The sequence below is a fragment of the Andrographis paniculata genome, unplaced genomic scaffold (genome assembly GCF_009805555.1).
Source record: "Andrographis paniculata isolate CXL003 unplaced genomic scaffold, ASM980555v1 Contig30END, whole genome shotgun sequence".
Lineage (NCBI taxonomy): Eukaryota > Viridiplantae > Streptophyta > Magnoliopsida > Lamiales > Acanthaceae > Andrographis > Andrographis paniculata.
The window spans coordinates 2041687-2279832 of record NW_026137563.1 but is presented as its reverse complement, the minus strand read 5'-3'; the positions used below and the strand labels follow the sequence as shown (position 1 = coordinate 2279832).

Sequence of the window (238146 nt, the reverse complement as noted above, 5' to 3'; positions counted from 1 at the left end):
GCGACTTTTACGACGAGTACATCAAGCACAGCGAGGCGGCGGCCCATCATCAACGCGACCCCTCTCTCCCTCCCCCGCCCTGCCCTATCCCCAAAACGGCAGAAATTAATTCCCCCTCCGCCGTCGCCGGCGCCGACGAAGAGAAGCAGATAATAGTGTGCACGGAATCATCAAAAGAACAGACCCCACAATGCGACGACGTTTCGGAAGCCATAGCGAAGGCGACGAAGCAAATCAGGAGGTTCCAGAGGACACAGTCGGAGAAACCCAGGCGATCGATTCCGGTGACGGCGGCGGCGGAGCTCCGCCGATCTGAGTCCCAGAACCGCCGCGAGACGGCGGTTTCCACCGACCGGCTGGAGAGGCTAAGCAGCGAAGAGTTCCGGCGGACAGTCGACGCTTTCATAGACACTCACTGGTGCAGAAAGAATTCCGAGGAGAAGAATCATCAGTTCGAACAACAATATGGGCATCGCCGATTGCTGCAAATGGCGTAATTACTGTTAATTAATTAAACCTAATCTCGATACTAATGATGATATTTATATATGTAATTAGTATTTTCAATATTCCTTATATCCTCTGTCTTTCTTTCTGCAATAAAATCCATCCCCTGTTTAATTCCAATCTTCAATGTTAGTTTGTCATCTACCCTTCATTTCCCAAAGTACAAACTCTGGCCCCATTTGGATATATAAAAATAGAATTATTAAATCCAAACTTCAAACATCAAACATCATCATCATCATATTTGTAGGCACAAAGAAACATGCAAAATATTCTGCACCATAGTTGCTTTACTGACCCTTCCCACTTTTGGCTCCATTTGGTTGCTGTGTCTAAATTTAAATGGCTCTAATTAAATGAAATGTAATTTAAATTTCAAATTGCAAACATGGGTCTCCCGGAATTAGTGGCTTTCACAAGCAAATATTTTAGGCCCTTTTCCTAAGTTACGAAGTAACACTAATTTATCCTTTAAATATCAATTTGTAAAACTAAAAAAGCCACTTTAATTTGCATTACTGACAATGGGTTTGCAATAAAATTTCATCTGTATATTATTATTATTATTATTGTATATTAATTTTTTTGCCCTAATGCTGGAAGTAATGATGATCACTCATCCAAAAGGAATGGATGTTAGATAGTGGGGAGTTCTTGGAAGAATCTTTAACATTTGCTGTCTTACCACAATTTAATAATCCACCAGTTCATGTGCACATTTGTAATAATGATAGTAGATCACTTACCTATAATTTGCTTTATGCATAATTGATTTTAATAATACAATATATATATATATTTTTTAAAAAAGCACATTGTTAGGGCATGCACAATTTATGCACAAAGCATTTATGAAATTGAAAAAATATATATATGGAAACGTGTCTGATTCCAAAAAATTTTCATAATTCAAGATATGTGCAATAAATTATTAATTAATATATATATATATATACATATGAAAAAAAACAAATTGTAGCTAGAAATGGTGTTGCCAGTGTGACTCCAAATGGTTTCTTTCTGCCTCAAAACTTGCATGCAATTAGGTATATTGCTGCTGTTAAGCACTTTGTCTTGTATTTATTAAGATGCCAACTTCCTATACCACAAGAAAAATATTTATTTGTAATACTGAATTTTCATATTATAATACTAATAATGATATGAGGGGCCATATTTATATAAAGCAATAACAGGAATTTGTCTTGTAAGAATATTATGGTGCACTGTCACCTTAATTTGGAATTCTACAATATATTTGAACTGTTAAAATATAAAAAGATTGACAGAATAATCAATTAATTAATTAATGGCATCATGATTTATTTGGGTCAACCTCAACAACATTGCCCCAGCCAGAATCTAGCAAGATATATTAAAAATAAATAAATTTAATTAAATGATGTATCATTGCTACCTAAAATGCCATATAATTTTAAATATACATAACCCTGTTGATTTCTTTATTTATCTTTAAAGTGGTAAACCCTAATTGTGATAAAGATGAAACCCACATGAAAAAAATTTGTTGATATTAATATATGATCGTGATAATGTCAAAAAAAATGAAAATCATATTTTTTTTCTTTCTTATTGATTGATTAATTTGTAAAAAAGGGTACGTGGAAATGACTTCTTTAGCCTCGAATTACAAAATTGAGGTGGTGTGATCCACTTCTGTCAAGTTATTTTAGTAGTTTACTATTTATGGAATGAATTATGTGCACAAAATAAATATCTCAACAATCATAAAGTAATTTTCAGGCAATAATTTTAATTACGTACAGACAAAAACCAAACTGATAAGGACTTTATATTCGTAGCTAAATTAAACCCAATGCCCTTTTTCTTTTTTTTATAACATGACAGCTAAGCTATTCTAGATATTTTATCTGTAGTGTTACTGTGTGTGTATATATATATATATATTTAAAAAGTAATTTTAATTTTATGAAACGATAATATACACACACACTGTTAGTGAACTAATCATTCATCAATTATAAGTTATCATGAAAAGAAAGCACAATCATAATCATGGATTTAATTATTTTGTTTGCTGAAAATGTATAATGACAATAAATTAGAGTTGTACCTAAATGAAATGTTATTACAAACACACATGGGAATGTCCTATCAGACCATTGGGCATTTCCAGAAACTGAAATTGGGATATGACCCGAATAAACCACTATCAGAAAATTGGTGTAGATCCATGGTAAAAATAATAATAATAATAATAAATATAAAATAAATAAATAAATAATTACAGTTTAAATATATATATATATATATATATAATTTGCGATAAATATCCATATGATTATTTTATGGTGACCCAAAGACATGCATAGGCAGACCATATTTAATCCAATCATAGTTCCATTGATTATCATTTTATTTGATCACTTTATTAATTAATCATGCATGCTAAGGACAAATTATTTAATAAAATTTTTGTTTATTATTATTTTTTGGTTTAATATCTTTTTTTGTTTAAAAAAGGAAAGAACATAATAATTGAATTGAATATTGGAATGAGTAAACTGTTCTTTTATTGGAATAACTAGAAATAATAGGGGGACTAAAAATATTAAAATACCCCTAATTCAATCAAATTTTGAAAACTACTAATGGCTATATAAAAATAAGTTTCTATGTGTGTATATATTAAATAGTATGGATAAGAATAGACAAATTTTTGTTACAAATTTACAATCAATATCTACAACTAAAGCCGGCAAAAACTGATCCAATACGAAATAATTGAGTTTGGGTCAAATATTTCAACCCGATTATGTATACGGGTTGACACGAATCCGACATGATAATAAACGGGTCGGGTTAGGGTTGAGACTCTCAACTCGAACCCGACACGACAACCCAATTATAATGCATTAATATTGATTAATATATTTATTATATATATAATAATCATAATTTAATAATTTTTTCATAAATTAATATAAACTAAGTTCAATTTTAAATAATTCAATACGCTCAAACCAATAAAAACTAATATAACACGACAACAAAACAAAAAATTATTTAATTTGAATCAAGAAATTAGACTTAATTATGTATACGGGTCAACACGAGTCAACCCGAACCCGACACGATAATAAAAGGGTCGGGTTAGGGGTTGAGTAATTTAACCCGTTTAAAGTAATTAACCCAACACGAATCGACCCGTTGCCGGCTCTATCTAGAACAAAGTATCATAACGGTTTTGTAATAATAAATAGACCACTTTGTCCTTGTTAAATTAATAATTATATATGTTAATTTAAATGTAACAACAATAATGTCCCTATAATACTGGAAAAGTGAGTAAATTTACAGTGATTTAGGGACTATTTTTTACTAAGACAATTAATTTGAGGCGAATGAAAATGACTCAATACATATGGGCAATCAGTGTGCTACCCGTCATTGCACATATTGTTTCAGTTTTTTTAACATAATAAAAATTATTACTATTTTGTAGAATGATACAAAATACTCTTAAGATAAATTAACAATTAATATAAAATTTACTATTTAACAATTTTTTGGTCATTCATTATTGTAAAATACAAGTTAATAGTAAAATATATATTTATTTATATTAATAGTATAAAATATATATAATAGCATTTTCTAAAGGATTCAACGTACTCACGTATTAATGATTTATCAATTTTCTGTCCTAACATATAAATAACTTGCTAGCATGCTAAAATAAATAGACATACATTAATATATGTATATATATGTATAAAATACCCGATATTTTAATATTTTCATACGTAATGTTTCACGACGAAAGATAAATTGAAATTATTTGTATAACAAATTTACATTTATACTTTTGATATCATCATTTATCATTAAATTTACATTATATCTATACTAAAAGCTATATATGAAATATAGGTAGGATAGAAAGTAAAATATCAAAATATGTATGTGATGTGTTATCTTAAAATTGTTTCAGTTAAGTTATTACAATGCATGCATGTATACCATCTTTATGAGACACACAAATTTACAATTATTAAATAGTTTGAACATTAACGATACAAAAAATAAATAAAATAAAATAAAATAAAATAGATCTTCATATAAAAAAGAAGAAAATTTAAATTATAAATTGAATGATTAATGTTAAGAATAAAAATGTATAGAATACTCACCCTTGTTGATTTCTGAGATTATGTATGCCAATTTTGAAATAAATAATGAATTCATTTTGTACCGGTTGTCCAATAACAGTGGAATAAAAAAGTCCAATGGTCCAATACCAAGGGTGTGTTTGTTTAGGGGTTTGGATTTTGAGTTAGGATTTAAATATTAAAAATTTTAAATTTGAATAGTTGTATTATGTGATATAAATAGGTGATAATGTGATATTTTGAACGTAAAATTGATTTTTAGTATAATATAAAAAATAAAAAATAGGTGTTTGATTTGATTTTTTAGGGAGAAAATTTTGGATCAACAGTGGGATTTTGTCCAAATCCATCAAACGAACACACATTTTCAATATAATTATATTATAAATTATTTATAAAAGAAACTTCCAATGTCTTCATGCTAGCCATATGACTTAATCAATTATAATAACTTTCAATCCCTTATTAATATTATTTTGATTTTGTTGTCTCTTCAATAATTTCTTCCTATGAAACAATATAAATTATTCACTTTAACAATAAACAGAATAACATTTATTTAAATATTACACAGATCTTAGTAACAACTTGGCCTATTAGCTCAGCTGGTTAGAGCGTCGTGCTAATAACGCGAAGGTCGCAGGTTCGAGACCTGGGCCATATTATTTACTATTTTTAAGAAAATTTCACTGCGTCCATTGTTATTACCTAATTTTATCTAATACCTCAATTAATTAATTATCCTTCCTCGTAAGAGACAGATGCAAATTGATGAAGTAGGGCGCGGCGGCGCCGGCGCCGGCGAAGTGATCATCGACGAGGTTATCATACACCTGAAACAATTCATCCATATCGTCTTCTCCAAATCCAAAGCTCCATTCGATCATGGGCTCCGCTACTGCCCTCGCCATTCTCCCAAATCTTTGCCCCTTCGTCATCAACACTCTTGACTGATCGCCATCGTCATGGAAACCTTGATCCCAACGAACCTCGTATTCTTGCAGGCAGTCCGCCGCGAAGGAACCTTCCTGTAGGATCACAGCTTCCACTTCCGCCGCGGACGCCGCGTAGTACGGCGCATTAAATGCGTCGATTTTCTCCTCTTCGAGTTTCCCCCGTGAAGCCATGGTGATGAGTGCCTGGGCGAGGATTTCCCACGCCTGGGCAGCCTCCGGGGCAGCCGGGTCGGGTGAGACCCGCCCGATGAACGAGAGCACCATCTGCCCGCCGGGCACCATCTCGTCGGCGCGGCATCGGAGAAATGAGAAGAAGTCTTTCTGAAACTGCCGGAGATAAGCTTCCCTTACGCACTCCGCACTACTCTTGCTTATGTAAGTATTTCCTTTGTTCAAATGTTCGCCGGAGTTCTGCAACTCCGGCGGAACCTGCGATGCGAAGATATATATATCATCAGATTCATTTTAATTATTCAATTTTTTATTTTTATTTTGATTAATTACCTGAGAAAGCCAATGGAGGCTGGTGGAAGAGTGGACAAGATGGAGGCTACGTCGGGGGAACAGCCGGCCGTAAAAAGTTCCGGCGACACAAGAAACGAAGCAGCCGCCAATTCCGCCATTGTCGGGTTTGATTGTACTGTAAAAATCGGGCAACGAAGCGAAGATGCTGTTGAAATCGTTGCCGGGGAGGTCGTTGAGCGACAACCTGAGTTCGGGCAGTAATTCGATCTCATCAGATGAACAAATTTTATTTATGGCGTGGATAATGTCGGAGAGAAGGATGAAAGCGTTGGGGCCTGAAGCGCAGCCAAGATCAGCCACGCCTATGCTGCTGGAAATTAGGGTTTTCTGGTTCAGACATAATAAGACTACTTTTCTGACAGCTTCTTCCAGTTTTGAACTGGACTTTGACATTAGATTCCTCTGTGAAATCCATGTCATAAAACTAAAATAAAGGTTTGATTCAGAGTGAAAAAACCTAAGTATTGGTGTAATGAATTGATCAAGTTTTGGATAATTGGATGATACCTGGAAAGTGGAGTTTCTAGCGTAGCTGGTGTCCTCATCGCCTCCCTTCATGTGAATATATTCCATTTTTATTAATAATTTCCGACTTAATTTCTGAAGAACGAATTGAAGATATATATCTTCTTCAGAGCAATGAATGAATATAAGTGATGATATTACTTTCAGTGATCTATCCATCTATATATATATAGTTGGTGTGTATGTATGTCTAGAGAGAGAGAGTTAAATGCTTAATTTAGGGTTTTACATAATATATTTGTTTATAAATTATAATAAAATTATTTTCCACAGCTCAAAATATTTTGTATTTTTTTATTCAAAATTGATTCTTGATTTTACAAAGTAAAAAATATTGAAAAAATAGTACTTCATTTATATTTAAAAATGCAAATTCAAACGCATATTTTATATTCAAAATGCAATATTTTATTCAATTTTTTTATACCAGGTCTTTTTCATCTAAAATAGTTTTACTTTTCATTTTAATTGTCACACTAAAATAATTCATTTTTATTTATAATTAATATGATTTCCATCCCTTTTTTTTTTTTTTTAATTCTCACTATTTTTATTTACCAAAACACAAATTATACAATCACATTATAATTAAATTCAATGATACTATTGACTTTTCTACCTTATACAAACTCATTCACAGATATAATACTCTTATTTTTAATATTCTAAAAATTTATTTTAAGACTATTTATGTGAACAAAGATATATATATATATATATTTATTTGCATTCATTCAAAACTTTGTTTAAAATATTTTTATTTTTATTTTTATTTTTAACATTATTAAATCTAAAATAAACACACATGCATGGTGGTACATACACGTGCGTATATATTATATATGTTTACATTATGTAACACGTGATACATAATTTCGAGTTTCAGGCATCTTTGGCCTTTTGGACCTTGAATGCAACAGTGACGCAGTAACGTGCTAATCTGTGCCACATGTTTTATTATTATTATTATTATTATTATTTATTATTATTATTTTATTTTTAGTTTTTGTAAAATTTGTGTGATCGACGTAACTGAATCATAATACTTTGCCTCGACTTAATCTAGGATTTAATCATATTTAAAATTCAGTAGTAGTGGATATAGAATGATACTTGTTGACTTGCTTCGAAAAATAATACTCCCTCCGTCCCGTTGGAAGGATGACGTTTGCTTTTTGCACATAGATTTTTTAATATTAGTATTATATTAGATTGTAGTAAAAAAAGATAAAAATATCCTTATTAGTATGGTGTAATATAAAAGTAATGATATTTGTGTAATATATTTTAAGTTGAAAGGGTATTTATTATGTTAAGTATGTAGTATAATTACTAAATTAGGAAATGGTAACCTTGTTTTAGGACGAACAAAAATGAAAAATGGTAACTTTTCAATGGGACGGAGGGAGTAATACTTCATGCAAATATGTGCTCATTTGACCGGGCACGAATTTTAATAAAAGTGAATAATAATGATTTTTTTTATAATAAAAACAGTATAAAAATAAAATAATTTTTTATTTAAAAAAATAAAAATATTTTTGGATGACAAAAAAAAAAAAAAAAAAAAAAAGGTGAACATAGAATATATCATCAAAATACATAACTAAATCCCATGTAACGAAAACTAAAGATTTTTGCCAATATTTAGTAGTTGCAATGTTAGAAGTATCAACGAGGTGACGTAGCACCCTTTGTTGTCAATGAAATGACGTCTATGAATGCATAGATTAATAAATATCTAATTATAGCTAGCTACGGACCATTCAACTTAATTTAATTTTTAACAAATTATACTATATATTTAAATTTTAATGAAGATACAATAAGGGTGTGTTTGTTTGGGGGTTTGAATTTTGAGTTGGGATTTGAATGGGAAAAATTTTGAATTTGAATAGTTGTATGATGTGATATAAATAGGTGTTGATGTGATATTTTGAATGTAAAATTGATTTTTAATATAATATAAAAAATAAAAAATAAGTGTTTGATTTGATATTTCTGAAGAAAAAAAAATGAGATGAATAGTAAATTGAAACACACCCTAACTGTCTTTTATTATATTTGTAAACTAGATTTATTGATAAATAAATACTTGTAAATATTCTCAATTATATTTACTCTGTACCGGTATTAGTATTTTTATTTTCAATCGTTTCATATAATTTTTTTTTAAAAAAATAAAAATATTATATATTTTAATTCTATTTTAAATTTATAATCTATAATTTTTTTAATCTTAATTAAATTAATTAGTTATTTTAATTTATAATTATTCTTAATTTTCATATCTACAATATCCACACATATTAGGACTCATGAAGTATAACTTTTGTGTTTCCAAACTTTATAATTAATTTAGGGTGTGTTTTGTTTGAGGGATTTTGTGGAATTTTTACTATTCCTACAAATTTTTCTCTCCAAAAACATCAAAATCCAAACTCTCAAACAAACACACCCTTAGATTCTTTTTTTTTTTAAATTATATTTCTTTTTCTTTACAAAATATTATATAAATACAAGATTTAAATTAAATCTTCTTAATTCAAATCCAAAGAAACGCTGAGTTGAGTAAAAATATAACATTTATTATCTATATTCATTTTAAAAATATAACTTAAATAAAAATAAAAATAACAACAGTAATAATAATAATGGCACACAAATTCACACACCCTAATTTGTTACTTGAAAGTAAATGTAGGTTTACCTAGTGCGGAGTTTCGGGTAGTGATTACAGTTCCCACGTAAAATAAAATAATAATAATAATAAATAAATGTAGGTTTAATAATTCATTTAGACACGTGCCTAATAACGGCATGAAATGAGATGGGTGGAGACTGGAGCTGGAGACAGGAGCGTGGCCTTCAATTATTTGTTCAACATACTTCATTCATTCACAAATCTATTTTCAAATGTCAATAAGTGTTCGCCATCATTTTATTTCATCGAGTTTTTACATATTGAAAGTGTTTTTTAATTTTTTATTTGTTTGAAAATAAAAAAATTAAATAAATAAATTCTTTTTAAAAAATAATTGAAATGAAAAAAATCTGATATAATATATATATTTTTTCAAAAAAATAAAAAAGAAAAAAAGTAAGCCCCATTTGAATTGGCTTATGGCATGAGCTTTTGGTTTCTGCTTCTAAAAAAAAGCAGTTTGCACCTGTTTGCATTGGCTTCTGTCTAAAAGCAGAAGCAGCCTTTGAAGTTGAAAAGTGTTTTTTTCAAAAGTACATTGGAGGTAACTTTTGAAACAAACAAAAGTATATTTGAAAATTAATGTTTTATCCTTAATAATAATAATAATAATAATAATAATAATAATAATAATAAAAGCAATAATATAATATAATATAAAAATAAATAACTTATATATTATATTTTAATACAAATTAAAAAATATAATTAATTTATGTACTATATTTGGATTAAAATTTAAAATTTAAATACCAAAAGTAAATAGGAGTATATAAATTTTTTAATTATACTTAAATTACTAAATATAAACTATAAAATTTTAAAATAAATTATAAAATACAAATTATATAATATTATACTGTAATTTTATGTTTAATTGATATATTATCCTTAAATTAAAATTTTAAAATATAAATAATCAAAATTTAAAAGTATATTTTTTATACTTTAATTTAAAATCTTTAAATATAATTTATAAAATTTAAATTAAATTATAAAAGTGTTATAAAAAAACTAGTATTATATTAACCGCATATCCTTTTAAGTAATTTTAAGCACTTTTAACTATACAACGTACAAAGTAAAAAAACTGCTTTTATAATGATTTATCCAAATACAAAATCGAATTGCTTCTGTTTTTTACTTCTATTTATTTTTTAAGCCAATCCAAACGGGCTAATAATAGCTTAAATACTGCACACCTGATCAATGAGGATGTAGCTATGTTGACGTTATGGTGGCTCGAATGTTCTATTGGATATGGATAGGGTCATAGGGGAGGGTAAAATTTTTTAATTGAATGTTGAATATTTATAATAGATTTATTTTCAAGGACTTTGTTTATTCAATTATTTTTTTTAATAAAAATCAATATTTAATTCAAATATATATATATTTATATTATCAATATAATTTATTAAAATATTAAACAAATACACCTATATTTTTCCTTCTTTACTTGCTCATTCAAAAAAGGGAAGTTGAAGTTGGGTGTTCATTTATACACCCATCCCACTTCTTCAAGGATTTCATCGTGGGGTAAAAAAAAAAAAAAAAAAAAACTTTTAACAATTTCCCAACAATATTCAAGTACCAAATTTATATTTCTATACTATATATATAAAAAAATAAAAATGTCACAAGTTAGCACGCAATAGCTGACAAAGTTTCTAAATTCTAATGATTTCTTGGGTTTGATTATAGGGTGTGTTTCTTTGGTACAAAATTGAAAAAATTTGATTGAAATTTTATTTGTTGGGTTTGATTATTTGGGTGTGTTTCTTTTGTAGAAAATTCAAAACATTTTATTGAAATTTTATTTCTTGGGTTTGATTATTTGGGTGTTTCTTTGGTAGAAAATTGAAAAGATTCGATCGAAATTTTATTTCTTGGGTTTGATTATTTGGGTGTGTTTCTTTGGTAGAAAATTGGAAAGATTTAATTGATATTTTATTTGTTGGGTTTGATTATTTGGGTGTGTTTCTTTCGTAGAAAATTGAAAAGATTTGATTGAAATTTTATTTTTTGGGTTTGATTATTTGGGTGTGTTTCTTTGGTAGAAAATTGAAAAAATTTAATTGAAATTTTATATCTGGGTTTGATTATTTGGGTGTTTCTTTGGTAAAAAATTGAAAAAATTTGATTGAAATTTTATATTAAAATAATATTTTTGATATAATATTTTTTTAAAAAAATAAAATAATCTATTTATTTATTTTTTTGAGAAATACAAAATCTAAAAGAGTAAATAAGAGTTTTTTTTTTTTTTTTTTTCAAAGAAACACTATTGTCTTATTTTTCAGGCCAATAATATAATGGGCCCAATTATAGGCCCATAACAGGACCGTTTTATAGAGTAAGCCCATAGAGCCCAACTCCAAACTTGCCCCCTCTCCCAAGAAAAATGGCAGAACACAATCATCTTCATCTTCGTCTTCATCGTCACCTCCTGCCTCTCTCTACTGCTTTCAATTGCAATGGTGACTCAATCGCAATCTCTGCCTTCTGCTTGCAACGCATACCTGACCGCCGCCGCTTCCATCGCCGCCTCCGTCATTCTCCTCAAGTCCATCGCCAATGATCTCATTCCGGACGCACTCCACGACTATTTCTCCTCCTCCTTCCTCAAACTCTCCCGCCGCTTCTCCTTCCACCTCACCGTCGTCATACACGAATACGAAGGGTTAACTTCGAATCACATGTTTCACGCTGCGAATTTGTATCTAGGCACCAAAATCTCCTCCTCCACGCAAAGGATTAGAGTGAACAAGCTCGAGAAAGAGCAGGAAATGGCGGTCGCTGTCGACAAGGATCAGGAGATCATCGATTCCTACTCTGGAGTTAAATTCAATTGGATTCTGCAATCCTCCGCTGTCAAGACGTCGCCGCCTCATTCCGGCAAGAATAGCAACCCTAGAACCGAAGTCCGACACTTCGAATTAACTTTCCCCAAAAAACACAAGGATTTCGCACTGAAGGTTTACCTGCTGCATATCCTGAGGACAGCGAAGGAGATGGAGGAAGAGAACAGAACCGTGAGATTGCACACGGTAGATTACAATGGCACTGATTATTGGGGCTCTGTAGCGATGAACCATCCCGCGACGTTCGATACAATGGCGATGAATCCCGACGTTAAAGCCGATCTGATTGAGGATCTTGACAGGTTCGTGAGGAGGAAAGATTTTTACCGGAGAGTTGGCCGGGCATGGAAACGTGGCTACCTGTTTTACGGGCCACCGGGGACCGGAAAATCCAGCTTGATCGCCGCCATTGCCAATTACCTCAAATTCGACGTCTATGATTTGGACTTGCGAGAAGTTCAGTGCAACTCCGACTTGAGAAGGCTGCTGATCGGCTCCGGAAACCGGTCGATACTCGTGATCGAAGACATCGATTGCAATTTCGGGTTGCATAACCGGGAAACGGATAATCCGGCGGTGGCCGAGGAGGACAAGGTTTGTGCTATGTTGCATTGACATGGATGATCATGTGTTCCAATGTCTATTTGTCTGTTTTTTCTTGTCTGAGAATATTTCCTACATCTACGTTGTTTAGTGCAGATAACATTGTCTGGGCTTCTGAACTTCATTGATGGGCTGTGGTCGAGCTGCGGGGACGAGAAGATCATTGTGTTCACCACGAATCACAAGGATCGGCTTGATCCGGCGCTGCTCCGGCCGGGTCGAATAGATGTGCAGTTGGAGATGTCCTACTGCACATTCAGCGGGTTCAAGATTCTTGCTTGCAATTACCTGAATGTAGAGGAGCATCCACTATATGTGGAGGTCGAGGATTTGTTGAGAAAAGTCGAAGCAACGCCAGCAGAAGTCGCCGGAGAGTTAATCAAGAGCGACGACGCAGGCGTTGCGTTGCAGAGCCTAATTGTATTCCTCGAGGAGAAGAAAAAATCCAATTTAGATAAAACCATACCATGATTCGAATCGTTGCCAATGCTGATGAATGGAAATGGCAATTTTCAAAGATGCAAATCAGTCAGACATACAGCGGAACAATTCTGGTAAATATTTCTCTGAATCATATATAGAAGAATCGAATCAAATTGAAGCTGATGAATCCACTGGTTTGAAGTGCCAACGTATTTGAAGCAATCCGCCATGGTAATCCAGCTTTATCTGCTTCATATAAATCTTCATTCTTCTTCAGCTCAGCTCACATATGTATACATATATGCTATTCTGTACACTGGTACATCAAAATGTTAGTCATGGTAGTGTTTGATGAACATTACAAAAACAAAGATGGCAGACTAGGAGTGATTCTTAGCTACCTTGATGATTAACTCTCCTCTGAGATTGTTGCTTCCTGGAATTGCTGCACTGTTGTGTCTATTTTCATCTTTACAATCCATTTCATATGTTATTTTCACAAGTTACAGTGGTAGATCATAAACCCATAGCATGAGAATTCTAATTAAATTAATTACCTTCGATAAAATGTTGTCATCTTTCCATGGACCTTTATCTGATCGCAGACAGCCACCCTCGTTCGCGCAGGTACAGCTACCGCCGAGAAATTCTGGGAGCACACTGTCAACAAAGCTAATGTGAGTTCTTACATAACTACAAGTGTGTGTGTGTGTGTGCAGACAGATGTGCTTTAATAAACAGTCACCTTTCATCGATCGCTTCAAGCAATTTGTCTTGGTATTTGCTGCCAAGCACCTGAATTTTTGAAGTCGAATCGGGATCAAGTAAAGGCTTGATGAAATTCCAGATAACCCGGAAGCCAGAACCGGCATTGATGATGAACATACGGTGAAGTGTCTGCAAGACATTCCAGAAAAACAAAAAAAATGCTTATGTTGCAGATGCAGCTCCAGGAATCAAGAAATAACAGAGAGGAATAGTCGGGGAGACGTACTTCAGGATAATTGTCATTATCGATCTTCTGAACCATCTTAATGAAATCCATAACAGGGCCGGTTAAATTCTTAAAACCCTGGATGAACGGAGACGGACAAGGAGATCAGATCAAAACACAGTCGACAACGGCTAATCTAATCATCACTGCTCCATTCTTGAAAAATTAGATCGAGAAAAACAGTACCAATCCTTGGACATCCAAAATAGTTGTGCTCGTGTCTATATGCCGGTTGGCTGCAACAGAACATGCCGGGAACCTTGTAGCAAGAGTTTTCTCAAACTCCTTAACTTGGTATTTCACAAATCGCTCCAATGTTGTGATTTGCAGCAGCCTTTCGACATCAATCATCCCCAATCTTTCTATGTACACAGGTCTTCCAGCCTTGTCAACGCCGTGATAACCATGAGGGTAATATTTCTGCACTTCTTCAATTTCTTTGAAGTCGAAGTCCTGAAATTTTGATTAAGTTAATGAACATGTTACTCATCCAGCACATAAGAAAAATGTAAGATCACCTCCATGATTGTATCAGAGCCAAAATTTTTCCTCCATTGAAGCATGTTCTTCCACATGACCTTTGCTTTTTCGATATTAAACTTCCTTGCTTTCAGAAATCTGCATATATGATTAATGTCATTATTTCAATCGATCGATGCTGAAGGATTGTAGATGATAGACGCTTACCGTAACATTATATGATAATTGTCGAATTTTGCAGGAAGCAAATTGTCCATGGCCAGTGTTTGCCTGAAAGCATCTACAACATTTTGCTCCTCGATGTCACCAATGTGTTCGGCTTCACAAACTCCGACATCGTTTCGTTTTCTCGTCTTGTTTCTTAAGGAATGTCTGAGCTTAGAGGATGCACTTTTAGCTTTCTTCATAATTTCATACTTTGCAGTTTCTTCCGAGTTTTCGGTCCCCAATTTCTGTTTGTGCCTTTCATCTTTACTACAACCTTAAGAAACAGATTGCCAATGCAGAGCTAAGTTAAAATAGTTAGTTCTGTAACAAAAATCAGTCATGGTGGTTTTGAAGAACACAGATGAACAAAAAACAGAATCATTTGGAGCGTAGCAGATAAAACTGGATCTACAAACAATTCAGTTACAGATCACCAACCGAAATAGCCTAAAGATGTTCGTTCATTAGAAGGACACTGGAAACTAGAAGATCTAACCCTAACAACGAGAACTAGAATCAGGAATCTAGATCTTAACCTCTGAAATCAATACCAAAGGACAAAAGCCAATCGCAGAGATCCGAAGCCGGAATGGAAATTTGAAATTGAATCCAAAAATTGAAACGCAACGCACTTCCCCACTACTGCATGCACTTCCTCCCACACTCTGCGTAACCCTAAATTGCTCATCGAAATGAAGTTCGCATTGGATTGATTACTTACAGGAGCTTGAAATCCGACCAAGTGCCTTGGACATGGTGAGCAAGCCAGAGAAAATCCTGGGAAGACGAAAAATGGGAATAGGACTGAAGGCTGGCCAGTGGCCACACAAAATACTGAAATTGTGCGGTGTCGGCAGCGTGTGCATTCGGCGTTTCAATATTCCGGAATATGCCGCGGGCGATTTATGCGTTTTTGATCATGTTTGCCGCTCCCACTTTCCTTTACTTCGTCGACACGCCTCTCGTTGAATACCAACACTAATCACCAATCACGAGTAATGTTCACTCCACTATTGAGATGATTTCCCAATTCCCATGCAATTCCATGAATGACGAACCTAATTACTGCTAAATTACAGAACTAAATTTCAGATGCATTTTGATCACACACATAATTGTATCTATCTATCTATCTATATCTATATATATATAATAGTTATATGTGCTGCCAGTTGTTTAATGATTTCTTGCAATTGACGTCTAATGTGCAGACAGGACACGAATATGCGAATGTAGAGAGCGATCCAAACAAACAGGCAACACACAGGCAAGGACAATTTGTTCCATTGATTGATCTTCCCCACCTTCAACTATTCCTAATTCCATCTGGTTTGATTTTATTCAATCAATCATCAACCTCACAACACAAGATTCAAATTTTAACTAGTATTTGATGGGTTTTTTCGTTTACCAAACTGGGTTCATACATAAAAATGTTTCATTACTGTATCACTATACATACATACAAATACGCAATGGATGAAATTGGGGGAAGCCAGGGCAATAATTCTTATATACATAATGCAAGCCATTTGCCAATCATCTGGACGAACTGCTTCACTGTTGTCAAGTAAATTGGATGAATTCAAATCGGTGAAATCACAGGGAGCAGTAAATACCGTTGATGCAGATTATGTCCAGTTCTTCTTGGACCGGAGTTGGGTGAGCTTGTCCCTCCACAAAGCTGCAAGAAGAGGACAGTTAATAGAAGTTTTATGGGCTTAATGCTATGGGAAATAACTAGGGATTAAAGTAAATCGATATTCAAGAATAGACAAAAAATACCTGCATCTGTGTATCGTTCTTCAACGGCAGCAATTAGCATGTTTCGCATTAGATCGAATTCTTTTGTCTCAATGCACGGATGCCCGGTAGGCCTGCATTAGTAACAGAGAAGATGAAGAGCCTTCCATTTCTATAATTAGCTTAAAATATAAATATATAATGATCTAACATAGCAGGATTGCTACCTGTCCAGTTCAGTGAAAAATACGCTGCCTGATGAGGGGCTCTGGACCGACGGCTTGGCAGATTCAATAACCTTCATGCCGTCATTATATGCCAAGAATTTGTTAACTTGTATCGGCGCCTGCAGGCAATATGAAACAACGTGTGGTAGCGCGCTTCAATTAGTCACAGCTTCATCAGATGCAATAAAGAGAATTCAAGTATACAGAAGCGTGAATAATTTACCTTGCATCTCACTGCAATATTAATAGCATCCGAGGGTCGAAGATCAAAGCTTATGCTCTCGGGTTCATTCCCCAACTACGAAAACAAAAAATGATTTTCCTTGCATCATTAATTCTGCATTTTTCATTAAGCTATACCTCTACAGTATTTCAGACTTCCATCCACGCAGCTTTACCTTTTCTAGATGTAGCTCGGCAAAATATGCTTCGTGCACCCTCTTGGTCACTCGTACATGTTTCACCGAATATCCCATCTTCTCAATCATATCCTTCACAACTTGATACATGGTTGGTCTAGCCTAAATGACGAGCACAAATTAAAGATAGTAAGATGCAAAAACATTTCAATTCCAAGATTTGGCAGCGGAATCAGAACCCGGAAAGGTGAACCTACAATTTGGACATTGCGCACAGCCGCCATGAGCAGCACACTCGGCATCTCCACTGCCATGAAAACCACAATGACAATGAGTAAACTTATTCAACCTCCCATGAAATCTTTAAATCAGTAGATAAACGTATGGGTATCTAAGTAAACTTTCAACTTGTCGTGACATATATGATCATTCACTTACAAACTATTATCGGAAGAAGAATCCCTGTCCCATCTTCCATCTTCAAGACGATAGCTGGATGAGGAGCATAATCGGGTAGGTGTCCTCCTTGAGGGTTATTATGGACACATCTCAAATACCTTCCGTCTCTCATCTTGACCATGAAACCATCCGGCCCACTTCGCACCTCAACTAATTTAAACAACATAACGAAGATCAAAATTCTATGTGACCATGAACAATAATTTCTTGTAGTGTACTAAGCAATTCAGTGGAAATAAATATACCTGCTTCAAGCACACTTGAGTTGACATAATTTGAATCGTTCTCGCTCGAATTTCCTGCCATTCTGCCATTACCATTTGAGGATGAACTGAAACAACTTCGAACTGTTCGGCATTGTTTCCAATTCTGTCTGAAGCCCACAGTTGCCCTGTGCTTTCTAAGCCCTTTCACGCCAGAAAATCCAGTTCTTACAAGTTCAGCTCTCAACAGGGGTGAGTCAACTTGTTTTACACGGACAACAGGACTAAAAACAAGGCCTTGTAGTGAAGCCATATCCAATCCTTCTGAAACGAACATCAAGAAATTGATTAAATGAAAATCACGAGCCGAATTGTGCATACTAAAAAATCACAAAGAGATTAGCAATTGAGATCCAATTTGGTCACTCTGATCGCACTGAGTAGTATCAATTAGAAATTCCAACAGACTCGAATCGGAAAACACCACAAATTCACCGATACAATCAAATTATGAAAGTCAACCAGCGATTCACGAATCAGATAACCCCTTTATAATACGCAAACTATATTTTCTCCTTTTTTTTTTTTTTTTTTCATGATTAACACTTACTATTTCCTAAATTAGAGGTCAATGTTCATCATCCAATAATATGTACAAAGCCACAAATTACAACGAGAAGAGTGATACTCGTGATTTTCAAGCATACAAGTACTACACCTGAAGGAAACCTGTCTTCTTCTGCCTCAAGAAACTGCAGCCACCAGTGCAGAAACCCGTCAGAATATGCAACTTAATAATTCCAATAAAAAGCTTTTAATCGCTCAGCGGATCTGAATAATTAAGGACTTATGGAATTGTAGAAAAGTGGTGAATTGAAGAAAACGGAAGCTAAGGGTGGGGAGAACGACGATGGATGTTCAGTGACTGACTGGCAAATTGGCAATGGCAAGCCGAGAGTGAATGCAGGAAATGGTGGTGTGAGTCGGCTTAAGCCAAAAGAAAGTTCGGCTCCCGCGCCGAATTAATTAATAAAAATATCTCAGCAAAATTGCATTATCAAATATTTATCTTTTATAAATAGTTGTATTTTTAAATTTAAGTGATACATATTTTAATAAATCAATTGATCGCTAATTCAAGTTAGATAGAGAGAGGAACAGGAATAGGAATAGGAATAGGATTAGGACAGTACAGTGCAGTGGCATCAGTTTACTGGTGTTATGTAATTATGATGGGTCGGGACAACCTACACAAATAATCTTACTTCATTTATTACCCCATAAGCTGTCTTATTCAAGATAGTAGTGCATTGCTTTTTTGCTTTTTTCATTTTTTTTGGATAATAAATAAATTAATATCTCATGGAAACGCAGATATTTTTTTATTTTCTACTGTCCCATTTTTGTAATGACAAGGTAAAGTCAGACCCCAGTTTTGTTTATTTCGAGACTTTCACTGTCTGGATGAAGAAACCTTTCGTCTTTACAAAACTACATAATCAATGTATGAATGCAGTTCAAAATTTGAAAGTTTTTGCCACCGGGGATTAGATTTTTATTCGATAAAGTGTAGGGAAAGATAGCCAAATGGGGGGGCCCATTACAGATATTTTGAATGCAAGAAAATGAAACCTGTACAAGGGCATTGATGTAGCCTTGTTGCCAATGGGACAGAAAAAAACAGAACCCTTTTTTTTTTTTTCTAATGTTCAGCATTGACACAAATCTTGTAAGAAAATGGGAAGTAGAGCTACTACATTTTGTATACCAAGTGGGGTGTCCAAAGAATTTAGAGTTAGTAGAGAAGCTTCTTCGACTAAACAACAAACACATTGCCAATCAGGCTAGCCATTTTTGCTCATCCAAGGTTTTTCTCAATGACCTACATTTGATGAATAGAACCGAATCAAAGAATAAGATGTAACGATGGGGGGAGGACAAACTTGCCTTTGCTGGAAGTTTTACGTGCGACTGTCATCACCTCATTCCTCGTTGTAAGGGGAAGCCGTGAGTTAGAATGGCTGTCGGCCCCTTAAGCTTTTGGTCATTCTAAGGTTCGGTTATTTTACAGTTGCGGATGTAGGGGTGGCCGTATTTTATATACTTCGTCCAGTATGACTTGTACTTGGTCATTGCCAGCTCTAGCCAGGGCTTCATGTTTCCGTTGTAATGTATAACTGCTGCATTCTCGATTTCAGATTTGTCGATGCTAGGATTGTAGCCCAAGCCGAGCACATGCCATGTTTTCTCTAGAGGGTGTGTGAGCCCATAGAAGGTAATCAGACCTGGAGGTAGTGTCCCAAGTTTCCAGAGAGCCCTGTCTTCATTCTAATGTCCACAGCAAAAGTAACAAAACAATGTTAAGAAAGAGAGAGAGAGAGAGAGAGAGAGGAAGACAGAGAAGACAATGTGAAAGTTATAACCAGATAGAGGCTAAATGAAAACATACCATATTCTGCCATTTATGGTAGATACCAGTTATATCCTTCTTCTTCCACACCTTAAGGTCGAAGATGTTCATTCCATATGCCCACCCACAGGCGTTCGGATCAAAGTTCTTGGCAATGTGAGGATTGGAGAAGTTCAGGTATTTGTCAAACCGGTGAAAACTTTCGCCACAGGTTTCTACTGCACCATTTACTTTTCCATGAAGATCTACTTCCCATAAGCCAGTTAAGTCTTTCTGGACAACTATGTCATCATCGAGGAAGAGAATTTTATCTAACTTTGGGTAAACCTGAGGTAGGTAAAACCTCAGATGGTTTAACATTGAAAGATACTTCGGGTTCCTATATTTCAGGTTAGAAGAACCAGAAGTGGATGGATGATCTGCCTTGAAATAGTATTCTTTCATGGCAGCAGACTCCAGCTGACGGAGAACAGGACAATACGATGAGTTGAGCCACTTGAATTCATCAACATTCTCTACGTGAATTGTGGCTTTACCAGGAGGGTTCAAAAGAAACCACATATTCATCGCACCAAAGTTCAACTTATCAGTAACAAGATGGAAAACATGTTTCTCAGGTTCCTGCATCAGTCAAAGACCAAATTCAGTAATCAAGTGACATGCATTGATCATGCAAAATCATTGAAAAATATGCGGGCTTAACTACACAAAATAGTTAATCCATGAAAGAATGAAAGAAGAATTAATGAGCATGCAGGACATACATGCAGAAGTGTGCATAAATTGAAAGTCTCTATTCATACGAAAATACTTAAAATTATAGTTCTCAAAATTTAAAATGCCTATACATACCAAAGGCACACATGGCACCTAGTTAATTCTATCCATAAGGATCAGACTTGCTACATGCCTATAAATCAAAGTGTTTTTATTTATGTATGTAATCACACTCTGTTTATAGTGTGATAAAGTAACTTCTGAAAGGGTCAAAGCTCTCAAAAGCATGACTTTATTAATTTATATGCATAGATCACACCGATCAGCAGATATTGCCAAATATAAGTGCCAATATTATATTCCATTAACTCAAATTTCTGGACATGCTTTGCCAGAATAATTATAATAAAACAACAAACACATATTGAAAACAGGAAGGTGAATTACACACCTTTGCATTCATTATGGTTGAGTTGACAACAACTGAAGCAGCAAGAACATTGTCAGAAAAGAGAGCATAGTGGTAAAGACTAGGATCTTCTAGATTCTTCCTTCGAGGGAACTTCCTTTTCTCTAATGGAAGGAGGTAATAGTCTATGGTTAAGCGCATGGATAAACAATGAAGCCCATTCGGAATTGTCTTTGCAGCTAGTTGGCTAAGGAACATGCTCTGCTTTTTCAAAGTTCTCACTTGCTCATCTGCAGATTGTAGCATGGATCTTAGCTTCCCAGTGACCAGGTTGCAGTCATACAATTGTCCTTTTGCTTTAGATAACACTTGCCCCATCAATTTAATTTTTTCTGGTGCACTGTCAAAAGAATATTACATACTTAAAAAATTGATCTTTGTAAGTTACTCTAATGCTAATTCATATGGCTAATGTTATACATTCAATACCTTGAATGTAAATCGGAATCAGCAATTGCCTCTCCTAAAGAATGCTGACTTTCTTTGAGCCGGATCTTTAGCTCATTGGCCAAATCAAGCTTGTTTTTCATCTTGGCAAGGCTAATATACACCCTGGCCATGATCATTTGATCCCGTATCAAGCGCACAGTTGAATCAGCATTTTCATTCTCAATTTCTTTCCTCCAAATACTATACTTCCCCAAAACAGAAGAGTCAACTGATTTTGATCGTTGAATTGCTGCGTTTTCAAGCTTGATGGTCACTTCATCGTCTTGCTTCAACAACTCAGCAGCACGCTTTTCACGTAACTGTTCCCTCAATTGCTGCAGAGTATACAACAATTTTCATATATTCATGAATCTCAAGGGTAGAGCAGCATATTTGCAGACAAACTTCAAACTTGAAGTGATATGGTTTCTCCCCATTTCGTAGAAGGATCAATCTAGATCCTTGTCACAAAAGTATCTAACGTAACAAGTACATCATATCAAATAGAAACATGAAGACTGCTACTTACCCTTCTGGCCACTTTAGTTGGTGAATCAAGAAATGCAGAGGCTCCATCTGTAGAACAAATAACCCAATGAATTATTACCTTTAAATGAAAACAAGTGTAGCAAGGATTTCTGAGCACATACCTGTTGAATTGTATTTTTCTTTGTCTACAGAATCTTGTTTTGTCTCTGAAGCTTCTCCAATAAACTTAAAATGAATTGTAACAGAAGAACAAATAATTCAGGATATTTCAAATTATACTACAGTTTTTTCCACTGCAAAAAGAAAATCATGCTGACCTCAAATGATGTTTCATTATTAGTATCCACTCTAAGTGCAGTATCTTTCCAAGATGGAGACAGATGATTCCGTAAAAAATTGACACTTAAGGGCCCCAAATCATGAGTGTTGGCGTTAATGACATCAATTACCTGATAGAATCTACAAATTAGCAAAAACAACTTCAACAAATAACACATTTACGACCATTTTAAAAGGACGATTATCAGTTGAATAACAACCTCCTTAGAAAATAAAGGCTTAAGATACTGCAACACTAGTCTTCCTCTCCAATTTAAATCCTGCATAAAAAAAGTACAATTCTTGTAGCATAAAACATGCCGAAGGCCCAAAACCATAACCAAAATGATTGACATGACTTAGAAAGATACCTGCCCGCCAGAAACAACATTTAACTCATTTGGACCTGACAAAATCAATTTCAATATAGAGAGTCAATGTAATTGTGAATGAAGACATCCAATTGCTGAAAGTGCAAAAATGACAATTAGACACAAATAGTTGCTGAAAGTGCTGAAATCTTGCTGTATCGCAATCAAAATGAATTGTAGATAGTTAACCATTGAATTCATTTGTAAATCTAGCAATGAATACAAACAATTTCCATTTTCAACTGCACGCTTCCATCCTATTTGTTCATCAGTGCCTCGTATCCCCTACTCAGAAGCACATGAAATTAGAAAAGGGTAGCAAAGCCCTTTTCCATCCAAGAATCACCATATTCAGTGCACTCTCCAAAGAAACAATATCTTCGAAAGATTCTCTAAATAGTACCAATGAGATACAACTCTAAAAATATTTTGTTCAAATCACTTTAGATCATTGCATAACACCTCTTCTCATCATCTCCAAGTACCTACCCTAACTTTAACTAGAATTAACACTTTCACCCAAAAAGCCAAACAAATTAAACCAGAAGTCTATCATTCAAGTCGAGTGTGTTTTGACTAGAAGAACCCAAAGCACAAGGTTACAGACCTACAAATGACTCAATACTATGACAGAACTAAGTTAATATTTCCCAAATATATAAAAAAATGAGTGAACTGGTAACAAATTTAACTGTCTACAACTCTACTTTGATATGTGACTCCTAGTATTACATCATCTCCATCCACTAAAATTTCACGAGAAAATAAACTACAATAGAAACAAATCTACCATTCACTACTTTCCTTCCTAACAAACAGTTAACTACACCAACCAGTAAAAACAACAAATGCCACCTTTGACTAATCAGGCAACAGTTGTTTTTAAGTCGATCCGCAAGGACCATGATTGGGAATTGTTTGATCGTCTTTTTAAGCACAAAGCATATTGATAAACAAGAAAAAAATATCAAGAAAAATCCATTATAGACACCAGTTGCTGTATGGATCACATCGTTAAATCCAACAAGCAAAAATTGTCGTAATCAAAAGAAGCCGTCCACTAAATATGTAATTTTAAATTCATTTATATAGAGACTATCACAATCAACTTCAAAGTACACTCGACTTGCATTACAGCAATCAAAGCCAAACTTCCGAAATCGAACAAAAGAAACTAGCATGCCCTAATTCTTAAATCTCTCACATAACACCAGAATCCGGAGTGATTAAACAATAAATATAAAGAAACCAAAATCAACTACATAAAACATCAAGATCAGAATTAAATGGAGGAAGTACCGGTAAAGCGGCTGCGGCCGCGGCCGCGGCCGCCTGAGAAAAAGGAGAATGCGATGAATGCGAAGACGACGACAACTATGAAAGCAATATAGAAGCGAGATCCAATGCCTCTACTCCTGTGGATGCCTGCTCGAGCTAATAATCCCCTCTTATTCGCCATGGCCTGTCACAAACCATCACAAATTCAACAAAGCGACAGCGACGCAATTTCGAAAACATTGATGCGAAACAACTTTCGAGAGAGAAGAAACAGCGGCGCACCCGCAGAATATTGAAGGGGATATCGGATCCTCTCAGTTCATAACTTGTATGGAAGGGAACAATGTGGATTTGCACGTACGAACACCTGCTTCTTGAATCTCCACCTTTCTATCTGCCTGCCTTCCGTTGCCCATTCTGGGAAATGTATGTATGTATGTATGTGTATACACATTGAACAGAAATCTGTAATTTTCCCGGGTCGGGTGACCCGATCCGTGACGACGTCGTATTTAATGCGCCCACGTCATGTATTACGTAATCCAGTTTATAGAAGCATTAAAAAAAAAAAAAACTTCTAAATGAAATGTTTTTTTAAATTTCATAATATTCAAGTTCTAGGCAATATGGTTCAACCAGCAAAATGCTTCTAAGAACACAATGCAAAAACAGAAAATAAAAATACACGACTAATATTCAGTACAAGCACTGGCCAATGTTTCAGTAAATCCTACATAGCAACTTCCACAAGCACAAATTTGGCACAACTGAAGACACGTTGGCTCCGTCGCTAAAATGTTGTATGCTGCGAATACACAAACCCCCTGCTGGATTACTGGGTAAGAATGGCAACATCCAAGTAATCACCGATCTGTATGCGCAAAATTCGAGTCAAGATGACTTGTGTCACAGAGTTAACACAGGAGGGATTCCATAATTCCATTTATAAACATGGGAGTACCTGAAAGCTGAGTTCACCCAAGGCTTTGCTTCCACTGTCAGGGCGCCTCCCGTTCGGATAAGAAAAAGTTCGCCCCACCTTCATAAGAAAGTATGACATTTGTGTAAGGATGTTGTATAATTCTGTTTGGCAACGAATGTAAGTGTAAACATTTTTATACATTCATGCACAAATCTATGCTTGCTGGTGTTTTCGAAGCAAAGCATGTAGAGATATGCAAAGGAATTGCTGACCTCTCTGACCACAAATCTCCCGCGCTTATCAGGATAGACAAAAGCAAAGGACAGGATGGCATCTCTTCTTCTTGCTTCGGGAGCTACCTCTTTGACCTTAAAAATCAAGAACAAACTTCCATTGAGATATTTCGATCACATACAAACTAGGAAAAAAAATGGTGGAAACATTTCCGGTGTACTGTGATATAGTAACTTATTTCATATTTGCGAAGCAGCTGCAATCTTAAGTTGGGAAAAATAACAGACCAATAGATCAAAAGCAAGAATGAACATATTTTAAAATGTTGCCCAAAAAAAAGTGTATGCCAACCATTTTTAGTTCCTTCTTCCAACTGATGCAATGATTCTACAAAAACCATCCATGGAACAAAGCAAGCTGGAGTGCAACCCCATAAATGAAACCATGAATAACTTGGAGATTATATTCCATACCAGATCAGTTAATTCACGCAATGTAGCATCCATCCATGTATAAATTTGGACCTCATCTTTGGGTTCTTTGCCTCTCACTGCAAAATCATCATCAGTGTGATGCCCTCCAACCTGTCAATGTTTAAATGAAATCAAAACTTCTGCAAAACGTTTTCTTGGAAATTAAAATTTCCCTAGGGGATTCCATACCTTGGTGAAAACTCTAAGCAACAAGGGACAGGTCTGCACAAAAATGAGTAACCAAACAGTGTCCAGAAAAATGATGTTAGTTCTAAACCATATCTTGATTTGAAAGAGTGGGATAAACAAGTTCTATAAAAGAAAACACACATGGAACAAAGATCCTGCAGGTATTCACAAGGCAACGGATACATTAACAAAATTTTCCTTTCCTCAAAATTTCCAAGAGTAAATGATCAATCAGTAGAAGTCATGGAAAAAAAGTACTGAAAATAAGATCAACGAATACATCACTACATGAATCGATTTGAAGAGATAAGAAAGTCACTGGAAGTAATTCTTATCAGAGAGTCTTAATCATGTTACTGAAAAAATTTACCAATCAACAACGCGGCTATTTTTCCATTATAATGATTGTTGAAAAAAAAGGGGAAGTTCTTCCAAGTTTAACTTTAAGGTCTTCTGTGCTTCTTGGTTATCCAAGGAGATTTCCACAAATTCAGCATACAACAAATAGCTATCCATAAACTTCTATAAATTCTATATATCAATCACGAGCTTTCTTTATCATCGAGAAAATGCACATTATAGCATTTAAATCCTAAACCCTAATTCACCAAAAAAACGGATGCCTTCTTAACAGGCACTTTCGACACTTTTCCTAAATTTTCTTAGATAAGGAGAGACAGAAAATATTTAAATAGAAAATAGAGGCTCAACACAATCTCAGATGCACAGCAAAAACAAAATAATCGAATAAAAGGAACTTCCATTCACACACATTACGCCAAGAGAGAATTAGGTGTAAAAAGAACCTTCTCCCGGTCAACAGGTTCAAGGCGTGGTATTGCAGGCTTTGCAGCCGGAGGCGGTGGTGGACCCCTCCCCGGCGGAGGTAGCGGCCTTCCCGGTCTTCTTTGCACGTCAGCCATCATTCGAGTGTTCTCTTCGTCGCCGTCGATTTCCGGGTTCTACTTCCGTTCCTCATTCACTTTAGCGTAAAACGGAGGAGCAATTCCAGTGGGCCTAACCAAGACTGGGCTTTATATTTGGGCCATCTTATTTGGTGTCCGGAGCTCAAGAGCCTCTCACCAAAACTGGGCTTATGTTTGGGCCAGCCTATTTAGATCGAATAGTTCGGATATTTTATCCAAATTTTTGGATTAGGATATTTTGAAAAAAAAAATTAAAAAAAAAAATTGAATTCGAGTTTTGAGCAATCAAATATTACTTGGATTGGGTTTTGGGTACTAATTTAGTGTATATAAAATATATATATATATATATATTTGGATGCCTAAATATTAACAGCTTAATGCTCACAATACATGAAAGACAAGCTGAAAACACAATATATGTAATATAATGCAAATACAATACTTTAATCGATAACATCTGTTTTATAGATAGTTAGCATGTCTATATTTTATGTGAAGTTATTTAACATGGATAATCCAAACTCATTTACACATCTCAATCTAATATAATATTAATTTACTCAATATTAGAATATATCATGATGGTTTCTCAATTATATATATATATATATATATTCTACTAACCCAATTCACTATATACTTAATTTTGTTCAATTATTAATCCTAATTATAATAAAATTAAATTATTGCAAGTATATCATGAAATGCGTTTCAATTTTATTATTTTTATTTCGGGACAATAATAACCCCAAAACAGTTGTTAAATTTCTCAACAATGAAACACACACACCAAAAAAAAAAAAAAGTTGAATTAAATTACTCAACAATAGTAATATAACATAACAAGAACATAAATGGAAGAGTAAAATTAGGTTACACAAACAATGTAGCAACAGTATTGGGAAATTAAATGTCAGCAATGGATCAAACTTGGTCCATTCCAAACAAAAATTAAGTTTGGTCCTTAATAAATTACTTTTTTCCTTTTTTTTTTTTTTGCTAGTAGGAATATGACCAAGGTTGCTCCATTAAGCATAGGTAATTAAATCCCCAATCAGCCATCCCTATATATATATAGTAATAAACTCATACACTGGCTGGTGCATGCATGCATCGATTAATTCATACGTAGTCACGATCGGTCATTAGGTGGCGCCGCCCAAGTGCGACGGCGGCCACACAACCGCGCTGCCGCCATCCGCGATGTAAGACAAGCACGACAATGGAACCAAGCACAGGCCCCGGCTTTTCAAGTCGCGCTTTGTCGACTCTTCTTGGTGGTTTTCCATTTCTCCAACACTTCCCTGCACCATTTGGTTCGAAAATTTATTACAATCACAGTTTTAGATAAAGATAGATAGATAGATTCATTTTCTATATAAAGTATCGTATCAAATAACAACAACTTAAATACAATACCCCTTTGATTTGTCGGGAGGATTTGTTGCGCGATGCCTTCATGTAAGGAACGCTTAGAGTCTGCAAGAGAAAAAAATTTATTATCGCGCCGCTAATGAACGTTACGCGGTGCTAGGCCATATTAGTACAAAGATTTGGTTTACATATAAGTATTAAAAGTTTTTGATATTATTTATAGACAGTAATTTAAAATTATATATACATTATATACTTAAGTTTTTAAAAAATTCAAATTCTACAAAATTTTGTCTAAAGAAAAAGTAAATTTTGCAACATAACAGTAACTTCCATTTTTTTAATGATAAAGAAAATTTATATCCTACCTCGTATATATGCATGGTGTGTCTTATTACAAATTTGGAAATTGGAAAACCCTTCTTTTATATATAGGTTCTAAAATAATTTGTGACCTGAATAATTCCAATTTGAATTTTGAGCACAGATGGAACAAATACCAAGAAGAATGTCTTGAATTTCTAGCAGGCTATAGCCTCTCTATATATGTATATACATGTACCTCAACTTGGTTCTGAAGGAATTTGATATATCCAATGGCCTCCATCAGTACGGATGCTGTGTCTGTCTGCAGTGTTCTCCACACATGCATACATATATACATATAGATATATATATATATAACTGATTAAATAATTAATGAATTTATAAACAATTAACAGAACAGTGATGAATTTCCATGAGCATGCTGCAGCAACTTTTGACTAATTGTGTGATTTCTTGTGCTGAGAATGATCTATAAAATATTTACACAGCTTCAAGAACCCTAATTTCATTAACAATTTTGATTAGATATAGATAGTCTGTCTAAGTACCTTTCCAAAAGGAGCAACGAGCTGTTGAAGGGCTGCAATTCTATCTCCCAATTTCTCTTTTCTAACCTGAAGAAATTGAATCAATGCGATAAAATTGATGATGTATGAAGATGTGAATTTGTTTATAATCGATAATGGATGATCATGGATAGATATGGCGATACCTTGAAGGGTGGGCAAGAAGCGCGTGCTTCCAATCGCGATTTCTTTGGTGCGTTTTCAAGTGGGGGTTTCGTCTCCATTTTACAGCTTCGTTTTGTGTCTGCAGCTGCTGAACCATTACTTGAGACTGATGATACCTTCAAAGTTCAAAAGAGTAAAGCTGAGCTGAAGAACAATGATTAAAAACGAGGCGCATATGGCCCTCTCTTGTCAATGTCCATATCAGAAAACCCAAAAAAAGGACTCATCAATTTCTCAAAAAAAAAAAAAAAATTAATATATATATATATATATCTAGAGAGAGAGAGGAAGAGAGAGATGTGTGTGTGCATAATGCAAAAGGCTGAAGGAGCCTTTGAACACAGAAAAGAGAGGGCTTTCTCTTTTTTGTAAAGAAATAAAATAAAAAATTCAAGAAAGGGCTTTGATTTTTTTGCAATTACTGCTGCTAACTTGGTTAAGATTATGATTCTTTCTTAAATCGAATCCATCACTGGATCATGACGAAATGTAAGCTCAAGAGTTTGTGAATCTGTGAGCTGACCTTATTGGGGCTAAACAGTGGGATTTGATGTTGCTGTTGTTGCTGCATAAGATCAAATCCAAAATTAGGGAATCCATCCCTTAACATCCCAATTTGATGATTCTGTGGAGAAGGTCCAAAGTTGCCATTATATCTTGAAGAAGCAAGAAGATCGAGAGCCTCCAGGTTCATATCCAACGAGCCCGGATTGCAGGCTAATCCTGTCTGATTCAAATTCGAAATATTGATGCTAGGAAAAATCTGGCTGAGCCCTACCCTTGCAGCACCGCCATTGCTGGGATACAATTGATCTCCAGGTGAAAGCTGAATCTTGTCCATAAGATTTCCAGACGAGAAAGACTTGTGCAAATTCCTCTGGTGTTCATCAGTAGAGCTTCTAATGATTAGGCCTGATTCGTCGGTGCCGGACGATGAGCTGCTGCTGCTGCTCAATATCTCACTGTATTTTCTGAGATAGTGATCTGAGAACTCTTCTTTAATCCTCGAAAGCTGTAGATCTTGTGCCGACTGGTTGGGGTTGGGGAAGATGAAGTTTGCAGCGGGGGTGTTGTTGGCCCCCCAGTTGAAGCCCAAGTCTGACGCCATGGGAGTCATCATGTACTGTGAATTAGATAAGAGCTGAGATGTGCTGTCTTGCCTCGAATTCAATATGCCATCACTGCTGCAGGTGTATGGATTGCTGAATCCAGCTGTGTTCCTGTAAAAGAAAAGATTTTGAAGGACATTGATGAAGTTTGTGTACAGAAACACAACCCTAATTTTTGGGGGAAAATTCAATATGAAGAAACCCTTGTGAGATCATGACCTGCTGATCAAAACTGGAATAAGATATGAACAGAAGTAATAAAATTAATAAATGGTGTGTATTTAATTAAAAGTATGTTGGAGAGTATCAACGAAGTGAACATCAAATCAGCCAAGAATATGAACAGGAAAAGGGAAAGGTTGTTCAAGTCAGAAGGAATAAAAATGGTCATAGACTCATAATGACATTTTCAAAGTCACAGAATCATCATTGGTGTTTCCATATATTTATATCTAATAAACCAATTTCCATTATTTACAGAGAGAGTGAGAGAGAGCTTACAAGAAGGTTATGGGATTCCAAGCATTGGGTGCAGTGGCTCCTACGCCATAGCAAGGAGCAGTATCTAAAGAAGATGAGGAAGAAGAAGATGAAGAAGAAGAACCAACAGGCTGTTCCTGCAACTGATGATGGTGGTGGTGATGGCGGTGGCTGTTTACAGACTCCATCATCAAGTCGCCTATTAATGTTTTAAAAGCCCTTGAAAATCCCAAGACTGATAGTAATTTTTAAAGATTCATAGCAAAGCTAATTAACCTCTCTCTCTCTCTCTCTCTCTCTCTCTCTCTCTCTCTCTAGAAGTTGCTCAGGTGACAGCCAATTTACCTCTCTCTCTCTCTCTCTTGGCTTGCTTTTAGCTACTTTACATATAGTCTTCTTTCTCTCTCTCTCTCTCTCTCTATCTCTGCTTTAATATTACACACAACAACTCTTTCAATGTGTCATCATAAAGCAGCCTTGAAAAGAAAGGTAGCTAGCTAGCTAGACAGCCATGAATGCAAAGAAAATTAAAATGAATGAATAGCAGATCAGACCCTCTCTAGATCTCATCTGATCATCAAACCTCAGAAAAAGAAAACTAAACAAATTCGTTCCAAAGTACTACTGCTGCAAACACATGAGTGATCGAAGATGAATGACAAAAACCATAACAATAACAATAATTAATAAATACAGTGTTGGTTTTTCCTTTATGCCATGATTAATATCCCTGCCTTCAATCCCAAGGCTTTCAACAAAAGCCTGTGCAAAGAAATCATAGCAGCCATGCGCTCCCCTTCTCTCTCCCTCTCTCTCTCTTTCTCTCTCTCTCTCTCTCTCTCTCTCTCTCTCTAGAATGCCCACATGTTGGCAGTCTTTATATTTTTGTATATGGGCAATGGGCTATCTTCACAGCAAGTGGAACAAGCTAAGATGAGATGAGGGAGCCCCCAAAACATTGCCCCTTCTGCCTGCAGGCTATGTATGCATCTATGTATCTATATCTATATATGTATCTATATATATAATGTGTATGTTTGTGTTCTTCCCCACATCAATTCACTCCTTGTGGAGTGGTCCATTCATGTATGATTATTCTTACACCTTTTCAATTTTTAATTTTTTAATATTTGTTGCCATGTGTATGTAAACAAGATGGATTAAGGCATAATCATCAACCCAGGGGTGTCCTCTCAGAAATAATCATAATTACTCTATATAGTTGATTCATTGATTAATATTTCCCTTGCCTCATTTTGTTTGCTTATTTTATTTTTGGCATATATTTTGATATATCCAAAATCCACAGCCAAACACATGTTTGGAATTTTGAAGTTTTGGAACTTTTTTTTTTAAATAATAAAAATAGAGTATTTATTATTATTTTTTTAGATGAAATATATTTTTTATTTTAATATTTTTTTTTCTAAAATTATCATTGAGATGTATTTAAAAGAAACTGATAATATGGTTTTAAAATTAAATTGATATAATGAATTATACTGTATGGGCCAAAAAAGAGATAAAAAGATGTTCTTGACATGCCATTATATGAACAGTGCAGAAAACTGAAAAGTGAAACTTATAAACAGGAAATATATGGAAATGGCAATAATCAAATAAATGAGATAGTCTTAGCTCAAATAATCCAGCTTGCTGGTAATAGATGAAAACATCTCTGTGTTACTGTTCCATTTTTTTTATTTAAATTTAATCTTTTAAATATAATAATTCTCCAAATAATTAAGTTCTTAAAACTCAATTTTATTTTATTTTATTTTTATGAAAATATCACATGCAACATTGATTCTTTTATTTAAAATATTGTATTTAAGTAACTTAATCACTATTTACCTCAATATTATTAATAATAATAATAATAATAATAATAATAATAATAATAATAATAATAATAATAATAATAATAATAATAATAATAATAATAGAGATCATATAAATAATAATAATGATAATAATAATAATAATAATAAAGATGGCCTATAAGTATCGAAAATCCTTCTATTTAAGTTCATAGACAAAATATAAGGAAGGAGTAATGTTCTATTCTCTCTATTCCACATAATTTATCTCTATTTTCTATTTTCATCCGTTACACATAACTTGTTCTTTCGTTTTTTGGAAATATATTTATACACTTTAATTACATTTTAAATTTTATAATTTTTTTAATCTAAATTAAAGTATTTAGTTATGTTAATCTTAATTTATAATAATTATTATTATACAATAATTATTTTTACTAATACACTTCTTAATTATTTATTAATCATATTTTACCGTGTCTACAATAACACACCCAAATTACCTAGGAGGGAGTATTACATTCAAATTCAAATAATAATTTGATAGAAATTTTATTTAGTTTTGTGGTAGGAGCTACTAAATTTAATATGAGGTCCATATATATTATTCAATCTAAGTATATAAATTTGAATATATATATATATGTCTTATTTTCTATTAGAACAAAAATATATTTGATTTGATATCTTTATAAAAAATCTAAATACTTATTCGAATAATATTTATAAAAAATCGTGTTACCTAAAAACATAAGTGAACAAATCCATAGTATTCAAACTATTATGCTTTGTTTCTTTTGAAAATCTAGGCTTTTATTATTTGGATTTTTTAAAAGAATATATTTTTTTCTTATACATTATTTTAATATCAAATTTAAAATAAATTATTTTCAAAATCATTAAAAAAAAAAAAAAGAAACATGTCCATATGCATACATACAAAAAGGTGTTAAATATTAATGATGTCATGCATGCCCTGGAGTTTGGGTCAAGCGTGCGAACATTTCAGAGTTCTGACAATTTGAGGAAATTTATGAAAACTACGTGTGTGTGTGTGTGTATTTATATATATATATATATATATATCTCTGCTGCAAGAATATATTGTAGAGAGAACAGCAGACATAATAAATACAAGGACAATAAACCAAAATGTATTCATCAACATTCAACACCAACAAAAGATTAATCATTATATAAATACTTTTTATAGATCTAGAAACCCTTGTATTTGTACTATCTCTTGTTTCTTTCTTTCTTTATTTTTATTTGTTAATTTTAATTTTATTACAAATACAAAATAAATAATTTATAAGGTGAATGATTGGAGAAAGGACAAGCAAGAAACAATGCCCCATGCCCTCTAGCTATATAGACACCTTCTTATATTTGGATATATCCTCGTAATGATGTCAAATTGACCTTTCCATGACATCATATATCAATCACTATTTTAATTCAAAACAATTACTAATTATATATATATATACACGGCAAAAATAATTGTGCAAACAATAATACTAAAATAAAATTAATTGAGTACTAATTTATTTAGATCATAGGCCAAGCCTACAAATTAATTATCCATCGAGTTGGCACACACACACACACACATATATATATATATAGTATATATTATAATTGTAATTTTTTTATTTTAAAAAAATAACGTAGTGGGAAGCAAGAAAAGCTAAGCTTAGGCACAGACCACGCAGACATTCCCTGTACACACTTTGTGACATACACCTGTAACTAAAATTAAATAATACAGTACTATTAAGACTGCCCCTACCTAACTGATTAAATTAATGCGATTCGAAAATGAGTATTTATTTAATTAATTTATTATGTACTGAATCTCTGTAGAATTTTGTCTCGACATGCTCTCATAATTAATTAATCAATTCGTATTAAATATTAATTATAAAATAATGGATATATATATATATATATTTATATTATGTATATAGTGAAATTGGGAGACAGAGGCAGGGAGGAGATATCAAATCAGAAGAAAAGCAGGTGACCATCCCCATGGCTAATGGCTTCATCTCATCAGAGATGGGATCGAAGAATGTGAAATTAAATAATAACTTAAAATATCAAAGTATGGGCAACATATATATATATATATAATTGCTTAATTATTACATGAGAATTATGTATTTTTATTTTTATTTTTTGAAAAAAAAAAAACCAATTACCTAATTATGTCTATTACCACAAAAATTTCGAGATTAGACAATAAATTCAACATTATTATTATTATTATTATTATTATTATTATTATTATTATTATTATTATTTAACCATGGTTATATATATAGGGGAGAGGTGAGAGGTGAGAGGTGTGTGTTTGCATTTTCGAGAATGCTTTAAGATTCGTTCAAAAAGGATTAAAGTTGGTTTTGAATATTTCCATGTATATACACAACACAACACAAACACAAACACACATGTGGCCATCTACAGGCATGCATCATGTCTTTTTACTACACAAATCTCAAAAGTGGGGATCATATAAATCAATCTTATGGAAATTATGTATATTAATTAATTATATAAAAATATATAGCATATATGAAAAAAAAAAAAAGAAAAACCATAATTACAATAATTAAAATTAATGGTGTAAATTTCTGGTGAATAATAAAAGGTATTTTTATTATATTTTAGATAATTTGAACATGTATGTTTGAGGGAACCATTATAGGAGCAAGATCATAAAGTCACTTGAAATATAAAAAAATATTATAATTTGCTCTGGTTTGATTGAATTCGGATTGTGGGCTTTTTTGTAAGAAAAATTACAACATACAAAAAACAAGAGATTTATTTAACTCATTTAACAAGTGTAAGTTAAATTGAACAGTACAAATATTCGATTATTCGACTTCACTTACTAAAGATATACATAAAAAGTGACGCGTAAAGAGTAAAAAATAAATTACGAAATTTAAATGAATTCTCCAACCCCGACTTCACATAAAGTTACAAAAAACTAAAATATAAAACCAAAGAATGAGTAATTTTTTTTTTTTTTCAAATTAAATTTGAAAAGGTCCAAATAAAAAAATCACAGGCACAAAAGCACATGTTCTTTATTTATGTACATAACTTTATTAAAATAGAAAAATCAACTTTATTCAAAAGAAACATCAATGTCTCTGAATTATTTGAGATATATACGTATATATTTAAAATAACAATAAACGAACTATTTTTTTTATATGTTTATTTATTTATTTTGTTAAGCTTTATTTTTAAAATGTGCAATTAATAGATACATGGAATAGAAGAACCCTTGATATAAGTATATGCTTTGATATTTTAGAACAAAACTATAATTCCAATGGTAAGCCTAAACCTGAAAGCAACGTATCCTTACATTATTACAATTAAATTAATAAATAAATTAAGGAAACAAATCTTGAAATCATCATGTCTCACAACAACATACAAATCATTATTCTTTTGTTTGCTTCTTTAAATTTGGCCTTTTGTTAATATTCTTCTTCTACATTAATTTATCTTGATTAGTGAACACAACTTTCCCAAAATGGATATACAAAAACCCTAAATTATTTAATTAAACCTAGCCAACTAGCTAAGAAGAACTTAATTAAATTACCATGCATAATTATTTCAATAATTTGTATAAATATTTCGTACGTATGCCTCGTTATTGAAAAGTAGTAGAAATTTATCACTGACCATGTTATTATACACGTGTCTTATAATGAATAAAAATTGGCCAATCGATAAATGAAATAAAATGCTGGCAAAAGATTCAATTTCAATTTGATTACTTTTTAGGACAATTTAATATTAATTACAAAAGCATTTAATCATGGAAGAATTATAGACCCACCTAAAAAGAATCAATAATGTGCATTGGATTACCCATAACAGTCATTACTAATAATATAATAACAAAAAGGGGTCACAATTTTATCCTCAAAAACAGTTCAACTCAAGATATAATACATATATAATAATACTATATACTAGATCAAATAAAAATTTAAAAAAATAAAATAAAATAAAAATTGATTAGTATATCCTATTAATTTTATTTATAACCAAAAAGGAGCTGTCGGGAGAGAATATGCTTTGTTGACAGAACCAAACCCTAGAAAGTAATTTTGATGTAATTAAGAAATGTGGACACATCTACATTTTACATCAATAAAATTAATAATGATAATTAAATATTAATGTTGAGTTTCCAATCTCTAAGTAACATTACTTTTTTTAAATACTTCATAATCATATTAGTCGATTTAATAATTTATCAATTATCAACACGTTTGCATCCAATAATGCAAAATGATTATTACCAAAATATTAAGATAAAATTGTTCATAGGTTATGTAAATGCTCTGCAACCTTAATCTCTAATCTTACCCATCATTGCCTGTCGTCGATCTAGGTAAGATTCAAATCAATATATATTAATAATTTTTATATAGGTGAAAAGTAACTTTTCATTTATTCAGGTGAAAAGAAATAATTTTCTGACTAAAAATCATTCCCAATTTCTGTTTGCTCTGCGTCACTTAAATCAAGGAGGGCGACAAAATCCACTTACTGATTTATATTATTATATCAAGTAAATCAATTCAAATTAATCACATATAAAATAAAAATAATTAAATGTTTAATGAAATGGGACATATATATATAAAATATTTATACTACAGTATTTATAAATATATATTGTAAAAAAGTAGCCAACATGACATGAAATTAGCAAAACCCTTAAAAGAAGGTATAAAGTTTAGGAGAGTTAAAAGGTATTCTGAGAACAAGACAAACCCATATGGTGTAGGAGAATATATGCTTTCCCCTCAATCTATTAGACCAAGAAATCCAACCCTAGGGACACCCCACAAGCCCCCCACCCCTATATCTATATTCAATTGTAAAATAATAATAATAATAAATAAATGTGTGTATATATAACCCTAGCTAAATAAACATTTTACAAATGAGGGTTTAGTATGATCACTATGAAATAATGCATAGTGTCATTGTGATATATATATATATGTATACATACTTATTTAATTTTTTCAAGTTAAAATCGCTTTTTAACTCATTGATTAATTTAAACTTTATAGAGTTCAAAGCCTCGAAGCAAAGACAAAAGGTAGCTAGGGTTTTTAATTTTGACAATATGATGTGTCCTAATTTTAATTTAGTTGCCTTACAAGAAAAGGGCTTTTAATTTATTCTCCCATCAAAATTATTGTCATATCCATGCTCTTAAAGAAACCCCAACAATTTACGACATATCATAGGGTGGAAAAAATTTTAATTAAAGAAAAAGAAAGATTAAAGTGAAGCTAAAAAACAAAGCAACAAATATCTTTTTTTAGATGGATAGGCATACTTGTCTTCTGACTGTTAAAGAAACCTAGAGATCGAGGGTTGTCCAAGATCACACGTAAATTACAATAAAAAATAACAATGACGATGACGATGATGATCATAATAATCGCGGGGTAGCCGGTTGTAGGGTAAAGCTTAAAGGGGGAAAGTGAAAAAGAAAATTTTGAATTATAGTAAAGTGATTGCTTCTTACATAAAGGGGAAGATGATAAGTTGTGTGCGCGCGCGCGTGTGTGCCTAGAAATCGAGCAAACACTTTGAATCCCTAGACGACGACCTCTTTTTTGAATATTAAAGTTGTCATTTCGTGTCGTCCGGATATTCGGACCATTTGCCTTCTTGCCATGTTCTTCCATTACAAAAAACCTTAGACAACATTTTTCATTATTTCATGAAATGTTTCCTGTGCCTCTCATTAAGCTACTGTTTATAACTTCTTTTTATCACTCTATTTGATCATTGATAGTTATATACAGCAGTGTATTAGAAACATTTATTGTATTCTAAATTTGCTTTTATTTCGATATTTTTTTATTTTATTTTATTTTTTTTTTCTTTTGATGCTGAAGTTGAGCTTTAACCATCTTTAAACTAACCTAAGAGTGGTGTTTGGGATGTGTCTTTTTTTTTTTTTTAATATAATGGGTTTTGAGTTGAATAAAATTAGGCCCAATATTTTCGATGATTAGCCTTCAAAAAAGCCTGGCCCAATAGATCGAACTGATGGGTTTATTTGTATAGGGTTTTTATATTTTTTGAAGTGGAATGGTTGTCGAAAATGATATACTTATTACATTAGAAATAAATATTGGACATAGTGTGTTGAAAGAAAATTAAAAGAATGAATAATAATAAAAAAAATCTCTAAGTTAGCAAATCCAATTTAGATATTGAATTTGATAATTTGCTTCCGATTTCAATTTGAAAAGATAAAAAAAAAAATGTAAAAATTTCAATTAAATCTATCTTTATTTCTGCTCAAGATTGTATTAATCTGTACATATAATATATTTTGTATTCAAAATCAGAATTTCAATTCTAATTTTTGAAAATTGATCGTGTACCATTAATGATATAAGATTAAAATATTTCCAACTTGAGATTCCAGATTAGAATATATGCATTATTTATTATTTTATTTTTTTCAAAATTGATGGATAATAAATAGTTTCTTGAAATTTCACACTCATATATATTCTGAATATATGACTTCTCCACAATGACATATGTTTCGCATCAATAATATTATAAATAAATAATAATAGTATTATTCAAAGCTAAATAACACATTCCATTTTGACTTCTTTTCCTCTTTGGAATCAATTTCAAGTCAGCGACAATATCTTAGCAAATTATAGATATGAAGATTGAACCACCATACCCCAATAATTAAATTAATATATATATTGTAAAGACAAATGGGAATATAGTGATTAAAGCACTTAGTCACGTACACTAGCTAATTTTTATCATTAAAATTCTACAGTGATTTAGGGATTGAGTTTTATTTTATTTTTATTTTTTATATTATGTATGGATGTATGATAGTTATTATTATTATTTTTTATTTTAAAATTTGTATTATTCAGCATATTTGAAGTAACACAATTATATTAGTGAAGTAACATATAGTGTGATGATTAAATTGATGAAAAGAATGTCGGCTGGCATGCGCATGCAATTATTGGGCCACCAAGAAAGTCCTTTGTTATGAAAATTTCAAATTAATTAATTTATTCTTCATGTGGATCTATAAAGTGATCTATTACGACTCCCTAGTGCCCTACCAGTGTGTGGATAACATTATAATTTTTAATTATTGTATACTAAGTCTAAAATATGGTACATAAGATAGTATGTATGGTAATAAATTAATGTGTAAGGATTTGTGTGGATTCTTGAATTCCTTGACTAATAAAATAAATATAAATCTATTAATGAGATATTGAAAAGTGAGTGTGGATGAGCACTGCATTATAAAAATTAATTGTGGGCAGTTAATTAAATAAAATTAAAGGGCACTAACCATAATAACAATGTTATCAACCACTTCCTAATAATGCTTCTTAATCATTTAACTTGATTTAATATTTATTTGATGCTTAGGATAAGTTCCCCAACTTGGCCTCTTTTTATTGCACTACAATTATTTTATATTATATTATAAATCACCACATGAGTATATATGTTTAAATTTTTCATTAACCAAGCAGAAGTAATATATTAATTAAGATCAAGATCGAGATCAAGATCATGATCATACATGACAATGATATAAGCAAGTAGATAGTAGTCACAAATACACTCTCGAAGAATTTTATTTACATATATAATATACTTAATTCAATTCTTCTCGACTTTCACACAAACCCTTAATTAATTAATTAATAATTAACATTGGAATGCAAAAATTAACGAAGTAATGATCATCAAACTGAAACCATTTTCAGATTACCAACTCCATACTGTTTGTTGGCATCTTCTTCTTCTTCCTCTTGATCTGCTGATTCCCCAAACATTCCAGAAGATAATTCAGTCATGTAAAACTCGAACTTGTAGACGACGCTTTCTGGCATTGACAGGAGCACTCTGACAGCATCGGATTCGCCGATCACCGGCAAGAAGACGCAGTAAATGTAGCTGCTTAAAGGTCCCATATGGAGTGGCTTCCCTTGTCCGAAATCCAATTCGTGTAACCCTAATCTGGACCACTGTGATATCACCAGGCTGGAAGATTGGTCGACCCTGACCGTCGGATCTTCCTCCATCAGATCGATCATCGACCGGACGTACTCCGCCGTGATCCTCGACTTCGCCTGCTGCACGAGCTTCACCCCGTCGTGCAGCCCTGCCGGCGCAACCAGCTCGTTAGCGTCGGCCTCCGCGGAGGCCAGCACGAACCCGTTGCCGTAGTACCCTTGGGGCATTTCGTCGAACACCTTCCGGACGTTGACGGAGAAGAGAAGCTTGACGGCCATGGAAGAGTGGAGGTGCAGCCCCAGGGATCTGACCCAGCACCGCCACGTGTGGCACGCGAGGACCTCGAAGGTTGTGCATTTGATCGACGGCGGGAGCCGCCGCTTCAGGCGGAGGATCTGGGCCGTTGAGAACGTTAGGGACGAAGGGATCAAGGGCTGAGATTGCAGCACGTGGTGGATGCTGGAGGAGTCAGGGGTAATGTTGGTAAATCCTGGATGCGGGAAACTCACACGCGGTGGGCTGCGGGGTTTCAACACGTGGCGCGAGTGGAATGGTTGGATTAGTGCTGAGCTGGCGCCTCCTAATTGGGCGGTCTCGTGGGCCCACGCGTGCAGGAACTGTGACGTGCCAATCCCGTCGCAGAAACAGTGACTGATTGCGGTGCAGAGGATCATTCCTCCACATCGGAGATTCGTCACCTGTAATAATAATAAAAACAGTCAAGGTGCGCGTTTGGTGGTAAAACATAATACCCGAAAAATAAAAGTAAATGGGAAAGGGAAAATAAGGCTGACCCAAACAAGGCGTAGAAAAGAACAAATTACAGATAGACAAGTTGCTGCTGCTGTCTGTTTTAAACATTGAACGTAAACTTTGCCTATATAAATAATATTATCTTCTATTTTTCAGACATTAGTAAAATCTTGCAATATAAATAAAAAGTAGATCGAGTGCAGAGAGATTGGGTTAATTTTTACATCAAATTTCCTTGTATGCGATAAACAATGCATTTGATTCTTGAAGAAGAGTATTCAAATTCTATATATATATTTTTATAATTAATGAATATAGTAAATTAAATTAAAGGAGCACTACTCAATAGTGTTGAGAGATTCTATCTCATATTCACCAATTTAAAATCAACACGTGTAATTGGTATTTTAGGAACAAAATATTTCCTATTTTAATTAATGTATGCACTAACGAACTGAACTGAACTGAACTGAAAACAAAAACTAAAATAAAAGATTTTTCTTTTCTTTTTCTTTTTCTTTTTGGGTTTGTTCTGGACAACAACAAATTGATGGAAGAGACCTACGCTGCTAAGCTCAAGTCTGATTCTGAAACCTTAAAAACACGTACTATATAACTAGGTGTCGGAATCTGACAATATATAATCGGCAGCAGTTTAGAACAGAATTAATAATAAAAAGAAATGAATAACCTGAACGACGAGAGGAGGAATGTCGAGGAAGCTCTGAGGTTCGACAGCAGCACTGCACAATAACTTCCTCAACGACCTGTTGGGCTTCACCGCCAGTTGCAGAAACTCCTCCGCCGTGATGTCCATTTTCGCCGCCGAGAAAATGGCGCCTTCGCCATTGCAGTCGATTTCAAGCTTATCGTCGTCGTCGGCGGCGTCTTCAGCATGGTGTGTTTCCGTTGGGGCGCATCTCCGGAGGCGGCCAGCGAGCGGATAGTAGGGGACGAGAATCCGGGAGAGGGAGTCCTTGAGGGCGGCGGCGGTGACGGCGCGTTTGAAAACGTAGAGATATCTGATTTGGAATCTGAGGAACTTTTGATGATCGAGGTTAGAGAGATAGAGGACGTGCTTTGGAGTGTCGCCGGCCGGCCGGACTGATGCCGGCGGCTCGACGTAGACGCAGTCCGGGAGGCGGTGGTCATCGCCGGATTTGAACATGGTTGCCGGTCGGTGAATGATTGATGGATGAAGAAGAAGAAGAGAGGAATTTAATTTGTAGCCACCCAGTAGTACGTAGTCGTTGGAAATAATCCCGATTCTAAATAATAATAAAATTTTGGTATTATTTTAATATAGTAATTTTTTTATATATTTTTCCTAATTAGATATAGCTAGTTATAAGTTTTTAGGTATGGTAGTTTCTACTATATTTTATTTTATTTTTATGGTATTTCTATTTACAATAGTTTATTTGTATGCTATAACTTTTCATGGAATAAATAATGATTTTTCCTTCAAAAACTCTTGTATCATTCATTACTCTCAATATTTTCGATTGTAAATTTATTTAGGCATATTTATTAATTTCGATCTACAGCTAGAAAAGCATGAGATGGAACAATGGTACGGACTGAATATCTACCGTCGGTTCGATTGATTTGATTATTAGTGAGTGAGGAAGGTGGTGTGGCGTACGTACCATTATTATTTTTATTATTATTATTATTATTATTATTATTATTATTATTATTATATTGTTTAGACTAATTGATTCCTCCCCTCCATCATCGCCAACAAGTTTCAGTTAGTAAAGCTCTCTCTCGTGAACTTTGTTGGTTATTTCCCTTTGTATGTCAATATATGTAAAGTATAATTTTTGTAAATGCAAGAATGGAATGGAATAAGACACTTGTATTTATAGCCCAAATTCCATTTGGGCCACTCTCAAAATAGAACTTATCAATGCCCAAATTAAAGGAATTAAAAAGAAGTAAGGAAGAAACCCTAATTACTTTGTAACCATATATATATATATATATATATTGTGCAATTCTTCAATCTTTTATTACTTTATTAGTTTCACCTGTAATAATGTTAAATACCTTTTACATCTGGTGCACATTGATTATTATATATAGTACATTTAGCTAGAATGATCGAGTTTGGTTAGTTTCCGAGGTGTACCACCAGATGAATCAAACAGCACTTGCGCCGAGTTAATCGTGGCCGTTCATCTGCATTGCATACCTACTAGTATCATATCATGTCATAATTTCAACTTGCAAGATTCTCATCGCTCACAATATAATCTATATATATATATAGATAGATATGGGTGTGTGCATGCGGGCACTTGAGAGATTAATTGATGAAGGGGATGATATATATCGAATGTTGTCATGTCCAAGCAAGCCTAGATTGATCAGACTATATATGATTTCTGTGTCCTCAAATTTAGTTGGTATCATGCAATTAAAGAAAAGAAAAGAAAAGATCCAAGGAATAATATCTAAAATAATACTTGATGGATCGATCGATCGAAGCTGCAGAGGTAGGTAGACTAGTTACTAGTTAGTTTTGCAAAAAAACCACAAGACGATCGAACAGCATATCTTCTTCATATATCCTTCCTTCAATTCATTCTGCCCATTAAATCAAAAATGAAGATATGAATATTTTCTTGTTTCCGTGGTCCAAATCTTTCTTGTCTGTCTTTATTGTCCAAAAGGGTTGAAGAGGATTAGATTCTTTTAATTTTACCAAAGAAAACATAATTGTAGGTCTTAGAGCTAGTAAATGTAACACCAATGCTCGCTCGCTCACTCACTCACCGCCTTTACTTATATACAGTGAGCGGAACTAAGATAAGTTAGCTGCGGGCTATTTTCGTAAACTAACAAAATCCTTTTTCTGTCTTGAAACAATAAGGACATTTAAGTTCAGCTCAAAATTTAAGAAATAATAATATTATGTTTAAAATGAATATAAAATAGATAGTAAAAAGAACTAAATAATGATTAATAGTGTATTTGCTTATAAAGTAATGATATTTATATAAAAATATATAAATTATTTTATTATGATATGATTATTTATGAAAATGGAATTATTATTTTGAGACAAAAAAAATAAAAAAATAAATTATTATTTTAAGATGGAAGAAATATATTTTATATGTCTATTTATTGTCCAACTAATTTTATCTTTCTAATTGTTATATTTTAAAAATATTATAAAATAACAATCACACTAGTATTATTTACTATATATTGTGAAAATTCATTTTTGAATTTTTATGAAATAAAAAATAGTAACACATTTTTATTAGAAAAAAAAAAATCTATAATTGAAATTATTATTAATATTATTATTTGATCCAATCATTTTTTCTATACTTTTATATATATATATATATATATATATATTTAAATATATATAAAAATAAGTAACTAAACCGAAGGGGGTGGGATGGGGGGAAAGGGTGGGCTGCACTTTAATAGATCTGCCCCTGCCTATATACATTGAACAAAAGTATGCACCGGGTAAATCTCAATCGAACTTAATATTTTATAAACTAAATTCAACAAGACCAATCACACTGGGTGAACCATGTGTAGCAAGTGACGTGAAGGTGTGTTATATTTTGTTCTTGTACTTCGTACCTTAACAATCAATTTATTTTTTCATTTTAGTTTGTTCCATAACAAAGTATCAATTTTTTTTTAAGTAACTGTACTATATACCTAATATTACAAATATCTTTTCAATTTACAATATATTACACAAATGTCATTACCTTTGAATCATACGAGTATCTTAGTCTTTTTATCTTTATTTCTACTATATTAAAATATAATACTAATATTTTTAAAATTCTGTTCAAAGAGATAAATTGATAGATAGACATGGGAGGAAATATATTATTTTTGTTGGATTGAAATTTTGAAATCGATATTTTGCATAGAAATATAAACAGGCTTTCCGAATAATAGAAAAAGAATGGAATATTAAAGCCCAATAAAATATAAGGCCCATTGAGTTTCCAACAAAAGCCCAAAATCTATTAAAAGGCAAGTGGGCCCAATGATAATCTTGACGAGATACATCACATCATGTATTGAATTATTTATATATATATATATATATATACACACATGTTATTTTGTCACTTATTATTAATTTATGTTGGTTCTTGAGTACTCAAATGTTCAATATTTATCCATTATGAAATAGTACATTAATTAATTAATTAATTGATTGATTATCACAGTTCGCCTCCATTAAAGTCCACGATGGCAGCTTCAGCCAGCCGCCAAGCCAACATTGTCGGCGCGGCGGCTTAGGTGAGGCCCCTTTTCTCTTCATATCTACAGTATGATGTGCTTAATTATTCACAACATGCAAATTTTTTATGTCTCAAAAACTTTTATTCAACCCAAATTGATTACTTTCTATAGAACCAGAAATTCTAAACCCATGTCAATTTTAAACCCCAAAATATAATTTCAACAAGAAAAAGATTAAATAAAAATATACTAATCTTACGTTGCTGCAGTAGTTACTTTTCATTTATCGTTTTATTTTTTTACAAGTGATGGAAAGAAAACAATTCATTTTTTGTTTATATAAGTAATTATGTGTGTGGACCAAACATGTCTGCAATCCTAGCTCAGTCCTCACTACATTATCATGGTTATTATTATTATAAATTTTTGTAAAACCTACAAGACTCTGAAATGACGAGACAGGATTATCAATTATGGGGATGATCAAAACATGCACAAATATGGTAGCTATTTGTAAAGGTTAGAAAGTGACGTAACATATTTTATCATATGTGCTATTTATCTACATAATATCTAATCTATAGATCATATATGTATGTATAAATGAATGTGTGTTTGTGCCTTTGGAGTGAAGCAATTAATATAATATAGGTAGGGATATAGAGACTACATCGTATAATTCGTCGTCATAGGTGCAGAGCAGGCTGTGGATAAGATAGAACCTGCAACAACGTCCAACGTAGTAGAGCACTTATTCTTCACCACCCCACCCCACCCCACCCCACCCCCAGCTTTCTAAAAGCTGCAAAAGCCCAATATTAAAATCAACCATAAAAACATATATATAATAAATTTGTGTTTGTATGTATAAGTTAAAAAAAGAAAAATTAAAATTACAGTTTATAAGATGTTGCAGCTATCAGATATTTTCAACTTTTGGACCAAACATCATCACATAATTAAACCTGGATGTCTTAGAAATAATCAGACAAGATTCGCCCTCTCTAAAAGATTTTTTTTATTTTTTACCAGTCCAAAGTAAACAATATACAGGTTGGGCTTTTTTCAAAGTGACATATATATATATATATATATATAATATGAACAAGTTGTTTCTTTAAAGAAAATAAAGCTGCAAGCAAAGATTCAGTCTGTAAACAAGATTGCTTTACCACAATCAATGGTATATAATTCACTTGTAATAAATAAACCATATAATAAAAAAATAAAAGAAAAGGTAGCAGCTAGAGGCTAGAGCTAGCCCATGCACCCACCCACCCACGCACCTTATTCTTCATCAGTTAGGCCTATTCGTATCTGGCCCTACAAACCGACCATTACCTTTTTCTCTTAATTATGACCACAACATTAATTAATATCATTGCAGCTGTGTCATTATTATTAATTACTGAAGAAATCAAATAATTTATTTTTTAATTAATACTACTTTAATATCAAAACACACCGTGTTTTACTACTACGACGAATATACATATATGTGTATATTTTGATAATTTAAGTGAAAGATAGATATTTTTTATGATCGAAAATGCATGATGTTTTTAGAAAAAAATAAAATTGAATTGAATAATAAAAATTGCAACATATATATATATATATATTTTATTTATTTTTCCGGCATAGTATGTTATAAAACAATGCTCTTTAAATCTTGATATATGTACATACACGTGTTTCTTTTAGGAGTGAAATTGTAAATATAATAAAATCATTTCGTAATAATGATACCAATGAACACTGAATATATGAAAATGTACAACTTAAGAAATAAAAAAAAATAAAAATAAAATAAAAATAAAAATAAAAATTCAGTAATTAAATTGACAGCCCACCTACTTACTACACTAATCATATTAATTGTAATTAATTACCTAATTACATCATCAGTCACACCTCTAATCAGTCATTTTTCTTAATTAACTACGTACAGATTGTAATCAGACACATCAAAAATATGAATTTAATTATGATGAGGTGATCATGGATCCATCACTTGCTTTAAAATATAATGGAATAAAAAGAAATATTTAAATTGGGACATGATATATATATATATATATCAATAATATACATATATCAAATAGAAATGATTTTTATGGGATCCTGTAAAGCGAAACAAATCTCAATATATATATATATATATCTTTATTAATTTATTAAAATAGCTTTTGCCAACATGAAATTACAAAATGGGGTGGGGCACCATATTATTATGAGCTTTTACTACAATATCTGATTAATTTTTTTCCCCTTTAGTAATGTTGTCTAGTGATGGACCACTCTACGCCTATATATACATGTTTATATATATATATATATATTTATTATTATTATTATTATTATTATTATTATTATTTAAATAAAAATGAAATTGTCTATAGTAAAATCGTAATTACATCCTTTACTGATCTCCTCTCTCTCAAGATCTCTGTGTGATCAATTAAATCAGCTGTCAAGTGCACTTTATTGAATCTGACCATGTTTCAACATGTGGCATTTCAATGGTTAAAAAATTATAGACAAAAATCTGCTCTTACATCCAAGAATTGATAAAAATTTAATGTACGAAAGAAATCCTAATTAAATATTATATACATATGTATATGTGTAAAGTTGGAGATTTAATTTGGGACATGCTTGGGACAAACCATGATCTTTGACAACTAATATTTCACTGTTATGAGTTGGATTCACGTAATTCTTCATTGTGGGCTGCATGCATTTTTATTTTATTTATTTATTCAAGAAAAGATTTGTGCAGTAATTAATTAATTATATTAACCAAACCAACACATTAATTCACCCCCTAATTGTGAATATTATTAATATCGCAAAATGCTTCTAGAAGTATAAAAACGACAATATTTAAATAATCCAACCCTAATTACGTCTTTGACTAATCACGACGCTTTCGAGAAAAAAATAAAAAATAAAAAATCAGCAGCCAAAATAGGATCGATACTAATATTATTTTATATAATATTTAAAATAAAATTATAAGTATTTTTTTTTTAATTATTAATTTAATTAGGCATATTCTTAGATATGCTTCAAGTTGTACGAGTTACTTTACGGTAAATGGAAGTTAATGCGGTTAATTAGTAATTAATTAAGGTTTAATAAGATATAGCTAATTGATTATTTAAATAAATACCAAAATTCAAGAAAATGACAGAAATAGCCACCAGAGCTGTAAATAAAAATTCAGATAATTTCTAAGAGGTTTGTGACGGTACATTGAATCTATTTATTCACAAAATAATAAAGTTTGTTGGTTTGCAATCACAAGCGTTGGGCATTAATTAATTGATATTGACCATACCCTGCACGTTCAGCCACCAATTTTTCTACTACTTTGGGTCATTTTGTTCTGAGATTTTAATAAAAATGTACAGCACATATCTAATTTTCTTGTGTGGGTTTCTTTGTTGGTGAAAGAATCGAAGGAATGGTTTAATGATATTTTCAATTTTCAAGAAAATGACCAAAAGATTAGTAAAAGTACGAAAAATCTAATGGAATCTTCACTCTTTTTTTTTTTTTTTTTTTTGTGTCATTACAAATCTGTAATATTTAAATAAAAACACGGTTAATGAAGACACTTGTAATTAGTTCTGTACGATCAAGGTAAAAAAAATAAATAATAATGATATAATAAAGGGTATATGTCAGAATGAATATATTCGTACGCATTGAGTTCAGTAAAACATTGATAAAAGTGTAGCGAGTCTACATCAGGATCTGAGGTCCAGGGACTCTCCAAGAACAAAACCTACAGCTGGCTGGTCTTTTCAGACCACATGACTGATGACTCTCTCTAGTCTCTACCCACCAAACCCTAGCTCAGATTCCCCTATGCCTCCTCACCTTCCCCACCATTTTCCTACTTTGATTTTTCTTGAAAAAATAGTTTGCCCCCATTAAAATATTGCTGATTCCTCTGTTTTTTTTTTTAATATTTTCTCACTTTCTTGCCCACCATTTCCTGCTATAAATCAGACCTTTCTCCTACCTCATAAACCTCTTTCTCTTCTCCCTTCTTGCCTCCCTATAGGATTTGGGTGTAGTTCTTCTTTAGCTCTCTGCTGTTGCTCCAATTCTTGTTTTCTTCTTTCTGATCTTTTGCCTGTTTCTGGGCTTAATTTCGAATTTCCTTTAAAGAAGCTTTTTTGTTTGTTTGTGGAATAGATTCATGCTGCGGAAATTAATGTTCTTGATGTATGAAATTCATGTCTCCTGTGCTCAGTGAAATTCTCAGATCTGGTTTTATGATTGGATCATCTCTCCGGCGTGGGGCTCATCTTGTTCAATCCTTCTCAGTCGTCTTCCTCTACTGGTTTTACGTTTTTTCATAATCAACTCAACCAAACAGAGCCTTAAATAACTGCAACTTATATATTTATACACGTATCTGTAATAAATTAATAAGAAATCTCACCGGAGAAATTAGCAATGGCTTCATCGAGCGGCAATTACTCGTCCGGCTCTCCGGCGCCGGTCCAGAACTCCGGTTCCGACGAAGATCTGCAGAGTCTGATGGACCAGAGGAAGAGGAAGCGTATGCAATCGAATCGCGAATCTGCGAGGCGGTCGAGGCTGAGGAAGCAGAAGCATCTGGACGATCTGGCAGCTCAGGTCGCGCAGCTCAGGGACGAGAATCAACAGATTCTGACATCTGTGAACCTCACCACGCAGCACTACGTCAATGTCGAGGCTGAGAATTCAGTCCTCAAGGCGCAGATGATGGAGCTCTCTCACCGACTCCAATCGCTCAACGAAATCCTCAATTTCATCAATTCCTCCACCGCCGCCGGAGGCTGTATGTTCGAGGCGGAGGAGTTTCAGCACCACCAGGGCTTCGCCGATGGCTTCCTGAACGGAAATCAATGGAACTTGATGGGGATTAATCAGCATCCGATCACCGCCTCAGCTGAGATGTTTGATTTTTGAGAGATTTGGGAATTTAGGGTTCCTCAATCGTCAATATCTTCTTATTTTAGTGGAATTGCTGTTATTTGAAAAAAATAAAAATTAAAAAATAATTATTTAGTTCAATCAGGTCAGGGGTGAACTATGTAGAATTATTGGTCATTATTTTATGGCTTGATTTGGTATTAAATTATTAATTAATTAATTCGCCAAATGGTGTACTGACCTCAGCTGTCTGTCTTCTTGGTTGTGTAAGGGGGTCACCATGTATCTACTTTGTACTATTTATTTAAATGATTTTGTTGTCTTTTATTAATATCTTTAATTAATCTCATCATTTTCAACACCGACTTTTAAGTAATTAAATAGCAATATATGTTCCATTTGACTGTAGAATATTATTTTTGTAAGAAAGGGTAGTCCAAATTTGATGGTTGACAGGTTGGTGCTTTAATTTGCCTTCTGATGGCCTTTCATAACATAGATGTGTTATTTGATTATTGTTATTATTAATTCAATAGATTAAAGTATGTGGTATTTTTTAATAGACAAATTATTTTATAATGTATTCGAGACACAATCAGAGTCACTAATAATGTTCCAGGAGACACGTGTGGTCTGACAATTTGTCCACGCATTGTGTCCTACTTATAAAATTTTGGATGCATTTTAACATCATGCTACGTGCCCACTGATTTGGATTTTTTCGTTAACCAGAAATGCTTACATATACTACAATATAAGTATTTATTTAATTCTACATTTGGCAATAATTAAAGTTATCTATCTATATATATATTATTCTACCTAGAATGGATCTTCGCAAGGCATATTTGGGCTGGGCTTACTAAACCCAGCCCATTTAGTTTGCAAATTTCTTGTACCCTATAATAGAAATTTATTCTCTTTTTCCTGGTTACCATTACAAGGTACATAGTTAAGAAAGCTTTTCTGGTATGGGCCCATCTTGTAAGAATTTGGAGATTGGAAGCAGTAAGTGGGTGAAGATAGAGTTGCGTGAGTTGATGCCTTTTTTACCATTTTTGTTGCCATGGTTTTCTTCACTCATTGATTCATCCTTGCTATTTATGTTTTGTATGTATGTATGTATGTATATATTGTCAGTTGCAGACATACATCGATCACTCACGGATCTTTGGTTGAAATTGGACAGGCATGCAGGTATGGACTCACTTCATTTGATTCCAACAAACTAATCTGTGAATTTTATTTAACCCACAGTGAAAAGGCTTAAAAAGGGATCGATTGATTGATGAACACGATGATGATGATGATGGAAATTAACAAGGAACGATATTTAATTAGTGATCAGTCATCTGCAGAATCGCCAACCCCTTCTCCGAATTCTTCTTTGTACATCTCCTCGATCATCGGCTTCCACAGTCGAACTCGTGCATTTATGAACCAATTCGAAACCTGTATATGACATATGAGACGACACAAAAACCAGATTGATTTGATCGATGAATGATCAAAGTACTTAATCAGTATTTAATTTACTTGGTTTTTTGATAAGCCTGTCTGCGATGCCAACATCAGCTTTTCAGACTCATTTGGATAACTGCAATGGTAAGAACAGCATAAATCTTACAGACAAGATTAATGGTGGAAAGATTAAGGAAAAAAATAACGTACGGATGCAGAAAGTGCTCGAAAAGCCAAGCACGAAGAAGAGTGACGGAAGTCTCCGGCAGTCCTCTGATCGGCCGCCATATTTGGCGGCCACCGCCGCCGCCGCCGCCGCCGCCGTGCAACGGCCAAAGCTGGTGGAGGGAAATTCTTGGCTGTCTTCCATCCTGATCCACGAGGCTTAATTGGGACAATCCTGAACTGATTCGAGGCATGTCTCGCTCGATCTTCTGCTTCGTCACACGAATTTGAGACACGATGGCGTCTCTCAACGTGGAAAAATGTTTCGACATTGCCTGTAGGGCAAGAGCAGTGTAAGATTTCCCAGCCCCCCAACCAGCTATCATTTCGAATGATCCCACAAGTTCTTCGATGTGCCCATAATAATCATCGTATCGTTTCTCCACCTAAATCATTAATAAACAATTAATGAGGGATCCAAATTAAAGATCGATCAAATTAATATATGGTGTTGAGGAAAAGAAAAACCTCGTCCAGCAAGGCAAGAAGCTTGAGAAGATTAACGTAGGTAGAATGCCTTTCGGACAGCAATCCGCCATTGTTGTTGGAAATGTCGGCTTTGATCTCCGACGAAAGCCTGTGGGAGCCTTTCTTACAGGATAATTTGTCGACGTATTTCTGATTGCTTGCGTCGATGTCCTTCCCGGCGACGCTGACCATTTCTAGGAGAAGAGACTGCGCAGACTTCAAGTACTTGGAGGCTCCCACGGCGGCGGCGAATGTGTCCGCCGCCGTTCCGGCGGAATTAGGGTTCCAGGGAGGTGTCGACGAGGGAAAACCGCTCCCGGTGAAGGAATAATCATTCATTACATGATTGTCAGGTCCTACATTGCAAGATTCTCTTGAAATCAGGTATCCCGGATTGACGAGGCTGCAGGAAGTCAGCGGAGGTCGTTGACCGGCGCCGCCTAAGGACAGTGAAAGCCTCGCCGGCGCCGGCGCCGGCGAGGCCTCATTCGACGCGCCGAGAAGATCCATCAAGCCCGATTCGTCAGTGGCACGAACGAGGTCAACAGAAGCAGAAATTCGATCTCCAAGACAACATTGGATGCTTACAGGGAGAGGATAAGAAGGGTTATTATAAATCTGGGTGTGATCATCAGCTATGGAGTTTGAGAGGTTGAATTGGTGGACATTAATGCTTGAATTTGAGTTGCAGGGAGGATCTTCTGAGACCATAGCTTTACTACTTAACATAACTTCATAAATTAATGTCGTAGGGAAGACTACAAACAAAGGGTTTTTATACAACATGCGGATTGATTGGGTGAGGAAGAAAAGAATCGAAGTACGAAATGATTCAGAAAAATGTCATCTTTTTTAATTTTATTATTAAATATGAAAATAATAAAAAAAAAAAAGCATTCATTCATCTGGATTTTGAATCAGAAATTTGGAAACAAGTGAACAGGCAGAGTTGTCTCCATGACAGTAAACAGGCCCTTCTGATGAAGATAATTAAAGAAGTTGCAGACAGACACAGATACATCCACACAGTGTTGAGACAAACATGCTTTGTAAAATTTGACAGAACTTCAATCAAGGAGGAAAGCAAAGATTCTCTCTTTCGCCTAATTTCTCTACTGTAGAGTACCACTACACTGCTACTACTACTGTCTCCATTGTCAGCAAGCTGAGAGCTACAAAAGCTATAGATACAGACCTCTGCAAACTTCTATAAAGAACCCTCTCCATAACCTAGCATTTATTACCAAAGTAAAAAAAAAATAGAAAAATGGTGGGAAAAGGGTAATAGTAATTGTAATTGTAAACTCGTAATGATAATGGCAATGGCAATGGCAAATGGCAATGGTCCCCTTTTTTCCCTGACTACAAAACAACAAGGTGAAGCATCAGCTTTAATGGCTGCTCTTGCATTTCTTTGGGACACTCAAAAAGCACTTTCAATCTAACCCTCTCTCTCTCTCTTTCTCACTCATCACAGACACAAACACATACACTGTTTGGATAGCAGGGAAAAAGAAGAAAATTTTCTGATAAATTTTGTGCCTGCTGAAAATGGGATTTTCTGTCCATCTGATTAAAGCAAACAAAAAAGTGTGGTGTCTTTTGCACACTCCCAGTTTTAACATTGTCTGATTTTGGATCAGTAAAATATATGTAATATCTATCTATGATTAATCTTTAGATGTTGAAAGGACACTGCCTTCTGTATCCATCCATTCATTCATTCATTCACACAATTTCAATTTCTTGCAATAAAATTGGAATTATTCACTCTTATTGTATAACCTAATAATTTTACAGACAATGAACAAATCCAAATTCTATACAAAATGGACCATCAATGCATCCCAAGATGATTGACGACTTCATGAATTTCTCACTTACTTACAAACAATTATTTGTGATAGATGATCATGCAACAAAATCAGACAAGAGATGAGCATTCGCAAACCTGCCCGAATTATTCGCCGTTTGTTCGCCCGACACCTGCGTTTGCATTAGCCCGAAACTAACTTGGTCGCCTCGGAAAGTTCCATCGTCGCAGACCAATCCTGCTCTGTTTCCATTAGTCTCTGTATTCGAAATTATTACATCAATGTTGCTCGACTGCATTGGCGATTGGTTGTCCAAAGCAGACATCTCTTGGCTTGATCCTGCATTCTCTTCCGAAGATTTTGGCTCAACCTCGGATCCTCCAAACTCCTCCTTGTACATCTCCTCGATCATCGGCTTCCAGAGGCGTACACGCGCATTTATGAACCAATTCGCCACTTGATTCCTCGTTAGCCCTGTCTGCCTCCCAAGAACAATTTTTTCCGAGTCTTTCGGATAGCTGTCATCGAAAGAGCTCGTGATCATTAACCCATGTTCAAACGCATATACATTGATTGTGTAATGAAGAAGTATCGAAAAATGCATACGGATGGAGAAAATGCTCGAATAGCCAAGCTCGGAGGATTGACACCGCAGTTTCGGGCAAGCCTCTTTGAGGCCTCCAAGGTTGTCTCATTACACCAAACTGCTGGATCGCCTTTTGCTGTCTGAGCTGCTGATCGACGTAGCGTAGACGCGATAACACGCCTACGCCGTTCGGGCTAGAATCCTCTTCCCCTAAGCTCCTTTGTGCAGATTGAATTTGCTTCTTGATCGCGTCGCAAAGGCATCGAAATTGCCGCGAAATCGTTCGTTGCGCAAGCGACGTGTACGGATGCGCCGCGCCGCGACCTGCCGCCATTTCGAAGGATGATGACACGACTTGCATTTGATGGCAGTATTGTTTGTATCTTCTATCGACCTACATGGACAATACAAAACATAAGATTTTAACAACATTAATGTTTATGAAGCTAAGACATGAACAATGTGTTAATTACCTCATCCAACATGCCTAAAAGTTTGGTGATCTTGTTCTGCAGATCATGGCGGTCTGCAGGGGAGAGATTGCGGGGGATTCGATCGGTGCTCGGATCGTTAGCATCGACATTGAGCGAATCCCGTTTCGAATTGGCGTCGTTGGATTGGTTACGTACTTTCTCAGACATTTTAGGAGCTCTATGGACAGTTACTATTTCGTCGAGCAAATCTTGCGCCGCCTTGAGGTATCTCGAGCTGCAAAGGCTGCCGGCATCTTGAGTTGGGGCTGAGAAGTCGAAGGATAAGTACTGTGTGTTCTTGAAGCCATTGTTGGGAGAAAGATGGAGCTCTGATGGGACATTGGGATGTAATAACTGATGGAAAGCAGAGGCGGCGAACTGTTCCGAATCGGAATTTAAATGGAGGAGGGATGAATCTTGTGATCCGAGGGTGAGAGACAATCCATGATTCGAATGTTGCAATAAGGTGTTGTCTGGGACAAGTGTGTTGTCGAAGGTTATTGGATTGTCGATCTTGTCCGGCAGCATTCCGACGCCGGGTGGAGGCATGAACAGCATCTCATCTCTGGTGACTGCAGGGGATTGATCAGTTACGACAAGATCATGACCGGACAGCAAATTTGAGTAGGATAGTAGAAGGGATTTGTTGCTGCTGTTGTTGTCTTGGAGATCGGATGATGGGTAAGAAGATGGAGGTTTGTGATTCAGCAGATATGGTGGAGTTGGAAGCATATCTCCTTCGCTTGGATAGTATTCAGCCATGGCTGTTAGGTTTTGGATAGCAGCAGAAGAACAGTAAGGCTCGTGCGGAAATTGGCGAGTGGGAGACAAACCATCACAACTGGCTTTCAATTGAACATTCGACTTTTTTGGATGTGCTGTGTAAGAAAAAAAAAAAAAACAAACAAACAAACAGAAATGGAATCAGTGGACAAAAAGAGGGAACTTCAAATTGCAGAGAATTAAACCTATGATGATGATGATGATGATGATGATGATGATGATCTTGTCAAGTATGAGTTTTTTCAAAATCCCACTACTGGGAAAGTGGGGATTCCTCAAAACAAACGAAATCAACGTATAATAATCCATTCATCTACCCCCAAAAAACGAAATAAAATCGAAAAATAATCCCCAGAAGGATGAGTATGATCATCATCTTCGATGTAGATGAAACTTACATGAACAAAGTCAATCAATCCATCATCTTCAGACAATCAAAAACTCCATTGACCCAAATCGCCATGTGAAGGATAACTACACAAATTGTTTTCTTACAAACAATCTGTTGACTACTAACATAAATACAGACAGAATCAACAAGAATTGCAGAATTAAAAAAAAAATATATATATATATGTATGTATATGTAAGTATTCCTGGTAGCCAACCTCAAGTAGAGAGAACCCAAAGAAGCAGGAAGGAGGAAATCAGAAAAGGGTGCCGATTAGTGTCTTAATTAACAAATAAAGGAGACAAGATTGATCCCAAAGAAGATCCCAAAGGAGCAAAGAAACAAACAAACAAACAAGGAAGCTGCACACACACCAACCCCTTCTTATCATTGAACAATGACACCAACCACAAAAATATTGTACAGAAAAAAAGAAAAGAAAAGGAGGATATGATAATTAAACAAAAAGAGAAGGGAATGATATTGTATGATGCCCCACCCCACCTCCAATACCAATATTAAACAATTGCTATGAATCGATGTATTCTTCTGCCACCTTTCTCACGTGGGGACAAGTTAGAATAGCCAAAAGATTGTGTGTGGAAGCTTCTCTATATATAATTATCCAACAAGAAAATTAAAATTAAAATCAAAATTAAAATTAAAAATTGTTCAAGAGCCAAAACTGAGAGAGGGTGGTTGGGGGCATCAGCCATGGTTGTTTGTATCTTAGGGTTTGGGAAACATATAACCACCAGTTGTTGGACCTAAACTGTGCCATTAAATGCATACCTATGCCTATTTGGAGTAGTTGTTGCCATAACTACAGTTTGGCAAGTCGGTTGAATTTCTGTATTATATTATATATACACACATACATATACATATATACAGATACATACACTCACTCTTCAATGAATCTGTGTGTATATATATATATTTCACAGTTAGGTGTCAAGTATACAGGTGAGGTGGGATACCCTTTACAATAAAAATAAATAAATAATAAACCTTTCTTGATGTCGTCATCGTCGTCCTGCTCGCTGTCTTTATGGTACTGCAACTATTTTAGGTATTCAGTATTAGGTGCAAAATAAAGACACCCACCTCAAGATAAAACAAAATGTGAAAATCTTCGTCATAAAAAAAAAAAAAAAGTGAAAATCTTCATTCATTTTTCATGTTTCTCTCTGCATAGCCTACTTAATTAAATTATTGCAGCTGATAGATTGCCTTTTCCATACATACATATGTACATATATATATATATAATATTTGGGTCTAGGCTTTTCATTATTTCTAACCTATTAGAGTTGACAAAGAAGAATCTTACATACATCTACTACACCTGATTGAATGAAATTTCACAGAAAAACATACAACTAGGACATGCTACCCCAAAACATTAGAAAATTTCACCACATCATAAATAAATTAAATCCCTGCTCTTTCAAACGTATGAAATAAAATTTCAGATAGCCCTTTAGCTCTCCTAAACCATTTCTGCACACTAAGCACACCCTTAAAAGTTTTCATTTTTAGTGACACAAGTCAACAATTTTACCTAAGTTGTGTAGATCACCACATACTCGATCTTATACGGCTTAATCGACTGTATCATCATCCTCACACATACACATGATCATCATAAAATACGCCATTAGCCGGCAGTTCCCTAGCAGCAAATATACCGTTAATTAGGGGAAGGAATGATTACCGCATTTGCGCAATATATTCACGTCAAGCTGCAATCCGGGCACATCCTCGATTCGTTAAACAAGTAACTTTTGTCTTCACAAATTGGCACATATATAACACAATCTATAGATTATGCGTAATCGCAGTACGAAAGAGAAAACAAATTAAGGCTAGCCATGTACACCTCCTCCTGTGCAGTAAGTCGATAGTTACTGCAATATTTGGCTTCACACGGACCTGAAATAAATACGAGTGACATTGTAAATACATTAACACTGGGACAGCAACTACAGAATGTGTTTCTCAGTATCAACACGGTCGAAGTGAATGACGGTTTTTTTCTCTTTCGAAATATTCGTTGGTATGTTCCCCGGTTTTAAGAGGAATGAAGATATCATCGTCACCCAACCTAACTTGCAAGCAAGGCTGGATTACAAGTTTCTCTGGTTTCAGTAATTACACTTTATCATCATGGAACCACCACCTAGTCTCCTTGGGAGATCTTCCGTTCTTACAGTTCTTGACATAGCGATCATTGTCGGCTGGCCGTTGCTGCAAGGTCACCGAATTTTATATGATCATAAGCTTAAAAGCGTGACTGTTTTGCAAATGAAAATGAAGCGTGGAAATATTAAGCAAACCTTTGCTGTCGAGCTTGATAACATAGACAGAATGCTGATGCAGATCGAACTTACAGTCATAGCTGGAGACCATGAATCATACAAAATATCTGGGTGCAAGAAACAGAGCAAGTAAATATTATAAATAAACATGTAAGCTAGAAAATTCAACGAGTTCCAAATTTCGAAATACATATGAACAGTGGGATTAATTGATATTTTTAAATAAAATCAACAATAACACTTTTCAGCCTGTAAGACTAATCTTTAAGCTCATAACCATGGTTAAGCATCAGAGAACATAAAATGGGAAGATGACAAACAGGATTAACCAGCAGCTCCACGCTAATAAACAGTAAATTCAAGTCCACCATTAGAGGAAATTTCCGGATGCAAATTGATCTAGCTATTCGGTACTGATTATTTCAAGTATTAAATCAGTTATTAGACTAATAAACTGTAGAACTATCTCATTAAAAATTTCCAAGCTCATTCCTCACTTCTACACAAAATTAAGCTAAAAATTCACGAGATGTGTTTACATCATACAAAAAGAATTTTAAAAACATGCACAAATGTTTTCATAAGCGAATTCACCCATACACCTGTCCATGGGAAAATAAAGAATGAATCAGTAATTCAATAACTATTTTTAATCATGTTATGTATTAGTAATGAAAATCTTATGCCGTACAACCTCGTACAACCACACATATGAAGTATAAGCTATCAATCATTCAAACATATACAATACGTTATACATAGACTCAAATAAATCACAATTAAGGTAATATAGCAAGCAAGTTGCATGTCCCCAAACATTCCAACCAAGCAACCAAAATAATGATTGATCCTTTCATGAGCTACAATTTATTTTAGAACCTAAAGTTAGGACCAAACCAACCTTCGTTCCTTATCTTTATCTGGCCATAATAATGGCTATAAACAATTATGTATATAACACAGAACACATGCAATCCCCCCCCCCCCAACACACACAGATATATGCACTCTTCCACACATATTTCATCCAAAAAAGCCTTTCAAATTTCACTGAAATTTATCACTCTGCAAGAAAACGAGTAAAACTTATTGGCAACAAAGTCCAATCACGTAAACAATTCACCTAACTTTGAACGGGTTCACAACTCATCTCAATAAAGGGCCATATAATGCAATAAAAAGGCTTATTTGATTCATAAGTCGCCACACAAATCAGCATACAGAATCCATCAAAAAGCAATGCTTTACAAATTATGAAACAAACCAAAATAATTTCTACACAGGAACGGCAGCAGCAAGTAGCCATCTTTGACATCATCAACTAATCACAAAAAGCATGCATCATTCTACATCAAAAACTCCACAACAATCCCATCTAAAAAGAAATGCATGAATAAGTGCAGCAAACCAAAAAGCCAAGAGCAAAAGATACACATTATATGACAGCCACGGCATCAATGACACATTACAACACAACATCTTCGAGCAAGGAGCAATGAAAAGCAAAACTTCAGTAAATCAGCATGAAGAAACACACCTAAGCATATATGGCCATTGCTATATATGTGAGGATGCAGAGGAGCCGGAGGAACAAATATCACCTGCGAGTCAAGAAACTCAGTTCAGATAAATAACCGACTATTACTTACTGAATCAAAATAACAACTTATGTCAGTGTCAATCAAGCCCTAGTAATCAACCGAAACTAAATATCAAGACCTGAGGTGCTTCCATAGGGTAATGCTCCGGGAAATCAACCTGAAGCTGGTAGGTCTCGCCCGCATAGAGCGTCCCCGGTGCACCGTTGACATCAATGATCCATCTAAATCGCGAATCAGTGAGTTTGGAATCACAGAGTGGAAGAAAATTACTCGTAAAAATAAAAAGGACGCGAACGAAAAGCTACCTTTGAAGATTATCAGTAACTTTGTGCTTGAAACCCACGGGGGGGTTCACCTGCCACTCCACTAGCTCTTTCTGCAGCCGATTGCACGCGATCTTGCTCAATGTCTTTCCCCGAAACATTTCGTTCCAGAAAAAGCCAAACAAAGAAAGCCAGTTACTTTCAGCGGGAGGGGAGAATTAACAAAAATAAATAAATCCAAAAACACTGACGCATACACACAAGAACGCAACAAACATGGATAAAAACTTAAACTCGAATTCGAATTTGACAATTAAATATGAAACAAGAGTACCTTGCGTGAGGAAGCGGACGGGGAGGTCATCGCGTACGGAATACGAAGAGAGAGAGAAAGGTATGAAATTGGAAGTGTGCCACGATTCTTTATACAATGATTTAATGCCGATTGCTGGGGTTAATTTCAGGAATTGAGTGGGTTTGGAGATATTGAAATCAAATATTTTCCACTATTCAAGAAACGGAAGGTTCTGATGAATTCACAGGTGAAAAAAAGGAGTGCGTAGATCAAAAGACGAAGCTCATCTACGGCCAGCGTTTCATATGAACAACATATTGGACGGTCAGATTAATAACACGTGTCAACACGGTTCACGTGACCATCGACCCACCCGACCCATCATTCGCTGACAATTTTGACCTGCTTTTTCCTTTCTGGAATAATTAAAAATGCCAAAATCTACTGTAGCGGGCCAGAGTGTTTTGGGCTAAATGGATCGAAAGGCCCACATTCACATTGGGCCCATAGTCGAATATAAATCATTAATAGTATTTCAATATGTATACACTTGGCATCTAACTATTTACATGAATACATTAATTCAATTCATCGATATGTGACCTATATAAAATGATGAAAGAGGCATACAATTTTTTTTTTTTTTTTCCATTTAATAATTACCAAGACGAAGTAGAAGATTTGGGAGGAGGAGGAGGAGGTGTAAATATATGTTGTCCCGTGGCAAGAATATTCCTGGGGTCAAATTCCAATTTTCTCCTCGAAAATAACGACCATTTGTCCCCAAAATGGTGGGCCCATTCCTGCTGCGCGGTGTAATGCGGCAGATACTGCTTGACGTCGATCCCGGACTCCTCACAGAACCGCAAGATCCGACGGTTCTGATTGCTCAGATACTCCAGCGACTGCGCCTCGTCTCCGTTATCCAAAGCAGATCTAAGAAGCGCTACTAGGTAAAACACGTCTTCGTTTGGTGTCGCTACAGAGCTCTTCTCATCCCACCTATACATAGATATAGATATATTAATTAAATAAATAAAATGTTTTTAATTAATAAATAATAATAATAATAATAATAATAATAATAATAATAATTACTTGTTTTTGTTCATGGGGTAGATGAGAATAGGGCCACTGGTGTTGTTTCCCAAAATGCCTTTGAACACGCCCGTGTCGAATTCGGCTATTCTTGATTTAGGGACAAAGAGGTTGAGCCATGGATGAGGGACTTCCCAAAGGTTCTTGGCACGGAGCTTCAGCTCGGCCTTGTGCACCCGGTCCAGGAAGTCCACGTAGGGAAGATCAGTAGTGAACTCTGAAGCTGGTATGAAGTCCAGTCTCTTCAACAGCTCATCCACTTCCTGCCACAATAATATAATACTACTTAAAAATGATGATATTATAATAACACAATAATGGATTTGAGTCAAGTACAACAAAGATTATGGTGTGAGGGGCAAGAGTTCACGTAAAGAGATTGCAAGAAATCTGCTGTGCTGTCTTTTGATATATGTTTAATGATTTCGTGTTTTTTAATGTATTGTGCTTTCGGAAGCACTTACATAAACTCGACTCAGGAAAATGACTGCAAAGCAGATTACACATTATTTTACTATAATTTGCAGACGTGTCTGTCTGTAGCAATCTAATGATATGAAGGAATATATATATATATATATATGGATGTATCTATCTATCTATCTTTATTTATATAAATATAAATATACACGTACTTTCAGGGACAGGGACAAATAAACTTGGAAAGATTTTGGTGTCAGAAGAATCTTGGGTTTTTAATTAATAATACTATGTTATTACTGAAATCTCTTCCAGATTTTCCTTTCTTGTACTAATAATGCCACATTCTTATATATTTTTCCCTTCTTTTAAGGGAACCTGTCTTTCGTAGAGCCCATAAACAAATATATAAAGAGAATTAAGTATAGATATGGCTACTAATGGCGACTATAAGTAATATAATATATTCTGCCATTCTTTTAATTTTTTAATTTTTATTACAGAAATTGAAGTCCAGGAGTTGCAACGAATCTATAAAGTGGCTTTTACCATGCAGCAACTATTGGGTTTTGTCTACATAAATTTATCATTAGCATTATTATTACATATAATATATATATATATCGAAATTCCAACCTAGCTATGAGAAGCTGCATGGCACCGAATATTAACCTAATCATTAGTGATTCTCACATGAAGAACGTACCAAAATTATACTATAGTAATAAAAAATTCAACATTGTAATATGAGTATAAGATACCTGATCAATGGAGGCAGCATTTGATTGATGGTAATTCTTGGTAATCTCGAGGCAGTAGAGAACACCACCTCCATGAGCGTTGAGAGAAGAAATCTTGACAGGATTACGTGGAGAGAAGAACGAGGATCGCCAATTGTTGATAAGCCCTTCGTCGACGATCACGAAACCTTCGACATAGTCAAACTTCTGGGTTTGACCATGCAATGAGATCAGGTACTCCTGGTCTCCCGTGAACGCCGTAAAATTAGAATACAGCACTCGGATCCACCTCACCTACATCATCATCATCATCATCATCCATCACTTAATTAATTATAATAATAATAATAATAATTATTATTATTATTATTATTTTTAAAAAAAGTAATTACTTTTAAGATGAGAATGGGGATCGATTCAATTAATGTATTGTGAATCGAAAGTGATGGAAACAAATTGCCAGCTTTAGGACAGCAGGTTGAATAAATTAGGGATATGAAAAGCAACGGACAGACAGACAGTAGACAAGACCCAATCGAGTGATACTGAAATATGTATATTCAAGCTAGTTAATTGGATAGAGGAATTTGTTTGGTCTGGCTTTTAGCTAGCTAGGTCATATCATTAGCTGGTGGTACTAGGTAAACTTTGTGCTACAAGACAACAACATAAAGATAGCCCCCACCACCCAAAACTAGGCCAAAATGTTGAAAGGGAGCGAGCAAGCCAGGGTATTAATTATTTAATAATGTTGGGATCGAATGCATGCAATTATTAATTAATTAATTAATTACCCTTGTGGGTGCTTTTTCGAGTGCAATTCTTGCCCTAGTGATGATCCCAAATTGTCCCAGCCCACCAAGAACACTGTGGTACAATTCTGAGTTGTGTTCCTTCGAACATGTCACTACCTCACCCTTGCCTGTTTATTACACAAGAGATATTTATTAATAACATTGATTGAAAAATTCCAAAGTCAAGAAATACTATATAAGTACTGTTGTTAATTTCAACAAAACATCATGGCATCATATAAATAAGCACAGGCCATAGCGAATCCATGTGAAATTATTATGCAACAGAAATCGTAATTGGATATCAGACAAACAAGAATAATGCTCATCACGAAACCAATCTGGAAAAGGGTACTAATGGACAAAATCATCCTAATAGACTGTGCTATAAATTATTCTAAAGCGATGCTTTAGTTTTTGATTTACAACTAATTAACGAATCTTCCACCCTTAATTTATTACTAGTATTATTTTAGTTTCATCAAAGTTCGGTCTACCCCCCAAAGCACATGCAAAGCAACAGCAGCATTATTGATTCCCCGCTGCATCATTACTATGAATTCTTTTCCAAAAAATGTAATTTAATTTTTAAAAATAAAAATTTATTGGAACCTGTAACGACGTCGAGCTCGTAGACGTTGCTGATCTGGGGGCCATGGTTGAAGGCTTGGCCACTGATCCCTGCATTAGAGAGTGTACCACCGACTGAAAGGTACAAGTAGTCGGTCCAGGATCTGGGCGCCAGGCCGTGTTCCAGGGTGGACATCAGGACATCTATCCATAATTCGCCTCCCCAGACATCCACGTACATGGAATTCTCCGAAACTAGTGGCGGCGCCGGCTTTGTGGACCCCAGCCGTGGGCCGCCGCTGCTCATTTGGATGACTATCCCGTTGGGGGTCATCGCCTGCCCGTTTATGGAGTGCCCGTGGCCCCTAGCCGAGACGCCGAACCCATTAGCCGATTCGTACGCAGCTTTCACGAGCCGAGCCACGTCCTCCGCCGACGCCGGGTGTAGGACGGCCATCGGCTCGGCGCTCCGCATCCCCCCGAAGTCGCGGGAAGCCGAGCCCAAGTCGCACGGCTCCCGGCTGAGATGCCCTTCCACCTCGAGCCGCAGCAGGTCGGTCGGGTCCAGAGTCAATCCGACGGTCACGATCAGGCGGCAGATTGCTAGCGTCAGCAAGAACTTATTCGTAGCCATAGTCAAATTCAATCGACTCGAGAGAAAACAACACCCCCTATATATATATATAGATAGAGAGAGAGAGAGAGAGAGAGAGAGAGAGAAAGAGAATGGATGGATGCAGCGGAGCAGAGCAGTTATTATGGGGAAGAGAACAAAATCTGGTGGCAGCTGCTGCTGCCAGCGTGGGGAGTCGTGGCGCTAACGTAAGCCCGGATTGCACTTTAAAGATTTTGCACACAACATGCACAGATTCGTCCAATCCCTTTTTCAAACATACAAAATAAATAATACTAGTGGAATATATATATATATATAAGAAAAACCTCACGTTATGGGACGATTGAGGGAGGATCAGTATCGTATATATACGTGCATCTGCTGAATCTGAATTCTGTGTGCCGGGGTGGGTAGGTCTGAGGTCGGAGGTCTGAGGTGTGATGATAAGCAAATTAACGAAGCAGGTTATGGGATGTTTGTGTGCGTGTCAGCGGGAGATTTTGTGTCCCAGAAACTTTTGTCTGGTTTTGTGGTGGTGTTTCCAATGGGCGAGGGGGTATCAATTATATCATGGGTTTTTTGACTGAGGGAAAAAGGAGAAAGTGTCGAGGATATTAGACACAGGTTGAGAATTTATAGGACAGAGGATGAAGAGGGATCACGTGCGAGGCATGAGGGGGACACGTGTGGCCTGACCCCACCCACGGATACGGAGATCTCTGTGGGGACGCCGACGCCCTTTGAAAGTTCACGTGGGCGCACACCCCCAAGACGACGACGTTTTGGACGACCCCTTCTCTTCTCCTTCAAACCCATTCCCACTGTTTCCTTCCCCTTTAGCATCCATCATTTTCATTTCCTTTTAATTCCTCAATATTATTTTATTTTTAAATATGATATAGTACTATATTGATATCCATCCTAATGTCAGTGTCAGTGTCACTGTAACAATATTGAAGGCTATAAATATAAATATATATATATGTATCCAGGTCATTTTTAATAAACATAATAGTTAGTATTAATATTCATCTAGATATCAATTCATATTTATTAATAAAATAATAATAATAATAATAATAATTGTGGAAATGATGCGAGAGGTTGCCTAGATTGCACATTTATGAGCAGCATTTGATTTGGTTTGGTTGTTACGATGTGGATGTGTACAGTCTAATAGATTTTTCTTGCAGTATCATCGCATTTGTTTGGCTCGTGACTCTGACTGTGACTGCTACTGTAACTGTAACTGTAAGCCTTCATTTCTTCATATAATAATTTGCATTATTTAAAACAAAATTATTAGATTCACCATTTCGTTTACCAAAATTATATATATATATAATTTAATACCAAAATAAAATAAAATAAAAACAGTTTAATTTCAAGTAACGAAATTTCTAAACATTAAACAATTGATGTTAAAGCATCCCATGTGTTTTTATAACTACTAAAGATGCCCCACAACGGACCGAGATTTGACGTTGTTCGGTTTATTTTATTTCAGCTAATTTATTTAAAATTACATGCAATTAGTCTTTTAATAAATAATTAATTAATTGATTAATGAGATAGATAAATGTTTTCCATGGTTAGGATAAGGATTTGTCAGGTGGTCAAAGGGAACTCCATGTTTCCAGCCAATCAGAGGAGGGTCCCTTGTGGCAATTATAAATATATAAATAAAATAAATTGTAACAAACATAATTATGTGACGGATTTTATATAAATGTCCCTAATGAATGAGACAATATAAATAAATGGCCATCATGTAATTAGAGACACTTCAAATGGTATATCTATCTAATTGGTAATGCATGTATATATATATATATATATATATATGTTTTCAAAAATCATGGGATTTGAAAGAAGAAACACAGTACCTTGTCTCCCATTATTATTATTATTATTATTATTATTATTATTATTATTATTTTAACTTTTGATTAAATTTTACTACAACCTTGATTAATTAATCCGAATTGGATTGATTGATGTATGTTGTTCTTCACATCATTGTGGCTGTGGGTGTGTTTTTTTTAGCAGACAGTGTATCTGTCCTGGCTTTATGTCTTGATTCCATTTTTAAAAATTCATTACAACCAATAAATGTATGGTTGTTACAAACGCTGTCTAGCCCACCTTGGATCTATTTTTGTTTGCTTTCAGTTCCTAGTTATATATACTTGCCTATATGAGAATGCTGCCAAAAATAAATAAATTAATAATAATAATCATCATCAACAAGCAAATAAGATCTATGATTAAATAAATCAAAATACAATTACATATTAAGATTTGATTCCAATGTCACTACCAACCTATGTGGTAATGAGATTATTAATTGTATCCTTGTAAGTATATTTGTCACCTACATTTATATAAAATTTAATTACTTGGGGTTAGATAATATCTTTAGATTTATTTTATTCATATTGTAGTTGGTTCGTCAAATTGGAAAGGGAAAATCGTACCCAGAAGATTTTTAAGAATAAATTTATTCAGTAAAATAAATCTAAACATTCAATATTATACAACAATTTTAATATAAAAATAAAATAATTCTGCTTCACCTAACCCTCTTCGAGAGACTACCTCCAGCAGTATACAGTTTATGTACTCATTTAATTTATATAACGACTGCAGTTACACCAGCAATATTATAATTAATTATTCCTGGATAAAAAAAATAAATTAATTCCTTTAAATTATCATATACTCCATATGCACAACAAGTGGGGAAATTAGTATTTGGTGTTTCAAAACCACAATGATTGCATTGAATTAATTTGATTTTATTCATTATTATATTATTTTGGGTGCAATTATTTGATGAGGAAAATAAAATTATTTAATTAAATTCGATTAATAATTATTATACATAAATAAATACATATACATCTAAATGGGGTATAGATGATGAATTCAGAAGATCCATTAGAGGGCCCGACGTAGATATCAACGAATAATGAACCCATTCTTGACGACATGCCTCTACTAATTAATAAATATATTATTTTCTATAACAAAATATATATAGGAAGTTAATGCACTAGTTATTAAGGTGTGTTCTTTTGATTGCTTGAGAAAAAATTTCATTTGAATAAATTAGAAAACGCAAAGATCAAATAGTAAAAAATTGAAAGTTTAAGGCTAAAGAAACACACCCTAATTTCATAATTTAGCATAGTTTTAATAATACCGTAATATATATTAAGTATAATATAATGAAATACATCCTCCGTCTGCCAAATTTATTCCCATTTTTCTTTTTAGTCCGTCCGTTAAATTTATTACATTACTAATTTTGGCAAAGTCAACAAATCAAACAATCAATTATTACACTTTACTCAACATTTATTTACAACAAATACCACTAGCTTTATTACATTATCTCATCATGTACTTTTATTTCTGTCCAACATAACTTATTACCGGTGAATCCAACGCAATACACAACACGAAAAAATATATTCTTATAAGACATCTATAAGTATGAATCGACAACATATATTTTTATTTAAATACAATATATATTATGTTAGACAAAATCAATACCGTAACCATCACCACAAATAAACATATACCATATGTATTCAATCTCATTAGGGTTTTTATTTCTCTGATGTCTTTATATATTAATATTATTGTAATAAAGAACAATGTGAGACATGCATACATATGTATATTGTGTGGATGAGTGACCCTAATTATTAATACAATGTGCAAAACAAAGTAGACAGTAATTATTACTGGTCCCAAAATTTAATTAGCTGATATATTTTATATTAATTGCTAGCTGTATGGATCACACCTACACACACATGATATATATATATATATAAGCAAACATGATAATTATTTTAATTCTAATCAAGAAATAATATCCCCTAAGAATATTATGTGATAAAGTTAGGTAGATTCCACAAAGCAATAATTAGTCTTAATCAGTTGGGTTAAAGCACAACAAAGTTTATTAATTTTATTTTGCTTTAATAAAAAATAACCTTTGATGTGTCGAATCAAGAAAATGAATTAATGTGTTAAGGGCAGGCAGGCAGTCAGTGGAATATAATTAAAGAGAAGCTGCTGTCGAACATAATGCTTGACCTGTAATAAGAATGTAACCCTATTTAGAGGACACGATTGCAATTCTTGATGTAACAATTCATCAATAAATCCACAACTAAACATCGTGATCATGCTTCGTTTTAATTTTTCTACGTTGTGCATGCATGGGATTTTTTTATTTTTGTTCTTTTCACATAATCCCAAATTTCTAATGCCACTAATCTAAAATTGCTCACCCCACAAGACACAAGACTACTCACAGCACTGTATCCACATACATTAGATTTGTGTCATTGATCTGACACCCATGATTTGATCATTAGATCAATAATAATTTAGATAAATCGAGATCAATGTAATAAATAAATTAATGATTTTAATTTTTGTTTGGGAACCATGCATGTGAAATTGTGAAGTATAATTAAACGTGATGGAACAGCTAAAATGTGGTGTGTGTGTGTGTGTGTATGTGTTTTTTTCTTAAAAAAATAAATAATTATTTATTGATTTATGCCCATTCAAGAAATTTAATATATATGGTGGAACAAAATCAAGCACAAAATCTCGACCATTTAATTTAGCATAGTAGCTCTTGTCTGAAATTGATAGGAAAATAGAAAATTCACATTATTAGGGAACGATGCAAAGGATCTTGTAATCATATCAAAACATATGGGTACCATCGTGACCTCAAAAACATATTTTATTACTACTACATTACTATTTATATTATCTTATTATATATAAAGAATTAAATTGAAATAAATTATAATGGGCCTTAATTATTGGATATAGCCCAGTAAAATAGTTATAGTTAATTAATGGGCCTGCATATAGCCCACTTATAATTGGGCCAGATCGGTTCCTGGCAATAATTGCGAACCGGAGGAGCTTGGATGGATTTACTATTTTGCCCCTGACGCCGAACCCATTTACCATTAGATTCCTTCCCCGTTGGCTTCTGGAATGCGCACGGTTTTCCTGATATCAATCTTCTCTCGGCACACGACACCCATGGCGAGGCATTATCGAATGAAATCGAGGCGGTAGTCTGAGCATAAACCATTATGGACGAGCAGCGAATTCGTAGTTGCTAAAGGTTGTTTCAAGATTTTCGGGTGTCGGGGTTTTCTGAGCTGCAGTTTTGGAATTTTTTACCCCCACAAAAATTGAGGGATTATTTTCTTTTCGGAGAAATGGATGCTGATCCGCGGCAGTACGAGAACATTGTAAGCCTCAATAAGTTTTCATTCTTTTTTGTGCGATTATCCAACTTTCGTGATTGAACTCGTTACCCTTTTTGACTTTATTTAAATTTGGCCCTGTTCCTCTCGATGCATTATTCGCATTACTCGATGTAATTCATTGAAATACTTTATGTTGGATTGAAATTTTGTGGAAATTTGTTAGGGTAATGGTTCATGGATGCAAATTGTGTTTCTTGACTTATCTTTAATTGAAGTGTGCTGTAATTTCTTACAAGTCTCAATGCGCAGAAACATTTCAATTTGCTAATCTTATGTGTAAAATTTAGCCCTGTTTGCTATTTAAGAATTAGTATGAACTGTCATTTTATAGGTGGGAGAGTCTTCCCTTTTCAACACTATCAAATAGAAGATGCTCTATTTAATACAGATTCCAGATTGCTATATTCGACTGTCATAACTATTTTTTGTATGTTTGTAAAAAAGGATTGGACGTTGTCGTGTCCATGGCAGCAAGGGCTTGATAGGTAAATTAGCCAACTAGCTAGAGTTTTATTGAACTATTATTGAAGATTTTATTCATCTCTTGTGGTTTGAGTTGATGCTCTTTTGTTGGAATCTTTTATCTGTATATTTCTTTGATATTTGAGAACATTGTGATTATTCTTTTTTCGCCGCAGGGAATTAATGAAAATGACACCCACAAGATTGTCCTTTCTTATCTTGCACACAATTGCTTCAAAGATACACTGGAATCATTTGTTGCTTGTACAGGGGTCAAGCAACCAGATGATCACCCCGAGAACATGGAGAAAAGGAAAAGTAAGGAAGCTCCCTCTGCACACTCCTTTCTATTACATTACTTGCTTAAGCGAAATTGTTGCTCATGTATCAATTATTTTCCTTCTAAGAAACACTTTCACTCTCAAGGCTACACCTAGTTTATGAACTAGACATTATATTTCATGCCAATGGTAAGTTTTGCTTGGTGTTGGAAAATATATGAATGGGTTCATATCTCAGTTAATTTGGTTGATAGAAATTTGAAAATAAGATTTTTTAAAAGTTGATGCTGAAATTTTGACTTTGCCAATTGGCCGGTGAAAGAATCTTGAATTACGTCAGTGCACATGCCAATATATAGTTTTGACGGGTCAGTTGCTTCATCTTTTAGAATGTCTGCAAACCTTTTATTCTCTTAGGTTGTGTTTTGACGATGCATTTTATTTTTCTGAATATTGATAACATGAAGCACTAATATGTTGTTGCTAATCTATGTTAAGAAAGTTTGGGTTGGTGATAGAAATAGAAAGGGTTGCTCTATTCATTATTTCTGCTTATTATAAGGAAAATGGATCCATTAAATTGACTGAGATATGATTGTATTTAAATTTGTTTACATATGTTTTCAAAACATTTTTGTAACTATTTATCAACATAAATTTTTTCAAATAATAATAATATTATTATTATTGTTATATCAAATACCTAATTTTCAATTAAAATATTAAATAAAAATTTACTTTCTATACAAAACGTCATATTCAATACCTATATACATCAATATCAAATACCTATTTTTCATTCAATACAATTCCAAAAATTCTCCAAAATTTCAAAACACTTCCGAAACATATCCAAGCACAAACTGTTTTGTAGTATAACTATGTGGGATGGTATGGAAAAAGTAAATATTTTTTGCTCTATTTAACGATGCTAGTTTGGAAACTGCACTATTGTACACAACATGGTGAGGCATAACTATGTGGGATGGTAATCACATGGGTATTAAAGATTATGGATGATGAAAAAGTGAATAAACTTGTGCATTTTATCTACGACAACTTTTGGGAGGATAGCTTGGGTAGTTATTATACCTTCAAATTATGGAATGTGCTGCGGTTGATCTTTCATATTGATCAAGTGGTCTCTTAGATGTAAGTGTAGCTTGAATTTGCATATTGTGTGATGAAAGGCATGAATGCTCATGAGAAGTTCCATGATGTTACATTAAAGAAGAGAAGGTGGTAACAGCAATACCAAGTACTTTATCTGACTCACTTGAATGATAGTTGGGAATAAAATGGGCTTTCTTGCTTTGTGGAAACCCATTTTTCCTGTATATATGGCTCTGAGAATGTTATGTGTCATTAACATGAAAACTTATTGCTAAGCAAGGTTTATGAAGAAGAACCCAAATGAATTGTTCTTCATCATAAGAATTTTATGTAACTGTGACAGTGCCTGTGTTAACAGATTCATAAATTTAGGATATTTAATTGAGCAGGAAGTTTCCATGAAGAAAGAAGCAAACATGGGTTGTTGGAGAAAGAGCGATAAGAAATACATAGAAACCTTACATTATGTTGAGGCTTGTCTGCAGAACTTCACATAAGTTTTATTGTAGTGATTTCATTGTGTATACAAATTGTTGATTATTTTAGTATGGGATCAACCATTAAGAAAAAGTAATTGTGGCACTGATTTCAGAGTCACTTGCAGGAATCTTTCATTTAGCATTGGATGGGAATGCATCCAAGGCCATTGCGTTAACGCAAGAATTTGCACCGGGCCTGCTAGAGGAAAATAAGGATTTGCATTTTGATCTCTTAAGCCTTCACTTTGTTGAACTTGTGTGCTCTAGAAAAATGTAAGTGAGTTGGTTTACTCAATTTTTAATTTTTTTCTAGCTGATTTGATATTTCATAAACATACATCTGTGTCAGTGCTGAAGCTCTGGGATTTGCCCAATCTGAGTTCACCTCATTTGGTAAAGAGGAGAAGTATGTTGCAAAGCTTGAAGTACGTATCTCAGATGTTGATATGTGATGCTTCATCTACTGTCCTTGTTGCTTTTTAGTGTTTCTGAAAATGGTATCTGTGTAGGATTTCATGGCCCTTCTTGCTTATGAGGAACCAGAGAAATCCCCGATGTTCCATCTGTTAAGCTCGGAACACAGACAGCATGTTGCAGAGAGCTTAAACCGGGCAATTCTTGGTACTCGTTTTGTGAAGTTAAAGTGTGGAGTGTTATTTTGTTTTCTTTTCTCTCGATGGACTATAGTTGTTCACTGATTGCTGCAACACTTTATCTTCTCCTTGGGTTCAATCTTTCTAACTGGAGGATATGCATTGCAGCACATGCTAACCTGCCCAGCTGTTCCGCAATTGAAAGACTAGTACAACAGACAACAGTTGTTAGACAATGCTTGAGTCAAGAATCTGGCAAGGTGTGAAGTTTGCTGTTAATCTATTACAAAGTAATCACTGTTCTTGATTCCTTGCCTTTTCTGTTTTATCTATCCGTATTCTATTACAAAGTAATCACTGTTCTTGATTCCTTGCCTTTTCTGTTTTATCCATCCGTATTTTGAATTTCTAACGCCCTCTTCTGCTTTAGAGTGTTGTTTGCATACATTCCTGCTATGATTTGGGACTACATGTTGATATTGTTGGTTGTTCTTCCAATAAGATACAAAGCCTATGGCCTTGCTGCTTGTTATTGCAACATTTACTCTGTAAAGTACAGATGAATCCTTGATTAAATCACTTTTTGTATCCTGTATTTTCAGGATGGACACCAAACTTTCTCTCTGGAGGAATTTCTTAAGAGCTAGTCGAGTTCCCGACAGAGAGTGATGTTGCCTCCTAGGAAATTCTGGAGATACATATTGCACACTGCTCCGCTGGCTGGAGGTGATTGTGGCTTGTTGATTACAAATGCCTAATATTGTACTTTGTTGAGTTGCTCCATCGTCACAGCCGGCCTGTATTTCTTCTGTTAAAAATGTGAATATTGTTGTGTTGTCTCTTATCCTCAACTAGCCAAATTGTGATAGTTGAGGTGGTAACTCGAGCCTGTTTACTAGTAGTTGATTGTTTGAGGCTCAACACCATATCAGATCTGACCTCATATATGTTTGTTGTGATAGGTTAGAACAACCACGAGCATTTTTACTTTTACATGCTGCAAAGGATTGGTATCTTACTTACACAATTGGGCATATACACCCTTTTTCTTGCTTTTATGATTGCCAGTTTAGATGGTTGCCTATGGTTTCTGTGTACCAAATTTGAATTATGACTTGATCATGTTATCTATAAGATATATATATCATTTCTTGGGCATATATATTCTGTTGTGCTATATTTTGAAGTGTGTCCATCATAATACATATGGCATTTGGCAGCAACAATTTTCTACAAAACAATGACATAGTATATCGATGGTGGCTGCGCCGGATTGTTGTAGTCCAAAAGCTCGATTTTGGATGCACATTTCCACTGCAAATCCATGCTAATCCAGAGAGCACAAAAAGCGAGCTCCGGGATATGGTTACGGCGTTGAAGATGATGATGAGGATGATAGACATGCTTTGTGAATTGAACATGTATGTAGCTCTACCCTTTTGGATGATCTGTTTTTTTCTGTGTTTTGTTTTTTCTTTTTTATTACAAGAATACTACATTGTATCCATATCACTCAGTCCCTCCTCCTATAAATTAATTGCATTATATTATATATATGAGTTGTGTGTCGCTGCTGAAGGGTAATATTTGGACAATAATCATATGTCATGCCTGTTTTTAGCTCCTCTATCTCATCGCATTCTCTTTTTCTTGTCCAGCCGATATCCATGTTGACCAGAGAAAAAAAGGCCAGACTTTCTTATCATATATGATTACTTTATTAGATTGATGATTTTGTATCAGTTCTCGTATTCACACACACACACGTATATTCATATACATATATATATATATATATATCGGTTATGAGTGTGTTGATTAGAATTAATCTGACAATATATTATATATAAATCAACAGTATATTTTGTTTGTTCTATTTTCATATATCGTTTATTATATTTTCATGCTTAGTTCCATTAATACATTATTGTAATCGAATAGAAAAAGGTTCTAAGTAGAAAATATTGCAATTGTTTGTATGAAGTTCTCTGTGGGACTAAACTTTGAAGAAACACAGTTTGTTTATTTATTACTACTATTGTTTTAGTAACTTTTTAACATATATTATTTTTCTGAAAAATAATTTTTTTGTCATATTACTTTTGTTTGTTATAGTTTTGTTATATGACATAATTTTGATAGTCTTTTTATTATTTTAATTTCAATATTATTTTTTATTTAAAATAAATTTACACGTTGCATTTAAAACGACAAATGAGAAAAAATATTATTTAAAAAAAATATTATAATAGTTATGGGACATCATTATACATTAACTAATACTTGTTCCGTTCATCTTTAAGCATATATATATATACATATTTTCATTTTTTGAGTTTAATTAAAATACAGTACTATTTTCTTTAGTAGTAAACATTATCACAATTATAAATATTTATATTTTTATATTTATTTACAATCCATTACATTACTATTATTTTTTTTTAGTAAGAGTATAAATATCTTTATATATACACATATTACCAACTGCTATTTAAATATTGTTATATTTTCTTAAGTGATTTTAATGCAGTGTATATTCTATATTGTTAGAATGGATAAGTCAGATTAGACCACTAATACTAGATTAAAATTTAATGTTAAAAAAGACAAAATTTAAATTTTATAGTGGAGATTAAAACTAGAATATCTGATTAATGTTGTCAGAAGGATCAGTCATATTGGATGACGAAAACTGACATAATAGATTCGCATTCAATGTTAAAGGATCAATACCATTGACAACAAAGATCAGTTAAATTAGATGATGATACAGTATACTCGAATTCAATGTTAAAAGACAAAATTTAAATTTTATAGAAGGGGACCATAAGTAGAATACACAGTCAACGTTGTCAAAATGGTCAGTTATAGGAGATGACAAACACCTGACAGTAGATTCACATTTATTGTTAAAGGATAAAATTTAAAATTAAAATTTTACGGTGATTGGGATCAATTAAATTAGATGATGACATAGTAGATTCAAATTCAATGTTAAAGGACAAAATTAAAAGTTTGTAACGGGGGACCAAAACTAAAATACCTGGCTAATATTGTCAGAAGTGTCAGTTAGATTAGATGACGAAAATCTGATAGTAAATTCACATTTAATGTTAAAGGACAAAATTAAAATTTTATAGTGGAGTGCCAAAACTAGAATATTTGGTTAATATTGTCAGAAAAGTTAGATTAGATGACGAACATGTGACCGTAGATTCACATTTAATGTTAAAAGGACAAAATTAAAATTTTATAGTAGAATACCAAGACTAGAATACTGGTTAATGTTGTCAGGATGGGTCAGTCAAATTAGATGACGAATACCTGACATAATAAATTCAAATTCATGGGAGATCAAAACTAAAAATATGCTTAATGTTGTCAGAATAGTCAGTTAGATTGGATGACGAACACCTGACAATAATTTACATTCAATGTTAAAAGATAAAATTAAAATTTTGTAATGAAGGATCAAAACTAGAATACACGGTTAACGTTGTCAAAATGGTCAGTTAGATGAGATGACAAACACCTGATAGTAGATTCACATTTATTGTTAAAGGATAAAATTAAAATTTTACGGTAGGGGACCAAAACTAGAATGCCTAATTGGGATCAGTTAAATTAGATGATGACACAGTAGATTCAAATCCAATGTTAAAGGACAAAATTAACGGTGGACCAAAACTAAAATACCTGGCTAATATTGTCAGAAAGGTCAGTTAGATTAGATAACGAAAATCTGACAGTAGATTCACATTTAATGTTAAAGGACAAGATTAAAATTTTATAGTGGAGTACCATAACTAGAACACCTGGTTAATATTGTTAGAAAAATTAGTTAGATTAGATGACGAACATGTGACCGTAAATTCACAATTAATGTTAAAAGGACAAAATTAAAATTTTATAGTAGGATACCAAGACTAGAGTACTGGTTAATGTTGTCAGGATGGGTCAGTCATATTAGATGACGAATACACATAATAAATTCAAATTCAATGTTAAAAGACAAAATTAAAATTTTGTAATTAGAGATCAAAACTAGAAAATATGCTTAATGTTGTCAGAATAGTCAGTTAGATTGGATGGCGAAAACCTGCCAATAAATTCACATTCAATGTTAAAAGATAAAATTAAAATTTTATAATGAAGGACCAAAACTAGAATACACGGTTAACGTTGTCAAAATGGTCAGTTAGATGATATGACAAACACCTGACAGTAGATTCACATTTATTGTTAAAGGATAAAATTAAAATTTTACGGTAGGGGACCAAAACTAGAATACCTGATTGAGATCAGTTAAATTAGATGATGACACAGTAGATTCAAATTCAATGTTAAAGGACAAAATTAAAATTTTGTAATGGGGGACCAAAACTAAAATACCTGGCTAATATTGTCAAAAGGGTCAGTTAGATTAGATGACGAAAATCTGACAGTAGATTCACATTTAATGTTATTTGACAAGATTAAATTTTATAGTGGAGTACCATAACTAGAATATCTGGTTAATATTGTCAGAAAAGTTAGGTAGATTAGATGACGAACATCTGACAGTAGATTCACATTTAATGTTAAAAGACAAAATTAAAATTTGATAGTATGATACAAAGACTAGAATATTGGTTAATGTTGTCATGATGGGTCAGTCATATTAGATGACGAATACCTGACATAATAAATTCAAATTCAATGTTAAAAGACAAAATTAAAATTTTGTAATGGGAGATCAAAACTAGAAAATATGCTTAATGTTGTCAGAATAGTCGGTTAGATTAGATGACGAACACCTGACAATAAATTCACATTCAATGTTAAAAGATAAAATTAAAATTTTGTAATGAATGATCAAAACTAGAATACTTGGTTAATGTTGTCAAGAGGGTTAGTCAGATTAGATGACGAACACCTGACACAATACCTGATTAATGTTGTCAGAAGGGATCAGTTAGATGATGACATAGTAGATTCAAATTCAATGTTAAAAGACAAAACTAAAATTTTATAATATGGGACCAAAACTAAAATATCTGTTTAATGTTGTAAGTTATATTATATGACGAACATGGTATATTAAAATTCAATGTTAAATGACAAAATTAAATTTTTAATGAGGGATCAAAATTAGAATACCTCATTAATGTTTTCAGAACGGATCAGTTCAAGATGATGACACAGGGATTCAAATTCAATGTAAAGAACAAAATTAAAATATTATAATGGGAGACCAAAACTAGAAACCTGATTAATGTTGTCAGAAGGATCAGTTAGATTATATGACTAACCCCAGATTATATGACTAACCCCCGAAAGTTGATTCTTAAAGGAAAAAATTTAAATTTTATAGTGGGGGACCAAAACTAAAATATTTGGTTAATATTGTCAGAAATGTCAGTTAGTTGAGATGACGAACACCTAACAATAATTCACATTTAATGTTAGAGGACAAAATTAAAATTGTATAGCAGGGGACCAAAACTGCAATACCTGATAATGTTGTCAGGATGGGTTAGTCGGATTAGACGCATTTGTAATGAAAGACCAAAACTAAAATATATGGTTAATGTTGTCAGAATGGTCAATTAGATTAGATGAGAAACACTTGAAAATAAATTCATATTTAATGTTAAAAGATAAAATTAAAATTTTGTAATAGAAGACCAAAACTAAGAATACCTGGTTAATGTTATCAGAAGGAGTTAGTCATATTAGATGAAGAACACTTCACACAGTATATTAAAATTCAATGTTAAAAGAACAAAAATTAAATTTTTAGCGAGGGACCAAAATTAAAAAATTTGAGAATTGTTTGTTGTCGATGGTCCACATCTCTAGACAAACTCTACTAGATTGACACTAAGAAAAAATTGATTAACAAATATATAAAGCAAAGTTTATATGTAATTTTTTAGAAAGATAAATTGTTGGGAGGTGTATTAATGAACAACACAAAGTTGTGACAATCTTACTCGGTAAATTTTGAGTGAAAAAGTTCATTTGATCAGAAAGTATGTCTGCATAACGACGATCTAATCATATTATCCGATTGCAAAGTTGATTAATTGATAGTTACTTTTTATTATTTATATCAAAGAAGTACAAAAATGATGCTTTTTTACTTAAAAGAACATAAAAATAAAAATATTTTTTTTAATGACAATGCAAAAGAAAAATTGAATAAAATTGAACGATGAAGTAAGTACTAATATTTTTTAAATTTTTGTATCAAAAGTGAACAAACTGAATAATAAACAATTTTTTTTCTTTTTTCTTTTTGTATGATTTACTTTAACATTACATTTAATAGTAATTTCTCATTAGATGTTGTTGACATAACAAAATTTTGGTCAATGTTTTCAGAAGGTTAGTATGATTGACAAATAAACTTATATGTATTTAAAATTTGAAATCAAAATCACTATGTAGATATGTAGATGAACACTTGACATACTAAATTCAAATTAAAATTCAAAGTGAAAGTGAAATAACAAAATTTAAAGTTTTACAGTGGAAATCAAAACTAAAATATTTGGAAATTGTTTGTTGTTGATGGTCCTATCCTCGACAAACTCTCTTAGATTGACATTTGAAAAGTTTTGATAAGAAAAACATATAAAGAAAATTGAAATTGTATTTTGTATATAGTTTTGAGAATGAAAAGTTTTTGGAGCCTGTATCGATGAACAATACAAAATTGAGTCACTAAATTTTACTCAATAGATTTTGAGTGAAAAATTTTATTATTAAGAAAATTCATCTGATCAGAGAGTATGTCCTAATAATCACTATCTAATCACATTATTTGATTGTAGGGTGGATTACCTTACATATATTTTTGTATCTTTTATATATAAAAAAATACAAAAAAATAAAATAAAAATTAGTTAATGTGGTCATAATGTCAGTCAAATGACAGACCTATAGACTTGCTTAAATCTATTTCAAAGATCTAATGATTGGATCAAAATATTCATATAGTGAGCATCTGACGACATATTCAAATTCAAGAGTTAAAAGTCAAAAGTTAAATTTAGTGGATGACCAAAAATAAAATACTTGGGAATTACTTTTTGTTGAAGCTCCTAATTCCTTGATAAAATTATTTCCCAAATTGATACTCACGAATTTTGATTGGACAGACACAAAGAGAATTTTATATTTATTTTGTCTGTAAGTTTGAAAAGGACAGATTTTTGGAATGTGCACCGATGATTTCATCACCAAGAAAGTTCACTTGATTGGAGAGTATGTTTGAATGAATGAATGATTTCATCAACAAAAAGTTTATCTGATTGGAGAGTATGTCTGATGAGTGAATGATTTCATCACCCAGAAAAGTTTATGAGGAAAGACATTTGATTGGAAAGTATGACTGAACCAGTGAATGATTTCATCACCAGAAAAGTTTATAAGGAAAAACATTTGATCGTAAGATATGACTGAATGAGCTAATGATTTCATCAGCAAAAAACTCATCTGATTGGAGAGTATGTCTGGATGAATGAATGATTTCATCACATAGAAAAGTTTGTCAGGAAAATTCATTTGATTGGAATGTATGACTGAATGAGTGAATGATTTCATCATTAAAAAAAAAAAGTTTATTTAATTGGAGAGTATATCTGAATAAGTGAATAATTTTATCACCAAAAGAGTTCATAAGAAAAATTCATTCAATTGAAAAGTAAGTCCGAATGAGTGAATTATTTCATCATCAGAAAAGTTCATCTAATTAGAGAATATGTCTAAATGAATTAATAATTTTATTACCAGAAAAATTCATCTGATTGGAGATTATGTTTAAATGAGTGAATGATTTTATCACTTAGTAAAACTATCTTTGAATTAGCCATTGTAGATATTTACTTGCATGTTTGCATTGTGTAAATACTTGAATTACACAAAATATTAGTTCAATATGATGTCTGTTCAATATGTTGTCTGAAACTATGATCATGTTTGAATATTAAATTTACTCAAGGTAAAAGTTAATTTAGGAACAACAAATATAGTAATTGTTTTCAGTAAAAACATTGATATTACAATATAATATTTTTTATATATATAGAAATGATATAAAATGCAATTTTTTAGAATAGTAGATTGAATAATGTAAATAAATAAAACTATATATAATTAAACAAATTAATCTTGGTATGTGATTGTTGTATTTTAGTTCATGATTTCAATATTATAATTTTTTTTTAAGTAAAATAAATATTTAATATGATTTTATTTTTTAAAGAGATGAAAAAAAATATATATATTGTAGATCGACCACCACTGTAACACTGCTCATCCGTCTGGTTAAAAATAAAAAGATAAAAAAAATTACTATATTTATTTTAAAAAAGAAGCAAGTAATGCTGAAAATATACTTCCACGTGTCCCCTCCTTCCTGACTTTACATTAATTTTAAGGTTATATCATCCCTATTTATTATGCACGTGGTATAAATGGATGGTGGAGGATGAGGATGATAAATATATATATTGTTATACAGCGAAGAAAAGACATTAATATTCATTAAAAAAAATAGTTAGAAAGATGCGATATTGCACTTTATTAATTTACTAAAATAAGAATGATGATATATGCATATTGTTACAAATCAGAGCCGTGAAATGCCCAATATACCCCCGAAGTTTCCGCTAAACATGAAAGATAAAGAAGGGCAATCGCGGAAAGTAGGAATAGTGATCCCCAAGTCATTGACCTGGTGCGCAGCAGAATTGCATTCGTATTTGAGTTTATTACATACACACATATATACATACATACATGATACATGCATGCATGCATGCATGCTATGTATATATATATATATATATAAATGTCCAACGTAAGCCCAACTCAGATAATTAATTATTCTCAACCACCATGGCTGGCATGGATGATGAATGAGTTCATCGCATATATCGCAACGGACAGCCAAAGCCACACGTATCCATTCATGTCTTCTTGTGGGCAGTAAGCCCCTTGATTCTCATTCATACTGTAATATACTAAGAATATACATACATATATATATATATATATAAAAGCAGTGAAAAAAAAAAAAAAAAGTGTGGTGACGTGAGCTAGTTAGATGGATGAAGCAGGTCTCTGACCTCCATGGAGCTTCTTCTGGTTTTAGGTTGCACTGATATTTTGTGGGGTGAAAACTAAAAATCAAAATGTAGAAGCAGAGTGTGTTGACAAGTAGCAATGGATATTCTGTGGGGAAGACACGTGTACAGTTCTTCTCTACACATGCATCCTCCGCTACTGGATCTGCTTATAAATATGGACTCCCTCCCTCTCGTTTCTCATCCATCACTGTACTGTACTGTACATACTATTAATTAATTAATTGGAAAGAGGGGGAAGGAAGGAATGCTGAAATCCATGGGGGTGGCTCAGGCGAGTTCGAGGAAGGGGTGCATGAGGGGGAAGGGGGGCCCGGAGAACGCGGCGTGCACCTACAAGGGTGTACGGCAGCGGACCTGGGGGAAGTGGGTGGCCGAGATACGTGAGCCCAACCGGGGGGCACGTGTCTGGCTCGGCACATTCGATACTTCCTACGACGCTGCCCTAGCCTACGACGCCGCCGCACGTGACCTCTACGGCCCCCAAGCTAAGGTCAATCTCCCCCATCTCTACCACCAACCTCCTCCTCCTCCACCTCACCACCTGCACCTTCCAACTGGAAATAATTCCAATTCCAATTCCAATTCCGATTCTGACTATATCGATATCAATATCATTTCCAATTCCAATTCCAATTCATCATCGTCATCGTCATCATCCTCATCCTCGACCTCGATCAAACTGGATACTCCGGAGATCATTATGAACTCCAATAATGGCAGTAATAATAATGATAACTATTATAATTGTAATTTCTCGGTTTTTGACTGCAGCAGCAGGAGCAGGATTGATGAAGAGAGCATGGTGGGGGGTAATGGGATTGGGATTGGGATTGGGATTGAGGAGACGTATGATGAGAGAACTGGTGCGTGTTTGAATGCAAGTGAAATACTGAAGGAGATGAATAAGGACCTGCCGGAAGTGGACGACTCGTCCATGTGGGCGGAGGCGGCCAGAGACACAGCCCATGATCCCGCCATTTTTGCAAGCAGCCTCGACGTCTGCGACTTTGCCAAAGACGATGGCAATGGCCTCCCCTTCTCCTGGTTCTATTAATTTATTAATTAATTAATTCTATCCGCCATTGTTAACAACTCTTCCCTTCTTTTCTCTTTTTTTCTCTTCTGCATACCTAACTGTACATTGTAAATATAATCCTCTCTGTGTATATATACATATATATATGTATGTATGGGTGTATATAGATAACTGTGTGTGTATGTATTGTTTATGTATGTCATTCTCTGTAATGTAATCCTCTGTACAGTAGTTGTAAATAAGTAGTATTATTAATTGATTATTGCCTGGATCTTGATCCAGGCGATTAATGTAGTCAATAAATTAGTATTAGTAGTATTGCTACTGTTCTTGTTATTTCTGCAACCATTTCATCTCCTGCATTGCATTGCTTTCTGCAACTCCAATCCAAATCAGTAATGAATCGATTGTTTCAGTGTTTCGGCCTAAAAATTAATATTGGGCCAAATTCAATTGTTATATATGGTTCAATTGAGCCCAATATATTTCGACGCACTATGGATTAAGCCCGCACCAACTCTGGGCCAATACATAAAATTAATCATAATAAAAAAAAATCATTGAAATAATTAAAAAGTAAACCTTGATTATATATATGAAAATTATGAGTGTCAATATAGTGATATTAGTGTTTTTTTTTTAAAAACAAAAAAAAGAAAAAAGAGAATAAATAAAAAGGTAGAAGACATGTATGATTAAAGGGCAAAGCACTGAGCATGCAAAAATATAATAGTAATAAATAATCGTAATAATAATTAATGCAGTGATGTTATGATTACGTTGTCTGGGGATCTGCTAATCCAACTTTTTCTCAAAATCCGGCTTAATTGAATTCATTAGAACATGCAATTTTAATTAACTAATAATAAAAATGGTTACCCTTTTTTTTTTTTTATTGCTTTTTCGTCCTGTACAAAAACCACATTGGATTCTATTCACATTCCATTTTCTTTATTAGAATCAAAATTGGACATTAAATTGTTTTGTGTAAATCACTTAAAACTGGAAAGTTAGCTGCTTTCTGCTCCATGTTTTTCTTAGTTTCTGCAGAAAAAAGATGGAGCAGAAAGCAGATTAGATAGGATTTTATCTGTATTTAAATAATATTTGATAGGATTTTTTTTATTTTTTTTATTTTTTTGTAAAAGAAAAATAAATTATATTTTCTGAAAAATACATAAGTTAGATAGTAAAATTTAAGAGATAATTTTAAAGAAACACAGCCTTCAGTAATCAAATACATGCCATCAACAACATACCCAAGTAAATAAATTAAAGTGTTATGAGCTATCTTATGCAAAACTTTCAAAAAGTGCTATAACAAGGTGAAATTTTTCATTTGGGAAGAATGTAAATATATAGAGTAACACTACAAGAAAATTTACAGTATGTCTACAAAAGTAGGTTCGAATATTAAACATATTCGTCACGATATTTAAATAGCATTGAATTTTGCATCGGAAAACCACCTACATAGAAAAGCTCATTGTTATTCGGATGGATTCGAATATTTTGAGTCATATTCAATAGCCCTAGAAAATTCCGAAATAGCTTTTGACATATAACTAATATTAAATTAAAATTTTGTAATCAATTCACTTGTTGTGAATATAACTTGGATCTAAGACAAAAAGCAATAGTACATATAACAATAAGTGATGATCATCCCAATTACTACAACAATGAAAGGAGATTGAGTTATTTAAAGCCTATGCCAAATTATCAAATCCCCATGGCTTCATCTTTATTTCTTAATCAAGATTGGATTTTAAAAAATTGAAATATCTTGTGTATTTTCTTAATTTATGAATAAAGCTTGGTGAATTCACGGTGGTTGAACCGAGAGTGGGTGTCGGTTGGCGTTAATGAATAGAAATTGCATTAGCTTTGCTAGCTCACGGCATTGCTATTTATAACTGACCGACGTAAAAATTTATTTTAATACGAATATAAAAATATCGATATTCCCACCAAATAACAACTCTTGTTTTGCATTAAATTCAATTCAATTCAATATGATTAATTACTAATAAACCCTAAGTATGCAAAAATGTAAATGTAGAATTTACAATAGAGATTGATTTTAGTTGAATTGATAACCAACATCAATTTGTTATTTATGTTATACAACCAAACACCATCATAATTGATCAACATAAATTATATATTAGTAGAATAAATGGATGTAAATGCAAGTGGCAATTTGATGGTAATCAACAATATATATATATATATATATAGATTTATAAAATATAAAAAGACATATGGGATATCCATTCTTAACCCATGCCACAAGATTACAATCATCACATTCTTCCCCTCAAACCCCCACCTCAACATACATATATATATATATATATATTAAATATGAAACCACTCTTCTAATAGCTAAATACACAAATTTAAAAGAAAGCCCTACAAACCAAAATTTAAAACAGATAGATGGATAATACACACACCAAGCCATTTTTTTTTTTTTTTTTCCAAAAAAAAAAATAAAATAAAAGACAATAAACATATATAGCATAGGTGAATAGTGACTGAAAATTTTGTGTGCCACCAAACAAACGATTGGAACAAAATATTGCAAGAGTCAAAGTTAGGGCAGTGGCGGTCAAGCAGTAGTCTCCGTTGACTGAGGGAGGAGTGGCTGAGTGATCGACGACGACTTGATGACGTGGGAAGGTGCACCGCTGCTTCCGTGCTCCTGAGGACACTGGATCGCCGCCTTCTTCGCGAATTTGCCCTCCTCGTTCTTCCCCCAAAGCACAAGGTACAACCCCGTTATAATCAGCACCGCACCAATGATCCTGTGCATCGCATCGTTGTTTAAACCTTCCATTCCTTTATATATATATATATTTAATATATCACATATAAAATTACATACATACCCTCCCAAGTAAAACTCCTCGCCGAGAACGACGGAGGCGACAATGGCGACGACCAGTGTCTGTACGGGCTGATAAACGGCGACGAAAACGGGGCCGCCTCTGTCAATGCACCATATCTGGACGGCGAAGGCGATCCCTGAAGCCACAATTCCCTGCACCGTTACAGCAATGAAATGACCGTTTTGCCCCCGAATCCATGCAATTGATAAATTATAAATTTATAATTACTTACAGCGTAGAAAACGCTGAAGAGCTCGCCGCCGGAGTGGATGAGCCAAGCCTGGGGGTTCCTCTCGACAAAGGCGGCGATGACGAGGAACTGAATTATGCCAAAGAAGCACTGGTAAGAAGTAAAGGTGAGCCGCGCCGGGAACTTCTTGACCACCGGCGATTGCAGGACGAGCCAGGCGGACCAGGAGAGGCAGTGGCCGATGAGGTATATGCAGCCCAGGGTCCAGTTCTTGCCCTGGGCATCGCCCAGGCCCAGACCCCGACCCGGACCCGGACCCGGATGGAGTGGTGCTGTGGAATGAAGGGGCGGGGAGGGGGTGTAGATGGTGGGGCCTTTGTAGAGGGTGATGACGGAAGCTCCCATGACGCAGAGGAGTGTTCCGGCAACCTTTGAGATCCCGTCCTTTCTGTTAAACCTCACCTTTTCGATCCTGAGAATGGCTGCCATTAGAAATGTTATTGCAGGGACTGAGTTTTGTATGGCGGAAGCGAAGGTGGGTGATGTGTTGTCCAGCCCCACCAAGTAGAATCCTTGGTTTGCAGTGATCCTGCACTTACATTAATTAATTAATTAATTTGTTGAGAATCGATCGTAACATAATTAATTTATAATGAATTGCTCATTATATATAATTTTGCAGAAAACCATACCCTACAATTGCTAGGAAGAAGAACTGGAGGAGGAGTTTCCAAGTGACAGGAGGCCTCTCTTTCCTGATCATTATATATATATATATATATTCATCAAATCAGAGACCAAGAAATAAAAGATTAACAAATTAAATCTGAATATATATAGGTAGCTAGGGTTCTTGATGACGTACTTCTCAAGAAAGTAGGCGAATGGCAGGAGAAGAAGCAGAGCGAGAATATTCCTGTAAACTGGGAACACAATCTTACTGATCCCCATGTTAAGGGCTGCCCGGGAAACGACATGGAAACCTGCATACCCAAACTGCAAGGCCAACATGGCCATGTGCAGCTGAAACTTCTCCGGGATGGATATCGAACATATTCTGCTCGATATCGACGATGAACCACCGCCCGAGTCCGCCATTTTCGATCAGATGTATTAATCAACACAACGCAGCACAATCCTAATTTAATCAGTGTAGAGATATATAGATAGATAAAGAGAGAAAGAAAGAAAGAAAGAAGAAGAGGTTGTGGTGATTCTAGGGTAGAGTTTAGGGGAGATATATATATATATATAAGTATACATACAGAGATATATATGACCCCACAAAAAATTAAAGACGAGTGTGATTGTGATTGAGAGAATTATATTAAAGTAAATGAAATTAAACAAAGCATGAGGGGTTAGATATATGATCGATGTTTCTGGTTGTCTCCCACATTCTTCCCTCTAGTGTTTCTACGACCCCTTTTTTCTCTCCCTTGGGCTGACAGGACAGCCCCTCATCGCACTACCGAATTAAACGAAAAAGGTGTGATCACTTAAAGAAGATGTTGAGATATATATATATATATAATATACACGCACACAGGTCTGTTTGTGTGTCTGTGACCTTTAATTTCTGTAATCTATTTGGAAGCATGCCATTATAATGATTGTGATAATTGAGGAGAAAGAAAGGATGGGTGGGCGGGGGTGGGGTGGGGCGGGGTTGCGGTGGTGAGCCGCCATCGAGAGATAGCGCGCACGAGGGGAGAGGTGGCAGTGATGCAGATGCTGCAGGAGGGTGATTGATTTTTTTGTTGGAGGTCCCTGGTGTTCAACTCCCGATGGATCTGCACCGTTGATGAGTGGATGGTGTAGAGCAGATTAATCTGGCGTTGGGGAGCCCTAGACCAAGTTTGCTTCACCATCTAATCTCTTCTCTTTCAATTCATATATCAAACCCTAACGAAACCCCACACCGTTATAGAAAAAGATCCCATTAACTTTACTTTCCCATTATATTTATTATTAAATATAAAAATATTCAAAAACACATTAAGGCTTCTTTCTACACTCCTGCATCATGGTCTGATTAACAGATTAATAGAGAATTGATTTCTTCAGAAATAGATCCATGACCTTAACCTATGACCTGTAATTATTTAAACATAACTATATATGTATCTCCAGGATGTGCTTGGTTTGTGTTTTAATTTATTTTATTATTATGTGTTTGTATTTTTATATATAAATATATATATATATATTAATTTGCTGCACATAATTCATCGAAGATCGATTGTGCTCCAGGCATTTTGCATCTGATTCAATTCACTATTTATGTAAAGGAAGATTATTATTATTATTAGTTCACGAAATGAATATGTATATTTATGCCCACCCCGTCAGCATAGCATTATAGTTATAATTCAAGAACGATCGGTATCGCCAAAAACAGGGAGAAATAAATCTCTTTTCCTCCTGAATTTATGAAAAAGTATCCAAGCACTTCAAATTGTCAGCAATAACATATATAAATGTTTCTTTTTCTTTCTTAAGTAGCATAAAAAAATAAAAAGAAAATTCAATAATTTAAGTGTTTCCAGTAACAGTAACAGCCCACTCCCAATCCCTCCAAACCTCACAGTCATCATGAATTGTACGTACTGCCGTTATATATATATATATATATATATTCAGCAGTGCAGTGCAGTTCTTTTTAGCTTTATAAGAAACATGGTGTCCCCTTTCAATCGAGACCACACCATCATCATGTATCATTCCTGCAATCTAATTAATTTCTAATTTCAATTAATTCATTCACAGGTGGGAGCTAGTAATTTAATTAAAAGGTTGAATTAAGAAAAATAAGAATTTTATTATTATTATTATTATTATTATTATTATTATGAGTACATGGCTATGGTTGTTTTGTACAATGCAAAAGCAAAGTTCATCTTTCTCTGACAGCCTTACCATGTGATGTTGAGAGGCGAACAACTCTGGATTCTATGCTGTGTCCTTAATCAGACACAAACAATAAAATTTTGGATATATAATTGGATGGAATAGTATTAATTAATTAGGGTTTAATTTATTTTGGAGGTATTCAGCAGCAGGTGCTGCTGCCTGTTGGAAATGAGTTTCATCGACTGCAATGCAATCTGCAGAGACTTCTAGCTCCCTCTTTAGGGTTACACAAAATACACACATTCTTGCATGCATGCATGCCTGACAGCAATTTTACTTCTCAGATTTCTTTTGCACGAGAGAATCTTCTCGCCAATACCTACAGTTTAGTGGACTCAACTCATTTACATAATATATATATATATATATCATCATTATAATTTACTATTTGCATATATCATAACCACACCATTTTTTTTTTTTCATCTCACACATACATGTTGTGTTTGTGTTTGTGTATTTCTAGAGAGAGAGAGAGAGAGAGGAGCACGCCCACGGCCCAGCACAAAACTTGAAAATTGAAATATCTGTCAATTATTACAGAAGAGGTTGTGTCAATGAATTAGTTACGATGATAATTAATTAAGGGTTAATTGTGAAGTTGAAGGAAGGAAGGAAGGAAGTAAATATTAGAGACGTGTAAATTGCAATTATGAGAATTATTGACAACTAATCAGAAGAGGAAACATCAATTACAGAAAGACAGAGAGAAGAACAGTACAGACGTGGGAATTGTTAAAAGGGAGGCGTGACTTTGAATTCTTCTCCTTCTCCACACCACTAAAGCATATTCAATCATGCCTGCTTCAGATTCTGTAGCAGACACACATGGAAAATTGGAATTCAAGGTCAAATATAAAAACAAGATTCCATTCCATCCCATCCAGGGTGAAAAATAAAAAATAAAAATAATAATAATAAAGTGCTTTCATTTTCACTATTATAATTAATCAATGGATTCAAAATTTCCAGGAAGGCGTGCTTCAAAATCGATCACCATTATATTTTGCAGTTCATAGTTTCCACTGCTTTTTCACTGCCTGGTGTCATGTCTGATACATGAAACCTCAACTGACACTAATCTTGTAATAAGGACGTCTTCATTACATTAGTTAGTCCTCTAAATTGTTCATATTCAAATGGGTATATAATCAAATTCAAGAAAAATCAAATCTTTATTAGTATCATACAATTACAAACAGGGCATGTGCAGAGAGGCGACGTGACATCCCAACAGTCTGCAAAATGAAGTGTGGCCCTAATGGGAAGCAATGAAATCTAGCATTTGTTGCCTTCCCCAATTTATATTTATTGGGCAATTTCTCCCACAGGAAAATTCTCAAAGATTATTGCAAAAATACCAAACACAAACAAACAAACCAAGTATTAAACCTCAAGTGTTGTATGCTTGTAGCTTTACAATGAAATAATCCAACTTCAATCTGGACTGAAATAACATGGACAGACGAATATCGAGTCAGCAATTCAGGACAACAAATAAAACATCAAAGAAGAACAAACATTCATAAATCTATCAGCTGGTTTCAAATGGGGCACCACAAATAATTCACTCAATACCTACCCATTTCAAAGCTTTTGGACAATAACATAACTACACACATACTCTTGTTCTCCTTTGCTCATTAATTTTAATTCTTTAAGTAACCAAGAATTCATCAAAGCTTCAGTCCTCTAACCCCCCCCCCCCCCCCCCCCCTGCAAACACACAGACACTCCCACTGCTCCTGAGTCTCAAAACACAATGAAAGCAAGTACTGGATTAGCCCATTATTCCAAGGTTTAAATCCTAAGGACATTACCTGACTGCTGGCAATGAAATGTATGTATGTATCTATGTATGTATGTATAGATGTGTATGTATATTGGGCTTGAGTGAGAACTCCCCCTTCCTCCCTCCCTGTGGGAGATTCCCTCATTCTCCCACTCAGAGACTCTTCCTTAGTCACACATCATTAGTTTCCCAGAAAATATATCCCTTATAATAATCTTGCAAGGTTTTGATACTAAGTTTGAAACTAATGCAGAAACACAGACATGATGGAATGTTTCACAGGTTTTGATACTAAGTTTGAAACTAATGCAGAAACACAGACATGATGGAATGTTTCACAGGTTTTGTGAAGCACCCATCATACACCACCACCACTTCTTGTTTCCTGCCCTTCATCAGGTAAAAGAAACCAAAGGGGGTTGGGGGTGGGGGTGGGTGGGGCAGTTACACACATCATTTGTCTTTTTCTGTACTAGAGCATCAACAAAGCAGAGGCCTGCCCATGTCTTAATTCTTCACTTGTCTTGGGACATAAATTTTGAACTATTAGGCTTTAGTTAAACATTCCCATTAACATTCAAGCATTCCCATCTGATAAAAGGGGGATATCACTTGGCCCTTGGGTCAATTTCAGGCAAAAAAAAAAAGACAATACAATACAAGGAGGATAGATGCAAACAGTATATATAATATTTTTTAATTGTTTATATATTTGGAGCTTTTGGAATGGAAAGTTATTCCACCCACCCCAAAACACACTACCGGAAATCAATTAAAGCAAAGCCACAGACAGACCAATTGGCTGCTCAAATGGACAACTTTATATCAGTTCAATTTTGATCATGATCCTGATGAGGCTTCACAGAAAAGATGCATGCACAATAACCACTTAATTAAATACCTGTAGTCCGCTATTCTTGACTATATTGCAGCTCGAGCTCATCTTGTTTTATTTTTCTATAAACACCAAAATGATACTTTAATCAACATCGATTCCATATGCTATCATGGGACAATATCAAACATATCTCTTTCAAGACAGACCAACCAGCATTCCTGATAATTACGGCACTAGAGATTTGATTAAAGATTGACCTAACCAAATCCATTCATCATTTGATTTCCCATTTTCTTATTGAAAAGTAAACATCGGGATAATCCCATATGCATCAACCAAAGAATCAGCAGCTAGAGAAATCACTCAGTAACAAAATACCAATGCCCGGAGAAGGAACAAAAAATGACAGAAACATGCATCATATATTACCTTAAATAACGGAATCTTTCAAGAAGCCATTTGCAGGTAGGGCCGCCACTTAACTCATCCCCTTGCTTTTTTTTTTTTTTCTCTCTCGATTTTCCATTTTTGACATCCACGCTCATGGGAGTGACGAAGTCTCCATTAACAGTCCTTTGAGGATGCAACATATGGCAATAAGAGGTCCCACTGGCAGCCCCATGGCTCCATGATTGAATATAGTATTATAGTTCAAGTCGAGTGGATCCTACTAACCACTAACACCTAATTGGAGAAGATGGCCAAAGTATACCCGGACCAAAGATGCTCTAAAAATCTTACAAAGACGACAAATTAGATTCCTAGTTGGTCATTTTCATAATACTCAATTGTGACTCGCATGCACCCAACACTCTTTTCGCTTAGTGGGATACACACCAGTGGCCTTTCACATTGAACAAGAGCTCATTCTGCACTCCATATATCCCACTCTCATCCAGAGGTGATGTTCTGAACAACAAATTTAAGATGCATAAGAAAAACTAAAAGATGCCTACTAGAACAAACTTTATTACATGGCTCGTTACAGGTAGAACCTACGGTGAAATGTCAGTTCATCATGAACACTTCCTTGGCTCATTGCAAGAGTCGACTTGCTAAAGTTTCTATTAGAATACGATAGTTTGTAATATTTATGATGTCTCTAGAATTTTTATCATACCAATTTATTTCTTATCTTAGTTCTTGATATACAGACCTGCAGGGCTGCGTTCCAACCCCCTATTTTTCAGTTTAAATCTTTTGCCAATACTCATAAGTCATATCCTGTATAAAGTAATTTCCTGGTCTAATTTCAAGTAAACCTATTACACATCCGAACCTATGTCTTATTGAACTATTTTGCGCTGCTAGAGTATGGACACTATTGTTAAATCCTCCTCGCACCAAATCCTGTTAGTTATTACCTCAAACGAGAATAAAATCTGATGATAAGACAAGACAGCCAACAGTATCTGACATGATAGGCAACTCATGGAGCATGCTTATTGAGGTGATTTTCAATACTATTGATCATAACAGAATTGATCACTAAGTGCATAATACTGGAATCTAGAGCTAATCCAATAATCGGACTGACGTGAATACATCACTAACTTGAAAAGAAAGCGCACACAGGAAATTATTCTACCAAAATAATGACTCAGTAGAATAGAAGGCAACTCAAGGACATTAATGGTTGTCTTTTACAAATGCCATACCACGATGTGTTCTAATAAAAAATCGAGAAGAATTCACAAAGATTGACAGGGTTATGAATATCAACAATGTGCACTGCACTGTCTTTTCTGAAAGCCCTTTGGAAACAATTACCAAGTGAAGCTATTTGCATAACATACATTTAATTGCTTTACAGTAACTTCAAATTAACCTAACTCGGTTAGGGGTTCCTTATTTCATACTTTTGGAAAGTTTAAGGTTTGATTTGTATAGCACTAAGGTGTGCAACAACATTTCACAACTCATGCAAAGCCAATACTTGATGGTATAGCTCACCTGAGTTATTATTATACACCAATAGCAGACAGATTTACCTATAGAACTCTAAACTCAGAAAGTTTGCTGTTCCTATAGTGGATGACATCAATTGACTTATCACAGTGCCTAGTAACTCACAATTCTTACCACTTTTTCTCTTGGTGTGAATTTGTTAATTATACCAGTGAATATGAAAACAGGTGGCAGAATTTTGTAGTTTGTCCAAAAAATTACTTAAGATGATACTATCAAGAAGGAAAATATACCATTATGAGCTGTCTATGATGCCTTTGGTTCTTACATTAGTTGTTTTGGATCTATTCTCAGTTTCTTCAATCCTATTTGTTATTGGTATTTTAGTATTTAATCTGCAGTATGCAGGTCCAAAGAGAGCTTAAAAACTCATAGCATAAAGCACAAGGCATAACTCTTCACCATTAAAGTGGATATCTCATCGACATTTAAACTGATATAAACACAACGAATGATGCAAAAGGAAAACGAACTGTAAAAGATAAATCTTAGCATGTTGTCACAACCACCGAGATTTCTAAATCTTCTTCCATATTCATAAAAGAAGGAACATATATGAAAGAAAATAACCAATAGCTTATCTTTGATGATATTATATATGAAATCAAGTTGTATGGAAATCTAATCCGGGAAAAGATACGGCAGTCTATTACAGAGTAACAACAAGCTTCTTACAAGTAACCTTGTTCTTTTCTCAGATCGGCTGAGTATAGGAAAACGGCTATCTCACAAAACAACAATCAATGAGTATGTATGGAATTATAATTAGAGCTCCTTACTACTCTGCATAAGCAGATCTAATGTGCAGGAAAGTTATGGAATCACTAGTCACCACCTGTATCATCAACAGATTTCTTGTACTCTGGTTTGAGCTCATATGTCCCTTGGTTTGTTCCCCTTTTATTGTATACACAGAGCTCATTCAATATCTCTTTTAAAAATTGCTGCATATAAAGAAATCAAATAAAAATAAGATACACCAGGTAATAGAAATTAAATGGATACTAAAGTAAAGTGATGTACATTTATATAATCAAATCATAGTAATGACTTACAGCAGGTTGATCAGTCTCTTGAACAAGCTGCTTCAATGTCCAGTTTGGTTGTCTCTCAAAAAGTTTAAACATAATATCTTCCAACTCTCCACGGTCCCTTCTAGTTCTTTTAACATCTGGTCCCTTAACTGGTGCTGCCTTTTTCTTATCCTGCACAGTAAAACAAGAACTCAGGTTATTCCTGTAATTAGAAATAAACAACCAAATATTCAATTATTCTCAGTCCCTTAATGGTATTGTTTTCTTATCCTTCTATTAGTAACCCTTACCAAAGCAATTAAAATATCGTAAAGATACATTTATTATGAATTCCAAAATAATACCTTAGAAGTAGAAGAAATTAACCCCATCATTCCAGGCATAGGCCTCATGTGCACACCACGGTCATTATTGATCACCTGACATATAGCAAAAATAATGGACGATAGATTTAGTATGCATGCATCCGATAAGAAGTGAAATTCATGGAAAGAAGAGTAGATGACCTGAATTTGTCTGTTCTTCACCATCGACTTGTTTGTTCTTTCCCGACACATTTTCCTATATTCTTCGATGTTCTTATGATGCGGTTTCATGTCAAACTTGTGTTCTACCTTGCCTTCCAATGCAACTCTTCCTAAAAGGTAGAATTGAGAATGCATAAATAGAAATAATATCATTCATCAATGTAATCACATCCACACTGAACTCAAGAGAGAAACTCATCAATGATTTGAGTAGCATGATGTAATGCAAATTAAACCCAGTGTTAGAATTAGTTGAACAAAACAAAGTGATTTAATACGGAAGTACAATTACACCTAAAGCACAAAAGGGTTTTTTCAGTTGTGTCCCTTTTTTTCACTGTTTTTTATTTATTTTAAGTTTAAGTGAAATAGTTATTGGATGCGATATTTTGAATGAAAAATCAATTTTTATGTGATTTTTTTGGAGGAAATTGAGAGATTAAATAGTAAAATACAGGTTAAAAAACACAAATAGACGATCCCAAAATATCCACAACTTCTTCATTCACAGTTTCGGGCACTGTGGGCCCATCCCAATTTCGGCTATAATGCACGTGGCTATTGATTGATATTGTGATTCAGCACAAGACATCGACACGTTGCAAGCACAAAATTGTAGACATGTTAGTTTAGAGATCAATTTGATCTAGAAATCAAGAATTGTTTGGATGCCTTCTTCATCAGCATTTTTCTCAAAGATCCCCCTATATATAGTCAATTTTAAATTTATCCACATTGAAAAACTCTAACACACCACACCCAGAAACAAAATGTTCACTTATATATCCTATCAAATCATTCAATTATCATATAGAAATCTCTACTTAAAAAAAATCCAGCCAACTACATAATTACAAGTTCTAAAATTTACTTTACTAGTGAACTAAAAATAATAATTACTTACTAATTTCACAAACCAAAACCATCTCAAACTTAAATCCTAACATAATTGGTTATGATCATATGAGCAAAACCAGCACACAAAATCGAAACAGACAGAGATCATTTAATGCCATAGGTAGTCCCAATTTTTTTAAAAAAAAAAAAGAAAAAGAAAAAGATCATCAGAGTTTTCTTCAATTAAAACATCTGGACTAAACCCTGATAAGCTGCACTTTAATTCAATATTTTAAGTGCATTGAATCGCCATCTAAATTTGAGAGAAATAACTCGGATTTTACTTACATAAATATAAATTCTAATCAGATGAGTTTCAGAAGACAGAAATGTATATAACATGCAAGTTTAGGTTTTCAAGAAAGCAAATTTCCACATTCAAATTCAATGACAGGAAAAATTAAGAAGAGAAACCAAAAGAGATTAATGTAAGTCAAATAAACTCACCCTGGTTCGCCTCGGAAAATACACACATGGGAACGAAATCCTTAAACATGTTTAGAGAGTAGCTTTTGGGCATCTGTACAACGTCACCACCAGCCATCTCCATCGTAAACTGAACCAAATCAATTAGGTCAATTCCAGCCGACCAATCCAAAACCCCCACGAAATCGAAGCATCACAATATCTTCAATAAAATAATATAAAATAAATACAGCGAAAATTATAAGAAAAGGCAAAGATACTAACATGAAGGGCTGAAGGGTCTTCCGCGCGGAGGGGATCGAGAGAGACGACAACTTTCGCCACCGACGGCAACTCAGATGTGGCGGCAGAAGAGGAAGATGAGGCGGCAGAGGATTGCCAGGCCTTCGCGACCACCGGAGGGCACTTCATAAGCCAGATGGATCGCTCGGACTTTGAAGTGTCGACGGTGTTGTTGTCGTAGCTGTGGTCATCGTCCATGGCTGATGTCTCCTTCTTCGCCGAGTCTTCTGGGGCACCGTTGTACCGTCGCTTCAATAGACCCGTGGCTTTTGCCCGAAGGGAGAGGGGAAGTACAACGTCAACGAGCGAAGTCGATTCGTAGTGAGTATTGATTGACTCTGGCGGACTCTGTCTACAGTCTCGTCTTCTTTATTGGGCTTCACAGTGTTTTGCCTCGGCCCATGTTTAAATTTGAAATTCGGGCCCATAAGTCCCGCCCTTTTGCAAAGAAACAATGAACGGATTACTTTGGAAGGACCGGGCCCGATTATATATTTAGGTTGAATATCGTTTCACATAAATATATATTTCTTTTTTTTATATAAGAATAAAAAGCTATTCCACTCAATATTAATTTATTTTACCAGTAAAATTTGATGATTCTTGCAAAATTGAAATTGTACCAGTAAAAATTCCAGATAGGATTTGATTGAAATTCAAGAACCCATGATGTCTTCGTGTCCGAATTCGAATTCATCCGACGTGACTACGCATCGAACCATCTGTTTCCACATCCCCATCTTGGGCACAAATCTGTGCTCAGACATCCATTTCAACGTCCACTCCACATCCTCCATAGCATTGTCTTCACAAAAACCTATGATCAGGCGCTTGTACGTCTCATAGCTCGGCTTCATCCCCTTGTCGATCATCCTCGCCGCAAAACTCTTCGCCTCGCCAAGCCTCCGGCCGTCGAGCAAGCAATACACCACCTCCTGGTACGTCGCCGGGTTCGGCTCACAACCCTTGATCATAGCCTGGTCGAAAAGCTTGATCCCCTCCTCCACTCTGCGGAGCTTCCTCAACCCTGAAATCAGTATGTTGAAGACGACGGCATCCGCCTCTACGCCGTCGGCCTCCATACGGTCCATCAGCACAAAGGCCTCGTCAACACGGCCGTGTTGGCAGAGGCCGTGGATTAGTGTTGAAAAGGTTCGGAGATTCGGCGCGCATTTCTGGTCGGGAAATTCGTCGAACACCTTGCGTGCGGCCTCGATTTTGCCGCAATTGCATAAACCTTTGATGATTATGTTGAGGCAGCAAGCGTCGATCTCGACCCCCAACTCCGGCGCCGCTGCGTACACCTGGTGGACGACGTCGTATTGCTTGGAATTCACCAGCAGATTCATCACGAAATTGAAGGTCGCGGTGGAAGGCCAGCACTTGTAGCTCGGCATGGCGAATAGTGTGGCGATTGCGCGGTTGATTCTGCCGGCGGTGTGGCCGTAGATTTTGATCACGTTCCGGAAGAAGGCGTCGGAGAGGCGGCAGTTCCGCTCGGCCTTGATCCGTGCCATGACTGCGTCGATTCCGTCGAAGTCCCCGGCGAGTTCGAGCTTGTGGATGACGGTGGAGTAGAGCGACTCATTGGGGCGGTAGTCGCGGCGGCGGGAGAGCTGATCCAACAGCGGCAGCGCGTGGTTAGGGTTTTCGAGAGTCTGGAAAATTCGGATTACTTGAGGCGTGCTCAGCCAGTCTCTATGAGCGGCGAGATCGGGGAAACTGGGATGATCTCCATGGCCGGGGAGGTTGAGTCGACGACGGGCGGTAGGGGCGAATTCGTGGAACCGTCGCAACTGATTCAAGGAGCCTGCAGCGGCGGCGAAGGATCGCCGGAAATTGGCCGGCATTTTCAATACTCAAACTCTTAGTCAGAATGTTTTCTATCTTTTATATCTTTTCGTTAAGGATCCAAGTCAGATTTTTTTAATAAATAATTGTATTAAAATATATTAAATAATCTGAGATGGAAATTGAAATGCTCCCAAAAGAGGCCAAGCAGAAGCAGTAAGTCATGTGTGTTCTTGTTCTTGAGTAACACAGCACAACAACAACATAAGCTATTTTGATTTTCTCAAGAGCTTGGATGTTCTGTGTTCTGCATCATCCTTGACGAAGTTCCACCAGATGTATGTAAGAGGGACTGTGGAGGCATGCAAGAGGGCGTGAGCATCCACCAAGCCTAAGTAAGGAGGGAAATCGAAGATTTCGAGAAGCATCGCCAAGCCGCCACCCACAACCACGATCCACAGCTTCCATCGAGAAGGATGGCGAGTGACGCCGGCCCAGATTGACCAAATGAGAAGCTGTGTTGCACCCATCACTATGCACACCTTCATATTCCACCCTGTCAAAAGTATATGGAATGTTACATGTTATTAGGAGACTCTTGTTGGTATATATCTTCATCCTAATGTAAATGTAGGAACAAGAATTTATAACATTATGAGCAATGACATTGCAAAAATGTGAGCATGTAATAAAACTTTGATGATGCAAAGGACTGATGTATTAAAATGTTAAACACAAATAGCTGCATTAACATGAATCCAAGCCTAGTAAGCTAGAGATCGAAAAGCTTGACTTAAGATTTAAATCACTGCTGGTTAAATCCAGAAAGATTGAAAACTTGACCTTAACAATGTCTGCTTCATTTATTTCTCACTTCTGATTATGATTCCCCTAGTGTCACTATAATGTTCATGGCGACTTCAGATAGGACCAAGCCATAAACTTTTAACAAGGTAACAACACAGGCACATGCTCATTCAGCCAGAGGACAACAATTTCAATTAAAGATAAGAGAAGCAATGACAATACCATAGTCCATCTCATAGTTGTTGAGATATAAAATGTGTGTAGTTGTAAATGAAATCAATGGAGCGGCTACAATGACTCTGGTAGTGTTGTTCCTTAAGCTGAAGCATCTGATTATAGCCAAAATCAATGAATACCCAAGCAAGGCCACTGCAGACAGATAATCGAGCTTTTCTGTAAGGTCCATATCCCTACATTTAAGGAGGATAACCGTCAACATTGTTAAAGAAACATCGAGCAAAAAATTGCCCAGACAAGGGGAAACACAACTCTTGTAAGAAAATGGGCCAGCAGAAATAATAATTTGAGAAAAATACTACTTTCCCATAATTAGGAAGCAAAATATCATATCATAGTTCATAGATGAGAAGAGAAGATCAGGAATCTTACCAACTATGAAAAACTGCACTCCACAGCCAAGCATTCATAGACATAAGCCCATAAATACTCCATAGGCCAGCATAATCATAAAGAGGTCTCTTATCTGATTTCATTGGCAACTTATAATGAAGAAGCACAAAGAAAGAAACCCAGCCATGGATATGCATTGCAAGGTTCAAAAATGAAAAGACCACTGATGCAGGCTCCTGAATAAATCCATAGCAAACTACTCAGATGCACATTAAACTGAGTTATCAATTATATTTGTAGAGAAGAACACGAACCTGGAAGCCATATATACGTTTAAATGGCCATTTCCCATGATATTTAACAGGTTCTAGGCCAAGTACCTCTCTTTCATTTTCTTTGGCCCACATACAATGGTAACGACAGTTACTCTGGCAATCCAATTGTTTCCATTGCATGTAAAGAGGCTTTTTCGGATGCAAACGGTTGTGAATAGAAGAAACATGTAATGGAAACTTGCATTGTGAGAAGCATCTATCCCCAACACAGCCAATCTTTTCACATAGTTCAGTGCAAGCCCTACAATCCACAGAAGAAATAACCAAAATAATCTTGTCATGTTTTGAATTAGAAAACCAATAAATAACTAAACCACTTTCCAATTGTTTTATTGTTCCACTGTCAAAAGATTATTTTCAGCAAACTTTCCATCCACCATAAATTGAGATGATTCAAAATGAGTTGCTTATTGTGAGCATACAGTGAAGAAGCCCGTCGGGCTAGCTAATATAGAGAGAGCAAGATGTCGTAGATTCAACTGAAAATCATCATAACAAAATGAAAAGGATGTCGCCAAATATATTCCACCATTCATGAAACAAAAGAAAACTACAAAAAAATCAAACTAGGCAAAAACACGTTGAATATAGATATAAAAAAAAGATTGAAAATGATACCTGTAATTTGGATCAGAATCACCTGCGCTAGCTACGCACATTTTAACAATGCAAGATTGAACCAGGAAGCAGATTATCCATAAACGGTTGGCCATCTGGCTAGAAAAATGTAACAATTATACACAGTAGCTCATCAAGAAACCGTAAACTAATGTTAAACAAAAAGGCAGAAAATACCACGCTTAAGCACAACAATTAATACCATCAGATCCATCTACCGAAATTAGTCAATTTTACGTGAAGCAAAGAAACAATGCACAGATAGAAATACAATTGCTCCTGAAGTAAGGAAACTCTTTTTTCCCCAAACCTTGTAAGAGTTCCGCGATTTTGAAATTACGGATGGCAGTTACAATTTATCAGCCAGAATGCGGAAGCTTCCAGGCTTCACGTACACTCAGAAACGCTGAGTGCGCTTACCATTCTTCCATTCTAAGCTTCGTCAACCTCGTGCGCGGCGCGATACTTTGCGATCCAGCCAAGATTGGCAGCAGAATCTCACGGAATACTGTTTGTTATTCCAAATCTCAACATTTTAAAAAACAAACAAACAACATATCTAAAGAAAAGAGTAAATGAGGACCTGAGGGGAGCGCTGAAGAATTGAATGCACTTCACAGTGTAGGCTGGAGCTGCAGCTTCGCCTCCATTCCGGCGGCACCAACTTCGTGATTTTCTACTGTTAACAATATTACTTTCAACAGTGAAACTATAAATTCTATTAATATATTTAAGTTTAAATTTAAAATACTTAAAACGTTATAAAATAGAGATAAGCACAAGCACGTATTCCTTTTATAATTTTCTATCTTAAAGAAAGGTAACAAACGCCAAAATACATAAATGCACACTTATCCTCATAAATAAGCATAACAAAATGGGATTACTAATATATATATATATATTTTTTTATTTTTTTTATAACGTCGGAATTCGCTACATCAAAATGTGCACTAATTTGAGTCGGAATCCATAATCGCTACATCAAAATGTGCACTAATTTGAATTTACAATATAATTTAAATTTAATACTATTTTGTAAGAAAAATTAATAACAGTGAAACAAACACATCTATTATTTTCAATAGCATCCTCAGTATTTAAATAACTTAAACTGTGGTTTTTTATTTTTTAAAAAAATTATTATTATTAATTTACATATAAGAATTTCATGGTCTTAAATAAAATTCCTGGAAAAGAGGACCCCGTATATAAATTCTAACTCTAGTGAAGAAGCACAGCCCAATTCGTGTTGAGCCCACTTACTTGCGATGGGCCTCACTGATAACACATTCTTTCAATTTGTTTAATATTTTTAATTTGAAATAATTTTTATATCCCTCTACAAAAATGTATCGATAATACAATAAAAAGTATTTTATATCAATTTATTTTTTTTAATAAATAGAGCACATATATTATGTTTTTTGTATTATTAATCAAAACACGTGTATGTTATTTTATTACGTCAACACGTGTAAAATATTAGAATATTTTATAGTTTTAGGCTGTTTTTATATACATTTTTTTCATTATTTATTTATATAAAAAATTAAAAATGTTGTATCAAATATTTGTATCCTCTTACAAAACTATTAAATCAAATGCTTATATTATTATTATTATTTCACAAATAAACTTCGAAATTTTCAAAGATCATATATAAAGTTATTTAAGGGTGTGTTTGTTTGAAGAATTTTGGTGGATTTCCACTATTCATCCAATTTTTTCCCCTCAAAAATATCAAATCAAACACCTATTTTTCATTTTTTATATTATACTAAAAATCAATTTTACATTCAAAACATCACATCAAACCCTATTTATATCACATCATACAACTATTCAAATTCAAAATTTTTACTATTCAAATCCCAACTCAAAATCCAAACCCCCAAACAAACACACCCTTAGTATATGTTCTCCCCTCTTTTCATTTATGATCCATTCAACGGACAATCATGGAAGTTGAGATTTTGAAATACTACTGTAATTATTTAGGGTTTTATAATACTCCCTCCATCCCATAACAAAGTATTCATTTTTTTTAGTAATTCTAACAAAGTATCCATTTATGTAATATATTGTAAGTTGCAAGAGTATTTGTAATGTTAAATATAATACTAATATTTCTAAAACTACGTATAATATTTAATTTTGGGACGGATGAAGTACAATGTATTGTATTGTTGAGTTGGTTAAGTAGGAATCTCGATTCTATTCGTAGACCTGTTGGTGGTCGAACTGAACTGGTAAACTGGTTTATCATTTATGTGCATTTTAATAATAATATAAAAAGTAATTATTATAAATAAATATAAATATACGTATTATTATTTTTGTGAGTGTGTAATATGCACACCACATGCTCGTGTCTTGACCCACATCTATACATAGACATAAACGCATAGAACATATGTTGTGCATGAAAAAAGGATCCACCGCTTTGATTTATTAAATTTCGAAATAATAATAAATAAATGGGAAACTTAAGTTAAGACAAGGTGGGATGGATAGTATTTGGACCACAAAATTGCAGCCCAATTTGCATAATAATTCATGAACAACAGCACGCCCCCTCACCCACCCACCCACCCACCCTACCTACGGCTACGGCTACGGCTACGGCTACAACCCTAGCTAGCTACCTACCTAGCCCTGCCTACAGCCTATAGCTGCTTTCCTCTCTCGTCGTCGTCTTCATTTCCCTCTCTTTTCATTCACAACTAAATATTTTAAAATCGCCATTAATATTTTCATACCTCAATCAATCTCCACCACATTTTTACGACACACATTTTCATATAATATTACATTGAATACGTAATCTTATTAAATTTTTTATTATCTTTAAAAACTCTCTAAATTTAAAAACTTATATCTAAAGATAGCCTAGGATTAATTCCATGAAAATATAACCAAATAAACTAGTTTTAAAGTTCAAATGTTTTGAAAGAAAGTGAAAAAAAAGAAAAAGAAAAAGCAAATATTTGATATGAAATAAATAAGTATTAATATGATATATTATATATAAAAAAAAAAATAGGATTTGAATATAATATTTTTAAATATCAAATTTTTGTATAAACAATATGAAAATAATTTAAAAAATATAGGTGTAATATTTGTAATGTACGCAAGTATTAATTAGATCGTGTCGTGTATGCAACTATATATATATATATATATGTACGCATTTGGTTCCAGCTTTTGGTGAAGATGACAGAAATGTGTTTACCTATGTAAGAAATATATCTCATAAAGCCACGGTTTAAGGTTTTATTCCACCAGTCAAATTATTATACCTGAAAAGAAGGTGGGTTTTCTTTTACTATATAGTTTTTATTATTATTATTATTTTATTGAATACGTACCATGGCTTGGGGAAGACATAATGGATTATTATTAGTATTATTATCGATCGATCAACCAAGTTTCAATTTTCTAATTATTATGATTAGTTTAAACATCACTAAAGCTTTCAACTTTTCCATTTGGATAGTTAAATATATACACATATATAATATAAAATATAATGTGTGTACTAATTATGAGCATGAAATTAATGAGTCCAATTTTACGAATTACCAATAAATCAAATGCTAACATTTACTGGTGCCACATGTTTATATATTAAATAAAAGTTGTGCATTATATGGATACACAGACGAATGAATTTAATCAACATAAATTGAAATTAATGCCACAAGACAAAGAACTATTTAATTAACTTTTTAAAAATAATACTAATAATTTGAAGGTGTCATTCATCCCTTCTTTTATGTATATATATATATATATATACACACACACTAAATCAAAAAATCATTGTGTGATGATAAGTGATTAAATGGTTTTACCATATGTAATAACTAATGTGAGTATGTGAGCAATATGATCAAGAAGACACATCATGTGTAGGTGTAATAATATATATGCATGGCTAAGTCCTGATTCAATCAGTCAAGTCTTTGTGCTGTCAACATTTCTCCAGCTGAAAAGTTTCCAACTTTAATTACAAAACTTATGGAACAAACATAATCAACTACACTACTTCGATTCCAACCCACAGTTTCAAATTCAATGCCAAGACAAAATCCCAAATCACTCATCAAAATATTTTCTTTTCAACACAGAATCTATCAAAAAACGACCAATACCCCCCACTCTGAAAACGTAAGAACAACCCTAAATTAAAACCAGGGTTTTTAAAAATAAAAATAAAAAAATAATATAGACAAACAGAAAACCTCCAACTGATGATCACAAGAAATCAATCAAGCCTATATATATGTATGATCCCACAAGAATTGACACGTCTTTGTCTCTCAAAGATCACTGGTTCTTCCCTAAGTAGGGTACAGAAATTTCTCTAGTATTTTATCTTTGTTTCCTAAGCATGGTACCATATCTATAACCCTACTGTATATATATCTATATCTATATATATGTAAACCACCTTTAATCTTCTTACCCATATCATATGTACCTTAGGCAACACCATCATTAATAACATCTCTTAACAAGCTAGTCATCATATGCATACACAAATCTGTATCTATATTTGATAACCCTTCTTCCCCGGGGTGTTTTTCTGTGTACGCACATGTGAGAGGGGGTAAGGGTTGGGGGGTGGGGGGTGGGTAGGCGTGTCTTCCGGAGGATACTTGCCTGAGGTTTTCTATTTTGGGGACATAAATGGGTCAGTGATCAAAGTTACTTCCCCATATTTTTCGTATTACTAATTAATGCTTCTGAGATGAGACAATGCTGCTGCTGCAGATTATTACAGGCACCAAAACCCATGCCAGAATCATTTGTTATCGTACTCTGAAGGGGCAATTAGAAAGAAAATAAAAATATAAAATAAAGCTATGGACATGGAGAATTAAGATGATGAGAAAATTTGAAAATCCCATAAAAGATGTAGTTAGGCAAAGTGCACATATCCAAATAGTAGCTAGTAGAAGCTTTAAAAATCTTCCAATGGAATAATAATAAGAAATTAATTAAAGGGTTTTATCGAGAAGATCGTCGTCATCAAGTGCCATAAATTAGTACTAGTTTAAGTTAATCGATGCACGAAATCTGAATTGAAAATCGATTCGATTTAATAGATAGAAAAGATATTACTAAAAACAACAAACAAACATCCCAATGCGTTTTTTGAATCCAGCACCTGCCTGCGATGCTCTCTTTGCTCCTACAATGGCTGCCTAGCTGCAAATGCAGGCCTTTTTAAAGGGCTTCCGACATCATGCGTTTGATCTCGTGTTAGAGAAGAAGAAAAGATTCGATCGATCGATAACGCCATAGATCCCCAAGAAATTATGATTATTATTATAACTACTATTAAGGCCTTGGAGGTGGGAAGAATTGCGTACCCGCCATGAATGCGCTGAGCGGAGTCGGATAATTGATCGAAGAAGAAGGATCCATCATCGAAACATTCGCGTGGCTGGAAGTGGCGCCCGCCGGAGATGACGCTGCAGCGGCGGCGATAAGATCAAGCGGTTGCTGTTGAGATGATCCTACGGCAGCTGAGGAACCCTCTCCGCCACCGCCTCCGCCGCCATGATACCCGCGGCTTTCAGGGCCTTGATCGTAGAGAATTCCTCTGAAAACATGGCCGCCGATGTTCACCGCCGTCTGATATGCCAAATGCTCCTCCGCATCATCCACTGCACTCACACGCACGCACCGGAAAACCGCCGACGAACTCACTTCTGACGGAAAGTGCACCGACTCAAACCCTAGCCACAGCCGGAGGGAAAAGAATTAGAAAATTACAAAATCAATTCACCAAAATTGGGTTTTCACCCCAAGCAAGAACACTAAAGCAGTCTTCTTTACTAAATCCCTTAAACTTTAATCCATTTTCGTCAGGTTTGATTTACTCTGCAACTTCGAGGAGGAAGGAGAAAGAGAAAAAGGAAAGTGAGAGGCGGGGGTAATAGCAGCAGATCATTCATAAAAAAAAAAAAAAAAAAAAAAAAAAAACATTTATAAATAATAAAAGCCCACAATTGAAATGCAGCAGAAGCATAATTAAATCTTCTTCAATTCACCCCGCATTATTTGCCCTAATTCTTGAATTTTAATGATCGCGGCTGCATAATTCCAATTTCAAATTAGACCTCACCCGACGTGGTAGCGGCCAATCGTGAGGAAGTAGTGCAGGCGACGGCGGCGCCGGCGCCGGGATTCTCTCTCATCCTTTTAGTGTTTTCCGGTCCTCTGATACTTAGCTGTTGCTCCTGCTGCAAAGATGCGAGCTGCTGCTGCCGTTCACGGCGTTTGGCCGCCGGAACCCAGGTGCTCTTGACGTGGGTCTGGCAGTGAAAGCCGCGGCTCTTACAGCAAGTACGGCACCTCATGTGGGCACAATCTTTCTTGGCTTGGTTGCCGCAGTCCTGACAGTTAATTCCTTCAGCTCCACTGCTACTGCCTCTGCCTTGCCTCATCATCCTAAACCCTGCTGCTGATCTGAAACTGTAATTGGAAGAATCATCACCAAGATCGGTGCCGAAGATGCTGCTGGTGGCGGCGTTGAAGTTATTGCTGGTCCTTCTACTGCTGGGGCCGACAGAGAAATCGACATCTAGAATGGTACTGTGGTGGTGATGGTGGTGGGGATTTTGAGACTGGGAGTGGGAGTTGGAGTGAGAGTGGAGTCTTTGTTGATGCAACTGGTAGTACTGCTGCCATAGCTCGAAACCCTTGTTATAGATCTCCTCGTTCTTGAACAGGAAGAGGCTATTATTATTATTACTATTATTATTATTAGTGGCGTCGGGTTGTTGCTGATCTTGGTGATCTTTACCGCCTAGTGAGAAAAACCCAGACATTTTCGACCCCTAGAAGCTATTATAATACTGTCGTCTAAGCTCGATTGTGAGCGAAAATCCATAGCAAACAGGGAAGAAGCCACCCCTCCAGGCTAGAGAAGAAAAAGGGTGGCGGAGAGGGGAAGAAGACAATTATAAAGTTGTAGTGCTTTGAAAGATCCGTGGCTGTCTCTCTGTGTCTCTGTCTGTGTCTGTGTCAGTCAGTGCGTGAGTGAGCGAGTGAGTTTATAATTATTGTTATTATTAATTTATTATTATTACTTTTATTTGTGGGATCATTAGTTTATTATCACTATATATGTGTGTGTAATCTAATTAAGTTCTGGGATTATGCTGTCTAACTCGGGACAGGATTTTGTTTTTGGCTACTAATCAAAAGCTTTGTGGTTTTTGTAATTCTAATTCTCTGTCTGCAGCTTTTCTCAGAAACTAAAATTTGGAATTTTCTAGGGCAGGAGCAAAAGGGTGCTGGAGATGATGATGATAAACGGCTCTCTCTCTCTCTATATCTATCTCTATCTCTCTCTAATTCACCCTTTCTCTCTCTGCTTTCTGTATGTATGTATCTCTTGATTGTGATCACTTGAATTGAATTCCTTGTCTTTGATTTTGATGCATTAAAGTCACAGCCCTGCAAACGCCGCCATCAGCTACTGGCAACCACTCCTCTGCAACCTCAATTTAAGACATCCCAAAGTACCCACTTTCGCTCTCTCTCTCTCTCTTTCTCTCTCCACCACCGTTCCCCCCCCCCCCCCCCCCCCCCCCCCCTCTCTCTCTCTCTCTCTCTCTCTCTCTCTCTCTCTCACACACACACAAACTCTCTCTCTCTCTCTCCAACAGCTACTGTGTGAGAGGGGGGACTGGTTTTCCAGCAGAAAATCTTGCCACTCCTCTACAGTTGTCTGGCAGTTTGCAATAAAAACCTCATCGAGAAAGACTAAATCGCAGCCGTTGCATGCCGATCCAACGTCCATAAATCGTCCACGTGGTGCGGCGTCAGCTTTTGCTTATTCGTCCTTGCACCGGAAAACACGCTCTACTTTTTCGCCCCTTCATTCAGTCTGACCATTCCCATAATAAATTTTACTGCCACCCCTTCGTCTTTTTTTTCCTTTTATTTTTTCCCCACCGATAAATTTCGTTTACCCAAATAAGGAAACACACCAAAATATTTGATCACTGACAAATCAGGAATGCGATAATTGTAATTCTCACCGTCACAAACGTCACAGCCGGTGAAATTAGAGCCCCCTAACTAATTGTTATTGTTATTATTATTTAATTAATTAATTAATAAAAACCGCCTCGTATTCCACTCTAATTCTTTCCCCAATCATTTTCGACTTAACAAATTAACTGCTCACATCTTTCTTCTGTCACACTAATTATTATTACTATTACTATTACTTACAACATTAACAAAATCAAATTAAATATGACTCTACGTCACATACATAGTTAAATTTAATATTCATAGAGTCTCTATTTAGAGGTCAACCCCCTTTGAAATAGCAATACCAGAAGTGATGTGTATCGTGAATATTACTACAATATTTATTTAACAATTTATCTTCTCTACTTGTATTTATTTAACAATTTATATATGATCTGTATCAGATATGCATGTAATATTTTGTTTTGAAATGTTGTAAGGAGCAGAAAATGATCAGAAGAACAGTTGCCCCAAAAGGGAGACACATATAGAGACAGGATCCAAATTATTTTTGTGCTTGTTTATATATGATTTGGGCTTCGTTTCCACAGAAGCTTTTGCAGATTTAGGGTTTTTTTAAAAAATTGGTAAAAATATAAATATTTAATGTGATATTTTCTGTGTGAGAGTAAATAGTTATATGATTTTATTTTATTTTATTTTTAAGATACTATTAATGAATACCGATGTTAGATGTTATATACAATTTTTTGCAACAGTATATAATTTTTTAGAGAGAAATTTTGATATATAATGTAAAATTAATTTTGAAAATATAAAACAAGAGAGCCTTTTGTATGTGAATTCTTGAAATAATTAAATTAATTGAATGACAAATGCCTTTGTATTGTATTCCCACCTCAGTAACTATGGAACTTGGGAGCTTTCTTGATTTACATTAATTATTTTTTATTTGATTATTATTATTATTTTCCTTTTTGTTAATTCTATTTTGTCTATCTTTGGCTGAATATTGTCAATGAGTACTGTTTTGTTTGTATTGTTCGTAAATTCTATATTGTTTTTGGATGTTTGTTGGTCATTATTGAAGATTTGGGAATATGAAATTGGGTAGAAAGACATGATCATATGCAAAGTTTTATTCTTCTAAAAGTGTGGATTTTTCTGAGGACATGCATGTGACCAGTTGATATAATATATATATATATATATATGATTGAATTATACACATCATTACAATGATGATAAATATTGTATCAGTATCGAATCTATTGTCGCATATATTTATATGATTATATTGGCTTATAATCTGTGTATTAGTGTATATTAAATTTCCAGACATATATATATATATATTATTTTTTGTAGTGTTTACTTTTAAATTTGATATAAAATAATGTACAATTAATTATACAACTTGAACAATCATGAATACTATAATTTTGTCACCTTTTGATATGGATAAACTTACATTCACATTCACTATGTATATATGGAAGACATATATATAAATGAATAAACCTAGCAAATTATTGATTGCCCTGGAATATATATAATATATAGTACTATTTTCTTTGAGAATATATTTACTTTGTTTTACGTAAAAATAATAATATACCATATTTATTCCAAAGCACAGGTTACATGATTTTATTTTTTATTTTTTAATTTCACTTTCTATAATCTGAAGCAAAACTACAGTGTTTGATCGATACTCAAGAGACTTAAAGGAAGTCTTAAGGAGGCAAATTATATAAGTTTGATTATCAAATTGAAAAGGGTTTTTTTTATATTATTAAATATTATTTTTATATTAAATCAAAATTATTTATTTATTTTTTTCAAACTCATAAAGAAACACACCTTTAAAATCAAATATAACTGATGAAAATAAATAAATAAAATAGAAATAAGAATGAAACGTGTGAGGAAAAAGGGCAACAATTCTTGCAGCGGCTGATAAGACAATTCCTTGGGAAATGAAAATTTGCAAAAAATCCAAAATGAAATGAAATGACATTATTAACAGACACAGTAGCAATACACACACAGAGGCACAGTGCTTTCTCCTCGGACCATCCTTAAAGTTATAATAATAATAATAATGCAATAAAAGGACTACATTACATACATACTACTTCTGCATACTCAACTCTTCTACTCTTGTTACAGTCACGGGAAAGAAAGGAAGCCCTACCAAAAATAAAATTAAATTAAATAAAACAATTTATAATTACATATATATATATATATGTATATTCAAATACTACTATGATTATTTTTACTTTCCATTTCAAGGAACTAAGCACGTGACTGTGCTGTGACTCATTTCCTTAATAAGTGCCCACAATTAATCAGTTTAATATAATCCCTTATTAATAATAATTGGTATATATATATATATACATACATACGGATACGGTCGACTAAAGTGGGTGCCAACTCGAATTAATTAATTTTGGGGGCGGACTAATTCTGCGAAACGGGAATAATTCTGGGGCCGATGTTGGACTTGTTTATATTTGTTTTTAGGGGCCCGAGGATCTACTTTTTTACTGTTTGACCCCCTCACTTTTTATTATTGCCTGCGGTCATCATTTTCTCTGTACGCTAGCTGCCACCCGATCTTTCCAATCATATTTAATCAAAACAATGAATTACTAATAACAATTATTAATATTATTATTTATAAAAATTATTGTGTCTAGTGAGAACAGTACTCCATGATTGGAATAAAAGGTTGTCTGTTAATTAATAACGTTAAGGATATGAAAATTGTTGAATTCAAAAAAATTGTGATAAAAATAAAGATTGCGGAAAAAGTGGGGGCCAAGGTACAAAAATAAATAATTATAGGGGTGTGGGTGACAGACGGCCGCGATCCGATCTCGAGCCCAACGTCGGATAGCCTTTTTTCAACGGTGGGGATGACGTTGACTCTTCTCTCCATTTTGTTTAACCAATCGGACGAATTAATCAACTTTTTCTTATTACAAAGCAGCCACTGGAATTATTTATTACTACAAGTTAGCTTCGATTTATTAAATTGATGTTTTGATATTATTTATGGCAAGTAATTTTTCTATTTTTCTTTTTTCTGAGGTGGGGGAGGGGGCCGCAAGTCATTTGCAACATCCACGTAAATAACGATAATTATTAGGACAGCCACAATAACAATAATAATCTCTCCGTCCCGCTGCAAGGTTGTCATTTGATTTTTACATCATCGTACTTCACATTAAAAATATCTTTATATTTTAATAATTTATTCTAGACTAATAAACATATTTTTGTCTTCTTTTTTTTTTCTCGATTTATACTACGTTTTGATATAATAATTAATATTAAAAAATCAACATAAAAAAAGTCACAATCTTACGGCGGGACGGAGAGAGTATTAATTTTTATATATATAGTAAGGCGTAATTAACTTTACTACATCAAAATTGAAGTGGCGAAGTTGTAGACAATGCATAGTTACGCTGCTGATTGAAGTTAATCTCGTACTATTAGCATGTACTATTAGTTATCTATTATTTATTTTATTGATATTAGAGTAAACTATTTTTTTAATCTCGTAACTTGATCTATTTATCATTTTAGTTCCGTAAGTGGAGTCTGTCGCAAATTAGTCTCATAAGTGAAAAAATTTCGCTGTTTTAGTCTTCCGTCGCCGGAAACGCCTACATGGCTCGCCGGAGACTATGTGTCCGCCAGGTTATGTCTGTGTTATACTATGTGATGTGTATTGAATTCAATAATGTCATGATCGATGAACTATTATTATATATAATCGATTTTATATGTTCCATTGTATAATATTAGCATAAATTTTGTGTTCTTTATGTATTTGTGTTATATGTCGATCGTGTATATGTTATGTATTGTATTTACTATTTCATAAAAAGCTAATGTCACAAGGCTAAATATTTATATATTAATAAAAAAAAATTTAAAAAATGGTGTAAAGAGTAATGTATAGAGATGTAGGCATTAAAAATGGTTGCAGTCACATTATGGAAGTGAAGTGTTTGTGGTGTCAGTGATCATATCAAATGTTTCGAAGAATATAATGTGTGCACTAAATTAAAATTAAAATATACCATTAAGCACATGAAATGATGCCACTAAGACATGGATAAGTAGCACACTGTTTGCTGTTTAAAGTTTGATTATTTTCTTGAATGAAGTAAGTGTTTATAATGTACTTTTAATATATATATATATATATATATAATAGTTTTTCAAAAAAAAGCAATAATTATGCAAGCAGATAAAGTCGAACTTAGCTTTATAGATTTAAGGTTTATATATCTATATATTTAAGGTTGGGGAATGTAACATGACATTTTAGGTCCTATATCTATGTATATGTTAATGTCAACATAATAATTTGCAATCTAGGGTGATACATTTGGTTTGTAGTATATTGTAAGTGTTAGATTTTTACTATATGTTTAAATGAAATAATAAATTAATTATATATATATATATATAAATACTATATTTTCAATTGAGAAGTACTAAACATAAAGAAACAAGCAAGGCAGCATAATTTAATATATGCATTCTCTCCTTGATATCTCAAAATTGTTTTTATTGTGGCGCAGTTAATCATAGTATGCTACACACCACATGGGTTTCATCAACTTTTCTCAACCCTACCATCATTTTAAATTTCACCCCAATAGACATATATACATATGACCAGATGGAAAAGCTAATCAAGAAAAAGGAAAAGAAAAGTATCAATAATAATAATAATAACAAAATAACGCTTCAAAACCAGTGAAATTGGACTAAGAAAAGAATAAATATATATATATATATATATATACATGCATCATTCATTTATTTAAAATAATCCTCTACGGGAAAGTAACATAATAATAAATTCTTTTCTTTTGTGATAAACACCCAAACATTACATATTATTTTGCATTTTGAACTCAATGAAATTTCCTTGTGAAATAACTCTCAGGCCAACGTAGGAATTAACGATATAGCATGTAATAATATAACACAATGCATATTCCGACAATACATGACATAATTCGACATAAGACAACATATTATTGTAGTACATGCTTATACATGACAACATTGTATTTCGCACGTAATCTCTGCCTTGATTATATATGCTGACTTGATCAGATTAACACAATACTATAATTTGATATATAAAAAGTGAAGTTGAGTAGGTGAAGTAGTTGTCTATTACATATTCTGCAAAAAAACACAAGTTTGGGGGGCCATTTAAGAACACCAATATACATTGCCACGTCTAAACTAGCAATGCTCTAAATTCCACACACCATAATAAGAATGGTTGTAACATAACAAAAAAAAAAAAGAAAAATGAAAAAATCATACATGGGGTTTATTACAGAGAAACATGTAATGTAACGACGATGAGAAACAAAAATAGTGAACAAAAAAACATATAGAACAAAACGAAATATTTTGGTTTAGGAAACTCATACCTGTTTGATTGCTGCTCTGTTGCTTACCCAATCCTCTGGACATGTCTTGCCCAGTTGCAATTTCTCTAAATGCTGACCCAGCAGGCGGCTGCCGATTCATTCATCGAATCTGCGAAGGGGAACAGAGCAACCCGGAAGCATCGGCTCCGATCACCGAAAGATCACAGACGGCGCAGAGCTCCCCTTGTTGGGACAGAACGTAATGCGTGGTGCAGTAAGGGCAGGTTACGTCTTTCTGGCCTCGGTAGATCGGGACATACGTGGCGCCGCATACGACAAATGGGTTTCTGAAGTCGTAGTTCAACTCAGCTGTATCTTTCATGTTCCTCTCCGCCGCCTGAAGAACCTGGCGGGCTGTTTTGGCCTGGTTCTCGTTGCTCGGATTGGTCTCCAGAAGTCGGCGAGCGAAGTTGGCTGCAGTGCTCAGATTCTGCGCCTTGTAGCATACCGTCATTGCGTTCATCAATGCGAGCCGCGTGTGCGGAAGCTGGAGGTTACAATGGGTAAAATAGGCCGCGAGTTCCTGCTGGCGAACAGGGTCGTTTTTCAATTCTCTCCTTTTGAGCTCCATCTTCAGTCCCAGAACATACTCTTTTGCAATGATAACCAGCTCCTTGACTTCATCCACCTCCCGCCTTGTCTCGACTATGATCAGTGGAATTGTGTGAAGAATAAAGAGGAAGAGCCGAAGTGCTTCAGAAAACTTTCCGGTAGTTGTAGCTTTGTAACCAGCCTTGAGCTTTTCTTCCAATTGAGAGAAATTGTAAATGAGCGAAGGGGGGCCACGGACATTGGGACTCGTCGATTCACTCCAGCCCCTCTCCAGTGCAATCGAGATCACAGGCGCTGAGGTGAAGGCATCCAAGTAAGTATGACTGCCCAAGTGAAGGTCAACAAACTGCGACTTAAGTGGAGAGAAATTCTTTATTCCCAGTTGCCGGTTCAACAGGCGCATTGCCGTGTCGAAGTTGCCTGCAGCTGCATGTTCTGCTGCCAGAGATGATCTCTGTACCCAAATTTGGCTTACCGGCATGCCAGGGGTGGGGGCGACGAATACAGCACATCGTGCATTAGCACCGGTCTTTGGTGTCTCGGCATCAGCAGGCAAATCCAAATCCTCAAGATCCCATCCTCCCTCCTCATCATTCTCCTCGTGAATATCATCTGCCTCCAGTGATATATTAATGTCACCATTCTGCAAGTCGGTCACCTCACTGATATCCAAGCCCTCACCCCAGTCGGCATCTGCTGCCTCTTCCAAATCCTCGTCTACACCTCTGCCTGTATCATCTAGACCACCCTCAAAAATTCCTTTACTTACCATTAACAAAGGCCAGTCACCAGCACATAACACTGGGGTTGGGGGCATCAGAAGTGAAGCTTTCTTTCCTTCGGGGAGAGAAGGAATATTATCACCCAGTTCCGCAGCAAGGCGCTCTGCAACATCATGCAGTCCATGGGTTGAGGCTGTAATATATGCAAGTGGCAAATGACCTGCATTTTCCAGAATCTTAACACGCTCCCGCACATCGCCTAGATATAGAGCATCATGAAACTGACCCATAACATCATTCTTGACTTCAGCAATTTTCATCATTTTGGACAACTTGTCTAGATTACCAGTGATCAGGTAATGGAAGGATAGCCTCTCAAAGTTTTTCGTCTTTTGGTAAGCATATTCAACAATGCCAGCATTTCCCTGCCGAAGTGCCTCCACACCTAGCCTGTACCAGTAATCTTTCTCATCAATATTTTTAGCCGATTCCAGAGCCTTCTCAATATTACCACTTTCAAGAGCTAAGTTGAAGCGAGTTCTCTCATCTTTCACAAAATAAAGGGCAACTTGGGGAAAGCCCTTCTGCTGCAGATACGCAATCATGGCTTGCCCACACAAATCAGCATTTTTTATCATGTTCATAACTTGGTCATAACGCTTCTTCAGCAAGGACAGCTTGAAAACATACTCCGTACAATCCACAATGACTGGACGGCTTTTCCCATCCCTGTCCAAGCAAAAGATGGTGTTTCCATATATCTTAGTGATATACAATGGGACATCCAGTGTCTTGATAATGCCACTATCTCCATTAGGAAGGCAGTATTTGATATGTGTCAAAGTAGTATATATAAAGACACCATTGTCATCCCAGGCTCCACTCTTGACACGAATTGTCTCATGAAGAGTGCAACGGTGCACAAGCTTTTTATCAGCGATAACAATGGAGTGTTTGCTCAGTAAAGCAACACTTTCCATGTCAGAAGACCAAACCACATATCTTACAAATGGTGTCTGAAGATCCCCAAGGGTAATCCTTTGTTGGAGATCAAAAATAACAACTTTGTCCTCAGATCTGCAAAGAAGATTTCCAGTGCCAGCATAGAATATAGCATCAGTAGCAATAGGAAGAGCACTCTTCTTCACCATTTCATTTTTCAGATTCTTTACAAGGACCTGGTTTGTGCTCTTCTCAAGCACAGCAAACCTATTTCTTGCAATGAAGACTGCAGAACCCCCAGTACCTCTCTTTGCCTCTTGAGCCGTGTCACCTCTGCCATGGCTATCTTTTGGAATAATGTAGAGTTCATATGAACCACCATCTACATCAGAGCAAATCAAGACAGCATTCTCCGTAGGACTGTAAGAGAGAGTTCGAGGCCCTTGATTCAAATTATTAGAGCCAGGACGTCGGATAGGTATTAGCTGGATGTCTTTCTGACTTGAGTACTCAAAAGAACGGAGAAATCTGTCCTTCACATATAAAAGTGAATCACCAGAAACAGAGAAGGCAGGGCGCTCTCTCTCCAACTTAAATACAATCATTCCACTATCATGACCAGCAGCCAGAAGATTCATCTCAGGATGAGCTGAAAGGATCCAGAACCTGTCGTGCTCCCTACGGAAAGTCTGCAGGCCAGTTCTTTTAGTAGCATCCCAAACTCGAATACTTTTGTCTTCGGAATTAGACACAATAATGTCCTGCTTTGCATGGAACAAAACACATGACACATTATTCATGTGACCTCTCAAGGTATCCACCTCCCAAGCCTTAGTATCTGTCAAAGAATGAAAGAAAACCCATATGTTCAATTGATAATTATAAGTTTCCCGCAACAAAATAAGCTATAGATGGTACACTGATTACCACATCAAATATCAAAGGGCATGCATGACACGGATAAATGATCAAACACATGTTGAGCTCTAGAATATAACATTTACTTTTCTTATAGAAGAACTGGAGAGCAACATTCAACCATGACAGTACTTTTTAGCATTGAAGTTAAAACATTAGGTGCACCGCATTTATTGTCTGATCTTCATCAATACCAACACTTATTACCAAGAAAATAAACAACACTTAAATAATAGTAAACGATATCAATATCACAAGAGCATACCATTCATGCGCCAGATTTTAACTTGGCGATCATCTGCTCCTGAAACAATCAGGGGGAGAGTGGGATGGAAGGAAGCCCAGTTAACCCCTCGATCGTGGCCTTCCAAGACATACTTTACAACAGCATCGACACCACCAAAGAAGTCTGAGTTCATTTGAGAAAGTCGCAGAATATCATCAGCAGGAGATACTGTTTTCTTCCTCAAGGCACCAATATCCCAAACACGAACAGTCTGGTCCAAAGAGGCTGAAACAACAAGGTCCTCTTTGGGGTGGAATGAAGCACACATGACATAATGGTTGTGGCCAGTCAAAACAGAAATGCAAGTTCGAGATTGCCAATTCCATATTCTGATTGTCTGATCATCACTTGCACTTACAATCCATGGGTACTCATGGTGAAATTGGACTGTCCGGATGTAATCAAGATGGCCAAGAAGTGTAAAAAGACACCTATGCAATTTGTAATTCCACACCTTGATTTTGTAATCATCACCTACATAAGAGAGTGTGCACTTATGAAGCATTATGAAGCTAAAGTAATAGGGGGAAAAAATCTTCAGCTACAGATTTAACAGACATGATGGCAACAAAAAGCCATAAATAACCTTATCAGTCAAATTAACTACATGCCTCTAGTGAATCAACAAGAGTTTTGAATAACTAACAGATCTACGTCAGGAAGTAATAGCATCAGAAACGTTATTAGATAATAGTTAAGCAATTGTGAAGTAGTGGACATATGTTTAGCAGCACAATGTACTTTAATATCATCAGCTGTAATGATGTAAAATTATGCACTTGAAAATCTCCAGGTCCAGTGTAACTAATTTGTCATGGTCTCAGGTTGACACAATATCAAATACTAACAAGACGTATATTTCTACAACTGTAATAATAGGCAACATATTTCACCTGCTCATACACCACCTCTACATCTTAAGGACATCATCCCAATTGGTTAAAGAAAAACTCATTTTCATGCTTCAAATTGAATCAAAGATCATAAGAACATTGGGCATACACGTCCCTTTTAGATCATCGACCATAGGATACCCAAATCTTAAGATCAATATGTAATCACAAAAGTTTAGTTCAAATGCAGGACATAAAATAATAGCAACAGGAACTAAAGAAAGGTTATATGCCTGTAAATGCAAACTAAACGGCATATCATAATCACATCACTAATTTCAGTAAACAACTGTGTGACACATCCAAACGACAAATCCAATCTGCAAAACGCTCTGATCTGGTAGACAAAAATTAAAAACCAATCAATTAACGCAAATCGACAGAGATCCGAATAGAACACTTCATATACAGCACGAAATACACAATTTTCCGAAATCCACGAATATCACAATGCAGCAAGCAAAATCGACGATAGAGAAAGAAAAAACAAACTCAGCAAAACTAAATCAGACCTCCAGATACAAAAAGCGGCTGCGATTTGTGGAAATGAACTCCACGAACGGGTCCATCGTGCTCGTCGAAGCGATCAATGAGTGTGCCCATGCGATAATCCCAGAGCTGGATCACGCCGCTGTGGAGACTCGCCAAGATCCATGGCCTCTTGCTGTGGAAACTCAAACCTTTCACTCTATTACTCTTCGTCTCAAACTTGGTCAGCATTTTCCTCAATTCTTTCCCACCACCCAAAATCACAAATGAAAAGCAGTGAGATCTGAATCCAATCGAATGGACGGATCAAAGCCCTAATTCACAATTCCGCTCCCCACCAGATTGAGATCCGACAAGAATTGGGGTTCCCCAATATAAAGCAGCGTCGATCGAGTGTGGTGTGGGTCGCAAATCGCATTGGATCCAGCACAACCTGCGTTTAAGAGCTGGTCATTGCTGCTGTACGCCTGCCGGTGTGGATCTACTCCAGTGTAAACTTTTTCATCCAATGTTTTTTAAATGTGAAACTCGGTTTCTCCTTCACATTTTTCACCCCTCAATTGACCAAAACGACGTCACTTTAGGGCCGTTTACCTTTTAAATCTGCATTTGAAGTCATTATTATTATTATTATTATTATTATTGATATTAGATTTAATATTTTAATATTTTAATTCTAATTACATATATATATATATTTATTTTAAAATTAAAACAATTAATAAAACCAATTTGTAGCACTAGCAGCTATTTTTTCTTTTTTCGAATTAAGAATTACAACTTCATTTAAAAAGTAAATATATTGTATCACACAGCTATTTCACTAAATTTTACATTTGGAAACGTTAAGAAATAAAATATTAGATTAATAATATACATGTAATTTATATTTAAGAACAAAATAATATTGAATTGAATTGGAATAATTTGAGAACAAAATAATTAAGCATTATAAGAGTTTTAAAAAAAAGGAAAATAGTAAAAAATTATTATTTAATGTAATATTTTGAAAAAAAAAATAATATATAAATATAATATCAAAATTTTCAAAAATACATGTTTAAATCAACTTTATATCATTCAAATTTAGTATACCCTATTTGATATTAGGAACATACTTGTATTAGTAATGGCTGGTACCATTAAGTCTAGGCTAGACTAGGCTGCCCACAAGTCAACTTATTTCATATGGGTTTGGATGCGCTTCCTTTACACACATTTATTTACAAGTTTTGAGTTTTGCAAATTGTGAAATCTAGATGTTATATTTTGTATTAAAAAAATAAAAATTTGACTATAAACTTTTAAATAAAAATAACTATTTATTGTACTATTTTATTTTTTTTATCGATATATATATATATAATTTTTATACATGTAGTTTGAATACTTATATGTGTTTTCAACTAGATATAAAAATATACATTTTTAATTCGATATAAATTTATATCCAAAATCTGCGCTTTCATACTTTTTATTTTTCTTTTTAAATCTATAAAACTTATATCGCTCGAGATGGGTTCCCATGAATGGATTACTACCAAGCCCAATTACACAACAAATTGGACCCAATTTGACCCAACAATATATAATACCTTGCTAGTGGGCTAATGAAATTCTTGATTAGTACTATATACATATATTAATTATAATATGAATGAAAAAAAGTGTATTTGGCTGTGTATTTGTTCACTTTCTTTATTTTATAATTTAAATTAAAATATTTGCTGTAAAGCACATCCTAAACACACACTTTTATCTAACGGTGGATGGATGATGAGAGACTGAGTTTAGGTTTTGGAAAAAAGGTGGCAATAACTTTATTGCTATTAAAAGATTATTTTTTACGTTGTCTCGATCTCTCAGCTCCTCTCGGTCAGTATAAATATCCGTCAGTTTTGTAAATATACATACATCAAGTGAAAATGAATCCGCCCGAGCCCGGAAAGTGCAAGAAATTACAAGGACCTGAACTTTCTTCGTGGATCTCGATGTCGATATTGACGAGGTTTCATGCAGGATACTTCAGGATTTCCCTGTCCCTAGGGCTCCAGGCCCTGCTATGGAAAGTCCTCCTGCAGTTGCACTCCAAGGACGCCGCATTTCAGGGGTCCGGGACGAAGCCCAAGGCGTTGTACGCCACCATTGTGGCGGTCCTGTGGTGGTTCTCGGTGGTGGTCCAGGTGGTCCTGTCCCTTCTCTACGCGCTCAAGTGCTTCCTCTGCTTCAACACCATAAAGGCCGAGTTCATGCACCACGTGGGGGTAAATTACCTTTTTGCCCCGTGGATATCGTGGCTCTTCATCCTCGAATCTGCGCCGTTCGTCACTCCCAACCACATCTGCTTCGTGGTGTTCTGGTGGGTCTTCGCGGTCCCGGTCGTGGTCCTGGACGTCAAGATCTACGGCCAGTGGTTCACCAAGGGTAAGCGGTTCCTCACGGCGGTGGCCAACCCGACCAGCCAGCTGTCGGTGGTCGGAAACCTCGTCGGCGCCAGAGCCGCCGCCAAGATGCGGTGGCAGGAGGTGGCGCTCTTCCTGTTCTCGCTAGGAATGGTGCATTATCTCGTCCTCTTCGTCACCCTCTACCAGCGCGTCGCCGGCGGCCACGTCCTCCCGGCGATGCTCCGGCCGGTGTTCTTCCTCTTCTTCGCCGCCCCTGGCGTCGCCAGCCTCGCCTGGTTCTCCATCTCCGGCAGCTTCGACACTGCCTCCAAGATGCTCTTTTTCCTGTCCCTCTTCATGTTCGCATCTCTGGTAATAAAAAATCAATCAATCAATCAATTAATCAATTAATTAATTCATTAATAGTTATTGATAATGAATAGAATTGGATCTACAGATTTGCAGACCGTTTATGTTCAAGAAGGCGATGGAGAGGTACAACGTGGCGTGGTGGGCGTACTCGTACCCGATAACGATGTTGGCTTTGGCTTCGACGAGATACGAGGAGCAAGTCAAAGGAGGCGTCCCTCGCGCCATACGACTCGCGCTCTCTATCCTCTCGGTCCTGGTCCTCATCACTCTCCTAATTTTTACGGCAGCTAATCCCAAGTTGCTGTTGCCCGACCACCACCATGACCACGACAACCTGCGCCGTCTGCCAATTACCCACTGTCCGAAACCTACTCCTACTCCTACTCCTACTGCTACTGCTACTGCGCTCCAAAAAGACACAAACGTCGAAGGCACATAAATGTCTGCGCCTGCATCTTAAATTTATTTAATTATATATATATATATATATATACACTCCATCCATCCATCCCTCCATTTTGTAGTATTAGTTTACTGAGCAACGTACGTACAAGAGATGAGATTGTAAATTAATATTGTAGTATATTTATAATTTTTTTTATACTCTGATGATAATTTTTGTTTACCCCTATTCACTTTGTAAGACTCGATAAAATATGATCATAATTTAAATATTTTCAATTAATAAGATGAACAAGGACCAGTACGAAAAAGTGTTGAGATTCCCTTGTTGTATAAGGGATGAAAGACTACTCTATTTACAAAATAATTAGTTTTAAATTAGAATTATGGATCCCATAGTAACAAAAGAGGTCAGTACAAGAAATAAAATTAATTTATTATTTCTTTTTCTAAAAAATAATTATTATAATTTTGCATATTTATGTGTATGTAGAATATAATGACCAATAAATAAACAACAAATTTAATCGATCTATTGGTTTAAAAAGTAAAAATGCATATGAGACATTTACTTATCTATTTATTTATTTTCTCGTTTTGCTTATAAGAATGCACAAAATTATAGTTAAGCTTTATAAGTTTTGTTTATATATACACTTTTTTAACAAAAATATATAGTGACTCTTCTCATCTACATGTCATTTTCGTTTAGGCATGTGTCTATTTTTAAAAAAAAAATGTATGAAAATGAAAATATTTTAAAATTAAAAACGGCAAATCCTATTCTCTCTCTCTCTCTCTCTCTCTCTCTCTCTATATATATATATATATATATATATATAAAAGATTTAAAGGAATGTGTGCGCACGAATTAATTAAATTATATAGGTTTTATTAAAAAGGAAAATAATGCACATATATACTAACATATTAATATCATATCAATAATGAAAAGTATAATATATACAACTGTAGCATACCTAATTAACTGAGGTAATTAATATGCACGATTTTGTAAACCCATTATGAATATTATATACAGATTAAGTGGCAGAACCTGTAGAGTGATGAGTATATACTGTTGTATTTTTCAAAAGTTCATGATCCACTAATTTATTTATTTTTATAATGAAACTATTATATTATAATTCTATAAAAAGCATTTTCACGACTTAAATCTACAAAATTATTACACCTGCGTATTGTTATTCATTTTTTTAAAAAATATTAAAACATTATAAACAAAATACTAGCAAGTCAAATTTTGTGGTTACAACTTGTACGTGTTTTTACACTTTATGGGCTGGAAACTTTTACAAATCCACGACCCTATTCTTTTTTGAAATTTATTTACGGGTTTTGTCTTTTAGCTATACATGAATTAATCCAGTTGCCAAATTGAATTTCGTAACTTACTATATTTATAGATTTATTTATTTATTTTCAGATGTTATACCAAATAAATTTTAGACAAAACACAATAATCTCCAAACTATGCTAAAAAAAAAAGTCGTAGTATTAAGAAATCGTGAATATATTTTAAATTCGTCATGTTACGGTCACAAGTTTACTCGTCACATTTTACCGGACTATAATAATTATTTATTTATTTAATGGTGGGTTGTGGATGGCAGCACCAAAAAAAAGTAGGGTTAGTTAAACATGAGTCCACTTCTTTTTATGGCATGTAATTAATATTTAATTATTCGCTTTAAATAGAATCTGACGCGATAAGCACGTTGATTAGATATATATAAGTACGGATACAATAGAGTTATACCAATATAAAATTAATTTTTGAACTAGAATATATATATATATATTTATACATTATTATTATAATTCGTAACGCACTTAATTACAGTGAAAGTAGGGGAATACTGGCCGACCATGTCCTAAGATTATACCAAATTAAGACTAAAAGCAATCTCCATTGGCTAATACTTGGATAAGAATTTATTACCATAATTGTTTTCAGATAGATAATAAGAGACTTCGTATACCTTTTGCTTGTACTTGGCCCGTACATGGAAAAGATATAATCAAATTAATATCTGTAATTAATCATATATATTTTTATAATCTAACTATACATCCTAAGAATATTTCAGAAATGAAAAAGCTAAAGTAAAAAACGATTCTTGCATATTCAAGATAAAATCGTGATTTTATACATACATATATATATATATATATACCAAAATATATTTCTTACATGCCTACTAAATACTATATATATATATATATATATGAGGTGTACTTGTTCCTTTAATGTCTATAGAAAATAATATATTTTTGTAAAAAAATAAAAATGACTGATATAAGTAATTTTTTGTACCAATTAGACCTATATATAGCACGAAAAGAAACATCAATAATATATAATAAAATCCAAATCAATTTAGCATAGCATTTTAACACAAAAATACCTTTTACAAAATAGTTTAATTTAATTTATTGAAGCAAAATTTCCCGACCAATAAAATCTTGAGAGATATCAATCCAATCAAAGCATCTCATCCAATATATCAAAAAATCGAATCAAATCCAATCCAACCATGAAAATGAATGACATCCACATTGGATCTGTTGTGCTATTAAGAACACATCTGTTTACACACAGTTTTATTTGGTGAGTAACTGACACTGACACTGACAGATAACAACAATCGATTGATTCTTGAATTGCTTTATCGACTACTGCACCTCTCTTACGCCTGTTTGGCAATTCTTTCCATTTTTGGAAGCTTATATTATAGTCCCTCAACTACCCCTAATTTATGAAACAAGACTTCAATTATTTTAGGACACCTGTCGACATGTAAATGGATCAAATTAATTGAAAAAAAAAACTAGAGGTGAAAAATAATCCATTCCTCTCCCCCCCCCCCCCCCCCCCCCCCCTTGTAAGAATATGTGAGTTGCCATTTTAGAGAAAAAAAAAAGGTGTGTTTCCAGCAGCTGCCTGCATATATTTTGAGAAATTAAGGATATATGGCTCGTGGTAAGATTCAGATAAAGAGGATAGAGAACCAGACGAACAGGCAGGTGACGTATTCTAAGAGGAGAAATGGGCTGTTCAAGAAAGCACACGAACTCAGTGTTCTTTGTGATGCAAAGGTTTCCATTATCATGATCTCCACCACTCACAAGCTCCATGAGTACATCACCCCCACCGTCACGTATAATAATTAATCTCTCTCTCTCTATAGACGATGATTTTTATTATTATTTTATTACTCATAATTTGATATTTCTATTGTAGGACAAAGCAGGTGATCGATCAGTATCAGAAAGTCGTTGGAGTTGATCTTTGGAACACACACTATGAGGTTTTTTTTTTTTTTTTTTGGTTTCATTTTTCTTTATTTATGTGTTTATTTATATACGAGATTGATTAATTAGCCACTGATTATTTTCGATTAAATTGAATCTGAAAGAGAATCTGATGATTTGGGTGGTCGAAATCTGTGCAGAAAATGCAAGAGCACCTGAAGAAATTGAAGGAGGTTAACAGGAACCTTAGGATGGAGATTAGGTTTTATTTATATATAATGTATTCTTATTTTCCCCTAATGTTTTAAATGTGTTCTTCACTTTTCTTGTCCGAATGGATCGATCAGGCAAAGAATGGGAGAAAGCCTCACGGATATGGGATATGAACAGATCGTTAATCTTATTGAAGACATTGATACTTCTTTGAGGCTTATTCGAGAAAGGAAGGTTTAATCTTCATCTACGTACCCTTTTCTTGGCACCTAATCTTTTTTAGGGTTTTTGAACATCAACATTATTAAATTTTCCTTTTATTAAATTAGGGCAGTAGAATTTATTGAACTGAACGTGGTCTGACTATCAGTTAATTGAGAGGGCTTAAGAAGAGGCTGAGTTTTGTCCAAAGGAAATTCAGAATTAAAGCCTGCAACCTACGAGCATGAGCCAATTTTATTTGAGTCCTAGATTACATATATGGTATACGAATTTTAGTTTCAAAATTAAATAATCAATTAGGACGATAGCCAAACCCAATTCAAAATTTTTTACTATAGTCAAAAATCGAATTATGTAATGACATACTTTTATTAATTTGATATTGTTTCATAAACATATCTTTGTTTTAATAACTAACTGTGTCTAAAACCTTTGCCTTCGCTACAGTACAAGGTTATTAGCAATCAGATTGAAACTGGCAGGAAAAAGGTATATACATAACATACATTGTCTGGACAATATTTCTAGAAAAAATTTCCATGCTTCTTCTAACGTGTGTATATATTTGCAGTTGAGGAATGTGGAAGAAATACACAAGAACCTTATGCTCGAATTTGTAAGAATATCTTTTCTCCATGAATGAGCATATACATAATACAATAGCTATATATATATACACATGCATAGGCTGTAGTAATTAATTAGTTCACAAATTGGATTTGAAAGGATGCCAAAGAAGATGATCAGCATTACAGATTAGTCGGAAATAACGGCAATTATGACTCGGTTCTTGGCTACCCCAACGGGGGTCCATGCATCGTCGCCTTGCGCCCCCCGCCGCCTAATCATTACAACCACCACCACCACCACAACCACAATAATCATCATTCCAACTTTCTTCATCAATGTGGAGGAGCTTCTGCATCGGATCTCATCACATTTCCTTTACTTGAGTAGGCTGTGTGTAATGGTGTAATAGGATAATTATGTATGAATTTATCTAGAGGCTATGTAGCAGTCATCCCTGTGTTGTCTTGAAGATGGGGGATTATTTATTATAGCACTGATTCGGGTCTGAATTAAGGATTCACAGTCTCATAAGAAGCCCTAATATATGAGTATGATCTAATTTTGATATACACGACCATTTCAGCTACTTCCTCCTTCCTCCTTCCTAGATCATCATATCTTTTGTTTATCAATTTAATATTAGAAATATTATATTATACTACTAATATATACATTAAATAATTAAACATATATTTGTATTTAAATTTTGTATATTTTTAAAATCCTACAACGTACGAGGGCTTCTGTTCTGTTTATTTTGGCCCAACGGATACGAAAATACTTACTAGGGAATGTAAAGAGGACACAAATTTTAGTAAGTAAAGTAGTAGGAGTATTATTTTTTATGGAATGAAAACATATTTATTTTTTTTTACAACAAATTAGTTAGAAAGTAAACGTTTTTTTTTTTTTTTTTTTATTCGTTAGATCAGATCTGCTTCTTCCTCAATACCCTAGGTCGACATATGACTTGCAAGAAAGATTTAAAAATTCAATGTCACGTGTACCCTTCATCAAAATCAGAACCCGGCTTTAACTTTGATTCAGAATTCGAAAATTGGGAATCTAATCGTGAATGAAAGCAAACATATATAGATTAGAAATTCCATTCATCCATTCATTCATTACATGGATGTATTAATGTCTGTATGTACAATGCAATTGTGATCATTATTAATGTTTCTTCGATTTCAAAGAAAGACACAAATGGATCGCTTCCACTGGTGCTACTCTCTCCCGCTTCTCCTTATCTTCCTCTCCGACAAGTTCCTCGGATTACACATGATAATAATGGCAACTTCCAGGACCCACCCGGATGACATAAGCGGCCTTCAGCACCTCAAAAACGGGTTCGACCCGGTATCCATTCGGGCCGGATCCTGCCTGATCTCCTGGAACTTCTCCTTCGATCCCTGCGACCACATCTTCTCCGACCAGTTCACCTGCGGCTTCCGCTGCGATCTCATCGTCTTCGGTTCTTACCGAGTGACAGAAATCGCCCTCGATCAAGCCGGCTACTCCGGTTCGCTCTCCGCCGCCGTCTTCACCTTGCCGTATCTTCAAACCCTAGACCTCTCTTACAACTCTCTCTCCGGTTCGATCCCGGTTTCCCTGTCAAACCTCACCCTCCTCCACCGGCTCATCCTCTCCGGGAATTTATTCGCCGGTTCGATACCCTTCTCGCTCGGCTCGCTCTCAAGGCTCCGAGAACTCTACCTCGACGACAACCGGTTCACCGGTTCGATCCCGGCGAGTTTCCGGCGTCTTGCGAGCTTAGAAAGACTGGAGCTTCAACGGAATATTCTGACCGGCGAGTTGCCGGATCTGAGTCAACTCAGAAACCTCTATTACCTGGATGTAAGCGACAACCGCATCTCCGGCGGAGCTCCGACCACGTTTCCGCCTTCCGTAATCGAAATCTCGCTCAGAAACAACTCCCTACGAGGTCATTTGAATTTTCGATTGAGATTATCGGAGCTCAAATTGTTGCAGGTTTTGGATCTGAGTCACAATCAATTGACCGGAGCAATTCCGTCATCGCTGTTCCATCATCCTTCTCTCCAGCAACTCACGATTTCGCACAACAACTTCACCTCCATCGAATCGCCGCCGCACGGCGGTGGCTCCACCGCCAGCAGGCTCGTCGCCGTGGACTTGAGTTACAATGACCTCCACGGGCTGCTGCCGCCATTCATGGCGGCGATACCGAAGCTGTCGTCTCTGTCGTTGGAGCAGAACAAACTGACGGGGATAATTCCAAATCCGTACGCGAAGAAGGCGGCGTTCCCCCAGCCAGGTACGGCGTCGTTTCAGCGATTATTGTTGGGCGGGAATTACCTATACGGGCTTATTCCGGGCCAATTTTTGGCCCTAAAGCCCGGTTCCATTAATATGAGTCTGGCAGATAATTGTTTGTATATGTGCCCAAATTCCTTCTACTTTTGTCGAGGCGGAAATCAGAAGTCGTGGCAGGATTGCAAGAGGTTGTACCCGACAGTATTTTAAATTGGGCCTAGCCCATCCATAGAGCCCAATAATGTACCTTTCAGCCCACTACGAACACCTTTATAATATTAATTTTAAATAGCACACAGATCTTGAAAGTTAGGATGGATTTTCTTTTCGTCGTTGTGAATGTGAATGCGTATTATGATTTATGTTAAAAAGTAGTACCAATATTTATATAATAATAATAATAATAAGATGATGACAAGTTTATGGTGATATAGCTATTATGGTAATAAAATAATTGATTTTGGACTGATAAAATAATATAATAAAATAAAATAATAAATGTGAAACTAATGTAATATATTGTATTATGGATATTATTCTAATCAAGGATGTAAAGAATAGTTACGTTTGTGAAATAATGTTAAACAAGTGATAATAAAAGTAAGTGAAATACAATTTATATATTATAGAGTATTGTATTCATATAATTATTGTATTAAAGTATTATATATTATGTGTTTTTATATAGTTTTGATTAAGGATACATTCCCCCAAATTTGAAGCAGCTAACGACAGTTTCCTTAATAATGTATGAATATATGCATTAGCCTGTCGGCCTTCCCCACTTTAGTCGTCATTATTGCCGCCTAAATGTCATTTTTTTTTTGCCATGTTTGGTTTACTGTTGTAAAGTCGTCCAATGTGGGAAAAGTAATAATTAAGTTTCAAATAAAGTAGTATTATATTTTTTAAATTATTGGCTGTTTGCAAATTAAAATGTCACGCATGATGTAATTGAATTTTCAGTTTACAATAATATAATATGATGTATAACGTTAAAAGGGAGCTTTTATACCTTGTACGTTTGTTTGACTACACTGCAATGTGTTTTGCGGCATAAGTTCAAAAGTTTGAAATGTTTACTAAGGGTGTGTATGTTTAGGGGATTGGATTTTAAATTTTTTTTTTTTTTTTTTTTTTTTTTTTAAAATCAGTTTTACATTCAAAATATCACATCAATACCTATTTATATCACATCGTACAACTATTCAAATTTCAACTCAAAATAAATACCCAAACAAACATATCTAACTAGCTTACAAGTATTGAGAAGCAAAGACAGAGTTATGCGTTACATCCAATTTATTGCTTACAAGTTTATATTGAAAAAACAAAAATAAAATAAAATTGGTATTGGTCAATATATTAATTCTAATAATATATTTGCTTTTTTTTTTTTTTTTTTTTTTCTTTTTTAATGTTGTTAGGATTTATAGATAACTAAGAATTCTTTCGGTGAGAATATTAAGCTCTATTTATATAAATATTGTTGCAAATTTCGATAATTCATTAATAAAAGTATTTAAAAATAAAAATAAAATATCATAGTAAATATATAGTTTTTATTTTTAAAAAAGTATCAAATTAAATATTTTAATTTTTTTTTATATTTTTACTTATTTACAAAACATAATTTTTTTTTTATCTAAATACAATTTTGAAGTATTTAATTTTTTTATAATAAAAAATTAAATATATAAATATTGGATGTAATAATTTGTATAATAAATAAAATTTTAATATAATCTTTTAAGTAAAATAAATATTTAATAAAATGTTTTTTTTTTTTTAAATATAAAAAGAAAACGATGAAGGGGTTAAGTATATATTCTACTCCGTATATCTTTCGTTGAAATCTTGGCAGCTCCCGGGATCCCGAATCCTAACCTAATCCCCGCCGTTCCCATGTATTAATCCCTCTCATCCTGTGAGTGGTGGATACGAGCTCCAGCCCCAGGGTTCTGTGGGCTGTAGTTATCAACCTTTTTAGATTTTCAAAGCGTCAACTTTAACGCCTTCTATTTTAAAAAAAAAAAAAAAACTGAAATATTAAAATTAATTCGGACTCAATTAATCAATAAAGCCATCCTCCACTTGCTCTTCCCAAATTCCAGAGCGTTTCTTTCCCTCTATTGATCACCAAAACCCATTTAATTAATTTAAATCTAAGTTAAATTTCTTGATCGAAGAATAGGTGAATTAAAACTGTCCAGAAATGAAGATCCAGTGCGACGTGTGCCAGACAGACGAGGCTTCCGTTTTCTGCGCTGCCGACGATGCCGCCCTCTGCGGCGGCTGCGACCGCCGCGTCCACCACGCCAACAAGCTCGCCGTCAAGCACCGCCGCTTCTCCCTCCACCGCGCCGCCTCCCCCATCTGCGACATCTGTCAGGTCAGATCAGATCATTAATTAATTAATTAATCAATCCTTAATATATTCAATCTAGTGTGTTCGTGTTTGTTCTAATTTAATTGATTCTGGTGTTGCTGCAGGAGAAAAAGGGTTTCTTATTCTGCCATCAAGACAGGGCCATTCTGTGCAGACAATGCGATTCTTCGATCCACGCAGCCAATGAGCTCACGCAGAAGCACACGAGATTCCTTCTTACAGGTCAAACGCTGTCCGAAAATCCCACAGTTAATTATTCTTCTTCCTCCTCCTCCTCCTCTACTTCACCGGAAAAGCCCTCTCCGGCGGCCGACAGCTCATTGTCGTCGAGCAGAATTTCCGACTACTTCATACAAACATTACCCGGATGGCATTTTGACGAGTTTCTTGATTCCAGCTTCGATCCATTTTCGACTTATAATTGCAATGATTCTTACCAGAGTGGAGGGACTGAAGTGGGCCTGCCATTCTTGGACGAACACGATCTTGGTCATGGTGGTGATCTTGACAGCGGCAACAACAATAATAGTACGAGGAGTGGCTTCCCGATTGGGCAAATGGAGCTGTGGGTCCCGCAAGCTCCCCAACCTCCATTACAATATGATCATCAGCAGCACCAGCTGCTTACAATGCAACAAACACCACAAGCACAATTACTGTACGAGGATGGATATCATCAATTATCAGCACCAATTAGCTAGGGCTCAAGAAATCAGCTCCTTAGCTGTTCCAGATATGATCCCACGACATTCAAGCACTATTGCTGCCTTCAAGAGATTAAAAAGAACACCAACTTTGTCCTGACTTAGAGACATCATCGATCATGATCATCTACGTCCATTCGAAAAAATATGATTCTAAGAGTCATTTAGATAGAAGTTTTTGGAGGTTGCAGGAAGTTGGAACTTAGAAGAATAATAAAATAAATAGGATTAAAGGTATTAATGTAATATTTTTTTTAGAAAATTGTCATTGATAAATAATGTCAAAAGTTTGGAAAAGATTGATTATAATACTGAGGCAAATCAACATAGTACTTAATTATTTACCTTAGTCATAAAACAAACAGAACTTTAATTATATAGATACATATACATATATGGGTGTGTTTGTTCAGGGGTTTGGATTTTGAGTTAGGATTTTAATAGTAAAATTTTTGAATTTGAATAGTTGTACGATGTGATATAAATAGGTGTTCGATGTGATATTTTGAATGTAAAATTAATTTTTAATATAATATAAAAAATAAAAAATAGGAATTTAATTTGATATTTTTATAAAGAAAAAATGAGATGAATAATATATTTAAAATCCAATCCCAAACAAACACACCGATAGTGTATTTATTGAAAATGTTAATTGGGAACCAGAGTTCAAAAGTTGCAGCAACTTTAAAAAACAAATATAGGATGGAATTGGATCAAGTCAAGTCAACGGGTTTGAATATATATAATTATTGCAGTCAATAAAATTATGTTGCTTTGCAAACTTTTGGATGCAAATTTGGGCCAGCTTAATTATTGTATGTCATAAATTGAATGTAGTTGAAGAACTGAAAATTAGATAGATCGAGTCTGAATTAATTTCGGACGTATTCCAATTGATCAAAGTTATCTTCAACCATTCTTGATGTAATTGTAATTTATTAACATCATATGACTATATTGTAATATAATTCCTCTAAAAAAAAAAGAAAAAAATATTATATATACATATATAGGTGGCAGGATGATAATGTGAATGTATATAAATGTGTATGCATGTTGAATATTGAAGCATCCTCGTATTTTTGTTGGTGACATTTTTGTCACATCTCTTGTTGATTTAAGTCAAACATGGCTGTTCTCACTAACAAATATCTCCTCAGTCTAAATATCTTTTGAAAAATTAATTATTGTGAATTATTTTCAATATAAGATAGTACTATATTTTAGATATTTTTTGGGATTACAAGGATTATAATGTTGAACTAAATTAACCCCTTCGTTATAAAAAAACAAAAAATTTAACTCCTTATTACAAACTACAAACCTCAAAAACATGAATGCTGCATCTTTTCCAGATTCTACAAACTAAAAAGTCTCAGAAACTGAAATAGATAACTTCATCACATTACTATCTCAAAAAACACATATTCACAAATATTACCAATAATCCCCACAAGAACACTCCCCTTTCTTGAAATGGTGAAACCTTTTAGGATCCCTCATCACAATTTCACGTTCTGCAATCTTCGATGTCAGCTTAATCATCGTATGACAATCTTCACAAGTCCTAAGATTTTTCGTCACCTGGATGGCTGTCCGGGCCGGCGAGTTCATAATCCCGAAAGCGACGGCGAGCTTCTCGCTATGAATCTGCAGCAACATTCCCTTCTCCTCTTCGTCGACATCGTGCAGTGCCGAGTCGACACTCGGCACATACCCAGCTTCCATAAGTTTCATCGATAATTCTTCCAAGAACGCGTAGATTTTCTCATACTGCGGATGTTGCCTGTCCCCGACGAGAAATATATGCATCCGACCTTTAAGCTCGACAACACTGAATCCTGGGGCCTTCGCGACGCCGTGGTTTTTCATAAGTGTTCGGATTCTCTTCACGTCCTCCCATTTTCCAGCGTCCGCGTAAATGTTCGATAGCAACGTGTAATATCCTGAGTTCTTCGGATCCATCTCGAGCAGCTTCGCAGCAGCGACCTCGCCGAGCTCGACGTTTTTGTGTATCCTGCACGACGCTAATAATGAATTCCAAATCACCGGATCGGGCCTAATCTTTATCTCTGCGATCAGATCGTAAGCCTTTTGAAGATACCCGGCACGGCCGAGGAGATCAACCATGCAACCGTAATGTTCCGCGATCGGTTCGATGTCGAATCTGTGCTGCATTGCGTGAAACCAGTGCCATCCCTCGTCGACCAGGCCGGCGTGGCAACAGGCGGAGAGGACCGAGACGAAAGTTACGGTGTTCGGTTTTATTCCCGCCGCGATCATGTCCGATAGTACGGCGAGGGCTTCTTTCGCTTCGCCGTGCATTCCGTAGCCGGCGATCATAGCCGACCATGACTTCACATTTTTTACGTTCATTCGATCGAATGCTTTCCTCGCTGTCACAACTCGCCCACATTTGGAGTACATGTCGATTATGGAAGTTCCGACGACTACATTTCGCTCGAGGTTCATCTTTATAACCTGAAAGCTCGACAGACGATAGAAATTAGCAAATGTCTATTTGATGGCGAGGAAAATATTGGCGAATTTGCCTTACCTGAACGTGTACGCCTTTGCCTATTCGAAGAACTCCCGAATGCTGCGCGCAGGCTAACAACACAGCCGACAGTGTCACATCGTTGTAATCGATCTCAGCGCAGCTAATCATCGACCGGAACAATCCTATCGCCTCGGCAGCGAATCCGCTCTGCGCAAACACGGCGATCATAGAATTCCAAGAAACTAAATCCTTGTTGCTCATTTGTTCGAATACTTCCCGCGAGATCTCCACCAAACCCGACTTCGCATACGCATCGATCAATGTGTTTCCGACGTTGAGAACCTCTTCTAGTACTTTTTTAACTACGAATCCATGAACAGCCCGCGTGACATTCTTCTCGCCGACACTTGAACAGGCAGACAAGACTGAAACCATGGCAGCCCCGTCGATGAACCCTTCCTCGTCGACATTGCCATCGCTTTCCTTGGCCAACCATTCTTTGAAAAGCAGTAATGCTTCTCGGGGAAAGTCGTTTTGAACATAGCCGTTAACCATCGAGGTCCAGGAAACTACATTTCTCAGAGGAATTTCGTCGAACACATTGCGTGCATCCTCCAATCGCCCGCATTTAGAGTACATATCGATCAGGGCGGACGTGATGAAAATGTCGGAGCCGTAACCAAATCCCAACGCCTGCTGGTGCGCTTGCTTCCCCGAGCTGAGATCGCGCAGCGCCGAGCAGGATTTAATCGCGCAGGGAAAAGTTGAACGGTTCGGTTTAATGCCAGATTTTCGCATGGAGGAGAAAGCCCTGAGAGCCTCCACCGAGTCGCCGCCGCGAGCCAATTCGGCGATGACGGAATTCCAAGAGAAGACATCCGTCCTGTCGACGTATTTGTTGAACAGCTTCGTTATATTTGCATCAGTCGAAAACCGACGCCTCTGTAATGGAACAGGAAGAACACGTACAACCCATTCCATCGACTTCATTTATTAACTCAAAATGTTCACTCTCCGTCATTTTTAAGGTTATATTTTGGTCAGATTTTCTTGAATTTATAAGTAAATCTACCGCCAACTCGATGAAATTGAAATACTATATATTGTAAAAAATGTATTAATTTAATATAATTCTAAACAAATAAAAGATCATCCCATTGATAAAATTCATTACAGTAACAAGGAGAGTGTTAGTCAGAAGCATACATTCATCATCATTACACTGCAACAAATCTTTAAGCAAGAAGACTCCCAATACATACATACATACATATATATGCATTGCCAAAAAACCCATGAAATGACAACAAAATAGAAGCTCACAACAAGCCCACACATCTCTTCTACCTGCTCAACAAATCAGATGAAATTTTGATTATAGTTAGGCCTATCTAATACACTCTCAACACAATATTTTCTCCGATGATAAGGTTGGGATCAAGAAGAAACATCGAACCGATGGATTAACGCTTGCAGTGAGCCTTGCACATCTTCCTGCAGTCATAGAAGCACGGCCCTCCGCAATGCAACGGGCAATCCAATCGCATTCCCCGACACCTCCCGCTCACCATGCACTGAGCATATTCTCCCATCTTGTAGTCCTCATTGTCATTGTTGTGGTTCCAATGGTGCCGCCCTTGTTTATTAGGTTGTCTCCTACACCCCCATCCCCAATACCCACCCCCTCCTCCTCCCCACCCCCATCCGCTGCCGCCTCCTCCTCCTCTACCACCACCGCCACCACCACCTCCACCTCCACCTCCACCTCCTCCACCGCCTCCACCCCATCCCCAAACAAATCCACCTCCACCTCCACCGCCGCCTCCGCCACCATTATTCCTCCTCTTATCATTCACCACCACTTCATTCCGCGTTTTGTTGCTCTTATCCAAATTCCCAATAGTGCCATTGCTGACTTGCTCACCTCTCAGGTTAACGATCACTGCAGCAAAGATCACAACCAGCAATGTCAGTTTGATTCCCGTTGCACTATCCATTTGTCTGCAGGCGTATCTCTCCATTGCATTTGCACTGTCCTCTATTTATAACCAAACTCTGCATCAACTGATAGATTAGTATATCGCGGCGTAACTAATCGAGACACTAAACAAGAGGATAAATAATTTCTGACAGTGGGCTCGGCGGGGTGAGAGGGACAAAGCTTTCTTGGGCTTCACTTTTGTCCCCACCAACATGCAAAACTGTTGCCAACAGTTTATGCTTGCAAGAAAAGGAGCTAAATTAATGTTTTTATTACAGAGAGGGATCAACTTGATCTTGTTTTTGTCTTGCACAATGATTTCTTGTCGAGGCATTTTCACAAACATGTACAAGGCTTAGCTCCTAATTATGCGAAGGAACAGCTACCCCAATCAATGATTTCCATAAAAAAATTGCATACTTTCTAGCTAAATGGGGTGGAATGGAAGTGAAAAACATCTCTAATGAATTACCAGAAATGATTAAAAGATCCCAACTTTCTGAGGCGCAATTATTAACAGTGATGAAACTATGGCAACAATACACCAATAGAGGAAGATTAAAACGCAATAATCCTTGCACCAAAAGAGTAAAGGCAAAGAGTGATTGGTTCGAATCCCAACAACCTAGCTAGTTGAATTGTATATTCTATGTGTCTACTGGAAAGGTGTGTTCATCACTGCAAAGCTAGAAAAATTGGAATTTGGATTAGGATTAGGACATACCCAAGCTATGGAGAAACAACAACTGCTGTTGATTCTAGGTCAGCCATCACGCCAACTGATAAAGTCTTCTAATGTCACTTTCAAATATCGATGCTTGTGGGCTCAAGAAATTAGAGACCCCATGGAATTGCACATGTAGGAGCTTTCGATTCAATGCAAATCTGCCTGGATTCACCAAATTATGCTCATCACACATGCTTTTGGTTAATCTCATCGATTAAATGCATCATCCTGTGTTCACTCATATTTTCATCTGCACAATCTATGCAAAACAACACAAACAATCAAATAGACAAATAAGCACATCTATCTAAGCATGCCGTAATCAGATCGATAAATTGGACGAAATGACACAGGCTAAGCCAAAAAATGATCGATCCTCAACAAATCCACCAATACAACACAACTTGTAAAATCATTACAAATTTCACAATGGCAAGATAGAGAAGCAATCGATGAACATGTCAAAGAATCATAGAAAGGCAACAATGAAACAATATAACAGCATGAGAAAACTCTAGAGTAATTATGCTGCACAAGAAAAGAAAATGTGAATCCAAGATCAACACTATAAAGCATTACTTACACAAAAGCTTCTTGAAAACATTATTATGCTTATATGCAGGGGGCGTTACGATTAGCTTAAAAACCAACGCTAGGATCCCTCAGGAGATGAGTCCTTCGAACGAAGGCACAAGCATCTGTCTTTAACAGCTTCACCCTCAGTTACATATTCCTTGAACTTGTACTCTTCCTGCTTGCACGTTGCCGGGACTTTCCCTTCGCTGTAGCATTGCGCGCACAAGCTGAAGTGAGATTTCATCTCCTTGAATCGGGAACCAATGATGGGATAGCGACAAGCAGCACAGATATGGTTGCCATGACGGTTCCTGTCCCCAATTTCGAGCTTCAGTAAAGTGGACAAGATGCCAAATCCCCATTCTGGATCATCAAACATCGTGATAAATTCTTGTAAAGAAACCAATGAGTTATCTGCTTCGCCGTGGATTTCCAACATTTCGCTAATACCGTGGGAAGGAATGTAGATGGCCCTCAACAGTTTAATATATCTTTGGGCATCAGACTTCTTTATATGTGCATTGCCTTCGTTCACAGGTCGCCAAAGAAGTGATTCATATGCAATCTGCTTCCGTTTGTCTGCAGAACCGCCACAAAGTGGGGCGATAAGTGCAAAGAACATGCCCAAATCCACACGGCCCGACTCTGATTCATCCAACATAGAAAGGAGTTTCTGGTTTATAGCTTTGACAGCTCCTACAAATGTTTCTGGATTCAAAAAATCTAGCAATTTTCGAAGAATCCCTTCCAGTGAGGCCTTGCGTATCGACTTCTCAGGGACACCACCGCCAGAATACGATACAGGCACATCAGTTTCGCTCATTTGCTTCTTTATAAGCTCAACCTCACACCGATTCAATCTGGTGATTCTCTGAAAGGCTCTGATGTCGAGCGCCGTAGCCAGTTCAGGCCGTAATGTGGTTTTCTCACCAACAGTTTTGAATTTCAAATGTTCCACGGTAATGAAGACTGGATCATTCCTGCCATTACCATTTCCCCTCAACCTTCGTTTTTGTAGCTGTTTCAAGTGTGATATTGCATCATGCAATTCAACACGGTTCGTCATTTTCAAAGCTTCCTTTAACGCCTTCTTAGCTTCGTCAGTTTCTCCAGCTCCCAACAGAGAGACAGCCTTATTCAACTGTGCCCTCCAATGATTCGGCCATACAGCCAAAACTCTCGTATACATCTCCGAAGCCCTTTGGTACCTACCCATGTCCATATAAAGCCCGCCCAAATTGTACAAACCATCGACATGACCAGGTTTTAAATCAATCGCCTTTTGAAACTCTTTAATGGCATTATCATCATCGCCCATAGCATGCAAAGCAGAGGCCAAATCACAATGCGCATCGGCATAATCGTTTTTCATATAAATAGCCTCCTCCAAAGCCTTAACTGCTGCCTTATACTCTCCAACACCAAAAAGAGCACTGCCCAAAAGCTTCAAAGCTCTAAAATGAGTCGGACACAAAATCGCAGCCTCTCTATAATGCTCGCAGGCGCTCAGAACCATTCCTTCGGCCTCGAGTGCAATCCCCAAATTCACATGAATCTGAGGCAACAAATACGCCCATTGATTTCCTCCAGCCTCAGCTGCCTCCAATGCAAGCAAGAACTCGGCTTTCGCCTCGCTATACCTACCAAGAACATACAAGCAATTTCCAGCTCTAAAATGTGGCTTTACATCCAACGGCGTCAATTCACAAGCCCTCTTGAAACTCACCAAGGCCTCCTTAATCAAATAATGCTCGTACAACACACGGCCAATGGCCATCTGCCCATCAAAGGCCTCTGCTCTCGACCTTGCCCTGTCGGCTCTCGACCGTAGAGCTCCCAATTCCTTTACAAAGACTGCATAGTCGTGCCCTGACTCAGTCCAAACCACCCTCTTGTCAGAAATCTCACTCGACTGCCCGAGCTCCCTCGACCATCCAGCGTCGGAAAATACATCTGAATTGTCATTCTTCAGCTTCCCATCCTTTGACTGTTTGGCTTTCAACCTTTTGATCAAAATTTCGAGATCATCAACCAAATTCCAGGTCTCGTCAAACACGATTCCATGGTTTGGGGAAGCTGCCCAGGCAGCAGTACGCTGTTTCTTGTGTGGCTCCATTACGCGGTCGTCGGCTATGGATGAAGATGAAGCAGCCTCTTCAGATACTTGTGAAATCCCCATTTTGTCATCTGGTTTGAGCTCGAGACCGAGGGCGTCAAAGTCACGGTCGACATCTCCAGCTCCGTCGTCGTATGTTCGAAGGAGGCCTTCAAAGCTGAGCCCCTTTTCAACGTCGATGAATTCTCCGTATGTTCGGAATATCTCGTCCAGAATAGCATTGATTTGCTCCCCACTGAATTTAACTCTAGGGTTCACAGCCACCACTAGAGACGCCATCTCCTCCCGGCTCAAACCGCCATCCCTATTCGCGTCGAATTGTTGGAATATCCTTTTAACTTTCTCTGATCTCGTCCCTCGACTCGTCATGTTTCCGTTTCTCCCGACGATTTTGCTTACTCGACTGTAAATGCGGATTCAAATCAAAGTATCTGAAAGGGAAAAAAAACTGCTATTGGGGCAAATAAATTTGGGGGAAAGTTTAGAGCTCACCCTAACCGTGGAATTCAACTCCCAATCTGGAAAGTTAAAGCTCGATTGATCTTAGAGCAAGATCGAGAGTGGGAGAAACCCTATATATAATTAAGAATACTTCTGGTTTGAGTTTCCTATTCAACTGATCTGAAACCCAAATTGCATAAATAGGATATAAGATTAGCGCTTTAAAGAAGCTTTTTCTGAAAATTATATTCAGATAAGGAATCTGACGACGGTGTGATAGTCAGACGACAGGATGAATAGCGAAGGAGGCGATGGTCTGTGTAATATTTTCTGCAAATGTGTTCTGGTGACAGATAACATATTTAGACTGTTCTCATACGAGGTTCTGGGATCTCGGAACCTTCTGCTTCTTTATTATAAGCCATGAGTGGTGCAGATTCGTGTGGTTTTAAGGTCCTGGAGCTTCAAAACTCACCACCAAAGATATCCAGATTTTCAGATCATATTATACATTTACCTCAATATTTACTTATAAATTTATAAATTTACTAATAAATAATGTAACTTCTAAATTTGGTTTGTCTTTAGCGATTAATTTATGTACCTTTGCTTATAATAAGCTAAATAACAATTATGGCTGGCCAAGCACTTTCAAGATTACACCTGATTGAATTTAATTAATTAAAATATATATATTTTTTTTTTTTCTAGTGCGACAGGTAATTGACAGTGAAGACATAAGCAGCATTTGGAACTTATATATTTATTCACTTTGAATAATTATTATACTAACTGTAATTATTAATAGCTATTTTAATTATACACGTAACTTTCGGATTTTGGTACTGTCCCTGTTGCCTTCCATTTAAGCTTCTGTTATCTTTTTCAGTTTTATTTTATTTTTTAAAATTTTGTTACCAAAAGAGCAACTATCAATAATTGCGTCAGGTCCAAAAGGATCCATAATAATGTCACTCTAATTGGACTATTAACTTTTTCATGACTTTGAAAGCAGGATGTGAAGTGAAATAATTTTATACAAATATTATACATAAAAATAAAAAACACATTTTCTTAATATATTAATTAATGTAGCATATGGTCATTATATAAATTTAAAATTCCAATAATTAAATAAAATTACTTTCTTCATTATATATATATATAGTTAAAAATTGGAGGAAAAAATGCATTAAAAGCGCTGCGTTTAAAAAGAATCGCTTTTCCGTAACCACGCTTTTGCTTTTTAGCAAAATTCTGTTTGAGCCGTTGGTTGGTTTTGGCGGTTGATTTCAAGGGGTCGTATAAGGAGTTCGTCCAACAATCGCCGAATTCCTTTGTGGATTCTCCGAATCGCAGGTAATTGCATTGCGGTTAGCCTCTGGTTTCAAATATCCATGAAACAATGGCCACCGTATAACATCTATCTGCATTTTGTATTTGTTGCCTGTTTCGATTTCCTCTCGTTTTCCTGCTGACCTAGAATGGGTTATCTCAGATTTCGATTGTTGTTCTTAATATAAATTCTCAGAATATTATCTAGGGCAATTTTATAGATCGTTTTAATATACAAGGTGAGCCAATCAGGCCATATTCCAATTCTTTCCGAACTGGATTTTTTTTATGAATCGGGGAGGATTAATTTTGTTGAGATGCTTTTAAACTGCAATTGATTTTACGTGTTGAAACGGATGCTAAGAAATATAAGAAGATATCACATTTTGGTAGTGAAAATCATGTGGAATTTTTTAAGGTTATGAAGCTTATATTTTGATGTTGTACATAATTTATATGCTAACAACGTAAATAAGTATGTGGTTAGTTTATCTCATCCAGGGGAAAATAGCTTATACGATAACCTTATTTTGCAGCAGAAGAAAAGGGCTGTAAATCTTCGACATAAACCATTGTGTCCCCTTCTTTGTACAAGCTACGTACAAAGAGAGGGACTTATATATACCTTGTTGATTCTTTTCAAGCACATTTGGTTGGAACAGAAAGAGGATAGGGATTGGGAATGAGGTCAGTTGTTGGAGAAGGGCCAGGGGAACCTAACTCTCGAAATTCAGGTGCACAAGAGGAGAAAATCTTTGTTGCTGTTAGGTTGAGGCCACTGAATGCAAAAGAATTGGCAAAAAATGAAGTCTCAGATTGGGAATGTATCAACAGCACTACCATCTTATTCAGGAACTCCCTCCAAGATCGATCGTTGGCTCCAACGCCCTACACCTTTGGTATGGGATTTGATAATAGATTCTTTGTTATTCGTTGTCAGAATTAGAAAATGCCTTGGATCATGAGGTGCATCTTCTTTTTGTACAGAAATTGATTGTGCATGAACTTTATCAGGAAAACAATTTTATTTAGTATTAACTTAGTCTGAAAGTTACAACAAGAGAAGTAGAGTGGAATCAGAAAAGTAGGGTGCTAATTATCTAGTTCCAATATTATGGTCATCTGATGCATGTCATTTTTGTTTATTTGAACTATTTTTGAGTCTATATTGGTATCAAACTGAGGACAGATAGAGTATTTGGGGGCAACTGTTCCACAAGTCAAGTGTATGAGGAATCTGCGAAAAAGATCGCCCTCTCTGTGTTGAGTGGAATCAATTGTGAGTATCTTGCCTTTGAAACACAGTTCCTGTTGTTTTCTCATAATAATTTCAAGCTTATCCATGACTAGATTTCCTCTCCAGCCACTATTTTTGCATATGGGCAGACGAGTAGTGGAAAGACATACACCATGAGTGGAATTACCGAATGTGCAGTGGCTGATATATATGACTACATAAACAAGGTATGTCAGAATCATGAAAACTTGAGTATTGATATGAATCATACTCTGTTCTGAGTTTGTCTAACTTATTGTTTGAACAATTAAAGCATCCAGAGAGGAAATACGTTATGAAATTTTCTGCCTTGGAGATTTACAATGAAACAGTCAAAGATCTCCTTTGCCCGGATGGAGCTCCACTTAGACTTCGAGATGATTCAGAGGTATAACAAGAGCTTCTGAAATCTTGGAAGAAAACTGTAATTTTGTAATGTTAATTACATTTTCTGTTACAGAGAGGAACTATTGTCGATAAACTTACAGAAGTGATTCCAGCAGATGCAGACCATCTATTCGAGCTGTTGTCATATTGTGAAGGTTAGAACACTTAGCAATCAGTCAATCACTGTTCTTTAAGTAACACTTGGAATTACCGTTAGCATTATTGTTTTGATCCAGCTCAAAGGCAAACAGGAGAGACTCATCTCAACGAACGTAGCTCCAGATCTCATCAAATTCTTCGCCTGGTAATATGCTTCTCAAACTAGATTGTTATGAGGTTGGGAAAGTTCATTACAGTTTGCTGAATTCCTTCCTATTTGATTGATGTTCCTGCAGACTATTGAAAGCAAAGCTCATCAACACTTCGGTGTGGAAAGTATAAGCACTCTTTCAGCTACTGTGGTATGAATGTCTTAGTTGCAGGTGCATGTATCACAGCATATCGATTCTCAGGACATTTCATAAAATGTTTTCTGGGAACAGAATTTTGTTGATCTTGCGGGCAGTGAACGTGCTTCTCAGACATTATCGCGCGGCACAAGACTAAAAGAAGGTTCCCACATAAACCGAAGTTTGCTAACGCTTGGAACAGTTGTGCGTAAATTAAGGTGTGTTTCCTCACATGTTATCTTTGGAAATAGCATTCTCTTCCAGGAAGAACAAGGAATTGAATTGAATTGATCAGACCATTTTTAACATCAGTAGTAGACGGCATATCTATTTAACTATGTCTGTGTAATCATCTTACCAATCATGTTCTGATGCAGCAAAGGAAGAAATGGACACATTCCATACAGAGATTCCAAGCTGACTCGAATTTTACAAAACGCGTTGGGCGGCAATGCCAGGACCATGATTATTTGCACCTTGAGCGCGGCTCGCTCCCAGGTTGAGCAATCAAAAAACACACTTGTGTTCGCTAGCTGCGCCAAGCAAGTTAGCACGAATTCACGAATCAATGTGTCAATGTCTGAAAAAGCACTAGTGAAGCAGCTGCAAACCAATCTAACCAATCTGGAGAATGAGCTGAGGAACCTACGCTCGATTTCTGCTGCTTCTGTTTCTGCATCAGCACTGAAAGAGAAAGAACTCCTTATTGAGAAGGTAATTAGTAACTTTTTATTTAGTTAAATACTTGCATTCTAACAAAGAACTGTTCGCCTATCCCAAATCTTGCAGATGGAAATAGAGATGAAAGAAATTGCTTATCAACGGGACTTGGCTCTCTCACGTGTTGAGAGTATGATACGTTCAGGATCATCCTCCCAAACATCAAAATCTTCGGTCTGTTACATTCCATAATAAGATGAGTTATCGAATGAAGTTTGGTAAAATGCTCTGTCATTTTCATGTTTCCTCTTGGCTTTTTTCCTACAGAGTGATATGAATTACTCTAAGAAAGATTCAGACGAATATTCAGTATCGGAAGCATCCGAGATATATGATCCCCATAGGTTCGATAATTTACCAAGTACAGTTCCCCTTTCCAACCCTGTAGATGGCCTCATTCCCCACAAGAGTGAAGATCTGTTCCCTGAGAACAATGAGGAGCAATTTTTTTCCGACAACGCATCCCTGACGCAATACATTGATAAGTACTTTGGTCCCGATCCGTGCAGTGATTGGGAAAAAATTGCTGAAGAAACTAAAAAGAAATCTGAAGATAACTGCACGGACGTCCAATCCACAGAGATTGATTCAACCAATACAGTTCCAGTTTCAAACATGCTGCCAATGCAGGATGAAGATCTTGCTTCAGGTTGGATATGAAATCTCTAAATTCTTCTGAAAAGCTCAGGTTTTCGGTGTTTTCTTCCCTGTATAATAACTCTTCTTGATATTTTACATTTAAGGCTTGGGTTCTTGTTCATCAGACGACAATGCATCCGATCCATATCTCAGCAAATCAAGAAGCAGTAGCTGTGCAGTTGTTGTTCACATGACAGTCACTGAATCCACAAGTTTCGAAGGCCCGAAAGACAACGGAAATGAAGCTGGCAATCAAGCAGAACCATCCATTGTTGAAGCAGTGGATGATACTGAAAGTGAATTCAGAAAGGATTCTATGGATGAGGAAGAACAAAGCATCGTCGATGGTAGGGATGAGCAAGAAGAAGAAGTAATCCCACTAGATCCAGAGAAGCAAATTGAGTCTGATATGGTGAGATTGGACCCTTTGCTTGTTTGAGCAGTCATTTTCCATCAAGATTGATTTTCGAATGGTTGGACCAGTAACCAAAGGACTAATTCATCGGCTGCATTGAGGTGTTTGTTTATAATTTGTGTTTACTGTTGTGAGAACCTTTTTAGCAGGGCATGGAGGAGGAAAGAACAACCAGTAAACCTGAACCAGTCGAAGCTGCAGAAGTTGGCTTAGTTGAAACTGTGAACAATAAGGAATCTGTTGCTGAATGGTCAGCAGAATATGAGAGGAAGATCAAAGAAATAATCCAACTTTGGGATGCTTGCCATATTCCTTTGATCCACAGAACCTACTTTTTCCTCCTCTTCAAAGGAGATCCCTCAGATGCCATTTACATCGAAGTAGAGCTTAGGAGACTCGCATTTCTCAAGAATTCGATTAACAGTGCTGTGGAAGATGATCCATCGAGGTACTCTCTTTATCAGCAAATGAAGCTAAGTAGGAGGCAATGAAACCTTACTTGCATTGTTAATGTATCTTGGCTCTCGATGGCAGCACAAAGGCTCTCAACCGGGAAAGGGATATGCTGAGTAGAAGAATGCTTAGGAAGATCTCAAGCAAAGAAAGGGAGGAGCTGTACGCCAAGTGGGGCGTAGACATAAAGTCGAAGCAGAGGAGGGCTCAGCTGTGCCAGAAGCTGTGGACTGATACCACAAACATGGATCACATCCAAGAAAGCGCCGCATTAGTATCAAAATTGATGGGCTTCAAGGAACCAGGGGAAGTCACCAAAGAAATGTTTGGGTTGAGCTTCACACCAAAGCCCGGAGCCTTTCGCTGGAGGAGCAGCTTGCCTTCCATGATGCAAGGCCTTCTGGAAACTGTGTACTGAATTATTGCTACTACTGAAATTCTGGCTAGGCTTGTGACTGAGAATGCTTCCACACCCAATCTATTGAAGATGACTTATTAAGCTATTGAATCAGTTTTGATCTGTAGCTGCCATGGAGACAAATTTTGTATTAGCTCCAGAAAATCGATTGGGTGGATTCTGGGCAGGCTTATTAGGTACCCATGCCTCCTGCAATTCTGAAAAAAGACTTAAGAGATATATGAAGGTGACTTAATCCCAAGAAGTACATAAATCAGCTTGCATGGAGGTATGTAAAACTTTGGATTTATAAGATCACAGAGTATCAACATATGGATCAAGATTTAAGCACAGCCCCCTCCACAATTTTCCAACCTGAATTACCACACATCATCTCATACCGGGTCGTGTAAGTCGTACTATATGAATCGTTGTTCTCAGGATGAGCAACATCGGTCAGCTGTGCTGACTCCTCCAGGGTTGCTTCCACAATAGCACGCCGGCCGTCCATTGATACAGTTACATTGTCGATGTTAAGGTTCAAAAGTTTGTAGTCCCAGAACCAGCCATGTTGTGCAATTTCCATAGCTCTATCAGTCCAGATTTTAAGCATTTGGCCATCCAATACCTGCCAGAATACGTTTGTTCGCTCAAGTCATATCACAGCTATGTCATGTAATGGTCCCATATATGCAAGTGAAATGCAAAATGTTTTAGGGAAGAAGAAAGAAGCCGAAGCACAAATTTTAGGTTCTGTTGGATGAAAAGTATGTAAAACCAGAAACGAAAAGAAGATGATAAATGTCAGGCAATAGCAATATACAACATAATAATAAGCAATGAAGATATGGGCCATTAATTACAAAAAACAGGAGGTTGGGTAGGGCGGTGATCCACTGACACCATCGAAAAGGGTTATATACTCCATTCTCAGTGTTAAGTTTAGTAAAAGTTAATAAGTACAGGTGAAAATGGATAAGAGATTCTTACCTCAGACAATGTTTCAAGATTGTGATCAGGGCCAAGAGCTAGGGACTTGATATTTTGCCACTTGCACACAAGGGCTTCGGCAAATCTTGCATCCATTCGAGGTACGTCTTCAAGACTTTCTACCAGAGAGGGTTCTGAAAATTTTATTTTGCAGTTATGCACAAGGAAAACCACGGACCACGAAACATGGGAGTAAAAAAGTCCCTTCTTTGGTTATATAAACAAATCTTGTTTTCTCTTTCTTTTTGAGGTAAAGTATAATAACATTTAGTAATCAAGTCATACCCACATTGATGACACTGGAAGACATAGCTACTTTGGAGGAGTCTTTAGGTAGATTGGAGGAGCCATTGCGAATAGGAAGGAATTTCAACCCAGCTAAAGTCAGTAAACCTACTGCTACTCCCGCACATGTGATCTTTACAGTTGCATTTTTTATATAGTCGGTATTGATCTCTTGCCCATCAGAATGAACCATTTCGGGAACTCCATCAGTGTGATAATCCTCTTGATTGAAATTAAGTCCTTGCTCCTCAATCTCAACCGGTAGACCAGGACCTTTTATCACGTTCTCCTCAAAACGTCTGACAGTCTTTTCTGCATTACCAAGAGGAAAAACTTTCTGCAGTGCCTGAAGTGTGCTAACCTTCACATTATCAAGAGCAGCAGTAGCTTCAGCTCCAATTCTAGCTATAGCTGCTGCCACTGCCAAAGGAGAACGTCCAACACCTTCCAGCCTTTCTAAATATCTCAAGACTGTTGGATCATCATAATAATCTCCTAGCTTGAAATTGATATCTTGGGTTTCTCTAAATCTAGGAAATACAACCTCCATCAGCCATGTCTCCAATAGTTTGCATAGTCCAGGAAGGAGATCATTTTCTTCATCATCCAGTGAGTGTTCTACAACAAAGTTAACAATGGATGGATCTCTGTAAGGGGAGTCTTCTCTGTCCAAGCCCAACCAGGAACGGAGCTCATCAACCTCACCAACCAGAAGAGAACAAAGGCCCCTTTCAAGGGCAAAATCAATTTCTCGGTTTTCTTGGACACTATGGGCAGGTAGAGAGCTCCCCACAGATGAAATCTTGGTCTGCTGAAGTTGTTGAAATAAATTGTCTGCATCCTTAATGAGATGAGGCTTTTTGCCTAGGAAGGCCTGTGAAACTAAAGCAAGTGCCACTCCATAAACTTCAAAACTTTCAGCAGGTATGTTACTTGGGGTTGTGGCAAACAGATCAACCTTCAAAAGGAAAGAATGGAATCTTCAAACATACTTCCTAAAGCTAATTTTGGTTCATTACGAAGAAAGAGGAGACAGAATCTCAACATAATATCTTACCTGCTCTGCAGCTGTCATCCGCAGAAATGCCTCATTCATAAAATCTTCACGTGTAAATCCACCGGCGACTGCCGCTGCACCTCCTCCTCCCACAGCCCATAAAATATTTCGCACACCTTGCAGACCTTCATCTCTTCTCGACTTGTACTCAGCCTCTAGTGGTAAAGATAAGAGCTCGAGGACACAGCGAGGTGTGATTTCTTCTAGTGTCTCATCAATCTGTGCTTGCAAGTGAGGGGCAAGGTTGCTTGCACCTTCTTCCTGCACTCAAAAGGTTTATATTTTCATTTTAATACTTCAAATTGCCAAGGCTAGGATTCTGAGGATCAGTAACACTAAGCACGATGAAATAAAGTAGAAACAGAGATTCCATGCTTTTTATTCCATTGTTGAATGATCAACAGCAGAGAGATAATACTCATCATTGAGCATGGATTCATAATGAACAAATGTTTGCAGCAACTAATGTGATGCATTTCAGATCACCATGTGATAATGCAAGCAGTCACGAAGTGGAACATAATGCATAGAGAGTTACAAAACCACTTCAATGTTTAAAACCAATTGATAACAAGATGCAAGCCAAGTGACATCATGATTAATACTCTAACCTGCAGCAGCTTGAGGGCCATCTCAAGAACTTCACAACCTCTTACAAAATCTGGAGGTGTTAGTGCCATGGCATCCCTGGATAAATCAACATAAGCAAGTGCCATTGACAATACCACATCCTGCTTGAATGACTTTGGCAGCCTTTCCTTCAACAGGTTTTCCCCAATTTGAAGAACTAATTCTGTCTCACCAGACTCTTGGAGAACACACAGCGCTCCAGCAACCTATGAAACCGATACAGCAGAAAATGCTGTTCTTAAATCTAGTGAATAATATAACATTAACAACATTCTCATTTGATAATTTTGGGAACAAATAAAGTTTCTATAACAAAAATTCGTTCATGAAGCCTAAAAGAAACGCGTCAGTTGCTTTCAAAGACAATAATGTCAACAAAGCTGTCTCGGAGATACAATTATTTGCTGAAAATGGTTGTATAGATAACAATTACCATGAATTTTGTTCAAATAACATCTATTGTGAGTTGTGACTCTTAAGAGAAAGAAAACCTTATCCCAGGGCACTTGAGTGAGAATCGTATCAAATTCATCATCCGCGAGGCCCTGATTGTACTCCCTGCGAGAACTAGGGTTTGCTAGGGTTTCACAAGCAGCTTGAAGAATCTGCCGCCGACTAATTAGCGCCTCGTTGCTGTATCCATACTGCGGCGGCTTTGAAACCCTAGCATCGTAGGCTCGTCGAATGCCGTCGCCGAGGAAATGCGGTTCGGCGCCAAGGATACGATAGAAATCCAGCGGCATCGACATCTGGCGCTCTGGAAGAGGAGGGAGAGGAGCCGGCGGTGAAGACGTCGCGACGTCGGAATTATCCAAAGTCGAGGGGAGGAATTGAAAGTCCGCGATAAGGCGATCCGCCCATTTGCTGGTGGCCGGGCCGCCGCTCACGGCAGCGTATGGACTGAAATGCGGTTTCTTCGAAGGCGGCGGAGGCGACAGTAAACGAGGAGTGTAGATTCCGACGCTCAGCTGCGTCAATGCTTTCATTTTGCTTTTTCGGAGTTTTTTCAGTGTGAATTGCCGCAGAAATATCCCATTTATACAAGATTCCAAATTTACACCCAATACTCAAAAATAAATTAAAATAAAAATAAAATACTGTCACTCACTCCATAATAGAATTACACAATTGATTAATTGAACATATCTAAACAATTGTTCTGTACAAATAGCGAACTGATAAAAAACCTGAGTTAATTGTTATACAGATATAAGGCCCTCCGGGAGGCTGCCGGCGGAGTCTTGGCCGGACTCGGGCAACAAAATTTTCCGGCAAGCATACACCACAGCTGAATGGAAAGCCAGGGGATAATCTATAAACACGAAATGACCGGCCTGCATATAAAAACAATCGATATAGCATGAAAAAGAAGGCACCATTGAATCTCTGGACATTAAAATTACAACCTGGGGAACCCTGATGATCTCGCAAGGAACCTTCATTTTCTTGCGAGCTGCCACTGCTCCTTGGTAGTTCATCCAATCCCCGACGCCGTATACGAACGTAGTCGGCACTTTCCATTTGGATGCACTGCACACAATGTAACACAGTGAAACGATACGGGTGACGGGGGTGAGCGGATTGGGACATTTGATACTCACCATTGCAACAGAGACACCCGAGGAAAGGCTCCGAAGGAGAATATATACTTTAAGCACAGTTCGCCGCTGGCTTTAGCTGCCAGGGTATGGTACATGTAATCTTCGAGATGTAGAACGGCTATGGTTCAGAGTACTTTCAGTACATATGGATGTCTAAAAGGAAAAGCAAACAATCCCCACCTGTAAGTAATCTTGATTCTTCCTCGCTCAACAAACTTGCTTCTGAATACGAGCCGAACCTAGAACTTGTGTATCTGCGAACGAGGCCTTTACCCCAAGGACCTAAACCCCTTAATTAGGAGAAAATATGGTTATGATCACAGACAGTTCAAAGATTACAACAATGGCAGAACAAGGAAAGATGGGAGTTTCAGGAAAACAGCAAGCACCTTATAAGCTTTTGCGGAGTAAAATTCGACTCCCATAGATGATTTATAATCACACCTTTCCAGGTTGATCTAAATCGAGTGAGAGCTTCAGTCTGATGTTCCGTTTCTGAAGCAAATCCAGCAGGTCCCACTAAAATCAAGTGCTGAATGTGCTCGGGATGCTGCAACAAGCATAATAGATCACATCGATAATAGGATAACGGATCATTTGACCTAACAGGTCTATTATCGAACTAGGTTTGTTCATATATGAGAAAAATCGATAATAGAGGTTTGCCTTGTGTGCGTATTTAGAAGCAACATATCCTCCAAAAGAATGCCCGAGTAAAATGAAGTTCGTAAGGCCTTTCGCCTTGCGCCATTCCTCAAAGGAGTCAATAAACCATGCCTCAGTTTCTGCAACATAATGTACATAAAATAAAAATATGCCTTCCGTAAAATTTATGCCCTACCAAGCCATAGAAATATGCACATCGAAAACCAAGAACCATTATTTTCACTCGGACAAACACTATCGAGTATCACCACCCAATTGGCAGAATAATTCATTTGCAAAAACAACTAACCTTCAGTGCTTTTACATTTGAAATCAGGCCTACTGGATCCACCCCAACTGCAAAGAAATATGGAGTTGAGTCCTTATCAGTTACTCCATCTCCATAAAGGATTATTTATTTTGCTTTCACATATTTCTTCTACAGCAAAGAAGGAAAGATTTGCAGGGAAAATGGAGTAATCTCTTCAACTTATATTTACTGTAATACATACATATGCGATCTTATTTTTCGAATTATGTATAACTATAAAGCAAATCATTCAAAAACGAAGAGGAAAATTGTGATAAAGAATATGATCTTTCTGTGATTGGAATGAATGGAAAATCACACTTACCCAAGCTGATCGATCGCTATCACTTTGAAATGTTTTGCAAGCGCGTCAAAGTTGCGGAAGAAGAAGCCTTGAGAAGCGCCATATCCATGCACCAAAACCAGAGTCGGAGACCCCTCTCTGCTATCAAACGTCACAGTATTTATGAATCTCGGAGCATTGCTAGACGACCGGAACCACCGGATATTCGATCCCGGCGGACACGACCCGATATCAACTCGCTCCTGCTGGTAGGGAGTCCTGAAAATTTACCAATACAAAACTAAATTTCTAAAATTAAGAGGCCGGATACGCCAAATTAGGGTTCTTACGAAACTCGGATTACTTGAGGAGAGACAGCAGGCGCTTCTCGGAGGCGATGATGTGGTCGGTAGAGGTCGGTTTCCACCGCAACACCTTGGGCCATAGCAAGCGTTTCTTCCTTTCGGCAGCGGCGGCGGATGAGCTTCCTTCCTCCGCCATTTTGAATGATGATTTGACGAGTTGATCTGGACCATCCCTGCAGGACAATTCTGGTACAATGGAAAATTCTATGTATGGTTATATTAATACACGCGTCGCCATTATTCTGCGGAGGTGAAAGCTCCCATTTTTAAGAATGGAAAGAGAATTGTGAATTGCTAGCAAGTCGAAAAAAATATATAAACAGGCAAAGTCGCCATATATGTAGCTCAACGTAAATTCGTGGTTCAACAAAACAATACAGGCAAGAGTCCAAATGGTTGTCCTGAATCAATAAAATATCAGAAGCTTTATTCATGGAAAATGCTTCCCTTTCACAATCTAACCCCACAAACATCATCCGGGCTATCATTCTCTCCGAGCAATTTCCAAACATGACTTGCAAATCCTGGCTGGAAGGGACCCAAAACAGTGCTGCAGCCAACTGCCATTCTAGTCTGCTCTAGACTGGCCGGCGCGGGAGGAAAGGATGATACCAACGATGAGGCCATACAGAGCCAAAGCCTCGGCGAAAATAAGAATAAGAATCATCCCGACAAAGAGCTTGGGTTGTTGAGCGTTGGCCCTGTCATTGAAGAAGAATGAATGAAGTTCCCAGTGTTGTATAATTGCAAGCCATTATTCAAGAATTCGGACCATGTCACAAGGGAATTCAATTGTAGCAACAAGGAGCAAAGGTGCTAAGTTGAAATACATAATGTGTACTAAATTGTATCATTGGATTCTCTCTATCCAAGTTCCATAATGATCGACAAGGAAGAAAGGCAGTGAGTATGTACTTGGTGATATCTTGCTAAAATCAATATAAGAAACATAAATTTTTCGAGCAATCTAAGAGTTTTTCTATATCTTTCATCACATACACAAAGAAGTGGACATTATATCACAGAAGAAGATCAAGGAACAAGAAAATCAAGATTCTGACTGTCACTAAACAACAGAAATCAATGCACCTCAAAATTGCAGGCATAATCTCTAACAAATGATTGACTAGATTAAAAACACATGGATCATACAGGAAGAAATGATGATTATTAACATAAAGCTGAAGAACGTTCAAACTTCAAAACCCCATGTAGGTCCAAAGCATTTGAAGAATATCGAAGTAAGCAAGTAGCAGAAAACCACAAGGATGATAAAAAGTCAAAATGACAATTCATATAACAAAGAAGATAACCTCCAAAAAAATTTAAGAAATACATCACACCGATCACCAGTGAAGAGCAATGTGAAGATGGAAAAATTAGATCAAAATGCTTATGATCCAAGTTTAATGGCAATCAGCGCAAAAGAGGACTCAAATCAGAAACATACCTAACACCAGCATCTCCGACGATTCCGATGGCCATACCAGCGGCAAGGCCGGCGAGACCACAAGCGAGTCCAGAAGATAAGTGAGCATAGCCATCGAACAAGTAGTAGGACTTGGCCTTAGGGTTAATACCTGTACTAATAATTACAGCAATAATTAAACCATAAATACCCAAAACACCAGCCATGACCACAGGCACGATGGACTTCATCACAAGCTCCGGCCTCATCACACCCATTGACGCCACACCAACACCACTCTTAGCCGTCCCATAAGCCGCGCCCATACCTACAAAACCAGAATTCATTCAATTGCGCTACAAGCGCCATCCTGAATCCTGGTGTTAACATAAGGCACCGATCGAAGAGGCATAACTCACAGGAGAATACGAGAGCTGCAGCAGCGCCGAGAAAGCCGAAGAAGGGCGCCGTTTCATCGCCGCTGAAGGTCGACGACATGGTTGACGTATTGGGGTTTCGAAGAGATCCGATCTACTGAAGTAAGGGATTGGGAGTTGAATCAATAGATCGATAGAGGCCATTGATTTGTTTCTTTCTTTCTTTTTATATTCGTGATTGTTTATGAGAATCCGAGTTGATGCAAAAGTACAATTTGCTCCTTGTTTTGTAAACTTTAAAAACAATTGAACGTTGTGCTTGTATGAATGATTTTATAGGATTTTCCATATTCATAAAATAAAATATTTAACTTTTTATATTTATTAATATTTATTTTTATATTTAAAATATTATATTAATATATCACCACAAGTGTCTTTTTTATTTATTTTAAAAAAAATTATTTAAATTTAATATTAAAATAATATTCTCTCCGTCCACACACAGTATTAGTTAAAAGTAATGTAATAATATTTTTGTCTTTACTTTTTGATGGAAAAATAATGATCTGACGTAAAGTAAGGATATTTGTGAAAAAAAATTAAGTATTTAATAAAATTTTACTTAATAATTGGACGTCACAAAATAAATTTGTATATTTTTTAACTTAGATGAATGGAATATATGATTGAGATATTTATAAATAAAAAAAGAATACATTTTCAAAAAATACGGAATATAAAGAATAAAAAATTGGAGTTAGATGTCAAAAGAAACAGTGGGTGACATTAATTTTTGCAAATAGATTTTTTAATATTTAAATTATATTGAATTATAGTAAAAGACAAAAATATCCCTATTATTTAATATAAAAGTAATAACATAGTGTAAATTAGAATTAAATAGTAACCTTATTTTTTTTTATATAGATACTATAAAAACTCAAAATGATCTTTTTGAATTGAAACATGGAATATATTTTTATCAAACCATATTTACTTTTCGATTATCATGTTAATTTAGAAAAATAGCTATAAATTTGTATTATACTATAAATAATACTCATTCGTGTCAATTCAAAATACTTTTTTACCATCATAAAAAGGGTTAAAAATATGTAATATATGATGTATACATTATTATTTATTCAGTTAACAATAAATTCGAATTTTCAACCTAAAATCAATTGACAATGGATGAAATGGTGATTCACATTTATAAACCATGAGAGTTTTTACATATTTAATAATGTAAGACAATATTTAACACTTTTCATAGATGATAATAAATACTTAATACGGACATTATGACTCGAATATTATATCGGATACAAAATAATCGTTTCACCTAAAAGTTCAATATAATTTTTAATTATTTTTTACTATAAAAAATAAAAATACATACTCTATTATAATATTAAAACTTGTACCTAGACCTAATGAATTTATTTTTACACGATATTGGATTGTTAGTTTATAAGTGTAATCAATCAGAAAAAGAACGCTGGATGAGAAAAAAAAAAAAAAAACGCGTCGTATTAAATACTAATTAAGAAATTGACAACGTACGAAAACGTGCAGCCATGTCTGAAGCAGTGGATACACATTATACTTATTAATTAATGGTAACAAATAGGGAATACTGACTACTTGATTCGGATCCAAATACCCGGACTCGGAACCTCCCGATAAACCACAAACAGAAGATAATACCCCGGCGGGGCAAGTATACTTGAACCCGGAGAAACAACCCGGACCTGATAGTTGGATCTCCCAATGGGCGTGACGTCAGCACTCCTCCGAACCTCGTTGGTAAGAACCAACATTCTCTGGTTCATCGAGAATGAATGCGTCGTATACGGCGGCGCCGCCATTGTCACTCGTATCAAGCTTCTGTTAATCCCGCCTTGAGCGGTGAAGGTGACGTTGAGCGGCTGTCCGTACCCGATTTCGGAGTGCGACGCCGGGGATGTGATTCTGGGTCGGACTTTGGCGAGTCTCGGATCCAAATAGTCCGGCGAGTAGGCCTCCAGGGTCAAATCCGTCGGGAATTGCACGCCGGCGAAAGTATCGTAAGCATGAGTATTGCTGCCGGCGACAAGAACCCGACCGTCGCGGAGCAGAATTGCAGTCGAGTGATACATACGAGGAGTGGAGGTCGACTTCTGGACCTCGAATCTTGACCCGAACCGGTTTCCCGGTCTATAGATGACCGGTTTAAGAACCGGGTCACGAGCGACGTTCCACCCGGCAGTGCCGGAGGCGGCGCCGTTGATGATCAGGACATTTCCGTTCGGTAGTAAGACCATATCGCCCATGACACGTGGCAAAGGCATGGTTTCCATGGACCACTGCGGGTTCGGGTCGGTTATCCGGATCCGGGCGCAGGTGCTCAGCGCTTTGACAAAGTTGTTGCTATTAGCACTGGTGAATGATCCGTTTGGTGCTCCGCCGCAGACCAGGACTTCGGCGGCGGGACCTTTTCCCCCGGCGGCTTGAAGGTTTGTCAGTGGAAGCAGAACAGCGGATCCTGAACTCGGGTAATTCCTCGGATCCCCACCCGGAATTGTCGGGTAGGTTCTGACAACCTGTTTTTTCACGTAGTCGAACAGAATGGCTCTGTTGTTGGCGAAAATGAACAAGTTTCCGTCGACATTCAAAAATACAAACGGGAAGAGATTGTTTTCAATGCCACGATCGTCGGTATCCCAAAGAAATGGCAAATTGTATGCTAGATCCGACCCGGGTGTTTTCGGGTAAAATTCAAAATTAAATTGACGGCGACCGCCGACGATTATCTGCCTGCCGTCGGGGAGGATCTGATTGGTAGCGTACCATCGTCTCTCTGTCAAAGCTGCATTAAATTCCTCCCAGTCGCAGGAATCATCTTTGCAGGGTTTGTAGGTCCTGACATTGCGGTCGCCGTCGTTGTAGCCGCCGGTCTGCAAAAGAGAGCCGTCGGGCATGGCTGCGCCGGAGGAGCACCAGGTGTTGGTGAGGACGTTGAGAGGACGAACTGTGTTGGAAACGACGTCGTATTCGACGGAGTGGGCAGTGCAGTCGTGCTTGAGAGTGAGATCTCTGGGATCGTCGCGGCAACGGTTGTTGGGAAGGGAGATGTTAGAGGCGCCGAAATCAGTTCTGTCCAAGATGACGACGCGGTCGGTGTTGAGAAGCTGCATGTGCATGGCGGGGACGCCGGCGTTTGGATTAAGGAGGTTCCACTCGCCGGCGCCGGCGGGATTTTGATGGAGGAGGAGAATTAAAGCCAGTGTGAGAAAAGCTGCATTGATGGCGGCCATTGGTAGTGCTGATGATGAAACTTAATTTGGGTATTTGATCTCAGAAGTTGGATTTATGGGATTTATATAGTGTTGGGAAATGAGGGACTAGGGTTTGTTCATTGTTAAGGATGTATACATTCTGACATTGTAATTAATTTAATTAGGGTTAAGGAATATTATCGTCGATCGAATATAATATATATGTATATTTGGCAGCTATGGCAGTTGAAGAATGATACTTGATGATATAATAGCGCGTATACATTTGTTTTTAAAATTACGTGGGGAATTACCTTAATAATACTGCATGCATATCGTTACAGTTATAATTAATCTAAATTATATCCACGTACGTGAAAGATATATATATATATATATTTTATTTAGGATGTAAATATTTAAAAGTTTGGTGTGGTGTTATTATTTGATCATTCTAAATATATGAAAATAATTCTGCCACTCTGTTTTATAGGTTATTTTAGTGTAGTTGTACGTACCTGTAACATTCTAAAATTTAATTAGGTACCCCAAAATGGTATATATCATATCCGAAGCAATGTTTTTTGATATTTTAAATAAGTGTTTTATATATTTTCCTCTAATCATATGAAATTCAAGAATTAGAGAGTAGTGTTATATCACAATAAATTACTCCCCACAAAATATTCCCCAACAAGATATCCGACTTGTCGATTTTATGTAAATATAAATTAAAGAACCCCTTGACTTTGCTCTCATTGGAATATAACATGTGCATTCATGCATGCATATTATAATATATATATATATATATGTATAATTGTAAGTATATTCTTAAGATATGGTTTAAACGTGGATGCTCATTTTGACCGCGCCAATATTCATGTATTAATATTTTTCATAATCTATGTATATATATGTTTAATTTATATACAAATTTATTTAATTTTTGTGAGTTCATTACTACATCAAAATTCAATAACTTGATATAAATAATTGTTGGCAAAAAGGGTTTTTTTTTGAAAAATCTAATATACATTTTGCATTTATATGTGCAAATTTTCCTTCGAGTGTCGGGCGAATTTTGGGGGAAATTTTCGATAGAATGACCTAAAACACATCAAAGCACATTCGATTTATGGGTTTACATATAATTTTTGTTACCTTAATTAGAGTGCTTATAATTTATGTTGGCTTTAATTGACATAGAAGTATTATTTGGGACAAACAATAAACATATATAAATTCACATTATATTTATATTCCTTTGTAAATAAATTATAATTTAAGGTACATTAGTGTAGTAGTGTTTGTCTGTTGGTAAAACAAGGTATATTTTGAGAAGGATGAATTTGTTGGACATATAATAATTGTGTGTGTATATATATATATATATATAAATGACTGGTTGATTAGGTGTTCTTGGACACAGATGAATATCACATATATGCATGCATTCAAGTGTTTTTAATTAATTAATTTAAATAATTTCATCAACTAGTATTTGTTAAATTCTCTTGCAATGATTACCAGTTGCATCGAAATTCTTGGTTTAAGGTAGAATTGCTGGTTACCCACCCTGAAAATAATATAAGCTATTATTATTATTATTATTATTATTCGGCTTGGATTTAAATTAATTAGGTCAGAGCAAACAATTTGTCCTAACTCCTAAATACTGTATGTAGTTATTAAGGTGATGTTTCTCTTTGTGTGGTCAATGTCAATAAGTTTTTACGTGACAAAATTATTCATATCATCAAATGATTTCGTATTTTACAAATTATGTTATAAACTGTAATTTATTTTATATTTAATATGCTACATTTAAAATTATTTTTTCATTCAAAGTATGATATCAAAAACCTATATTAACTACCACTTTGCTTCAAAATTTTACTATTACTTAGTTTAATTTGTTTTTATTTCAAAAAATAAAAAATACACTATTAAAATTTAGTTCATCCAATTCTCAATAAAAAAAATATATAACACACAACATCAAATATAACACTACTCTCTCATTCTCATATTAGTCTATTTGATCCGACATGAAAATAATAATAATAATAATAATAATAATAATAATAATAAAATACTGTATATTTTCTTTGTCTCATATTTAGTCTATTGGAATCCGACACAAAAATTTAAAAAATAAAAATTAATTTAAAAAATAATCAAAGTAAAAAGATAATTAAAGATATTTTTTTAAATTTAATTAGTAATAAAAAAGAATGAATAAAGACAATATAATAAACTTAATGATATTTTTTGTAAATAAGTATAGAATTAGGGGAATAATTAAATATTAATTATTTTATTTTATTTACTTTTCTAAATATAGTTATAAGGTAAAGTTAACAAATAGATGATAATAATAACGAAAATAAATTTCACTGATGGATAAAGTATATAAACTAAAAATCAAATAAAAATGAAACAAACCCCAACAAAATACAACTAAGGCTTTGTCCGCCAAAGCCAATTTGAATTGCGATTCTTCATAAATAATAGTAATACAAATATAAATAAAGTCAAAAATATCAAATATTTAATTTAAAATAATATATATATATATATTTTTTACATAATTTTTCATACTTCCATGAAAAATCAATCCATAAAAGAACACTGGTTGAACAAAGCCTAGACATCCTCCTAATTACTATTAATTTAAAACAATAATAATGATAACAAGACGAGACTCCAATATCCAAGCAACCACACCCTTAAGTCCCCTAAATTAGACAAGTTGAATCCATATGTGTTGGAAATGATATATAAGAACATGCATGGATGGTTTACGTTATTATCAACCTCAATTATTTCAAATATATATACAAAACCTAAAGGATGACGTGGGAACCCGCAGCCATTACCCGAAAGTGCGCATTGAGTAAACCCCGGCCGAACATAATACCCTGGAAATCAGGCCTATATATGTTGTGGCCCAAATTCAATTAAAAGACACAATAAGATAGGCTGGAACAAGCAAATATTGCTTAAACGTGACCACATTGGATTCGATTGCTGTTACCAATTTTATTTAGGCCAAAATATTATTGAAGATCAGAACATACAAAACTAAAATAGCTAAACAAAAACAGCTAGCAAATATTCTCTTTATTATTATTATTATTATTATTATTATTATTATTATTATTATTACAAAGAATACAAATCAAGTCCATTTAATCTTCAGTTATTCAATTAATTTTAATGTCTCTACCAATTAGGAAAAAAGTACGTCATATAACATGAACTAAATCCATCGTATTATGTATAATTTATTTATTTTTTAAGGGTGTGTTTGTTTGGGGTTTTGGATTTTGCGTTGGGATTTGAATAGTAAAAATTTTGAATCTGAATAGTTGTATGATGTGATATAAATAGGTGTTGATGTGATGTTTTGAATGTAAAATTGATTTTTAGTATAATATAACAAATAAAAAATAGGGGTTTGATTTGATGTTTTTGGGGGGAAAATTTTGGATGAATAGTAGAATTTGGATGAAATCCTACAAACGAACACACCCTAAATATAAAATTTTAATGATGGAGAAATATTGGAGAGATTCTTGTCAACATTATTGACCATATTTTAATTCAATAATTGTGCATACATATGAGACTATTATTTTGAAAATTTGCGAATCTTTTGAAATTAAAGCAATTATAAAGACTATATATGAAAATATAAATGTCAATTAGGTGATTATTACAAATTCGAGACTCGTTTGTTCGGAAAAGAAATTATAGATTAGTCTTAACCCTAGCTACACCACTTAGTCTCATAAACTCGGCAAACTTGATAATATTATTGTTATTTATATAAAGTTTAATGTATATTTATTTTATATCGACAATTCAACGTATTTAAGAACAAAAAAATAGTAGAAAAAATGAAAAAAAAAACCTTGAAATTGAGGAAGGAAGGATCGGATCCAAAGAATTCCGCCTGTGTTTCTTTCAACAAATTTTTTCAATATTTATTTTTTTAAAAAATAATATATTACACACAATTTTTATTTTTATATTACCTACTCAATTATCATTCTTCACATAAAAAAATATCAAAACACAAAGCGAATAGACCGTTCATTACTTTAATTAAAAAAAAAAAAAAAAAACTGACTCCATTAGAGACTGTCTCACTCAGTCACTCACTCAATCTATTCGATTCTAACTAATTTAATCGTTACTTAACACGAGAATCATGAAAAATTATCCACTAATGTCACTATTATTATTACACGCAAATTTCGGTTTGATGATGTAGTAACTAGTAAATGCTTTCATTGCCTATATTTTGATGGGTTTACATATCCAAGCATGAAGTAGTTTTGAGGTAGATTTAATTAAATGAGGAAAATTTTGAAAAATCATACAAAGATATGTCATCTCCATACGTATTTGTTACCAAACTCTTTTCCCTTTTCTTCTTCATACATATATATATATATCATAAATTATTATTGAAGTTTAATTATTTATTTATTAGATGTAAAAAATAATAAAATCCATGACGGACGGGTGAAGAAGATAAGAGTGGTAAAAGTAATTATTTTATTAATTAATATTTGAGACACTATATACATTGACTATATTTTAGATAATAATTTTATAATAATAATTTGTTTTTAGTTACGTTTTAAAAATAAATAAATAAATTAATAGAAAGTTCCAAACGTGTGGAACTCTCTAATCACACTAGCTACTTCTCTAAAGCAACGGATTCGGACCTCAACCATTTAAAGGCAACCAAACGGGGCACTAAGTCACCACCGCCATGGCTTCTGCCTCCAAATTCTCCGGCGATCTACGCCGCCGCGATTTCTTTCTAATACTTTCTGTCTTTCTCTCCCAATGCACCAATCTAGCGTCCGCCGCCGGAAAGTGGGAGGTCCTGGTGCCCAATATCGGAATATCCGCCATGCACATGCAGCTCCTCCACACCGATCGCATCGCCATGTTTGATCGAACAGATTTCGGACCGTCCAACATATCCCTGCCGGACGGCAAATGCCGCCGCGATCCGAAAGAGCTTATGCTGAAAACTGACTGCACTGCACATTCCGTCGAATACGACGTCTTCTCCAACTCAATCCGACCACTCAACGTCCTCACCGACGTCTGGTGCTCCTCCGGCGCCGTCGCGCCGGACGGAACCCTAATCCAAGCCGGAGGATTCAACGACGGCGAGCGTGCCGTCCGACTGTACAAACCTTGCCGGAGCCATTCCTGTGATTGGGAAGAGATTAACGGCGCCCTGGCGGAGAAACGCTGGTACGCCACCAGTCAAATTCTGCCGGACGGCCGGCAGATAATCGTCGGCGGAAGGCAGACCTTCACCTACGAATTCCACCCGAAATCCGGCTCCGGCGACGGTGCGCGTTATCTCCCGTTTCTAAAACAGACTACAGACTTCCAAATCGAAAACAATTTGTATCCATATGTCTTCCTCAACACCGACGGAAATCTATTCATCTACGCTAATAATCAAGCGATACTGTTCGATTACTGGAAAGAGAAGGTAGTAAGATCCTACCCGAAAATTCCGGGCGGGGATCCGAGAAACTATCCAAGCACAGGATCCGCAGTTCTGCTGCCATTGAAGGACAATGCAGGTCCCGAGGTCCTGGTCTGCGGCGGCGCACCGACCGGTTCGTTTCTCAAAGTGCGCAAGGGCAAATTTATTGGGGCACTCAACACGTGCGGGAGGATCCGAATAAACGACTTGAACCCGCAGTGGTACATAGAAACCATGCCCATGGGTCGGGTCATGAGCGACATGCTGCTGCTTCCGACCGCCGATGTGCTTATACTCAATGGGGCGGGTTCGGGCACAGCCGGTTGGGAATTCGGCCGTGACCCGGCATTGCGCCCGGTTACATACAAACCCGATTATCCAGCCGGGTCGAGGTTTGAGGTCCATGCCCCGAGCTCCCGGGCCCGGATGTACCATTCCTCCGCCGTCCTGCTCCGGGACGGCCGTGTCCTCGTCGGGGGCAGCAATCCTCACCAGTATTACAATTTCACCGGCGTTATGTTTCCGACGGATTTGTCTCTCGAGGCATTCTCGCCGGCGTATCTCGACCGTTCGTTCGCATATCTACGTCCGACGATAGTGTCCCCTCCGTCGCCGACGGCGGTCCAGCACGGGCGGCGGTTCCCGGTCCGGTTCACAGTCCCTGAGAGATCGAAAGTGGCGACCGGAGACATCATGGTAACAATGGTTGCCCCCTCATTTACTACGCACTCTTTTGCGATGAATCAACGGCTGCTGATCCTGACACGTGGCGAAGTCGCAGCCGTTGGAAAGTCCACTTATGAAGTACCCGTGGTGGCGCCGGGCTCCGCCAATCTTGCTCCGGCGGGATTTTATATCCTGTTTGTTTCTCACAAGGGCATCCCGGGTCCGGGTACTTGGATCCAAATCAAGTGAAGGGATTACGGATCCGGGTAATATATTTACTACTTGAACAAAAAGCAAGTGTTTATAAATTATAATTGTACAAGAAATGCAAAGGCGTTATACCATATACATACATATATACACCTTGTATGTATTCGTAAGTTGTTAATCATTATCCACCAACTTAAAGAAGATGGAAGTGTGCAATAAACACGTTGATAATTGAGTTACCCACTTTTTGCTTGAATTTTTTATTTTTATTTTTATTTTATAATTATAATAAACATATAATATTTGGTTGAATAACATATAAATTATAAAGAAAAAATAACTTATACAGCCACTTAAGTAATATATTGTCCATGAAGACATATTATTGGGATTGGGGGAGGAGATTCTAGGCACCGGTATCACGACCTATAATGTGACTCGCCTTCTCGGTATTAAATTTGTTCAATTATGCCTTCATGCATCCGATTAGTAACTTTAATTTTTCATCATTATGTACACCATCTAAATTTCAGCCAACACAATTAATTAATTTCAGAATTTCATTTTAGTATCACCAATTAAAACTTCTCTGATCTGCATGCATGCATTGCATTACGCACGTGTCACATGAAAAGAAATACATTTAGTTCCCAACATCTTTGAGAAGAATGTGGGCTAGGCAAAAAAAAAAAAAAAAACTTCATATTATATATTTAAAAAATTAATAATATCAGATCCACTTCCCTTACAAACAAATGGAAGACATTTGGACTGTATGAAGGCCACTTTACATGTAAGGCCCAAACCGACTTTAAAGCCCATTACTATTTTCTGTAGGGCCTTAGCAGATGGACTTCACCCTAAACAATATATGTTTCTGTATAAAGGCAAAAATATTTCTTCCATAAGCAAAACAGCAACTCAGTAATAATAATAGTAAAAATATATATATGTTATTTATTTATTTACAAAAATCCATCTGAAATCTGATTATGGTAAAACTCTCACACAATTTTCCGAAAAAGGAAATGAAACTCGCGGGAAGCCTATGCAAATTAAAATGTGGTATAGAGTGGTACTATACGTTGCATCAACCAAAGAAAATGATAGTGATCGAGCATCGTGGGAAACGCCGAAAATAAAGAAAATAATAATAAAATTAATATTAATAATCCGTTATTTATCCATTAAATCGTATACAATACACAATATATATATATATTTATATAAATGTATGTATAAAGACGAACGAATGCCGGTGTTTGGTGCAGTAGGGTTTTCAGTTTTCAAATGTTTCTTTTCGACGCTGCTGCTTCAATTTAGGGATTTGTTCTTTTCTTCAACATCTAACCCTTGCGGCCGTCGGCTGTTCTGCGGGTTACAAGTTGCTGTTGCTGCTGCTCCTTCGTGCCAGCATTTTGGGCGTGGGTTGGGGTTTGGATCTCCGGCTTGGATAGTTTGTTGATTTAATTTAGAGCTGAGTTTGGCGGGAGATGGCGCTAGCGGACGAGGGGAAGAAAGTGGAGGAAGCCAAGGGTGGGGAGTTGCTTTTCTGCGGCACAACGACATGGGATACAATGTGTCGCCGGAAGGCTTTGCCGACGGAAAATTTGGTGTCTCCGACTAGGCTGCGCCCTCTTATGGGGGTGGACATTTGCTTCGTCGCCGCTGGTTGCGGTAAAATATGGAAAATTTTCAATTCTTTTTTTTTTTTTTCCGTATTTTGGTGTTTTAATTTTTAGTTTGTTGATTTACGCAGTGAAGCGTCTATGTTAGATATGCTGTGGTTTTAGTTACAATTGAATTGAATTTTGATGGAGTTTTGTTGTGTATGCAGTGTCTTGTCATTGTGTTGCAGTGGACGTCGAAGGAAGATGCTACACATGGGGGCGAAACGAGGCATGGTTTTTGATTTGTTACTTAGAGTTATGATCTAAATTGAGCGTTTATGGTTTTCTAATAGGGCATGGGTTTGGGATTCTTAAATGAAACAGAAGGGACAGCTTGGGCATGGGGATAAAGTTCAGCGAGATCGGCCTACTGTGGTTTCAGAATTGTCCAAGTTGGTTTCTTTCGCTACTTTCGGATTATGTTTGAATGTGTTTTGGAGATTATGGGGCATGGTGGTGTCTTTTCTTTGTTAGTCCCAAATAATATGATAGTTTTTGTGGATTCATGACCATTAGTTTGTATGATGCTCTGGTGAATGCTAAGTTATTTAAATGTGATAGAACACCCATTAAGCGATCAGTGCTTTTAAGATTTGAATTCTGGTGAATTAAAAATATTTTCCTGCTATGGATAAATCACTTCAGGTATAAAGTTGTTAGAGCAGGGGCTGGCAGAAGTCATTCCGTGGTGGTGACGGAAGAGGGCCACTCTTTTGCATTCGGTTGGAATAAACACGGACAGTTGGGGTCAGGTTCTGTAAAAAATGGTTAGTTTCACTTTCAGATTTATCTGTAAAATTCTGTTTATCATTTATTTTATTTTTGCCTTCAAAACACTCTCGGAATTTGGACCCGTTTTCTTGTATCGTTGGATTGTCAGAAAAAAAATGCACTTATATGAAATTATCATTGAATTGCTATAATTTGTCCGTCGTGTTTATATTATCATTTTGTCCATTTCTTTCCTTGTACTATAATAAGAATCATGCTATCCTACTGGGAAGCTACTATATGATACTAAAGGGAATTGAAACCCTTTTCTATGGTAACAATTATTTCTATCTCTGCGCAGCGACACTGTTTTAAGGAACTTCATTTAAATTATAGTTTTATGTTTTGAGTCAGCATTCAGGATGATAAATTGCTTATTTCTGATCGATCGGGTTTCCTTTAAGGGACAAGCAACTCAGATAACTTCCGGCCATGTAAATTCTGTTTTCTTGGTATCATCTGACTTAATAAGACCTAAATACACGCGTATCTAGGATATTGATATAGATTTTAGGTTATAACTTTCTTGTGGTCAACTATTCATGCTTTTTCGAAATTTGAATTCAATATTTGATTTAGGTTATTTTAAAATGTGGATTTGTGGTAATACTTTAATCACAATTCGCAACACCGGCTATAGCGCACGTTCCTGTATGACTGTAATTTTGAAGGCTTACGTTTGTCCAAGTCATAGAAGTATGCGATATACCTCATAGATTTGTCTTGTCTGGGTGTTACTTCAGAAACTAGAATATCATTGATGGATTTATCATTGTTGGTTATCCATTGCAGAAATTGAGCCATCCCCAGTTCGTTGCCAGGTATCTGAAGTTACAACTGCTGTTTGTGGTGGTGATTTTACTGTGTGGTTGACATCTGCTGAAGGATCTTCTATATTGTATGGTTTGTAGACTCTGTCACTTACATACTAGGGTGTGTTTGTTTGGGGGTTTGGATTTTGAGTTGGGATTTGAATAGTAAAAATTTTGAATTTGAATAGTTGTATGATGTGATATAAAAAAGTGTTGATGTGATGTTTTGAATGTAAAATTGATTTTTAGTATAATATAAAAAATGAAAAGGTGTTTGCTTTGATGTTTTTGGGGAGAAAAAATTGGATGAATAGTGTATTTGCAGGAAAATCCTCCAAACAAACACACCCTAATATAATTTGTCACTTTATTATGTAAATAGTCTCTATAGTAACTTGCTGATCTTTTCTTTAATCTTACATATGTTTTCTTCCCCATCAATTCATTCCAAATTTCACACATGAAGAACTGCTGGTCTTCCTCAGTATGGTCAGCTTGGACATGGTACTAACAATGAGGTATGCCCACAGGAAGTTTCCTGTGTATACCGAAATTAGCTTTTTCATTTTGGTTCCATCTTGTGGTCACTGTAGAATTCATTCATCCTTAAGTGAATTAAAATGTGCTTGGTCCGTATTTATTAATATAACTTGTTTATGCCTAGTCAGGTTATTTTCTATGAGACACTAGTTTTCTCATAAAGTGTTGATATTCTCTTTGAGTTTGATGGGCTTTACAGTCTTTAGAAACTAATGTACTTGTCTAAACTCTTAATGGGAACTTTATGCTTTGATGATTGCTATTTCTATTGTTTACGTCTTCAAACTACAACTGTGGATGTCAGTATTGACTACCATTTAGAAGTAACTGTGCATTGTTCTTTACCTGTATGTTTTGGATTACAGATATAACCACTGTTTTAGGTTCACTTGTTTTGATGTTCTGGGCTTAGGTGTTTTGTGCTAACTGTTTGGAAATTGAAAGTAGGGATTTTGGATGAATATAAAGGAAGATGTGCTTGGACTTTGGAGTTTAGTTATGTGGTGTTCTGGATAAATAGAAATATATAAATGGAATCAAGTGAAGGATTTTCTTGTTATAAAAATAGAAGTGCAGGATAAATATGTGCAAATGGATTATATAATTGTTGAATATTGTCCCACATTGGAATATTATGGGAACTCCTTATTACCTATAAGGGTAAAGAGCTAATATATTTAACACCAATTGGTTTTAAGTTGGAATCTAGTATCCAATATATTGATTAAAACTAGGTCTTATATAAAAAGTGTACAGACTTGAATTTGAACGCGCGTAATGGTTGTATTTGGATTAGGGTGTTTGGGACATTTTAAAGGAAAAAAAAATCAATTTTTAAAACTGGAATATACATTGGACCACTGCTTGTGTGTTTTCTTCATGTGGCATAGCCAAACATTATGCAAGTCCTGTGCTCATTTAGATGTTTTTGTCTTTTGACTGTTGTTAATGCACTTGAGCCAATTTCTATCTTCAGGATGGGGTATAGCTATCTTCTCCTGGAAACTCTCAACATTTTGATTCATCTCACTTCTTATTTCTTTTCCTTTCTATTAATCTGTAGATACCCCTCTAGTAAACTTATTCATTGATCAAATATATACGAATCTATTTTTATCCATAAAATTTGGGTGGAATTTCTGATGTCCAAACCATGAAATTAATTACTATATTTGGTAATGATCGTATACTTTCTATACTCAAGATTGTCACTTCATTTGATTGGTTGCAGTATAATACCAAAGACAGCTCAGTTAAGCTTGCTTACGAAGCTCAGCCTCGCCCAAGGGCTATAGCTGCTCTTTCGGGAGAGACTATAGTAAAAGTTGCTTGTGGAACCAATCATACAGGTCTTTGACATACCATCTGTTTCATTTTTTAGCTTTTCCCCCAAGTTTATTTATTCCCTGTTCTGTGAGGTAGTTAACAATGAGTCGTATTTGCTTGGCTGATTTCAGTGGCAGTGACTAAAAATGGCCATGTTTACACGTAAGTCTGCATTTCGTGTGGTGAAATTTTGACTTATTTTTCTTATTGATATTAATACGAGTAACATGTGATGATTTTCTGTGTTTGTTTATATTTTTCTTTTGTTGCAATTGACCAGTTGGGGCTATGGTGGCTATGGAAGGTTTGTCTGTTATTTCACTGGTACTGATTGGCTATATGCATTTCGTTTACCATTTCTCATGGTTTAGCTGCTGACTACAGGCTTGGACATAGAGAGCAGAAGGATGAGTGGGTTCCACGATGTGTGGATGTTTTCACTAGGCACAATATCCTTCCTCCAGATTCGGTTGTTTCAGCTGGTGCTGCAAATTCTTCATGTACAGCTGGTATGGTACATTTCTGTGAAGATGTTCTATATGAGCCTCATCTGCGGGCATTGTAAGGAAAATCTCCGATAATTTGTTGTTTCTGCAGGAGGTGGTCAGCTTTATATGTGGGGCAAGATAAAGAATTCTGGGGATGATTGGATGTACCCTAAACCACTTATGGATTTGAGGTTGTGGTTCTTGCATCATGATTGTGTTTAGTGTCCTTATTTATATGGTCTTTTGAATGAATTGAGGATATTAGTATGTATCAATTTCATTATGCAGGGAGGATATATTAGTATATATTTGCTTGGAGGAGAGTACATATGTGTATCCTTTTCCCTCTTTGCCTTGATATTCTAGGGAAACTATTTTTGAAAAATACTAGAAAATTGGCTTGTTTTTATATCAATTTATTTAATATCACCGTGCATCATTATTATTACAAAGCATTCTTCAACTTAAGTATTGCTTAACAACATAGTTTTCTGCATACCAAGCAATGGGAGGCTCATACAGCAGGATATTGTTAATTTATTTATTGATTTGTTGTTGACACCTTCTACAGTGGCTGGAATCTACGCTGCATGGATTCAGGCAATTCACATCACTTTGTTGGTGCTGATTCTTCATGTATTAGCTGGGGACATGCACAATCTGGGGAACTGGGCTACGGACATATTGGACCAAAGTATTTGTTAATTTCATATGTGAACTTTATATGCTACTAATCAAACTTGTTTTTGATCCACCCACGGATTGTGTGGAAGTGTGCGAACTTACATTTCTGACCCTTTTCTTTTGCTCCCTAATTGTGTAGATCTTCTGTGAATCCTAAAAAAGTTGACATATTGGAGGGGATGCATGTTTCAAGGTTTGTTTCCAATTATAATTACATACATTTCTATCAATGAAGTTTCTTCAGGAAATTTATTTGGGTCACACTTTTTGTTATAGTGTTGCCTGTGGAATGGGCTATTCATTGGTGATTGTTGATAGAACCAATGTCGCCGATCGACTCGACCAGGTATTCTTTTCTAATTTTAACATAAAGTCAATTATACTGAACTTGTATGTGATTGATATATCCTCATGTTTAAATCACCTTACGGTTTGTCAATTTGATAGAACTTCTAAATGGTATATTTTGTTTCCTCTTGTCCTTACAGCTCGAAGTCTATGATGGCAAAGCTATCGATGAAGGTATATTAACATAATATGTGTTAAAGAAATCCTCCGAAACCTTGGCAAAACACTTCCCTCTTAAATTGTTCTTGCACATATGGGAGATATTTGATTGGTCAAGATGGTTCATCTTTCGGGTGCATTTGATGCATTAATATATGTTCTGAATTTACTCTTCTGCAGTAGCTGAAACTCCTGATACTGCTCCTGCACCTGCCAAAGCCGAGAAGAACTCGAAAAAGGCACCAGCAAAAAGATCTCCCAAGTCAACCAAGAGGAAGAAAGTCAAAAGCTCTTCAGAGGATGAGCAAAGCAGCGAGTATGATGAAGACAGTGATGATAGTGATGAAATGATTAATGGTGAAACCGAATACGGAAAAAGCAAGGGAAGAGGGAAAAGTGCCGGAAAATCTTCTGCAGCTAAAAAGGGCAACGGTCGTGGGAGGGGGCGCCCTCCATCAACGCCGAAAAGCTTGCCGACCACCCAAGGAAAAGGGTCGGGGAAGAGAGGTCGACCCAAGAAGTCATGAATGGTGATCCAATCTTCTTTATGTTTTTATCATTTTAATTTGGTTATAAGTGTGCCATAACCCCTACATTTTTCATTTGCGATTCTCCAATTTTCTGGGATGTATTTATATCCGACTACCCCTGGGTAAAATTTCGCCCCAAATTGAGTCGTCGTCGACATCCGGCCATCATCGGACGGACAGGAAAAGTGCGAGAAATTCGAAAGGCTTCCCATGTAATTTAGGACTGGTTTAATTCTTTCAACTGCTTCTGAATGTTTTTCCCTTTTTGCCTAATTTAGAACGCATGTTTGTTGTCATTAGGAGTTGAGTGTGTTTGTCTTATTTTTCCATTATCTCTTACCTTCTGCTGTCCGAGAATCAACAAAGCCATTGCATGTGCGAGGCACATGCAATGCAAAGAAAAAAAAAAATCCCTTTTGACTGAATACCCCCTTCATCAAATAATTGGATACCATGTTATGCCCATGTTGTCCTGAAAAAAAGAGCTGTCTTTAACTGTTACAAATTTTTGATTTGGTCTTACCACTAACTTGCATAGTAAACATGGCCATTTGGGTTTTTCCCAAGTTACAAGAAAAATCAGAATTATGCCAACTTTTGTCGTTTCTCCTTTTCCAATTTATTGGGTTTCACTTAATCTACTGTAGTTATTGGATTTCTTCTTCTTTAATTATTTCCATGTGCCTGAGGCTCCCACCTCTCTCCTTTACAAAAAGGTTCATTGTCACAGAATAACTTGCTGTTGTACCTAAGACATGTCATAACCACTCGATTTTAACATTCTACTTTAAATGAAATGAATGGATTTATTTCTTTTTTATTTTATTAATATTATAAGAATAAAAAAGAGGGTAGCAATGGTAGGCCACCCATATTTGATAATTTACTCAACCAAAAGGAAGCAAGACAAGTGAGGGTCAAAAGACAAAAACCCATCATACAACTAATGAAAATCTTGCCCCCATCTTTAAACAATTAATAAGTTACTGAAACCTTATCATACTGTCTGTCATTCATTACCATAATTTTGTTTGTTTCCATTTTAAGCTACCGTGCAAGTCTTGATCGAATTTTCATGTATTTATATTCATCAATAAATTGAAAAGGGTAGCAAATAATCACACAAAATTAATAAATTGGTCTTATAGAACTAACTATTCACTTTCGAGTGCTCAGCCCAACTGAAAATTTCCTGACAAACATATTACTCACATAACTATAAACTGCCCGGAATTATGCTTTTATCCTAGCCGTCGGATTTCAGCCACACTGACGGTCGTGATTCCCGCCACGTGCCTGAACCCAAGAGATTAGCTGTCGGATCCTACTTAAAAACAATTCAAATTCAATTCTTAAGTTTGAAGATTAGTATTAATATAGACGTTACAAGCTGCAGAAAACCACAACATTGAATGATTCCTGCTGCAGGTGTAACTAATCATCCTGTAATAATTGTGATTAACAAAATTAATATTGACAGCATGCTGAACTGGACACCTGCTTAACATATTAATGATGCTTCACTAATCACTATCATACATTTTTGGAATTACATTTATACCCTCGGTCCTAATGATACCCTTTTTTTACCTTAAAAAAATTATTATAATAATAATATAGAAAAAGGTAAAATCCACGTCATCCTCCAACGGATATAATGAAAGGCGTTTGAAAAAGGGGAGGCAACAGCATCACACTGACTACAGAGGCGGAATCGAAACCAAATATGAAATATGGTTAAGCGGAGAATTTGACGTCCGCCTTCCCGAAACTGACCTCCTTTTTTATCTGGCTCAATTCCCAACAGCATATTATAGTTTATAACTAAAAAAAAAGAGGAAAAACACCGCTCGGTGAGTCACGCTATATGCTCTGTGTTGGGGCAGGCTGTAGTGTAGAGTGGTAGGCGTGGAAAACGAGGACGCACCGTTGTTAGAGAGAGAGGGGAACGGAGGGTGAGTGAGGCGTTTCGGCTTTTTGTGGAGAGAAAGAAGCTATGGGAAAATCGACGGCGTCGTGCTTCAAGATGATCGCCTGCGGCGGCGATTCCGTTGAACATGATGATCTCCAAACTGCTGAAGTAAATGTCTGCGTGTTTACTTTTTTTTTTTTTTGGTGGCGGTGATTAGTGTTCAGTGTGTGGTTTTTAGTTTTTTAAGCTTGTATGGAGAGCGGATGGAGAAGCTGCAGTTTGATTTTTCTATGCATTTGTGGTTTGGAGTTCCAGCTAGTGTGTTTCAATCTGGTCTTTTATTCGCCTGTTGTTAATCCGTGTGTGTTTTTTTGGATAATTTGTTTTTGGTGCGGTATCTTTTGCTTGATCTTCGAACTGCCTGACGCTAGAGTTTACTACTGGATCATTGGGAGTAGATTTTATTTGTGTTTTGAATGTTATGGATTTTTCTGTGACTGCCGATGTTGGTGTTAAACTAGATCTGTTTATATGGAATGTTGAATTGTTTTGGATTTGATAAATCGTGTATAGGATAATGCGGATGAGCTTTTTGCTGTGCTGGAGTATCCGCATAATTTCTATTCTTACAAAAAGATCGGATTCCAGCTTTCTTGACTTTTTTTTTCCTGGTATTACAATCCACTTATTAAATTAATGGGAATGTCGTTGCACAAGAATATGTAAATGGGTAGTTGATACGCAATCCATATCGTTTCAGTTTTGGTAATAATTTTGTTTTTGCTACAATTTAGTTAATTTCTCCGGTCAACCAGATGCAAATCAATGTTCCTTTAAATTTGTTTCTGAAAATTCTTCTGTGGATACTCATAAGCATATTTCTAACACAATGTTTATAATTGCGGAATGTGTTTTCCTTGAATAGTTTTTTTTTTCTTTTTTCCCTATGATCTTTTGGCCTGACCAGTCATGCTTTGTGCGCTGATTGCTGATACCTATAAATTTTCATTATGTTATAATACTAGGAAACAAACGTCAGGTGCCATTATGTTATAGCATGATCACGAGTTCTTCTCTTGTTAATCAGGGTGCAATTGGTACTTGGTAGATGGGAAAACATATTGAATAGTAAAAGGAAACGACAAAAAAATGGACAGTTCAAAACTAGGAGGTTGTCAGTAAATTTGAGGGAAAAAAAATCTCAAAGTTTGGTGCCTTATAGAGATGTGTGTCTATGCATTTAGGATATGCTGCTTGAATTGCATGATAGGGGTCTCACAATTGTGGATGAAGGAGAGATGTATCTTTTAATGATTATTCATCCAAGCATCTCTCAAACTAGTGATTCCGACAAACTTGGTGAGGAAGTTTCTTGCCCGTTGTTTCGAAAGTGCTTTAACTTCCTCCAAAAATTTCTTTTTGTAATTGTGTTGCTTTGATCCTGTGGCATGTCCCTTTGTTTTCGTTTCTCTTTGTTGATTTGATGTATTTTCTGTCTATAGTAATCACACAAAGTGGGAAAAGAGCTTTTGATGTCATACCATATCTTCCTAGAGTTCCATATATTGAAGGCTGGATATCTTTCTAGTTTTATTGATTTACACTTTTATTTTACAATGGCAGCTTTCTTTTTTTGAACATATTGTCACATTTTTACCAATCTAAGTTTTCTTTCTATAGTTTTTTCTTAAAAAAAAAAATCTAGGAAAATATGGTTCGAGCTTCTACCAATGCTCTTCCTTATGTACCTTGAATTGAAGCGTGCACTTGTTAGGTATACATGCATCTGCATCCCAACAAAAGCTATGATTTTGAAATAGGGAGGAACCCTGCTCATTTAAAATGATTTATAATTATTTGTAGAGCAAGAGTTCAAGTGATCGTCGTGGGTGGAGTTTTAGGAAGAGATCTGCTAGACAACGTATATTGAGCAACAGTGTGACTACAGAAGTACCAGCATCTGAGAACAAGGAAATTCCAGACTCTACTGCTGTCAATTTCCAGGTGCAGCCTGACTTGACTACCCCAGAAAAACCCTCTGTGGTTCACTTGACTGAAGAGAAGAATGTGTTGTCTACTCAACTGGACATAAAGGTGCCAGATAATCTAAGTGGTGCCAAAGAGGATGACTCTGGAGCTGATGCAACTCTCGATGAGCCCAGTATAATTGTAATTCAGGCAGCCATTAGAGGTTTGCTGGTAAGCCTTGACATCATATAATCCTTGTTGCCTTTGAATCTACTTGTTCAGGTGATGGTTCATTTTTCTCAACTGGTACTAGGCTCAACAAGTGCTATTGAAGCAGAAGAACATCGTTAAGCTGCAAGCTGTTATACGAGGACATTTAGTTCGAAGATATGCTGTTGGAACTCTTCGATGTGTTCAAGCCATTGTCAGAATGCAATCTCTTGTTCGAGCACGGCTTAGCCGTGTGCTTGAAGAAGGGTTGGGTGATTATACTAAGCAGAGTGAAGGCAGTGGAAATAATAGTAATGGTTCAACATTATTGGTACACACAGTCTACTTAATTAATATTTCAGTTTCCATTATTCTCTACACCATTCATCGCATGAGTAGTGTACTTTATCATGTTCCAAGTTTGGAATCGGAAGACTTCATCCTCAATTATATGACAACCTCATTGTTTAAAATACTGTGGAATTTGAGCCAGATAGTTTGGATGTTCTAATGAATTATGTTTTCATTTCCAGAGAAAGAGGAAACAGAAACTCAATGGCTCACACCATTATGTTTCCATGGACAAGCTACTTTCTAATGCTTTTGCTCGTCAGGTAACTGGATATGGCTGAAGAATATATCTTCATTTTAATCGGAAAATAACTCATTTCCAACATTTTTTATTTTATTGAATAATTTAGCTTTTGGAGTCAACACCAAGGACCACACCAATCAATATCAAGTGTGACCCGTCAAAATCTGACTCAGCCTGGATATGGCTAGAAAGATGGATGTCAGTTTCTTCAATTACCAGTGAACAGCCTCACGAATCTGATTCGGATGTGGAACTGGGTAAGGAACATCTTGAACATGACAATGGCAAGGATGAAGTATTAGTTCCAAGTGAATGTGATTCTGAGCCAACAGGCTTCCATTCTGTTGCAACTGCATCAGCTGAGGCACCCAATAAAGATGACAAGGTGAACAGTGATGACAAGATGATCATGGATGATCCAAGCAACTCAGATATCCATTCGTTCCAACCTATATCACCCTCTTCCAGTCATTCTGAAATGGAAAGCATTGATGGGTCAAATTCAAGGTATGAAACAACAGAACCTGTGTCCATTGAGATTGAAGAAATGAACTTGACTGAGAAAGTAAAAGCTGATTCTCTTCCTGAGGAGGAAACAAATGAACAAGACAGATCAGATTCTACAACATTTTCTGCTGAACAACATGAAGCTGTGGCTACAAAGAATTCTAGAAAGCCAAGTAACCCTGCTTTCATTGCTGCACAGTCGAAATTTGAAGAGCTGAGCTCGGTTGCCCCTGGTGCAAAAATAATCAAATCATCCATTCCTGATTCTGAAGATAACTCTAGTGTGGAAAAGGTCTCTTCTTCCACTGATCAACCTCTCAGGACTAGTGATTTTGGTATAGCAGAAAATACTGGTTCCAAACCTTCAACCGTTCAAATTGACGACTCCGAGTGTGGAACTGAGCTTTCAATATCTTCCACCCTTGATTCACCAGCGAGGTCAGAAACTGGAATCAATGGAGTTGAACAGAAAACAAAAGTTCCAGAGGAAGAAACTGATTGTGATAGAAGCAAAGAGAGCTTGGAACATGAGGCCAATGGGAAGACAATAATACTAGAGCCTGATTCGGCTGACAGCAAATCAGATAAGCTGGAGAGATTTGAAAGCATCAACTCAGTTGGTGAATCTTCAGACTCTTTGATTGCTGTAGATCCATCACAGCAGGATGAAAAAACAGAAACTAAACCCAATGAGCTGCAGCCGGAGCTAGCGACTGAAGCAAGCTGCCCAATTAACAAGTCATCTCCAGAAGCTTCTCCAAGAAGCCATATAACTTTCCCTGACTCTCAAGCTACACCATCAACTGAATCGTCTGTGAAACCAAAGAAAAACAAAGGTAAAAAAAGTGAGTCCAATCACAAAACTAGGTCCTCATCAGCTGATAAAAAATCTCTTTCCAATCAAAATCAAGATTCTGCTTCTAGAAGCAGCTTGGAGCACTCACAGGAGCATAAAACTGGAAAGAGAAGAAACTCCCTTGGCTCAGCTAAACCTGATCACAAAGAGCATGTTACAAGAGATAGTAGTAGCACTAACTCCCTGCCGAGTTACATGCAAGCGACTGAATCTGCCCGGGCCAAAGCCATTGCAAATGGCTCGCCAAGATCTAGTCCTGATGTTCATGAAAAGGATATCCATATAAAGAAGAGACATTCACTACCTAGCTCAAATGAAAGGCAAGGTTCTCCTCATATTCAGCGATCACTTTCTCAGGCACAACAGAACGCAAAAGCAAATGTCACCCATTCTCCTCAAGGTGCTATCTTCATCCTCCCAAGTCATTCAATATTTTGATTTTGTGCTGTAGGTGTTCTTTTGTATGAGTTGGTACTAAATTCAATAATCTCTTGGATTTTTTCTTGGTAGAACGAATGTGGCGGCGCTGAACACGCAAAGCTAATGATATTTGCTGGATTCTAGATGAGTGAGTATTCTTTTGCACTTGGGCTTCTTATGTGAAAAATCCTTTTACGTTGTTTGGATGCTAAAAGTGAATTGTGTTGCTGTTGTGGTGTTATTTCCATCTTAGGGAGTTTAGAGGCGTTGAGATTGCGTGTAATTACATTACCCTATTATGTTATTCCCACCTTCTTTTGTTTTCTTAACATCTATCTATTGGGATATGATCTGTGGCTTTTTCCCTAAAGGAGATTGATTGTATTTTTAACTGCTGTGTTTTGGCTTCGTAACGGCATTTACTTCTTGATATGTAATATCATACATGTATGTTTGTATTAGTTTATATCTTGTACTAAGATCAATGGGTAGCATGTGTTTGAATTATATATTATAACGTAATATTAATTTGTATTATATTAAAATGCATTTGCGTTGCTTGCTGTATACTTTATATGCTAATTAGGCTAATAAATATCATGTACACTACCATGTTTCATTTTTTTCAATTAATTCAACGTTATTCAAGCACTAAATTTGAATTAACATCGTGTTTTAATTGCTTTTACATATGCATATGTTTACCCTCGAGCTCCATCATTTTTTCTATAGGGTTTAAAGTTTTCTTCCAATTTTTCTTACAACAACATTGTCATAGGAGGAATTGTGAGGGGGGTGATTTTGCATATATTTTATTAGTATGTAATAATATATCTAAGTTTGCATATATTATATAATATTGCATATATTTTATTAGCTACATTCATCGCTCGTCGGTGCCTACTTCGTCCGCCACCGCATGCTGTCGTCACTTCGACACCTTTTCCTGTCATCATTCATATGCAGTGCGCTGTCATCGTCTATCCGTAGGCATTATAGGAGAAATCAAAAGTTTTTAAATCTAAGTTCGTTCAAATCTCCTATGTGCATTAAAAAAAAAAAAAGTGATTTAAAACATCGAGAAAATTTCCATAATAGTGATGATTCTCATAAATATTTCATTAATGACAGTTGTTTCCAGGGATTATTACAATTTAATCCAATACCACTTTACTGCGGACCTCATTTTAGGAACGATTATCATGTGAGATTTAGAGTCATAATATGGTTCCCCGAAGGGTTGAATTTATTTATTTTTTTTCTTTTGTTGATGAATTTGGGAAGAAATATGATTTAATTGGAGAGGGAAAAAAAAATAGAAAAGAAATTCACTTAAAAAAAATAAAAAAAATAGATGGTGATGGAATTGTTAGAAAAGATTGAAAAATCGTTTGCAAAGAAATACTAGATTAACTATAACCCTTTGAAAGACTTCTCATTGTTCAATTAGTACACATGAGGGATGATGGATAAAAGCCGCGAAGACAAATGACAACTTCAAATCGAAAGTGATGATGGGTAGACATAACGTTGGGGAGACGCCACCATGGAAACACATGAGGGATGGGGGCGGACAGTGCCGGGGTGACGTGGGCAGATGGACGAAGAAAATATATAATAACATATATATATATATATATAATTCATTAAGTATTAAAAGTCATGTTTTTGAATATTTAGATTTTTTTTTTATTTTAAAAATTCATATTGAGTATTTATATTTTATTTTATTTTATTTTATTTTTTTGAAAAAAACTAAATTGCACGCTCAAATATTTTAAAGCATTGTCATATTAGGTCAACAATAAATAAATAAACATGTTATGTATTATCCCGTAAAGAATGACTTGAGGTGTGGTCGTGGACAAGTTTTACTTGTCACACATCATATTAAATAATACTCCATCTGTCATGCAAATGTATATTTATTTGACAGGACAGAGATTTTAATAAAAGTAAGTAATAATTATTAATTGTTTTTATAGTAAAAAAAGTCCAAAACTGGAATAATTTTATACTTAAAAAAAATAAAAATATTTTTCGATGATAACTAAAAAAAAGTGAACATAGATTTGAATAGGAAGAAAGTAATATACTCATTAAATATAAGTATCACTATAACAATTTCGTTATTATTACTAAAAAGTTGATCTAGTTACATATTTCTATAAAAAAAAAAAAAGTATTTTGAATATTAAATCAATTAATTAATTTTATAATTTTTTTAAAAAATTCAAAACCCAGCAAATTCTAATTTGAGCCTTAATAAATTTTTAACATATTACTATTATTATTCTAGACAAACCTTTTAACAAATCATTTGAAAATTCAAATTAGAATGCAAATCATTGGGAGAACAGGTAAGATTCAAATCTGTGCGCGCGTAAATAGCGACGCGCTCCGATAAAACGTAACTTCCACGCGACATAGTCGCGGAATAGGAATAGGAATAGGGCGCCCTATTTCTCTATATAAGTAACAGAAGAAGTTCTAGGGTTCCATTTAGGGCTTTCAGTTTCACGGAGGAAATCGTGGCTGCTCCCCTCTCCTACTCCTTTTTTCTTCTTCGATTCAATTCCATCTCTTATTCTCTCAATTGAATCGCTCAATTGATAAGCAATTGGTTTAAAATTTAATCGGCAATTAGGTATATACGCGATTGCATTTATAAGATATATCGCTATACATTTGAGAATCGAAACCAACATTATTATTTGATTTGTTAATATGGGAGGATCGCGGAAATCAAAAATGGTTACGTGGGCCTCAGATGTTAATCTTTGTCAGGTATATCTATAAAAATTATATGTTTCTTCTTTCATGTCGACTACTCTTTCATGAATGATTTTTCCGTTTTTTGTTTTCTGGAATTCGTAAAAACTGGGAAAACAAAATTAATACGATGTAAATTAGTCGGTTTGAATTCTTCAATTGGAAACGTATCGGATTATTTGTTCGATTAATCAAGCAACTCCTTCGAATTGGTCATCGTCGATTTCGGATTAACATGGAAAAATTTTGTTTCACAATGGACGATGGAAAAAGGAAAATACGGCGAGAAAAGATGAATTGTTTCGTTGAACTCATTAATCGCTTCCAGAAGTGAATCGTTCTCTAGCTTAATCGAGTGTTATTTCAGTAATTTTGGTTTTATTTTGTAAAGTCTCTATTAATGACCATGAATTTGGGTTAAATTCAAGATGCTAAAAGGATAATCGATTCTGTTGGTTGTTTAAAAATATACTATTTAAGGAATCCATCTGTATGGTTTATATGATAGAATAAGTTCTTGTGCAGTAACTGAGGGGTGTGTAATTTCTGGATAAAGTTTGTTTATGAAGTTACATTTATTTCGGAAGGTTATGGCAATTCTACAGTAGATAAAATTGGAAGAAAAAAACTAGAGGCTGTGTAATTTCTGGATAAAGTTTCTTTATAAAGTTGCATTTATTTCAGACGGTTATGGCAATACTATTGACTCCCGTAGATAAAATTGAAAACAATAAAGGAAATATTACAGTAGAGAAATTGAAAAACCATAAAAGGAAAACAATATGTAATGGAACTATGTTTGTAGCCAATGTTGGGTGTAGGAAGGGGATAACCTACTCTTCTCATATGAACAAATCAATCAAGCAATTCAGAAAATAAAGAATGTTATTGTCCATCATTTTTACCAGATTATTCATTGATAAAGTTTGAACATACTGGTTTATTCTGAAGTAGGTGTCTGGTTGTGATTTAAGGTTAGATACTTTGATATAAGTTTACTTGTTTAGATATTAAATTGGTTTGTCTTTTCTTTTTTTTTTTTCCCCATAATTCTGAAGTAAATGAATTTTGTTTAAGCATCAAATTGGAAATATTGTTGTCAAGCCTCATCAGACAAAGGAAAAAAGAGTCTCCAGAATTATTGTGCTCATTATACACTAAGTCATCCTGATACTCTCAAGAATCTTGATTAATTCTTGGCATATCATTTGATGATGTTGAATGGCCACACTTTACCCCTACAACTCCAACAGAAAAACTGTCCCTTAAATGAATTGAAGCAAATTTATGCTTGCTTCGAAAATGCTGTTCAGGTTGTTAGAGAAAACTTGTGTGGCTATGTATTATGCTTTGGATGAAGCATTGGAAACTGAAATTTAGTCACCCTGGCTTGCCTGCCTGAAAGTTATCTGAGTTTTTCTAGTAAACTTGTAATCTTAAGAAATTAAGGCTGGTTCTCTACCATTTCAAGTCTAACTCAATGAAACCTCTTGTTCTCATTAATCTTGTTTTTTAAGGAGTGCCAACTGAAACTTGCTTTGAAGAAGTTGACTGAAAAATAAATCCTTTTTCCCATAGTTGTCAATAGCACATTTATGGCGCAGTTGTGGAGCGAGCGGCATTCCGTTGCTACCTCCACTCTGCGAGCTGCATTTACGCAATAGCGGCTGTAGCACCATTTAGCATTGGTTCGGAGCAGCAAAAGCTCTAGATCTGTTTTTACATATAAAACTTAGACTATGTATTTATACAAGAGTTGGAAAAAAATGAATGAACATGAAGAAAAAGATGATCTACGCAATAGTAGTAGTGGGGAAGTTGATAACGAGGAAGAAAAATATTTGCTCTCTCCGTCCCAGCTAATTTTTCCACTTTAGTAATGTGGTAATTAGTAAGTAATTAAGAAGTGTATTTGTAAAAATAATTATGATATAATAAAAATAATTATAAATTAAGATTAAAATAACTAAATAATTTAATTAAAATAATAATAATTATAAATTATGAATTTTAAAATGTGATGAAAGTGTATAATTATATTTCTATAAAAGAAATGACAAATTATGTGGGACAGACCGAAATAGAATGACCGAAATAGAATGAGTGGACAAATTATGCAGGATTGAGGGAGTATTATGTTTTGAATGTAACATTAATTTTTAGTAATAGATACGCGAATTTGGGTATAGTATAATTAGTAAATATATATTAATAAAAATAATTATTTTATAATAAAATTAATTTTAGTTTTAGATTAAGATAACTAAATAGTATAATTAAGATTAAAAGAGTTACTCTCTCCATCATTCAAATCTATTTTCACTTTCCTTTTTTTGGTTGTCATCCAACTTTATTCCTGTTTCCTTTTTTAGTAACAAAATACAACTTTTTCTACCTTTTCTTTACCCAAAAAAGTAAAAATTTTTATTTTTACCTATTTTTTTTTTTTTAAATCCGTTCCCGATCAAATGAGCACACAATTGGATGATAGAGGGAGTATAAATTATTAAATTTAAAAATGTGATTAAAATATATAATTATATTTCTTAAAAAAGAAATGACAAATTAGGTAAGATGGACGAAAATAGAAACAGTGGACCGAAAAGGTGGGACGGAAGGAGTAAAATTAAAAAAATAAAGGTGTGTTTGTTTGTGGGTTTTAGTTTTTGGGTTTGGATTTTTGAACAGTAAAAAGTTGAATTTGAATAGTTAGTTGATGTGATATAAGTAGATATGAATGTGATGTTTTAAATGTAAAATAAACTTGCAGTATAATATAAAAAAATAAAAGTAATTGTTTGATATGATATTTTTGGAGAAAAAAAAATTGAATAGTAAAAATCTGTGTTAAAATCCACAAAAAAACAACATAAGAGTTTGGTTCGATGTTTTGGAGGGAAAAATTTGGTGAACAGTGAAAATTTTGGCGAAAAGCCGAAAACCCCAACCAAACCAACTATCTATGAACTATGATTATATATTTTTTGTGACATTTTAATGGTTTGAATTATAATTATGAGATTAGTTTATTTATTTGTTTTTATGCACTTTTCTTGTAGTTATGAGATTAGTTTATAGAAAATTCTTTAATAGCGGTCATCCTGCTATTCTGTTATTGCATTTTAGAGGTTGATCACTATTTAACACTATCCGAGATTGAAACAATGCTTTTTACCCACGTCTTGTGCCTACTAAAATGATCTAGGGAGCAATTGGTTGCGAGTCGGAAGTTGTAGTCAGAAGTTAGGTTTTACTGTTGATTACCAAAATGTTGTTTAGTTGTAAGTTACAAATTGTAGTCAAAAGTTCAATTTTTATTGTTGATTAATGAAATGTTGTTTAGTTGTAAACTACAAGTTGTATTAAGAAGTTTGGTTTTTCCGTTAACTAATGAAATGTTGTTTAGTTGTAAGTTACCGTTAAAAATGTAATATATATTTGATTTAAAATAATTTTAAAATATATTTTGAAGGCTTTAAATTAAAGTATAGTCACTATGTATTTCTTTTTGTAAATAATAAAATTCTATACAATATACATAAATAAATATTTATCCGCATTTAATTTTAAGTAGTTTATAAAAAATAGTGAATTCTAAATGTATATAGACATATTTGTTTATTTAAGAGAAAGATAGAAATAAAATTTGGTGTAAGAGTTGAGATGAAAAGGTTGGGAGCATACCGTTGCTCTCCAAGTGCGAAACAAACAGACCCCTGGTTCGCCCACCTCGCCTTATGCTTGCTCAAATTAGCCATTCTTTGTAACTGCTGCAATGGTTGATATTCAAACTTTGTATAGATGAGTTTGGGGTTCTCTTATGAATGTTGAATGATTCCCTTTGTACTATTTGTGTTCAATGTTGTTTAATTGGGAAGAACGAGTTGTTGAATCTCTGGATCGGAGTGTATTGATTTGGGTGCTAATGTTGGTTGAATGTAACTTACATGTAAAATTAGTTTATAATATCCTTGCCAATGTTGGGATTTTAGAAGAGATGTGAAAAGCTGATACCTTATCTCATTCTTGCTTATATTAATAAGTGGCCAGGAGACTAAATTTGGCTGAGGTGTTGTGACGGGATAGCTTAAGTATAACAATTTAATTACATGGAGTTGAGACTTTTATTTTGTATGGCTGTGTAGGCAGATAAATTTTCAGATATTTCACTTCATTATTTTTCAATATCTGAAGCTTTTAACTAGAAAATAAGTGGTTAGTTATAGAGCATTGGTGGCTATCCTGCTCCAAGGTCTCTTTTGAGGATGGAAGATAATTTTTTTTTACATAATTTAATTAATATGACTGATGAGAATATCAATGAACTTGACAAGGAGTTAGATTTTGCTGTTATGTGTGGACTATTCATGACAATATTCTGTTGTACACGCGAGTGGAAAGTACATATTTTTTGTCAACGTGTATAACGATATCTTTGAGATTGAAGGTTGAGCATATTTATAGTTGGAGTTACTGCTTTTGTTTTCTTATGTTGTTTGCTACTTCAAGCACGTATGAGCATATCATTTGCCTTGCACTGATTAAGTGTGTTGTGCTTTTACCTGTTTTAGTTTCCAGATTTCTTAGGGATGTCTTGGATCATGACGGAAAGATCAAAAATCTCTACAATAATTAACTCAAGTATTTATTATATATTCCACAGGTTAGGCTCTTTCTGACCGAAGAATCTCCTTCACGGGTTGGGATGGGAACTCAAGATAGTCTACAGGCAAAACCACTATGGCCATTGCAATCTGGTGTTATGGTTTCCAACGATAGTTTGCCCCCAGGCTTTGATGGAATCCGGCCTGCAAATCCATGGAGAGCCAAGCCATCTCGGATACCATTGGTCAAATGGAGTTGCCCTCCTCGGGTAAGTGTGTGGATTGTTATTTTCCATATGCCCAAGCTACAGTATCTGAAGCATAAAGTTACCCTTTTACTTTTCGCAAACTTTTCGAGTTTCACTGGAAGTAGGCAGTATTCGGTAACTGATATTCTTAGGTTTGCAATTTCAATTAAAGCATCTTATATGGTCTTTGATCTTTGACGCGGGCTTCTGTATACCCTTTCGATTCAAAATATGAGATCGTCATATTAATTTCAATGCTATTGTTGTGCTAAAGTTTCTGTTGCATATGTGGAGTGTACACAGTGAATTGAATGCCTGAACTAAGTTGTGAAATCCTAAATACAAGCAAGACTAGTGGCCATGAAGGTTATAGCAGATAAGAGAAGAATTAAATATTTTGATTCCTGTGGAGCTTAAATGGGCAATGCTTGCTTTGTTTCCTGAATACACAGCACTTACCACACTTTTAAAAATTTTGATATGAAATCAAGTTATCTGATGCTTTTATTACACAATCATCTCTTCAGCTCCAAATCAATCCTGAATGGCTAGTTGTTTCCGGGGAAGAGAGCCGGGAAATTGAAGTGCAGAATCACCGGGAAATGAAAGTGTTCGAAGCTATCTATCCTCACCCATCCGCAGTTCCACCAAAGTATGTGCCTTGTATTTCTCTTCAGTTCTTCCTTCTTACCAAGTCTGGAACGCAACAATTGCTTCCCTTCTTTTCCATTATTCGGTGCTAATTAACATATTTGCTTAATCATCGTGCAGTCCTTCTGCATTACCTGGCGCCGAAGACTCAGTTAAGAACGACAAATTCACGCCTGTAGTTCCCATCACACCAGAGGAAGACGAAGATGGTACCACAGACACACCCCTTGTATCCTCAGCAGCAGGCAGACAGCCCTCTGCCCCGGCAACCTCTTCTTCTCCGATCAGTGGCGCGGCCGGAGTGGATCCCAATATTGTGATTGCTGCCCAAGCTGCACTGAAATCAGTCATGCCAAGCAACAAGGACCTGGGGAACCTATTAGATCCTGCCTTACTCCTCAAACTTCTCAGCAACCCGAAAATGGTCGAGCAACTGCTTGCAAGCCGAGCAGCCGTTCCAACCTCCAGCCACCACGCTCTGCCATTTCCTGCCAGACCACAAACCACTGTATCCACCGTTCCCCAAAATTTCCAGCCATCCGGTCCGCCAGCAATCCAACTCCAAACTGCTGTATTCTCCACCGGCCCGCACTTGCAAATCCCTTCATCTTCCAATACGCCGAATACACCATCCACCAGCGCGCAATATTCTTCCTACCCGAGATCAGCGCCAAACGCCTCACCCGGCCCCATCAACATTCCCATTGCCAGGAGAGATCCGCCGTCTATGCAATCAACCAGACAAGAACTCGGAACCCTTCCCATGTCGACACCGTACTATCCTCCACCCCGGACCGGACCTCCATCCTTCTCCAATCTCCGGCCATCCGCACCTGACGGGATCTCCGCAGCAACCCCGTCCATCGCTAAGGATATGAACTATTTCAAAAGCTTGATTCAGCAACATGGCGAAGAAAGAAAAGAGACAATGCCGCAACATACTCATCAAAACAACCTCCCGTTCCCCACCTCGATGACAAGCCAAGAGTCCCAGAAGCCGAAACATAGGATCACGAAGCCGTGCATGTTTTACAACAGCCCGAGAGGCTGCCGGAACGGCGATAACTGCATGTATCTCCATGCCGCCGATGCACCCTCCCGGCAGAGGGTCGCCGCCGGCGGTAGTAATCCGGAGTTCCAAAGCAGCAAGAGAATGAAACTTGATGGTGCATGAAATGAAATCAACTCTTTAATTTGACAGTGTTGGGTGTAATTCATTCCCAAGCCACTCTCAATGTTTGCTCCAATTGTAATGTCGAACGAATCATTCAAATTTGTTTATTCATACTTACGACTATTTTTAGATTCAAAGCAATTTTTATTTATTCGTCTTTTCCTTAAGATATATTTCTGGCTTCTGATTATGATGATATAAACATATTTTGAGAAAAATTTCTTTGCCAAAATCAAATAGTAAAATGTTGAGATTCTTATCGAAGATAAAAGTGGAGTTCAATGCGGTGGATCCGCGCTCGGCGTCGTGTATGGAGTTCCTGGCGCTGTGCAATTCCCGCAGGGCCAGGGAGTCGAATCCAAGCTGCGCGGTCGGAGTCAGGCGCCGGACAGACGAGTTCTCGCCGAGGATTGCTGTGACTTTCGTCGACGGATCTGAGGAGACCTTCGATGCGGCGGCCATGGCTGCTGAGGACATCCAGAACACGATTCTGGAGAAGGCTCAGGTATTTGAAGCAGAGCAGATGTTTCGTGAAGCGGGTGAGAAGTGGCCGGTTCTGATCCCCGACGATGAGCTTCGACAACCGTATGCATCTGGGAATCAGGGCCAGCGAGTTCCGTAAATTTCGGTATGATTTTGGTTGAAATCGAATCAGTTTCTCCCCTTGTTGGTTAATTTGATGATTTTTCAGTGGGTAATTTTATCGAGTGTGTGGTCTGCGTTCCAATTGAACTCTTTGTGATGAAAATCAAGCTATGATTAGCTATGATCTGCCTTAGAACAAAGTTTCTTACACCAAAAATCACATTCTAACACAACGCCAAATTGTTGATATTAATCTTGTTCTATGTCTCACTTGATCATTGTCGTCTTTGTGGGTCGGTTGTAGACAAGAATTGCCCGAGAACTGGAGTACATATTACAATGGGTATATCTTGAATCTAATGTGCAATGGGTATTCTGGTTTAACAAGCTCATGAATCATATATCAAGAACTAATTTCTTAAAATATACCATGATTATAGACTATATGGGCCCCGAATTACCAAAATGGGCTGACAAGTTCGAGGCTTTTAAGGTAAGCCCAAATAGGCCCATTATTTAATGTCAATCTAACTCCTTCATAGGCCCGGCCCGTTACAATATCCATAGCTCGGAGAGATCAGCTTTCTGATAAATCGTGTGGATTGAATTCATTCAATCGCTAGCTTGTCAATGTCGTCGCATCATCTCCAAGATGGAATTTTTAGACTGTTTTTCGTATGACTTAATGATGAGTATATAAAAAATTCAGTAGTAAATGTAATTCAAACCTATCTCGAACTATATCCACCTCTGATTGTGTCTCTCTGTCTTATTCCAACCAAGAAATTCCGAGGATGGAGAGCTTGATGCTGCCCAGCACAACCTTGACTACCCCAACAAAATCCCGAGACAAACTCGAAAAATCAAAAATCATTTCCAGAAACGGGCCGCCGAAGCTCACAGGGGACGACTATTTGAAGCGCCTCTGTAAACTAGGTCGACTCACCGAAGCAATTTCGTATTTAGAAACTTGTTCTTCCAGGGTAAGGCACAGCACTCTCTCCCACCTGATTGAATCCTGCATTCATGCCAATTCGCTCGAATTGTGCTCTAAGCTCCATGCCCGCGTCAGGAATTTGGTCAAATCCCCAGGCCTGTATCTCGAAACCAAATTGCTGAGCATGTATGCAAAATGCGGCTCCTTGGTTGATGCCTTTGCGATGTTCGACGAAATGCCTGAGAAGGATTTATTGGCTTGGTCCGCTATGATCGGGGCCTGTTCGAGGGAGAAGAAATGGAATCATGTGGTCGAGCTATTCTATAGGATGATGGCGGATAGTGTTGTTCCGGATGATTTCTTGCTCCCCAAAATCTTACAGGCTTGTGGGAATTCTGGTGATGTGGAGACAGGGAGCCTCATACATGGGATAGCTATTAAATCCGGGATGTTGAGGGGGATTCGAGTAAGTAATGCGATACTTGCAGTTTATGCTAAATGCCAGTGGTTAAACTCTGCCGAGAAGTTTTTCAAAGGGATGCAGGTGATCGACAGAGTTTCTTGGAATTCAATGATTTCGGGATACTGTCACAAAGGAAAGATAGAGGATGCAAGGAGGTTGTTCGATTCGATGCGCCAAGAAGGTCTTGAACCTGATGTGATCACCTGGAATGTATTGATTTCGGGGTGTAATCAGTTCGGAAAATGTGATATTGCAATGAGCCTTTTGAATGAGATGAAGAGCTCCACAGTCAAGCCTGATGTGTATACATGGTCGAGCATGATTGCGGGTTTTGCTCAAAATAACAGAAGGTTAGAAGCTCTGAAATTGTTTGAGGAGATGCTTTCGACTGGGGTTGAACCGAACGAGGTCGCCCTGATGAGTGCCGTCTCTGTATGTTCATCTCTGAAAGACATTGGTAAAGGGAAGGAAGTTCATTCAGTAGCGATGAAATTGGGTTATGGTGAGGATACACTTGCAGCAAATTCGCTCGTTGATATGTATTCCAAGTGTGAGAGCCTTGAATCTGCCCGACAGGTCTTCGATTCAATCCCATCGAAAGATGTTTACACTTGGAATTCAATGATCAGTGGTTATTACCAAGCTGGCTATTGCAGCGTTGCGCATGAACTTTTCAAACGGATGCAAGAAGCCGAAATCTTGCCAAATGTCATCACATTGAATGTGATGATCACAGGGTACATGCAAAATGAGGAGGAGGATCAGGCCATGGATCTTTTCCGTAACATGGAGAAGAAATGGGATGTTAAACCCGACACTGCTTCGTGGAATGCTCTTATCGCTGGCTATGTATATCACGGCGAAAAAACTAAAGCATTTGGGATCTTTCGGCAGATGCAATCCGCTGGGGTCAAGGCTAATTCAGTCACTATTTTGAGCATCTTACCTGCTTGTGCAAATTTAATTGCAACGAAAAAGGTACGAGAAATCCATTGCTATGTGTTGCGAAGAAATTTAGAGTCTGAGCTTTCGACTTCAAATGCTCTAATAGATGCTTACGCCAAGTCCGGGAACCTACCGTTCTCGGCAACCATATTTGGTGGAATGTCACACACAGATATCATCACTTGGAACACAATGTTAAGTGCTTATGTTTTGCACGGGCGTTCGCTGGAGGCGATTGATATTTTCGATCGTATGGGGAAGCTCGGGTTTAGATCAATTAGAAGTACATTTGCCAGTATGATTTCGGCTTATGGGGCAGCTAAAATGGTTGACGAAGGGATAGATTTTTTCAACAATATGACTAGCATGTCGCAGATTGTACCATGCTTGGATCATTATGTTGCTATGGTGAATTTGTATGGCTATTCGGGTAAGGTCGACGAAGCATTTGAGTTCATCCGAGGTATGAGTGTTCAACCAAATGTCTCGATCTGGTCTGCCTTCCTAACCGCCTGTTGTAGGCATAAACATGTAACGTTGGCGATCCATGCTGCGGAGAATCTGCTTCAACTTGAACCGGACAGCATTCCCATCCAAAGGCTGCTGTCAAAGCTTTACGACTCGTGTGGGATCCCGGTGAAGAAAAAACGGGGAATAACACGAGCAATCGTGAAGAAACGTATTGGGAAGAGCTGGATTGAACACAAGAACGTAGTCTATACTTTCATATCCGGCGACATTCAACAAATGGGCGTTGAATCCGTGTCTTCTTGGATTAAAAGCATGGAGGCAAAAGATAAGGGATTGAAAATCAAAGAGACGATTAGCATCGAAGAGGAGGAGGCCAAGGCGACGGGAGGGGTTCATAGTGAGAAACTTGCACTTGGTTTTGTTCTTAATCAGTCTTCCCGACCAGTTGGGAGTATCAGAATTGTCAAGAATCTGAGAATGTGTGATCACTGCCATAGGTTTGCAAAATTGGTGTCTAAGAACAGTGGCTGTGAAGTATACATTAGTGATTCTGCACGATTGCATCATTTTAAAGATGGGATCTGTTCTTGTGGGGATTTCTGGTAGATACACTCCAAAGTGGAAACTATGTGGATAAAGTCGATGGAAATTTCAGTCTCAAGAACCGTTGACGACAGCAACAAGGCAAATTTGATAGATAGATAGATGGAGATAGTTAGATACACTAAACTAGAGATGAGAGAGGCAGCTTATTTGAAGATCTAGTACGAGAATGCATTTGTCATTCATGCGGAGGCTGATCCGCCATTGATGCCTTGCACCCCAACAGAGTTCAACAGCTGCATTCCCTCTTCGCCCATCTGCTTCACTTCCGACGGCGACAGAATTCTGATGCATTTGACGCAGCCCACGAATTCCCTGCAATAACACGAGTCGCATCAGGTTCGATACTGTCACTTAAACAAGTGTTCTGATGTAAACAGGAAATGCGAACTTACGCCCAGGGATCATCGCCTACAAGAAGGACGTCGCTCTCAAAATCCACATAGACCAGTTTCCATCCCGAGCTTAAGTCGTTCAGCAGTCCCTCGAGACCAAACATTCGCTCGATTTCAGCTCGTAGCTCATCATAGTTCTTGAAATTCGACACGTCGATAGACCTTCCAACAGAACCAGCCTTCTGAATCTGTAACAAAACGTTTCAATGATTCATTCTTTCAGGTAGTGAGGATGGAAAGTTTCAAAGTCGAGCCCGGAAGAAAACAATACCTTTGTATAAGTTCGGAATCTCGGAGTGACTTGCTTCCATGAGCCATGCTGCAGAATGTTGTTATCCTCAAAATCGACATTGCTTGAAGACGCCCCACCTGAGTTGTCGGCAAATTCTTGCCGAGAGAATGTCTGAGAATCTGCCAGGCTCGCCGACGTTATCTGGGATTGGACATCTTGGTTCACACAGAAGTTTCCGACAAGATATTCAGACGGGCTCCGGAAGTCTGCATTCTTGAGTGCACAGAAATCGTCTAAAACCACACTAGAAACCGACGGATCAATCACTGTGCTACCACTGTTACTACCGTCGAGGTTGAAACAGCTATACAAGTCATTATGGTTGCCACACGAACTATACTGAAAGCTCGACATGTCTTGAACAGGGAACAGCGTAGGCAGATTGGGCTCAGGAACACACTTTGTACTGTTATAATTCGGATCCCACAAATCTTGGCCGATAGAAGGCAGCACGGAGTAAGCAGCAGCATTTGAAGTCGAAGAAGGCTGATCAGATTTCTTAAAAACGGGCAAAGATCCCGAGTTCCTAAGAGAGCCACAAGGAGACAAACACATCGGAGGATACGAGGTAAATTCGACCTGTCCCGGAAACTGAACCAAGTTATTTGTGCCAGCAGAAGAACTCTGAGTTTGAACAACATGGGAGTCGAGCGGCGCTTGCGCAGCCCACATTGATGTCTGCAAAGGTAAAGCACCACCAGGTTCCTCCATAGCTGAAAACTCACCTACAAGATTTTGCTGATCCATTGATTTCACAGGAAGTTTATCCTCGTCGCGCTGTCCGTGGGACTGAAACTGGCTTCCTCCCTGATCCGTCACGTGTGTATTGTTGTCCGGAAGCACTGGTTTTCCTGGATCTGATGCATTCGTGTTCGATATGTGACTGGTTTCGCCTTGTGGGAATACATCTTGTCCAATGGCCTCGGCTTTATGCTCAACTGCTGACTGCATTAGAGCCTCGGACTCTATTGGAGCACCTTCTTTAACTTCTTGCATGAAAGGCGCAGTGTTTGCAGGCGAGAGAATTCTCGGAGGTTTTGCAAGGAGCTTCAGCAGTTGATCCGACCACAAACTTGATGCCGGGGCACATGGAAGATCGCCATATGAATTGTCCGGTGCACGAAGGAATGGCCTATTCATCATAGTCTCCCATTCAGTTTGTTGTCCTGTGATGAGAAAGAAAACTACTGCAGCTTAGATGAAGTGATCGAAGAACACGACACTAAAGCCTTGCACGATTCGGGAAAATTACCGAGGAAAGCAGAGTTGAAAGGACGTTTGAAATTGGCAGCTAGAGACGGAAATATGAAGAGGCTTTCGGGTGTTTCGATCTCCCAAGGACTCACTCGGTTTTGCTTGTCGCCACAGCCGGGCTCATCCCACTCCACCTGTGACCCCAAGATAATCCTCATCGAAAGAAAATTCGATTGCATTCGGAGATACATCTATAACTGAGATCAATCAAAGATACCTGAAGACTACGCCACTTTGAATTCGGCCATCTCAATGGATCAAGGTCGCTAATACCGGTAATTGTCCCCATATATCTGAAGATCGAAAGAGATACTTAAAGGAATGCAAAGCCAGAGGATACAGAGAATACGAAGAACTCAAACCTACCTTCGTTTGCTCGATTCTTCGGTTTCAAACATCATTCCAAACCTCATCCCAATTGAGAGCTGAGTACCATAAATTGCTTTCCGATACTTAGCAAATGGCACGATGAATTCCGAGGGGCATGCTCTGCGAAAACATACGAAACCATTGAGCTTCACTCTGCGAGGAATGAAAGATCATAAGGTTAAGTAAATCGCAAGAACCTCGGATTGTAGAAGATCGTAAAGGGACTTCTGCTAGAAGCAGCATGTGCAGCCGCAGCAAGGATTCCGATGTGCATGCTGTCGGCAGAGAGTACGGAAGACGGCAGAGTTGTTTGCTGGCGGTTAACTCGCCGCACTCCGAGCAGAAGCTGAGACTTTTCATCTCTGCAGTTCGACAAATGGATACCGAATAAATGTTGCCGAAACAAATGTATACAGACAGACACTCGCACAGGTACCTGATAAAGAGAACTGCATCGCCAGCTCGAAGACGTTTAGCGCTGACGAACATACTCCAACCCGTCGTAAGAAGATGCCGCTTAGGCTGCCCTAAAAATGATCGAAAGTGTCGAGAAAGTCATAAAAAGGTCTCAACTTTACAGCACAATCTAATAAGAACACGTCGCGGCAAAGTTACCCCGGTAAATATGACGGAAAGTCCATGTATTGTCATGCAAATCGCGGACGACGAGCTCCTGATTTGGAGGCTGCATCGAGTAATCCTTGACACGAAAATTAAGTCGACAGGTTAATTCATCAATTCATATGTAAATGTCTGACATATTGAATTATCGCTAAGGTCGAAATCGTCGTACTAATTGTGGGAATAGTTTCTCCGCCGCTCTTCGAGGAACCGAGAAGCCACCGTGAGTACTTGTATCGCTGGCTGTCAAGGTTTTGCAGAAGAACTCCGCCGGATGTTTGTTGGGCTTAAATCCGAAGTCGGGCATCGGGATGACATCCTTCTCCTGAACAAAGATCGACAAAACAAGGTAAATTCTTGGCATTGTTTATCTCGGCTGTTTAATTACGACGAACTTACAGAATTCACAGGCTGCAGGCTCATCTGGGCGTAAATTTCATCGGTGTCCTTGTCGGCCTATTCGATTAGGACAACGACGAAGCAAAGACAGTTAGACTAACTAACTAACTACCACGACTGGTAAGAACAATCGAATTATGTCAAAAAAGGTCATACATGTAATGTAACATTGTGAACTTGGCATAGAAGCTGAGGGGGTAAGTTCGGGTAATTCGGAATCTGTGCAGTTGCAGTTCGATTTGTCGAAACAGCTACCTGCAATTTGTAAACAATTTTCATTTGAACATCAAGATTACATTGTAAGAACACAAATATTTTGTCTTGGAAAGTGTCTGCTGTCGTAAATCAAAGTTTATGCTGTCTGAATTAATTAATACAGACCTGCTCACTATGACCCTGTGGAAAATAGTAGACAAGGCTCCCAACATGAGGCAAAGTGACCAATGGACCAGCACAGGCATGCCATAGCTCAGAATTTATTTGCTTCCTAGCCCCTTCAAAAGTGGTAATTCATAGATTTGGGCAACTTCCATCAAATTTCAAATAAAAATGAAAGACAAGATGAAGTAACTTAACTAACCAGTATGATCCTGCATTTCCTTCAATAATTTGATCCCTTCAAGGAGATTAGTTTGTGGACCAGTGACTAAACCTGCTCCTGTTCTAACCTTCTCCTCAGTAGCAGGAGCCATTGGAGGGTGCTGTTGTAATGATTTGGTTTAATCCTCCATGGAATCAATCTAATTACCCACCAGCCATCAAAGCTGAACTCTTAATATATTACTACTGTACCATTCTTGTTCTGAAGGGAAGGGAAAGAGATGAGTATTTGAAAGAGGGGCTAGACTGGACTGGAGTGGTACAGAGGAATAATAAAGCCAAGAAAGACAGTTATTTCAGAGAATCTAATAGTATTGAGAGGAACCAATCAAACAAAGCGTGAAGTAGGAAAATCCAAAAACAATGGAGAAATTAAACTTATTGAAAAAGAAAAATGGATGTGGGGCTGGGGCTGGGGTGGGGAGGAGAGGGTATCCCTTTACTTTCTCACTTTATGGATGGATAACTCATCATAACCATCATCATCATCTCCATGAAGAAGAAACAGGGAGAGAGGGAGGGAGGGAGGGAGGCAAGAAAGCAGAAGCAGTAGCAGTAGCAGGAGCAGCTTGAAATAATTTGTTGAGGGGTCGATTTCTTTGCATCGAAGCACGCGGGCCGAAGCCAAGCATGAGTGGTCGGTCTGCTTTAATTTTATTTTGCTCTACTCTATCATCTCCACTGCCCTTTTTCTCTTTATCTTCATTCTTCCTTCCTTCCTTCCTTCCTTCTCCTTCTCCAACTGAAATTGACCTTTCCTTCCCTTCCCTTTCTCTTGAGCTAAAAACACAACGCCTTTTCTAGTCTATTCCCTTCTTTTCTTTTCCTCAATGGACAATAATGATAGATACGATATAACTCCAAAAAGATTGAATATCTTTTTCTTCTCCTTTCCCTCTCTCTCTCTCTTGAATCTCCTATCCTCTCAGCCTTGGAATGAATGAATGAATGAATGAACACACAAAACACAATCAAGTGTATGGTTTTAATATGGAGGATTTTGGATATGGGATTTGGGGTTGAGGTTGGGGATGGCCTTAAGCAGGGCCTGCGTACTTTGCTGAAAATGGTTGATTCTGTTGCAGCTTTAGGCTGAGCTGAGGAAAATTAATAAAGAAAATGCACATATCTCAGCCTCAGCAGTGCTGTAATGTGCAGTGCAGTTCCCACACGAAACCGTCCACTGATCTGATCTGATCTGTTCTGATCTCACCTCAATTCATTCAACGACTCTTCATCCTTTTGCTTTTGCTTTTTCTTAGTAGGAGAGAAGGCAGGAGAAAGAAGAATTTCAACCCAATTTACATTTATATTTGATTAAATAGAAATTACTGGTAAATAAATAAATAAATTAGTAAAAAGGTGCAGTTTTCCTTTACTATTTCTTCCTTTGGTCTGTCGTTGCGTGAGATAAAACAACTCTTTCCCACTACGGACACAATACAGATATGTGCCCAGGAATGATTTCTCTTGTTTTTTTTAAACCTACTTAAATAAATTCCTTTCCTTGACTACCATAAACTAACCCAAAATACATTTTGGGTGTGTTTGTTTGGGGGTTTGGATTTTGGATTGGGATTTGAATAGTAAAAATTTTGAATTTGAATAGTTGTATGATGTGATATAAATAGGGTTTGACGTGATGTTTTGAATGTAAAATTGATTTTTAGTATAATATAAAAAATAAAAAATAGGTGTTTGATTTGATGTTTTTGGGAGAAAAAAATTGGATGAATAGTGGAAATCCTCCAAAATCCTTCAAACAAACACACCCTTTATATAATTCAATATTTAATAATAGTAAGAGTAAGTATTTATTTATTAGGAATTCGAAGAGGGATGATCGGCTTGTCTCTGTCTAACTTACTATAATTTATTTGTTTAACGTGGAAATCAATATCAAGAACTGCTTTTTTCAATTATCAAGATTTCATATTTATTATTGGGGCCCAAAGTACAAGATTTATTGGGTGTGTTTGTTTGTACACATAGAAATTGGGATTGTGACTAATTAAAACTAAAATAAAATATTTCCTTAAAATTTGTACTTCAAAATTTTTGTCACGAATTTTAATAAGGGGAGGATTTTGCTTGATATTTTTGTTATTTTGTATTTTTTATACGTCAAAAATATATATATATATAATGATATAATAATTTATTTTTTTGTCTTTTTATAATAAAAGTATATATAATTTTAGCAGGAAAAAAAAAAAAAGAATAATATAAACCCAATAACAAATCCACAAAACAAACAAACAGGCCCTTAGAAAATTTGAATAAGAGTAGTTGGAGGCATAGAATACAAGACATATACACACGCATATAGAGACAAGTGGGGATCGGAGTGGCGTGTTTTAGCACGTGGATTACGAGGTAATTGGAAAGACCTCCTTTCCCCTAACCCTCTTTAGAATTTTATTATTATTTTTTATTATTATTATTATTTCATTCTTTCTTTATAATGTTTTCCCACTTCCCAACTCCAATTTAATAATTAATGCTCTCATCTCCACCAAATTTAATTTCAATAATTAATTAAAGATTATTATTATTATTTATTGCATTTGTTTTAATTGTTCGTGTTGCATTGGATCCCTAAGCACGGATAAGCCGTTGTCTCTATTTCCGTTCGGTTTTTATTTAAAAAATAAAAATAAAAATAAAAATTGTTCGGTGGTGTGTGGAGTTGTTGTGAGAATCCGAATTAATTTGGTGCTGCAGCCTAATCTGCTAATTTAATAATGAAATAATAATAACACTATATACTTATTGCAATTTATTATCAACCACACCATAACAATAGTGAGTGAATAGCTCCTCCGTGTTTTAATTAATTTTATCACGGAAACCCTAATTAATTAATGACTCGAGATGCATTATTAATTTATTATTTATTACTTACCTACGCGCCATCTTTAAGGATTTTACCGTTGTCTCGATCAATTAAAATCAAATCAAATCCCACTCGAATTGTAAATTTATAATACCCCACAAATTTTTTTTTTAAAAAAAATAAATATATATATATAGGTGTATTTATTTAATAAAATTACATGATGCATCTTTGAATGCAATATAATTTCAAGATAACTAACATGCATGGAATTTCCCGATTGTGTGCACAATAAAAGGGGCATGCAATGTACGTGACAAAGGAAATACTAATTTTGCCATATTCATATAATAATTAATTAATACGTGGAAAACAAAAACTCTTCTAACAAATTATTCATCACGTGGATGACTTATTCCTATATCGCCCTTTTTGTTTTTGTTGCGTTTAGGTTTAGCCGTGGACGACAATTATATTTTTATTTTTTCCTATATAGATTAGAATCAATTTATTTCATTTTTATTTCACAAGTGGAGTGAGTAATAATAGTCAAAGACGTCACACTGCAGCAATTGCACCGAAATTTAAAAAATAAGTGCGACCCAAGCAAAAGGGTCTGCTGTAAATTCATATGTGCTTTTGGACTTTTTTGAAAAAGTGTGGAATAATAATAATTGGAAGAAATATCTAATGCCATTATCATAACAATAATAATAATTATTATTACTACCATAATTATTGATTGTGGCCAATAATAATAATAATAATAATAATAATAATAAATAAAAATAAAAATAAAAATGTACCATAGTCCTGTGCAATGCGCAACAACACCTGAAAAGCATATATTAGTGCAGGAAATAGGAATCTCTCCAATTGGGCCCCACTTTGGATCAGGCGTGCATGGACCTGAAGGGCCCACAAATCAATCGAACGGCCAGGAGTTATCTGGGGCGATGGACGGCCAGGATGCAGCTCCGTAATGGGAGCTTAATTCGACGCCGGGATACTAAAAGCAACTCTGCAGCACATTGACCGATAATAGCATTTGGGTTTGGGAACTGAAACTCGCCGCAACCGCAGCAGATAATTCCTCTGCTCGCTACTCCCCAAACACCGCTTTCCCCCAAGTGCCCTCGATCGCCGTACACGTGTTCATCATCCAACGGACGAGGTTCACCCTAATGATATCTCACACACTCTCCTCCTATCCATCTGTGTATACACACACATTATCGCCTGATAAAGTTGCACAATTTTTTATATCAATGTACCCTTTAATTAAGGCCAACATTTTCGCTGTCAATGCAATATAAATGAAAGCAAAATGATCATGATGCAGTCAATTTCAATAATTGTTCCTAAAATTTTTTAGATTTTAATCATCACATTCAGCTGACTGTCATCAAACACAGCAATATAAATATATTTAAGTAAATCTTAGTGGAAGATTTCTAATCCAAACAATGATCAAGAAAATGAAGCATGCTTTGAACACCAACGCCCACAGATTGATTAAAGGCTAGTCTATGTATGAAATGACTATTCAGGGAGATTGTTAAACTACTACTTACGGTGTTCTTTAATGTTACCACTAACTGCGTGATCACCCCTAATCTTAATGCTGACTATTTATGTCAAACATGAGGAACACCAGAAATGATTAAGATGATCATGTTTGATAATAGGATTAGGATTCGAAAGCAGCAGTAGCAGTTGAAGAAACGGAGGATAAAACAGGGCACTTTTGAGTAGGGCCCAGAATTGAAGCATGGCGATTGAAAGTGAAAGAAGCTAAAATTAGGCGTGAGGGGAACACAAGAACAGATTGCAATGTAGGGATGGAAGGGGACATGTTCTTCCATGTTAAAGAACTCCATTTTGTCCATTCTGTAAAGACGTGGGCCGATCGATGTTGGAAAGGGCATCGGCTTTTACGGTTTTCCACTACAAGGAAATAAAGCTACTGTCTTGGCCCTGTTGTTCCCCTCTTTCTTTGGGCAAAAATGGTGTCTTGCCGTGCCTCGTGAAATGATTGATCATGGAGCGGTTTCTTCAGAGCTTCGCGGTTGAAGATGATAGAACTTAATTTGACCCATTTCTTTAATGGATAATTTTGGTGTGGTGTTCTTAGCCCACAAATTGGATGGACATTTGTTAGGCCCAACATGCTGCCATAAATTAGGGTTTCTTGTTCCAAATATTAAAACCGTACAACTCCGCCGACTTCGAATTCGATGCAATCGAGTGGAATTTTGTGTATGTTTGAGAATCAATTGCAATGGGTTTTGATTTACATTTCGCTGTTTGCTTTTCGCGCAATCTGCAGTGTTTGAACGAATCATTCGATTAACGTGTTCTTTTGAGAATTTTACATGACTTTTTTTTTTTCTTCTCTGCTCTGCTGCGATGTTTTTAACTCTCGCTCTTCGATCAAATGCTTTTCATGCTCTGCAAAATTGGTGCTTATTTGAAATCTGGAGGATGTGTAATTATCCCATGTTGCTATAGCAATGATTGGCTTGGCTTCGTGCACATAATGTCATAAAATTGATCCAGATTCAGTGCTAGATTCTTCCATTACATGTTGACTATAACGAGATTTTCCGATCAAAATCTGCTTTACACTTTATGAACACACGACTTGATGAACAATACCAATCTTTATGGCTACACCAAAAATGTGTGCAATAAACTAATCCATGTCCTGTAAAAGTTCCGTAAGGACTATCTCTGCTAAGGCATTTGATTTCTGCACTCACTTGTATTCTAACTTATTGATCTCTTCATTTACAAATCAGGTTGTTAGAACAAAATATATGCTGAAATCAATGGCCACAAGTATCAGAAATGGTAAATGTTACATAAATTTCCTTTCTTGATTCAGTTCAATGCTCCAATTTGGCTTTAACCGCCACAATGCCGAAGAAAGTAAGTTAGTTATTCGTTATCATGTGGATCAACAGTTTCGATATCTGAAAATGCACTAGTTATTTAAACAGCAAAGGATGCTATGCACAAACTTCTATATAAACTATTGAATTCCCTGCTTTAACTTTCTTGAATCTGAATCTAACAATGCCTTACAGCATACATAATTATAAAAAAACTTGTGTTTTTTTTTTTTTTTTTGTAATGACTGTAAAGACTTGTTGAGCATAAACATAGGCGTAGGTATGGTGTTGCTTTCATAAACAGTTGCATATTCCTCCTAACAAAATCCAAATGAAAATGAAAGCAACTAAGCTAGGTAGCTAATGCTTTTTCTATAATATAGGGATTTGAGTTTGGTGCATGATGGGGGGGTGGTTCTGAGGGGCATCTTCTACCCATGTGCAGCTTGGTTTTTAAATTCACAAGAATACAGAGGAGGTCCTGAGTCCTGACAATTTTTCCCATGGAACCAGGTCTCCTACTAATGTGCTTTTCTTTCTTGCAGTATTAATCAATGCCTGTCTCTCTATTATTCAAAAGAACTTTATTCATGACCCATGGGCATATCTTTTTCTCTGCTTGACAGCCTATTTGCATTTAGTGTGTCTCTCATGTATATCTATCTATATGTATATGGTGCTACCAAAGTAGTGTTTGAAGTTTGAAAAAGAAAGGGAAAAAGTAAGCATGCAGTTTGGTTGGAATATTTGTTTGGTTAAACTTTTTTTATAATTAGAGAGGTATGTATGAGATGTAGAGAGTTAGTTATGGTGAAATAGAGTTATCAAAGGATCTGTGGGGATCTGATCTTGGCATCTTTAGATTTTTGAAACTGGTGGGATCAAAGATTTTTTTATCAGTTTATTGGGATGAATATGAATATGAATGTGTATGTGTATGTGTATGTGTTGTGTGTGTGTGTGTTGAGGCAGAGGGAGGGATGAACAAGTCAATTGTTGGTTTGATAATATGAATTATTTGAAATGGGGAAATAAATGAAATCAATCATTTGGTTGGAGTGGATTGATGTTATAAATAAAATATGATGATGATGATGGATGAGTAATGATTGGAGCAGAAGACTGAGAGCTACTAATCTTTGGAAGGTAGTTGAATTTTAAAGCATATTATTATTATTAATCAGGTCTTTCATTCCAAGAAGGCGACTACTGTGATCATCAATTAATCTGAATTTAAAATGATTTATTGCATTTAGATTAGTCTAGTCTAAGCGATTGTATATGTATGTTTAGTTTCAAATTCGATATCATTAATTGGAAGCCTTTGTTTATTTGGACAAGTTAGCTGAATCAATGCCTTGTTTTGACTGCTAACACTTAAAGTCTCAAGTTTTATTCGTTTCTAAGTCTTATGTAACTTTCTTTTCTTTTCTGTTTTTTTTTTTAAAAATATTATATTTTAGTTTTAATTAAATTAATTAGTTATTTAAATATTAATTTATAATTATTTATATTATAAGATAATTATTTTTATTAATATACTTTTAATTATTTAATAATTATATTTATTTTAAATTTTTTGAATGATGTGGAAACCCGCAGCTGCTACAACCGCTATCCGAATATTTATTCTAAATTTTGTGTCTATATAACTTAGGCACTCTAAGTGGGACAATATATTTTTCTGTGAATTTTTTTATTCTTATATTTTAATTTGATATAAGAGTAAAATTATATACGGAAGGATGAATATAAAAATAATGAATGTGCAGTGTATTCATTGTTTTAGAAAAATATGTAGAAAGAACAGAGTCTGAGTATTTTTATATAAAGAAAAAATATATTAATTGATTATTTTTTTCTTAAATAAAATTAAAATATAAATAAACACAATTATTATTATTATTTTTTTCTCACGTATTCGTTACTATTTAATCTTTGTAAAAAAAAAAAAAGTATACATACTAATTTTTACCTATATATATATATTATATTTCACTCCAAAAATATTGGGTGTAAGGTTTGGATTTTGGATGTCAATTTTTAATAATAAAATATTAAATTTAAATAATTGTATAATATAATATAAATATTTGTTGATGTAACGTAATGAATGTAATATTAAATTTTAATACTATAATATTAAATTTTAATATTATAATATATTTCCTCCGCCCACACACAAAGTATATATTTTAATTATAATTGATAGTTAAAAATAATGTAATGATATTTTTGTCCTTACTTTTTGGTGTAAAAATAATGATATAATGTAAAGTAAGAGTATTTGTGGAAAAAAAAAATGAAGTATTTAATGAAATATTTACTTTATAATTGAACATCTATACTTTCTAGATGGACGGATAGAGTATATAAATATGTATTTAATTTGATATTCTTAGCTAAAAAAATTAATAAATAATCAAATTTGAATTAAAATTCCCAAACAAAATGTACTGAAAGAAGTCTATATCAAAAAATACGATATAATATTTTTTTTGTCATTTAAATTTATAATAAAAAATATTATTTATTTGTACTTAATGTTTTTAATTTGTGTTTAATCAAATAAATATAAATTTCGAAAATAGTATAAAGATAAAAATATACAATATCTGCTTCATATTTATGTGCGTGTGGGTGTGAATTATGAATTATGATGATTGGGGCGAGATAGAGACGTTAGATACACATATGATATACTTGTAATTGTAATGAATTATTACTCGTAGTAGCAGTGAATAAATAGATTGGGCGGCACTGCAGTATGGTGTACGGATCTCTCGGGAATATGCATTACGCCTACACTCACAACTCCCATCCCTTCCTATCAATTTTCTATCTTTCTTTTAATAATAATTTAAATATAATATTTTTATAAAACAGTATTTTTTTTTTATATATATTATAAGAAAAACAAACTTCTATTCTTCTTCTTCTCTTTTATTATTTAATCCATTATTATCAATTTGTGCTTAAATTATTAAATTATTATTATTATTATTGTTGTTGTTGTAATCATAGTATTGTCTACTAATACATACATTATGCATATCTACCACATACACAAGCTCATGTTTGTTTGTTTTTTTTTTTTTTCTGCTATTTAGAAATTCGCAATCGCTAATTTTTAAGTTCTTTATTTATGTTATTAAAATAAATGTAATTGCGAATTTTTAAGTTCTTTATTTATGTTATTAAAATAAATGTTTCACCTAAAAACTTAAGCTAATAGAAAAAATACATCATTAATTTATTTATTCACAAATAAAATTTCCAATAATAATGATTTTGTATGTATTTGTTTTCTATGTGTACGTGGTGGAGGTTATGGCGTATAAGTATTATAATTTATGACAATGGCTCCTCTATTTTATTTGCCTTAATTATTGCATTTCTTGACGATCCATTTCTACTGGTAAATATATTAATGATTGTCACAACTCATCAAGACGTACGGATCACTAAAACAATAATAACAATCAGCAATACACCCTCCCTTTTTTTCCTTTATTTTTAATTTTTATTTTTTTGAAAAATAAATAAATCTTCAATCATTGATAATTTAGAGTAGGAGCAGCTGTTGTAACTTACATTTATAAAATGAATACTAATATAATTAATGGATACCAATAAAAACATTGTATATACACATTTATTAACGTACATCGAGTTTTCCTTAAATCAAATTAATTAAGTAATTAAATAATTTCATGTGCCAGTTTTTTTTTTTTTTTTTATATCTAAATTAAATTTTAATTTGATCCATGTGGTTTCTGATTGCATGTAATTAATGAACAATCATATATACATGCATGCACTTATCATGTGTTGCTTGGTTAATATTTTATTTAATTTAAATCGGCCAATCGAAATGTTCAATGAACTGGAGGACGAGTAATTACGGATGCTCAAAAAATAATAATAATAATTAAATTAAATTAAATTAAAGAATTATAATTCGATTAGCGGCGTTAATTAAATAAAATTAGACATTAATATAATATGTTTGAAATAAGGAGTCAATGGATAAAACACACGATTAATTCAGAACCCCACGTTCGTATGCAATTGTCGTATGTATAAACTAAAGATTATTTATTTATATTCACGATGATTGAATAATTAAATTCTGAAAACAAAAATTAAATAATTATGAAATTTTTTATATGCAAATAATAATAATTCAATTTATCATTACGTGGCAGCCTCTTAAGGCTACATGACATGCAATGCGTAACGCCGATTTGTCAAATTGATTAAAAATTTGCAAGCACAGCTAAGGGAATAATATTTTGCTCTTAATCATTTTTATAATTAATATATATTTTTTAATCTAATGGGATTAAGAGTGATTAATTTATTAATCCATCTTTTAATCGTACCTCGTTACGAAAAGGATAAAGGAAAAAAACAAGATTAATGTTTGATTAGGACAGTGATTAAGGGGACAGGTGTACGTCATCTAGCTTTATTACCACTTTTCTTAATTGATTTAAATTGTGTCGTCTGTGTACTACGTGCACGGGTGGTGAATTAAACCTGTTATTATATCTTTCTTAAATTAAATTTGTTTAAAATTTTTATGATGGATTAGAGGGAATATTTATATGTAATAGGCTATAATTAAATTTAAGAAAATGACGAGAGATTATTCAATTAAATTTGATGAATATATATATATATATATATATATACAGATTAAAGCGGTAATGGAAATGTGTGGTGGCTGGTGGGTCCCTTGTGCAGTTTGGACAACTAAGCAGACTCGGTACCTGGACATTTAAATATTTTCAAAAATTAAATTATTACAATAACTTGAAACTATGTAGGAGTGCATTAGGATTTTTTTTGTGTGATTTTTTTTTAATAAAAAAACTATTATATAATTTAATTATGAAAAAAAAAAAAATTCTTAACTTCTTCATTTTACATGTAGTTTTTTTTAGTAAATTAAATAATAATAATATTTTATTTATTAATTGAAGTATATATAAGAAGATTTTGATATTAAGAAATATTATTTTTACTGAAAATTATATACATTTTGATGTAGGAGACATACAAAAATAGTAAAATAATAAATGTGATGAAGGGAGTATTAAATTATATAGAGTTTGTTTACTTAATATTTTTTGTAAAAATGATTTTCCATGAATATTAGTATTTAAAAAATCAAGAAGTCAATAATTATTTTTTTTATATATATAATACCAATTATACAATTTTTCGTATCTAACATAAAAATAAAAGATACTCCCTCCTTCCCAGATACCGTATCTGCTATAATATGTAAACACAGTATTTTATGAGGGGTGTAATTAGTAGATAATTAAAAATGTATTAGTGAAAATAATTATCCTATAATATAAATTATTATAAATTAAGATTAAGATAACTAATTAATTTAATTAAATTAAAAAAATAAAATTAAAAAATTTAAAATAAAATTAAAGTGTGTAATCATTTTTTTTTTAAAAAAAAAAAAGAAGGTGACATGGTATGTGGGACGGACATAAACGGCAATGTGGACATGATATCTAGGACGGAGGGAGTATTAATCTAAAAATAGAAAGTAATTTGTAAACGAACTCTAAACTAAAAACCACAAACACGCTCATGATGTAATTTGAAGTGAAAAAAATCAAATGCATCATAGTCATGTACTCATAGTCATTAAATTTATGTTTGTATATAAATATTATTTACAAATCCTATTATATCAAAATAGTGAATATCTTTTACTGATATAAATTAAACAATACGATAAAATCCACAAAATAAAATGTTCATTTATTACAAAAAGATTTATCCAAAATTAGATGTGAACAAGGATGAAATGGAAGTGAAGTCTCCCGAGACACTGCCACATAGACATTCAACAGTCTGACGTGAGATAACGGTTTTCTTTGAAGTACGCACCCGATAGGTGCCACGTCATCCAACTTCCATTCGGGACCCATATTTTATCCTTCAACTAATTTTAATATCTCTTCTAATTTTTCTCAAAAATTCCCATAAAAAGATTTCATCAATAATATTTTCAAATACAATTCAATCCCAATTATTAGTATTACATAAGCAACAATTATCCTCTTAAAAAAAAATAAGTAATAAGTACTCTATAGCAATACCCTATATCCCAAAAAAACATTGGATAAATACATTAGATATATATATTTATAGTTCTTTTCTTATTATTATTATTATTATATATTATTATTTGTGTAGGAGATGAAGGTACTGGAATGATCTGTATTCCAATATTAATTGGAACAACCTTAAATGCAAGTTACAAGAAGCATTACATGGACTTCCACTAGTGAGATATACAGTCTTTTTCTCCTTTATTATTTGTTCAATTAATATCACACATACCAAAAAAAAACTCCAACCCATGCATGCAGTGCAACTTTCTTGGCCTTATTGTTTTACAGCCTTGCCTTGCCTTGTCTTCCTAATTAAATTTAGTTAATTAAAGGCACCCAAATCAGCAGCCAACAATAAATATATGCCAGCAAAAAAATACAAGGGAACAACATCTTATCCCAACATGATCAGACATTATATTCATGAACAAAGAGATAGATGTTAATTGTCGATACATAAGATAATTAATATCCCCATGCATGCACATATATATATATATATATGATTGTGTTGGGGATTTATTGATTCGATCTTAATTTGTTGTTATACAAATTTAATTTGGTGAATCCATGGAACATTATTACACACACACCTACTGTTGTGATCCTTAAATCTTGACAAGTGGGGCACTTTGACACCAAGGGGGATGTACTTCCATTACCTACGTGTAATAATTTACATATACATACATACATATATATCTATGTATGTATTTATGTGTGTGTGTCCCAATTAGGGTTTTTGTTTTTTTTTTGGGTTACTTCCTTCAATTGCTAATTAAATTCAATATACCTAAATATCACTGTTTAATTTGATGTTAGGTTTCATGTTGATAAGAAATTAAAATTAAAATAAAAAAAAACACGTGTCACAAGACTAGATGAATGGATGAATATGTAATGGTGTCTTGATGCAGAGCCAAATTAGGGTTTTATAAAGTGATTAGTGTTTTTGGCAGGTAGCTATGAGAATTTTAAAGAGAGGGAAAGATGGGAGCAGTGCAGCACATGGCTCTTGGCCAGAAATGGAGGAATATAAAATTGCAATCCAAATTTAATAGTAGATTTTAATTTTTTTGAATAATTATTAATAAATTAAAATTTAATGTAAGAAAGCATCTTTTGTTTGCATATAATAATATATACAGCCACACAGGGCCAAAGCCAACTAACTATCTGTGGTCTGAAGAGAGATATAATTTATCCATCAAGAGCACATCAAATGGAGCTTGCTTTCTTATTCACTGTTTATATATATATATATATATTATTTTATTTTAAGTAAATTAAAATTGTGCATTTCAGTCTTGGCATGTGAAAGGTTTTCAGGGTTTTTGGATTTTAGGGTTCTTAGATTGTTGTATGTATAAAAAAGCAGCATACCACACGAGCTTGCTTTATTTTCTGCTGTCATTTTATTCTTATAATATATATATATATATATGCTAGAATCTAGATACTGATAATCTTAATAACTGGAAATTAATCTGCAGGTTTGTATTTTAATTTGATTTTTAAAGAAATGTCAATGTTGTGATTTCCCAAGTTGAAATTTGTTGTTTGATTGACAGGGAAGAGAAAGGAAGGCCAGATCGAAGAATGCAACTGTGTATATATATTAAAAGTCAATAATTTAATTTTTTTTTATTATTTTTTTAAGGCAATAGATAGTTAGAAAGTTAAAATGAGTTGAATAAATAAATCTCCACAGTTAAAAGCAGTTAGGGGTAGAGGAGGACAAATAGTATTTTCTATATATGACTATTTAATAATATACTCCCTATCATTGTAATAATACTAATAAAAATATTCTTGTCATATTTTCTATTACTTTTTTTTTTTATAATAATTAATATTCAAAGATCAATTCAAAAAATAAACGAACCCTTAGAACCAAATATATTTTAATTCAAAATAAATTTGACGACATAGATCAAACTCATGGAAGTGGTACTGTTATTATTATGTTTGTGAATGTAGGAAGTATGTTTTCTAAAGATATATGTCTCTATTTTTATTTTTAACGCACAATGTATTACAATTTTTGCTCTAAAAAAATATTTAATCATTTTATTTTCTTGAGGTAATATAGTGGTTGGATCATAGATAGAATATAGTGATAAATTATGGAAAGTAGTATACACACAATATTACGTAGTATTATTTAACTCATAAAACAATTTTGTTTGTTATAGAAATATAAATTTCAAGATATAGATACTTTTCTAACTATGTAATACAGTATATGATATTGTTACTTTGACTATACCTGCCATGCCATCGGCTCGCAATTTAACTAATTCCATAAATATTTAAATAAAAAATTCCTAATTGGTCCATTCCCACTTATATTTTAAATTAAATCGAAAAGTTGAAACCAATAACTATTATTGTTAATTTAATACTACTATTGCAGCTGCAGCTTTTATCGTTCCCAATTTTTATTATTAAGGCCAGCAGGCCGACGACCACTGACGAAACAGTACCGACTCTTTTTGAGGGTATTATCGTCATTTGACCATAGACCCCTGACTCCCAACACTATATAAACCGCGCCTCTTCCCCGTAATTCAATCCCCCCTTTCTTCACACAATCCGAATTTCACTCAGAAAATTCAACTCCAAAATTTTCTGGACATCGATCGATCGATCGATTGATAGTCGAATACCTAATCGAAGATGTCTGCGTGCAGCAAAATCCGCCACATTGTTCGTATTCGCCAAATGCTCCGCCGGTGGCGGAGGAAGGCAGCCATGGCCTCCCGCGGCGCGCCGTCCGACGTCCCCGCCGGACACGTGGCGGTGACGGTGGGAAGCAGCTGCAGGCGGTTCGTGGTTCGGACGACGTACCTTAACCATCCTCTGTTTAAGAAACTGCTGGTTCAGGCCGAGGAGGAATACGGATTCAGCAACAACGGACCTCTGGCGATCCCCTGCGACGAATCGCTGTTCGAGGAGATTCTCCGGTACTTGGCGCGAACGGATTCGAGTATCGCCAATCACTCGCCGCTGCTCATGAGCTTCGAAGACTTCCAGAGATATTGTCTCAGAGGTAACCTCGATTTCTGGCCCGATTCGCGGCCGCTTCTGCATGGAGCTCCGGATAACTCCATCTGCTAAATGGACCGGGTTCCGGATCCTAACCCGCCCGCGTAGGCCATACGCTTGATTCTCCGTGGAATCAGTAAATTCTTCATTGCTATTTCAATCTTCTTCGTTTCGATTTTGCAATTGGTGTATAAATTTGGAGAGTTGGGGGTCAGCGAGTCACTGAGTTGGTCCGGAGAATGTGAAGGTGATGGCAAGCAGGTGGACGAGTCACCACCGAGTCGTCCCGGGTTCGGATCGGAGCTGCAGCCAATAAACAAATTAACCGTCTGCTCAATCAGATGGATTATTCAAATAATTACAGAGGTACGAAATGATCGATCGTCTCTGATGTAAGTTGAAAATGGGGATCGAATTTTTTTGAAGGAAAGGAGACTGTAGCAGAGGAATTATTTTTATTCAAAAGCTAAACACCAGCTTGAAATTTCACTCTGGATTATTTTTCTAATCTTGTTTTGTAGTCTGTACAATAATAAAAAAAAATAAAATTGTATCTTTATTGCAAATAAAGTACCTCCCAGATGGCCTTCATTTCTGGCATCTGATTCCACGTCGTATTTGGTCGTTAATTTCGTCCATTTCTAAAAAGATTTCAATTTTATTGTCATAGAATTATGAAAGTCTTTGTAATAATTAAAATATAGCTTTCTTCTGATTTCGACAATTCTTGGAATTTCCATTGTTTATTCACGTCAAATAGTTAACTCGTCGCGATTTAAATTTTGTGCAAATGATTAAGGTGCAATCAAACCAGGGGATAATAATTAATGTGTAGACTTTTGTGCATAAATATATAATTTAATCAGATTATATTTAAGTGCCCATTGGATTTATTTAAAGGGTGTGGATTTATAATATTACACTGATGTCCTACTTAGAACTCATCGAGTGAATAAAATTATGTATTCGATCAGCTTTTACTAAGGATTGAAGGATCCGATGATGAGAGGAGTGGTCAAAGCTTCAAGAAACTCGAAACACATGGGTTTTGTCAGTAATTATTTTAACATTTTGATGGTTACTTTTCACCTGTCAAAAATAAAAAATAAAATCGTAATTAAATTATTGCTATTTACCTTGACATGCTCTGATATTAGGCCCACTACGTTTCTTTTTTTTACACTTTGGGCCTACATTATAAAAGCCCAATACGTTTTACAGTAATATAAGTAGCTGGATTGATTGGGCCGTATGGGCCCAACACAATGTATTCAATATTTTAATTAAGCAAATTTCCAGCCCAATATAAATTTATTTGAATATAGTATTTTTGGAGGTGAAACGAACAGTAATTATTGGGAAAAAAAAAATGAAAATATAATTGGATAAATAGATATTTATTTGCTTAATTAAAAATGGTATGAATTAATCCAAGCCTTGGGCAAATTTATTACTATAAAAAAAAAAAAAACAGTAAGAAGAACTTTTCCCATGTCCAGACCGAAAACAGAAATCTAAACTAGACATGGGCATGGACATCACGTGGCAAACTAAGCACGTGCCGTGTCCGAAGCCCCGCACGTGATTGGCAGCCTCCCGTTATATGGTTCTGGGGTGTTGAGAAATTGCATGATAGTGTGCAGTGCAGGCGTGCAAAATAAAGAACCCCACCAATATTTCCTTATTTCGTACGTACAAAACCTTCCACTTACATAACAACAAAAATTGTCACAAGTGATTTTAATAAATAAATAAATAAAGAGTTGTTGGATCATTGATGGGCTGTCATGATGGTTATGCAAAAATAAATACATAAATAAATTGAAGTGGTGAAAAAGCAGACAAATTTTAATGATTCCGAAAATCAACTATTCGATGAGAAAATGGACACAGACAAAGAGTCCTTTTGGCCATGCCTTAAAATGTGCCATTTTTTCGTCCAATTCGATTTGTCTGAAAAATTCTCAGCAACTTAGCATGGGCATTTTTTTTATTTTTAATTTTACTTGTAATGAATTTTAAAAGGGTTTTTAATGGTTATTTAGTTTATTCGATTTTGGGAAATTAAATAGTGGTTGGTAAGTAAGTGATGAGACTAACAGCCTTAGGAATTAAAACGTATAAGTGGACAAAATGGTGGACCCTTAACGGTTATTACACACACATATTATGCATCCATAAAGATATTATTTTTGGGTCCAGTCAATTATATTTAGTTTAAATTTGTCGGAAACTAATGACCGTCTCACCTAAAAGCTCGAACTTCCCCCTCAGGTGCAAGTGGGTCTGCGAAACTTGCACATGCATATGCCACAAATAGGGACGGGCGGGACTCGAACTCGAGACCTAACCTAGGCTCTGATACCATGTCGGAAACTAATGACCGTCTCACCTAAAAGCTCGAACTTGTTAAGGAAACTAAGCCATTAATTACATATCCCGCAAACGGGAGTCCCCAACAAAATTATTATAAATACTTACAAATAATTTAATGTGCATTTTGAAATTCTAATAAGACTATTCTCTTTATCAATAAATCATGTAATTCTGTTTGGCGATTTTTTTTTATTTTTTTTTTCTTGATTATTTTTATTGCACTTCTTTTTTTTTTTCAAGTGATTTATTTATGTTATAATCCGCAATAGCGGAGATAATGTTGCATATAAGTAGATTAATAAATGAAATTTGAAATGGATTAAATGTAGCAACAAGTCCACCGCCATAATGACTTTTTCCAATCATGCTATCTTGGATTTTACTTCTATGCAAAATCTAATGTGTATTATTTTAACTTAGGAAATATAATTGGAAGTTTGATTTGACTAATTTACTGTTAGCAATAAAATATTATATATATATATATTTTTTAATTATGATTTAATATATTTTATAATAATAATATAAAATCTATTTTGAATGTTGAAAAATAACTTGCATATTCGATATATATAATTTTATAAAGAAATAAATGTTAGTTATATTTTTAAAGTAAATAGAAAAATATATTTTTATAAATAATTAATATAAATTAATACGTAAATTATAATAGGTTGTTAGTTGACTTACTGTTGATTGATTTAATATTATTTTTTATTATTCAAAAATGTGATGATGAAATTATTTATAAGGATATATATGTATAAAAATAAAACTATAAAAAAATTGTGTTTGTTGAGTTGTCACTTCTATCCCACTATGAAGAATAATTAGCATATAAATCCGTGATATATAGATATATATGTCTATATAATTAATATACTTTAAAAATAATAAATAAAATATAAAATTTATATAAAGTACTTTATGAACTTAAATAAATACAACAAATATCCTCACACGACTTATTCATTAGTATGTTTTGATAACTCTAGTTTATATGTATTTTATATTAATATTTAAATCAAATGTGATCTTTTTTAAATTCTATTATTTTTATATATAAATATATAAAATAGATTAACGTAAGCACTAATTGCATGAAGCTATACATATGCTGGTTTAATAATAATTTATTATTTATAATTATGTTATGTTATAAAGTATTGTTTGGGGAGGGTCTGTTTTTCCCCATTTTGTGATCGGGACAGAGTCCATAACTAACAAACTACCCAAACGGGCGTTCGCAGGGAGAAATTAGTCAATTCACGCTCACCTTTTACGCTTTTTTTAATTGGAGTGAGAGTGACTAGTTTGCCGACAAATGCGTTTTTCGTGACTTGGCTTATGCCAAACGCCGTCGCTTCGATGGGACACGTGTCTCACGGATGAGATAGGGTGTGTCGGATGGGCCCCACCAATAAAACTGAAAAAAAGCACTTCCTTCACCGAAACGTGTGGGGCTGTGGTCCCCACTTCGTCAAGATGTAATAAATTATTGCTAATTGTATTTAAACTACGCTAATTAATAATTTAGGTCCAATTATTTCAACTAAGTTAATTTTCATTTAATTAAGCAGTTTTTTTTTTTTTTTTTGACAATTTTTATTATAAGTTTAATACTCGCTCCTATTTTGGGACGTCAAAGTAAACATTTCATTAAATACCTTTTTTTTTTTTACAAATACCCTTATTTTACATCACATCATTATTTTTACACCAAAAACAAAGGCAAAAATATTATTACACTACTTTTAACTACCTACTATAATTAAAATATTATTATTTCTTAAACACTGCGTCAAAAGTAATTGTATACTTTATGAGTAGACAGAAGGAGTATTTTAGTATTAATATACAAATTACTGAACTATGCGTGGAAAATAAGATCCAAATATAAGACCCAAATATATGAAATTTAAACCCATGACCTAATGATTACTATACGAATCCATCTACACATCATCATGTAATCCGATAACAAATTTTTATTGTTATATATAAAAATAATATTTCATCCAATTTATTGGCTCGTTTTCGTTATTTTATGAAAATTTTAGACAATATAATCTAGACCACTTCCATTCATTAGAAGTGGGTACATTTTGATTTTTTTTAAAAAAAATAAAATAAAATAAAATAAAATTCTATATCAATATAATACTTATGAAAGTAATATTCATATTTTTATTGTACACTATAAAATTTAAATAATTAAAAGAATGAAGAAAAATAGCAAATATAATGTTTGCAATGTACACAACATGACAACATGCATTAGGGACGCGACGTGGTTCATGCAAAACCATTTATAGACTCAAATATTAACTCGTCGATTTACTATCTATAGATATGCATGTATATCTTACATGTACATACATATCTATATATGCATATAATACTCCATGTATGTTGTTGGGAAAGAATAAGTGCTGCATGAATATACTTTCGAACACTTATTCAAATGGTTAACTCCCAAAACGTAATTATATCACAGTTATAACGACATCTTGTCAACAAAATAAATGCGGAGATCAAATCAATAAATGACAAGATATTTGGTAACCCGGTTCGGTAATAACCAACCTACATCGGGGGATTCAAATTCAGGAGAGGTTCATTAATCAGTGTTGATTAAAAACAAAACACCAAAAACTTCTTCAACCCAAACTACAATGCTGATTACCTAGTAAAATCCCTCAACAGGCATACTATGTCACAAACGCGTACTGACAACTAACACATAGTTGGGCTGCTCAAATTCTAAATGTTTCCCGGATCGGAAATCCAATTCCCCTTCGACCGACAAACTATCTGGCGAGATAGTAATGTATATCACACTCAATGCATGGAGATGGGAAGGGTTGAGGTTGAGAGGATTATTACAATATTTCTCTCACTGCATACTCTCTCAAAACCACTACAGTCCCTCCTTCCCCTCTTGAGCTATGTAAGGCAGCCACGACAAGCATGTTGCAGACATGCAATTAATTCTCTTGAACAAAAAAAAAGGAATGGTGTATATCTATACACTTTTGGCCACAAAAGAACAAACTCAAAGTATCCATTTTGTCTTGAGAAACCATAATTTCTAAGATAGACAAATAAATACAATTTGATGGGACTGCAGTGTCAGGTGTTGTTGTTTTTGTAATCTAACGACAACAGTAGCAAAAAAAAGATTTGTTAATATGCCAAAAATAGATGGTACAGTTTTTCAACTTAACATATGTAATATAAAAGACGCATATATTCACACATATATATATATATACAAAATAATAGTTAGCCCAAAAAAAAAACAAAAGAAAAAACCTCTCTTCATCATGTGTTAAGGACCTAAGGTGTATATTTACTTTTGTTGAAAAAACTTAAAAAATAATATTATTTTAATTATAGTTGATAGTTAAAAGTAATGTAATTATAATTTTATTATTATTTTTTGTGTAAAAACAATGATATTATGGTAAAATAGATATATATAATATAGTTCATATTTACTAAAAGAAAATAAATATGTTAATGCGCAAAAATGAAAAGATATATACATTAACGCAGTACAACGAAAATAGAAAAATCTATATGTTAACACAGGACATATAGATTAATACTCCCTCCGTCCCACATATCATGTCCGTGTTGCTGTTTCTGTCCGTCCCACGTAGCATGTCACTTTCTTTTTTTGAAAAATAATTACACACTTAAATCTCATTTTAAATTTTTAAATTTTATTTTTTTAAAATTTTAATTAAACTAATTAGTTATCTTAATCTTAATTTATAATTATTTATATTATAAGATAATTATTCTCACTAATCCATTCTTAATTATTTGTTAATTACATCTCTTTTATAATTAGTTATCTTAATCTTAATTTATAATTATTTATATTATAAGATAATTATTCTCACTAATCCATTCTTAATTATTTGTTAATTACATCTCTTTTAAAATACAGTGTCTACAATGTAGCAGACACGGTACGTGGAACGGATGGAGTATATTTTAAATTTTAAAAGTTTACAACATTAACTTCCTTTTTAGTAGCTCTTGATTCCACCATTATATATATATAAATATATTAAAGTACTACATTTTTTGTCATTCAAAATTATTCATTTTTTGTTGTTATCTAAATTTGTTTTTTTTTCTTTAGTTAAAAAATACTATTTTTTATTTTTTTTAATCTTAAAAATATAAATAATATTATTTTTATTTATTTCTTTTAAAATTCGTATTCGACCAAATGAATATAAAGTTAGAACGATAGAAAGACTAGTAAATATATACCAAACTTGAGAATTCGGAAACAAAATAAAAACACTAACAACCAAAGGGTATATTGGTAATGATGGAGAGCACAACACAACACGACACATTCATAGCGTAGCCATTTTTAGCTCATCAACAAGTGCATTTTTAGACTCTAATTATTCTACTATTTTATAAACACTTTTAAATATGTGGTCCAATTATTACACAGATACATTACGCATTATACATACATTACATACAGCTGTCCCCACCTCTGTGCCTGTGCCCTAATACTCACGCCACTAATAACCTTTAAGCCCATCACTTATTATTACTACTTATTAATTATTAGTACCACCATTTATTTCCATTAATTATTCCAAATTATTTTATCCTGCTTACCTTACCATCATTCCATTTAAATAGTAATATCTGTCTTGTGCAATATATATATATATTTTTGTATGTCCCAAACACCCCGCAATATTTTTAAAATAAAAAATAATTAATTATACTTAATCTCTACTCCACACTTTCACATCATCCAAATAAATAAATAAAATATATATTTCTCTCTCCATAGAGCATACTACCCGCCTAAAAACTCGTATCAAAAATAAATGTTGCACATTGTTTGGTACGGAGGGAGTACATTGCCAATCCTAAATTTTTCCATATATATGAACATGTTATAATGTTCAATGCTTAAATTAAACTTTATTTTAAATTTGTTTCTATTCTTTTTCAAATATTAATTTTCTTTCATTTCCAAAATTTTGAATAAATAATTTAGTAATTTGAATTATTTGAATCACCTTTTTATTTTTCTTTATTGAATCATTGTGAATATTAAATCCTCTCACATTTATAGATAGAAATAATTCCATGTTTGTTTGAGGTTTGAGTTTTAAATTTTAAAGTTGAGTAATATGATATAAATAAATATTGATATACAGTAGTAATGTAAACTTATTTTACTATAATATAGAAAATCAAAACAAATAATTAATTTGATATATATTTTTTTGTTTCATGCCTAAAAAAATTTATATAAAACCTCCTAAACAAACACAGCTTGAATGACCATTAATATATACTTACTCTTACTCCGTCCAAATTTAAAATACTTATTTTACTATTTTTATTCATTTTGATCAAAAATATTAATTTTAACAAAAAAATATAAAAGACGAGAATATCAAAATTACTAATTTATAAAATATTACTATATTTTTCAAAAATATTCTCCTTTATCATTCAATTTTATTAAAAATTATACTCGGTCAAAATAATACACATTTGCATGACGGATGGAGCATTTTATTCTTTATTAATTTTGAATTTCTATAAAAATATATTGATAATTGAAATTTCAAATAAAATACATTTATAATATTATAGATAAAATATGACTATAATATTGTAATATATATTAAAAATAAATAAATAGTTTTGCATTATACTAAAAATATCACATATATAAAGAAGTCAAGTTCAAGGGGTGCAGTGCACCGAAAACCGCAGGCAGTGTATGAGGTGGATTTACATTTCAATGTTACGGTGGTCCCCACCGCAGAGCAGAGTCAGTCCACGTCATCCGCCACTCACTCACTTACCTATGTTGCATGCGCCGATGGTATTTTGGTCATTTCACCTCACCCACCTCTTGCATTTATTACAAACAGGCTACTATTACCACCTCCTAACAATAATACTAATACCCAAATCTTCTGTAAATTACTCAGTACTAATTGCAGTTATTTACACACTAAATATATTTTATTTTATTTTTATTTTTAATTTTCCGAATATTGGATTCTCCAAATTTTAGAGGACCGATGTTTTTGGTGTTCAAGAGTCTTCTTGCCTTTTGAGTGGCACCCAAAGCAGATAGATAAGCAGCACTTTCGCCTTTCCCCGCGCTTGCTCGCTCTGCTCCGCCATTTCCAGATTAATCGGCGGATTTCACAAATACAATCGAATTTGAGAATCCAGGGGCTAATTTCTGTCGCTGAATCACGGATTTACGGCATTGCTGCTGGTAAGCGTTGTGTTCTGATTTGAGATACTTGTATGTTTGTGTGGTGCGATCGCTGTTCTCGAGCATTTGGTTTCGTTTCTTTTTGGAGTTAACGGAGTTGTTAGCGGCGGATTGAGGAGTTTCGTGCTGGTTTCCTTGTCCCCGAAGAAATACGCTGATTTCGATTTATATATATGTATATATATTAAGAAAAAAAACGCAGTTTACGCTTCTATGCTTTATACTTTGGAGCCTGCGGTGCTTTTTCTGTGTGTTTGTTTCTGTCGGTTTGTAACTTCTTTGTTTTGTTCACACTTTTCATTGCGCACTTTCCTCCGGAATTTTGTATTCTGGGGGGATTCTCGTTTCCTTTTTTTTTTTTTTTTTTTTTTTTTTTTTTTTTAAATTTATTAATAACGACGACAAGGATTTCCACATTTGATTCCCTCTACATCGATAATTCATGTAGAAGCTGTTGATTGCTAGTCTATGTTTCCTCCAGGTTTCTAAAGCAAAGTAAATCCAAGGATTTTATTAGCTATTTGGTTGAATCCATTTTTGGGTGCTTATATGCATCAGCACTCTAGTTTTATTTGTTTATTATCTTTCTGTTTTTAGGTTTGGGAATACGGATTTACTCTGTTTTGAGTTCTGTTATTTTTGAGGGCATTGGATTCTAAACCATTCCGCATATTTAGAGAGGCTTGTGACTGCAATATATGTTAACATATTTGTGTCTTGTTGTGATCATTGCTGGTTAAAATGTATAGTGATTATGATTTTACACTGGATATGTAATCCAATTCATCCAAATAATCTTTCATGGTTTTGGGAATGTAATCAAATTTCTACAGTGCAGTAGCTGGATTTCATAGCTTACCCCTTTTACTTTTCTAAACCAGCTAGATTATGGAAATGTCATATTCATGCTTGTCTACTGTTTCTGGTGGCCTTTCCTTTTCTTTCTCCTCATTTCAATAATATCAGGTTTCATGCCATCAATAAATAATCATCTTTGTAGTGCAACATCTGACCCTCCAAGGTTCTCCTTGATATATTATAAATTAAAATTTTTGGAAATTTTTGGATGAATTTTTGTTTCTCTCTTCTTACAAATCATAAATTGAAAGAAATATATTATTATATGTATAATATATATATATATTTATTTATTTTTCTTTAGATGCTTTCTCTTGGTTGTGGTCTTGTGGAATGCTAAAGTAGCGTCAGCATTGTAAAAATTATATCCTTTCGTTTTGTTTTTTGGGTTCTTTTTCCCCCAAGAGTATGTGATGGGCTGTCTTATAATGTGTTTATGCTGATGGATGAGCTGATGCATTTTGATGCTAATTGATGCTGTTTCCATTAATACATTGCTTTACTACTTTTTAAACATCTTGCTTACATCAACAGCCTATAATGGATATGAAGAGTTGGCCGTGGAAGAAAAAATCCTCTGATAAGAAAGCAGCTGTTATTGCATCGAACGCTTTAACAGATGGTTCAGACACGAGTGCTACTCAAGTTGACAAGGTTTGACAATATTGCCATGATTGTCTTATATTTGACTGTATATATGCATAGGAACCATAAGATTGTTTACTTCATACCTTGTCTCATTGTATCTTCTTCATATGCTGTCTTGTTCTTATCAGGTGAAACAAGAGAAGCCAAAGTATGTTCAAATATCTATGGAGTCGTACATGCATCTTACTGGATTGGAGAATCAAGTGAACTCCTATGAAGAACAAGTGGTAGAATTAGAAGACAAGGTGAACGAGTTGAATGAAAAGCTATCAGAAGCCAACCTGGAAATGACCAACAAAGAAAACCTTGTGAAACAGCATGCCAAAGTTGCTGAAGAAGCTGTCTCAGGTTTCATATACTATTCTCTTTGCCTCATGAAGGTAAATATCTGGAATTTAATTGCAACTAAATTCTTGTGCAGGGTGGGAAAAAGCTGAGGCAGAAGCTGCTGCACTTAAAAATCATCTGGAATCTGTCACTCTTCTAAAACTGACTGCCGAGGACAAGGCGTCTCATTTGGATGGTGCTCTAAAAGAATGCATGAGACAGATACGAAGTTTGAAAGACGAGTATGATAAACAATTGCACGAAGTTGTTCTCAACAAAACAAAGCTGTTCGACAAGATGAAGCTAAATCTGGAAGCAAATATTGCAAATTTAGAGCGTGAGCTACGCAGATCTGCAGCAGAAAATTCCACATTGTCAAAATCTTTGCACGAACGATCTAACATGCTGATCCAGCTCAGTGAAGAAAAATCGCAAGCTGAGGCAGAGATCGAACGTCTGAAAGCCAATATTGAATCGTGTGAAAAAGAGATAAATTCACTCAGATATGAAGTCCATGTTGCTAAGATGGAGGTCGAAATTCGAAATGAAGAAAAAAACATGAGCATGCGATCTGCAGAGGTGGCAAACAAGCAGCACATTGAAGCAGTGAAGAAAATTACCAAGCTTGAAGCAGAGTGCCAAAGGTTACGAGGTCTTGTTCGAAAGAGATTACCTGGTCCAGCTGCACTTGCTCAAATGAAACTTGAAGTTGAAAACTTTGGGCGAGAGTATGGAGAACATCATGTGAGGAGGTCTCCAGTGAAGATTTCTACTGCGCCCTCGTCCCCACAGCCTGAATTTTCACTTAATGAAACACAAAAGTATGTTAAGGAGAACGAGTTACTCACGGAACGCTTGCTGGCGATGGAAGAAGAAACAAAGATGCTGAAGGAAGCATTGGCAAATCGTAACAGTGAACTTCAAGATTCTAGAGGCTTCTGTGGTCAGGTTGTCAGCAAGCTTCAAGCATTAGAAGCACAGCTGCAAGTAAGTGGTGGTAGTAGACGTCTTCCAAAATCAGATATGCACCCCGGAAGTGAAAGTTTATGTAGTAAAGCTATTAATGCTCCAAGTTGCACCTCTATGTCAGAAGATGGAAATGATGATAATGCAAGCGGTACTGGTTCATGGTCCACTGGATTAATCTCTGAGGACTCACGCAATAAGAAGGAAAAGAATGTTGATATTTCTGAGAAGTGGGAAAATTCTAATAATTTGAACCTAATGGATGACTTTCTTGAGATGGAGAAGTTGGCGTCTCAATCAGATATATCAAATGGAACAATTCCAGGCAGTACAGAAAATCTGATTTGCGAAGATGGGAAAAGTGGTGTTTCGGCTGAGGCTACTTTCATCAGAGAGCAACCATCTGGCGAGCAAAATTCTGTGGAAACTAAAGTATCTTCCAAGGAAGACAAGGTTGTTGCAAGTCCTCAACTTCATGCCGATCCATCCCTCTTTGTGAGACTTCAGTCAAATGTGTCATTCGTGCTTGATTCAATTTCTAATGAGAAAGATATGGAAAAACTTATGGAGGATATTCGACGTATTATGCAGGATACACATGATGCTTTACATCAGCATGCGCTGAATAATAATTTTGTTGAGACTGGTCATCATTCTGGCAGAAATGATGAGATAACTGCCCTGAGGGAGATAGATGATAACTCGTGTGTGAAGACCTTGCAAGCAATCAGTCCAGAAATGAAAGTTGCTATTTCTCAGATCTGCAACTTCATACTGATTCTTGGAAAAGAGGCAAAGGCTGTTCTGGGAAAAAGTCCTGATGGGAAAGGACTAAATAAGAATCTCTCTATATTTTCAGCAAAATATAGCAATGCCATGGATTGTGACATTGATCTAAATGATTTTCTTCTCAACGTGTCACACGTGCTAAGCATAGCTAGTGAGCTGCAGTTCCATGTCTTGGGATTTAGGAATGCTGAAGTGGAAACTAGCAGTTCTGATTATATAGATAAGATTGTTCTACCAGAGAACAAGGATGTTGAGGGTACATCAGGAGAGAAATATCCTAATGGTTGTGCCCGCTTTTCTGATTCTGCATCTGATCCTGATGTTCAGATTGATGCAAATCTTGTCCCGACCTCTGAAAAGTCCAGTTCTGCATGGAGATGTTCATTGGAAGAATTTGAAGAGTTGAAAAGGGAAAAGAATAACCTGGAAGATGAACTTCTTAAATGCACAGAAAATCTGGAAACCACAAAGACCCAATTGTTGGAAACAGAGCAGCTGCTCACTGTGCTTAAATCTCAGTTAGCTTCTGCTCAGAAGTCCAACAGCTTGGCTGAGACACAGCTCAAATGCATGGCGGAATCATATAAATCTCTTGAAGAACGGGAAGAGAAGTTACGGACTGAAGTAAATTTACACAAAGGGAAAATCGAGAGTCTTGAAAATGAGCTGCAGGAGGAGAGAAGAAGTCATCAAAATTCATTCAACAGATGCACAGATCTTCAGGAGCAATTGGACAGGTAATACTTTTTATGGCTTAACACTTAACAGGCATATTGATCTTGGATTTGGCTGAATAGATTAGTTCTAGCCCGTCTCGATAAAAACACTTGATCCAATTCTAAAATGTTTCTCTAGGATAATTCAACCTGGTCACATATTCTTTAGAACTAGCAATGTGGAACAAGAATCCCCAATCAATTTCTGTTTTAGTATTCTGTTTACCTTTGGCTGTATTAATGAATTTCTATACAAAAACTTTAGCTCTCTTAATTAGTTAACTAGTTAACTAGTCTGTAGAATCAGCCTGATGAATTTCACATTCAAGCACAGCAGAGTTTGAAAATCTGGCTGAAATTTCACTCTGCATCTTGCTGCCTTTTTAACATCTTATGTTAAAATCTCCTTTCAGGCAATATTTTCTACTTGTTAGTGAAATGTTCTGATATTATACTATTTTTAGTTTAGTGAAATGCTATATATTTGATTAAAAGTACGTACAATTACCAACTAACAACTGTTCTTGATATCCCGAATCAGGATTAAGAGCGCTGCAGCTACTGATGCTGATAGCAAGACTCATCAGGTCAGTCTCGTGAAATGTTCTTCCTTCGTCCATTTATAGCCTTGCATGATGCTACCATTTTATGGCTGTATAATATGTTTAATGAACATGACCCAGAAGTAGATTTGTTGAACTATAATTTGTATGCTACAGGTAATGTCCAATTCATGCAAGTTTTTGGTTGCACACACCTGTGGAATTCCATTTTTAAATAATCCCTTTTTCTTTGTGTTTATTTTCATCTCTGTATCAGGAGTTGGCGGCTGCTGCTGAAAAACTGGCCGAGTGTCAAGAAACCATATACGTTCTTGGGAAGCAATTGAAAGCTCTTCGTCCCCAAACAGACAATGCCACTTCCCCTGATTTTCAAAGGAGTAGAAAAGTGGAAGCCTTCCTCGATGATGGATCAATAGTAAAAGACATGAAGCTGCATGAGATCGATCCGGAAGTGTATGCTGCAACTCCATCTCATTCACACAGGATTGGCTTAGAATCCCCCTCACATGTACCCAACCCCACATTTAGTCCATCTGACTCCGAACCCGACTTGCCAAGATCACCATATCACCGCCCCTCAAAGTCAGTCTCCTCGTCTGTATCATCCACCCCTACACCGGAGAAACATATTCGCGGATTCAGCAGATTCTTTTCTTCAAAAGCTAAGTATGATCACTAGCGCCGTGCCGGTGCCCGTGTCCAAGTGCAAAGTGCATCATATCCTGATCAAGCCACTGTGCCTTCTCTGTAAATAAAGGTGAATATCCTTTTCATGGCCAATCCTTGTTTACACCTTTGTAGTATTAAATTTTGAAGTTTTCGACCACAGCCGGCATAGTCGAAACAGAACCAGCTACCGCAGAATTCGATTTCCCGAGTATAGAAACAGAGGTATGCATATTGCATAGAAGCCAAAGATTCTATCTTCTACATGTTTTAAGTCTCATCCCAGAAATAAAATGCCTGCTGAAGTGTTTTGATTCAAAATCCATTTTCTTGATCAGCAGGAGTATTTGTCACTTTTTTTTTTTTGCCCTCTTTTGATGGATGTTAGGGTTTACATCCATAGTGTACTTTCTACTGTGTTATTGCTCTGTTTCTCTCGTATGTGTTTATTGTAAGAAATGTTTGATATTTTTAGTGGGGGAGTTCTGCACAAGTTCTTGTCTACTAATGAACAACCAAATTGGACATTTCATTCATCCACCATTCTCCACAAAGAATGGCACCCATTGATGATTCTTGGCATGGCACCCATTGATGGTTCTTGGCATGGCACCCACTGAACTTATTATATTTAAAAAATAAATTTTCTTACATTCAAATACACAAATTAAAATAGGCAGCAGCAATGTACTTACCGTGTGGAAGCCACGTGACCAGTGGCCCATGTGCCCACTGCTTGCATCATTTCTAATCAGCAGGTAAAGGCTGAGTATTCACGTGACGCGCATCCTCCACCAATCAATGTTTTTTATTTTTTATTTACTAAAAAGAAATATATTTAATTAAATGATTGATGATGGATTTTACTGGACGCACTGTACAGAACCGTACCGTACCGCCTTAACGACTCCCGGACCCTCTAATTATTGGGTCATTTGTGTTGCTTTGTGGGCCTCCTTTCATTAAAGCCCACTTTCTAAACACACTTTAGGCCCAATTAAACGAACCCTACTTTTATGGATTTTGTCCTAATCGATCGAAAGTAATTAATTCATTACCACGTCAAAAATTGATAAATCTCCACATACACATACACATACAGACAACCAATTCTGTCGGTCGATAAACCCATACTACAATAAGGAAATATATATATATATATATAAAATTATAAATATATATATATGCCATTTTCACACCATCAATGTAGTTCAAGAAATTTAGGAATATGTATGTGTTACAATTAACAAGAATTAAGAAAATTAAATAAGATGTTGGGGTGTCGTGTAATAGTAATAGTAACATTGACACGTGACATGCCAAGCGCCCAACTCATGCAATGCAACAACTCAACACATCAGACACAATCTTTCGTGATGCACAAAAATATTATTTATTTCTTACACTTCTTCTAACAAATATAAATAAATAAATAAAATAGAAAATTAATAATTATAATAAAGAAACATGGAAGATATTAGTTGGAGAGGTGTGCGCAGAGTCGCTTGCAATATCCACAAAAATAATAATAATAATAATAAAATAAAAAATAATTTTTTTAAAAAAAAAAAATATAGGAAATAAAATAAAATAAAATAAAAATATTTCACCTAATTTTAGAATATAATTTGTTTCTTGAAATTAAGTATAATTGAATTCCAACATGTCAGGCCTACAGGCAGCTTCAACTTCCAGCATTGGGTGGCTCCATTGTTCTATTGTTCCATCAATCTTCCCAACTGTAATTATTTATTATTACTCTGATTTTTTCCTCACAGCTTTTATTCCTCTCCACTTTTATCATTATTTAAAAAATAAAAAATAAATTAAATCCATACAATATTGGAATAGTTGTAGTAGTAATGAATGAGTGAACTGTTGATTTAATTTTATCATATAATATTATTTATTTTCATGGATGTAACTGCCAATTGCCAATGATAATTACATATATATTTATATTATTGACTGCTATACTAATACTCCCTCCAGCACTTTTATTCTAACGTCCACAAAGTACACACAGTGATGCACAGTGTACAATTTTCAGTTTCCGTGACGAATTATAATAATAATAATTTAAAGTTAGATTGGATTGCTCAAAAATTGCAATGAAAATCTGATTGAATTTAATTAATCCATGCGTTGATTGTGCAATTATATATTCTTGCAACTGTTTGTTCATGTGCCCAAATAGAGAAAGTTATCGAAATCGAAACATCCATCACTACTGACAGTTAGGTTTGGAAAATTTCAGGTTAGACATCAACATGTGATTCAATCAAATTTAATTTTCTTTAATTTCATTTCATTTCTTGCCAAGAATTATAATGGCTGCATGAAACTATAATTATTATTTATCAGTAATATTATTAGCCAATAACTATTTAAGTTGTGCTTTGTTTTATTAATTTAAGTCTGGAAGGATATATATATATATATATAACTTAATTAATAAATATATATGTATTTATATGGTTAGGGTTCTTGTCAAATAATTTGAAGCACATGGATGTCATATTTTGAGGGGGGTCACTCATATATATATATATATATGTATGTATTGCATGTGATCTGACTAGGATTTATTTATTAGTTATGTTAAGATAGGAAATTAACCCAATATCTAACTTTTTAAAAAAATAATAAAAAATATTTCAATGTAGATTATTTTATTATGAGAAACTTTAATTACACAATTACTTTGATATTAGTTTTTATTGCTAATGAGGAACATTTGAAGAGATGTGTTAAAATGCATTTTGTTTACTTGCACTGGATTTGATTTTTAAGAGTATTGTGTTTGTCTGGGGGTTTGGATTTTGAATTGGAATTTGAATAGTACAAATTTTGAATTTGAATAGTTGTATGATGTGATATAAATATGTGTGATGCGATGTTTTGAATGTAAAATTGATTTTTTAGTATAATATAAAAAATAAAAAATATGTGTTTGATTTGATATTTTTTGGAGGGAAAAAAATGGGATGAATAGCGAAAATTAAATCCAATCCCCCAAACAAACGTATTTATATTTTTATAGTTCGAAGTAATCATTGGTTGGTTCGAGCTTATTTATTTTATGTTTGCGTTTTATATTTTTGACTAAAGTATTTGTGGGGTGCAAAGATTTATACATTGTGTTTCGTTTGGATTTTTAGTAATAAAAAATTTTGAATTTGAATAATAATTTGATGTGATATAAATAAATATTATTAATATGTTGCTTTAAATGTAAAATTAAGTTTTCATATAATATTAATATATATATATTTTTAAAAATTATAAAAAAATAAAAATCATTCTCAAACCTCCATCCAAACACACACTTTAATTGTTATCCAAATTTATATTATTTCTTTTTTCTTTTTTACTGTCAAAAATATGTTCTTATCTTTTTCTTTATTGAAAAAACATTATACTACTTATACTTTTTTTTATAATAAAAATAAAATTATAAAATATTACATATTCTCACTAAAACATATTTTTATATATTTTTAACATAAAATTAGATGACAAAAGAAAAGTATAAAAAAAAATAATAATAACTTATAATTGTTATAAAGAATCATGTAAAATTTGTCACTCAAAACTTGCTTATGAAAACTTTCTCTAACTTAGTTTGTAAACTATTGCATTTAGTTGGAGAGTCTACACTTTGTAAATTTTTCATTGATAGCTCTCGTATATAAAATAAATAAATAATATATATATAGAAAAATAAAAATAAAAACAAAAATAGGATGTATTGAAATTATTATAGGTGGGGGCACGGCATGATGCTTTTTTTGGGATCGAAGCAGTTGAAAAGCGATTTTGAAATCCGTGAGTAAATTTAGGGTTGTTTGTCCGGGAAATTGGATTTTGAGTTGAGATTTAAATAGTAAAAAATTTGAATTTGAATAGTTGTATAATGTGATATAAATTGGTATTGATGTGATGTTTTGAATTTAAAATTGATTTTTAGTATAATATAAAAAATTAAAAATAGGTGTTTGATTTGAAGTTTTGGGGGGAAAAAATTGGATAAATAGTGTAAATCCAATCCAATCACCCAAACAAACACACCCTAAGTATATATTAGACCTGTCAAAATACAGGGTAACGGGGCGAATTGGTCCATAATTCACCATAACATGCAAATAAGCGGGTTGTTTGCGGGTTAATCCGCGGCGAGGCGGATCAAAATTTCATCAGTCCAACTCAACTCATCGGCGGGTGGCGAGCTAAGCGGGCTAGATTACGGACTTTTTAAAAATATTAAAAAAATATTAATTTTATAAATATTTTTGTAATTAATATTTAAAAATAGTTAAAAATAATTTTAGTGTAGAATTTAAATAATAAATATTTTAGAATAAATAACAAATATAAAAATTCTCAATTTTAAATATTACTCCCTCCGTCCCATGTAATATGGGTGTATTACTGTAGACACAAGATAATTTTTGTAAAGTATAATTAGTAAGTAATTAAGAAGTGTATTAGTAAAAATAATTATTATTTAGTAAAAATAATTATAGATTAACATTAAAATAAGTAAATAGTTTAATTAAAATTTAAAATTTAAAATGCAATTAAAGTGCATAATTATATTTTCAAAAATAGAAATGACAAGTATGTGGGACCGTCGAAAATATAAAATATGGACAAATTATGTGGGACGGAGGGAGTATTAATTAGTGTATTTAAAAAATTTAATAATAAGAAATACTTTATTTTAAAAATAAATCATAATTAATTTTATAAATTTGTAAAATTATGAAATAATAAAATGGAAGACGAACAAAACAAATGATGAAAAATCGAAACAAATAACAATGTTATGAATAACATAGTTAGAGAAGAAAAATAATGTGTAGAAAATATTAATAATTTATTTAAGCTAATGATAATATAAATTTTATTTTATTCGTTTAAATTATTTATAATGATATGCTTGTCATTTATAAAAAATTAAAATACATTCTTATATTAATATTTGATTAGTTTTATTATAATTTTTTAATATGACAGTGAAAATGATAAAAAAATACATTTAGTTAGATGAATGAGTAGTAATTATTATATTTACTTGACCTGCTGGCTAAGCCGCCCTACTGCGGGCTAACCCACCCTCAACCCACGACTCATGCGGGTTGGCTCATTTAATCCGTATTTTAACGGACTTAAAAAATTATAATCCAACCCTCCTTAAAAATAAGGCAGGGCGGGCCAACCGGACAGGCTTAACCCATTTCGACGGTACTTACATACTTAAGTCGCATTTTTTAAAACTTGAAGACAAATTTTGGTTGATATCAAATATTAGCGACTTCTCATCCTTCAATTATTTTCTTTGACCTTTCTATTTTTTGTTTTTTTTGGGAGACTATTATTATTATTAGGGTCTAATTTCTTTATCCTCTACAAATGGAAATAGTGAAAACACATGCCCTTGTAATTTTTACAATTTTTTTATTATTATTATTTTTTTATAACGTGAAAATTCAACTGTTATCTAATTTTTGATATTTTAAATTATTAGTTACTCAGATTTTTTATTTATTAGAAATATAATTTAAAAATTATTTTAAAATATGCATTTTTTACACAATCATTATTTTTTTTAATAATGCCGTTTTTACTTATATTTTTAAATTATTGTTGTTATATTACTTCATTTTCTTAGATATATATTAATACCGTGACCATTCTCATAAATACATATATATTAATATTTTTTTTCCGTTTTTTTTAATATTTTATTTAACTGAAAATCAAACTGTAGTAACTACGAGGGGGTGTTTGGCCCCCACAAATGAAAATAAATAATTATAAAAAAATAATAATAAATAAATAAAGAGATCTATTGAGATCTGAGGACATGTTTGGTACTATATGCTCATGTGACCAATTGTTGTCCTCTTTTGTACATCTGCGCCTTGCCTCTGTCTGTGTTTCTATTTTTAATTTTTAATTTATAATTTTTTACATATGTATAATCAAGATTTATTAAGTATTTGACACAGAGCTTATCAAATTAAATAAAGAAATATATTGGGTGTAGTGGTAGTGTAGAGCTAGGTAGTTGTGACAATTAATTAATACTGCTTCTAGTTAATTAATTAATTTATGTACACGTAATACTACTTTATTATTATTTTGATAGCCTACTTTATTTAGTAGTATTAGTCACATAAGATTATTAATATCCAACTATTATAATTTAAAATATATTCATTATACTTTCAAGGTATTTTCAGTTAATATATTATTACATACTTCCTATCACATATAAAATGTTACTTTCTCCGTCCCACTTACCATATCCATGTTGTTGTTTTAATATTAATCTGCATTATATGTTAATTATTTTCATTAATACATTCTTAATTATTTACTAATTATAATTACCCTAAATTCTCATGTCTAGTGACCAAGACACCCAATGTGGGACGGAGGTAGTATTATTTTACAATCAACAATACTTTCCCTCTGTCCCATAACTATGTATTCATTTGTTTTTTGTACATAATTTTAGAAATATTAGTATTATATTGAGATATAGTAGGAATAAAGTAGAAATGACTAAATGACCTTATTAGTATTGTGTAATATAAATGTAATGGTATTTGTGTAATATATTGGAAATTGTAAGGTATTTGTAATATTAGGTAGATAGTATATTTACTAAAAAAATGAAATGAATAATACTTTGTTATGGGCCAAAGAGAGTAATAAATATTAATGATACGTAATACGTACTTTCAAGGTACTATTATCACGTAGCATGGCTATTAGTATTATTTAATTTAAATTAAGTTGTGCCCTTAATCATACGTAATACGTGCCTAATTCATATATAATATCTCTAATTATATGTTCTTACTTTGAAAGTTCTTAATGCTATTTAGGTGTCATAAGTCTAATAAATATTTGTTTGACTATACACACAAATATATATATATATATATATCTCATAATGTAACAAATTATTAATGATGTAGCTAATCGAAACAGTTCTTTTTACGCTTACTCACCCAAAACCACGAAATGTGGAAAAAAAACACTGCTTTATCAATTGGCAATAAAAATAATATTTATATTCTGTTCATTATTCACTTATTCATTAAATATATATATATATATATATAGAAGTTTCCAATAGATATATGGATGTGTTCATTTTTAAGTATTTTATCTTATATTTTAAGTTTTTATATATTTCTTTGTTTCGATTTTCTACTATGTTTACTTTTAATGCTAATACTGATAACTTTTTTTTAGTTGTTTTTCATTATTTTTTTGAAATAATTTTATAATTTGTGTTTAGGAAAATAAAATCAATGAAAATTTTGGTATTAATAATACATTCAAGTTAGAACTACTAGCGGCTGGAGTTATGAAACGTATCGACGTAAATATGATTTTTACAACACGGGTTGTTTCGTTGTTTAAACAGAAGTGTGTGTATGTGCACTAATCAATAGACGAACAAGTGCAAAAATAAGAAAATAATATACTTAATTTATTGACCCAGATTGCTATTAAAACTAATGTCCGTGTAATTCAATTCAAGAGTCTTTAATTAAACCAAACATCTGATTTATACCATTCAAGACACCAAACAAATTGATCCAATATATTCTCTATCCAAGTTCTTCTTTATTTTACCAACACAGATTAACTGATTGTTATAACGTGGTAACGACTCCAACATACTCCCAGTCAAGCTAAGAGTAAGATTGTCTTCATGATGCATGGTTGTCTCCTCTGGTTCAGGTTTTTTTTTTTTTTTTTAATGTGAGAATCCACAGTCATTAGTGCGTTTTATAGGGTAAATTTTCGACCGAACTTAATAGCTTGTAAATTAGGTCACACAAGATAAGTCATACTAGTCGAAGAACGTATAACATATAATAGTTTAAACAACAGCAACAATAAACACAATACATTTGAAATTTACCATAAAAAATACATAAATGGATTTCTTTTTCTAAAATTATTTAGCCTTTTGATTATAGGTTTAGGTTGTTTGGAATTTTATCACCTAAATTAATAATTCACAATTTAGGCGAAAAACAGTCAGATTTCTATTGGCACAATAAATCCTAATTGTCGGATATTTTTGACTAATTACGCATTTCAATTAAAAGTATTAATTAATTTATGTGTTAACACCACTCTGCAGCCGTACCTCTAAATATTTTTCGTAGAAGAACCAATTAATTAATTTAATTAGATTAAAAATTCAATGAACCTAACCAACATCATAATAATAAAATCATTATTTTATTTTATTTTATTTTATTTTTATTTACGAGAAATTTTTAGTTGTACCAAATATTTTGCTGCTGCAGATGTCCTAAACACGCACATCCTTGTAAAATCTCATGCTTAATTTTCAATCAATTGATAATCGAATCAAATCAAATTAATCAGAATTTTAATTTTGTACTGTCCGACATGAATTAATTGTATACATGTGATGCTGTGCGTCACTGTTGGCCGAATTAAATATAAATATATACATATTGCTTTAATTTAACAATTTAAAATATAAATGAAATTACAAAACCCTAATTACGCCAAACGACGCCGTATTACACAAGTTGTTCCACATACATATATCCTCAATGGCCAACGTTATTTTGATTAGTTACTCATATATAGACTATGCTAATTTCATGTCTGCCTAACAAATTAAATTTGTACCAACCAAATGACGACATATATATTTATTTACTGAAAAACAAAAAATAACTTATTAGAAGTCTTTTTTTTTTTATTTAATTTATTTTTTTTCATTGCTGAAAAATATTAGGCTCACTAATTGTTGGTGAAAAAGTAGAAAACTGCATTCCCAATTTTTTTGTGTAATGAGAATTAATATACATCACACAAGGTGCAGGAAAAATATTGACAATTTTGTAACAAATTTATGACAAGACAGCAGCACAAATCCACATATCACAATCAATACAATATTTTCTAATTGCAAATTCACCCCTGCTTTTTCGGGTTCTCCCAATTTTACCCCATATTTTAAAAAATAAATAAATAAAATTAAATACATGTCTGCATGTGTATCTATAGAAATAAGTCTGCAAGGATGAAAATGATGGAAAATAACTGGAAACATGACGAGAATTAATACTGAAAAAGAGAAATATCTGTTATAACTTTATATACATATATAGATACAAGATCAAGACTCTCACAGGGTGGAATAAGAAAACTACAGCCAGCAGTTAATCAAACTCACCACTGTGAGGAAAAATATCAAATCCCTAAATATACATACACTTATATATATATATTTATATTACATTATTTTTCATACGTATAATATATATTCTAGAAAACCCACCGAGAATTGCTTTCATCGTGATGATGGGTTTGGTTGAATCCGCAGTCATGGATCAGTCGTGGTCGATCAAAAATCCAAAAAGAAAAAGAGAGAGAGAAAGGGATCATCATCGTACAGCAGCACAGAAGTCGCCTGGTAATAATTGAGACCAAAAAAAAAACAATAATCATAGTTCCAGAGTGACAGCTGGCCGCCGGAAATGACCGCCGGCGCCGGCGCTGGCGCCGTCTACCTAAACATGCACGTCAAGGACTCGAAAACCTCTTCCGGGCAGGGGATTGTGAGGCCCATGTCGTGGTCGAATCCGTACTCTTCCTCGGCCCGCTGTAAGAGAGTCAGAAACTCGGGCCGGTTCAGGATCGAAATCGGGACGATGTACCGGCTCCGGTTCTCGCCGACGTACACGGCGAAGTGCCCTTTCGGGACGTCCAATGGCGGCCGCCCTTCCCCGCCGCTGTCGTACCCGCCGCCGCCGCCTCCGCTTCTCTTGCCCAAGCTCGAGCATCGCTTCATGATTTTCTTGATCGTCGCCTTCTGCGAGAGCTTGCCGGACTTCACCGTCGCCATTAATTGATCGATGCTTTTTTGTATGCGACGTCGTTTTGTCGTTAGTTTGATGATCAGTCAGTTCGTTGGTATAATTTCGATAATCTGAGCTACTCTCTTCGAAGAGAGTAGAAAAAATAATAATAGTAAGAAAGGGTTTTGGGGGGAAAATAGAAATATTGTTAGGGAGGAATGAGAGGTGAGTGTGGTGGATGCATATATACCTTTATATATATATATATATGTGTGAATTGGGATATGAATTTTCTTGGATAATTAAATAAATGAAATAATTTTATTTTTTAAAAATAATAATATTGGTAGGGTGAGGGGAACAATAGAACAGGGGCATGTGGGGTTGTGGGGGCAAAGGAAGAGACCAATGGTGTGTTTGGGGGACTGTGTATTTATGTTGAAAAACACACATAAATTTGGGTTTACTAATTCATGCTGCCCTTCTCCACGACATTTGGGTCCCTTACCCAATTTCTACCCTTTCATTTTTTCACTCCTAATTTTAATTTAATTAAATTAATTTATTTGTTACCACTACACTAATAATTAAAATTATATAACTTCAATTTTTAAAAATTCTTGATCTGTGAAAACTTTCTCCAACTGCCACTTTAATTAGACGTCATCAATTCACCACCAATCCAACGCTAATTTATAAGGGCACAATTGTCATCCATTAATTAGCTTAATTAAATATTTAAAGGTTTTTTTTTTTTTTTTAAACTCATGTGGTGTTTAATTACTTACTTGAATGAATTCGTCATAAGCTACATTTAGCTTAGCCAACATTTGAATATAATAAATATTGTTAGGCATCCGTAACCTGTCTAAATGCATCATCACTTTTACGTATTTATTTATTTATTACTTATTCAAAACGAAATTAATCACAAATTTGAATTAAAAGATGTTAAAAACAATTAGATGTTGTGGTAACGTATGCACGTTCAGCTGTATTCTTTTTTATAACAATACTTAACTTTATTGTGACAAGGACAATGTTTGAATTCTGCATAAAATGGACTATACAAGTACAACCATATCATTAAAATTTTATTTATTTAATTTGTTAGTTAAATGAAAGAACCATTTCATGAGAGCAAATACCGTTACATAGTTTTCTGTTCTTCCGTAAAAGTGAACGACGTCGTTTTTAGCCATGTCTTGTGGTCCTGCCCCCACACCCTAGCCTAGTAGTAGGCTAATTAACTACTACACTTTGTGTCATTAAATTGGAATTTTATGGAGATTTGAATATTTATCTTCGAAAATTAAATGCATTATAATTACAGCGGACATAAAAAAAAAAAAAAAAAAGCCTATACTTACATAGATACTTTAGAAAATTTGATAATATTAGTAACAATATATATATATATATTTTAAAAAAAATACTATCAAATATTTATTAATTTTTACAGAATATTATATTAAATATTTATTTTCTATTTTATTTTATTTTTTTAAGTTTTTAAAAATTTACAACTTAAAAAATGATTAATTCTCCTATAACCCCCAATTCCTAAATCATTTTTCTTACCTGTCTCTATTCATATAATTTTTCCATTTAACTCCATATTTATTCAAACGTTTGTAATTATTATACATTTTTACCAATTTTACCCTTTAAATAAATTTTTATTCATATCTTTTTATCCATCAAATATAATCCAAAACCCTTAGGTAAATAATATTTAATTATATTATTTGTTTATCTATGGAACATATCTATTTATTTTATATAAATAAATTTTTGTATATAGAATCTATTTACTTATGGTTCAATAATATTTGCAGGATTTATTACAATACATTAGTTTTTATAATAGAAAAATATTTTTTCAAATAAAAATTTATTATTTTCAACTTCTTTATTATACTACTCATACTTATATTTAATTGAAATCAATATTTTTCTTATAAATATTTTATAATGTAAGAGTTATGAGTATTTTGTGTTATATATTATTATTATTATTTCTTGTCAATTATTATTTTTTTTGTTGTAATATTTTATTTTATATTTAAATTAATAAAAAGTAGAAATAAATTATAAAATTTACAATGTAGTTAAAAAATAGAAGAAAAATAATAAAGAAATTAAATGATGGTACTATAGAATTTTTACGTGAATAGGGAGTGAAAATGAAAAGAATAAATTTTTTTAATAAAGAAAATAAAAAAAAATAAAATTAATATATAGAGAATAAATAAGAAAACGAATATAGAATAATAATTGATTTGATATATACAAGTACTTAATATAATACTTTTATATAAAATGTTGATATTTTTATGCCTATTAAATAAAAAATAAGAAATTGTTAAATGCTAACAAGGATTTAGGACAGGTGTACTGTAATGTACTGAAACTGGACTTGGATTTGTACGGATAATTAACTTAACCAATTAATGTATTGGAGTTTATAGCACTAACTCACATGTTTTTAAAAAAACAATTAGCTTTTTTATTTTTTTTTATTTTTTTGAATGGTT

General features: G+C 34.9%; 43 protein-coding genes and 1 long non-coding RNA gene across 69 annotated transcripts; 17 read left to right on the top strand and 27 right to left on the bottom strand.

The window, feature by feature from the left end:
* Positions 1-5193: 5193 nt before the first annotated feature.
* LOC127246728 (probable jasmonic acid carboxyl methyltransferase 2) lies at positions 5194-6841 on the bottom strand. Its single transcript, XM_051268255.1, has 3 exons — positions 6650-6841; positions 6122-6544; positions 5194-6046 (listed from the first exon to the last, which is right to left on the bottom strand). Exons 1-3 carry the CDS (start codon positions 6824-6826, stop codon positions 5396-5398), a joined length of 1251 nt encoding a protein of 416 aa, XP_051124212.1. The 5' UTR covers positions 6827-6841; the 3' UTR covers positions 5194-5395.
* Positions 6842-11639: 4798 nt separating this feature from the next.
* Positions 11640-15166, top strand: LOC127246245 (AAA-ATPase At3g50940-like). Of its 3 annotated transcripts, none has more exons than XR_007837710.1 (3): positions 11640-12829; positions 12935-13492; positions 13889-15166. XR_007837710.1 is itself a non-coding variant. In XM_051267500.1 (2 exons), the coding sequence occupies exons 1-2, from the start codon at positions 11849-11851 to the stop codon at positions 13307-13309; spliced, it is 1356 nt and encodes a 451-aa protein (XP_051123457.1). In that variant the 5' UTR covers positions 11640-11848; the 3' UTR covers positions 13310-15166. The 3 variants fall into 3 exon arrangements, 1 of the variants encoding a protein (XP_051123457.1); XR_007837709.1 differs by having other exon boundaries at positions 12935-14666; positions 14977-15166; XM_051267500.1 differs by having other exon boundaries at positions 12935-15166.
* On the bottom strand, positions 13272-16034 carry LOC127246246 (phosphatidylinositol/phosphatidylcholine transfer protein SFH5-like). The gene is made up of 9 exons (XM_051267501.1): positions 15664-16034; positions 14943-15216; positions 14774-14873; positions 14442-14708; positions 14256-14333; positions 14007-14158; positions 13819-13921; positions 13663-13730; positions 13272-13577 (listed from the first exon to the last, which is right to left on the bottom strand). The coding sequence occupies exons 1-8, from the start codon at positions 15806-15808 to the stop codon at positions 13671-13673; spliced, it is 1179 nt and encodes a 392-aa protein (XP_051123458.1). The 5' UTR covers positions 15809-16034; the 3' UTR covers positions 13272-13577; positions 13663-13670.
* A 279-nt stretch (positions 16035-16313) lies between these two features.
* Positions 16314-18908, bottom strand: LOC127246247 (bifunctional nuclease 2-like). 2 transcript variants are annotated; one of them, XM_051267503.1, is made up of 9 exons: positions 18652-18908; positions 17976-18254; positions 17710-17880; positions 17529-17578; positions 17311-17433; positions 17136-17210; positions 16913-17031; positions 16728-16819; positions 16314-16626 (listed from the first exon to the last, which is right to left on the bottom strand). In XM_051267503.1, exons 2-9 carry the CDS (start codon positions 18244-18246, stop codon positions 16574-16576), a joined length of 954 nt encoding a protein of 317 aa, XP_051123460.1. In that variant the 5' UTR covers positions 18247-18254; positions 18652-18908; the 3' UTR covers positions 16314-16573. The 2 variants fall into 2 exon arrangements, with proteins under 2 accessions (XP_051123460.1, XP_051123459.1); XM_051267502.1 differs by having other exon boundaries at positions 17976-18257; positions 18652-18906.
* LOC127246244 (polygalacturonate 4-alpha-galacturonosyltransferase-like) lies at positions 18725-24851 on the bottom strand. The gene is made up of 11 exons (XM_051267498.1): positions 24697-24851; positions 24436-24598; positions 23137-23171; positions 22987-23046; positions 22765-22896; positions 22609-22672; positions 22488-22534; positions 21959-22293; positions 21512-21869; positions 20383-20964; positions 18725-20261 (listed from the first exon to the last, which is right to left on the bottom strand). The coding sequence occupies exons 2-11, from the start codon at positions 24593-24595 to the stop codon at positions 19983-19985; spliced, it is 2052 nt and encodes a 683-aa protein (XP_051123455.1). The 5' UTR covers positions 24596-24598; positions 24697-24851; the 3' UTR covers positions 18725-19982.
* A 138-nt stretch (positions 24852-24989) lies between these two features.
* Positions 24990-27208, bottom strand: LOC127246253 (histone deacetylase complex subunit SAP18). Its single transcript, XM_051267508.1, has 6 exons — positions 27039-27208; positions 26233-26265; positions 26044-26154; positions 25609-25704; positions 25376-25453; positions 24990-25285 (listed from the first exon to the last, which is right to left on the bottom strand). Exons 1-6 carry the CDS (start codon positions 27156-27158, stop codon positions 25247-25249), a joined length of 477 nt encoding a protein of 158 aa, XP_051123465.1. The 5' UTR covers positions 27159-27208; the 3' UTR covers positions 24990-25246.
* A 764-nt stretch (positions 27209-27972) lies between these two features.
* LOC127246969 (transcription factor bHLH110) lies at positions 27973-32161 on the bottom strand. The gene is made up of 7 exons (XM_051268648.1): positions 31204-32161; positions 30117-30813; positions 29575-29709; positions 29411-29476; positions 29098-29163; positions 28581-28640; positions 27973-28465 (listed from the first exon to the last, which is right to left on the bottom strand). Exons 1-7 carry the CDS (start codon positions 31371-31373, stop codon positions 28307-28309), a joined length of 1353 nt encoding a protein of 450 aa, XP_051124605.1. The 5' UTR covers positions 31374-32161; the 3' UTR covers positions 27973-28306.
* Positions 32162-40629: 8468 nt separating this feature from the next.
* Positions 40630-43091, bottom strand: LOC127246741 (alcohol acyltransferase 9). The gene is made up of 2 exons (XM_051268273.1): positions 42544-43091; positions 40630-41797 (listed from the first exon to the last, which is right to left on the bottom strand). The coding sequence occupies exons 1-2, from the start codon at positions 43018-43020 to the stop codon at positions 40829-40831; spliced, it is 1446 nt and encodes a 481-aa protein (XP_051124230.1). The 5' UTR covers positions 43021-43091; the 3' UTR covers positions 40630-40828.
* Positions 43092-49971: 6880 nt separating this feature from the next.
* On the top strand, positions 49972-51375 carry LOC127246888 (bZIP transcription factor 44-like). The gene has a single exon (XM_051268517.1). The coding sequence runs from the start codon at positions 50562-50564 to the stop codon at positions 51057-51059; it is 498 nt and encodes a 165-aa protein (XP_051124474.1). The 5' UTR covers positions 49972-50561; the 3' UTR covers positions 51060-51375.
* Positions 51376-51929: 554 nt separating this feature from the next.
* Positions 51930-54374, bottom strand: LOC127246887 (BEL1-like homeodomain protein 11). Its single transcript, XM_051268516.1, has 4 exons — positions 53178-54374; positions 52695-53095; positions 52560-52620; positions 51930-52475 (listed from the first exon to the last, which is right to left on the bottom strand). The coding sequence occupies exons 1-4, from the start codon at positions 53961-53963 to the stop codon at positions 52368-52370; spliced, it is 1356 nt and encodes a 451-aa protein (XP_051124473.1). The 5' UTR covers positions 53964-54374; the 3' UTR covers positions 51930-52367.
* Positions 54375-54929: 555 nt separating this feature from the next.
* On the bottom strand, positions 54930-57802 carry LOC127246886 (BEL1-like homeodomain protein 11). 4 transcript variants are annotated; one of them, XM_051268513.1, is made up of 5 exons: positions 57442-57802; positions 57232-57345; positions 56051-56928; positions 55598-55971; positions 54930-55509 (listed from the first exon to the last, which is right to left on the bottom strand). In XM_051268513.1, exons 3-5 carry the CDS (start codon positions 56810-56812, stop codon positions 55089-55091), a joined length of 1557 nt encoding a protein of 518 aa, XP_051124470.1. In that variant the 5' UTR covers positions 56813-56928; positions 57232-57345; positions 57442-57802; the 3' UTR covers positions 54930-55088. The 4 variants fall into 4 exon arrangements, with proteins under 4 accessions (XP_051124470.1, XP_051124469.1, XP_051124468.1 ...); XM_051268512.1 differs by having other exon boundaries at positions 57232-57342; XM_051268511.1 differs by having other exon boundaries at positions 57232-57802.
* A 1156-nt stretch (positions 57803-58958) lies between these two features.
* On the bottom strand, positions 58959-61921 carry LOC127246889 (probable ubiquitin-conjugating enzyme E2 18). Its single transcript, XM_051268518.1, has 6 exons — positions 61744-61921; positions 61452-61555; positions 61265-61367; positions 61083-61146; positions 59564-59652; positions 58959-59474 (listed from the first exon to the last, which is right to left on the bottom strand). Exons 1-6 carry the CDS (start codon positions 61771-61773, stop codon positions 59379-59381), a joined length of 486 nt encoding a protein of 161 aa, XP_051124475.1. The 5' UTR covers positions 61774-61921; the 3' UTR covers positions 58959-59378.
* A 257-nt stretch (positions 61922-62178) lies between these two features.
* LOC127246885 (cytokinin dehydrogenase 5) lies at positions 62179-66837 on the bottom strand. Its single transcript, XM_051268510.1, has 5 exons — positions 65369-66837; positions 64757-64884; positions 63984-64256; positions 62803-63065; positions 62179-62706 (listed from the first exon to the last, which is right to left on the bottom strand). The coding sequence occupies exons 1-5, from the start codon at positions 65958-65960 to the stop codon at positions 62364-62366; spliced, it is 1599 nt and encodes a 532-aa protein (XP_051124467.1). The 5' UTR covers positions 65961-66837; the 3' UTR covers positions 62179-62363.
* Positions 66838-70973: 4136 nt separating this feature from the next.
* LOC127246948 (uncharacterized) lies at positions 70974-75258 on the top strand. 3 transcript variants are annotated; one of them, XM_051268621.1, is made up of 7 exons: positions 70974-71245; positions 71902-72043; positions 73724-73871; positions 73948-74023; positions 74108-74219; positions 74360-74451; positions 74794-75258. In XM_051268621.1, the coding sequence occupies exons 1-7, from the start codon at positions 71213-71215 to the stop codon at positions 74836-74838; spliced, it is 648 nt and encodes a 215-aa protein (XP_051124578.1). In that variant the 5' UTR covers positions 70974-71212; the 3' UTR covers positions 74839-75258. The 3 variants fall into 3 exon arrangements, with proteins under 3 accessions (XP_051124578.1, XP_051124577.1, XP_051124579.1); XM_051268620.1 differs by having other exon boundaries at positions 73712-73871; XM_051268622.1 differs by having other exon boundaries at positions 73712-73871; positions 74360-74481.
* Positions 75259-83301: 8043 nt separating this feature from the next.
* Positions 83302-84674, top strand: LOC127246775 (dehydration-responsive element-binding protein 2D-like). The gene has a single exon (XM_051268321.1). The coding sequence runs from the start codon at positions 83576-83578 to the stop codon at positions 84383-84385; it is 810 nt and encodes a 269-aa protein (XP_051124278.1). The 5' UTR covers positions 83302-83575; the 3' UTR covers positions 84386-84674.
* A 1946-nt stretch (positions 84675-86620) lies between these two features.
* On the bottom strand, positions 86621-88679 carry LOC127246217 (protein WALLS ARE THIN 1-like). Its single transcript, XM_051267466.1, has 5 exons — positions 88317-88679; positions 88144-88206; positions 87494-88040; positions 87262-87413; positions 86621-87177 (listed from the first exon to the last, which is right to left on the bottom strand). The coding sequence occupies exons 1-5, from the start codon at positions 88547-88549 to the stop codon at positions 86982-86984; spliced, it is 1191 nt and encodes a 396-aa protein (XP_051123423.1). The 5' UTR covers positions 88550-88679; the 3' UTR covers positions 86621-86981.
* Positions 88680-90758: 2079 nt separating this feature from the next.
* LOC127246443 (uncharacterized) lies at positions 90759-92047 on the bottom strand. The gene is made up of 4 exons (XR_007837733.1): positions 91947-92047; positions 91757-91811; positions 91090-91177; positions 90759-90891 (listed from the first exon to the last, which is right to left on the bottom strand). It is a non-coding gene; the product is annotated as an uncharacterized LOC127246443 (long non-coding RNA).
* Positions 92048-95518: 3471 nt separating this feature from the next.
* LOC127246442 (transcription initiation factor IIF subunit beta) lies at positions 95519-98333 on the bottom strand. Its single transcript, XM_051267842.1, has 6 exons — positions 98111-98333; positions 97868-97976; positions 96503-96633; positions 96341-96415; positions 96018-96167; positions 95519-95906 (listed from the first exon to the last, which is right to left on the bottom strand). Exons 1-6 carry the CDS (start codon positions 98324-98326, stop codon positions 95787-95789), a joined length of 801 nt encoding a protein of 266 aa, XP_051123799.1. The 5' UTR covers positions 98327-98333; the 3' UTR covers positions 95519-95786.
* A 108-nt stretch (positions 98334-98441) lies between these two features.
* LOC127246440 (pentatricopeptide repeat-containing protein At3g14580, mitochondrial) lies at positions 98442-99991 on the bottom strand. Its single transcript, XM_051267834.1, has 2 exons — positions 98752-99991; positions 98442-98566 (listed from the first exon to the last, which is right to left on the bottom strand). The coding sequence occupies exon 1, from the start codon at positions 99976-99978 to the stop codon at positions 98785-98787; it is 1194 nt and encodes a 397-aa protein (XP_051123791.1). The 5' UTR covers positions 99979-99991; the 3' UTR covers positions 98442-98566; positions 98752-98784.
* Positions 99992-100078: 87 nt separating this feature from the next.
* Positions 100079-102951, bottom strand: LOC127246441 (uncharacterized). Of its 6 annotated transcripts, none has more exons than XM_051267839.1 (7): positions 102833-102951; positions 102560-102757; positions 102250-102348; positions 101611-101872; positions 101336-101532; positions 100949-101136; positions 100079-100475 (listed from the first exon to the last, which is right to left on the bottom strand). In XM_051267839.1, the coding sequence occupies exons 3-7, from the start codon at positions 102342-102344 to the stop codon at positions 100189-100191; spliced, it is 1029 nt and encodes a 342-aa protein (XP_051123796.1). In that variant the 5' UTR covers positions 102345-102348; positions 102560-102757; positions 102833-102951; the 3' UTR covers positions 100079-100188. The 6 variants fall into 6 exon arrangements, with proteins under 6 accessions (XP_051123796.1, XP_051123794.1, XP_051123792.1 ...); XM_051267837.1 differs by having other exon boundaries at positions 102250-102344; XM_051267835.1 differs by having other exon boundaries at positions 102670-102757.
* A 3960-nt stretch (positions 102952-106911) lies between these two features.
* On the bottom strand, positions 106912-109615 carry LOC127246713 (protein EXPRESSION OF TERPENOIDS 1-like). Of its 3 annotated transcripts, none has more exons than XM_051268237.1 (3): positions 108392-109615; positions 107634-108002; positions 106912-107495 (listed from the first exon to the last, which is right to left on the bottom strand). In XM_051268237.1, the coding sequence occupies exons 1-3, from the start codon at positions 109095-109097 to the stop codon at positions 107488-107490; spliced, it is 1083 nt and encodes a 360-aa protein (XP_051124194.1). In that variant the 5' UTR covers positions 109098-109615; the 3' UTR covers positions 106912-107487. The 3 variants fall into 3 exon arrangements, with proteins under 3 accessions (XP_051124194.1, XP_051124193.1, XP_051124195.1); XM_051268236.1 differs by having other exon boundaries at positions 106912-107469; XM_051268238.1 differs by having other exon boundaries at positions 106913-108002; positions 108392-109608.
* Positions 109616-115429: 5814 nt separating this feature from the next.
* LOC127246428 (coatomer subunit alpha-1-like) lies at positions 115430-121093 on the bottom strand. The gene is made up of 3 exons (XM_051267818.1): positions 120583-121093; positions 119157-119651; positions 115430-118811 (listed from the first exon to the last, which is right to left on the bottom strand). The coding sequence occupies exons 1-3, from the start codon at positions 120788-120790 to the stop codon at positions 115858-115860; spliced, it is 3657 nt and encodes a 1218-aa protein (XP_051123775.1). The 5' UTR covers positions 120791-121093; the 3' UTR covers positions 115430-115857.
* Positions 121094-122550: 1457 nt separating this feature from the next.
* Positions 122551-123754, top strand: LOC127246761 (S-type anion channel SLAH4-like). Its single transcript, XM_051268302.1, has 2 exons — positions 122551-123315; positions 123401-123754. The coding sequence occupies exons 1-2, from the start codon at positions 122551-122553 to the stop codon at positions 123752-123754; spliced, it is 1119 nt and encodes a 372-aa protein (XP_051124259.1).
* Positions 123755-126693: 2939 nt separating this feature from the next.
* On the top strand, positions 126694-128530 carry LOC127246784 (floral homeotic protein DEFICIENS-like). Its single transcript, XM_051268337.1, has 7 exons — positions 126694-126899; positions 126983-127049; positions 127194-127255; positions 127341-127440; positions 127876-127917; positions 128000-128044; positions 128155-128530. Exons 1-7 carry the CDS (start codon positions 126712-126714, stop codon positions 128383-128385), a joined length of 735 nt encoding a protein of 244 aa, XP_051124294.1. The 5' UTR covers positions 126694-126711; the 3' UTR covers positions 128386-128530.
* A 674-nt stretch (positions 128531-129204) lies between these two features.
* On the top strand, positions 129205-130583 carry LOC127246550 (LRR receptor-like serine/threonine-protein kinase ERL2). The gene has a single exon (XM_051267991.1). It carries the CDS (start codon positions 129205-129207, stop codon positions 130501-130503), a length of 1299 nt encoding a protein of 432 aa, XP_051123948.1. The 3' UTR covers positions 130504-130583.
* Positions 130584-132367: 1784 nt separating this feature from the next.
* LOC127246776 (B-box zinc finger protein 21-like) lies at positions 132368-133726 on the top strand. Its single transcript, XM_051268322.1, has 2 exons — positions 132368-132685; positions 132787-133726. The coding sequence occupies exons 1-2, from the start codon at positions 132509-132511 to the stop codon at positions 133381-133383; spliced, it is 774 nt and encodes a 257-aa protein (XP_051124279.1). The 5' UTR covers positions 132368-132508; the 3' UTR covers positions 133384-133726.
* A 929-nt stretch (positions 133727-134655) lies between these two features.
* On the bottom strand, positions 134656-136900 carry LOC127246283 (pentatricopeptide repeat-containing protein At3g26782, mitochondrial). Its single transcript, XM_051267551.1, has 2 exons — positions 135947-136900; positions 134656-135870 (listed from the first exon to the last, which is right to left on the bottom strand). The coding sequence occupies exons 1-2, from the start codon at positions 136877-136879 to the stop codon at positions 134827-134829; spliced, it is 1977 nt and encodes a 658-aa protein (XP_051123508.1). The 5' UTR covers positions 136880-136900; the 3' UTR covers positions 134656-134826.
* Positions 136901-137020: 120 nt separating this feature from the next.
* LOC127246477 (glycine-rich RNA-binding protein blt801-like) lies at positions 137021-138741 on the bottom strand. The gene is made up of 2 exons (XM_051267893.1): positions 138595-138741; positions 137021-137944 (listed from the first exon to the last, which is right to left on the bottom strand). Exon 2 carries the CDS (start codon positions 137908-137910, stop codon positions 137353-137355), a length of 558 nt encoding a protein of 185 aa, XP_051123850.1. The 5' UTR covers positions 137911-137944; positions 138595-138741; the 3' UTR covers positions 137021-137352.
* Positions 138715-142068, bottom strand: LOC127246476 (uncharacterized TPR repeat-containing protein At1g05150-like). 2 transcript variants are annotated; one of them, XR_007837736.1, is made up of 2 exons: positions 139181-142068; positions 138715-138856 (listed from the first exon to the last, which is right to left on the bottom strand). XR_007837736.1 is itself a non-coding variant. In XM_051267892.1 (2 exons), the coding sequence occupies exon 2, from the start codon at positions 141656-141658 to the stop codon at positions 139250-139252; it is 2409 nt and encodes an 802-aa protein (XP_051123849.1). In that variant the 5' UTR covers positions 141659-141692; positions 141782-142068; the 3' UTR covers positions 138953-139249. The 2 variants fall into 2 exon arrangements, 1 of the variants encoding a protein (XP_051123849.1); XM_051267892.1 differs by lacking the exon at positions 138715-138856 and having other exon boundaries at positions 138953-141692; positions 141782-142068.
* Positions 142069-143008: 940 nt separating this feature from the next.
* Positions 143009-147897, top strand: LOC127246549 (kinesin-like protein KIN-7F). Its single transcript, XM_051267990.1, has 15 exons — positions 143009-143089; positions 143602-143964; positions 144255-144344; positions 144429-144529; positions 144616-144729; positions 144802-144883; positions 144965-145032; positions 145124-145189; positions 145271-145395; positions 145555-145891; positions 145967-146071; positions 146165-146546; positions 146641-146948; positions 147098-147399; positions 147486-147897. Exons 2-15 carry the CDS (start codon positions 143748-143750, stop codon positions 147820-147822), a joined length of 2634 nt encoding a protein of 877 aa, XP_051123947.1. The 5' UTR covers positions 143009-143089; positions 143602-143747; the 3' UTR covers positions 147823-147897.
* Positions 147898-148017: 120 nt separating this feature from the next.
* On the bottom strand, positions 148018-151749 carry LOC127246265 (protein ACCUMULATION AND REPLICATION OF CHLOROPLASTS 6, chloroplastic). Of its 2 annotated transcripts, none has more exons than XM_051267524.1 (6): positions 151255-151749; positions 150745-150969; positions 150134-150394; positions 149077-150034; positions 148792-148925; positions 148018-148429 (listed from the first exon to the last, which is right to left on the bottom strand). In XM_051267524.1, exons 1-6 carry the CDS (start codon positions 151747-151749, stop codon positions 148139-148141), a joined length of 2364 nt encoding a protein of 787 aa, XP_051123481.1. In that variant the 3' UTR covers positions 148018-148138. The 2 variants fall into 2 exon arrangements, 1 of the variants encoding a protein (XP_051123481.1); XR_007837712.1 differs by having other exon boundaries at positions 148281-148429; positions 149081-150034.
* Positions 151750-151941: 192 nt separating this feature from the next.
* LOC127246266 (probable 1-acylglycerol-3-phosphate O-acyltransferase) lies at positions 151942-154125 on the bottom strand. 3 transcript variants are annotated; one of them, XM_051267526.1, is made up of 9 exons: positions 153967-154125; positions 153645-153881; positions 153320-153366; positions 153031-153149; positions 152754-152914; positions 152545-152654; positions 152365-152464; positions 152170-152293; positions 151942-152097 (listed from the first exon to the last, which is right to left on the bottom strand). In XM_051267526.1, exons 1-9 carry the CDS (start codon positions 154101-154103, stop codon positions 151963-151965), a joined length of 1170 nt encoding a protein of 389 aa, XP_051123483.1. In that variant the 5' UTR covers positions 154104-154125; the 3' UTR covers positions 151942-151962. The 3 variants fall into 3 exon arrangements, with proteins under 3 accessions (XP_051123483.1, XP_051123484.1, XP_051123482.1); XM_051267527.1 differs by having other exon boundaries at positions 151942-152075; XM_051267525.1 differs by having other exon boundaries at positions 151942-152293.
* A 133-nt stretch (positions 154126-154258) lies between these two features.
* On the bottom strand, positions 154259-155959 carry LOC127246267 (V-type proton ATPase 16 kDa proteolipid subunit). The gene is made up of 3 exons (XM_051267528.1): positions 155795-155959; positions 155418-155703; positions 154259-154668 (listed from the first exon to the last, which is right to left on the bottom strand). Exons 1-3 carry the CDS (start codon positions 155871-155873, stop codon positions 154536-154538), a joined length of 498 nt encoding a protein of 165 aa, XP_051123485.1. The 5' UTR covers positions 155874-155959; the 3' UTR covers positions 154259-154535.
* A 1328-nt stretch (positions 155960-157287) lies between these two features.
* Positions 157288-159080, bottom strand: LOC127246613 (aldehyde oxidase GLOX-like). Its single transcript, XM_051268078.1, has one exon. The coding sequence runs from the start codon at positions 159052-159054 to the stop codon at positions 157399-157401; it is 1656 nt and encodes a 551-aa protein (XP_051124035.1). The 5' UTR covers positions 159055-159080; the 3' UTR covers positions 157288-157398.
* A 4727-nt stretch (positions 159081-163807) lies between these two features.
* Positions 163808-165463, top strand: LOC127246548 (aldehyde oxidase GLOX-like). Its single transcript, XM_051267989.1, has one exon. It carries the CDS (start codon positions 163808-163810, stop codon positions 165461-165463), a length of 1656 nt encoding a protein of 551 aa, XP_051123946.1.
* Positions 165464-166668: 1205 nt separating this feature from the next.
* On the top strand, positions 166669-173048 carry LOC127246614 (uncharacterized). The gene is made up of 16 exons (XM_051268079.1): positions 166669-167101; positions 167262-167323; positions 167419-167486; positions 167740-167861; positions 168658-168763; positions 169144-169195; positions 170449-170566; positions 170675-170705; positions 170824-170847; positions 170928-171052; positions 171141-171222; positions 171603-171725; positions 171855-171908; positions 171992-172061; positions 172204-172237; positions 172403-173048. The coding sequence occupies exons 1-16, from the start codon at positions 166918-166920 to the stop codon at positions 172747-172749; spliced, it is 1602 nt and encodes a 533-aa protein (XP_051124036.1). The 5' UTR covers positions 166669-166917; the 3' UTR covers positions 172750-173048.
* A 1456-nt stretch (positions 173049-174504) lies between these two features.
* On the top strand, positions 174505-179611 carry LOC127246671 (protein IQ-DOMAIN 32-like). The gene is made up of 6 exons (XM_051268174.1): positions 174505-174832; positions 176528-176863; positions 176946-177173; positions 177376-177456; positions 177544-179200; positions 179311-179611. The coding sequence occupies exons 1-6, from the start codon at positions 174749-174751 to the stop codon at positions 179328-179330; spliced, it is 2406 nt and encodes an 801-aa protein (XP_051124131.1). The 5' UTR covers positions 174505-174748; the 3' UTR covers positions 179331-179611.
* A 2085-nt stretch (positions 179612-181696) lies between these two features.
* LOC127246862 (zinc finger CCCH domain-containing protein 6-like) lies at positions 181697-188786 on the top strand. Of its 3 annotated transcripts, XM_051268475.1 has the most exons (5): positions 181697-181867; positions 181955-182007; positions 186656-186865; positions 187372-187496; positions 187616-188786. In XM_051268475.1, exons 2-5 carry the CDS (start codon positions 181972-181974, stop codon positions 188667-188669), a joined length of 1425 nt encoding a protein of 474 aa, XP_051124432.1. In that variant the 5' UTR covers positions 181697-181867; positions 181955-181971; the 3' UTR covers positions 188670-188786. The 3 variants fall into 3 exon arrangements, with proteins under 3 accessions (XP_051124432.1, XP_051124434.1, XP_051124431.1); XM_051268477.1 differs by lacking the exon at positions 181955-182007; XM_051268474.1 differs by having other exon boundaries at positions 181697-182007.
* Positions 188787-188855: 69 nt separating this feature from the next.
* LOC127246863 (uncharacterized) lies at positions 188856-190155 on the top strand. The gene is made up of 2 exons (XM_051268478.1): positions 188856-189297; positions 190038-190155. The coding sequence occupies exon 1, from the start codon at positions 188914-188916 to the stop codon at positions 189289-189291; it is 378 nt and encodes a 125-aa protein (XP_051124435.1). The 5' UTR covers positions 188856-188913; the 3' UTR covers positions 189292-189297; positions 190038-190155.
* LOC127246860 (pentatricopeptide repeat-containing protein At1g19720) lies at positions 190049-196353 on the top strand. Of its 3 annotated transcripts, XM_051268473.1 has the most exons (3): positions 190049-194046; positions 194119-195953; positions 196015-196353. In XM_051268473.1, exon 1 carries the CDS (start codon positions 190049-190051, stop codon positions 192674-192676), a length of 2628 nt encoding a protein of 875 aa, XP_051124430.1. In that variant the 3' UTR covers positions 192677-194046; positions 194119-195953; positions 196015-196353. The 3 variants fall into 3 exon arrangements, with proteins under 3 accessions (XP_051124430.1, XP_051124429.1, XP_051124428.1); XM_051268472.1 differs by having other exon boundaries at positions 190049-195953; positions 196022-196353; XM_051268471.1 differs by having other exon boundaries at positions 190049-195953.
* Positions 192701-197884, bottom strand: LOC127246859 (auxin response factor 5). The gene is made up of 14 exons (XM_051268470.1): positions 196584-197884; positions 196385-196497; positions 196160-196258; positions 196004-196060; positions 195777-195929; positions 195599-195683; positions 195420-195510; positions 195181-195345; positions 194981-195103; positions 194832-194907; positions 194613-194748; positions 193340-194526; positions 193069-193256; positions 192701-192988 (listed from the first exon to the last, which is right to left on the bottom strand). Exons 1-14 carry the CDS (start codon positions 196693-196695, stop codon positions 192856-192858), a joined length of 2718 nt encoding a protein of 905 aa, XP_051124427.1. The 5' UTR covers positions 196696-197884; the 3' UTR covers positions 192701-192855.
* A 13180-nt stretch (positions 197885-211064) lies between these two features.
* On the top strand, positions 211065-212161 carry LOC127246798 (auxin-induced protein 6B-like). The gene has a single exon (XM_051268370.1). The coding sequence runs from the start codon at positions 211162-211164 to the stop codon at positions 211600-211602; it is 441 nt and encodes a 146-aa protein (XP_051124327.1). The 5' UTR covers positions 211065-211161; the 3' UTR covers positions 211603-212161.
* Positions 212162-219908: 7747 nt separating this feature from the next.
* Positions 219909-226260, top strand: LOC127246669 (filament-like plant protein 4). Of its 3 annotated transcripts, XM_051268173.1 has the most exons (7): positions 219909-220201; positions 221594-221713; positions 221836-222055; positions 222129-223495; positions 223592-224526; positions 225047-225092; positions 225325-226260. In XM_051268173.1, exons 2-7 carry the CDS (start codon positions 221600-221602, stop codon positions 225745-225747), a joined length of 3105 nt encoding a protein of 1034 aa, XP_051124130.1. In that variant the 5' UTR covers positions 219909-220201; positions 221594-221599; the 3' UTR covers positions 225748-226260. The 3 variants fall into 3 exon arrangements, with proteins under 3 accessions (XP_051124130.1, XP_051124128.1, XP_051124129.1); XM_051268171.1 differs by having other exon boundaries at positions 222129-224526; XM_051268172.1 differs by lacking the exon at positions 219909-220201 and adding an exon at positions 220620-220696 and having other exon boundaries at positions 222129-224526.
* Positions 226261-234859: 8599 nt separating this feature from the next.
* LOC127246762 (auxin-responsive protein SAUR50-like) lies at positions 234860-235835 on the bottom strand. Its single transcript, XM_051268304.1, has one exon. The coding sequence runs from the start codon at positions 235654-235656 to the stop codon at positions 235318-235320; it is 339 nt and encodes a 112-aa protein (XP_051124261.1). The 5' UTR covers positions 235657-235835; the 3' UTR covers positions 234860-235317.
* Positions 235836-238146: the final 2311 nt, after the last annotated feature.

Excerpts from the sequence above, each read along its gene's own strand:
- LOC127246859 (XM_051268470.1), bottom strand. The coding sequence starts at position 196,695 with ATGGCTCCTGCTACTGAGGAGAAGGTTAGAACAGGAGCAGGTTTAGTC. Across the intron at positions 195,684-195,776 it reads AGAAACTATTCCCACAATTA|GATTACTCGATGCAGCCTCC; the intron begins GTACGACGATTT and ends TTTCGTGTCAAG. Across the intron at positions 194,527-194,612 it reads TTTCAACTCTGCTTTCCTCG|GACAACAAACTGAATGGGAG; the intron begins GTAATTTTCCCG and ends TTCTCATCACAG.
- LOC127246713 (XM_051268238.1), bottom strand. The coding sequence starts at position 109,097 with ATGTCTGGGTTTTTCTCACTAGGCGGTAAAGATCACCAAGATCAGCAA. Across the intron at positions 108,003-108,391 it reads ATTGGCCGCTACCACGTCGG|GGTTTGAGTCGGTGCACTTT; the intron begins GTGAGGTCTAAT and ends GGCTGTGGCTAG.
- LOC127246283 (XM_051267551.1), bottom strand. The coding sequence starts at position 136,879 with ATGAAGTCGATGGAATGGGTTGTACGTGTTCTTCCTGTTCCATTACAG. Across the intron at positions 135,871-135,946 it reads GCAAAGGCGTACACGTTCAG|GTTATAAAGATGAACCTCGA; the intron begins GTAAGGCAAATT and ends TCGAGCTTTCAG.
- LOC127246477 (XM_051267893.1), bottom strand. The coding sequence starts at position 137,910 with ATGGAGAGATACGCCTGCAGACAAATGGATAGTGCAACGGGAATCAAA.
- LOC127246266 (XM_051267525.1), bottom strand. The coding sequence starts at position 154,103 with ATGGCGGAGGAAGGAAGCTCATCCGCCGCCGCTGCCGAAAGGAAGAAA. Across the intron at positions 153,150-153,319 it reads CAAATGTAAAAGCACTGAAG|AAACTGAGGCATGGTTTATT; the intron begins GTTAGTTGTTTT and ends ATTATGTTGCAG. Across the intron at positions 152,915-153,030 it reads CTTCTAAATACGCACACAAG|CATCCCGAGCACATTCAGCA; the intron begins GCAAACCTCTAT and ends TGCTTGTTGCAG.
- LOC127246245 (XM_051267500.1), top strand. The coding sequence starts at position 11,849 with ATGGTGACTCAATCGCAATCTCTGCCTTCTGCTTGCAACGCATACCTG. Across the intron at positions 12,830-12,934 it reads CGGTGGCCGAGGAGGACAAG|ATAACATTGTCTGGGCTTCT; the intron begins GTTTGTGCTATG and ends TGTTTAGTGCAG.
- LOC127246889 (XM_051268518.1), bottom strand. The coding sequence starts at position 61,773 with ATGACCTCCCCGTCCGCTTCCTCACGCAAG. Across the intron at positions 61,147-61,264 it reads ACCCTATGGAAGCACCTCAG|GTGATATTTGTTCCTCCGGC; the intron begins GTCTTGATATTT and ends CTTGACTCGCAG. Across the intron at positions 59,653-61,082 it reads CAATGGCCATATATGCTTAG|ATATTTTGTATGATTCATGG; the intron begins GTGTGTTTCTTC and ends TCTTGCACCCAG.
- LOC127246885 (XM_051268510.1), bottom strand. The coding sequence starts at position 65,960 with ATGGCTACGAATAAGTTCTTGCTGACGCTAGCAATCTGCCGCCTGATC. Across the intron at positions 64,885-65,368 it reads CGAGCTCGACGTCGTTACAG|GCAAGGGTGAGGTAGTGACA; the intron begins GTTCCAATAAAT and ends TGTAATAAACAG. Across the intron at positions 63,066-63,983 it reads ATGCTGCCTCCATTGATCAG|GAAGTGGATGAGCTGTTGAA; the intron begins GTATCTTATACT and ends TTATTGTGGCAG.
- LOC127246549 (XM_051267990.1), top strand. The coding sequence starts at position 143,748 with ATGAGGTCAGTTGTTGGAGAAGGGCCAGGGGAACCTAACTCTCGAAAT. Across the intron at positions 144,884-144,964 it reads GCTGTTGTCATATTGTGAAG|CTCAAAGGCAAACAGGAGAG; the intron begins GTTAGAACACTT and ends GTTTTGATCCAG. Across the intron at positions 145,892-145,966 it reads AAGAACTCCTTATTGAGAAG|ATGGAAATAGAGATGAAAGA; the intron begins GTAATTAGTAAC and ends CAAATCTTGCAG.
- LOC127246247 (XM_051267503.1), bottom strand. The coding sequence starts at position 18,246 with ATGGCTTCACTACAAGGCCTTGTTTTTAGTCCTGTTGTCCGTGTAAAA. Across the intron at positions 16,820-16,912 it reads TTTTTCACTGAACTGGACAG|GCCTACCGGGCATCCGTGCA; the intron begins GTAGCAATCCTG and ends TTACTAATGCAG. Across the intron at positions 16,627-16,727 it reads AGAACGATACACAGATGCAG|CTTTGTGGAGGGACAAGCTC; the intron begins GTATTTTTTGTC and ends CTCTTCTTGCAG.
- LOC127246217 (XM_051267466.1), bottom strand. The coding sequence starts at position 88,549 with ATGGCGGACTCGGGCGGTGGTTCATCGTCGATATCGAGCAGAATATGT. Across the intron at positions 88,041-88,143 it reads TTCTTCCTAGCAATTGTAGG|GATCACTGCAAACCAAGGAT; the intron begins GTATGGTTTTCT and ends ATGTAAGTGCAG. Across the intron at positions 87,414-87,493 it reads TCTTCAGCGTTTTCTACGCT|GGAATTGTGGCTTCAGGGAT; the intron begins GTAAGTAATTAT and ends GTAACGGTGCAG.
- LOC127246440 (XM_051267834.1), bottom strand. The coding sequence starts at position 99,978 with ATGCCGGCCAATTTCCGGCGATCCTTCGCCGCCGCTGCAGGCTCCTTG.
- LOC127246476 (XM_051267892.1), bottom strand. The coding sequence starts at position 141,658 with ATGACGAGTCGAGGGACGAGATCAGAGAAAGTTAAAAGGATATTCCAA.
- LOC127246887 (XM_051268516.1), bottom strand. The coding sequence starts at position 53,963 with ATGTTGTATAAAAACCCTTTGTTTGTAGTCTTCCCTACGACATTAATT. Across the intron at positions 53,096-53,177 it reads TTCTTGCCTTGCTGGACGAG|GTGGAGAAACGATACGATGA; the intron begins GTTTTTCTTTTC and ends TTAATGATTTAG. Across the intron at positions 52,621-52,694 it reads TTCGAGCACTTTCTGCATCC|TTATCCAAATGAGTCTGAAA; the intron begins GTACGTTATTTT and ends TTACCATTGCAG.
- LOC127246428 (XM_051267818.1), bottom strand. The coding sequence starts at position 120,790 with ATGCTGACCAAGTTTGAGACGAAGAGTAATAGAGTGAAAGGTTTGAGT. Across the intron at positions 119,652-120,582 it reads GCCGCTTTTTGTATCTGGAG|GTGATGATTACAAAATCAAG; the intron begins GTCTGATTTAGT and ends TCTCTTATGTAG. Across the intron at positions 118,812-119,156 it reads TAAAATCTGGCGCATGAATG|ATACTAAGGCTTGGGAGGTG; the intron begins GTATGCTCTTGT and ends ATTCTTTGACAG.
- LOC127246784 (XM_051268337.1), top strand. The coding sequence starts at position 126,712 with ATGGCTCGTGGTAAGATTCAGATAAAGAGGATAGAGAACCAGACGAAC. Across the intron at positions 126,900-126,982 it reads TACATCACCCCCACCGTCAC|GACAAAGCAGGTGATCGATC; the intron begins GTATAATAATTA and ends TTTCTATTGTAG. Across the intron at positions 127,256-127,340 it reads AACCTTAGGATGGAGATTAG|GCAAAGAATGGGAGAAAGCC; the intron begins GTTTTATTTATA and ends TGGATCGATCAG.
- LOC127246246 (XM_051267501.1), bottom strand. The coding sequence starts at position 15,808 with ATGCACACGCTGCCGACACCGCACAATTTCAGTATTTTGTGTGGCCAC. Across the intron at positions 14,709-14,773 it reads GCTCTGATACAATCATGGAG|GACTTCGACTTCAAAGAAAT; the intron begins GTGATCTTACAT and ends TCAAAATTTCAG. Across the intron at positions 13,731-13,818 it reads ATGACAACATTTTATCGAAG|ATGAAAATAGACACAACAGT; the intron begins GTAATTAATTTA and ends TGGATTGTAAAG.
- LOC127246614 (XM_051268079.1), top strand. The coding sequence starts at position 166,918 with ATGGCGCTAGCGGACGAGGGGAAGAAAGTGGAGGAAGCCAAGGGTGGG. Across the intron at positions 171,726-171,854 it reads TACGGACATATTGGACCAAA|ATCTTCTGTGAATCCTAAAA; the intron begins GTATTTGTTAAT and ends CTAATTGTGTAG. Across the intron at positions 172,062-172,203 it reads TCGCCGATCGACTCGACCAG|CTCGAAGTCTATGATGGCAA; the intron begins GTATTCTTTTCT and ends TTGTCCTTACAG.
- LOC127246761 (XM_051268302.1), top strand. The coding sequence starts at position 122,551 with ATGTCGATATTGACGAGGTTTCATGCAGGATACTTCAGGATTTCCCTG. Across the intron at positions 123,316-123,400 it reads TCTTCATGTTCGCATCTCTG|ATTTGCAGACCGTTTATGTT; the intron begins GTAATAAAAAAT and ends TTGGATCTACAG.
- LOC127246863 (XM_051268478.1), top strand. The coding sequence starts at position 188,914 with ATGTTGAGATTCTTATCGAAGATAAAAGTGGAGTTCAATGCGGTGGAT.
- LOC127246728 (XM_051268255.1), bottom strand. The coding sequence starts at position 6,826 with ATGGATAGATCACTGAAAGTAATATCATCACTTATATTCATTCATTGC. Across the intron at positions 6,545-6,649 it reads CTAGAAACTCCACTTTCCAG|AGGAATCTAATGTCAAAGTC; the intron begins GTATCATCCAAT and ends TGGATTTCACAG. Across the intron at positions 6,047-6,121 it reads GCCTCCATTGGCTTTCTCAG|GTTCCGCCGGAGTTGCAGAA; the intron begins GTAATTAATCAA and ends TTCGCATCGCAG.
- LOC127246442 (XM_051267842.1), bottom strand. The coding sequence starts at position 98,326 with ATGGACGATGACCACAGCTACGACAACAACACCGTCGACACTTCAAAG. Across the intron at positions 96,634-97,867 it reads ATTTTCCGAGGCGAACCAGG|GAAGAGTTGCATTGGAAGGC; the intron begins GTGAGTTTATTT and ends TCTACCTTTTAG. Across the intron at positions 96,416-96,502 it reads TGAAGAACAGACAAATTCAG|GTGATCAATAATGACCGTGG; the intron begins GTCATCTACTCT and ends GCTATATGTCAG.
- LOC127246669 (XM_051268171.1), top strand. The coding sequence starts at position 221,600 with ATGGATATGAAGAGTTGGCCGTGGAAGAAAAAATCCTCTGATAAGAAA. Across the intron at positions 221,714-221,835 it reads GTGCTACTCAAGTTGACAAG|GTGAAACAAGAGAAGCCAAA; the intron begins GTTTGACAATAT and ends TGTTCTTATCAG. Across the intron at positions 224,527-225,046 it reads CTTCAGGAGCAATTGGACAG|GATTAAGAGCGCTGCAGCTA; the intron begins GTAATACTTTTT and ends ATCCCGAATCAG.
- LOC127246613 (XM_051268078.1), bottom strand. The coding sequence starts at position 159,054 with ATGGCCGCCATCAATGCAGCTTTTCTCACACTGGCTTTAATTCTCCTC.
- LOC127246798 (XM_051268370.1), top strand. The coding sequence starts at position 211,162 with ATGTCTGCGTGCAGCAAAATCCGCCACATTGTTCGTATTCGCCAAATG.
- LOC127246969 (XM_051268648.1), bottom strand. The coding sequence starts at position 31,373 with ATGATGGAGTCTGTAAACAGCCACCGCCATCACCACCACCATCATCAG. Across the intron at positions 29,710-30,116 it reads CACTGTTTAGCCCCAATAAG|GTATCATCAGTCTCAAGTAA; the intron begins GTCAGCTCACAG and ends TGAACTTTGAAG. Across the intron at positions 29,477-29,574 it reads CTTCTTGCCCACCCTTCAAG|GTTAGAAAAGAGAAATTGGG; the intron begins GTATCGCCATAT and ends CAATTTCTTCAG.
- LOC127246265 (XM_051267524.1), bottom strand. The coding sequence starts at position 151,749 with ATGAAAGCATTGACGCAGCTGAGCGTCGGAATCTACACTCCTCGTTTA. Across the intron at positions 150,035-150,133 it reads GGATGACAGCTGCAGAGCAG|GTTGATCTGTTTGCCACAAC; the intron begins GTAAGATATTAT and ends TTCCTTTTGAAG. Across the intron at positions 148,926-149,076 it reads TTCCAGTGTCATCAATGTGG|AACCCTCTCTGGTAGAAAGT; the intron begins GTATGACTTGAT and ends TAAAATTTTCAG.
- LOC127246267 (XM_051267528.1), bottom strand. The coding sequence starts at position 155,873 with ATGTCGTCGACCTTCAGCGGCGATGAAACGGCGCCCTTCTTCGGCTTT. Across the intron at positions 155,704-155,794 it reads TGCAGCTCTCGTATTCTCCT|GTATGGGCGCGGCTTATGGG; the intron begins GTGAGTTATGCC and ends CTGGTTTTGTAG. Across the intron at positions 154,669-155,417 it reads GTCGGAGATGCTGGTGTTAG|GGCCAACGCTCAACAACCCA; the intron begins GTATGTTTCTGA and ends CTTCAATGACAG.
- LOC127246862 (XM_051268474.1), top strand. The coding sequence starts at position 181,948 with ATGGGAGGATCGCGGAAATCAAAAATGGTTACGTGGGCCTCAGATGTT. Across the intron at positions 182,008-186,655 it reads CAGATGTTAATCTTTGTCAG|GTTAGGCTCTTTCTGACCGA; the intron begins GTATATCTATAA and ends TATATTCCACAG. Across the intron at positions 187,497-187,615 it reads CCATCCGCAGTTCCACCAAA|TCCTTCTGCATTACCTGGCG; the intron begins GTATGTGCCTTG and ends ATCATCGTGCAG.
- LOC127246948 (XM_051268620.1), top strand. The coding sequence starts at position 71,213 with ATGGATGCTGATCCGCGGCAGTACGAGAACATT. Across the intron at positions 71,246-71,901 it reads CGCGGCAGTACGAGAACATT|GGAATTAATGAAAATGACAC; the intron begins GTAAGCCTCAAT and ends TTTTCGCCGCAG. Across the intron at positions 73,872-73,947 it reads CTTGTGTGCTCTAGAAAAAT|TGCTGAAGCTCTGGGATTTG; the intron begins GTAAGTGAGTTG and ends CATCTGTGTCAG.
- LOC127246253 (XM_051267508.1), bottom strand. The coding sequence starts at position 27,158 with ATGATGGCTGACGTGCAAAGAAGACCGGGAAGGCCGCTACCTCCGCCG. Across the intron at positions 25,705-26,043 it reads TGCGTGAATTAACTGATCTG|GTCAAAGAGGTAGCTCCCGA; the intron begins GTATGGAATATA and ends TTGATTTTTAAG. Across the intron at positions 25,454-25,608 it reads GGAGATTTGTGGTCAGAGAG|GTGGGGCGAACTTTTTCTTA; the intron begins GTCAGCAATTCC and ends TTTCTTATGAAG.
- LOC127246244 (XM_051267498.1), bottom strand. The coding sequence starts at position 24,595 with ATGGCGAATAAGAGGGGATTATTAGCTCGAGCAGGCATCCACAGGAGT. Across the intron at positions 22,897-22,986 it reads AGCCTTTATTTTCTAAGGAG|GTAATTGATGTCATTAACGC; the intron begins GTTGTTATTCAA and ends AGATTCTATCAG. Across the intron at positions 22,673-22,764 it reads ATAATGAAACATCATTTGAG|TTTATTGGAGAAGCTTCAGA; the intron begins GTCAGCATGATT and ends ATTCATTTTAAG.
- LOC127246860 (XM_051268473.1), top strand. The coding sequence starts at position 190,049 with ATGGAGAGCTTGATGCTGCCCAGCACAACCTTGACTACCCCAACAAAA.
- LOC127246441 (XM_051267835.1), bottom strand. Across the intron at positions 101,137-101,335 it reads AGTGCAGTTTTTCATAGTTG|GGATATGGACCTTACAGAAA; the intron begins GTAAGATTCCTG and ends CCTTAAATGTAG. Across the intron at positions 100,476-100,948 it reads CAACTATGAGATGGACTATG|GGTGGAATATGAAGGTGTGC; the intron begins GTATTGTCATTG and ends TACTTTTGACAG.
- LOC127246886 (XM_051268511.1), bottom strand. The coding sequence starts at position 56,812 with ATGGCTGAATACTATCCAAGCGAAGGAGATATGCTTCCAACTCCACCA. Across the intron at positions 55,972-56,050 it reads TTTTAGGCATGTTGGATGAG|GTCGATAGAAGATACAAACA; the intron begins GTAATTAACACA and ends TTGTCCATGTAG. Across the intron at positions 55,510-55,597 it reads TTCGAGCATTTTCTCCATCC|CTATCCGAAAGACTCGGAAA; the intron begins GTATGCATTTTT and ends TTTCGATGACAG.
- LOC127246671 (XM_051268174.1), top strand. The coding sequence starts at position 174,749 with ATGGGAAAATCGACGGCGTCGTGCTTCAAGATGATCGCCTGCGGCGGC. Across the intron at positions 174,833-176,527 it reads ATGATCTCCAAACTGCTGAA|AGCAAGAGTTCAAGTGATCG; the intron begins GTAAATGTCTGC and ends AATTATTTGTAG. Across the intron at positions 177,174-177,375 it reads GTAATGGTTCAACATTATTG|AGAAAGAGGAAACAGAAACT; the intron begins GTACACACAGTC and ends TTTCATTTCCAG.
- LOC127246776 (XM_051268322.1), top strand. The coding sequence starts at position 132,509 with ATGAAGATCCAGTGCGACGTGTGCCAGACAGACGAGGCTTCCGTTTTC. Across the intron at positions 132,686-132,786 it reads CCATCTGCGACATCTGTCAG|GAGAAAAAGGGTTTCTTATT; the intron begins GTCAGATCAGAT and ends GTGTTGCTGCAG.
- LOC127246762 (XM_051268304.1), bottom strand. The coding sequence starts at position 235,656 with ATGGCGACGGTGAAGTCCGGCAAGCTCTCGCAGAAGGCGACGATCAAG.
- LOC127246888 (XM_051268517.1), top strand. The coding sequence starts at position 50,562 with ATGGCTTCATCGAGCGGCAATTACTCGTCCGGCTCTCCGGCGCCGGTC.
- LOC127246741 (XM_051268273.1), bottom strand. The coding sequence starts at position 43,020 with ATGTTCAAATCCGGCGATGACCACCGCCTCCCGGACTGCGTCTACGTC. Across the intron at positions 41,798-42,543 it reads TTCCTCCTCTCGTCGTTCAG|GTGACGAATCTCCGATGTGG; the intron begins GTTATTCATTTC and ends TTATTATTACAG.
- LOC127246550 (XM_051267991.1), top strand. The coding sequence starts at position 129,205 with ATGGATCGCTTCCACTGGTGCTACTCTCTCCCGCTTCTCCTTATCTTC.
- LOC127246548 (XM_051267989.1), top strand. The coding sequence starts at position 163,808 with ATGGCTTCTGCCTCCAAATTCTCCGGCGATCTACGCCGCCGCGATTTC.
- LOC127246775 (XM_051268321.1), top strand. The coding sequence starts at position 83,576 with ATGCTGAAATCCATGGGGGTGGCTCAGGCGAGTTCGAGGAAGGGGTGC.